The sequence below is a fragment of the Patella vulgata genome, chromosome 5 (assembly GCF_932274485.2).
Source record: "Patella vulgata chromosome 5, xgPatVulg1.2, whole genome shotgun sequence".
Lineage (NCBI taxonomy): Eukaryota > Metazoa > Mollusca > Gastropoda > Patellidae > Patella > Patella vulgata.
In genome coordinates, this window is record NC_065883.2 from 77,668,371 (window position 1) to 77,932,996 (window position 264,626).

A 264,626-nucleotide genomic window follows, 5' to 3' on the forward strand; every position below is an offset into this window, starting at 1 on the left:
GCTGCTGTGTCAAATTAACTTGGTATTATCAATTAATTAGATGTATGGTATGATATGCCCCACAATTATCATACCTGACAAATTATTATACCTGTTCAGGTGTGGAAGATACGTGGTGACAGGTAGTAAGGTGTAACATCAGGTGTTCGAAGATATAGGTTATATAATAAGTGAAAATCCTCTGTAATTATAGGGGGTTTGGCTGACCGAACAGTTCAGGTGTGGAAGCTACCTGGCGACAGGTAGTAAGGTGTAACATCAGATGTAATTATAGGGGGTTTGGCTGACCGAACAGTTCAGCGTGTTAGACCACATCTATTATTTAGTCAAGTGGTGTGGTTTCAATTCCTTGTTTGTACGTGACACGAAGTAGGGTCACCTGTCCGTCCAAACTCTTCGGTTTCCTACCATTGCTAAAGACCCCTATGTGCAAGCAATTTATTAAAATAAAATTGAACCATATGTTAGTCCTGAAATGATCTATTGACTAACATAAACAAAAAACTAATTATCAACAAATCAACAAGCGGTTGCCATGCAATGATACGCCCACATTTTCAATGAGATGGACAGAGAACGAGCTAAAAAAATAATGTGATTTTTTGTACCATCAGGTGCCATAATCGCAGAATTTGTGGTCCAATATTCGTAAATATCAAAAGGAACTGAGAGTTTTGGGTTATAACAATTTCAAGTTTCATCTAAATCAGATAAAAATTGTGACCTCTAGAGTATTCACAAGCTAAAAACGTGATTTATCATACAATCAGGGGCCATAATTCATGAAGTTATGGTCCGATACATATATGCCAGTATCAAAAGGAACCAAGATCTTTTGGAGATAAACCTACATTTCAAGTTTCGTCAAAATTGGATAAGAATTGTGACTTGTAGACTTTCCGCAAACAAATTGTGGATGGACAGGGACGACGACAATATGACGTCATCCACATGAAAATGTGAGCATATAAAAACAAAATATTTGTTCTTACCTGTATTTAATGAAATAATTTCCAAAAGATTAAAATAAGTTTTAACAACTCATATAAAATATTCATTTTACAGTTTGTGCGACGGATAAATAAAAACTTTCATTCATTGTCACAGCTGTTATCACTATCAGTCCAATACACAATTAGGTTTTATCTTGGTAAGTCATAGTTTGTATTAATCACACAGTTCATTTTTATCCCCATCCTTTACAAATATATCTAAGCTAAAAATAATATCAAATATCTCCAGACTTTCCTCTATCAATTATAAATGTCTAATCACCATTTTTGTCTTTGTTTATTCAGATATTTGTTTCCTGTTCACGGTTAAATAACTTGTATTTTGTACTAGTCTATAACTAACTTGCACTGTAATCTGGGTATCATTTACATGTAATCTTGTGTATTTAGCACTAATTTCTTTCACATTCATTTAATATCAAAAATTTGTTTAAAAATTCATAAAAATCAGTTAAAGATACATTATGGAAGATTTGATAACGTGTTGGCAGTTCTCATTATAATAGTTAAAAACTTAATAACGTAAAGACAATTTGCTGAAAATTTAATTCAAATTGATCCACTATGAACCCAGAACTAAGCGAATGAAATTTCCGCTTAGCCTCGTTCATCATTACTAAAGTCAGTACGATAAACAGCATAGTCTCGATTATCCATTTAATTGTTAAATCGGGAAGGAAAGTTATGCAGTAAATCGGCTCATAATCCACTACAGATCACAGGCTAGCCATGTCATCGAGAGTTGATTATGGTCTGGATAAGTTAATCAATTGCTAATTAATAATTTAGATAACATTTCAGGCCTAAAGAAAGACCTACAATAGACAGATTTAGCTCTTGCATAATGTATGTTTAAAATCACCCAAAATAATCTATTTTGTACTCGTGTTTAGTTTAAAGCTGACCATTCAATTATGATAATACAGATGTGACGTCACCCTTTGATGTTGGCGTACCATTATTTCAAATAATCGTACGGGCAACTTGTCAATCGTACATTATTTATACTAGTGAAATATTGGACTCGTGTGACGTATTTCACTGTAAAAGCACGTGCTGAGTGTCTGTATTTTAAGTCGTTTAATGGTCTCGAGCTTGAGACATTGCGTAATATATAGTAAAAACACTCGGGCATCACGGCTCTCTTGTTCTTGCAATATATCACGCAATGTCACGCTCTCCACCATTAAACAATACATGAGTGTCCAATTTTGATAATGAGTGTTCAATTTACAAGCATTTAATTTCTTGATTACTGTTAAAATATAAACAACCCAATTGATTATTGATGTATAATGATTAATTTTTGAACAGTGATCAGGAAATTCATGCTTGTAAATTGAATACTAACTATCAAAATTAATCAGTCAGCTTTAAACTGGACGAAAGTACAAATTAGATGATTTGGGGTGATTTTAAATGATTTTTATGAATTTTTAAACAAAGATTTGATATTAAACGAATTACAGTGTTGATAATATAATGTTTAAAATATAAATGTTCAGTATTTACGAAGAAATGGGTGGAATGAAAAATTCACAATATTCGATCGGCATCCTGAAGAGGGGATATAAACAATGTCAGCTATCAAATGAAACGAAATGAAATGGGGTTAAACGTCCAACTGTTCTGTTCCTACTGGGCTAATGAACACGGGTACTACATGCAGTGTGCTATAAGAGAAATTTTGTCCAGAGAGCGGCGATACGGTCTAGTCTTATATCGAGTTCCAATGACCAAGGGATCTTTTACGGGCACGTCAATATGTACACGGTCCTTGGTTTTTTGTCCCATCCAAACAACTAGATATTGTCCCTTGCCAGGCCCTCGGTCCTGCACCACTGCACCATGCCGGAAAATCCTGATGAACTTTCAGCACCACCTACATGTTTTGCATAAAATCTTTGATGAGCCTCTATTTCATACAACACATTGATAATAGCGATGGATGTTATTCACATTTAATACTCAAGGAAATCGCTTCATACGTAAAAAATAATTGGTACGAACTACATACAACTAATATATAAGAATTAAGCTCTTTAAAGTCAATATTCTTGCACAAACTCTAGGAATGCATGTGCATGTTAGAGTAATGGATCACCACACTATCAATGAAACCAATAATATCATCATGGATATCATCCACACAAGAAAAACAACTAATATTTTCGGATTAAGCTCTATAAAGTTAAAGTCGGTGAAAATAATAAAAATTATCAGTAACTTGTTCTATCATACTAAACCTAAGCTGTCTGTCTACTGAGAACAGACACTTAAGTTAGTTGACCAACATTTTAATTCATAAATCGACCATTTTAGTCGAAACCACTAAGTACACATCGCAAATTTTGAGATGTATTTATTTCGCTTCCATTTATTAAAATAGAAAATGTTTATTTAGTCTTTGTGTGTACGACAGATATGAAACAGAGTATATCACTGTAACCCAGGTATCATTTAATCTTGTGTATCTAGCACTAATTTCTTTCACATTCATTTAATATCCAATCTTTGTTTAAAAATTCGTAAAAACTGTTTAAAATCACCATAAATCGTTTAATTTGCACTTCTATCCATTTTAAAGCTGACCATTCAATTTTGATAATGAATGTCCAATTTATATGAGTTTAATTTCTCAATCACTGTTTAAAAAATACACAACCCAATTGTTTATTGATGTATAAAGATTAATTTTTGAACAGTGGTCAGGAAATTAAATACTTGTAAATTGGACACTCATTATCAAAATTAATCAGTCAGCTTTAAACTGGACACAAGTACAAATTAAGATAAAGTTAAGGTCGGTGAAAATAATAAAAATTATCAGTAACTTGTTCTATCATACTAAACCTAAGCTGTCTGTCTACTGAGAACAGACACTTAAGTTAGTTGACCAACATTTTAATTCATAAATCGACCATTTTAGTCGAAACCACTAAGTACACATCGCAAATTTTGAGATGTATTTATTTCGCTTCCATTTATTAAAAAAGAAAATGTTTATTTAGTCTTTGTGTGTACGACAGATATGAAACAGAGTATATCACTGTAACCCAGGTATCATTTAATCTTGTGTATCTAGCACTAATTTCTTTCACATTCATTTAATATCCAATCTTTGTTTAAAAATTCGTAAAAACTGTTTAAAATCACCATAAATCGTTTAATTTGCACTTCTATCCATTTTAAAGCTGACCATTCAATTTTGATAATGAATGTCCAATTTATATGAGTTTAATTTCTCAATCACTGTTAAAAAATACACAACCCAATTGTTTATTGATGTATAAAGATTAATTTTTGAACAGTGGTCAGGAAATTAAATACTTGTAAATTGGACACTCATTATCAAAATTAATCAGTCAGCTTTAAACTGGACACAAGTACAAATTAAGATGCTTTTTGGTGATTTTAAACAAAGATTTCATATTAAATGAATGTGAAAGAAATTAGTGCTAGATACACAAGATTAAATGATACCTGGGTTACAGTGGTAGAACCGCATTACAAAACAGTATATAAATTTTTAGATATGGTAGCCATTGAGGGCAGAGATCTATTGTCGAAGTAGATAGTTATGTTTTTCCATAAAATACAACCATTTTTTTTCAATTACAACAAATACAGAAAAATATTCTTAATATGAAACCTGTTTTCATTATTACAAAAAAAACAACACAAACGTTAAAAATAAATAAAAAGGTACGACGGTATATAAAGACTTTAAAACATTTTCTCCGCTAACAAACTTACCGTCCGATAATTCACATATAATAATCCAGTGTGTACGTGACTATTTCTAACGGAATATTACACAGCACGACAGGGGAGTTAATTACGAATCAAAACAGATTCCCCAGATCTGCGGACAATGAGATAAATGAACTTCTAACTGCTGCGAGTTAAACTCCATAACAATAACTAATGGATCAATCAACTGCTGTGAGAGACGACGGGCAGACACAGAGAGAATGATGAACGTAATAACACAGTCGATCTTGAACAAGGCCAGCTGTTCAATAATTGTCATAATTATATTAAACGAACGCTCAAATAAAAGGATCGCGGAAAAATAGAAATAGTACACTGAGTTAATGATTTCTTTCAAACAACTCTGATAGAATCAATTATTTTAACAGAAAATTATATTTAGTGAAAACTGTTAAAGGGACAATAACACTCTTGCTGGCTTGAAAGCTCCAGAAAATAAATAATATCTCTATCTAAGTACTAGATGTTTAAGTGTCCTACCTGTTGTGTAAATTATCCATTACATCCTATTTTACTTGTCCAGAGGGTTCGAAAATATTTTTAAATCGAAGTTTCATTTGAAAAGGCTTACGTTAGACGTTTCAAACCATTATGTTGAATTTTTCAAAATTTTTAAATAAGGTGTGTTAAGATGAAATTTGTATCATCAATTAATTGAAATATTCTAAAATAGTACAATTTGTTGACCAGAATAAAGATTGGGACATATTATTCAGTTACAACAAGAGTGGTATTGAGCCTTTAAGTCTATGGCTACATTATAACTTATCTTATGATGAACTAAATTATATTTTGTGAAAACTGTTCAGTCTATATTATAATTTATCATATTATAAACTTAATCATACAGAAAAGGTGATTTATCTGCTAACATTGCTATTTTTGTTTTGTTTCTTTAATTAAATTATTAAAGGAGCTAAGCCTGTAACTCAATATTTTCCATAATATTTGAAATTAAAACACGAATACTGGACCATTTCAATCAATATTGATGTTGTTCTTGCTGTGAACTTATGGGATCATAATATCCAATATCTAAGACACAATGGGCATTTTACATTAGTACATGGGTCAATTATTTTATGATTTTGGGCATCACTTGTAATGAATAATAAAAAACATCCTAGAAGACAATGTAGCAGTAATTTGTAATGGATGCTTCACAAATGACAAAATAAAAAACAAAACATGTAGACCGGAATAAGCAGGCATAAATTACTGTTGTTCCATTTGAACCTTTCACATATTTCACTAAGCATAATTGATTTTAGAATTTACAATAGTTGTTTTTAAAAATTGAATATAAAGACATTTTACATTACGATTCACTTTTAGAACAATTTTTTTGTCTGCATTTCATGTGGGGGGGGGGGGGGGGATGGCCGAATGGTTAGCACCCGCGCGCTGAATCATACGGTCTGTCATTGAGTCAACTGGCGGGGTTTCGATTCACCGGTTGTATGTGACAAGGAGTAGGATCGCCTGTCCAACCTCGTGGGTTTTCTCCGGGTCCTCTGGTTTCCTCCCACAGCTAAAGACCCCTACGCACAAGTGAATTATTGAAATAGAATTGAACCATATGTTAGTCCCGAAATGACCCAGTTTGTGTCGAGTGGACGTTAAACCCCATTTCTCTCTCTCTCTCTCCCTCTCTGTATTTAATGTACCAAATAAATGAAATGAAATGAAATTAAATGGGGTTTAACGTCCTACTGTTCTGCTCCTAACCTGGGCTAATGAAGACGGGCATACGCCATACAGTGTGCTATGAGGACAATTTTGCCCGGGCAGCGGCGCTACGGCCTACTCTTATATCGAATTCCAACTGCCAAGGGATCTTTTACGTGCACGCCAATGTGTACACGGGACCTCGATTTTTCGTCCCATCCGAACGACTAGACAGCTGTCCTTGTCAGGCCCTCCATCCTGCATCACTGACAAGGGGAAACCACGCCGGAAAATCTGGATGAACTTTCTCGGCCAATGCAGGGATTGAACACCCGACCTCCAGGCTAGCGAGCCAGCGTCTTACCCACTTAGCCACGTGATCCCCCGTGTACCAAATAATACAGGCCTTTAAGTCATCAGAGTGCATTTTAGCCCTTAAACATACATTATGCAAGAGCTATATCTGCCTATTGTAGGTCTTTCTCTAGGCCTTATAATGGTATATAAATTATTAATTAGACATTAATTAACCTATCCAGACCATAATCAACTCTCGATGGCATCGGATTTCTCCAATATTAAATAGATTAGAACAGTTCAGCCATATTTTGATTCAAGCTAAAAATGTAGAAGTGAGACTTAGCTTTGAACAACCAGTACGGTAGTTGAAATTATTGCACATGTCTTGTCAAACCTTCAAAGTCTAATATCTTCCCTCGCAATAGAGTGATTTGAATGAAATTTTCAAATATTCATTTTACATTATCTATCTTTGAACTATTACAGCAAGAATTAAAGGCTAGTTCTTTATCTAAATGTAAATCTTACATAATGTGTCTTTAATTAATCAATCGAAAATCAGATATCATGTTTGTACCATTATCAAATTAAAATATATCTTATATTTCCCCTTGTCGGTGGTTCAGGAGAGTCACGGAGCCCTGGCGATAAACCGCGTCTAGTTGTTGGGATGGGATAAAAAAAACCAGAGGTCTCATAATAAAGCAGTTGGAATATGACGAATAGCAGGAGCAAATCCTATATTCCGAGCAAATGAAATGAAATGAAATGGAGTTGAATGTCCTACTGTTCTGCTCTGAACTGGGCTAATGAAGACGGGCATACGCCAAACAGTGTGCTATGAGGGACATTTCGCCCGGACAGCGGCACTATGGCCTACTCTTCTACTGAATTCCAACTGTCAAGGGATCTTTTACGTGCATGCCAATGTGTACACAGGACCTTCGTTTTCCGTCCCATCCGAACGACTAGACAGCTGTCCTTGTCAGACCCTCCGTCCTGCATCACTGACAAGGGGAAACCACGCCGGAAAATCTGGATGAACTTTCTCGGCCAATGCATGGATCGAACATATTCCGAGCAAAACATCCGGAAATATAACATGAGATGGGGTTTATAAAGTATAACTTTTCTGCACGTGTATGTATGCCTGTATTCTTTAGCCCTGTCGGTTCAGAAAAAATGAAATGAAATGGAGTTTAACGTCCTACTGTTCTGCTCCTAACCTGGCCTAATGAAGACGGGCATACGCCATACAGTGTGCTATGGGGGAAATTTTGCCAGGACAGCGGCACTATCGCCTACTCTTATATCGAATTCCAACTGCCAAGGGATCTTTTACGTGCATTCCAATGTATACATGGACCCTCGGTTTTTCGTCTCATCCGAAGGACTAGACAGCTGTCCTTGTCAGGCCCGGTTCAGAAAAGTAGGAAGCTATAACCCCATTTCATTTCCTTTAAAAAAAAAATAATGTTTTAATTGCAGGCTATTTACAGAGACTGGTGTGTTATAAAATTTTAAATATCACAGCGTATACCACCGTTATAACATGTCCTATCTAAAAATAGAACTTATATTCCACTAAACCCCATTTCATTTCCTTTGATAAAATTTATGTTTTAATTGCATGTTTGAGACTGGTGTGTTATAAACTATTAAATATCACAGCTGTATACCACGGTTATAACAGGTACTATCTAAAAATAGAACTTATATTCCCTTTTCAGTTTTAATTGTGAGTTATTATATACTATAGTTTGTTTGCTGTTTATTACAACCAAATATAGCACGGTTATACCATGTACAATCTAAAAATAGAACTTTGATTCCCTGCTGTGAATACTAATTTATCTATTTACGTTAATGGTCCTATAGTAGGTGTAGGCGTGAGATAATCGTTAGCAGATAATTACATTTTTACGACAAAAACAATTAAGTAAGCTTACGGTACTAAAATGGCATACATATTGTAGTTACTACAGTCTAATATTAAAAGTAAGTGTCCAAGGACAGAACCGACAAGACAAACCCGTGGACACGACAAACTACCCACAAAACTGACAGACAAACCTGTGGACACGACAAACTACACACAAAACAGACAAGACAAACCTGTGGACATGACAAACTACACATAAAACTGACAAGACAAACCTGTGGACATGACAAACTACACACAAAACTGACAGACAAACCTGTGGACACGACAAACTGAATAAAATCGGACCGACAAACATGTGGACACAACAAACTACACACAAAACTGACAAGACAAACCTGTGGACATGACAAACTACACACAAAACTGACAAGACAAACCTGTGGACATGACAAACTACACACAAAACTAACAGACAAACCTGTGGACACGACAAACTACACACAAAACAGACAAGACAAACCCGTGGACACGACAAACTACACACAAAACTGGACCGACAAACATGTGGACACGACAAACTACACACAAAACCGACAAGACAAACCCGTGGACACGACAAACTACACACAAAATCGGACCGACAAACCTGTGAACACGACAAACTACACACAAAACTAACAAGACAAACCTGTGGACACGACAAACTACACACAAAACCGACAAGACAAACCCGTGGACACGACAAACTACACACAAAATCGGACCGACAAACCTGTGAACATGACAAACTACACACAAAACTAACAAGACGAACCTGTAGACACGACAAACTACACACAAAACTGACAAGACGAATCTGTGGACATGACAAACTACACACACATTGGGAGAAATAAACAACAAATATCAAATCAATTGAATGAATCCAGGGAATGAATGAATGGATGAAATATGGTTTTATGGCATGCCAGCTCCAACCGGGCTCTATTGCGCCAAACATATGGTGGTTCTTTCGAGATAGGCTAAATCGTATCACAAGATTTTATATGCATAAATAAAAACAATATACAGTATATCTAATTTAAAATAAAAACAGTCTTTTATGCATATAAACATTTAAAATATGAAATATTACATAGATATCGCATCTACGGGATAGTGTACGCAACCATCGACGGGATTTTAATATTGAAAATGGGCCCTTATTTGTAAATAGACATATTTTTAAATGTGCACAACACCTACAAGTAAAATTCCAAATTTTCCCTTTTTATAAAATGAAAGTCGATGACACCACGAAAAGGAAATTAATGGAAAATCATTTTATTAAAAAATATGTTCCTCAACTTAATAGTCAATAAGTAACAATTGGCCATTAGCTTCATTAATTTTCTTAAATCTATCCCATGATTATCTTAAACTCATTCATTGTTCATAAATTGAACCCCATATACTACAGATTAACACATGTGTATACATGTTTCTATTAGTTAACAATATACTATGTAACCATAGACAATGGTAACTATAGCCAATTAAAACCACAGTGTTACTATGTAAATATGTATAAATATACTATACTGTCCATCTTTATACAATGACATTATTTATGAATAGTCCCAAGACGGACGAAAAGTACTTTAAAATGTTAAAATGTTATTAAACCAGTGTTGAAATCAGTTTGTGTCCGCATACCTTTTTTTGTCTTGTCATCATTTACCGTGAAACAAAGTAGTGCAGCTTTGCGGTTGTGCTAATAATTTTGGATATTTAAAATTTATAATAAAAACCTGTCTCTTTTAAAATGTTTAGCATTTAGCAATATAACCCTGGTTGGGCAAACAAGTGATGTAGTGACTGGCAACGGCAATATCGTGATCTTAAGTATTATATGTTTGAGATGCTTGCACTCAATCAAAATGTGCTTAACTGTCAAAGGAAAATGACAGTGTTCACATTCCTGGTTGAGGATGAATCCAGGGAAGGGAACCATCTGTCAAGTAGTATCACTGTAACCCGGGTATCATTTAATCTTGTGTATCTAGCACTAATTTCCTTCACTTTCATTTAATATCAAATCTTTGTTTAAATTCGTAAAAATCATTTAAAATCACCAAAAATCATCTAATTTGTACTTATGTATAGTTTAAAGCTGACCATTCAATTTTGATAATGAGTGTTCAATTTACAAGCGTTTAATTTTTCAATCACTGTTAAAAAATAAACAACCCAATTGATTATTGATGTATAATGATTAATTTTTGAACAGTGGTCTAGAAATTAAATACTTGTAAATTGGACACTCATTATCAAAATTAATCAGTCAGCTTTAAACTGGACACATGTACAAATTAGATGATTTTTGGTGATTTTAAATGTTTTTTTACAAATTTTTAAACAAAGATTTGATATGAAACGAATGTGAACAAAATTAGTGCTAGATACACAAGATTAAATGATACTCGGGTTACAGTGTATGGTAATCAGTACAAGAACATCTGATCTGAACATCAGAGTAGGGTGTTAAACTTTATTTCATTTCATCTGAACATCAGAGTGTGGTGTTAGAGAGAGAGAGAAATGGGGTTTAACGTCCACTCGACAAAAACTAGGTAATTTTGAGACTTAACATATGGTTCAATTTTATTTCAATAAGAAATGTGTTGTCATGGATGTTGTTAAATATATACTATTGTAAGAAACAGGTTGACATTTCGTGGGGTTTCGATTCCCTGCTTATACAAGTTAGGTCGCCTCATCGACCACCTTGTGGGATTTCTGCGGATTTGCGGATTTCCTCCCACAGCTAATGATCACAGATGGTTGAATTTAGGTGATGACAATATACAACCAAATATAAATGGCCCTTTCTTCTACATGTCTGACGGATTAGCACCGCAAACTGCCTGTGTCACATGAATAGCCTCGAGTTATGTCACTTTTCTCCCAAATTCTAAAGGGTTAACCAGGTACTAAAGGGTTAACTGGAGGTAGTCTATATTTACATGTACCCAGTGCTCACTCTGGGTTTCATTTTGTTTTGGCCAATTTCTCATTTTAATTTATTACCCATATATTTTTTCTGCCAAAAAAAAAGTATCTATTATATTTTTTCAGTAATTACATACAAGATACATACGATACTATAATTTAATTTGCAGAAGCCCATTTTTGAAAGCTATTTCAACATCTGGGGTAACCATTACTTAGTAACATTAAATTACACATTGTGTTTGTTTCAATGAATATATGTATTTGTTTTTTTATAATATTTTGTCAACTAAACCCCCTTGCACAGTCTGCAGTTAACATTGGAATTTTCAACATATTCTATTTACGTTATCTATATTTTAACCATTATAGTGAGAACTGCCAGTTTATTTTATCGTATATCCCATAATGCCCCTTTATCATTTTATGTATTACTAAATTTTTCTCTGTCGCAAACTTTTGAGGTACCCTAAAATGAAGACCCATTGTAGAAGCTGATATTGCTTCAACATTCAAGGATGTAATATTATTAGATGGACGAGAGCTGATCATGTCAGTTTCATCTGTAGACTTAGAGCATTTTGGTGGTGACATACTAAATAAAATCTGACTTTCTTCTATCGGACGTTGACTAAGGCTGTTCAGTTTTTCGCTACGACCCATGGCATGTGATTTGATGATAACTGACTTTCGACAACCCAAAGAATATATACGCATTTATAAACTGGAACAACAAACCTGGCTTCATTTATTAACGATACGGGCAACAGGAGTAAGAAAAAGATAAAACATCTGTCATAATTCAATAATCTCAAACAAATCGAACAAGTATTATTCACAGTGAATATATAGAAACCGTCAAAAAAAGTCACTGATTCGTAATTGAAGACAAATAATTAAATCTTTTGTCTCTTAATTAGTTTATTACTACTCTTACTGTAAATAGTAATGTAATCAACACTAATCTGAGGATGATTAATAGACAAAAGATATCTCTATTATTGGTACGCAATTGATTGATATGTACCAGGTGTTACAGGGTTAACTGGGGGTAGTCAATGTACCTAGTGTTATAGTATATGTACCTGGTTTGAAAGGGTTAATGTAAAAAAAAAACACATGAAAATAACTTACTAATTTGTTTAAAAGTGAAAGAGTTCTGATTCTTCAGCCATTTTACAATGTCCTCCCGCTTTGCTTTCTTGTTCCCATTCCTTGTTTCGTGGCACGCATTCATTATTCCGGCTCGGTTAGATTTATCTTTCAATCTCTGAAATGTTTTGCATAATTCTTCTATGCTTCTTATCCCCAGCTCTTTGATTCTATAAACAAAATAAAACAGAGAATTAATTTATTACAAACCAAAACAACAACTTACTACTAACCTAAAAAACAAAAATATTACAAACCAAAACAACAATTTATTACAAACCAAAACAACAATTTACTACAAACCTAAACAACAATTTAATACAAACCAAAACCACAATTTACTACAAACCTAAACAACAGTTTATTTTACACCCATAAAACAACATTTTAAGGGCATCCGTCCTCTCCACACAAACTAGATCATTTTGGGACTAACATATGGTTCAATTTAATTTCAATAATTTGCTTGCGCTCTGGGGTTTTTAGCAGTGGGAGGAAACCGGAGGATCTGGAGACAACCATGCCAGTTGACTCTATGACAGACCTTAAGATACAGTGTGCACATGCTAACCCCCAACTAATATCTTGGTTCAGGGCGAAGCATTTTGACTGAAATTTTCAGCATATTCTGTTTTCATTATCTATTTTCTGAATATTATAGCAAGAACTGTCAGCTCTTTATCTAATCTTCCCAATGGACATTTAAATAATTATCAACTAGATGTCACTCAATTTACCTTTCTGAACTTTCTTCTACTTCATAAAAGTACATAAAATAATCCAGTTCGATCGATTGTCTCAATTCTTCAACAGCCCATTTAAAATCTTTACCCAAATTTTTACCCAATTTATTAACTTCTATCATTCCCACATCTTCTAGTTGGATTATATCTGAAAAAAGAAAACCAAACAAGGTTACTCCTTCTAGACGCAGAAAGAAAATGGAAAAAAAACATCCACCCAACACAGTCTGTCTGGGTCATTCTGGGACTAACATAGTGCAATTTTGTTTCCATATTTCACTTGGCGTTTATTTTGCAGTAGGAGGAAATCAGAGGACCCCGTAAAAACCCACGAGGTCAGCCAGGTGAAGCTACTCCTCGTTATGTAATGTGTACAAGCTATTAATCGAAATCAAAACTAATGTTCCAAGGTGCCAGCAATAATATCAATGATCTGAGCTGTGACGACGACCCGGCAATATATAGGGCAAAAATACTGGTAGTACGTGATTCCGTAGAATGGTGGAGTTAGTGCCGGTTATCCTGACGGACACCTGTATTATACATGACAAAATTAACCTGGTAGTACGAGATTCCGTAGAATGGTGGAATTAGTCCTGGTTATGAAATGAAATGAAATGGGGTTTAACGTCCTACTGTTTTGCTCCGAACTGGGCTAATGAAGACAGGCATACGCCATACATTGTGTTATGAGGGAAATTTTGCCCGGACAGCGGCACTACGGCCTACTCTTATATCGAATTCCAACTGTCAAGGGATCTTTTACGTGCACGCCAATTTGTACACGGGACAGTCCTGGTTATCCTGACTGTATTATTATACAGGGCAAAATCACAACAATAGCTTTTTGTTTGTTATATATATAAATACTGAGGTATAATTGTCAAGATATTTGGAGATATTTATTTATCTTGGGGTACCCTATCAATGACAGACAGTACGACTTAGAGATGAAATTTCTTGGCCAACATTGGGATCAAACACAGGACCCCCAGGTTAGTGAGCCAATGTCTTACTCACTGAGTCACAGCAGCTCCAGTTATGACTTGAATTCTCAAACCAATCTATATCCCAAGGGAATTTCTGATGACCACATGTACATGTAGGAACGGGGGGTTGGATGGCCGAATGGTTAGCACGAGCGCGCTGTATCATGAGGTCTGTCATTGAGTCAACTGGCATGGTTTCGAATCCCCGGTTGTACGTGACAAGGAGTAGGGTCGCCTGTCCAAACTCGTGGGTTTTCTCCGGGTCCTCTGGTTTCCTCCCACTGCTAAAGACCCCTACGCGCAAGCGAATTATTGAAATAAAATTAAACCATATGTTAGTCCCGAAATGACCTAGTTTGTGTCGAGTGGACGTTAAACCCAATTTCTCTCTCTCTCACATGTAGGAACACTAGCCGAGTAGCGACATCACTATAACCCATATTTAGATCGCTTCTACATATTACTTACCAAGAGAAGAGTGAGAGAGAGAGAAATGGGGTTTAACGTCCACTCGACACAGACTAGGTCATTTCCGAACTAACATGGTTTAATTTTATTTCAATAATTCGCTTGCGTGTAGGGGTCTTTAGCAGTGGGAGGAAACCTGAGGACCCGGAGCAAACCCACGCGGTTGGACAGGCGACCCTACTCCTTGTCACGTACAACCGGGGATTCGAAACCACACCGGTTGACTCAATAACAGGCTTTATGATACAGTGCGCACGTGCTAACCATTCGGTCATCCAACACCCCACATTCCAAGATAAAGCAAGTAACAAACAATTCTAAATGTTTTAAAACAGTGGTATGCAAAACTGAACTTTACAGACACTCGTTGTTCCCAAAGACAATTATTAAGCACCTGGATGACACTATAGTGCGCTCTCAATCAAAGGAGAGCTTTGAAACAGCTCTATCCACAAGAACTTAACGAACTCACTCGCGTATATGCTGTAACAGGCACTGCAATGTACAGATTCAGATATTTAAAAGTAAACTTTAACTACACTGACATCAAATCGTCAGAAATTTTCACATCGGTATTGGGATAGTCTATACCAGTTTCAAGCCCAGTCGGTGCAGAACAGTAGGAAGTTAAACCCCCATTTCATTTCAATACTGGTAGGCTTTCGTCTATATGTTGAATATGAATACTTGACAACTCATCCCAAAGACAACTCATCCCAAGACAACTCATCCCAAGACAACTCATCCCAATATAAGACAACTCATCCCAAGATAGAAGACAACTCATCCCAAGATAAAAGACAACTCATCCCAAGATAAAAGACAACTTATCCCAATTTAGTTTTGTTTGGTTTAATACATGAGTCGAGATATCAACAATTTATTAAATAATACATTTTATTACATCAACACATAATACATTTATATGGTTTTTTTTTCTTTATTTTCTATTGAAGTTTTTTCTTCTGTCAGTTAGTCTGTCAGTTTGTCGGTCCAAAGATTCCTCCACATCTTTTTAATAACTGGTTGTTGTTAACAGTTTGGTTTTTATAAGAATTCCACCGTTGGAATAACTTGAACTGCATGGATTTTTATAACAAAATCAGATTGGTCTGAGTTGTCTTCGAAGAAAGCAATTGTATTAACATAAATATAATTAACTAGCTCTTATATTTGTTGGGATGAGTTGTCTTATATCTCGACCCATGTTTTAAGGTTGGGATGAGTTGTCTTCTATCTTGGGATGAGTTGTCTTATATTGGGATGAGTTGTCTTTGGGATGAGTTGTCTGTATACCGTTGAATACACCCCTAAAAGCATCAATATTACTATTGCACCCTCTACTGTAGTATTTCTTACAATATAAATCATAATTTAGGGGATCGGGAATGGGATCCTCATCAGGATCATAACTTTGGGACTACAGGAGTATCTTCCACCGGTTGTAATCAAACATATAATCTCACCTAATGACTTCAGCAGTGGTTTGAGGTAAGAAAAATTACGTTCTTTCATCCACGATTCTACATTTTTCCATTCATTGGCCGCTTTGAAACTTGTAAAGACTTTATCACCAAAATAACTGATTAGTCCAGTCATACAGGCAAAGAATATCCACTTTGTGAGAGAAATTTCTACAGACATGATGCTAAATTCGCTTAAATATAATCATTACGTATTCACACAATCTACTTAATCAGGCCCACCATCCATCATCTCAAACTCTATTGACAATCTTTCGTTCTGTTCTGCTTAGTCGTGTTTACTCGTGAAGTCAAGCATGGAAACCGGAAGTTTATTTCTGCTTCGGTTATACAAAATTGCAGACTTCAGGAAATATATTCTCAAACGAATTACATAGTAAATCAATACAGGAGTCTGTATTAAAGTCATTTTTTGATATCCGTAGTATTTTTTAAATCAATACATATACATATTAAGACAAAATATTTTCATTACTGTACTGATTTTATAGTTCTGAAAAATATCGTTATGGGAAATAGTTTCGGTTGTGAAGATTAATACACCAAAATCTAAGATGGACGCTTCAGGTGTGTGTATTTCTGTTAAAGAATACTTATTTTATTACTCATTTACTAAAATAAATTTAATATCAAAAATGGAATGAATCCGTAATTAAGAGCTTTATCTAAATGATTAATGAAAACAACACACTATGTTATTGACAACTCGTTACTGCAGAGTCTGCATGGGTACCTGTATCCTTTTCTTTTTGGCTTTTTGCTGGATTCTGTGTTATCTTTATAAGAAAATAATGTTGGCAATGAATATAAGCAATAATAATGTAAAATGTATTGAAGCGACCTGTATTGGGCACTATTACACTTTTCCACCTCTACCAGATCCTGTGGTCATAGATCGGAAAGTAGACTGTCGTAATGAATAATCAGAATACCGTACCGCAATGGCCCGTCAATGGGTTGACAGATTTCTGATCCATGATTATATAGCGTTAACAGTCTATCAACCTCAAGGAATAAGGTGGCATGCTATCAGAAGGAATGACAGGTGGTCTGACCCAGACCCTGATTATTATTATTATTAACTGCAGTGTTAGCGAATGTGTAGTTATCTGTTGTACATATGTAATGTCTCCATATTCTAGTCTATATAAAAAATAAATCAGCAAGATGGCGACGATTAGGAGGTAAAAGGCCTGTAAAATAAAAAAGCTACTGATCGATTCCCCCCCCCCCCTCACACACACACACACACACACTCAACATCCCCTTAACATTTCAAGTCTTTATGACTATTGGAATTGGTAGTGGTGCAAAATGCAATAGCGCTCTTTTAGGTACCGGTACTTTGTGAAAATGTAGCCCATACAAGATATGAGACTATTGTCTGTTTTAAAGGGACAATAACACTCTTGCCTGACAGCTCCAGAAAATAAAAATTAGCCTTATTCTAAGTATTAGATGTGTTAGTGTCCTACCTGTTGTGCAAATTATCCATTAAATCCTATTTTACTTGTCCAGAGGGTTCAAAAATATTTTTAAATCCAAGTCACATTTGAAAAGCTTTACGTCAAGCTTTTCAAATCATTTAGTTGAATTTTTCCAATTTTTTAAATTAGGTGTGTTAAGATGAAATTTGTATCATCAATTAATTGGAATATTGTAAAATAGTACAATTTGTTGACCAGAATAAAGATTGGGACATATTATTCAGTTACAATAAGAGTGGTATTGAGCCTTTAATATTAGAATTGTCTGGTCAATGTCATTTTGTTTGATTAATCACATAGATTATTTGGCGTTCATGGTTGACCTGACTACCTTTTATTTAGGGTTTGCAGGGAGAGGTCATATAGAATCCACCATGTAGAAGGCACGCTGGTGGGTCTAACATTTCCGTCCTCCTGTTTATTTAGGGATAGGATCGAAATGTGAATCACATCAACCATAAATGCTGATTATTTTTTTTTGTCTTTGATTTTTTTTCTTTTTTTGTTTCTCAGAAAAAGACACTGGAATTTACTTTTCATCTGAAACTGACTGTTGTGCATGAAATCTGATAAAAAAAAGATTCAGTCTTATTACCATACTCAGTTGGTTGCCATTTTTTGTCTACAACTGCCGTCCATTTCTACATGCACGTGTACAACAAGATAACTGTTTTACAAATTTTATAGAAATTATTGTGTTATACTTTAACCAAACATCATTGCATGTACGTAATTTAAGCCAAGGGCTAGCCCTGTTTGTTTTCGCTGGATAAGATGTACAGAAGTTACGTTGAAGAAGCTAAGCAGGGTAGGCATCTTTGTTCTAGAACTTGATAGGTTTGTTCGCTAAATAAAATAAAACTCAACCAGAGAGTTTCAAGCTGCTGATAATGAAATGTACATGTTTATGTTTATTGAATTTGATATAGCGCTCATTATTACATCTTTGATGTATTCAATGGCGCTTTACATGAACAATACTCTGGGCTGACTTAAGTGGAAATACTCTGGCTAACATAAGTGAAAATTCTCTGAGCTGACTTAAGTAGAAATACTCTGAGCTAACGTAAGTGGAAATGCTGGGGTCTGACTTAAGTGGAAATGCTGGGGTTGACTTAAGTGGAAATAATCTGGGCTGTCTTGGGGGAGGGAGGGCTTGACATTGATTCATGTCATTGAGTTATGTTCAATTTGATTTTGCAGAGTTAAGAAGGAAAGATGGAAGTCTGGTTGTCGTCGGTGATCGAATAGTGACAGATGATGGACATTATGCTACAATAAAATATATTGGAGAAGTTCCACCAACAAAAGGTGACTCATACATTCTAGTACTCAATATTTGTCCTGCATTAAACCGCTTAAATTGCTTCTTTTTCTTGGGTCAAGGCTCTTAAAAGGCGAATTAACATAAAACGTAGACTTTTAATATCTCAATTCGAAGATGATTGCAATGATGCCATGCTTGATTCCTTGTTTATACTTGGTTATGATTGGATGCAGATTGTTCGTGGATAGCCCTGGTGGCTCATTGTGTAAGACGTTGTGTAGTCCCCCCTTGTCATTAGTGTAGGGCAGAGGGCCTGGCAAGTGACAACTGTCTAGTCCTTCAAATAGGACGAAAAACTACATTGGCATGATGTAAAAGAACCTATGGCAGTTGGAATTTGAAATTTCCCTTCATTTCATAGCACACTGCATGGCGTATGCCCACCTTCATGATCCCTGTTGGTGTTGAACCCCATTTAATTTCAGATTGTTGGTGGATGTATTTTGGATGTATTTACAAGGTTATAGATATTGAATTTGAAAATAGCGATTGCATTTGATTGATTAACTGCTATTTGAATTGAGTCATTTATACTAATGTGGCCAAATTATGGTCCCACAGAGTGATAAATAAAATAAAACCAAGTACGAACAATCCAAACCATTAGACAAAATTCGAAGTCCTAAAAGGCAAAATAGTGTAATCAGCATATGGACTGTTCACCGTGTACAAAATACACGACAAGCAGTGGTAACAGGTGTCCGGAAGAGTAAGCTTAACCTGCCTTGCGCCACACCCGCCATAGCTGCATCCAAACTATTAGGCGAAATCTCGGTAAAAGAACAATTTTCATTAACGATCAGAGTACAAGGTCAAAAAGCATACATTAACCAATCATAGTGCAAGGTCAAAAGGTGTACATTAACCAATCAGAGTGCAAGGTCAAAAGGTGTACATTATCCAATCAAAGTACGAAGTCAAAAGGCATACATTAACCAATCAGAGTGAAAGGTCAAAAGGTGTACCGTAACCAATCAAAGTACGAGGTCAAAAGGCATATATCGTTAATCGTCATTTTCGTCCATTTTGTCTGCAGATTTCTGTGCCTAATTGCTGCTTTCGGTACCAACAATAATTGTGAGGAAAGTTTCTTTGGACACATGTGGTCGCACTCAGTGTAAATCAGTCTTTATGTTTGGGTGTTGTATATTTACCAAGTTTATGGTTGGGTGTTGTGTATATATTGTATATTTACCATGTTTATGGTTGGGTGTTCTGTATACATTGTATATATGTTGTATATTTACCAGTTTTTTGGTTGGGTGTTGTGTATATATTGTATATTTTGTATATTTACCAGGTTTATGGTTGGGTGTTGATTGGGACGAACAAGATAGAGGGAAACATGATGGTACACATAATAACATCAAATATTTTTCAACCAGGTAAATTATAATTTTACATACAGGAATATATACATCACTCAATAAAACCAGGTAACTTATAATCTTAAATAGGTTACCATGTGTTTGCACCAGGGATCTTAATCGGCTGTTTTTTGTCGGCTTAAGCCGATTGATCTTTAATCTAGCCGATTAGTAAAACAATGAACCGGCCACGTATCATAAATCAATCTACTTTCGGCCGATTACAAAGAGTTAATTATTACTCGTTGATTAAGAAATCCATCAAAGAGTCAATCATTACAATGAATACCTTCGGCTTATTTCATAAATAAACAACTTAATTGAGGTAATCATGCCAAGTACTTGAACACCTCGCAGAATGACACCAGGAAACGTAAATGAGATTTAAATGAAGATGGTGATGACGGCATTGACCTTGAACTTCAAGCATGCACGTCGTCAATGGAAGTTCCAAAAGCCGGAGATCTCCCACGTCCAATATAGGTCAACCAAATTATTGGCAATAAAAGACAATATTAATCTGACGATCATACCTGCGCAGCAAAGAAAGACGATGGCAGAACAAAGAGTTTAATTCCCAAATCTATAGAAATTGTTTCAAACCGGGCGTTAATCCGAAATGCGTATGATCATAGCAAAAAGAAACATTGCCATCGAAAATTATGAACAATTGAACGATTTGACAGAACAGCAGGGACATGAAATGACAAAAAAATTATATCGTGATTTTAATTGTTGTGGTGAATTTATTTCTTTAATATCCAGTGAAATTGAGGAAGATATCCGAACTAGTCCTGCTGCATTAATTCTCGACAATTGTATAATACGGGTAACACTGAAAATAAACTAATCGGAATCATGACAATTGACCGTGTGACCTCTCGCACGTACAGCATATTTCCAAGTTCCGACTATACACTGAAACTGATTTGTGCTACGTTATTATTTATATACTTATATACTTTGTTATTTTTATATATATTAACGTGCTTACAAATAAAATAATTTAAAACCCATTTGTATGTACTTGTAGTTTTTACTAATTTATAAGCAAAAGTAGGAATATACAATGCAAGTTGCTGAAATAATAATATGACTATAAATGTCGATACTATAGCGATGTCTGAATACAAGTATGCAATTACAAAGATCTTGTTTATTCGGAGTTTCAGCTATTATTATCCGGAATACGTTATGCAATTAGTGAATTATGCAATTACTGTCGTGAATAGAGTATGCATAAACTTACATGTTTGTTGATGAAAAGACGACTAATCCGTTAGGCCTAACTGTGGCCAGTTCATTTCAAAATGGATTAAGAACCCTGGTTTGCACCCAGTTCCATATTGTCTATAAGATTCCCCACGGTTTCTACCAACGAGCTCCATGTTGTCTGAGAGATTCCCCAAGGTTCCCACCACCCAGTTCCATGTTGTCTGTCAGATTCCCCATGGTTCTGGTAAACAAAACCACACCACTTGCCTCAATGAAAGACCTTATGATCTAAAGTGCACACCATCTAACAGAAACAATTATTTATTATTTTTAGGTACGTGAAATCAGGTTCGTTCGTTCGCCCTCAGAAAGTGAATACAGGAATAACGTTTATATCAGCTGTAAGAGATCGTTATGGTTTAAAATCAGATCACGATGCTGGAGTTAAAACGGATGAACTATTTGTCGTGGGAACTGGCAAAACTACAGTGGTTGAAATGGTCGGAGCAAAATCTCTGAATCTTAGGCAAAGGTGAGTTTTACTTTTTTCAGATAAAAATACCTGGGACCGTACAATATTAAACATTTATATTTTCATAAAATTTCGTCATTTCTCATAGAATTATCATAAAATGGTAAAATATCATAAAAACTATAAAATTTCAAAATTTCTAAAAAAAATATATTTCAAAATATAGAACTAATCATAAATTGCTGCTCTTAATAATAAATTTCTATACTAATAAATCCGAATATGATCCCCCAGCTTGTTGCTCCCTTTCATTTACTATTTGACAGTGTTCAGTCATTGTTATGTGTGGGTATATGAACATAGGAGAAAATGACTGTGACTCTTACCCACACATCACTAGCTGAACACTACTTCATGGATCGGAGATAAGTTATATATATAAAAAATCACAATATTTGATAGTGATAAAAACATTATAAAACTATCATAAAATTTGATAGAAACATGATAAAATAATCATAAAATTTGATTGAAGCTTTCATGAAAATATATAAATTTTTGACAAAAATCTGTGTACAGTGTCTGTAATACAAATTTGACCCAAACATTTAAAATTGACTGGTTGCAATCCTAGATTTATGTCAGTCTAATTAAAATATAGATCTATATTTCGTTTCTTTTTTATACTTTCTATGGCCTACATTTAGATCTAACTTAGCTTACTCTTCCGGACACCTGTTACCACTGTTTGTCGTGTATTTTGTACACGAGGAGCAGTCCATTTGCTGGTTACACTATTTTGCTTGAATACACTATTTTGCCTATAAAGTTTTTTAGGACTTCGAATTCTGTCTTATGGATTGGATTGTTTGTACTTGGTTTTATTTTATTTAAGTTATAGTGGGAGTTCACGTTCTATGACGTCAGGTACCAAGCAAGCAACATTTGACCCGATAACGTCAGTCATTCGATTAACCAATAAGCGACCGCCATGTATTTTTTATCTACTTTTGCTTTGTTTCGATTTCTATTGGCGCTAATGTCTACCCACAGTTCCGCGCAAAAAAGGTCAAACACTCGATTCGACAGACCATTTTATTGGCTGACCCCTCATTTTTTATCTACTTTTGCTTTGTTTCGATTTCTATTGGCGCTAATGTCTACCCACAGTTCCGCGCAAAAAAGGTCAAACACTCGATTCGACAGACCATTTTATTGGCTGACCCCTCATTTCAAGCAGAACACAAGTTAAATAACAAGTCTTCCAGATCCAAATGTAGTAAAGACGAAATTTTGAAGTATAAAAAACGAAAAGAAATTAGATCTGTGTTTTAATCAGATTGAGAGTTATGTCATCAAGCTATTAGTTTTATTTTTTCGTGAGATTATGCGGCTGTCCCCTATGACCGTGAGATAAACAAACCAGAAGTAGCATAACGTAACCAGACTTTTAACTCTTGTTATCCTTCCACCTCAAAGCCTGGCAGAAAATATACATTCCATCCCTTTTCTTTACTTCTACTTCAAAAATACAACAAAAATCAACACAGAAAACGGGGAAAAGGGAGATAACTACTAAAATATAACAGGAGATTATATTCATGGATAACCAGATGTAGGAATTTATTGATGTCCTGTGTCCTGTTGCAGTAGGCAGCCGCAGTGACTCAGCGAGTAAGACAGTGGCTCGCTAACCAGGAGGTTCCTGGTTTGATCCCTGTGTTGATCGAGAAAGTTCTTAAGGATTTTCCAGCACTGTATTCCCTTGTCATTGGTGCAGGACAGAGGGCCTGGAAAAGAACAGCTGTCTAGTTATTTGGATGGGACGAAAACCATAAATCAAGGTCCCATGTACACTTTGCTCATAAAAGAGCACTTAGCAGTTGGAATTCGGATGGGACAAAAAAATCAAGGTTCCGTGTACACATTGACATGCACGTTAAAGATCCCTTGGCAATTGGAATTCGATATAAGAGTAGGCCATTGTGCCGCTGTCCGGGTCAAATTTCTATCCCAGCACACTGTATAGCGTATGCCTGTCTTCATTAGCCCAGTCGGAGCAGATCAGTAGGACGTTAAACCCCATTTCATTTTCATTCCTATTTCAGTAAACTAGCAGACCTGCTGGAAGTAGATGTCAAAGGTCTTCCTGTATATGGAGCAGGACAGGATGACCTTTCAACTCTGACCCCTAATTTAGTAGAGGTCAACCTTGGGAAGAATTTGCTATCGTCATGGAAATCTGTAGCAGAAATCGTTAGACAGTTACCCAAATTAACTAATTTAATTCTCAGGTAAGATGTCAATGGTATTGAATTTGCTAGTGAATATCAGGAAATGGACTATAGTTAATTTCTGACCAGGGTCATTCAGTGCTTGCCACGAAGAATCACTGCGTGAGTACTCCATTACTCACGCAAACAAGACTCTGCGTGAGTTTGGCGAGTAACTCACTTACTCACGCAAAATGTTCAGAGGGGAGTAAAATTATAATAGAGACCAAGAACTCTGACAAATGGATGCTAGGCCTAGATTCCATTGATTAACTTCCATTCCAAAGATGTAAGACTTTATTTTCTAATGTTCTTCACTAGAAGTGAGCCTTCTTGTGATTTGTAATATTATAAATACATGTATTAATTCAATACTTGAACTTTTATTCATTCTATTTCCAAAAAGAAAACCTATTTATGCGAGTGCCTAGATTAATTTAATAAAGAATAATAAAATAATATTTTGTCCGACTGATTTTGACTGAATGTGAAAATAATAGTAGTTTACTTATAAAAAAAAAATGAAAGGTTTCTGTCGAAGGAACAAAGCCAACCAGTGAAAATAATACTAGTCGATCATGTGTAAAGTCTAATGTAAGACCCTGGTCGTTTGGGGTCATATTCATCTTTATTAAAACAAAATTTTCCGTTATCCTGTTTAGCTAAGATAAGAAGGTTTTCAGAAATACGTCTCTACACTTTTGTAATATACATTTGGTGTTTGAAAATCATAGAATGTACTGTTGCCCCACGATGTTACAGTGGCATCGTCTGCTAAAATATACTAATAATAGTTTAGTAATTAAATAGCACAATGTCAACGCACCGTGTTCTGACTTTATTCAAATCCAAATAGTTCTTGGCATTTCTAACTTTATTATTGTTTAATATTTATTTTAAAATGAAACCACTATTCAAAATATAGTCATAGAAACTAGAAAATGACATTATATACGTTACAACATTCTACACATTTTCATATCTCTTAATATTTCTCGCGAGAATTCTACTTTGGATTTCAGTTAAATTAACCAATCATAAAAATTATACTTTGCAAGCCCGAAATAATTTCTTTTACTTTATTCTATTCTTAGTAACCTTGTGTAATCCGAATAATATTATCGCAGTGCAGCGGTGGGACTCAGAGAAAACCAACAAGGTTGAACAGGCGACCCTGCTCCTTGTCACGTTCAAGCAGGGAATCGAAACCACGCCATTTGACTCAATGACAGACCTTATGAGCTAACATGCAAGCATTAAACCATTCCCCCCGCCCCCCATTAAAAAAACCATTCAGAATATAATACGCTAAAGATACATTATATAAGAACTAAGTGGGTCTATTAAAGATAAATTGTCACGAAAAGTATTTATAGGGTAGTTATTTCCAATAAAAGTATGGCAAATTCGATATATATGGAAAGTATTAGACACCCAATCTTACTCGAAAAAATATTGGATTACCGGAAAAACACCCTTGGGGGCAAGCACTAGGTAAAAATGTCAGAGTATCACTAACTGGCAACCTGACTGTTGTCTGGCATCTTATTGTGTGCTAGCTTATTTCTTGATGAAATGGTTAGGTGGTTTGGGGAACATTTAGGGGTGTCAACATACTGAAGACTCTGCAATCAATGGCGGAAAAAGTAGTGGACAGAAAGTAATTCAGAATTTACTTAGGCCTCAATATGTATGATTTGAAGCAAATTTTTGATAGATTAATTAGTTTGAATATATTTTTGGACCAAATATATCATCAAATCACACATTTTGTAATCGGGGGGGGGAGGAATCTTTAAGACATTTATTCATACGACAAGCCTCTAATCATAGTGTGATTTATTTGTGTATTTCAGTTTAAATCGTTTACCTGTACCAAAAGATGTGGAAAGTTTATCGTCTGATTTCACTCATATTAAATCTTTAAAACTTAATTTTACCTTTTATACCTGGCAAGAGGTAAGTTGTTATAATTGGACCTCTGACCTTGTATACCAGGCAAGGGGTAAATTGTTATCATTTGACCTATGACCTTGTATACCTGGCAAGAGGTAAATTGTTATCATTTGACCTCTGACCTTGTATACCTGGCAAGAGGTAAATTGTTATAAATTAACATTAAGGATGACTAGCAACTTTGTGTGAGGTACAGGTGTTGTGAACGGGGAGGAATCTTTATAATAGATTACACGAGATTACTGTGGTCAATTGTCATTCAGGATTTCGAGCTTACATGTCATGTCAAACTGTCACTCGGGAAGTCGAGCTTGTGTCTGATGTCAAACTGTCACTCAGGATGTTTAGCATACACCTGATGTCAACTGTCATTCAAGGTGTTTAGCTTGCACGTAGGGGTTTGGGTGACCAGAATGGTTTTTAATGTGTGCACGTTAGATCATAAGGTCTGTCTTTGAATCAAGTGACTTTATTTTCATTGACCGCTTGTACATGACAAGGAGTAGGGTCGCTTGCCCAACGTCTAGGGTTTTCTCCAGGTTTTCCGGTTTCCTCCCACAGCTAAAGTCCTCTACGTGCAGGCCAATTACAAATCTGATTAAAACACAGATCTTATTTCGTTTCGTTTTTTATGGTTTAGAGTCACTTGTCCATCCCCATGGGTTTTCTTAGGGTTCCCCCTTACGCCCATCCTCCGCACATGTGAGCAAATTATTGAAATAAATTTGAACCATATGTTAGTCCTGAAATGACCTAGTTTGTGTTAAGTGGACTTTAAACCCCATTTCTCTCTCTTTCTTTAGTAAATTCTATTTTTTTTTTTTTTTTTTTTTCAGCTGTTGGAGTGTAGTAAGATGATGAAGAATTTAGAAAGTTTAAGTTTTTGTTTTAATTCTCTCTCTAGTCTTCACGATTCTACCGGTTATTTAAATCATCTACGATCTTTGGCTATAGAAAATAACAATATCTCAAGGTGGAAAGATGTTTTATATCTAGGACATTTACCAAGGTATGTAAACTGTCCTGATATCTGGAATATAGTTAGGGGGGTGTTGTAAACTGTCCTGGGCTATAATAGGGGATTTCTAACTTGCTGTAAACTGCCTTAATCGCTGGACTAATAAGTGATTTCTAGCTTGTTGTAAACTGCCCTGATCCCTAGACTATACTTGGTTGATATCTGGCTAAGCTTGTTGTAAATTGCCCTGTTGGGGTATGTCTAGCTTGTTGTAAACTGCCCTGATCTTTTGTCAGGTCTATAGTTGAGGGATGTCTAGCTTGCTGTAAACTGCCCTGATCTTTGGTCTATAGTTTTGGGATGTCATAGCTTTTTGTAAACTGCCCTGATTCCTGGACTATAATAGAGGATTTCTAACTTGTTGTAAACAGCCCTGATGTATAGCTTGCTTTAATGCAAGACATTTAGGTGGCTTTACAGAGATGGTTCATGTCTCCCTTTCTTACTTTGGTAGTCTTCTAAAGCACAAAAGCTTGTAAAATTGAAAAATTCTTACAAAAATTAACATTAAGCTGGAGCTAATTATTTCCACTGATCGTCCCCACTACATATTGACGCTGGAAACCACTGTTTCTGGACAAAGTCTGTGGCCGATGCCTTATGTCCAGGCTTCCATAAACCCCATTGCATTTCATTTTTCTGACTATGCTGTCCCTACTGCATCCCTTCAGCAAGGTGCTTGTTGCTGTATTTCTGTTGCCTTTCAACATATAATAACTATAATTAATCTCTTTAACGTCCACAGATTAGAAACGCTGTCTTTAAATGAAAACCAAATAGATTCCATAGAATTTCCAGATGTTGACGTCGAAGAGAAGACATCTTTCTTTCCAAAATTAAAAACACTTTATATACTTAGAAATAAAATCTCGCAGGTAAGATAAATAATAATTTGACTTTTTTTACTATAAACTCCATGGCTGCTGGTGTATAACAGGACAGGAAATTATGCTACTATGCTTGTCTACTATATCATCCTACTATGGAAGCAGGTGTTAAGCCTCACAAGAAATAGTATTCTCGCTGAAAGATGTGTCAATACTATCCCTTATTTCTTTATTGTTATGACCTGTAACGCCACAATCCAGCACAAGACATCCTAGTAACCTCTGACCTGTAACGTCACAATCCAGCACAAGGCATCCTAGTATCCTCTGACCTGTAACGCCACAATCCAGCACAAGGCATCCTAGTATCCTCTGACCTGTAACGCCACAATCCAGCACAAGGCATCCTAGTAACCTCTGACCTGTAACGTCACAATCCAGCACAAGACATCCTAGTAACCTCTAACACAGATACTAGCACATCAATCTAAACGATCAGTTGACAAGCCTTGTTCAACTCTTATAAATGAGCTACCTACCCCGACATCTGGTTAACTCACTAATGTGTTACCCCAACATCCCAGTTGGAATATGATATAAGAATAGTCCACAGTGCCGCTGTCCGTCCAAAATTTCCCCCACAGTAGATAGCATGGCGTATGCCCATCCTAGCAGAACAGTAGGACGTTAACTATTTGATATTTTTCTTTTTTTTTCAGTGGTCATCTGTAAATGAGTTAAATAAATTAAAGAGTCTTTGTGATGTCATGATGTTGTTTAATCCAATCAATGATACCCATACACCAGAAACTGTTCGGCAATTAATGATCGCTAAAATATGCACGTTAACTTTACTAAGCAGAACAGAGGTTTGTTATTTTATAATATCTATGTTAATTTTACTAAACCTATCGGATTGTCGTTATTTTATGATTTCTATGTTAATTTTTTTTAAACATATCAGATGGTCGTTATTTTATAATATCTACGTTAATTTTACTAAACATATTGGATAGTCGTTATTTTATAATATCTACGTTAATTTTACTAAACATATAGCATGGTCGTTATTTTATGATATCAATGTTAACTGTACTAAACATATTGGATGGTCTTTATTTTAAATATTATTGAAATAATCTGTGAACACTGTGTAGTAGACATTTGACCTCCTCTGGCAATTGTTATGGCTGTTATTTGATTGTTCAAAACCATATTTTGGGCGAAGTCGACATTACTGTCAATTGTAATAGTTATATCTGACTGGTCAAAACCATATTGTGGACGGAGGTGACATTAAAGGTCAATGTGTAATAGGTATACTTGACATTAAGGTAATAGGTCTGACTGGTCAAAACTTTATTGTGGGCGGAGTCAACAAAAAAGTCCGTTTTCATATGCATATCCGGCTCGCTGACCTGGAGATCCTGTGTTCAATCCCTGAGTTGACCGAGAAAGTTCATCTGACGTAGTTCCTCCTTGTCAGTGGTACAGGACAGAGGGTGTGGCATGGGGAAACGGATAGTCGTTCGGATGGGCCAAAAAAAACGATGTCACATGTAAACATTGGCGTGCATGTGAAAGAGCCCTAGACAGTTGGAATTCGATATAAGAGTAGGCTGTAGCACGGCTGTCCGGGCCAATTTCCCTCATAGTTCACTGTATGGAATATGCCCTTCTTCATTAGCCCAGTAGGAGCAGAACAGTCGGATGTTAAACTCCATTTCATTTCATTTCATTTTGTATAGATCTTACCAGAAGAAAGGAAGGGATCAGAAATTGATTATTTAAAACGGTTTGGTGAAAAATGGCGGGAATCAGGAGGAAGTCAAAAGGAAGAAGAAAATAATCCTAGTCCAGAATTTATAAATGAACATCCACGTTACCTTGAGCTTATTAAAAGTAAGGGTTGAATTATATTAACGATACTCCAAGTCCAGAATTTATAAATGAACATCCACGTTACCTTGAACTTATTAAAAGTAAGGACTGAATTAAAGTAACAATGTGCTTTTGGCATTTGTCACTAAAATATTAAATTTATCATTGCTTAATTCACGCTAATATGTACTCAGATTGATTATTTAACATTTAATTAAGAAAACAAAATCAAAATAATCTCCCAGCTTGGATTCAATCGGAATTTTAACTGGTCCATCATTAAATTTTCTTGGATAACAAAATGGCTAGCAGCATAGATGGATGAAATTTCAATTCCAGATATATTTGTAAATATTGAACAGAATCAAACAAATATTGGAGTAATGATTCCTATTGCCTAATAATTTTTTTAAAATAAACAAAATAAAAATAAAAATCAGGATTGAATTAATATGTTTAAAGAGACATTAGGTAAGATTAGATAAAGGACTGACAGTTCTCGCAATAATAGTTAAAAAATAGATAATAGCAACAGAATATGCTGAACCGAAATATTAGCGATACAATTTTAGGCTAGCCTCAATCGTCTTATTACTAACGTTGGTAGAATGATAAACAAAGTCTCCATTATCCATTTTTATGTTAAATTATCCATCACAAAAGGTGTTCAAATCCACTAAATATCACAGGCTAACAATAGCATCAAGAGTTGATGATGGTCTGGATAAGTTAACTAATGTTTAATTAATAATTTAGATAATATTTCAGGCCTAAAGAAAGACATGCAATAGCCAGATTTAACTCTTGAATAATATATGTTTAACTGTGAAATAAGTAAAATAAAGTAAGGACTGAATTAAAACATTTAATCCTTAGATAAACAAAAAAAAAACCCAATAAAGTAAAAATGGAATTAAAATATTTAACTATGAATAAATAAAATAAAAGTAAGGATTGAATTAAAAATTTTACCAGGGACTAAACAAATAAAGTAAGAATTGAATTAAAATATTTAAATGTGAAATAAATAAAATAAAAGTAAGAATTGAATTAAAACTTTTAACTGTGAAAAAAAAAATTGTACAGCTATAGAAACAGACAAAAACATTTTGTTTATTTTAAAGCAAAAATGGGTCTTCTCAAAATCTTTAAGTTGCAATATTTCACAAGATACCACGATATGATATAACTTAAATTAGTTTGCTCTTGTTCTAATATTTCACAATGTCATGATACCAAAAAACTTAAATTGGTTTACCCTAGTTCTAATATTTCACAACACACCAAGATATCAAACAAACTTAAATTGGTTTGCCCTAATTCTAATATTTCACAAGACACTGAAGAACTTGAATTTAAATTGTTTTGTTCTAATTCATATATATTACTGTATTTCATAGGAAATGTTTAAAGTTATTCATCGTTGTTTATTTACAGAATGTTTAAAGTTATTCATTGTCTGTTTATTTACAGAATGGGGTGCTCCTGAAGATTCGGAATTCAAACAAATTTCATCCAAATTAAAAGATAACCTCATCTGTATCCTTTCAATCTTGTTATAGACTGTGATTCCGTGTGGGAGAGGGAGCCGTGGTGGCTCGGTGAGTAAGACATTGGCTCGCTAACCTGGAGGTCCCATGTTTGAGCTCTGTGTTGGACGAGAAAGTTCATAGGGACTGTCGTTCATCAGATGGGACGAAAAACTGAGGTCCAATGATATTGACACTGTCCAGGCATATAATTTCCCTCATAGCACATTGGCATATGCCCATGCTCATTAGTCCAGTCGGAGCAGAACAGTAGGGCAATTAACCTAATTTCATTTCATTACTGAGTGCATCTCTGTGATATATATGGCCAATGTCTTGGTCATATGTTATTTTATTATTTTTTAATTCTGTTTTTAATTTCGGATCTATATATTAATATTCATTAATGCTTGGTTAGTCATTAGCAACAGACAGCAATTAATTTGTCAGTTGATATAAATTGTTATACGCGGGCAACTAAAGTGGTAAATCTGTTAATTTTCTTCTAACTATTGTTTTAAATGCCTTAAGACTTTATCCTTTAATAATTATGTTTTTATGTCAACACTTTTATAGTAACTAATTTATATAAAAAGACAAATGAATTTAAGATGATTCATGAGTTGGAGAGACAAGTCTAGGGAACCTATATTCTAGTTGGAGATCCGTTTTATAGGAAATTATAAGTTGTTTAATTTGCTCCTTGAATAAAGTGTTGAAGATCCATTCCAAGAATCTGTATTCATTTCCAATACTTAGAGAACACACGTCGACGAGCTACGTTCCCTGAAAGTCCAACAGTGTTATATATGTAAAATTTGAAATGTTGTCCTTAACAAAATGTAGTTGTAAAAATAGCCTGTCCACAAAATACAGCAAAGGGTGTCGTAGAGAAAAAGTTACCACGTAAGTTTATTTATATTAAAAACTAACAATATCATTTATTTCATTAATCCCCTTCCTTTCCTTTCGTGGAGTTTAGTGTGAATAGTCCAATAGAGGTCGGTAATTAAAGTAGGCAGTTTATAATTAATATTATATCTTTTGTGGAGTTTGGTGTGAATAGTCTAGTAGGGGTTGGTAATAAGGGTTGGTATGAATAGTCTAGTAGGGGTTGGTAATAAGAGTTGATGTGTATAGTCTAGTAGGTGTCGGTAATAAGGGTTGGTATGAATAGTCTATTAGGGGTTGGTAGTAGGGGTTGCTGTGAATAGTCTAGTAGGGGTTGTTGGTAATAAGAGTTGGTGTGAATAGTCTAGTAGGGGTTGGTAATAAGATTTGGTGTGAATAGTCTAGTAGGGGTTGGTAATAAGAGTTGGTTTGAATAGTCTAGTAGGGGTTGGTAATAAGAGTTGGTGTGAATAGTCTAGTAGGAGTTGGTATGAATAGTCTAGTAGGGGTCAGTAATAAGAATTGGTATGAATAGTCTAGTAGGAGTTGGTAATAAGGGTTGGTGTGAATAGTCTAGTAGGAGTTGGTAATAAGGGTTGGTGTGAATAGTCTAGTAGGAGTTGGTATGAATAGTCTAGTAGGAGTTGGTAATAAGGGTTGGTGTGAATAATCTAGTAGGAGTTGGTAATAAGGGTTGGTGTGAATAGTCTAGTAGGAGTTGGTAATAAGGGTTGGTGTGAATAGTCTAGTAGGAGTTGGTAATAAGGGTTGGTATGAATCGTCTAGTAGGAGTTGGTAATAAGGATTGGTGTGAATAGTCTAGTAGGAGTTGGTAATAAGGGTTGGTGTGAATAGTCTAGTAGGAGTTGGTAATAAGGGTTGGTATGAATAGTCTAGTAGGAGTTGGTAATAAGAGTTGGTATGAATAGTCTAGTAGTAGTTGGTAATAACGGTTGGTGTGAATAGTCTAGTAGGAGTTGGTAATAAGGGTTGGTATGAATAGTCTAGTAGGAGTTGGTAATAAGGGTTGGTATGAATAGTCTAGTAGGAGTTGGTAATAAGAGTTGGTATGAATAGTCTAGTAGGAGTTGGTAATAAGGGTTGGTGTGAATAGTCTAGTAGGAGTTGGTAATAAGGGTTGGTATGAATAGTCTAGTAGGAGTTGGTAATAAGAGTTGGTATGAATAGTCTAGTAGGAGTTGGTAATAAGAGTTGGTGTGAATAGTCTAGTAGGAGTTGGTATGAATAGTCTAGTAGGGGTCAGTAATAAGAATTGGTATGAATAGTCTAGTAGGGGTTGGTAATAAGAGTTAGTGTGAATAGTCTAGTAGGAGTTGGTATGAATAGTCTAGTAGGGGTCAGTAATAAGAATTGGTATGAATAGTCTAGTAGGAGTTGGTAATAAGAATTGGTATGAATAGTCTAGTAGGAGTCAGTAATAAGAATTGGTATGAATAGTCTAGTAGGAGTTGGTAATAAGGGTTGGTGTGAATAGTCTAGTAGGAGTTGGTGTGAATAGTCTAGTAGGAGTTGGTATGAATAGTCTAGTAGGGGTTGGTAATAAGGGTTGGTGTGAATAGTCTAGTAGGGGTCAGTAATAAGGGATGGTATGAATAGTCTAGTAGGGGTCAGTAATAAGGGTTGGTATGAATAGTCTAGTAGGGGTCAGTAATAAGGGTTGGTATGAATAGTCTAGTAGGGGTCAGTAATAAGGGTTGGTATGAATAGTCTAGTAGGGGTCAGTAATAAGGGTTGGTATGAATAGTCTAGTAGGGGTCAGTAATAAGGGTTGGTATGAATAGTCTAGTAGGGGTCAGTAATAAGGGTTGGTGTGAATAGTCTAGTAGGGGTCAGTAATAAGAGTAGGCAGTTCATTTATATTATTCATTAAATGTACATCTTTTGTTTTTGTTATTCTTCTTCCTTTTGTGGAGTTGGTGTGTTGAGTAGTCTAATACCAGCATGACTTGAAATCGAAAGGTCAAGTGGTGTGATTTAGATACAAGGCGTTGAGGTGACAATGGGTAGGTCACCTGCCTAACCTTGTGGGTTTTCTCTGGGTTCAGGTCCAGAGCAGTAATAAGGGCAATAACTCTCAAAGCTGATTCTTTCTGTAGACGTGTACAGCCAAGTTCATGAATTAAGTATTAATTTATTTTATTAGATAAAGGGCAGTTAATTTGTTGAATGATATTAAATCTTACATTTTAGATGAACTAACATATCTTGTATACTAGATCTAGAACTAGAGGACATCATTCTATATTGTCTAGAGATGATGATAATTCTGTTGATACTAGAGATGATGACAGTAATGTTGTTATTTATGTATTTTGTAGAGATGATGACATTAATTTGTTGTTTACGGTGACAGTAATTTTGTTGTCTATGTAATTTTGTTGTTTATGATGACGGTAATTTTGTTGTTTATGTCATTTCTAGAGTCAATGACAGTACAGAAAGTACGAGCTTTAGTTCAGAGATTATTTCAAGCCGACGCCTCAACCCTGCAACTATCTTACAGCAGTCAAAAGGTGGGTTATACACAAGTGTAAACTATATTACAGGTGGGTTATACAGGTGTTAAATATCATACAGGTGGGTTATGCATACAGGTTTAAACTATCATACAGGTAGGTTATACAGGTGTAAACTATCATACAGGTGTGTTATACAGGTGTGAACTATCCTACAGGTGTGTCATACAGGTGTAAACTATCATTTACGTGGATTATACAGGTGTAAACTATCATAGAGGTGGGTTATACAGGTGTAAACTATCCTACTGGTGTGTCATACAGGTGTAAACTATTGTGTGAGCTTAAAATTATATACACATTAGTGTGCACTTAAAAGAACCTGTGACACTTGGAATTCGTAGGGACGCTATCCAGGCCAAGTGTCCCTCATAACACACTGTCTGGCATTAGCACAGTCGAAGTAGAACGTTAAACCACATTTCATTTCATTTCATTTTTGTACAATAATGTTCAGGTAGGTTGTACAGGTGTTATTGATATTAGTAAATCTAATTAAGATTCTTCTAACATTGTGTGATTATATTTTAACTCCAAAGCACATGGTTTTATTCTTAGATTAAAGGGTCTTGATGTAGAAATGGATATTATATATTTCAGATGGAAGGTCCTAATGTAGAAATGGATAATGATTTACGTCAGCTGTCATACTATTCAATAGAATCAGGAGATACAATTTACGCCAAATGGTGAACTGACAATTTTATATACTGAATATACCAGATTCGAAAAGGGTTATTATATAAACAAAAGGGGCAAGCTTGTACGTACTGATGTAGACAAGCTTGTACGTACTGATGTAGACAAGCTTGTACGTACTGATGTAGACAAGCTTGTACATACTGATGTAGATAAACATTTACTACTGATGGAGATAAAATGACTGCCAGAAATATCTCTTGCTTATCACCCAATAATTTCCATTTTGGTTGCCAACTAATTTAAGAAATTGAACTTTTGAACACTGTATTTAAGAACTGTATATATTTGTAAAATAGAGTTAGCTTCACCTGACTGTAATAGAGTCATGTTTTTATTCTGTGTTAGAGATAAGATATAAGGCCAGAAAAAAAATAATGTCCTGATTCTCAGATAATCCAGTGTCACTTACAAATGGCTGCATGATCTGTTTATATTTTTAAAAATATAATCAATCTTATTATTTACCTCATGTAAATTACAGGAATTGAGTCTTTAACAAATTATTGAATAAAACTAGAAGTTTAGTTGTCATATATACAACTCTGACACATGTTACAGGCAATCATGAATGGCGCCAGATAATTTTACCTTCCTGTAAACAATATGATGAGATAATTGATACCGTACTGGATAATCATACATTCCTAAAAACAACATGAGATAAATGATACTGGATAATCATATATTCCTATAAACAATATGATGAGATATATGATACTGGATAATCATATATTCCTATATACACCATGTTGAGATAAATGACCCTGGATAATCATACATTCTATATACAACATGAGATAAATGATACTGGATAATCATATATTCCTATATACACCATGTTGAGATAAATGATACTGGATAATCATATACAACATGAGGTAAATGATACTGCATTCTACCTTCCTATAAACAATATGATGAGGTAATTGATACTGGATAATCATATATTCTTATAAACAACATTTTGAGATAATTGATACTGGATAATCATATATTCCTATAAACAACATTTTGAGATAAATAACACTGGATAATCATACATTCTTATAAACAATATGATGATCAGATAAATCTAGTACCTTGAAATGAGATGTTTTTGAGACGTGATTTAGCCCAGTAGTGATTGTAATACTCTATCATTCCCATTTAAAACTTTAACTGACCACTTATGAAAACCTTGCTTTTAACGCCATATAACAATCAAAGTAAGATAACTCTGTATGGAGTCAGACCATACGATTTAATCACTATCAACAATGATCTTTTGACAGAATAAAAACCTCCCGCCCCTTGGATCAAATGTTTAAGAGGGATTGTCTGAGAACCAGGTGTTTTTGCATGGCCTCACGTGTTTCTGTAATTTAACTGTGATATACTGTACATCGTTATATAAAAACTAAATTGTAAATAAAAAACTACAAAAGTAAGGACTATAAATATTACCTTTTAGTTTGTTAATTTATCATTTGTACTTAATATAAGCGAATACTTGTCGTAACGTCGTGCTATATGTGTATAAACCAGTGATTGTATTCCATATAAATTGTGTTGTGTGTTTTAAGAGTAAAGTCTCATCTTCTCAAAGCATTATTTAACTAGGGAGCTACAGTGGCTAAGTGAGTAGGGTGCTAGCTCACTAGGGTGTATGAAGTTCGATCCCAGTGTTGATTGAGAATGTATAGTTTCCCCTCTTATCATCCGTGGTGGCTCAGTGAGTAAGGTGCTAGCTCACTAAGGTGTATGAAGTTCGATCCAAGTGTTAATTGAGAATATAGTTTCCCCACTTATCATCCGCGGTGGCTCAGTGAGTAGGGCGCTTGCTCACTAGGGTGTATGAAACTTGATCCAAGTATTGATTGAGAATGTAGTTTCCCCTCTTGTCATCCGAAGTGGTTCAGTGAGTAAGGTCCTAGCTCACTAAGGTGTATGAATTTCGATCCCAGTGTTGATTGAGAATGTAGTTTCCCCTCTTGTCAACCGCGGTGGCTCAGTGAGTAAGGTGCTATGTCGTGTTGGTTGAGAAACTTCTCCCGGGGTTTTCTAACCTTTCCGATCTTCTTGTCAGCGGAGCAGTACGAAGAGTCTGGCAAGGACATTGTCTAGTCGTTCGGATGGGATAAAAAACCTAGATTCCGTGTACATATTGGGGTACTGGTAAAAGCACACCTGACAGTTTGACTTGGATTAAGACTAGGCCATAGCACCTGCGCCACTATCTCGGCAAAATTTCCCTCCTAGCACACACCAGTTGGAGCACTGGGATGTTTAACCAAATTTCATTTCATTCTATTTAACTGCCTCCATTTGGTGTTGGGGGAGAGTAATGGGTTCAAAGTCCATTTGACACAAACTAGGTCATTTCGGGAGTAAGATATGGTTCAACTTTATATGAATAATTCTCTTGCGGGTAGGGGTCTTTAGCAGTGGGAGGAAACTGGAGAAAACCCACGAGGTTTTACAGGCGACCCTACTCCTTGTCAACAACATCCGAGGAAACGAAATCACGCCAGTTGACTCAATGACAGACCTTATGGTACAACGCACACGCGATAACCATCCCCCCACCCCATTCGCCTCAATAGAACTGAAAGAGAGAGACCTGGTCAGATAGCAGTGACGTAAAGAAAATTGAGAGAGAGAGAGAGAGAGAGAGAGAGAGAGAGAGAGAGAGAACTGGTAAGATAATAGTGACGTAAAGACGATCGATTAGATTGCGATGTACTGTCCCGGAATGATATTGTTAGATTACAATGTTACCTTGAACAAAAAAAAAAATACAAATTGGGAAAATAATTATCTGATTTCAATCAGTTCGGGAATTTACGCTGAATAAAAAACCCTCGCTTTAGTACAGATACTAGCACACTGGCCCACTAGGTAAAGACAGCACCAAAAAAAGTATATTAAGCAATGTCTGTCGTCACGGCGGATAAATAACATTTAGTATTTGAACTGGAAAAACACAGGACATAATTCTGGTATGACTCTTTTATACTGATTGACATTTCTTCTAGGATTCTGTATTCTATCGGTGTCTTTGGCTAACTGAGGGTTTGGGTGGTTGAATGGTGATTGCGTACACGATGGATCATATGGTATGGCATTGTGTCGAGTGACGTTGTAGCTATTCCACGTTTGTACGTGACAAGGAGTAGGACCGCCTGTCCAACTTTGTGGGTTTTCTCCGGGTTATCCAGTTTCCTTCCACTGCTAAAGACGCCTCCCCCTCCCCCTCTCTCTCTCTCTCTCTCTCTCTCTCAACTGGCGTGGTTTCGATTCCCCGGTTGTACGTGGCAAGGAGTCCTACCGGCTCAGCCAAGGGGAATTCCCGACGGTCAAAGGTGGAATTCCCAAAGTAACAAGTCAGTAGGGGGTATGTTTAAACTCGAGACAGCATCCCTGACAATTAAAGGTGGGAGGAATTGAAATTTGCCTTTAACGGGCACACGGGCTAATGAGGACGTGTATATTATGCAATAAAGTGCGCTATGGGCGAAATTTTTTTCTTGAACTGCGGCGCTACGGCTTGCCTCTTATTTCGAATTCCGACTGTCAACGTATACACGAGACCTCGGATTTCCACATCATCCAAAGGACTAGTCAGCGTGTCTTGCAAGGGTAAACCACACCAGAAAATCACGAGGAACGGTCTCGTAACGAAGTCGGTAGCTCAAGGTTACCGAGCCATCTATAAATCTAAGCTTTGATCAGGCTTTGATGACAGTCTCATTGCCTATACACGCATGTTATGCCTGGTCGCGTGTAAACGTCATTAGGACGGGCGATAAAATATAAAATTCTAAACCGTCAGAGGAGAGGGGGGACCGTATGTGTCGGAGAGAGAGAGAGAGAGAGAAAGAGAGAGAGAGAAATGGGGTTTAACGTCCTCTCGACACAAACTAGGTCATTTCGGGACTAACATATGGTTTAATTCTATTTCAATAATTCGCTTGCGCGTAGGGGTCTTTGCAGGGGGGGCGGGGAGGAGGACCCGGAGAAAACCCACGAGGTTGGACAGGCAACCCTACTCCTTGCCACGTACAATCAGGGACGCAAAGAGAGAGGGTGGGGCTTATGGGATTATGGGAGGCCAAGTGGGAGTGGGGGGATATTATGTTTCACAACGAGAGGGAGGGGGGCTATGTGTTAGAGAAGGGGGGTCGTATGTATCAGAGAGAGAGAGAGAGAGAGAGAGGGAGGGAGAGAGAGAGAGAGAGAGAGAGAGAGAGAGAGGAGGGAGAGAGAGAGAGAGAGAGAGAGAGAGAGAGAGAGAGAGAGAGAGATCTACAGTACACCCGACCCCGCCCTTGAGTAGTTAGAGATATTGATGTTTTGTTTTTATATCGTCCTATATAATGATGATATAACAGAACCACCAACTGATAGAGATATATAACAACATTGATACGTCTAAAGATAACGGTCACTCATCATTCATTGGGATAAGTGATAAGTAAATGGGTACAAATTTAAATACAATTGGTTAGGCTTTTTGTTTTAATCAAACCAGAAATTGAACTGTCATTTAATTTAGCAGAAAAACATGCAATGGAAAGCGGTTGAGATTTGGTTGACCTGGATACAATATTGAGGTACAGTAATTTTTATAGGTGTACATATCAGGCGGTATGTAGAAGGTTAAAAATAAGGACGTCGGTAACAGCTCCAGGTAGTGGCGGAACAGGGGATTACTACATTTATTTCTTTGGTAGCAACTTATGGCTTATGCTTGTCTTCGTTAGCCCAGTTTAGGAGGAAAACAGTAGGAAGTTAAACCCCATTTCATTTCATTTTCATTTCCATAGTATAAAGTTACTGGAGGCAGACAAAGATTTTTTCCCCATTGATTTGAATGTTAATTCTGGCCTCTTTGCCCACCTCCAACTTTTCCCCAAATTTTCGTTGGGCTGAATGCTTTTCATTACAGACAGAGGAACAAAGGGTCATGTCTTTGCACTGAAATTTGTATGATGTTGACCACCCAAATTTTGAGATACACAAACTTGAAGAAGCATACTTAAAACATGTAACTAGTTACCGTACATGATATCACCGTAGCCAACCTGATAACCCCGTTATCCTTCCGCCTCAAAATCATGAATATTTACCAAAACCTGGAGAAAATGTTAATTTAAACCCTCTTCGTCCATTCTAGACCAACAAATCAACAAAAATGGGCATGCAAAAGGGGAGAAAACAGACAGAGAGAGAATTGCCATAATTAGACGAACTACAATTTGTAGAAGGTGAAATTTAATGGTGGTCTGCATCCTACTGCAATATTTTATGGGGTGTATTATCTCCCCTTATTAGTTTCCCGTTATCGTTAATTTGTAAACATGTCTACTAATGGCGTCAGTAGTATAGAGCGTAGTCTGGGTTACGTCGGGGGGTGATTACCCCCCTTTATTAGTGTTTCCTCTATCGATAATTTGCAGAATATCTACAGTAATGTCGTCCGTAGTATAGATATTGTTGTAGGATATTTTGGGAGATGGCAACTCCCCTTATTAGTGGTTTTGTTTTTTCTAGTAATGGCGTCAGTAGTTTTTAGGTTACTCTAGGATATTTTTTTGGGGGGTGGTGGGGTGGAGGGGGGATTGTCTTCCTTTATTAATGTTCTGTTATCGTTAATTGTAGAACATTTACAGTAATGGCGTCAGTAGTGGGTTACTCTAGGCCACGTAGGCCATGTTGACTATGGTTACAGCTGAAGTTGGATGAAAATCGATCACGCGGTGAATACGTTGCAGATGTTTGTATTTAAATTTGTTACAAGGGAATGGTCAACACAATTACATAAATAGTTCCGTCAATAAAGCCCCATGAATCTATACGAAAAATATCCATTTCTTCTTCATTTATCTTCATTTTTTTATTCGTGTTTTTGAAAGGCCACTTTAAATATACATGTTGTATTTTACAGAGAGGATACTGTGATGGACAGTTAAAACATCGAACATCAAGATGGCGTTTTGTTGTCATGGTTTTCGCGTCACCGTGGAACCCATCATGTTCCTCTATATGATGTGCTTATACATTGCCTTTCCAGCGCTACAAGCTCTCATTTACAGTAAAGTCTGTGTCCACCAATATAATACAACGTTCTGTCAAAATTTGAAAAACAATTCAGCAAATATGTCAGAATATCAAGACGAAGAAGATCTTGTACAGTCAGAGACGTCACATTTGATCTTGATGACTAATGCCTCCCGTTTGGTGCCATCGTGTATAGTTGTTTTGTTTTTTCTCAGCCCACTGGTTGATCACGTCAGCCGTAAAGCAGCCATTTTGATTACAGCGGGTTTTGGCATAGCCGAGAATGTTGCTTATTTGTTAAATAGTGTTTACGTTGACATTGATGCAAGCTACTTGTTGATTGGTTCGATTAGCGGTGGATGTGGCGGATCGTTTACTGCGATGGTGATGACTATTTATAGCTACACATCAAACATTTCAACAGATGAAGATAAAACAGTCCGTATTGCACTTGTAGAGGCCATGATATTTCTAGCCGGAACTATTGGTATTTTTTGTTCCGGACTGATGGTGGATCGACTGGGTTTTGTTTTTACCTTCAGTTTTACGACTGGACTTCTTGTTGTATTAATTCTATATGTCCTTATATGGCTACCGGATGTAAAACCTGATAAACCATCAGACGATGACGTTGGATGCACGAGGATGATGGCTAGTCGAGTTTCAGGAATTTTCAAATTTATTCGTAAGGAGAGAGAAGAAGGCGTGAAAGTTTTCGTTGGGTCGATGATTGCCATTATTCTGTTGATGATGACTGCACTAGCAGGTACAGTATCCAAGTTTTAATGGGGGAGGAAGGGGGAAGGGGGGAGGGGGAGGAAGGGGGAAGGGGGGAGGGGGGAAGGGGGGAGGGGAGGGGGCAACGTCAGATTAAGCTCACATTGCATCAAAAGCGATATAGTAATATAATTATACCATACTATATTAATCCCACAATGGCATAATCTCTCTGTGTGTCTCTCTCTCCCCTCTCTCTCTCTCTCTCTCTCTCTCTCAAATATTGGTAATGGAACACCACGTGAATTTATTATAAGAATACCAAGTGAATTTACTAATGTGGAATACCACATATAATAAATATAATAGTCTGTAACGTCAGGAATGATATATTTCTTTAATGACAGGTGAAAGAGATATTATGTATTTATACGTCAGACGTCATCCATTAAACTGGTCAACTACAATGTATGGGTATCTAAGTGGATTTGAGAACGTTCTGAGAGGGATAACTCTAATTGCTGTGATGCCTGTATTCAAATACAAATTTCATTTGAAGGATACAACTCTGATTATTCTGGGAATAAGTTCAAGAATAGTCGGTTTTACTTTCTACAGCTTCGGATATACATGGACAATGTTTACAGGTACATTGTTTTTCTTTCAAAATTATTGTGGGTCGTGAAAGCCCTCTTTTATTAGGCACACCCCGGTCCCTTTTTTAGGTGGTCATTCAGAAGGCAGATAAATTACAACAGATTTGGTTGGTATGTGTTGTGTTTGTTCCACCTTGACTGGCAAACTTTACACACTTTGAGGCACTTTTATCTTCTTCTTCTAATCGAGTAGATTATGCTGCTTGGATGATACCGTAGTGTCCGGTTCCATATTAAATAAGACATCTTGTAGGTGTGGTTATGCAATCTGTTTCACCGAGTATTACGAAAATCTTCTAATATCTCTGTAAAAGATGACTGCCTTCAACAAATGACGTCATATCACGTGGCGTCAATCATTGGCTCAATAGCACGTGCATTGTTTACATAAGACGTTATAGATTCGAGCAGAATGGCTCCCTTTACTCATTTTAATACCCATTTACATTAAAATAGGAAATAATATTTACCTACACATACTTCAAACGTCTTTATTTATTTCTCTAATACATAAGAAAAATGTTTTAGAATTTAATTTGTCGGAGGAAAAAAGTTAATATTTGTGGCTCATTAAGTCGCATCGATGTCATCCTTATCAGTGATTGTCGCGGCCTAGCAAATATTCACTGCTGATCAGTGTGGTGGCTAATTATGCTGTTTGCGTGATACTGTAGAGTCCGGGTCCATAATAATTTAGACATTTTGTAGATGTAGTTATATTGCTTGGGACCATCTTAAATGAGACATTTCGGGGGAATTGTGATGTATTATAATAAACGGTTTAGATAGCGGTTATTTAAACAGACCTTTTAGTATGTCATATCAAATAAATTCATTTTGGAATCGCAGTGGCTCAGTGAGTAAGACGCTGGTTCATTAATCAGGCGGTCGAAGGTTCGATGCCGCCGTTTGCCGTTGTTCTCCAGGTTTCCCCAGCATGATGTACCCTGTCAGTGGTGCAGTACGATGGTCTATGCAATGATCTAGTCGTTCGGATGGGACAAAAAACAAGGTCCACCCATGTACTCCCTACTCATTGCCAAGCACGTGAGAGAGCTCTTGACAGTTGGAATTCGAGTAACGCCGCTGTCAGAGTAAAATTTCCATTATATATTGATAGTAGCACCATTCTTTTTTAAACTAGTTGTTGACGAAAAGTAAGACGTTTAACCCTATTTCATTCAAATTCACAGGTTGTGCTGCATCATTGTTTACTGGTTATCCAGCTGCGGGTATCAGATCTAGCGTTAGTCAACAGATACATAAAGATGAACATGGTATGCTCTAGTTATTCATTTATTTAAGCTTTTTGGGTCGTCAATATTTGTGAAACAGTTTTCGAGTATTCTTATTACATGATAGCTCAGACAGAAATGAGGAACCGTGACGTGGCTCATTGCCTCGTCGATTAGCGAGCAGTCATACTCAGCATGAGTATTAACCCCAGTGATTGACACCTCCCTAATAGTTTAAAGCTTGCGCGTTGGGTCAGAAGGTCTGCCATTGAGTCAAGTGGCATGGTTTCGATTCCCCGCTCGTACATGACAAGGAGTCGGGTCGCCTGTCCAACATCATAGGTTTACTCTGGGTTCTCCGGTTTCCACAGCTATTGACCCCTACGAACAAGCGAATTATTGAGATAAAATTGAACCATATGTAATTCCCGAATGATCCAGTTTGTGTCGAGTGGACGGTAAACACCATTTCTCCCTTTAACAATGGCTTGTAACAGATCACTGACATATTATTACAGATAGTCCCACGTGTTTTGATTTTATTTCAGGGCGATTATTTGGTTTAATTGCATCAGTAGAAAGTATCGCCGCCATAATAGCTACCTTGATATTTAATTATGTCTATCCAGCATCGCTTTCATTCTATCCTGGCTTCTGTTTTATGTTGCTGGTGGTCATCTGTGTTCTAGGATTACTGATCACTCTGTAAGTATTTAATGGAGCAGGTCCAGATTTCGGGACTAACATATGGTTTAATCCCATTTCAATCATTCGCTTGCGCGTAGGGGTCTTTAGCAGTGGGAGGAAACCGGAGGACCCGGAGAAAACCCACGAGGTTGGACAGGCGACCCTACTCCTTGCCACGTACAACCGGGGATTCGAAACCACGCCAGTTGACTCAACGACAGACTTTATGGTACAGCGCGTACGTGCTAACCATTCAGCCATCCAACCCCCCAATTCGGGATGGGATGGCCAGGTGATGCAAGTAATAACCCCAGGGGAGTTTGGGATGGGTTGATAATGCAAGAAATCACCTTTAGGGGAGTTGGGATGAGTTGATAATGCAAGTAATCATCCTAAGGGGAGTTGTGATGACCTGATGATGCAAGTAAACACCCTATGGGAGGGGGATGGGTTGATAATGCAAGTAATCATCCTAAAGGGAGTTGTGATGACCTGATGATGCAAGTAAACACCCTATGGGAGGGGGATGGGTTGATAATGCAAGTAATCACCCTAAGGGGAGTTGGGATGGGTTGATAATGCAAGTAAACACCCTAAGGGAGGGGGAGGGGTTGATAATGCAAGTAATCACCCTAAGGGATTTGGGGTGGCCTGATGATGCAAGTAATCAACATAAATGAAATGAAATGTTGTTTAATGGCACGTCAGCTCCAACCGGGCTATATTGCGCCAACCATATGGTGAAATATACGATACAAATTAAAACAATATCACATAATTGAATTTATATATGTAAATAAAAACAAATATCACAGAAAATATATTAATTAAAAATATATATAACAAATCTTTTACATATATAAATATTTAAAACGATATACATGATTAAATATATACAATTAAAATTGAGAATAAAAGTTTGTCTCTTTTAAAAATGTTAGCACTTTATCATATAGCTCCGGTTGAGCAAATAGCTGACGTAATGACTGGCAACGGTAGTATTTAGATCTAATATACTTGAGATGTTTGCACTCAATCAAGGTGTATCTCACTGTCAAAGGAACATGACAGTGAACACATTCCGGTTGAGGCTCTCGCTTCAAAATGAAAATATGAGTTAAAAAAGTATGACCAATGCGAGAGCGACACAAAACAACTTCATCTCTCATGTTAGACCTGTAGGAGCATGGCCATTCTCCAAGGAGAGGCTTTATGTGATGAAGTCTGTTTGTGCCTGCAAGATCCCCAAGACCGTTGCCAGCGGTCATAAATAAAATTATTTATACAGGATTTAAAATCCGTGTATGGCGTTAAAAATTCGAATAAGGGAAGATCTAAGGCAGACTTGGCAGCCAAATCTGCTTGATCATTCCCTTTTATATCCATGTGACTGGGGAGCCAGCAAAGGACACTGTCCTTGCTGATGAACTCGTTTGATAGTAACAGACCATAAATGTCTGCTACTAATGGGTGTTCAAGCTGTTTATTATTTATTGCTTGTAGTGAGGACAAAGAATCAGTAAAAATTATATATTTTAAATCAGATGTTGATTGAATGAACTCCAAAGCCTGAAGAATGGCCTGGAGTTCAGCTGTAAAGATGGAAGCAGCAGGTGGAAGGCGGACAGAAATGGTCTCAGATGGTGTCACGGTAGCCGAAGCTACCCGATCACCATCTTTCGAACCATCTGTATAAATTGGAGCATAATCACCATATTTAGACCTCAGCTCTCGAAAGAGAGACTGAAACACCGTAGAGCTAGTATCTCTCTTTTTATGTTGTGTAAGATGGAAATCAATCTTTGGGGGAGATATAGCCCACGGTGGAGTCCTAAAGAAAGGGGTATTCGCAATACTGTCCAGGCTGATACCAGCCTCAGACAAAAGGGGTTGTATGCGAATACCGAAAGGTGGAATAACTTTAGTCTTAAGCAGATATAGATGCTCATGATATGGTCTAAATATGATGTTAAATGAAATATGATTTGGTAAAGATGCTATTTTCGTAGCATACTGCAGGGCCAGTTTATCACGTCTGTTGTGCAGTGAGGGCTCATGCGCTAATCAACATAAGGGGGGGGGGGGGCGTGATAATGCCAGTAATCATCCTAGGGGGAGTTTAGATGGCCTGATGATGCAATTAATCACTTTAAGGAAGTGGGGAGGTGGGGTTGCTACACTCCTAGTGTAAGCGTATGTGGCATGGACATACGGGCGCCTCATGGGTTACTCCGATTTCCTCCCACAGGAAAGAGAGGGAGAGAGAAATGGGGTTTAACGTCCACTCGACACAAACTAGGTCATTTCTCGACTAACATATGGTTTAATTTTATTTCAATAATTCGCTTGCGCGTAGGGGTCTTTAGCAGTGGGAGGAAACCGGAGGACCCGGAGAAAACCCACGAGGCTGGACCACAGGAAAGAAACCTGGATTATACTAAAGATAAGACATCATGTCTGCGATATCACCTTCTGTGGAAATAGACGTTAAACCCGTCAAATAACAACAATAACAGTTAAGTGTCTGGAAGCAGACGTTAGGCACCACGAACAGACAAATGATTTCACAAGGTACCATTAATAAAAGTAGGGTTAAATAAAACAGTCGGCCACATAGATTTAGAAATAGGCCACATAAGTTTGTAAAACTTAATTAACAAAGAGATCGAGACGAACAAAACCCCCGAAATCACCACATCAAGTAAATGTACATTAAAGTACCTTAATGAGTACATGCTAAGCTCCAACTGTCAGGGATATTGTTACGTCTACGCCTCGGGTTTTCGTGCCATCCAAAGGTCCTATTGAGAACCCCAAAACTTTCCGGATCAACACCAGGATCAAACATGGGACCTCCAAAGCTAGTGAGCCAGCGCCTGACTAATTGTCTTGGCATGCCGAGCAAGACATAACACAAACAAAACGAGTCAACGTCTTTGAATGCATTTTATGTTTACATGTTCATATCGCCAGACAAACAGAGGTCAAAAACCCATGTCAGCAGAAATGTTCCTTCCCTTCCCCCCCCCCTTCCACACCGCCATCGCCTAAGATGAGTGTCCCGTTTTTATTGGCCCAATCGGTGCAGAAAACCTTATTTCATTTCGGTGAGTGTTCTATCAAAACCAATGTTTATACATGTATATACTATTGTTTATTTATAGGTGGCTGCGTATTAAAATGCCAGAACCAAATTATTATGGTGAATTTGAATTGAGTGTATCCCCAGAAGACAGTAAAAAGGAAATACCTCCCTCGTCCATATTCAATGGATTAAAAAATGTTTAAATTACATACAGTATTGTAGTCTAATTATTGTTTGTCCCATCCAAATAATTAAGAAACCCTTTATTTTCATCACCGGCAGTACTAAATACTGAACAAATCCGGAAAGTACCGAAAAAAACAAAAACAGGGAAAATCCCCCCAAAACATAGAAAATTACCCAAAATACCCAGGAAACACGAAAAATACCCCAATAATCATTAACGTGTTGTACTAATTCCCGAAAAAATCCGAATAACCCTATTTACTGAAAAATCACTAAATACCGAAAACTCAAGACTAATTATTGAAAAAAACAACCTAGGCTTCGCATAAAATTTGTGGGGAACTCTAGGCAACGCATGAAAATGGTCGACACTCTAGAGTAAACTAGGTCACGAATAAATATAGTGAGTCACTCTAGGTCACAATTGGGACACTGTAGTTGGGTCATGGGCCAGGCTGGGCCACTTATAAAAACTGTGGGGCACGCTAGGTGGGTCATGGGTTAGGTTTATTTTTTCAGACGGCAAGTTCTCCCGTTGCACCATTTAGCACGGTATTTTCTTCATGAACTAGATATAAAATATCTCAATGCGAGGTTGTAAGCATTCTTTTGTTCTTTTAGTGTGTTACCTCCCTTGAATGAATGAGATCAAGAGTTTGTTACCTCCCTTGAATGAATGAGATGGAGGCAGACCACCATTAATTTTCACCATCCCGGTACCCACAAATTGTAGTTCGTCTATTTATAGCAATTCTCTCTGTCTCTTTTCGCCCCTTTTGCATGTCCAATTTTGTTGATATTTTGGTCAAGAATGGACGAAGAGGGTTTCAATTAACATTTTCTGTCATGTTTTGGTAAATATTCATGATTTTGAGGCGGGGGGATAACGGGGTTATCAGGTTGGCTACGGTGATATGTACGGCAACTAGTTACATGTTTTTAGTATGCTTCTTCAAGTTTGTGTATCTCAAAATTTTGGTGGTCAACCTCATACAAATTTTAGTGCAAAGACATGGCCATTTGTTTCTCTGTCTGTAGTGAAAAGCATTCAGCCCATTGAAGTCAATGGGGAAATTAATGATGGTCTGCCCCAGATGAAGAGTTTCTTACCTCCCTTGAATGAATGAGATCAAGTCCCGAGTTCACAAAGCATTCTCAGACTTAAGTTAGGAATTTACTCAACGTTCAATCTAATATATTGAAGTAAAATTCATACTTGGTTTCCAAATACTGGTTTCTCACAAGTAATGCACGCCATACATAGTCGACAAAATGTTATTCCAAATTTGAAGAATATTGTCTAATTAGAAGATATAAAAATAGTGCAGCAAAATCAGGTCTTAGAACAGTAGTTTCAAAACATACGAATAGGTCTCCAGATTAAAAAGGTCATATCTCAGGCAATATTAATGCTAGAGTCATATAACTTACCAATTTCACATTAGGGGTCATCCGACATGCAGTGGTCCACTTCCGGGTTAGGGGTCACCCGACATGCACTGGCCCACTTGACATGAAATGACCAACATTAGATGATACTTTAATAGCCAACCAAGACACATCCCATATCAATGACAATAATCTAATAGAATAGTTTCAATGTGCTTGCCTTCTCAACCTCGTGGGTTTATTCCGGGTACTCCGGTTTCTCTCCACAGGAAAGACGCGTGCGCTAAGAACAAAAATGAAAATGTGACAACTTATCTGTGACATCATCTTCGGTGGAAGCGGACGTTAAACACTAAGAACAACAACATTCACAATAACTTGTCTAGGATATCACGAGGACACAAAACGCGGGGAATGAACGAACTATTCTCAATAAAACTCTTGAACCTACATATGTATAAACGTCCGGTCTTCATTAATATACTATTATATAATTTGTTTAACATAATCCTTATAAGACATATAGAGGTAGATTTCACAAATTAAAAACACTTATATGGATATAGTATATCCATATAAGTGTTTTTAATATATAATTTGTTCTTAATAAATACGCATTTAGAATAATTTGGACTTCTCTCATTTAGGCTACCTTCTGGCTAACTCCTAACCTTGTCCGATGGAAGTTACTTCCTTCTGCGAACTTCCTTTGCAATTAACGATTTATGGGATTGGTCGATAAAAATAGTACAATTATCAAGGGCGGGTAACTTGAAAACGTGTCCCTTCCCCATAGATTAACCCAGCTCTTTGTTGAGTAGAATGGAATACCGAGGGTGGTCATTGAAGGTCTACCGGTGAACATACAAAAGTAACACTGGCAAAATGTACTTGTAATTGAATTGTAGGCGTTTAACAACAAATAATTTGGATGCGGGCATTTAAAAACTTCAACAACTTGCAAGCATGCGGGCGTTTAAAAACTCAACAACTTGCATGCGGGCGTTTAAAACGTCAACAACTTGCATGCAGGAGTTAAAAAAAACTTCAACAACTTGCATGCGGGGGTAAAAAAACTTCAACAACTTGCATGCGGGCGTTTAAAAACTGTGGGCGTTTAAAACTTCAACAACTTGCATGCGGGCGTTTAAAAACTTCAACAACTTGCATGCGGGCGTTTAAAAACTTCAACAACTTGCATGCGGGCGTTTAAAAACTTCAACAACTTGCATGCGGGCGTTGAATTACTTCCAAATTTTGGTACAAATAGCCAATTAATATTCTTGACTTTACATATTACCTACACGTATAATGTATTGTTATATCACCTACTATTATGTTATATCACCTACATGTATACTTTAATGTTATATCAACTACTATAATGTTATATCACCTACTATAATGGTATATCACCTACATGCATACATGTACTATAATGTAATATCCACTAGTAGTGAAGTGTACAATAATTCCCGGGGAATCTACAACTCGTATTTATGCATGTTGAGCTATCGGATATTCCAAGAAATTTTCATTTGTAGTAAAGTTCTCTATTTTTCCGCGTAAGCGGACCTTTCTCCGAAATTAACAAAATATCTTCAACTAGTCATTATGCATGAAGACTTACACTGAAGTAACCATTATCGCTCCCACGACCTTTTCACCAACATTAACAAAAGCATATACAACTCGTCTTTATGCGTTTTGAGCTATCGCGTATTCCTAGAAATTCTGTACATTATCAAGCAGACTGTTATGCAGATTTTATAACGCTATAATAACTAAGCATTTTATTATAGAAGGCCATTAGAAAGCAAGTTGTTTGAATAACTCACAGCTCAACTGGTATACATCCATCTTTTGAAATCAAATGAAATGAAATGGGGTTTAACGTCCTACTGTTCTGCTCCTATACTGGGCTAATGAAGACGGGCATACGCCATACAGTGTGCTATGAGGGAAATTTTGCCCGGACAGCGGCACTACGGCCTACTCTTATATCGAATTCCAACTGTCAAGGGATCTTTTACGTGCACGCCAATGTGTACACGGGACCTCGGTTTTTCGTCTCATCCGAATGACTAGACAGCTGTCCTTGTCAGGCCCTCCGTCCTGCATCACTGACAAGGGGAAACCACGCCGGAAAATCTGGATGAACTTTCTCGGCCAATGCAGGGATCGAACACATCCATCTTTTAAAATTCAGGCCAACTGTAAGTGTATTGTTGTAGTATTAATTTGACAATATGTTTTTTTAATAGAGATTTAAGAATAGAGATTTAGCTCTTTTAAACAATTTGTGTTGTGCTGGGAAAAGGTCCAACACATGTGAACCCTTTCAACGAAACATAGCATAAAAACCATTCCATATACTCTTATGGCGCACAGTAAATACGGCATTTAACAGATGACAATTCAGTAGAAATTAGAAATAACAGAAAAGAAAATGTTAATTCCAATTCTCCACTAGTTAAGACGTATCTTTAAACATATATTATGCAAGAGCTAAATTTGCCTATTGCAGGTCTTTCCTTAGGCCTGAAATGTTATCTAAATTAGACATTAATTAACTGTAACTTATCCTGACCATAGATATTTACTGGATTTGAATGTGAAACCGATTTGCTGCTCAACGCTTATTGATGATTTAATCCAAAAATTGAACATCGAGAACATTTTTTATCGTACCTACTTTAGTAACGATATTTGATATGTATGTATCGTAAAAAACTTGCTACATGTATATACAGGTTCCCCATCCTACCACCCCCCAAAAAGCAAAAAGAACAAAAACAACAACACAAATCTGTAAACAACCCTTTGGCGGGAACGGGGATGCTGGATTAACTGGAACACTTTCTACATTCACGATTCGTCAGCCAAATATAAACTAACAATATAGCACGTGGTAATGGTATTCCAAAAGGAAAGTTTAGAATTATCAAATTGAAATTTATCCCAGTTTTCTAGGTTTTGTGTATTTTACTATTGCACTAACTATTAGTCGTTGAAAACAATATTTATTTATTGTTAATTACATGTATTTATCTTTCTTCATTAACACGTGTTATATCTAATACCGAATATATAAGTCGTTTCTGTATATATACATGTCACGAAGATATATATACAAAGGTATACAAAAACGTCCCCAATAAGTGTTTAGTTGCATTTTTGTGTTTTTAATAATTGATTAAGTAATTTAATACTTTGGAATGTATAAATTGATTATACATTTACGTTTGGTGTTCCTTAAAATGTTTTTGAATTATGTAAAGAAGGAAAGGACCAAAATCTACGATGAAAGAATTTATATATGCTGGGCAACAGAAGAGAAAGTGGTTTTCGTCTTCAACGGCGTTCGCTGTGCAGCATGTACAAATTCTATTTTCACGATCGGTTCATATATAACGCCCAATTTCTACATTCAACCCTCCTGTATATTGCCATTTGGTATATATAAACAGCACCACGTCAGTTTTAGAGACTCGTGGTTGAATTATTTTGTTTATAAGAAAAGAAAATGTTAAATTCAAATTGTTCTGAATTATTATCCATTTAATGTCATATTTGCTCAATAAGGATGGGTTTTTTCACCTGTGCCTTATGAGAGTATACATTGCTTAATACGTTTAATGTCATATTTTCTGTGCGCATGTTTTGCTCATTTAGGATGTTTTATTTTTCACCCGAATCAATTGATGTATTGTAAAGTAAATATATCTTGTACGGCTTTTAGAAATATACTAATTGAAATGATATGACATGAGTTTCTTGGAAGGTCAAGTTTAGACATTTTTGTTCAAATTTAAATATTTAAACATTAGATAAATAATATTTTAATATATTGTTAACACTTGGTCACAGATTGAATCATTTACACATTAGATAATGTTTTAATATATTGACAAAGCCTGGCCACCGTTTGAAAGATTTAAGGAAATGCATTTAGTATTGATGTTTGCCGCATGTAAGGATGTTAGTGTGAATTTTTGTATTCATTTGAATATTCGCTAGGCTTTCGCATTATCTCTGTCAAACAGATTCGACACAAAGTATGTCATTTTTATTTCAATATTTCGCTTGCTTGTAGGGACCTTTTTTTTAAAACAGAAAAACATTTGCGCTTGGCATCTACCCTAACCAGATGCGGAATATCACGATCCACCTTGCTGCGGTAAATATATAACTCTATCAGTATCAAGACTTCTGTTTTTAATTTCATATCTCTACTAAATAGTTAATAGAAGAAATAGTGTTACAATATCTTATAGGTAATTCTCCTGACGTTAGTATCTCTACTAAATAGTTAATAGAAGAAATAGTGATACAATATCGTATAGGTAATTCTCATGACCTTAGTAGTTTATTATAAAGCCGATTTCGTCAGGCTGTGTCATAGTACAAAAATGGATTTCATCTTATACAGTGTGTCGTCCTGCAAGTATTCTTTCCTACTGTGGACTAAATAATTATTTCCTAAATTTCTTGATAAAAACTGTTCACAATTCATAGCTATTTCTACGTGCACTGAACAAGGGTTGGTGTCAATCAGACCGTCGGATACTGAACAAGGGTTGCCTTTATCAATTATCAATCAGATACTCCACGAAATACCTGTACAAGGAAGCGAGTTATTTAATTAGGAGATAAACACCGACTGTTTAGAATTTAGAGGACTGTTATTGTCCATTTGATACCGCTTAAATCATTAGAGGCCGAAATCGCGTAGCGATCGAGCGCTTCTAATGAAAAATTTAAGCGGTATCAAATGGACAATAACAGTCCGAAAAATTCTAAACAGGAGGTGTTTATCGATATTGTAGCCCAAAATATTTAACATTTTTCTTGGAATTCTTTCTTTCGCGATAGTTGACGGTCGTTTTTTGGTTTTAATGACGTAAATACCAAGGAAAACAATTTTGACGTCATGAAAATATCCGTGACGTAATAAGATAAACACTCGTTTCCATTCTATTTGGTTCACTAAGCGACTGGTTAATTGTGTCTGTTTGGAAAGGGAGGTCACTCTGCGATATTTTTAAAGATCGAAACAGAAAAATCGTAAGTGTATTTTATGTACTTTTTAAATGATTTTGAACTCCAGCAGTGACTAGGTTCGAAACAAATTGCATATCGTGTTTGATAAATGTCGATACACTCGTGTGACCGTGTAGATATATGCTGTGTAGCGAACGCATGTGGTTGCTATGCTTGTTTACGTTGTCATTTCGACGCTGTGAATGTGATTGTTTTTCTTCGGAAAAAAACATGGCCTGTATGAAAATTAGTCTCTGTCCTATTCATATCAGTATCAGCCCGACTTGTATATTTTTAAAAATATATTACGATCCATACGGAGTTCAATAAATTGTAGTATTTTTATTCACTTGTTGAAAATCTTCGATTTTGACCAGTCTGATTATGATAGAATGACCATAGCAACCGTTATTGTCAGACCAGCCTTGAAATTAAATTTACTTATTATGCTTCAAATACACTCACTAACTTTGTTTTTTATGTGTTTCAGGTGAGTGTGTCAATAAGCCAATGGTTGAATTTCACTGTTGATGACATACAAGAAAAAATTCATGAAGATTTCCAAGAATAAAGTTTTGAGGTGTAGAATTTTTGACCACTGCAAACAGAGTCTAGCACCCAGAAAATATTCATTCGCAGTGAGTCGCCCAGGAAATTTAGAGGACTGTTATACTCATTCGGCGCCACTTTTCGACCAATCAGAATTCAAGAAATTACCATTTTGGGCTACAATAAATATTCAACACATGTTACACTTTAATCACCTCAATCTGTCAAATAATACAAAACGTATCTCAGTAACGAACGCCATTAATTAATGTAGATCGATACTCAATAATCAATCCCAGTGATTGTGTTGATTTAAATTGCTGAAATGATTTGACTTGACAACCTTGTGTTAGGTCGTGTTTGAGACTAGGGCTGTTTCGAGCAAATCAGATTAGTTTCAATTGAAGTCTCTCTTTGTTCCTTTTTAATGTTATTTAAAAAAACCTGGCCGAACTATCGCGTTCTATTTGACAACATATTTGAGAGATGTGCAATAAAATGAATGTTTCCCTCAGAACTGAGTTGGGTTGTTTTCCAAAGATAACCTACTAAATTCAATTCGTATCTTGTTGGCTAAGAGGGGGCTTAGTAATATATCCACTGCATTATATTAATAACTAATGTAGACGTCACAGCGTTTTACCTAATAAGGTCTCTGTTGCTGTCTTTTCATGGGGTTTGAATGCAAGCCAACATGTACTTATTATGCAGGCTTTATAACGCTATATAACTGCGCATTTTATTATTGAAGGCCATTAGCAAGCTCGTTGTTTGGGTGAATAGCTCGCAGCTCTATTGGTATATATCTGTTAAAATTCAAGCCAATCGTAAGTGTATTTTTCTATTATTAATTAACAATGTTAGATATCGATTGAAAAATGTGAACGGCTATACGTTGTCCCTTGCCAGTTGAACTTTCTTGGGCAATGCTGAGATGGAACGTCTCCAGGTCATGTGTTACAGTCAATATATCACCGGCGTGTTTGGGGGGCTATTCTGGTTCGAATATGCACCCAGGTGATACATATGTACATATGTAATATTTCATACATATGGATGAGCTAGGATTGGGGGTGTATAGCTCATTACTGGAGAAGTATTCTGGTGAAGGCGGTCACTGTTCATTAAAAGTCCAATTCCAAATTCATTTCAATATTACTTTATATACAGTTTTAAAAATACATTATTTACAAATTATATACAAGGCATTCGATCTCCTTGTCTGTGTGTCTCTAATTTCATCTGCCCTCTTGTCTGTGTGTAGAGGTCTTTTAAAGTAACTAATTTGTATACAGACAAAAGGACAATGATTTCAACAAATCAAATTAAAGATAAAAATATTGTAACACATCAAATGAAAAGAAGTTAAATAAATATATAAATTTCATTGGTTGAAAGTTTCATAGTGAAATATAATTTATAGGATCTAATAAGCTTTAAGCCATAAAGAATTAAAAAGCATTGACACTTGATTGGCATTGCTCAAGGTTTCTCTTAATAAGCCCACTGGCATCCAAAGATTATAAAACAGTCAAAGCCAATCATGCTTTTAGGCAATTACTTTTTATAGACTTTAAATCAAAATATTAACACTAAAAGTAAAGAAAGACCAAATGATAACCTTACTTTTAGCTATATTGTCTATATACTTTAAGAAATAAATTCTGTATATCCTTAAAATAAAATTTGAAAAAGAAGTAGAATTTAGTATCACTATTCGGTGATAAATGCCCCCATCCTGAAAAATTCATGCGTCCTCGCATGATATATATATACACAATATACTTGATGAAATTATTAATAATTATATAAAAGAAAAACATATGCTTATAATTAAATATTTGTATAAAATTTTGTATCACAATATATTAAGTGAATTGTGCTGTTATATGATTATACAGGCTAAAGTCCCTTAGGTAATCCTTTGTTGTCGCCTTATGTATAATACATTGTTGTCACAGACATAAATATCACTTGCAATAATTATGAAAAAAAAAGTGTTTTAAGAATGCAAAATTCCAAATGCAATGATTTTCAGTCAGAAATGGAACTGAATATAAAGATAAATGAAATTTAAAAAGTTAATGGTAATTAAGAGTCACATAATAACATATAAGCACTATGATGAAGAAAGTTTCTGCAATTTTTAAAGTCTGCACCCCGGAATATTTATTATTTGTGGAAATAATTGATCGTTTCAAATGCAAAACACATACACATTAGATATTACCATTATATAAACATAACTATAATGATTCCACCGCACTTATATACACCCAAATTTAATCAGGAACACACTTTCAATCTTTAGCAATTTCTGGAACTTAATTTACTGGATCAGGGATTACGATTGTAAGGTCCGCCACACTCATCTTATTGATCTAGCACATTTTGTTGTCTGGATACCTTGAAGTTTATCTGGTGATGAACCATGTGCTGGTACTTCTTCTTCTTGACATTGGAGAAATCTCACTTGGTTTGACAAAGTCAACCTTGTCCAGGATTGAAGATATCAGCTTCAAGCTTCTTTGGTCCAGTCTGTTATCAGAGATGTTGCTCAACAAGATTAAACCTGAAATATCTCTCGACCATCTCATATAATAACATTCAATGTGTGGCAATAAATCAATAATATTAAATAATTTTGAATCAAAAGAATGTGGTCATTCCCTGTACTCAACCTGACTAAAATGTAATACCAGTCTCACTTTCCGTTCCAAATATAATCATGTATGTCTTCAACACTGTCAAATTGTCAAGACTGTGCAAAAGCTCAGATAATACTCTATTCTTTTTATTCATTTTCTCATAAGTATATATTATTCAATATTTTGGTTATTATTATGATCATTTCTTATTCTTATATGATCATTTCTTATATCATGAACATTTCTTATATCATGAACATTTCTTATTCTTATTTTATGATAATTTCTTATATGATCTAATTTATTTTCCTATTCATTCTCATATATTATTTATCATCTAATATATTGTCACATGTTATCAATTCTTTTATTTAATTTCATGTTATAATTATTAATCAAAAAAAAAATTGGGGGGTATATTTCACGAAATGTGAAAAAAGAAACCAATTTATATTTATATATATACATATCATTCAATATAATAATCATATTCAAAACTTCTATTTTATTACATGAAAAACATAGTAGTGTTGCTATTATCTTATGGTTAAAATTAAAAGAACAAGGTCTATGTGGTCTAATCAAACTTTGTAAAAGTTTGTAAAATGATTACACAGTGCTTTACACATTGATCGTCACCAATATGGCACATCGCTGGCATGTCAGTCAAAAATGGATGGCCAGTCCACCTTGCCTAACAAACCTTATTATAGCTATATAACAATAATTATAAAAATAATTTAGACACACAGACCTATTTCTTTGTTAAATGAAAGTAATATAATCTAATTAATATGTGGAAATTTTGAGGGTGTCAATTTTAGTCGCTTTTTACGACACGCAATTTAACCAAACGTTGGGCCTACTCTTGTCCCCGGTCCCACAGGGGAACAAAGTCACTATATCTATTTTTCGTAATTACACGAGTTTTCTGTATATATGCTAATAACATTCACATACTTTTTTTTTTCTCTTTTTAAAATTTCTGCCCATGAATCTATATACAATCATTGTCTTGTTTTGGATAAACATAAAATATAGTGCAAAGAATATCTCTTTGAATTTCCTAATTTGAAACATGGAGAAAAATAGCAGTGTTGAAATATTTACATATTTTTTTATCAGTGGTTAAGAATTGACTTACAGAACACTTTAAATTATTATTTATATACATATTATCATTTATAGTTATAACATTAAAACAAATTGGCATACAAAATGAGTTTAAGAACTCCCTATACCTTACATCATTAATTATTAGGTTTTTATTTACAATGAAATTTTTAGGATTTCTGACTTTTGAGGAATCTTTGGAAACTACTGGTACTGAGTCTTGTCCAATACATTTTAATTGATTGACTTTCTTAATTGACAAATCATTACCAATTATTATGTCATAATTACTTGAAGTAGACCTTATGATATAAAATTTATGTAATATGATTGTGTCAGAAACTTCGAAATCAAGTAAAACAGATCCTAAAATTTTGACAGCTTGACCTTCACAAGTAATACTAACACCAGGGGTTATTTCAGATGGCAAGATTTCTGTAGTTGGTCTAATTTGATCTAACAGTGTCTCAGAGATAAAAGATATGCTTGCTCCTTTGTCAAAAAGGCTTTTAACAATATTATTACCTATAGTGACAGTTACAAAATCTTTGTTCAGGAAGGCTATAGCATTTTTATTGGTTTTCAAAGACTTGGTATTACTATCTAGTTCTTTTGAGTGAGAATAACCCATCTTAATGATTCTGACTTAGATTGAAATCAACTAGTAAATAAGTCTATTGTCAAATAAAGAATTACAATTATTGTCACACACTAAATGTAAATTTTCGAGAATGGTACAAGAAATAGTTGATTTAACTTACCAAACTAATTCTCTGATCTCATATGAACCAAATCTAGGAATCCACTTGTATCTCCAATCTGTTCTTGAATGTCCTTGTTCAAACCATTAAATCTTCAGTTGTTCTCGCTTGGCATGTAAGAAGTTCCGAGTCTTGAATCCATCTTCCACCATTATATCACCGGCGTGTTTGGGTGGCTGGATGGTTAGCGTGTGCGCGCTGTATCATAAAGTCTGTCATTGAGTCAACTGGCGTGGTTTCGAATCCCCGGTTGTACGTGACAAGGAATAGGGTCGCATGTCGAACCTCGTGGGTTTTCTCCGGGTCCTCCGGTTTCCTCCCACTGCTAAAGACCCCTACGCGCAAGCGAATTATTAAAATAAATTAAACCATATGTTAGTCCCGAAATGACCTAGATTGTGTCGAGTGGACGTTAAACCCCATTTCTCTCTCAGAAGTAACCCTTGACAACGCAGTGTTTAATAACACAATAATAATTTCGATTCTATTACCAACCCTTTCACAATATTTGAAAGAAATGTCCTCACACGAGGTGTTAATCTGTTTTTAGTTTCAATACCAATTCAATAAAACATATAATAAGAAATGTCCTGGTTTTTATTCATTAGTTATAATTTATTCATGTATTTTAAATATTACTGTTCAAGAGATCAAAACATTTCATTTTTACACATTCACCAACACACGTAGACCTAAATGTATTTTTATACGCTCACATTTTCATGTGGCCGGATATTGTCGCCGCCCCCGCCTTTCTGTCCATCCGTTCTCACTGTGTATGTTGACACTCTACTGTTCACAATTTTAATCCGATTTTGACAAAAATTGAAATATAGGTTTATACCCGATCTATCAGGGCATGTATCGGGCCATAGCTTCATGGATTATGACCAATGATTGAACGACAAATCACGTTTTTAGCTTGTGGACACTCCAGTAGTTACAATTTTTATCCGATTTTGATGAAACTGTAAAGATAGGTTTATATCCTTTTAGTTATTGCGGGGGGGGGGGGGGGTAGCACGTGCGCGGTGTATCATAAGGTCTGTCATTGAGTCATCTGGCGTGGTTTCAATTCCCCAGTTGTACTGACAAGTTGTAGAGTCGCCTGTCCAACCTAGTGGTATGTCTCCGGGTCCCCCGGTTCCTCACACTGCTAAAGACCCCTACGTGCAGGCGAGTTATTGAAATAAAAATGAACCATGTTTAGTCCCGAAGTGACCTAGTTTGTGTCGAGTGGATGTTAAACCCCACTTCTCTCTTTTTGTTATTCGCACATATCGGATGGTCCATTCCTGTTTGATCTCTAGTCACCTCTTGCAACATGTGTGCGTATGTTGCATGGCAACCGCTTGTTTAAATAGGTGTATAAACATATCTTCCACTTGCGTCTGTCGGCGTCAGCTAGTGTTGTGAAAACTCATGTTTGTGTGTGTGTGTCTGGGTGTCACTCACAGGGTGCAATTCTTAACGGAATGCCTTGCAACTTTGCATAACCCACGGATAACCCCTATAGTTTTTGGGACAGAACCACGACCTAATTTTGTATCAGTCTGTTTGTCACGTACAGGCAACATTTCTTACCGCATCGTCTTGAAACTTTCCATAGACCAAGTGCCAGTGACGAACAAACTGCCTCATAAGTAAAAGAAGATTTGGCAATGTTAATTGGCAGCTATTGTTAGTGTAATTTCAAAACACCCCAATCTTACGAGGTTTGGGTGGGGCATTTAGCTGGAAGGGGCAGATCAAAGGGCCAAGTAATATGTTTCTAAAATGTTGACATATGACGTCTGAGTTGAAAATTTCAAAATCTGACCGGAGAAAAGTAATGCCAGAAAGTGGTCTCATAAGTAACATGACACATGTATTAGTAGGTTCTAAAAATATTAAATCTGATTGGCTTTAGTGGAGCAAACTCTTAATCTGACCACTGAAATATTACTACCCACTCCACCTCAACTAGGTCACATCGGATCTGATTATAAGACACTGACATAATAGTATCAATTTGTAAAATTTTAATTCCCATTGTGTAATGAAATATGTTAGTAAAATCGGGTTGAAACCTCAAGTAGATCACATCGGATCAGATTATAACACACTGACACAATAGTATCAAAAACATCTTTCAGTTATATTATCAGATCATATTCGTTTTAATTGTAGTCTCCGTTGGTTTCTTTTTAATGTTAATAAAAACAACCCTGGCCGAACGGCCGTGTTCTAAATGACAATATATTTTAAAGATGCGCAAATTAAATAAATGTTTCCCTCAGAACTGAGTTGAGTTTCTTTTCCCAAAGATACCCTACTGAATTCAATTCATAACATACTGACTGAGAGAAGGTTAAGTAATAACTGCACTGCATTATGCGTATAACTCATGTAGAGGTCATAACGTTTTACTTAAGGAGTTCTCCATTGCTGCCTATTCATCCGCTTTGAGTGTAACTTAAAGGGCCAATCACGATTATATTTTGTGTTAAAAGCCTTTAAAATCCCCAACCTTATGGCATAGTAATTAACTCAATATACGTGATACGTATTCAAACAACTTAAAACCGTCAGCCTTCATCTGGAAATGGAGATTTGTGTTCCAAGCTGTATTATAGGTATCTGAATAAAACCAGACTTTTATTTTATAAAAATAACGTGTAGGTGAAATTTACCTTTCGTTATCATGTACAGCACCGTATGGACCTCTACAGGAACGGCAATGGATTATCAGATCTTCTTTGATTGGCATTTAGTAATTGAACATCTTGGGCAATGGCACACTCACTTTATTGTTATAGATAATCTACAGGTTGCAATTATTAACAAATGTTGTTCAATTTCGGCATAATCAAACATAGGGTAGTACCTATTTATATTAGTCCATGTCCAACACCCAGGGACAGAGCCACGCCCAATTTTTGCGTTTTTGTCTACAGACTGAATGGATCATCTTGGAACCTGCCATATTAATTTCTTATATCGTAAAGACAGCAACTATTTATTTTGGTGCATGCCTCGACCCTCAGGGGCGGTGTCACAACCACTTTTTTAAAATTAATATTTAGTCTGTGAATTTGGCAAAACAAACCCAATGCTTAGCCTTCTTTGCCTCTTGTTATATTGCAGTCGTTACGTTAAACCCCACTTCATTTCATAAAATTCATTACCTCTCCAGTTCTCTGACCCAAACATCGTTGTTATATTGATGGACGCTGTAGCTGGTGAATTTAGAATGTAACAATAACTAGATTCATAGTGAAACAAGTTACAAGTGATATTTCATTCTCTTCATTTTAAAAAGTACCATATAAATGAAAGCAGGAATGTGGACGTATAATGCAGCGGTGTCGATGCTTTAGTTGTATTACTGTGTTAACATTGAGAGAATAGTCTTTGAAACGTCGCTCAATAAATAAATAGCTGTTTTTCCATAACACTCTTGCTGGCTTGAAAGCTCCAGAAAATAAATAATATCTCTATCTAAGTACTAGATGTTAAGGTGTCCTACCTCTTGTGTAAATTATCCATTACATCCTATTTTACTTGTCCAGAGGGTTCGAAAATATTTTTAAATCGAAGTTTCATTTGAAAAGGTTTACGTTAGACGTTTCAAACCATTATGTTGAATTTTTCAAATTTTTTAAATAAGGTGTGTTAAGATGAAATTTGTATCATCAATTAATTGAAATATTCTAAAATAGTACAATTTGTTGACCAGAATAAAGATTGGACATATTATTTAGTTACAACAAGAGTGGTATTGAGCCTTTAAAGATTGTGTCTGTGGTTTATTGTACGGTCATAAATGAAATGAAATGGGGTTTAACGGCCTACTGTTCTACTCCGACTTAGCTACTGAAGATGGGCATACGTCATACAGTATGCTAGGGGAGACATTTTCCCTGGACAGCGTCGCTAAATGAAATGAAAGTCCTACTGTTCTACTCTGACGGGGCTAATGAAGATAGGCATACGCCATACAGTATGCTATGAGAGACATTTTTCCCGCGGCGCTACGGCCTACTCTAAAATCGACATTAAAATGGCAATGTATACATGATACTATTTTTGGTCCGTTACGAACGACTAGACGCGTCCGAACTGACAAGAGGAACGCATATCACAAAACCCCGAGGACCGTTCACGACAACTTCGGGATCGAACCCGGATTTACACTCACCAGTCAAGTTGATCTACCGTTGAACCCTTTAACGTGAGATATGTTTATGAATTAACAAATTTTCTGTTATAATACATTACTCGTTTCTATTCGTTTCTATTGAATTGTTTAGCAGAAGTAACCCTTGACAACGCAGTGTTTAATAACAGAATAATAATTTCAATTTTATTACCCAACCCTTTCACAAAATTTGAAAGGAATATCCTCACGCGAGGCGTTAATCTGTTTTCGTTTTCTGTTCCAATCAAACATATAATAAGAAATGTCTTAACTTTACAATTTATTACAATTTATTCATGTATTTTAAATATTACAGTTCAAGAGATCAAAACATTTCGCTTTTACACATTCACCAACACACGTAGACCTAAATGTATTTTTATACGCCCATATTTTCATGTGGCTGGATATTGTCGTCTTCCTGTCCGCCCGTCCGTCCGTTCATACTTTGAGGACATTCTATAGTTCACAATTTTATCCGATTTTGACGAAACTTGAAATATATGTTTATATCCTAAAAATCTCGGTTGCTTTCTACAAGGGCATGTATCGGACCATAACTTCATGGATGATGGCGACTGATTGTACGACAAATCATGTTTGTAGCTTGTGGACACTCCAGAGGTCACAATGAAACTGAAAAGATAGGTTTATATATTAAAGATAACCGTTCTTTTTGTTATTCGCACATACCGGACAGTACCTTCCTGGATTATATCCCCTGTCTGTTCTCTGTAACCTCTTGCAAAATATGTGGGCGTATCTTGCATGGTAGCCACTTGTTCAAGTACGTGTATAAATATATCTTCTTTTCCAGTTCTGACGTTCACAGACATTTCTATTCTTTGACAAATAAACCCCCAACATGTTAATATCCTCTTCCAAACCTTGAACACTCACATTTGAAAAGTTATCTTGTCTAGCAGAATCCATGGGTAGCAGTCCAAATTTTTCTTTGTTCTTTGTCCTACAGTAACAGATGTGTAATGCTTATTAAAGTTAATGTGTCATCTGCATCCTGATCGATGTGTGAATATACCATTACATCTAACAACTCAGACAATAACATAGAAATATGTGGGAAACTTGTAACGTTTACAGTGAGTAAAACACTAGCCGACATGTTCGGTTCGTTTACCAGAGGGTTAAAATACCAGCCAAAATTTTCGGTTCGTTTACAGTGAGTAAAATACTAGCCGGGTATGTTCGTTTACAGTGAGTAAAATACCAGCTGGTTATGTTCGTTTACAGTGAGTAAAATATTAGCCGAGTCTGTTCGTTTACAGTGAGTAAAATATTTGCCGAGTCTGTTCGCTTACAGTGCGTAAAATACTAATCAACATGTTCGGTTCGTTTACAGTCACCATTAGCCTAAACGACGAGTTAATCAAACTTCCAAAACCTGGTCTTCTTAAAATGGATTGTGACTGTTCTGTTAGAGGACATAGAGATTTACCGGAAAGGGATAAAGAAAGGAACAATTATTAAATGCAACAATTCTTTCGATCAAATTCGGCTAGCATGTTTACTCAGAATTTACTTTACTTTATTACAAGGGAAATTCCTTCCTATAGCCAACTTAGCTACATAGAATACTTATGGTACATAGAATACTTATAGTTATTATTGCACAACAGACGAGGAACATAATTATTATAGAAAAAACTGAATCAAAAAAAAAATATTTATGAATATATACTCTTCAAAAAAAGTAGGGTATATGCAGGTTGCGATATGATAAATAGCCATGAACATTTGACATGCTTTGAGAGTATGTTCACAGATGAAGAACCTATCGCGCCAACAGAACCAGTGAGCTGCACATGCGACACGCAATAGCGCCATACGCGTGGGAGGTGTGGTTCATTGTCAAATTTGAGACTTCAAGGAAGAGTTGATGACAACTGTCGTGTGCTGGTTTATCTATCCATGTTTGCTTTCCTATCGGTTCTTGCATGCGATTTACTGTTTAGCGTATCTTTGCTTTAGTGTGTTACGGTTAGTTGGATCGGGAGACGTGTTCGTCGACGTCAACGTCCACACTGCAAGAATTGGCCGTGGCACTGAAATAGGAGTGGGTCAGATTGCCCCAAATCGTGATTGGACGGTTGATTAGGAGCATACCACGACGAATTGCTGAATATCTGAGGATTTGTGGAGCAATTTCTCAATATTAAGACAAAAATCAAAAACGTCGATTTTCACTTTTGACGGTGTATCTCTTTGCGAGTGAACTGGGGCCGTCAGATAAGCCGCCCATATGAACTGTTTATGTTCATGTGTAGGCAAATGGCCTGTTATTAACATACACTGGTTACCTCTAATAAAAACAGCAGTGCATTTCCGCAGTTTTGTATTGTTTCTGAATATCCCCTAATAGATATATATATATATATATATATATATATATATATTGAATACCCCCCTAATATATATATATATGTCACGAAGATAATACAGAAGTATATACAAAAAGTTCCCAATGGGTGTTTAGTTTCATTTTTTAGGTGTTTAATAATTGATTACGTAATTTCAAACGTTGGTATAGATATGTTCCTAAATTGATTATACGTTTGGTGTTCCTTAAAATATTTTTGAATTCATGTAAAGAAGGAAAGGACCAAATTCTACGATGAAAGAATTTGCGACTTAATTTATATATGTTGGGCAACAGAAGAGAAAGTGGTTTTCGTCTTCAACGTCGTTCGTTGTGCAGCATGTACAAATCTATTTTCACGGTCCGTTTTTTATAACGCCCAGTTTCAACATTCAATCCCCTTTTGTATCGCCATTTGGTATATACACGGCACCAAATCAGTTTTAGGGACTCGTGGATAAATTATTTATACAAGTAAAATTATTTGCTAAACTATGTCAGATCTCAATTCCTGACCTGATTTTAAGATAATAATGCGCCCCAGAAAAAATGCAGCTTCTTCTTTATATTGCCATTCGGTATAAAAGCTGCACCTGGACTATTTTCCAATCTCAGCTGAGCTTTCTGCAGTTTCCCGTGATTTGTTAGACATGAAGGCCCACAGTAACTATGTGTACTATATCATATCTCCACAACAACGTTAATACATTCACGTAAAATCAATTCTGCACTTCGCTGTGATTTGTTACACATGAAGACCTTTACAAATTTCCATTGACAAGGGGCAATAACTGAAAACAATGGTGGAACACTATTCAATTCGATTACACATAGAGAAGGTCTTGGACACCCACTTGACACAAATAAGATCATTGCAGGACAGATGGTCTGACAACATACTTGCAATTGAATTCTGCATGTTGACTGAAGTACTCGTTTCCGCTCAAACGACATTTTTGCCGAAATTAACAAAAGCATATACAAGTCATCTATATGCGTGTTGAGCTATCGGGTATTCCCTAGAAATTCTGCTCATCAAGCAGGTTGATTGAGTGAATAGTTCGCAGCTCTATTGGTATACATCCATCTTTTACAATTGAAGATAATCGTAAATGTATTGTTATAATAGTAATTTGACAATATGTTTGATATTTTGTTTATATGTAGTCTGTTTCTTTTTAATGTTATTAAAAAAAAACCTGTCCGCACTGCCGCGTTCCATATGACAACAAATATATTAGAGAGATGCGCATTAAAATGAATGTTTCCCTCAGAACTGGGTTGTTTTTTTTTCTCCAAAGATATTCTACTAAATTCAATTCATATCTGTTGGCTAAGACAGGGCTTAGTAATATGTGCACTGAATTTTACTTATAACTAATGTAGAGGTCGCAGCGTTTTACTTAATAGGGTCCATATTGCTGACTATTCATGGGGTTTGAATGCAACTCAATATGTACTTATTATGCAGGCTTTATAACGCTATATAACTGCGCATTTTATTATAAAAGGTCATTAGCAAGCTGGTTGTTTTGGTGAATAGATCACAGCTCTGCTGGTATACATCCATATTTTAATATTCAAGCCAATTAATTTGACTATGTTAGATATCGATTGAAATATTTGAACGACTATAAGTTGTCCCTTGCCAGGTGGGGGTCACGGTGGCTAAGTGGATTAGGCGCTGGCTCGCTAGTCTCGAGGTCGGGTGTTCGATCCCTGGATTGGCCGCGAAAGTTCATCCAGATTTTCCAGCGCGGCTCCCCCTTGTCAGTGATGCGGGACGGAGGGCCTGACAAGGACAGCTGTCTAGTCGTTCGGATGGGACGAAAAACCGAGGTCCCGTGTACTCATTGGCGTGCACGTAAAAGATACCTTAACAGTTGGTATTCGATATAAGAGTAGGCCGTAGTGCCGCTGCCCGGGCAAAATTCCCCTAATAGCACATTGTATGGCGGATGCCCGTCTTCACTAGCCCAGTTCGGAGCAGAACAGTAGGACGTTAAACCCAGTTCATTTCATTTCGTTTCCCTTGCCAGGTGAATGGTCCTAGACCATGGACAAGGGGTAACCACGCCGGAAAATCCAGATGAACTTTCTGGGGCAATGCAGAGATGTAACGTCTCCAGGTTGTGTCTCAGTCAATATATACCGTGTTTTACAGTCAGTAAGAGATACATGCGGTATCTTACAGTTGGTCAGACAAAATGACACATTTTACTTACGCAAACCTATCAATCGAGAGAATAACAGTAATGTTATAAATTTTTATTTAAATATACAGTTGGTGTGTCTATTTACGGTCAGAATGAGATACATGTCACGTCGTACCATCAGTAACAGACACCATCTGTCCTGTTTTACAGCAACAGCAACAAATGCACGCAGTGTCTTACAGTCAGTAATATAACTTCAACGCAAGACAAATGTCTTGACTTACAATCAGCAAGATATAGACGCAGTGTCTTATAGTCTGTAATATAACTGGTGACCCCCAGGGGGAGAACCACGCCCAATTTTTTTTTCTGTTTATCGTATACATGCCGCAATTCTGAATATAGCATAACGACGCCACCAACTACTGATTATGATGCATGTCCCACACCCCAGGGGAAGAACCACACCCAAGTTTTATGTATAGCGGCTAAAGGCCACAATTCTGAATGGATTATCTTGGAACTTGATGTACTTATTCCATATACCAAAGGACGACAACTATTGATTTTGGTGGATCACCCGACTCCCTTGAACAGTGCAACACCCACTTTATTGTTAATATTTTATCTGTAAATACTCTACAGGTTGTAATTATTAACAGATTTTGTTCCATTTCGGTATAATCTAACATAGGGTTGTACCTATTACTATTGGCCCCCCTAGGGTGCAGGGGGTGATAAGAATATACCCTTCGTATGTCCTGCGTGTCGTAAAAGGCGACTAAAAGGATCCCTGTAATGGGGCAACGTGTTTGCCGTGCGTTGCGACCCGTGTCGGTGGAGAGTGGAATCCGGGTAATTGAGTGGGGATTTGGCTTGCGAGCCTTTTCTCTGCAACACATTACTTTGGCCCATGGTTCACCTAGACGGGAGGTCAGAGTGGCCCACTCTGATCAATCGGCTTTGGTCGTGTTAGTTGATGAGAAGATGATTATTTTTCTCTCTTACTGTGGTATTAGTTTAGTACAGTTAAACCTTTGCGTCCTGTAGCATATTCTCAGAAACGGCGGCTTGGGTCAATCGGATAAAGCACAAGATCTCCTCTTTACTTTGTCTGAGTATATCACTGACTGCTCTCGTCGGGCGCCAGCGCTGGATATCCGCGCAATAGCCTGTACGGATGTTGCAATCCTTGGTGATTGGGGAGCAGTCAGTGATGAATCTTTAAAGCTTATAAATGGCTTCCCAAAATAAAAAACCTCGTCCGCCGAAACGCGGACCGACAGACGATATCTTTGATATTTCTAATAAAACTTCCCGAACTTGGTATATGTTTCTGGTTCTTGAGAGTACCAATGAAACCTCATTAAGTAAACAATCTCCTTTTTTAATTGCTAAGGGTCTCGCCGGATTATCTGGTGAACCTAAAAGCGTTAAAAAAAATGAGGAATGGCACTCTCTTGGTTGAATGCGCTAAAGAGCAACACTCGTTATGTTTATTAAAATCTACAACTTTAGCGGGCATTCCAATAAAGGTAACACCTCATAATAGTCTAAATTTTTCTAGAGGTGTTATTAGGTCTCAGGATTTAGAAGGTAGTAATGAGGAAGAGATGCTTGAAAATCTCTCCTCACAAGGTGTAACAGTTGTAAAACGCATTTCCACCAAGCGTAATGGTAACATCATCCAAACCAACACCTATATCGTGACATTCAACAAACCAGAACTGCCCAAAACGATAAAAGCTGGATTTCGCTTAATTCCAGTTTCTCCTTACATACCAAACCCATTACGTTGCTTTCAGTGCCAACGCTTTGGGCACAGCAAGAATGTATCTAAGGGAAAACCAATTTGTGCACGATGTGGCCAAGATGGCCACGAAAGTGAAACATGCCAACTCCCATATCACTGTGCCAATTGCAAAGGAGCTCATTTTGCTTATTCAAGAGAGTGTCCTTTGTGGAAAAAAGAGAAACAGGTGCAACAGGTCAAAACAGAAAAAAATATTTCTTACCCTGAAGCGCGGAAATTGGTAGAGATTGCCACACCAGTGCCCTTATTTGCAACTTCGTTTGCAAATATAGCGAAGCCAAAGACCGTTTCCGTTGCTTGTCAGACCGAGTTGCCCCTGCCAGCTTCCGGGCAGACAGGATCATCGACTAAGCCTCCAATACCAAAGAAACCAGAATTTATTGCCCTCGGCACTCAGACAAGTTCGTCGTTAGTGCCAGAGGCGGCAGAGGAGATTGTGCCAGAAACTCCTCCTTCAAATGGTGGAAAGCCACCCACACTACCCCCGAAAGGTGGAAAACCACCCAAAAACTTCCCGAACTTGGTATATGTTTCTGGTTCTTGAGAGTACCAATGAAACCTCATTAAGTAAACAATCTCCTTTTTTAATTGCTAAGGGTCTCGCCGGATTATCTGGTGAACCTAAAAGCGTTAAAAAAAATGAGGAATGGCACTCTCTTGGTTGAATGCGCTAAAGAGCAACACTCGTTATGTTTATTAAAATCTACAACTTTAGCGGGCATTCCAATAAAGGTAACACCTCATAATAGTCTAAATTTTTCTAGAGGTGTTATTAGGTCTCAGGATTTAGAAGGTAGTAATGAGGAAGAGATGCTAAACCACCCAAAAACTCTAAAGACCGACCTCCAACTGCGAAGGCCGGTTCAAAACTTCTGTCCGTCCGTAGTAGGAAGGGCGAAGATGATCCTGTCCAGACCTATAATAGGGAATCAGGACAGTATGATGGATGTTGTTGTGGAGATTCACGACCCCAATCCCAAACAACAGTCAAGAAGTCCTGTTAAACATCCCTGACGATGGTCAATTCCATAATTCAATGGAACTGTCGTGGTATCAAGCCCAATTTTAATGAAGTCCAAATCCTAATACAAAAATTCAATCCATTAGCTATTTGTTTACAAGAAACACTTCTTAAAACATCTGATAAATTATCATTTAAACATTTTGTTGAATATCACCATTTTGCTACTAATGATGGTATAGCACATTATGGTGTTTCCATTATTATTAATGGAGATGTCCCACAGAGTTTCAACAAACCATGGTATAATGATGATTGCAAATCCGCTTTTAAAGAGCGTGGTCGTATTTTGAGACGACTCGAGACTCACCCTTCCATGGAAAATATTGCTGCTTACCAAATGGTCCGGGCGAAGGCCCGTAGAACCATACGCCAAGCAAAGAAATCTTCATGGCAAGGTTATGTCTCGAGGATAAATTCCCGTACCACTTCCAAATCGGTATGGGATAGGATTCGTCGGATTAAAGGTAAAAGTAGTGCATTATCAGTCAACCATCTAAATGTTGATAATACCACCTTAACAACATTTCCCGATATTGCTAATTCTCTGGACAGTTCAATCTCATTCAATTCATCATCCAATTTCTCCTCGGATGCCTTTCGAGGTATTAAGCAACAACAGGAGAAAAGGCGACTTAATTTCAAGTCCCGCAATGATGAATGCTACAACGATAACTACTCCATTGCAGAGCTCCGGGATTCGCTTAAGCGAGCTCGCGATACTGCAACTGGTCCAGATGAAATACACTACCAAATTCTAAAACATTTACCTTTTCCTACACTCTTGATTTTGTTAGATCTTTTTAACCGTATTTGGGTTGATGGGAATTTCCCTCCTTCGTGGCACAAAGCCACAATAATTCCCATCCCTAAACCGGGTAAAGATCCTACGAATCCTACCAACTATCGTCCGATCGCTTTAACTAGCTGTATTTGCAAAACCATGGAGAGATTGATCAATCGAAGGCTTGTTTGGTACCTCGAGTCCAACAACCTCATTACAGACCTCCAATGTGGATTTCGGTCCCAAAGAAGCACTCTTGATCATCTCGTTCGATTTGAAACGTTCGTCAGGGACGCTTTCATCCAGAAACAACACTTAGTTGCCATTTTCTTTGATCTGGAGAAAGCGTACGATACCACATGGAAATATGGTATCATGCGTGACCTCCATAACTAAGGTTTACGAGGTCGGTTGCCTATCTTTATTTCCAATTTCCTAGAAGATAGGTCGTTTAAGGTTCTTCTGGGATCAATTTTCTCTGACCCATTTCCTCAGGAAATGGGAGTCCCTCAGGGAAGTATATTATCTCCCACCCTTTTTTCCATCAAGATCAATACCATACCATCATGCCTTAAACGTGGGGTCGACGGCTCTCTTTATGTTGATGACTTTCAGATGTGTTACGGATCGACAAGTATGCAGACAATCGAACGTCAGTTGCAGCTTTGTTTGAATTCTATTCAACGATGGGCAACTGACAATGGATTTCGTTTTTCGAAATCCAAGACTGTCTGTATGCATTTTTGTCAAAGAAGAGGTTTACATCCTGATCCAGAGCTTACACTGGATGGCAATCCCATTCCAGTTGTAGACGAAACGAAATTCTTAGGTTTGGTATTTGATAAGAAATTATCATTTATACCCCATATAAAGAGCCTTAAGAAGAAATGTCTGAAAGCCCTTAACATATTGAGAGTCCTGTCAAACACTGACTGGGGAGCAAACCGTAAGGTCTTGCTCAGAATATATCGAGCATTAAAAAGATCCAAACTCGATTATGGGTGTATTGTGTATGGATCGGCCCGTGGGTCTTATCTCAAAGAGCTTGACACCATACACAACCAAGGACTTAGAATCAGTTTAGGAGCCTTTCGTACATCTCCAGTGCATAGTTTATACGTCGAGGCGCACGAGCCCTCATTGCACGACAGACGTGATAAACTAGCACTGCAGTATGCTACAAAAATTTCATCACTCCCTAATCATATTTCATATAACACCATCTTTAGACCCTACCACGAGCATTTATATATGCTTAAACCTAAAGTTATTCCATCATTTGGTATTCGCATTCAACCCCTTTTGTCTGGAGCTGGAATCAGCCATGACAGTATTGCGAATACCCTTTTGTTTAGGACTCCACCGTGGGTTATATCTCCACCTAAGATCGATTTCGATCTAACACAACATAAAAAGAAAGATACTAGCTCCACGGTGTTTAAGTCTCTCTTTCGAGAGCTTAGGTCTAAATATGGTGATTATGCTCCAATTTATACAGATGGCTCGAAAGATGGTGATCGGGTAGCTTCGGCTACTGTGACGCCATCTGAGACCATATCTGTGCGTCTTCCACCTGCAGCTTCTATTTTTACAGCTGAGCTTCAGGCTATACTGCAGGCCCTGGAGTTCATTCAATCCTCACCTTTTTTTAAAACATATCATCTTTACTGATTCTTTGTCCTCTCTCCAAGCAATAAATAATAAACAACTTGATCACCCATTAGTAGCAGACATTTATCGTATGCTACTATCTTTCGAGAGTATCAGCAAGGATATTGTCCTTTGCTTGCTCCCCAGTCACATGGATATAAAAGGGAATGATCAAGCAGATTTGGCTGCCAAGTCTGCTTTAGATCTTCTCATATACTTTATTTTTTTTATACCTTTCAATGATTTTAAATTTTCTATAAATTCTTTTATATATGACCGCTGGCAACGGTCTTGGGATCTTGCAGACACAAACAAACTTCATCACATTAAACCTCTGATAGGAGACTGGCCAAACTCCTATAGAACCAACAGGAGGGATGAAGTTGTTTTGTGTCGCTCTCGTATTGGTCATACTTTTTTAACTCACATTTTCATTTTGAAGCGAGAGCCGCAACCAGAATGTGTTCACTGTCATGTTCCTTTGACAGTTAAGCACATTTTGATTGAGTGTAATCATCTCAAGAATGTAAGATCAAACTATTACCGTTGCCAGTCACTACATCAATTATTTGCTCAACCGGAGCTGTATGGAAAATTGTTAAACTTTTTAAAAGAGACAAACTTTTATTACAAATTTTAATTGTATATATATATATCCGTATTTTTGTTTTTAATTATTGATATACATAAAGGACTTATATTTATTTATATTTATGTTTAACAACATCGTCTGTGATACTTGTTTTTATTTATGTATATAAATATATTTATGTGATATTGATTTAATTTGTCTCGTCAAAGTCACCATGTGTTTGGCACCATATAGCCCGGTTGGAGCTGACGTGCCATAAAACTCCATTTCATTTCATTTCATTTATTACTATTGGTCCATGACCAATACCCGGGGCACAGCCACGCCCACTTTTTTGTTTTCTTATCTACATGCTGGAATTCTGAATGTATCATCTTGGAACCTGGCATATTTATTCTTCATACCGTAAGGGCAGTAACTATTTATTTTGGTGCATGCCCCGACCCACTTCATTTTTGTTATTAATATTTAATCTGTAAATTTGGCCAAATAACTAAATGGCTGTTTTTCCATAAGTATGTGTTATAGTTTATTGTTCTATCCGTGTATGTGCTTTATTGTAAATGGGGTTCAACTCCGATTAGACTGATGAAGTCGGGCATACGCCATAGAGTTTGCTATAAGAGACATTTCCCCCGGACAGCGGCGCTACGGCCTACTCTAAAATCGACATTAAAAGGACATTTATGGTCCGATACGAACGACTACACGCGTCCGAACTGACAAAAGGAACGCATAACACAAAACCCCGAGGAACGTTCACGACCAACACCGGGATTGAACCCGGATTTGCATCCACCAGTCAAGTTGATCTACGGTTGAACCTTTTCACGTGAGATATCTTTATGAATTAACAAAATTTTCTTTATAATTTTATTTTCGTTTCTATTAAATTAGCAGAAGTAACCCTTGGCAACGCCGTATTGAATAGCACAATGATAATTAAAGTTTTATTACCAACCCTTTATCAATATTGAGTTGTAAAGTAGAAGTACCCCGTGACAACCCAGTATTAATAACACAATGATAATTTAAATTTTATTGCCAACCCTTTCACAATATTTGAAAGAAATATCCCCACACGAGGTGTTAATCTGTTTTCGTTTTCTATTCCAATTCAATAAAACATAATGTAGAAATGTCCTGGCTTTTATTCAATAGTTACAATTTATTCATTTATTTTAAATATTACAGTTCAAGAGATCAAAACATTTCGCCTTTACAAATTCACCAACGCACGTAGACCTACTGTGTGAACCGTGGTAAATAATAAACGGATTTCTTCGATTATGAACAAACTACTATACTTTGGTTATTATAAACTTACCTGTGTGTTTGAAATTACCTCCGGTTATATAAAATCCATTGTACAACTATATGTCCTAGCGAATAAAAAAGTTCTCTCTTGTAAAATTGAACTCCTCGCAAACTTTGACACCGAGAAATAACCAAAAATGGAAGCTAATTACGTCACTTATCGGGATATATCATTTCGTATAGGGGGGTCAAAGCAAGGCTTGTCTGTCGTAACGGTTGTGTATGAATCAGCTATTCCTCTCGGAACCCAGTAATGAGTTTGGGCGTTTAAAAACATAAATACGCCCGTAGTCCGGTATTTTGTTTCCCTCTTGTATTATAATTATTTGGTTAGAGAGTTTGGTGGGATTATTTCTTTTGAACTATATTTGTTTTACTGACCTTGAATTAATTTCACCCTTGAATATTTTTATACGCCCACATTTTCATGTGGACGTATTATGCCATCGCCCCTGTCCGTCCGGACGTCTGTCCTTCCGTCCACAATTGTTTGTGGACTCTCTACAGGTCACAATTCTTATCCGATTTTGACGAAACTTGAAATATAGGTTTAACCCCAAAAGATCTCGGCTGCTTTCGATATTGGCATGTATCGGATCGAAACTTCATGGATTATGGCCCCTGATTTTACGAAAAATCACGTTTTTAGCTTGTGGACCCTATAGAGGTCACAATTTTTATCCGATTTTGTTGAAACATTAAATGTAAGTTTATAACCCAAAGATCTCGTTTCCTTTCGATATTCGCGCATATCGGACCGTAACTTCCTGAATTATGGCCCCTGATTGTACGAAAAATCGCGTTTTTAGCTTGTGGACCCTATAGAGGTCATAATTTTTATCCGATTTAAAAAAAAGTATTATTATTTCACCGTTACACCCTAAGGAGAGCTGAGTTCGAATTTCGTGAAAATAGACCCAAAATTGACAGACAAAATGGCCGCCGTTCGTTCTCAAATAGCGTAAAAATATGGTATATATCAAGGTTGTGGAACCTATAGAGGTCACAATTTTTATCTGATTTTGATGAAACTTGAAATGTAAGTTTATAACCCAAAGATGATCTCGGTTCCTTTCGATATTTGCGCATATGGAACCGTAACTTCCTGAATTATGGCCCCTGATTGTACGAAAAATCGCGTTTTTAGCTTGTGGACCCTATAGAGGTCATAATTTTTATCCGATTTAAAAAAAACGTATTATTAGATCACCGTTACACCCTAAGGACGACTGAGTTCGAATTTCGTGAAAATCGGCCCAAAACTGACGGAAAAAATGGGCGCCCTTCGTTCTCAAATAGCGTAAAATATGGTATATCAAGGCTGTGGACCCTACATAGGTCACAATTTTAATCCGATTTTGTTGAAACTTGAAATGTAAGTTTATAACACAAAGATCTCGGTTCCTCTTGATATTTATGCATATCGAATTGTAATTTCCGGAATTATGACCCTTGATTGTAGGAAAAATCACTTTCTTTTTAGCTTGTTCTCTATCCATCTCTCGAAAATGTGGGCGTATCCTGCCTAGCAGCCGCTGGTTAATATTTCCTGATGAATTTAAGCAGCCCTGTCAATTAACCTCAGCAATCTGCTGTAGCCGAGGTAAATGCCGATGTATTTTACATTTGCCTAGACAACATTAATAGCCGAGGCCATTGAATCATTGAATAGGTATAGGCCTATAACGTTATTTTTTTTTTTATATAAATACCAAAAATTATTACCAACAATTAATCATACCGCACACCGGATTAATTATCGGCAGATAGTTCAGTTTCTTTCTATTTCGCTCTAAATATTATTTCCGGTGTGCAAAAAACTGTTTAGAAAAATTTATAATCGTACGTGATCGGTAACACAATTATTTTGTAAATTCCCGGCTTTGTTTTGAAATTCACAAGGCAATGTATCCAATATACAATTATATATACAGGGGTGAAAAACAATATTATATTTACGAGTATTCGTATAATTGGTGATATATTCATTGTGAATAAAATTTAGTAGACTGACAATCAATTGTTTCCAAATCAATGTCTTTGTCTCAGTTGCTATTGTGTTGCCCAAACTCAAAAACTCGAAACGGTCGCGCGCTGTTGTGATTACAACACACGTGATTCAACCTTTACCCCCCTTCAACATATTATGATGGTTTAGCTCATGACGGGACATTGTAATGTTGTGATGGACACAGTCGAAAATACAAGCAAAAACATTGACTTTTCAAGAGAGAACTTTTGTTTTGGTTTGGATATTTAATTGTACAATGGATTGTATTCAACCGGAGGTGATTTCAAACACATAGGCAAGTTTTTAATAACAATTATTCAGTAGTTTGTTCACAATCGAAGAAATCCGTTTATAATTTACCATGGTTCACACAGTAAATGTATTGTATACGCCCATATTTTCATGTGACCGGTTCCTGAAACAATGTATTTTATGTAGCTAAGCACCCCCACCCCCGTCTGGATCCGCTCCTGATCATGAACACGGGGAGGGGTATATAAGTTTGGCCATAGATCATGGACCCATTATTTCAAGAATAATTCGCGAATTTTTGGTTGGCTAATACCATGTTGTTGTAGGGCTCCAAATCAATCTGTTCGATCAAGAGGGTTTTACGTCCTCCTAGGGCGTTTAGTAGCAGACATTTATCGTCTGCTACTATCACACAAGTTTAACGGCAAAGACATCGTCTTTTGCTGGCTCCACAGTAATGTTGATATTAAAGGGAATGATCAAGCAGACTTAGCTGCTAAGTCTGCTTTAGATCTGCCCATGTCAGTTCCAAATTAAAAACCTGTCCGGTGGTTCGACCCCTAAAGTCTTACGGATTTACAGCGCTTCCGATCCCCAAACAGGGTTAATTGCGACCTTCAAATCCCACTCTGGCGCCGTCATAAAATCTTGCTCACCTTGATGCTTCATAACGTCACTGAAAGGGGTCATATCTTAGTATCCTCTCCCCTCTTCCCAATTGTCTGTTTTTAGACCACATATTCAAAATTTAATATTTATAAAATAAAGGTAATGGCATCATGGCTGTAACATATTAATGACATCATGGCTGTAAGATGTTTGCAGTTTGTAGAAAAGACTGTTGATTTCTAAATGTTCAAATAATCCAATTTTAACAACTTCCCAAGAACTTTGGAGAGGAAAGGCCGAATAGAAACTGTTTAACACTTTCTTGCAGATAACAGAATATCAGCATAATCTATAAAACATTTATTGAGAATATGAAATAGACATAAATCGGGGGAAGCTCTATTCCAAGTCTGACTTGCTGTCAGTAAACGTCTGCTTATAAAGCCTCTAACAATTAGCTGAGGTGGACAAGAGTGATAATCATATATGGTATTGTTTATTATCAATTATGGTGTTTGTAATTAAACTGCATATTTCTTTGAAAGTCATTGTCAGGTCAAGGTATAATGAACTGACCACTAATACATTCTCTTCGAAATTCAGTCTAGTGTTACACGCGGATCATGTGTAGCTTGTTAAAGAACATCTCGAATAAACTAGATGATTATTAAGAACGTGTCTTCACAGAAGTTGTCGAGAGTTTAAACGTCAACTTCAGTTATAGATCAGTTTTGTCACACCAGGTTACTTATTAAAAATAAATAACGAACATAATATAAACGTCAACTTCAGGTATAAATCACTCTGTTACAACTGGCCGATGTAACAGATGCATATTTTAGAACAGCCCATGGTCGTCTTGTTTTGTTTCTTATTTTCGTCTTAGGACTCCATTTTATTACCACATTTCGGTTCCACATTTATATATTAATCACTGCTACATATTTTGTTGGTGTTATATCCAAGTCAATGTTTTAGATATGCATTTCCTGTCTTAACCTAAGGTCAAGGCTGTTAGCCTGATTGTAATTTATGAAGCCATGAGCTTTTAATCATTTTTCAACGTACTAACGTGTTTACTTATTAACGGTTCATAAACATGTTGTAAACCCCTCAGTTATCTGGCAAGTCGTAAGTACATATAACAGCGATATAAAACCAATATATATATATATTTGTACTTGTAATCCGTTTTAAGAATAATTCTGTAGCCTACAGTACATGTATGTATAATTTTCACGTATGTATTTTGTTTATTTGTAGAAAAAACATTCACCATTCATTCAACATTTATTCATCATTCGACATTCATCATTCAATTTATTATGCATTAGATTTTATTTCAACTTACCAACGTATAAACGTGTAATTTCGGTAGAATATGTGTAATGACTTGTAGTTGTACTGGTAACGAATAACGAAAGTAATAAACGCATAACAAAACAAAATATATTTTAGATTTTTGACTTAGGACTATTACATATCTGTACAAAACTCAATTTGTATAAAGCAACGTGAGTGATAATACGAGTCATTAAAAATAATACAACTGTAATATGGCAGAAAAAATTAAATATCCAGCTAAAACGACAGAACGCATACATACCTGGTTAGAGGAAGTTGATTGGAACGGACATGTGGATGAAGACAATATATCTAGCAAATCATCAGGGTCCTCAAGTCAACATTCAGTATTTTCAGCATTAGCCAAAGAGAGAGTTAAAGAAGCAGAACTTAAAGCCAAAGCTGCTGCATTGAAAAAAAAAACATGAAATTAACGAACGCCAACTTATTTTGGACAGACAACGCGACGAACTAGAGTTAAAAGCTGAAATTTCTATGAATCATGCAAGGCGGGCGGTATGCGAATCGCTGAATTTTGATCTGTTTGATCAAGAAAATGATTATAAGTATGGAATGTTCTCCACACCTAATGTCAATCACTGTAACACTAACACCTTGTTTCAATACCTGAAAAATCAAGCCATTCAATGCCAATTACGAAAGACGTACAAGTGCCGATAGAACATAAGTCAAGTACAACATCAAACGAACATTTAGCTTCATATAAACTTATTGAAAAGCAAACAAATCTTCAAGAACGTCAAACAAATTTAGCTGAAATACTCGCTAATCAACAAAAGAGAAGTCTTCTACACCTGCCACAACTCTTTAAATTTCATGGCGACCCACTTCAATATCGAACATTTATTAAATCATTAGAAGATAGAGTCGAAACAATGGTTACTAGTAAAAGAGATCAATTGTATTATCTTGAACAGTTTACTGAAGGTGAGCCAAATATACTCGTAAAAAGCTGTCTACTCATGGAACCCGACGAAGGTTTAGCAAAAGCCAAACATCTACTTAAAAGATTTTTGGAGACGAGTACAAAATTACTACAGCATATTCCAATAAACTACTGAAATGGCACCTCTTAAAATCTGAAAACGTACAAACGTTAAATAAGTTTTCTCTCGCATTAACCAGTTGTTTAAATGCGATGAAGCATCCAAGAAATTTGAAAGAATTAATGGAGAAGTTACCCTATGGAATGCGAGATAGTTGGAGAAGAAGAGTACAACAAATTAAAACTAAATCTAAAAGGCAAATCAATCTTGAAGACTTTGTCATATTTGTGCAACAAGAAGTAGATGCCCTGACTGACCCAGTATTTGGTATAAATTTCGAAACCGGGCCTTTAATTAATAAGCCACCACCTCAATATTTTAAACCAAAACAAACCCATGCAACAAACTTTAGTGATATAGGTTGGAAAAGACAATCCTTTTCGAACAATAAAACAAAATGCCTTTATTGTTCCAAAGACAATCATTCTATGGATTCCTGTTTTGAGATCATGAAAATACCATATGAGCAACGTCGTGAATATCTAAAGTCTAAGCAACTTTGTTTTGGTTGTCTTGAACCTGGACATGATTCAAGAGAATACAGATTCAAGAAAATCTGTCGAAAATGTGGTAAATCACCTCCTACAATAAATCATAATGACGGCTCATATCAGCAAAATGAACAACATGCAAGTAAAGTTATGTCATTTAATGCCCACAACGCTTATTTATCCAACAACGCCCACAACACTTACTCACCCCAAAACGCCAACTCAGTCAATAACGCCCATCCTTTCACCCAAGCGCGTTCACCAAACGCCCACATATTCACCAATGCCCACAATGCTCGCCTATATCCTAACGCTAAAATTGCCCAGCCATTGTCCCATGCTTATAAGCCAACTAACGCTTTCTATGCTCATTTATCACCAAACGAATTGAGCGATAATAATCCTATAAATAGTGATTTCAACTCAACGCCAAACATCCTCAACACGCAATCTTCGAATTTATTAAATTGTAATCCTCCATTTATGCATCACAACATTAATTAATACGGAAAACGCCTGTATTTCCAACAACTCACATCCATGTATCCAGTTAGAAAGTACAGAACTGTCTAATAATCAAAACGTTGTTAATAAGTATGTACCTGCAAGTAATCCTCAAGTAAGAAGCGGTTTTGTTGGTTTTGTTGAAAACGATGAACAGGATTTTGTGCTGCCAATTTTATTAGTTAAACTTAAAAGAAGAGACAATAATGACTATTTGTTTACACTAGCATTTCTAGATAATGGTTCAACTGGATGTTTTATTACAAAAGAATTAGCTAACCGTTTAGATTTAGAAGGAAAGGACACTACTATTCTACTTGGTACAATGCACGGAGAATCTTCTGTTAAAAGTAAAATAATTTCTGATTTAGAAGTGTGTGACATTAGTGAGAATAACATTATACAGCTTCCTAAACAGTACACTAAAAACGAAATTCCCGTTGACATTCGTAATCTCCCTAAACCTGAATATATTCAAAAATGGGAGCATTTGAGATCCCTATGTTTACCCGAGTTACCTCCCTTTACTCATGTTGGACTACTAATTGGTGAAATGAAATGAAATGGGGTCCTACTGTTTTGCTCCTAACTGGGCTAATGAAGACGGGCATACGCCATACAGTGTGCTATGAGGGAAATTTTGCCCGGACAGCGGCACTACGGCCTACTCTTATATCGAATTCCAACTGTCAAGGGATCTTTTACGTGCACGCCAATGTGTACACGGGACCTCGGTTTTTCGTCTCATCCGAATGACTAGACAGCTGTCCTTGTCAGGCCCTCCGTCCTGCATCACTGACAAGGGGGAATCACGCCGGAAAATCGGGATGAACTTTCTCGGCCAATGCAGGGATCGAACACCCAACCTCCAGGCTAGCGAGCCAGCGCCTTACCCACTTAGCCACCGTGATCCCCCTACTAATTGGTACCAATAGCCCTCATGCACTTATTATATAACTAGACTTGGTTGGACAGTTATTGGTCGAGTGAATACATGTACCAAAGTTACTAAAATGATCAGCTGTAATAGAGTTTCTGCGAGTGAAATGAACTCTGAAACATGTCATTAGCTGGTTTTTAATGAAACCGTTCGCGAAGTAGACAATTCGCAATTAATTAAACGTATGTTTGAAATAGACTTTCCTGAAAATAATCCAAAATCATCAGAGCTAGGTCATTCACAAGAAGATAATCGTAATTTCTATGTAAATGACTGTTAAATCGTAATTTCTATATTAATGACTGTTTAAAGAACTGTGAAAAAGAATCAAAAGCCATTGAGCTCGCGAATAATCTTATTAGTGTATGCGCTAAGGGCGGCTTTAATTTACCCAAATTCATTAGTAACAGTCGATTATTAATTCAGAATCTACCAGAAGATAAACTTGCTAAAGATGTCAAATGTCTTGATTTAGCTTACCCTGACTTACCTTCAGAATTAAGAGACAAGCCTTTAACGAGACGTGGTATTTTGTCAACTGTTGCTTCTCTGTTCGATCCCCTCGGTTTTGTTGCTCCTCTGATACTACATGCTAAAAGAATTCTGAGAAATATTTGTGAAGAAGAAAAGGGATGGGACGACCCAATTTCTGATTATCACAAGAATGACTGGCTAAAATGGGGAGCTCAGTTACCACTTCTGGAAAACTTTTCAATTGAAAGATGCCTGAAACCTGTTAATTTTGGAAATGTGGTACGACGTGAAGTACATTTATTTGCTGATGCAAGATCCGTCGGTTATGGTTGTGTGGCATACCAAAGAATAATTAACGACCAAAATCAAATTCATTGTAGTTTTTTATTTGGCAAAGCAAGATTAGCACCCTAAAAACAGTTACTATTCCGCGTTTAGAGTTAACCGCTGCTACTGTGACAGCTCGTCTGAAATCTGCCTTAATTAAAGAACTTGATTATTTGCCTGATACCATTTCATTTTGGACCGACAGTATAACCGTTTTAAAGTGAACATAAAAAGTTGTTCTTTATGTATAGAAATGGTTATTATTATTATATATAGCTAATAATTAATATAACGACAAATGACTGGCGTCATTTGTATTTCTGTACGTTTGGTATATCAAGTACTACGGGGTTATCCAAATTACCGGTAAATGTGCTAATTTCTTGAGTCGTCTTCATTTGACACGTGGCCTATTTAAACAAAGGCAGCTTAAATGGATGGTCTCTTGCACAAACTCCATAACGCGAAAATCAAAGGAAGAATGTACAAGTGGATAGAAGACTTTCTAAACGATAGGCACATTAGAGTACGTGTAGGTAATTGCTTAAGTGACAAATTCAAAATGGAAAACGGAACGCCGCAAGGATCCGTTATCAGCCCAATATTATTTAACATAATGATAAATGACCTTCCTAGCTACGGGGGGAAGGGCACTGAATCCGCACTATTTGCTGACGACAGCTCGTTCTGGAAAGCTTCAAATAACATAGGCATAATCAAAAAATCGCTTCAATATACCCTAAAACAAATCTCAAAATGGGCAAACGATTGGGGTTTTAAAATCTCAGAAGGGAAAACAGTGGCAATGCTGTTTCACCCGACTGACACTAACAGGAAAATCGACTTAAGTCTTAACGGCTCAAAAATTGAATTTAAATCAGAAGCCAAATTTTTAGGAATGATATTTGATTCAAAACTTTCCTGGACAGCACATATAGATAGCGTAGTAAGTCGCACATCAAAAACACTCAATTTAATGAAATACATCAGAGGAATGGAATGGGGTGCAAGCAGAAGTACTCTTATGCTAATATACAGAGCATTCATCCGCTCGGTAATCGACTACGGATGTCTAGCTTATGCAAATGCAAGTGATGCACAGCTCAATAAATTCAACATAATACAAGGAAAGGCATTAAGACTAGCCACAAGAGCCGCAATAGGAACCAAAACAGTTGCCCTTCTACAAGAGATGGGAGAACTCCCGCTTGATCTTAGACGAGAGGAATTGTCACTCAAGTATTGGGGCAAACTGCAAATGCTAAAAGAAAAATGACCGACATATAAGTGCCTCCAACAATTCAAACGAATAGGCTATAGGAAAAATACGCGTCCTATGACATTCGGGCAAATGTCAAACGATGTCTTAAATAAACACGGTTTAAAAGGGACAATAATAGAAACAAAAACTTATCCCGTCACTCCACCCTGGCAATTAAGCAATCCAATCATCAATACGCACCTAATCAACGTTACAAACAAACATGATAATCCCATAGAGGCTAGAGCACTAACACTAGAGCTGATAGACACAAAATGGGCAGACTATATTAAAATCTATACAGATGGGTCGAAAAATAATACACAGGGACTAACAGGGTACATTTAAACATTTTGTTGAATATCACCATTTTGCTACTAATGATGGTATAGCACATTATGGTGTTTCCATTATTATTAATGGAGATGTCCCACAGAGTTTCAACAAACCATGGTATAATGATGATTGCAAATCCGCTTTTAAAGAGCGTGGTCGTATTTTGAGACGACTCGAGACTCACCCTTCCATGGAAAATATTGCTGCTTACCAAATGGTCCGGGCGAAGGCCCGTAGAACCATACGCCAAGCAAAGAAATCTTCATGGCAAGGTTATGTCTCGAGGATAAATTCCCGTACCACTTCCAAATCGGTATGGGATAGGATTCGTCGGATTAAAGGTAAAAGTAGTGCATTATCAGTCAACCATCTAAATGTTGATAATACCACCTTAACAACATTTCCCGATATTGCTAATTCTCTGGACAGTTCAATCTCATTCAATTCATCATCCAATTTCTCCTCGGATGCCTTTCGAGGTATTAAGCAACAACAGGAGAAAAGGCGACTTAATTTCAAGTCCCGCAATGATGAATGCTACAACGATAACTACTCCATTGCAGAGCTCCGGGATTCGCTTAAGCGAGCTCGCGATACTGCAACTGGTCCAGATGAAATACACTACCAAATTCTAAAACATTTACCTTTTCCTACACTCTTGATTTTGTTAGATCTTTTTAACCGTATTTGGGTTGATGGGAATTTCCCTCCTTCGTGGCACAAAGCCACAATAATTCCCATCCCTAAACCGGGTAAAGATCCTACGAATCCTACCAACTATCGTCCGATCGCTTTAACTAGCTGTATTTGCAAAACCATGGAGAGATTGATCAATCGAAGGCTTGTTTGGTACCTCGAGTCCAACAACCTCATTACAGACCTCCAATGTGGATTTCGGTCCCAAAGAAGCACTCTTGATCATCTCGTTCGATTTGAAACGTTCGTCAGGGACGCTTTCATCCAGAAACAACACTTAGTTGCCATTTTCTTTGATCTGGAGAAAGCGTACGATACCACATGGAAATATGGTATCATGCGTGACCTCCATAACTAAGGTTTACGAGGTCGGTTGCCTATCTTTATTTCCAATTTCCTAGAAGATAGGTCGTTTAAGGTTCTTCTGGGATCAATTTTCTCTGACCCATTTCCTCAGGAAATGGGAGTCCCTCAGGGAAGTATATTATCTCCCACCCTTTTTTCCATCAAGATCAATACCATACCATCATGCCTTAAACGTGGGGTCGACGGCTCTCTTTATGTTGATGACTTTCAGATGTGTTACGGATCGACAAGTATGCAGACAATCGAACGTCAGTTGCAGCTTTGTTTGAATTCTATTCAACGATGGGCAACTGACAATGGATTTCGTTTTTCGAAATCCAAGACTGTCTGTATGCATTTTTGTCAAAGAAGAGGTTTACATCCTGATCCAGAGCTTACACTGGATGGCAATCCCATTCCAGTTGTAGACGAAACGAAATTCTTAGGTTTGGTATTTGATAAGAAATTATCATTTATACCCCATATAAAGAGCCTTAAGAAGAAATGTCTGAAAGCCCTTAACATATTGAGAGTCCTGTCAAACACTGACTGGGGAGCAAACCGTAAGGTCTTGCTCAGAATATATCGAGCATTAAAAAGATCCAAACTCGATTATGGGTGTATTGTGTATGGATCGGCCCGTGGGTCTTATCTCAAAGAGCTTGACACCATACACAACCAAGGACTTAGAATCAGTTTAGGAGCCTTTCGTACATCTCCAGTGCATAGTTTATACGTCGAGGCGCACGAGCCCTCATTGCACGACAGACGTGATAAACTAGCACTGCAGTATGCTACAAAAATTTCATCACTCCCTAATCATATTTCATATAACACCATCTTTAGACCCTACCACGAGCATTTATATATGCTTAAACCTAAAGTTATTCCATCATTTGGTATTCGCATTCAACCCCTTTTGTCTGGAGCTGGAATCAGCCATGACAGTATTGCGAATACCCTTTTGTTTAGGACTCCACCGTGGGTTATATCTCCACCTAAGATCGATTTCGATCTAACACAACATAAAAAGAAAGATACTAGCTCCACGGTGTTTAAGTCTCTCTTTCGAGAGCTTAGGTCTAAATATGGTGATTATGCTCCAATTTATACAGATGGCTCGAAAGATGGTGATCGGGTAGCTTCGGCTACTGTGACGCCATCTGAGACCATATCTGTGCGTCTTCCACCTGCAGCTTCTATTTTTACAGCTGAGCTTCAGGCTATACTGCAGGCCCTGGAGTTCATTCAATCCTCACCTTTTTTTAAAACATATCATCTTTACTGATTCTTTGTCCTCTCTCCAAGCAATAAATAATAAACAACTTGATCACCCATTAGTAGCAGACATTTATCGTATGCTACTATCTTTCGAGAGTATCAGCAAGGATATTGTCCTTTGCTTGCTCCCCAGTCACATGGATATAAAAGGGAATGATCAAGCAGATTTGGCTGCCAAGTCTGCTTTAGATCTTCTCATATACTTTATTTTTTTTATACCTTTCAATGATTTTAAATTTTCTATAAATTCTTTTATATATGACCGCTGGCAACGGTCTTGGGATCTTGCAGACACAAACAAACTTCATCACATTAAACCTCTGATAGGAGACTGGCCAAACTCCTATAGAACCAACAGGAGGGATGAAGTTGTTTTGTGTCGCTCTCGTATTGGTCATACTTTTTTAACTCACATTTTCATTTTGAAGCGAGAGCCGCAACCAGAATGTGTTCACTGTCATGTTCCTTTGACAGTTAAGCACATTTTGATTGAGTGTAATCATCTCAAGAATGTAAGATCAAACTATTACCGTTGCCAGTCACTACATCAATTATTTGCTCAACCGGAGCTGTATGGAAAATTGTTAAACTTTTTAAAAGAGACAAACTTTTATTACAAATTTTAATTGTATATATATATATCCGTATTTTTGTTTTTAATTATTGATATACATAAAGGACTTATATTTATTTATATTTATGTTTAACAACATCGTCTGTGATACTTGTTTTTATTTATGTATATAAATATATTTATGTGATATTGATTTAATTTGTCTCGTCAAAGTCACCATGTGTTTGGCACCATATAGCCCGGTTGGAGCTGACGTGCCATAAAACTCCATTTCATTTCATTTCATTTATTACTATTGGTCCATGACCAATACCCGGGGCACAGCCACGCCCACTTTTTTGTTTTCTTATCTACATGCTGGAATTCTGAATGTATCATCTTGGAACCTGGCATATTTATTCTTCATACCGTAAGGGCAGTAACTATTTATTTTGGTGCATGCCCCGACCCACTTCATTTTTGTTATTAATATTTAATCTGTAAATTTGGCCAAATAACTAAATGGCTGTTTTTCCATAAGTATGTGTTATAGTTTATTGTTCTATCCGTGTATGTGCTTTATTGTAAATGGGGTTCAACTCCGATTAGACTGATGAAGTCGGGCATACGCCATAGAGTTTGCTATAAGAGACATTTCCCCCGGACAGCGGCGCTACGGCCTACTCTAAAATCGACATTAAAAGGACATTTATGGTCCGATACGAACGACTACACGCGTCCGAACTGACAAAAGGAACGCATAACACAAAACCCCGAGGAACGTTCACGACCAACACCGGGATTGAACCCGGATTTGCATCCACCAGTCAAGTTGATCTACGGTTGAACCTTTTCACGTGAGATATCTTTATGAATTAACAAAATTTTCTTTATAATTTTATTTTCGTTTCTATTAAATTAGCAGAAGTAACCCTTGGCAACGCCGTATTGAATAGCACAATGATAATTAAAGTTTTATTACCAACCCTTTATCAATATTGAGTTGTAAAGTAGAAGTACCCCGTGACAACCCAGTATTAATAACACAATGATAATTTAAATTTTATTGCCAACCCTTTCACAATATTTGAAAGAAATATCCCCACACGAGGTGTTAATCTGTTTTCGTTTTCTATTCCAATTCAATAAAACATAATGTAGAAATGTCCTGGCTTTTATTCAATAGTTACAATTTATTCATTTATTTTAAATATTACAGTTCAAGAGATCAAAACATTTCGCCTTTACAAATTCACCAACGCACGTAGACCTACTGTGTGAACCGTGGTAAATAATAAACGGATTTCTTCGATTATGAACAAACTACTATACTTTGGTTATTATAAACTTACCTGTGTGTTTGAAATTACCTCCGGTTATATAAAATCCATTGTACAACTATATGTCCTAGCGAATAAAAAAGTTCTCTCTTGTAAAATTGAACTCCTCGCAAACTTTGACACCGAGAAATAACCAAAAATGGAAGCTAATTACGTCACTTATCGGGATATATCATTTCGTATAGGGGGGTCAAAGCAAGGCTTGTCTGTCGTAACGGTTGTGTATGAATCAGCTATTCCTCTCGGAACCCAGTAATGAGTTTGGGCGTTTAAAAACATAAATACGCCCGTAGTCCGGTATTTTGTTTCCCTCTTGTATTATAATTATTTGGTTAGAGAGTTTGGTGGGATTATTTCTTTTGAACTATATTTGTTTTACTGACCTTGAATTAATTTCACCCTTGAATATTTTTATACGCCCACATTTTCATGTGGACGTATTATGCCATCGCCCCTGTCCGTCCGGACGTCTGTCCTTCCGTCCACAATTGTTTGTGGACTCTCTACAGGTCACAATTCTTATCCGATTTTGACGAAACTTGAAATATAGGTTTAACCCCAAAAGATCTCGGCTGCTTTCGATATTGGCATGTATCGGATCGAAACTTCATGGATTATGGCCCCTGATTTTACGAAAAATCACGTTTTTAGCTTGTGGACCCTATAGAGGTCACAATTTTTATCCGATTTTGTTGAAACATTAAATGTAAGTTTATAACCCAAAGATCTCGTTTCCTTTCGATATTCGCGCATATCGGACCGTAACTTCCTGAATTATGGCCCCTGATTGTACGAAAAATCGCGTTTTTAGCTTGTGGACCCTATAGAGGTCATAATTTTTATCCGATTTAAAAAAAAGTATTATTATTTCACCGTTACACCCTAAGGAGAGCTGAGTTCGAATTTCGTGAAAATAGACCCAAAATTGACAGACAAAATGGCCGCCGTTCGTTCTCAAATAGCGTAAAAATATGGTATATATCAAGGTTGTGGAACCTATAGAGGTCACAATTTTTATCTGATTTTGATGAAACTTGAAATGTAAGTTTATAACCCAAAGATGATCTCGGTTCCTTTCGATATTTGCGCATATGGAACCGTAACTTCCTGAATTATGGCCCCTGATTGTACGAAAAATCGCGTTTTTAGCTTGTGGACCCTATAGAGGTCATAATTTTTATCCGATTTAAAAAAAACGTATTATTAGATCACCGTTACACCCTAAGGACGACTGAGTTCGAATTTCGTGAAAATCGGCCCAAAACTGACGGAAAAAATGGGCGCCCTTCGTTCTCAAATAGCGTAAAATATGGTATATCAAGGCTGTGGACCCTACATAGGTCACAATTTTAATCCGATTTTGTTGAAACTTGAAATGTAAGTTTATAACACAAAGATCTCGGTTCCTCTTGATATTTATGCATATCGAATTGTAATTTCCGGAATTATGACCCTTGATTGTAGGAAAAATCACTTTCTTTTTAGCTTGTTCTCTATCCATCTCTCGAAAATGTGGGCGTATCCTGCCTAGCAGCCGCTGGTTAATATTTCCTGATGAATTTAAGCAGCCCTGTCAATTAACCTCAGCAATCTGCTGTAGCCGAGGTAAATGCCGATGTATTTTACATTTGCCTAGACAACATTAATAGCCGAGGCCATTGAATCATTGAATAGGTATAGGCCTATAACGTTATTTTTTTTTTTATATAAATACCAAAAATTATTACCAACAATTAATCATACCGCACACCGGATTAATTATCGGCAGATAGTTCAGTTTCTTTCTATTTCGCTCTAAATATTATTTCCGGTGTGCAAAAAACTGTTTAGAAAAATTTATAATCGTACGTGATCGGTAACACAATTATTTTGTAAATTCCCGGCTTTGTTTTGAAATTCACAAGGCAATGTATCCAATATACAATTATATATACAGGGGTGAAAAACAATATTATATTTACGAGTATTCGTATAATTGGTGATATATTCATTGTGAATAAAATTTAGTAGACTGACAATCAATTGTTTCCAAATCAATGTCTTTGTCTCAGTTGCTATTGTGTTGCCCAAACTCAAAAACTCGAAACGGTCGCGCGCTGTTGTGATTACAACACACGTGATTCAACCTTTACCCCCCTTCAACATATTATGATGGTTTAGCTCATGACGGGACATTGTAATGTTGTGATGGACACAGTCGAAAATACAAGCAAAAACATTGACTTTTCAAGAGAGAACTTTTGTTTTGGTTTGGATATTTAATTGTACAATGGATTGTATTCAACCGGAGGTGATTTCAAACACATAGGCAAGTTTTTAATAACAATTATTCAGTAGTTTGTTCACAATCGAAGAAATCCGTTTATAATTTACCATGGTTCACACAGTAAATGTATTGTATACGCCCATATTTTCATGTGACCGGTTCCTGAAACAATGTATTTTATGTAGCTAAGCACCCCCACCCCCGTCTGGATCCGCTCCTGATCATGAACACGGGGAGGGGTATATAAGTTTGGCCATAGATCATGGACCCATTATTTCAAGAATAATTCGCGAATTTTTGGTTGGCTAATACCATGTTGTTGTAGGGCTCCAAATCAATCTGTTCGATCAAGAGGGTTTTACGTCCTCCTAGGGCGTTTAGTAGCAGACATTTATCGTCTGCTACTATCACACAAGTTTAACGGCAAAGACATCGTCTTTTGCTGGCTCCACAGTAATGTTGATATTAAAGGGAATGATCAAGCAGACTTAGCTGCTAAGTCTGCTTTAGATCTGCCCATGTCAGTTCCAAATTAAAAACCTGTCCGGTGGTTCGACCCCTAAAGTCTTACGGATTTACAGCGCTTCCGATCCCCAAACAGGGTTAATTGCGACCTTCAAATCCCACTCTGGCGCCGTCATAAAATCTTGCTCACCTTGATGCTTCATAACGTCACTGAAAGGGGTCATATCTTAGTATCCTCTCCCCTCTTCCCAATTGTCTGTTTTTAGACCACATATTCAAAATTTAATATTTATAAAATAAAGGTAATGGCATCATGGCTGTAACATATTAATGACATCATGGCTGTAAGATGTTTGCAGTTTGTAGAAAAGACTGTTGATTTCTAAATGTTCAAATAATCCAATTTTAACAACTTCCCAAGAACTTTGGAGAGGAAAGGCCGAATAGAAACTGTTTAACACTTTCTTGCAGATAACAGAATATCAGCATAATCTATAAAACATTTATTGAGAATATGAAATAGACATAAATCGGGGGAAGCTCTATTCCAAGTCTGACTTGCTGTCAGTAAACGTCTGCTTATAAAGCCTCTAACAATTAGCTGAGGTGGACAAGAGTGATAATCATATATGGTATTGTTTATTATCAATTATGGTGTTTGTAATTAAACTGCATATTTCTTTGAAAGTCATTGTCAGGTCAAGGTATAATGAACTGACCACTAATACATTCTCTTCGAAATTCAGTCTAGTGTTACACGCGGATCATGTGTAGCTTGTTAAAGAACATCTCGAATAAACTAGATGATTATTAAGAACGTGTCTTCACAGAAGTTGTCGAGAGTTTAAACGTCAACTTCAGTTATAGATCAGTTTTGTCACACCAGGTTACTTATTAAAAATAAATAACGAACATAATATAAACGTCAACTTCAGGTATAAATCACTCTGTTACAACTGGCCGATGTAACAGATGCATATTTTAGAACAGCCCATGGTCGTCTTGTTTTGTTTCTTATTTTCGTCTTAGGACTCCATTTTATTACCACATTTCGGTTCCACATTTATATATTAATCACTGCTACATATTTTGTTGGTGTTATATCCAAGTCAATGTTTTAGATATGCATTTCCTGTCTTAACCTAAGGTCAAGGCTGTTAGCCTGATTGTAATTTATGAAGCCATGAGCTTTTAATCATTTTTCAACGTACTAACGTGTTTACTTATTAACGGTTCATAAACATGTTGTAAACCCCTCAGTTATCTGGCAAGTCGTAAGTACATATAACAGCGATATAAAACCAATATATATATATATTTGTACTTGTAATCCGTTTTAAGAATAATTCTGTAGCCTACAGTACATGTATGTATAATTTTCACGTATGTATTTTGTTTATTTGTAGAAAAAACATTCACCATTCATTCAACATTTATTCATCATTCGACATTCATCATTCAATTTATTATGCATTAGATTTTATTTCAACTTACCAACGTATAAACGTGTAATTTCGGTAGAATATGTGTAATGACTTGTAGTTGTACTGGTAACGAATAACGAAAGTAATAAACGCATAACAAAACAAAATATATTTTAGATTTTTGACTTAGGACTATTACATATCTGTACAAAACTCAATTTGTATAAAGCAACGTGAGTGATAATACGAGTCATTAAAAATAATACAACTGTAATATGGCAGAAAAAATTAAATATCCAGCTAAAACGACAGAACGCATACATACCTGGTTAGAGGAAGTTGATTGGAACGGACATGTGGATGAAGACAATATATCTAGCAAATCATCAGGGTCCTCAAGTCAACATTCAGTATTTTCAGCATTAGCCAAAGAGAGAGTTAAAGAAGCAGAACTTAAAGCCAAAGCTGCTGCATTGAAAAAAAAAACATGAAATTAACGAACGCCAACTTATTTTGGACAGACAACGCGACGAACTAGAGTTAAAAGCTGAAATTTCTATGAATCATGCAAGGCGGGCGGTATGCGAATCGCTGAATTTTGATCTGTTTGATCAAGAAAATGATTATAAGTATGGAATGTTCTCCACACCTAATGTCAATCACTGTAACACTAACACCTTGTTTCAATACCTGAAAAATCAAGCCATTCAATGCCAATTACGAAAGACGTACAAGTGCCGATAGAACATAAGTCAAGTACAACATCAAACGAACATTTAGCTTCATATAAACTTATTGAAAAGCAAACAAATCTTCAAGAACGTCAAACAAATTTAGCTGAAATACTCGCTAATCAACAAAAGAGAAGTCTTCTACACCTGCCACAACTCTTTAAATTTCATGGCGACCCACTTCAATATCGAACATTTATTAAATCATTAGAAGATAGAGTCGAAACAATGGTTACTAGTAAAAGAGATCAATTGTATTATCTTGAACAGTTTACTGAAGGTGAGCCAAATATACTCGTAAAAAGCTGTCTACTCATGGAACCCGACGAAGGTTTAGCAAAAGCCAAACATCTACTTAAAAGATTTTTGGAGACGAGTACAAAATTACTACAGCATATTCCAATAAACTACTGAAATGGCACCTCTTAAAATCTGAAAACGTACAAACGTTAAATAAGTTTTCTCTCGCATTAACCAGTTGTTTAAATGCGATGAAGCATCCAAGAAATTTGAAAGAATTAATGGAGAAGTTACCCTATGGAATGCGAGATAGTTGGAGAAGAAGAGTACAACAAATTAAAACTAAATCTAAAAGGCAAATCAATCTTGAAGACTTTGTCATATTTGTGCAACAAGAAGTAGATGCCCTGACTGACCCAGTATTTGGTATAAATTTCGAAACCGGGCCTTTAATTAATAAGCCACCACCTCAATATTTTAAACCAAAACAAACCCATGCAACAAACTTTAGTGATATAGGTTGGAAAAGACAATCCTTTTCGAACAATAAAACAAAATGCCTTTATTGTTCCAAAGACAATCATTCTATGGATTCCTGTTTTGAGATCATGAAAATACCATATGAGCAACGTCGTGAATATCTAAAGTCTAAGCAACTTTGTTTTGGTTGTCTTGAACCTGGACATGATTCAAGAGAATACAGATTCAAGAAAATCTGTCGAAAATGTGGTAAATCACCTCCTACAATAAATCATAATGACGGCTCATATCAGCAAAATGAACAACATGCAAGTAAAGTTATGTCATTTAATGCCCACAACGCTTATTTATCCAACAACGCCCACAACACTTACTCACCCCAAAACGCCAACTCAGTCAATAACGCCCATCCTTTCACCCAAGCGCGTTCACCAAACGCCCACATATTCACCAATGCCCACAATGCTCGCCTATATCCTAACGCTAAAATTGCCCAGCCATTGTCCCATGCTTATAAGCCAACTAACGCTTTCTATGCTCATTTATCACCAAACGAATTGAGCGATAATAATCCTATAAATAGTGATTTCAACTCAACGCCAAACATCCTCAACACGCAATCTTCGAATTTATTAAATTGTAATCCTCCATTTATGCATCACAACATTAATTAATACGGAAAACGCCTGTATTTCCAACAACTCACATCCATGTATCCAGTTAGAAAGTACAGAACTGTCTAATAATCAAAACGTTGTTAATAAGTATGTACCTGCAAGTAATCCTCAAGTAAGAAGCGGTTTTGTTGGTTTTGTTGAAAACGATGAACAGGATTTTGTGCTGCCAATTTTATTAGTTAAACTTAAAAGAAGAGACAATAATGACTATTTGTTTACACTAGCATTTCTAGATAATGGTTCAACTGGATGTTTTATTACAAAAGAATTAGCTAACCGTTTAGATTTAGAAGGAAAGGACACTACTATTCTACTTGGTACAATGCACGGAGAATCTTCTGTTAAAAGTAAAATAATTTCTGATTTAGAAGTGTGTGACATTAGTGAGAATAACATTATACAGCTTCCTAAACAGTACACTAAAAACGAAATTCCCGTTGACATTCGTAATCTCCCTAAACCTGAATATATTCAAAAATGGGAGCATTTGAGATCCCTATGTTTACCCGAGTTACCTCCCTTTACTCATGTTGGACTACTAATTGGTGAAATGAAATGAAATGGGGTCCTACTGTTTTGCTCCTAACTGGGCTAATGAAGACGGGCATACGCCATACAGTGTGCTATGAGGGAAATTTTGCCCGGACAGCGGCACTACGGCCTACTCTTATATCGAATTCCAACTGTCAAGGGATCTTTTACGTGCACGCCAATGTGTACACGGGACCTCGGTTTTTCGTCTCATCCGAATGACTAGACAGCTGTCCTTGTCAGGCCCTCCGTCCTGCATCACTGACAAGGGGGAATCACGCCGGAAAATCGGGATGAACTTTCTCGGCCAATGCAGGGATCGAACACCCAACCTCCAGGCTAGCGAGCCAGCGCCTTACCCACTTAGCCACCGTGATCCCCCTACTAATTGGTACCAATAGCCCTCATGCACTTATTATATAACTAGACTTGGTTGGACAGTTATTGGTCGAGTGAATACATGTACCAAAGTTACTAAAATGATCAGCTGTAATAGAGTTTCTGCGAGTGAAATGAACTCTGAAACATGTCATTAGCTGGTTTTTAATGAAACCGTTCGCGAAGTAGACAATTCGCAATTAATTAAACGTATGTTTGAAATAGACTTTCCTGAAAATAATCCAAAATCATCAGAGCTAGGTCATTCACAAGAAGATAATCGTAATTTCTATGTAAATGACTGTTAAATCGTAATTTCTATATTAATGACTGTTTAAAGAACTGTGAAAAAGAATCAAAAGCCATTGAGCTCGCGAATAATCTTATTAGTGTATGCGCTAAGGGCGGCTTTAATTTACCCAAATTCATTAGTAACAGTCGATTATTAATTCAGAATCTACCAGAAGATAAACTTGCTAAAGATGTCAAATGTCTTGATTTAGCTTACCCTGACTTACCTTCAGAATTAAGAGACAAGCCTTTAACGAGACGTGGTATTTTGTCAACTGTTGCTTCTCTGTTCGATCCCCTCGGTTTTGTTGCTCCTCTGATACTACATGCTAAAAGAATTCTGAGAAATATTTGTGAAGAAGAAAAGGGATGGGACGACCCAATTTCTGATTATCACAAGAATGACTGGCTAAAATGGGGAGCTCAGTTACCACTTCTGGAAAACTTTTCAATTGAAAGATGCCTGAAACCTGTTAATTTTGGAAATGTGGTACGACGTGAAGTACATTTATTTGCTGATGCAAGATCCGTCGGTTATGGTTGTGTGGCATACCAAAGAATAATTAACGACCAAAATCAAATTCATTGTAGTTTTTTATTTGGCAAAGCAAGATTAGCACCCTAAAAACAGTTACTATTCCGCGTTTAGAGTTAACCGCTGCTACTGTGACAGCTCGTCTGAAATCTGCCTTAATTAAAGAACTTGATTATTTGCCTGATACCATTTCATTTTGGACCGACAGTATAACCGTTTTAAAGTGAACATAAAAAGTTGTTCTTTATGTATAGAAATGGTTATTATTATTATATATAGCTAATAATTAATATAACGACAAATGACTGGCGTCATTTGTATTTCTGTACGTTTGGTATATCAAGTACTACGGGGTTATCCAAATTACCGGTAAATGTGCTAATTTCTTGAGTCGTCTTCATTTGACACGTGGCCTATTTAAACAAAGGCAGCTTAAATGGATGGTCTCTTGCACAAACTCCATAACGCGAAAATCAAAGGAAGAATGTACAAGTGGATAGAAGACTTTCTAAACGATAGGCACATTAGAGTACGTGTAGGTAATTGCTTAAGTGACAAATTCAAAATGGAAAACGGAACGCCGCAAGGATCCGTTATCAGCCCAATATTATTTAACATAATGATAAATGACCTTCCTAGCTACGGGGGGAAGGGCACTGAATCCGCACTATTTGCTGACGACAGCTCGTTCTGGAAAGCTTCAAATAACATAGGCATAATCAAAAAATCGCTTCAATATACCCTAAAACAAATCTCAAAATGGGCAAACGATTGGGGTTTTAAAATCTCAGAAGGGAAAACAGTGGCAATGCTGTTTCACCCGACTGACACTAACAGGAAAATCGACTTAAGTCTTAACGGCTCAAAAATTGAATTTAAATCAGAAGCCAAATTTTTAGGAATGATATTTGATTCAAAACTTTCCTGGACAGCACATATAGATAGCGTAGTAAGTCGCACATCAAAAACACTCAATTTAATGAAATACATCAGAGGAATGGAATGGGGTGCAAGCAGAAGTACTCTTATGCTAATATACAGAGCATTCATCCGCTCGGTAATCGACTACGGATGTCTAGCTTATGCAAATGCAAGTGATGCACAGCTCAATAAATTCAACATAATACAAGGAAAGGCATTAAGACTAGCCACAAGAGCCGCAATAGGAACCAAAACAGTTGCCCTTCTACAAGAGATGGGAGAACTCCCGCTTGATCTTAGACGAGAGGAATTGTCACTCAAGTATTGGGGCAAACTGCAAATGCTAAAAGAAAAATGACCGACATATAAGTGCCTCCAACAATTCAAACGAATAGGCTATAGGAAAAATACGCGTCCTATGACATTCGGGCAAATGTCAAACGATGTCTTAAATAAACACGGTTTAAAAGGGACAATAATAGAAACAAAAACTTATCCCGTCACTCCACCCTGGCAATTAAGCAATCCAATCATCAATACGCACCTAATCAACGTTACAAACAAACATGATAATCCCATAGAGGCTAGAGCACTAACACTAGAGCTGATAGACACAAAATGGGCAGACTATATTAAAATCTATACAGATGGGTCGAAAAATAATACACAGGGACTAACAGGGTACGGCATTTTCATCCCCAAAGCAAAGCTAAACATCAAGAAAAGGATATCAGAACATTGCTCTGTGTACACCGCAGAATTGATGGCCATTAAAACTGCAATAGAATGGCTTGCCACCCAAAAACACCAAAAAGCCGTTATCCTATCAGACTCACTAAGTAGCATTAAATCCATCGAATCAGACTATACCAAAAGCAGACAGGACATAATCCACCAAATTAGGTATATTATTCAAACAATAAAGAATAACGGAAGAGAGGTAGTCCTTGCATGGATCCCCTCCCACATCAATATCTTCGGCAATGAACAGGCTGACAAGCTAGCCAAGGAAGGGATGGCATTAACTGATATAGAAAATTTAGAATACAGCAGTCAAGAATTCACAAGCATAGCCAAAGATAAAATTAAAAATGCATGGAAAACCCGTCTAAAACAAGAGAATACCCATCGCTATCAAATTGATAGCAATCTTGTAGACAAGGTTTACACCAATCATCCATCAATCAAAATATGCAAACTCATCACGAGGCTTAAAACGATAAACGTAATAAAAGACTTCACCTTCAATCCAATTAAATGCCCATGTGGACAAATCGCGACCACGTCTCACCTGCTAATTGACTGCAATCAATTGAACAAAGAACGTCAATCTGTAATTAAGAATCTAGCAGAGAGGGGAAACACCCTCTGTCTCAAATCACTCCTTTCTCCACAACCCGACGATAGACACTGGACATCACAACTTGTCTGGGATTTTATTGAGAACATAGGGATGACCAAATATATAAAATAATGAATATAATCAATTAAGAGTAGGGTGGAGCGCAAAAATGTCCTCTAGAAGGAAGCGTAAACCGCCCTACACAACTAATATAACTCCGATATATATAAAATAATGAATTTAATCAGTTAACAGTAGGGTGGAGCGCAAAAATGTCCTCTAGAAGGAAGCGTAAACCGCCCTACACAACTAATATAACTCCGATATATATATAAAATAATGAATTTAATCATTTAACAGTAGGGTGGAGCGCAAAAATGTCCTCTAGAAGGAAGCGTAAACCGCCCTACACAACTAATATAACTCCGATAAAATTAATAAATCAACTAATAAAACCAACTAACAGTAGGATGGAGCGCAAAAATGTCCTCTAGAAGGAAGCGTAAACCGCCTTACACAACTAATATAACTCCGATAAAATTAATAAATCAACTAAAACCAATCAATTAACAGTAGGGTGGAGCGCAAAAATGTCCTCTAGAAGGAAGCGTAAACCTCCCTACATCTATAATAAAACCACTAATCTACCAACTAATAAAACCAATCAATTAACAGTAGGGTGGAGCGCAAAAATGTCCTCTAGAAGGAAGCGTAAACCTCTCTACATCTATAATAAAACCATTAATCTACCAACTAATAAAACCAATTAATCAACAGTAGGGTGGAGCGCAAAAATGTCCTCTAGAAGGAAGCGTAAACCTCCCTACATTTATAATAAAACCACTAATCTACCATTAACATAATTCATGAGTAATTTATTATTCTCATTATTACCATTAATATCTATTTATTATTCTTATTATTTATCTGCAATTCAGTTAACACTCTATTTTCTTTTACTCTCACTTATTATTTTTATTATTAGTTTATAATGATTCCCCGCCCCCCGGTCAATCAGGTTGGAGTGGTATTTTTACTTTCTGGCTTGAGTATACCCCTCGTTGAGCCCTGAGGCCATGCGCTGGTTATCCGTGCTAGACCTCCCCCTGGTAGGCAGGGCAGTAACCTGGGGGACAACGGGGGGTGAAATTTAAAAAAATAATTCCATGGATTCCCCAGTCCCACCCACCCCAATCAATAAACAGAAACGTCCTAATTCAGAGGACGTTTCAAACTTATTTAATACAAATAAAAAAGTTCTAAAGGCTTGGCCGAGGTTTCTCTTGATGGAGAGTCCCTCTACCGACCTATCTAAAGTTTCACCATTTTTGATAGCTAAAGGTATTGCCGGCTTAGCCGGTGAACCCAAAACTATCAAAAAACTAAAAAATGGAACACTTTTGATAGAATGTGCCAAGGAGCAGCATGCTACCATGCTACTCCAGTCAACGTCCTTGGCAGACATTGCTATCAAAGTGTCACCACATAGGTCACTTAATTCAAGTAGAGGTGTAATTAGATGTCGAGATCTTGAAGGCAGCAGTGAGGATGAAATGGTAGAATACCTTTCATCTCAAGGCGTGTCACATGTTAAAAGAATTAGTGTACGCCGAGGAGATAAGGTGATTCCAACAAGCACCTATATCCTTACTTTCAATCGTCCCGACATTCCAAAGACTCTCAAGGCAGGTTATTTAAACATACCTGTTGAATCGTATATTTCAAATCCTCTTCGCTGCTACAAATGCCAAAGGTTTGGTCACAGCAAAACCGTCTGCAGAGGTAAAGACACCTGCGCTCGATGTGGTCATGATGGCCACGAGAGCACTACCTGTCAGGCGGAATTTTGTTGTGTCAATTGCAAGGGTAAGCACTTTGCTTATTCTCGCGAATGTCCCATTTGGCAGAAAGAGAAGCGAATTCAACAGATTATGTCTGAACGAAAAATATCATACTTTGATGCTAGGAAGCAAGTCGAGCTTACTACACTCTTTCCCGTTACACCACAAGGGAAATCTTTTGCGGGTGTAGTTAAAGCCTCTACAAACTCCGTATCAGTTCAGACAGACATAACCTGGCCTAATCAAGTTAAAAAGCCTAAAAATATTACATCAGATCATAATAAAGGGGTCTCGAGCTCTTCCCAATCGCGGGAGTGCTCGACTCAAAGCACTGCTACCATTCCTGATGAGGGTACATCTCCCTTGCCTCCATCTGGAGTTATTGGGATTATTCCCAATACTCCCATTCCAAATGGCAAGGGGGCTCCTCCTATGCGCTCCTATAAAGCTGACACTGCTGATCCCAGTTCAACTGGGTCAGTGGTACAGTTTAAGAGTACTCCATCTGCAAAGGATAAAACAGTCCATTCCAAGAAACATCAAAATTTAGGAAAATTTCGAGAGAAGGATAAAAAGGGTGCAAACAACCCTATCACTCTCTTCAATAAATATGGGGATGATCTGATGGACGGCATTACTGTAGTGGATGTCCATGTGGACCCACTCAGTAAGCCGCCAAGAATTAAATTTCCCTGACAATGGTAAATTCCATTATTCAATGGAATTGTCGTGGTTTAAAACCAAATTTTAATGAAGTTCAACTTCTAATTCAAAAGTACAATCCTTTAGCTATTTGTTTACAGGAAACATTTTTGAGGAATTCTAACACTTTGTCTTTTAGACATTTTGTTGGTTACCATCATCACTCAGTTGGTGATGGTAGAGCTCAAGGGGGTGTTTCTATTATTCTTAATGGAGACATTCCTCAGGGTCAAGTCACACTTAACTCGCCCTTACAGGTAGTTGCAGTAAGGGTGACTCTGCATATTCCTATTACACTCTGTTCTATTTATCTTCCACCAAGTTTACATCTTAATACCAGAGATCTTGATGACCTTGTTGCACAACTTCCTCTTCCGTTTATTATTACGGGAGATTTCAATGGTCACCATTCGCTCTGGGGTAGTCCAGATGATAACAACAGAGGTAAACAAATAGCGGACTTCATTAACCTTAATAATTTGTGTTTATTAAATGATGACTCGCCTACTTATCTACATCCTGCCACAGCTTCTTTTTCTTCCTTAGATCTCACCATTTGCTCTCCGGTCCTGTTTCAGGATTTTACATGGAGGGTAAATGAAGATCTGTGTGGTAGTGACCATTTTCCTATTGTAATTGAAAACAATGGTCCCTCTCCGGTCGAAAGACCTCAGAGGTGGAAGTTGCATAAGGCTGACTGGGCTCTATTTGAATCTCTGTGTCTCTTCTCTTTTGATGCAAAGGAGTTAGAAGATGCAGATGAGCCCATGGCCTTATTCACTTCAATTCTTCAAGATGTAGCTGAGCAGGCGATTCCACAAACCACGACTAAACCAAAACGTTTCAATAAACCATGGTATAATGACGATTGCAAATCCGCTCTAAAAGAGCGTGATCGTATCCTGAGACAATTAAAGAACCATCCTTCCATGGAGAATATTGCGGCATACCAGATGGTCCGGGCTAAGGCCCGTAGAACCATACGTCAAGCAAAGAAGTCTTCATGGCAAGGTTACGTCTCTAGGATCAATTCCCGTACAACATCCAAATCGGTATGGGATAGGATTCGTAGGATTAAAGGTAAAAGTAGTGCATTATCAGTTAACCATCTAAATGTTGATAATACCACCTTAACAACACTTCCTGATATTGCTAATTCTCTGGCCAGTAGTTTCTCATTCAATTCATCATCCAATTTCTCCTCTGATGCCTTTCGGGGCATTAAAGCACAACAGGAGAAAAGGCGACTTAATTTCAAGTCCCGCAATGATGAATGCTACAATGGCAATTTCTCTGTTACTGAGCTCCGGGATTCATTAAAACGAGCTCGTGACACTGCAACTGGTCCAGATGAAATTCATTACCAAATTCTTAAACATTTACCTTTTCCAACTCTCCTAATTTTATTAGATCTTTTTAACCGGATTTGGGTTGATGGCAATTTCCCTCCTTCGTGGCATGAAGCCACAATAATTCCCATCCCTAAACCGGGTAAAGATCATACGAATCCTAACAACTATCGTCCGATCGCTTTAACTAGCTGTATTTGCAAAACCATGGAGAGATTGATCAATCGAAGGCTTGTTTGGTACCTTGAGTCCAACAACCTCATTACAGACCTCCAATGTGGATTTCGGTCCCAAAGGAGCACTCTTGATCATCTCATTCGATTTGAAACGTTCGTCAGGGACGCTTTCATCCAGAAGCAACATTTAGTTGCAATATTTTTCGATCTGGAGAAAGCATATGATACCACGTGGAAACATGGTATCATGCGCGACCTCCATAACCTCGGCCTACGAGGTCGCTTACCTGTCTTCATTAAAAATTTCCTGGAAGATAGGTCATTTAAGGTACGCCTGGGATCAATATTCTCTGACCCATTTCCTCAGGAAATGGGAGTTCCTCAGGGAAGCATATTGTCTCCAACACTCTTTGCAATAAAAATTAATACAATCCCAGCGTGCCTTAAACCAGGTACAAACGGCGTTCTTTATGTTGATGACTTTCAGATGTGCTATGGTTCTACAGACATGCGGATAATCGAACGTAAGTTGCAGCTTTGTTTGAATTCACTTCAACAATGGGCAACCGAAAATGGATTTCGTTTTTCGAAATCCAAGACTGTCTGCATGCATTTCTGTCAGAAACGAGGTTTGCATCCAGATCCAGAACTTTATTTGGATGGCAACCGCCTTCCAGTTGTGGATGAAACCAGATTTCTGGGGCTGATATTTGATAAGAAATTATCATTTATCCCCCACATTAAAAGCCTAAAAAAGAAATGTCTGAAAGCCCTCAACATATTGAGAGTCTTATCAAACACTGACTGGGGAGCAGACCGTAAGGTCTTGCTCAGACTATATCGAGCTTTAATAAGATCAAAACTCGATTATGGGTGTATTGTGTATGGGTCTGCCCGCGAGTCTTATCTCAAAGAGCTCGACACCATACACAACCAAGGACTTAGAATCAGTTTAGGAGCATTTCGTACATCTCCAGTGGAAAGTTTATACGTCGAGGCGCATGAGCCCTCACTGCACAACAGACGTGATAAACTGGCCCTGCAGTATGCTACGAAAATAGCATCTTTAACAAATCATATTTCATTTAACACCATATTTAGACCATATCATGAGCATCTATATCTGCTTAAGACTAAAGTTATTCCACCTTTCGGTATTCGCATACAACCCCTTTTGTCTGAGGCTGGTATCAGCCTGGACAGTATTGCGAATACCCCTTTCTTTAGGACTCCACCGTGGGCTATATCTCCCCCAAAGATTGATTTCCATCTTACACAACATAAAAAGAGAGATACTAGCTCTACGGTGTTTCAGTCTCTCTTTCGAGAGCTGAGGTCTAAATATGGTGATTATGCTCCAATTTATACAGATGGTTCGAAAGATGGTGATCGGGTAGCTTCAGCTACCGTGACACCATCTGAGACCATTTCTGTCCGCCTTCCACCTGCTGCTTTCATCTTTACAGCTGAACTCCAGGCCATTCTTCAGGCTTTGGAGTTCATTCAATCAACATCTGATTTAAAATATATAATTTTTACTGATTCTTTGTCCTCACTGCAAGCAATAAATAATAAACAGCTTGAACACCCATTAGTAGCAGACATTTATGGTCTATTACTATCAAACGAGTTCATCAGCAAGGACATTGTCCTTTGCTGGCTCCCCAGTCACATGGATATAAAAGGGAATGATCGAGCAGATTTGGCTGCCAAGTCTGCCTTAGATCTTCCCTTATCCGAATTTTTAACGCCATACACGGATTTTAAATCCTGTATAAATAATTTTATTTATGACCGCTGGCAACGGTCTTGGGATCTTGCAGGCACAAACAAACTTCATCACATAAAGCCTCTCCTTGGAGAATGGCCAAGCTCCTACAGGTCTAACAGGAGAGATGAAGTTATTTTGTGTCGCTCTCGAATTGGTCATACTTTTTTAACTCATATTTTCATTTTGAAGCGAGAGCCTCAACCGGAATGTGTTCACTGTCATGTTCCTTTGACAGTGAGCCACATCTTGATTGAGTGCAAACATCTCAAGTATATTAGATCTAAATACTACCGTTGCCAGTCATTACGTCAGCTATTTGCTCAACCGGAGCTATATGATAAAGTGCTAACATTTTTAAAAGAGACAAACCTTTATTCTCAATTTTAATTGTATATATTAAATCATGTATATTGTTTTAAATATTTATATATGTAAAAGATTTGTTATATTTATTTTTAATTATATATTTTCTGTGATATTTGTTTTTATTTACATATATAAATTCAATTATGTGATATTGTTTTAATTTGTCTCGTTAGATTCACCATATGTTTGGCGCAATATAGCCCTGTTGGAGCTGACGTGCCATTAAACAACATTTCATTTCATTTCATTTCATTTCCCCGCCCCCCCCCCACGAAGCCTTACCAGACGAAATAACCAAAAAATCACAGTAAGATCAGATACTCTCTTTTCTCTAGCTTTCTTTTTCAGGTGCTGGATTCTTCCTTCAGAGAACCAACAATAAAAGGAATGAATAACATAAATAAAGATGTAAAAACGCTACCATACCGGACAACATACCCAAATGGAAGGAAGAATGGACCAGGACTCAAACTCACCAACAAAGCCCCAAGGTAGAGTTGCACCGCCCTGCCATTCTACCGGACAGAACGACCAGACCAACCCAAACGACCCAAAATATATATATATATGTATATAATATGTCTATGTCTGTGAAAATGTCCGTCTTTGTCCATGTCTGTTCCGTCAAATCGCATGTTTGTAAATGTCTACTGGCACCTGTTTCGTCCTTTGCACATGTTATCCTACTGTTGTTTATTGTCCTATGTACATATATATGAAAGCCTAATCATCCTATTATTTCTCACTAGTCACATTGTAAATTGGTGCACCTTGTACACATAACACGTCATTGTCTGCGATATCACCTCGGTGGAGGCGGACGTAAAATACAACTAACCCATCATCAAATGGATCTAAACGTGGTAGAGTGAGGACATAAAAAATAGTCTCTCCAGGAGTTAGTGCGCCGTGACTTATATTAGCCTATTGAACCATGACCAGTAAAGATCACCTTATGGAAAAAGTGACTAATGTTATCAAAGAAGATAGTTACACGTTGAAAAATGTGGTGGATTTGATCGTGAATTTAGATGATAGAATGGGACATATTGAACAAAGACTAGGTAAAATTGATGATATGTGCACAATTCTTTCAAATATATCTGGAAAATTAAATTCCCTGGAAAGTGATGTGAAAAGGATTAAAAACAATCAGACTGAGATGGAATCAGAACTGGAGAAATTATCAGTGGCAAATAGTGATCTTCTGAAAATAACATCGGAGGATAAAATTCAAATAGAAAATTTGTCAAAATATGTGAACAATGTAATGGAAAAAGATCAGAAAGTATCAGATGTCCTATCAGAGATTAGAGAACAGCAAGCCCAGCTACAAAATACTGTGATAGATCTGCAGTGCAGATCTATGAAATATAATTTAATATTTAATGGTTTGAAGGAGTATAGTGATGAGAACACGGAAGAGATGCTGAGAGATTTTCTGTATCGAGAATTGCAAATTGAGCACAAAATTGAGTTCGGAAATATTCACAGATTCGGAAAGTTTAAAGAGAACAGGAGCAGACCGATCGTGGCGAAGTTTTTGTATAATGGTGATGTGGACTTAGTAAAGAGTCGTGCCAATATGTTGAGGGGAAAACCTTATGGAATAAACGAACAATTCCCCCCTATTGTTGAACAAGAAAGGAAGAAATTGTACCCTGTAATGAAGAATTTGCGAATAAGTGGTCAGAAAGTAAAATTGGTAAGAGATAAACTATTTGTTAATCATCAACTCTATGATATTACTAAACACAATGCTACACAGTTTGACCAAAGACCTTCAATCAGATATGATAACGAACCGGTACGAAATCCTCCACAAGCCACATTTACTCATAATCCGATTAGACCATGGGAAACCAACAACAGAAACACAAGTACTGCTACTAGTAGTTCCGGTAGACCTTCAGCGAAACGCCACGCACACTTCAGTTCAAGTTCGGAAACATCTCCAATGCGGGCATAGGTAATCTCGGGGAGTGGACTCTCTATATTAGCTTGGAATGTAGGCAAAGGACTGAGAAAAAAGCTCATGGAACCAGCTTTCATCCACATTGTTTGTGAACATGACATTTTGTGTTTGTTTGAAGCCTGGATTAGTGAAGATGATGTGATAGAATTAACAGACTATACAGTGTACAAATATGTTAGAGACAAAGGGAGGGGTGGGGGAACTGTTATATTTATTAGAAATAAAATTATATCTGCATGTGAAATCCATATGAATATATTAGACTGCATTGTACTTATAGATGTATCATCCCCAAGTCCAGTAAACAACCCGCTTGCTATATTTGCATGTTATTTCCCCCATTCCAACAGTGTTTTCTATGAGAGAAATGACATTAATTTGTTTTCTTGCCTAGAAGACGAGATCAGTAAAGTTTCTAATTCACATACTATTATTACTGTTGGTGATCTTAATAGTCGTACATCTATTGAATATGATTTTGTGGCCTATGATAAACTAAATGAATCAGCGGATGAGCTATTATCTAATATAATTGTTTATAACCCTGATAATTATCATGTTTTGAAATTGAGAAACAACATGGATAAAACTATAAATAGTTTTGGTAGAGAATTATTAAATATGTGTAAGGCAACTGGTTTAAGAATAATAAACGGAAGATATTTGTCTGACAAGAACGGTTCTTATACATTTAATAGTGTTAAAGGATCAAGTTTAATCGATTATTCATTGATGCACTATGACCAATTTAATTTGATACAAAGTTTTGAATCTGGTCAGTTTAATGAGTTTTCAGACCACTCACCACTTTGTATCAAGCTGAACTTCAATCTGAATAGCTCGGACGTTAGTAGTATTAATCGTCATAGTGTTATACTCAAAACTAAAGTTGTTCAGAAATGGGATCATCATAGGTGTAGTGAACTAATAAATCAGTTGAGCATTTATCAGCCTGTTTTAATTGATAGTTGTACGCTAAATGACCGGTCGAAAACTTCAATAGATAATAGTGTTGACGAATTCTCCCGGACCCTTATGGAAATAATATCACCCTTCTGTATAAATAAAATAGAAAGTTCTACATATTATTTAAATAAAACTAGGTGTAATAAACTTAAAGTACTACCCTGGTTCAATGAAATTTGTACTTCCCATTATAAACTTTACAAAAATGCCTTGAGTAATTTTAATAAAAATAAATCTCTTGAAAATAGATTAATTTTATCGTACACAAAATGAAAAATGGTTTTATAATGGTAATGAATTAGAAATTGTTGACACTTTTAATCTATTTAGGATTGATTTTAAACTATAATGGTAAATTTTTGAAAACCCAGAAACATGTAGCTGATCAGGGTAGGAAATCTTTATTCTCTGTATTAAGAGTATGTAATGATAACTTTTTTAACATTGAAACTAAATTGTCAGTATTTGATACTTATGTCGGAAGCATTTTATCATATGGTGCAGAAATATGGGGATTTCATAAAGCCGCTAATGTGGAGAAAGTTCAATCAAATTTATATAAGCGAATACTAGGAGTTAGACAAACAACTATGCACAGTATGATTTATTTTGAATTAGGTCGATTCCCCTTACATGTAATGAGAAAAATCAGAATTTTTAAATATTGGACAAAACTACTAAATACTGATAATAAGATTTCAAAATGTTGTTTACAGGACCAGGTATCTAATAAAAGTCAATGGATTACAAATATAAGGAATGAATTATTTCAAATAGGTCTAGTCTATATTTGGAAAAATAGAGAATTCTGTAACTCATCATATTTCAAATCCATTAAGCATAGAATTTTAGATATTTTTAAACAATTATGTATAGAACGTATTTGTAATTCATCAAGGGGTTTCTTTTATCAGCATTACATTTCAAATTTTAACTTGCAATATTATTTGTCCAAATCCATTCCATATAAATATGCTAATTGTATTTCAAAAATCCGTTTATCTGCCCATAACGTATTTATAGAAACCGGTAGATACAACAGTGTTGCTAAAAATAAAAGGTTTTGTAAATTTTGCGATAATGATGATATTGAAGATGAGTACCATTTTGTATTAATATGTAAAAAATATAAAGATATTCGTTTCAATTATATTAAACCATATTATAGAATTAATCCAAGTGTATATAAATTTATTCAACTTCTGACTGTACATAATATTAAGGAATTGACAAACCTAGGAAAATATCTATCAATAGCTTTTGAATTGAGAAATAAATCTCTCCAAAATCTAACGATATAAATTGACATCTTAAATACTTGTAAAAAAATGAAATTGTCTACTCTCCCGAAAATAACAACCTTGTAAATAATTTCACATTTGCATGTATATATGTTCTGTATATTGTACTGTATCTGATGGGCAGTTAGCCCAAGGAATAAAGAACTGAACTGAACTGATACGGCATTTGAAATTCACTCTAAAATATTCCAATCACAAATGAAAGACGATAATTTGGTGATTATGATTAGGCCAGTCACGTGGTAATTGGACCGTCAACAGACGCTTGTTAACTTGCCGTGTGTATTGATAGTGCTATATTGTACAGACGGTGAGATATTGTATAGATAATGTATATCCTATGTGTAGTGCCTGTATCGTCACCAGCCAATCAACCGGATTAAGGTCGTAATTGAAAAATTGAAAAGCGTTTTGGCGTGTCGAACACTTAAACGTTAACAGCCGATTTAATTTTAATCAGATTGGTGAGAAGTTGCCGTAAAGTTGATATAGTAACCATGGGCTATACATACATGTAATTTAGATTGTTGATCTTACGTGGTCTTTAAGATATATTAAAATTGAGAAAAAAACGTTTTCATGTATTTGTGAACAACAGAGTTACAGTTATTAGAGAACTTTCAATGGTAAATCAATGGTTTTATGTTTCATCTGAAAATAATCCTGCCGATCAAGCATCAAGAGGACCCACGCACCTACAGAAATACAGTCAACCGCTGATAGTTCGAGACTACCACTGAAGCGTGCACATTCGCCGTGTCGAGGCCAACTTTCTGACAGTATGATACTATAAATAGCCATGGCACGTGCAATTCTCTACAAATCTATCAACTATTACAGCCGTAAAAAAATTATTGTTGACGATTTTGAATAGCAGTAAAATTAAGCTTCTTGGTTATTACAGCAGATTTAGAAATTACGTTCGTTTCATTTTTTAAATCGCTTTATCATTAACTGTACCGCTAAGAGCGGCATCTTTTGGTTTAGTACAAATAATATCTCTGAAACACTCGGGTTAGACAGGAACATGATACTATCAGTAGTTTCATTTTACTTTTACAAGCTTCTTAAAACAATTGTTGAAATTGCTAACGTGCTCATTTCTAAATTCAATTTCTTGTTCTAGCTTTCTGTTATGTTTCGTAAAAAAGTAGTCTTGATTATCCCGACCTGTCAATCAGCTTAGAATGGTCGATAGACTGGTTAAGCGAGACTAATTTCAAAACAAGGGCACGTGACCTATCTTTTACTCAAAAGTGTCTGGATGTTATGGACGACACATGGAACCAGTTTTCAGTCTATTATTTATAGATGATTATTGGCCATAACTTATTAAGTACAACATGATCGTTTATTTAGTGACTATAATTGTGTGAAACTGATTTGAGGCTTGGCATATATATAAATATTGTGGCGAAATTGTCGAGATATATGGAGATATTTATTTATGGTGGGTCACCCTATCCATGGTGCAGAACGCGAACTACGTCAAGAAATAATTAAGTGGAACCAAAATCAAATACATAACAAACTGTTACAAAGAAACGTAAAATGGACCTTTAATCCACCTACAGGAAGTCATCACGGTGGCGTTTGGGAAAGACAAATAAGAACAATACGTAGAGTTTTAAATGGTTTATTACAAGGCTCCAATACTGTCTCTTTAACTGGACAGTCCTTGCGCACTATTATGTGTGAAGTTGAATCAATAGTAAATAGTCGCCCATTAACATTTGCATCTAGTGACCCAAATGATCTTAATCCTCTAACACCTAATTCTTTGTTAAACGTAAAACCAACGACATGGTTATTACCACCTGGCGAATTTAAACGCGAAGACATGTATCGAAGGTATTGGAAACAAGTTCAATATCTCGTAGATTCATTCTGGAAACGATGGCAAAGAGAATACTAAGTGGATAGTTTCGAAACGTAATGTTTGTATAAACGATATTGTGCTTCTAGTGGATGATAACGCTCCGCGAAACCAGTGGAAATGGGACGTGTTACCAAAGTATATTATGACTGTAAAAACCTAGTTAGAAGTGTTTGTGTTAAGACACAATTCTCAGAATTTCAAAGACCTATGTATTTGGTTAAACCGTACGTTTGAGGGGCCGGAATGTTAGGGCCAAATTTCGTTTGTATAGATCCGAGTCCATTATTTTGTTGGTGTTATATCCAAGTCAATGTTTTAGATATGCACTTCCTGTCTTAACCTAAGGTCAAGGCTGTTAGCCTGATTGTATTTTATGAAGCCATGTGCTTTTATTCATTTTTCAACGTACTAACGTGTTCACTTATTAACGGTTCATAAACATGTTGTAAACCCCTCAGTTATCTTCCAAGTCGTAAGTACATATAATAGCGATATAAAACCAATATATATATATATTTGTACTTGTAGTCCGTTTTAAGAATAATTCTGTAGCCTACATACATGTATGCATAATTTTCACGTATGTATACTGAGCGCCATGGAAAACGCATCACTTAGTTTTTCGTATAACAAAATGAGCCTGTAAACAAATCTTATTTATTTTGCTTCTTATTGTGAACAATATTCAAATGGGAACACATCAATAACAACACATTTGCACACTTATGGATGTTTAATCTGTAATCAAGGGTACAAAGTCAGAGGGGTCAAAACCAAAAGTACGACACAGATGTCAGTAGCGCGTGTGTCCTCCACGGGCCATCATCACGGTAGGCTACAGCATTAACGCGACCCCTGCAAATGTGTAGGGCGGTCCGGTGATCGATTCGTTCCGAAAACGCAGCAGTCTGCAAGACGTTCCCCGAGACGTCTCCACACACGTTGACGGCCATCAGCGTGATAAATATGAAAGCGACTCTCATCACTGAAGAGCACACTTTGCCAGTCTACTCTTCTCCATGTCTGGTGTCCTTGCGCCCATATCAAACGCCGCTGACGGTGATGATCCCTGATGATAGCTCCAACATAAGGTCGTCGTGCACGGAGTCCTACTTCTCTTAGACAACGTCTTACGGTGTTGGCACATATTATCTATCATATTACTTTTAGTTTCGAAGTTAAACTATTTAGCTTATCAATATATATTTGAATGTTTTGTGTGTGAGTATTTGTTAAGTGTCTTGTTCTGTTACTGTCTTTTTCATTTCTTTGTTATAAAGATTCTAAGCCTAATTTTTCACCTTTGAAAATAAAGATATTATTATTATTATTATTATTATGGTCCTTGTTTTCCGACGACGACACCTGTTAGAGTCGCTGGGCCGAATCTGTCACGCAGATGAGTGACCCGGATGTAGCGGTCTTGAGCCTGGGTTGTAACGCGTTGTGGACCAGGACGTTGACGGTCACGTGCTGATCCAGTAACTCGAACACGTTCCACCAATAGTGGACTGATGACAATTGATGTGTCTGGCAATAGCACGTGTGCCAGTCCTGGACATTCCCATGGCTTCATTCCGTTGATTTTCAGTAAGTCTCGGCATCTCTATCTCGATTCCTTCACACGTCCAACAACAAATTACGACAGATTGACGTTTCACAGTTCATGTACTGCACATTAAGTTGAAAACATGCTTTTAAAGGGCTCAAACACAATGCTGCACGTGAATATTGGGTTTTTCATGTACATCTCGTGCCCACTTTCTTTTTTTGCACACGGGCCGATATTTTTTGCGTTTGGGAGCATTGTGTGAAACAATAGTTCATAGTATTGCATAATATTATACATACAAAACCACCTAGTAATAAAATATTTGGGAAAAAAAAGTGATGCGTTTTCCATGGCGCTCCGTAGAATACCTGCTCTTCACTAACTGCGAATCAAGCTGGCTCTCACTACCAAATTCGCTGGATGACCATGACTTGAGTGTAATCACGTGCTCGGTATGTGCTAATTCGAGCCTTCGATAAATAAAATGAATTGAAAGTAGTCTATTTTTAGTAACCCATTTCTTTGCTCAAAATAAAAATGCTTTTATCTCTTCTAAAGTAATTTAATGAAATGAAATGAAATGGGGTTTAACGTCCTACTGTTCTGCTCCTGTTCTAGGGTTAGGGTTAGGGTTAGGGTTCCAACTGCCAAGGGATCTTTTACGTGCACGCCAATGTGTACACGGAACCTCGGGTTTTTTTTCGTCCCATTTTAATTCATGTATATTCGTTCGAGAGAGAGAGAGAGGGGGGCGGAGGTTAACGTCAACTCGACACAAACTAGGTCATCTCGGGACTAACGTATGGCTTAATATGCGCGTAGGGGTCTTAAGCAGTGGGAGGATTAACTTTACTTTTCAGTATAGATATACGAAAGTTTGGATTAAGCCCGCATTTTTATTTCATATAACCCCCCCCCCCCCCTTCACTTTTCAAGGGAAGTAAATATAAATGTGCCAGAAAATTATTTATATATTTGAAAAGAACAGTGAACGTGCTTTCCACTGATATGTAGACTGGGTGTGAACAAGATGAAAGGGCAAACGTTGTTGTCAATTAATATAGCGAGGTAAATCGAACTCTCGGGGGGGGGGGGGGGGGGTCACGTGGAACAATTTACTTTTTAAACACAAACATTTATCGTAACAGCATTTATTTTACTAGCTTAAAACATGAACATAACATATAATTCGTGGTGGTGTCAAACCATTATTAATAGCACGGTGCTGTTAATCAATTTATAACAACATGGTGGTGATAAACCATTAATAATAACATGAGGGTGTTAAACTATTAATAATAACATGGTGGTGATAAACCATTAATAATAACACGGTGGTGATAAACTATTAATAATAACATGGTGGTGATAAACCATTAATAATAACACGGTGGTGATAAACCATTAATAATAGCATTGTGCTGATAAATTATTAATAATAACATGGTGGTGATAAACCATTAATAATAACATAGTGGTGATAGACCATTAATAATAACATGGTGGTGATAAACCATTAATAATAACACGGTGGTGATAAACTATTAATAATAACACTGGTGGTGACAAATCATTCATAATAACATGGTGGTGATAAACTATTAATAATAACATGGTGGTGATAAATCATTAATAATAACACGGTGGTGATAAACCATTAATAATAACATGGTGCTGACAAACCATTAAAGATACATTATGGGGGATAAGATAACGCGATGACAGTTCTCGCTATAATAGTTAAAAACTAGATAGTGTAAAGGTAATTTGCTGAAAATTTCAGTCAAATTGATCCACCATGAGCCGAGATAGAAGCTCGTGAAATTTTGGCATAGTCTCGGTCATCATTACTAAAATCATTAATATAAACAGCAAGTCTCGATTATCCGCTTTTCTTGATTTAATTATCAACGGCCGTTAGCGGCATATAGGAATTTAATCCAGCCAACATCGAAGGCTAGCCGTGACATCGAGAGTTTCTTATGGTCTGGATAAGTTAATTAATGTCTAATTGATAATTTAGATAACATTTCAGGCCTAAAGAAAGACTTGTAATAAGCAGACTTTACTCTTGCATAATGCATGTTTAATAATAACATGGTGGTGATAAACTATTAATAATAACATGGTGGTGATAAACCATTAATAATAACATGGTGGTGATAAACCATTAATAATAACATGGTGGTGATAAACCATTAATAATAACATGGTGGTGATAAACTATTAATAATAACATGGTGGTGATAAACCATTAATAATAACATGGTGGTGATAAACTATTAATAATAACATGGTGGTGATAAACCATTAATAATAACATGGTGGTGATAAACTATTAATAATAACATGGTGGTGATAAACTATTAATAATAACATGGTGGTGATAAACCATTAATAATAACATGGTGGTGATAAACCATTAATAATAACATGGTAGTGATAAACCATTAATAATAACATAGTGGTGATAAACCATTAATAATAACACGGTGGTGATAAACTATTAATACTAACATGGTGGTGATAAACCATTAATAATAACATGGTGCTGATAAACTATTAATAAAAACATGGTGGTGATAAACTATTAATAACACGGTGGTGATAAACCATTAATAATATCATGGTGGTAATAAACCATTAATAATAACTTGGTGCTGATAATGTAGTGAGGCGGAATTTTAATATGTTTATAGGTTTTATTATGTCAAGTAATATAGTGCATTGAGTGAGTGCACCTTTAAACTAACAAATTGACACTAATTTTACCTGCAACTGGTCTATAATAACATCTCTCCTTTAACTTGGCTTGTTAACCTGTACTGTTTTCTTAGAGTCCAAATCTTGGGGTGAGTACAATTCTACTCCCTTGGTTACAAGCAAGTTTTCTTTTTATCTAAACCCCACTTTGGACACCAGACATTAGACAGATTTCGAAGTGTAAGGACATTTTGATACCTTCAATCAAATTGTAAATTTATTTTCAGAGAATTGTTTCAGTTATACAGGTAATTGTGCTAATTCTCTTATTTTGGGTAATTGGGGTTTAGATGTAGCGGATGTAGGAATGATAGAAATTGTAATATTAAGCAACCATTTTATTTAAATAGATAGAAAATAACATGTAAAGATCATTAGTTATTCATATATACATATATATAGTAGGTTATAAGGTACCGTTTTGAAAGTATATTGTATATATAATCAGAATAATGTTATTTTCCAGAATATAGTTATCTGAAGATTTTGTTTACCATCTTGCTAGTCTTCGTTAAAAAAAACCTTCTTTGGGTATGTGATCAGTTTCTTATATATATCATTTAAGGCATATTGAATATATTTTATTTAGTTAGTGATGTATTTTTAGTGTGAAAATTAATGATATCAAGTTGGTAAATAAAGGCTTAAAAACCAAACACCTTAGTTTTTATTGAGAATTTACACCCACCCACCCCCCAGTTACAATAAACTATTAATAATAACATGTTGGTGATAAACTATTAATAATACCATGGTGCTGATAAACCATTAATAATAACACGGTGCTGATAAACTATTAATAATAACACGGCGGTGATAAACTATTAATAATAACATGGCGGTGATAAACCATAAAAAATAACATGGTGGTGATAAACCATTAACAATAACACGGTGCTGATAAACCATTAATAATAACATGGTGGTGATAAACAATTAATAACATGGTAGTGATAAACCATTAATAATAACATGGTGGTGATAAACCATTAATAATAACATGGTGCTGACAAACCATTAATAATAACACGGTGCTGATAAACCATTAATAATAACATGGTGGTGATAAACCATTAATAATAACATATTGGTGATAAACCATTAAAAAAAACATGGCGGTAATAAACCATTAATAATAACATGGTGGTGATAAACCATTAATAATAACATAGTGGTGATAAACTATTAATAACACGGTGGTGATAAACCATTAATAATATCATGGTGGCGATAAACCATTAAAATAACATGATGGTGATAAACCATTAAAAATAACATAGTGGTGATAAACTATTAATAATAACATGGTTGAGATAAACTATTAATAATAACATGGTGCTGATAAACCATTAATTATAACATGGTGGTGATAAACCATTATTAATAATATATTGGTGATAAACCATCAATAATAACATGGTGGTGATAAACTATTAATAATATCGTAGTGGTGATAAACCATTAAAAATAACATGGCGGTGATAAACTATTAATAGTAAACACGTGCTGATCAACCATCAATAATAGCATGGTGGTGATAAACTATTAATAATAACATGGTGGTGATTTGAGTTAAGGAAGATCTTTGAGCACAAAAATGAAAATAAAGTACGCTGTTATATTTATAGGCAGTAATTCGCCTTGACAATTTAGAGTGGTTCCATTCGACCCCAATTTTCGACCAATCAAAATCGGGGAAATTTCTGATTTCTGCTACAATCAATCATCACCACCATCCACATGTCATTATGTCTACATCTCCAATAGGTATATCCCAATATCTTCACTGACCCATGCAATCACAACGTCTACTACCATAATCATTATCCCCAGTCAACTTATATATAATATTCACCATTTCATCACTAATAGGTTTATGAAACCATCACCGTCATCATCATCATCTTTCAACATCTACAACTACCACCATCTTCTCTCCACCCAATCTTCTTTCAACACCCATCTTGTCATCACCATCAGTAACACCCGTATCTTTATCATCCTCATCTATAACAACATCATACCTCAACACCCATCTTGTCATCACCATCAGTAACATCCGTATCGTTATCTTCCCAATCTATAACAACATCATCCTTCAACATTCATCTTGTCATCACCATCACTAGCATCTGTATCCATATCTCCTCATCTATAACATCATCATCCTTCAACATCCATCTTGTCATCACCATCACTAGCATCTGTATCCATATCTCCTCATCTATAACATCATCATCCTTCAACATCCATCTTGTCATCACCATCACTAGCATCTGTACCTTTATCTTCCCAATCTATAACAACATCATCCTTCAACATCCATCTTGTCATCACCATCAATAACACCCGTATCTTTATCATCATCTTCTATAACAGCACCATCCTTCAACATCCATCACCATCACTAACTTCCGTATCTTTACCATCCTCATCTATAATAACTTCATCCTTCAACATCTAATTGTCATCACCATTACTAACATACGTATCACCCTCACATGCTATCATCATTTCTTGGTAATCATAATAATTAAAATCATTGTCGCTATACAGAAACAACATCACCATCAGCCTAATCATCATGATAATCATCGCCAGTATCGTTATCATCATTATCATCATCATCTCCATCTTCAAGTCATTTCAGATTATAACCTTGGTAATCACAGTCATCAAAATCATTGTCGCTATCATCATTATCATCATCATCATCATCATCATCATCGTCATCACCATCGTCATCTTCCATTATATTATCCTCATCCAGATAATCATCCATGGAATAACGGATAAAGTATTTTTTAGGAAGAAGATCAACCAGTAAGATCTTCTTCGCCAGACTGTTAGCTAACTGCAGTTGTTCAACTTTCTCCTTTATTTCTAGTCCCAATTTCTGCCTGATGACCCTTATACACTTTTCTTCAAGAGATAGGTTAAAACATGCAAACTTGAATTCCTCCCTGTTCTCTGAGTGAAACATCTCCTCTCGTCCATCTTGTGCAGAATGAAACATTCTAGTTCGTCTATCTTGTTCATCCTCCATTTTGAAATTAACAGTCGAAACAATCTCTTCTTCTGGAGCCCCACTTCGATAAAGTAGTTGTCTAAGTTTATTTCTCTCTTTACTGTCAAAATCTTGTAAATGAACATCGTCATTGTAGTAATTACGTTCAGTAGATACAGACTGAAGATGCTGAAGGCAGCAGTTTTCAGCAACTAAATATTTTATTACATCAACAGTTTTCTCTGGATCAGAACAGGTAGGGAAAAGTAAAGCTCGCTGTATCAGTGTATTGCCATCTGGTCCTGGTAAATTCAGAAGTTTATGGCCACCTCTGATCAAACATGTTTTTAGACAATGTCTACCATAATCAAGATCCAAAAACTGTAAAGCAGATGTGTTATATTTTGTTTCTAAAATATTGATATTTGACCCTAATTCAAGTAGTAATTGTATAATAAATTTATTATTTTTCTTGGCCGCTAAGATCAAAGCAGTTTTTCCATTATTGTCCTGACTATTAATATTACCACCAGTCTCGAGTAGAAGTTTGACACATTCTTGAAAAGTTTCATATTGTTCACTCAGTGAATCGTCCATCGAATTTCCAGTTTGTTTCAGTTTAGACTTAGATATTAGGCACCCGATTACAGCACTGTGTATGGCTGTATGACCTTTATTGTTCTGTATATTAACATCACATGTAGGACCGTATTTTGTTATCAAGTCCAGGTATTTATGGTTCAATAAGAAAGCACCAATAATAAGAGGAGTGTTAGTTAGAGAATCTTTATGATTTATATCAATATTAGAATTAAACAACCAATTAAACTTCTCTGGTGTAAACTCATATTTCACTTGAGCCAAAAGATGAAAAATATTTCGATTTGTTGTTTCAGTAAAACTATTCACTAATGGCTTTAATCCTATATAATACTCAAAAATATTTAATTGGCCGAATTTCATAATATCATACAGTAGTTCAGGTCCATCAGCAACCAAATTAGCACCAGACTCGACTAAAAGTTTAAAGATAGCCAGAGTAGTTTTAAAATATCTTTTACTTTTCACCGTTTTTACAAAACAATGTCTACAAGCGGATAAACCATGATCATTAGTTCTATTTACATTAACAATATCTACAAGCACTAATTTAACAATATCTATATAGTGGGCGTATTGGGAGGCATACATTAAAGGCGTTGTTGTATTTACACTCTGGGTAGGGTCAGCACCATGTTGTATTAATAAAGTTATAATACCCACACATGTTTCTTTATCACCATGGTGATATATAGCACATGTTAAAGGCGAGTGACCCCCGACAACCATATTTAAGTCAGCACCGTGTTGTAGTAATAATGTTATAATACCTAAACTCGTATCTGTATCACCATGTCGTATTATAGCACATGTTAAAGGTGATCTACCAAATCCGTCAACCATGTTTAAGTCAGCACCATGTTGTAGTAATAATGTTATAATACCTAAACTCGTATCTTTATCACCATGTCGTATTATCGCACATGTTAAAGGTGATCTACCCAATTCGCCAACCATGTTTAAGTCAGCACCGTGTTGTATTAATAATAATATAATATCTAAACACGTATTTGTATCACCATACTTATAAATAACATATTCTAATGATTTATTTAGATTGAACTTGTCGAATTCAGCTCCAGCTTCTGTTAGAATGTTAGTACAGTTTAAACATTCGGCCACATTATCAGTGTTTTTTATACAGTAAAATAACGCAGTGTAACCATATTTAGATTTATAATTAATCATGTTCTTGATTTGATCATTACTTAAAAGAATTGACAACATTTGACCAGATTTAGCAAACATTAATATAGTTTTATCAGAGTCTGGATTGAGATTTAAATCAGAAACGGTTAAAAGATATTTAGTAATATTGAAACTATTATACTTAACAGATTCTAACAAAGCATTCCATACTTTATCGTCATGTTCAACCTGTAAATATAATTTCTTACTATAGAGATACTGAATACCTTCAACAAAATCTGATTTTATAGCACATGTCATTAACTGTATATTTAAATTAATATCAAGTTGACCATCAGATTGTAATATTATAATATTATTAAATAAACACTTAACAAGTGATAAATATCTTCTCTCTAATGATTGACAGGTTAAACTTATAATGACGTCTTGTAGTCTTCTGACGTCATCTGGCTGTAGTTCTTTTAATATGGTTTCCATTAGATCAATGTTGATGTCATTAACAGCTTGAGATAATCTGTAGGAAATAACAATATTGATAATTATGCTTACGTTTATTTAAATGGGTAGTTAATCCAAACAGTCTTATCTTTTAATTGTTACTTCTCTATCTGTTACTACTTTGTACGGTAAATTAGTCAGATTAGAAAAACATATTTGTATATCACATCAATACTATATTATTTAATTCTTTGCTCTCTGTTGTTCCTATCGCACTGATTACAAACTGCAAAAAGTACAAAATTCTGCTGCTAGTTTAATAATTCAAGTCCCACTTTCATCTCATATTACTCCTATCTTCTATATAATCTACATTGGTTACCTATCTCCTTTAGAGTTAAGTTAAAATACACTTTCTTACATATAAATACTTAATTAACTTATATCCCCCATATCTTTAAGAGCTCCTTGAAGTTTATTTTCTTAAAAGGAATCTCAGATCTTCAACAGACCCATTCTTGTTAGTAGAACGTTCTGCCAACTTATGTTCGTTTTGTAATCGTTCATTGTTTGTTCATGTCCCTCTGCTCTGGAAAGAACCTGTTCATGTTTGGCGTTATTTAAGACACATCAAAAACACACTTATTCTTATAACGTATTTTCAACGGTAATACATCATTTGAATCTATGCATAGTGATGATAGTTTATCCATTAATAATAATGATAATAATATCTGATAATAATTATAGTTTTACCTGTCCTGTATCTTCTGGATTTCATGTTTTTGTTTGATATCTTCACTTTCACTTTCAACTGATAGTTTTGCTAGAAGGCAATAAAAAGTTAATAAATCAATTATGCCCCAATAAAAATATACTCCACGAAGTTTTTCGTTTGATTAGACCTAATCCCACTCAAGCACTGCCCTACTCCCCTCCAATTTCTGTTGCAAATTATGATTGGTTCAATAGCCCGTTCAACAACCAATGCATTACTACGTAACAAAACCATTCGGGGTTAACCAGCGCTTAATATGTTACCGTAAAGTGTTTGGTGACAATCGCGGCTACATTACGTCATAACGCGCGACATGTATTACGCACAATTAACTGGCACTAATTGTTTTATAAACGAGGCTATCCTGAATTCCTACAATGTAAACATTCGGTAATCGACGCACACGTGTAATCTTTTGATTTTCTCTTGGAGCACACAGCAGACGAACAATATTTTAACCAGCTTTTAATACATTTAATCAACCGACGAAGAACCCAGATCAAAGAGAAGGGCTGTCATGTTACGTATTGTGTTTCACCAAACTGGATAGAAATACAATAATATATATAATTCATGGATTATCTAAACAAAAATGGATAAATATTATCGAATACTTGGTAGGCAGTAATAATTGGTACAAACAGACACGTTTATAGAATTTATATAGAAGATTTGAGTCGAATAATTTTCGTTCCAATAGCGAGTTTCTGCGACGGCCAAATTTACCGATGCGATTATCGATGTTTGCTCCCGATGCATCCAAGGCCAGGGTTAAAACATTTCTTGAAATCAGCACTCACAAGCACTGTGATATTATGTTTCAAAGAGGTCGCCAACGTTAAGCGGCAGTCATGGAAATTCCCTTTATTTTACTGTAGGCCTACACAGGAAAGATTTGATAGGACATCAGCAAATGGACACACTCCATCAAAAACTCAAGTTTTCAGTTTAAGTATAGCAATAGCTAGAGAGAAATTTCTCGGGCCATTGCATCAGGAATATGCACCAATGTTAGAATGTATAATGTCCTATATATTGGATCTGTTTTATAACTGACTAAACTGTTGTATAAAATTTATAAATCAAGGACAAATATAGTTTCGATACACAATTCGAGGACAAAATAGCTCCATAGTACAACAACAGTAATACCGTATCGCAATCGTTACAAATGGAGAACTTAGTTTACAACTTATCACTTTACCTATTTTAGTTGGTATCAGGTGTTCCATTTCAACATCACTCTCGTTTGAGCTTTTTCTTTTACATGTTCTGCCATCCCTTTGTACATTGGTCTTATCCATTCTAAAACAAGAAATATCTCAGATAAAACACAAAGAACAGTAATAACGTCTGTTTGGTTGACGGAAAGATGCTTAGATTCCTAAGCATGCTGTATAGAATGTATATCTTTTAAACTGTGTTACCTAGCTGTTCTCATAGTTGAAGAGATCAGTACTAAAGTGGGCCAACCCACATTGACAAGTTTTCGAGAAATGTGACTTCAAAATTTAACGATGATTAAAAATTATGTAATTCACCCGATCAGTGATATTTTGACATCTTATATGTCTTGTCATATCTTAATTCATGATGATCAGTGATATTTTGACATCTTATATGTCTTGTCATATCTTAATTCATGAGAATATTTTTTAAATTCACTTTGTAATATTTCCCCGAGATTTTGTGGGGTAATGTGTTAAATGCATTAAAGCTGACTACAGTGTGAGTAATAATTGTGGGTAAGAATTGCTTTATTCATACACTTTAAACTTTGCTTTTTTTATAATATAGATTTATTAAAATGAACAAAACAACATCCTTTTTGGATAAAAACGTTTCAATGCTTTTTGTACTGCTAGTACTAGCTAAGTTTTCAATAATTAAATTACATACAACTGCTACACACCGCTGATGTTTAAAAAGCGTCTGCTTGTGACCTTGTGTAAGAAAATTCTCAAAAATCACGTGCAGCGGAAGTAAGTAGATGCGATCTTCAAGTCTTGTGTTGTAAATTTAAACAGTTTAACAATACTAAATGATCCGGACTATCTTCCATTCAAGCATTCGATTGGCTGCGGTATTCCTGACCTAACAGTGACAGTAATCTATTTATAGATCGTTTTATTCTTGCTTTCAGAAATTAAGTTTCGTCGAGTTTTCTAAAAATATTCGGTTTTTTTTAAAATATGACAGCCTATTTATAGCCTGGTAATTAGCCGCGTAAGTGTTTTCAACATTTAACGATACTCAAAACATTAGTTTTATCATAGTTTATTGTCGTCGGCTAATTTCAACTGCTGTATAGTGTATTTATTATCTATGTTTATGATAATTTTTTTCGATATTTGAAGTTTTTGGCGATATTCGATAAACCACTATATCGTAGTTGGGTCTGAAAATACCATATCGCGATAAATGACTATATTGAGAACATCGTACAGTCCTAACAAAAATGAACTTATATTTAGCGATTAAACAAAATTTCTAAAATGAGACGCTGTCTTCGAAAAGAGCCATAATATCCTAATATCGATGACTAGTCCGATCGTTAATGTAAATCCGTCGGCTTTTCGGGTAGAAATCGTGGAATAAGCTTTATTTTGTAGGTTTTGATGGTTGATTACAAAAAATCAATGTTGACATTTTTTTTGAGTAGGTCTTCACAGTATGGGAGGCCATTATTTGAGGGCAGCCATTTTGCGATAATATTCCAAATTATTTTTTATTTTCACATTATTTATAATGTTATCGACATATCAACTGTGATTTAGCAATGTATTAATATTGGCAGCATTCATGACTATATCTCAGATTGTTTTCCATCATTTCATGAGGATATTTCCAAGATGGCGCACATTTTTAGCGGGATAATCGGTCGATGTGCTGATTTCGATTAAGTAGTAGTGTTTGGTGTCAATATATATGTTTTGGGGGTCACAAATTACATTCCTGACATTAACAACCTTGTAAAATGATCACATGTTCATATACTTAGCATATTACCAAGATGGCGGGAATTTTTGGCGGGAAAATGAGACGATGTGCAGATTTTGATTAAGTGGTCGTGTTTGGTGTCAATATATATGTTTACGGGGACGTAGAATCAATTTCTGACATTTACAACCTTGTAAAATGATCACATGTTTACATATTTAGTATATTTCCAATATTGCTGCCACTTGTGGCGGGAAAATTGGACAATGGGTTGATTTCGATTAAGTAGTTGTCTTTGGTTGTTTTCGGGGAGGCAGATTCGATTTCTGTCATATACAACTACGTAAAATGGTCGTATGTTCACCAATTTAGCATATTTCCAAGGTGGTGGAAATTTTTCTAAACACATTATTAGCATTTATTTATCATCGATTTTCCTGTGAAAGTGAAGCCTATTCCTGGCATGAAGGCAAAAAGAGCAAAGCGGCAGCGTGGTGCTTACGCCACGTGCCCATCATTGTTTTTTTGTCAACATTGTTTTTTTGTAATCAAACATCAAAACCTACAAAATAAAGCTTATTCCATGATTTCTACCCGAAAAGCCGACGGATGGGAATTAGGTAACAAACCGAATCCGACTAGACACCAAGACATAGCACAAAGTCACCCGATGGATATTTTAACTACAGTCTGCGAAACACTTTCTGCACCTCATGACGATCTGACCGGTAGTAGTAAAAGTTTGCCGCAGAGGTTGTACGAACGGATTTTGACCCTATGACGTCAGACATTGATAAATCAATAAGCGTGGACGTTTCTAGTGGTTTACCCACAGTTCCGTGTATCGCACGCCAAGAAGTCGCCGTAAAAGATTGTGTCATTGGCTAATCTCTCACGCCATCCAGAGCGCAGGTTATGTAACAACTCTTCCAGATCTTAGCGTAGTACAGACAAATAAAACCAAATTTTGAACTATAAAAAACGAAACGAAATAGGATCTGTGTTTTAATCCGATTGAGCGTCGTGGGCTAAGTAACAAGCGACCATCTCTGATATGTAATCTTCACCCTCGCTAATCAACCCTTTTATACAGGTCAACAGCACGTGCACGCCAATAATATGCATGAGTTTGGGCGAGCCATATACGTACGTAATTGAGCTCAGAGAGCCAACCTAATAAACACCTACACCAAGTTTGAACATTTTAGCTCAATTAAAAGGGAAGTTATTGTGTCCCCAAGACCGAAAGACAGACAGACGGACAGACCCATTTTAATTGTCTACTGTTTTCTTCGAAAGGCGGGGGACAATACGTATTTATGAATGTAAAATGGATAAATTGACTATGATTTCTTCCGACCCCAAAATATAAATATATTAGAACTTACAAATCGAGAGTGAAGACCTTATCTGTACCACTTTCCATTTCTTCAACTGATGTTTTATTAGTTTTATCCTTCTTGCCCTGAAATAAAACACTCATATATATTTAACTTGGATATAACATTTTATCGTGCTTTGTTTAGTATCTTACAATGGAGGATGTGAAATATTAAGATTAACATCTTTAACTTTTTACAATATATAAAATAGTATTGAGAGTATAAATATATCTAGAAGAATACATGGACCTGATGCATCATCTGTCTTTCACCCAAGTAATAAGTGGTATCCGGTGTTCCAGAAAGAGTAAGTACGCCTGTATTTATTGTAGCTATGGATAATGATGCCTTACCTATAACTACTTGATAAAACCTAGTAATATGTCTTACTGATAATTAATTGTTAAATCCTTTAATTATAATTACAGTTTGTCCTAATCTTTAATCATAATTACATATTGCCAAAAAATATCTATATATTTTCGTCATCTTTAATTATGCTTATATATTGTCGTCATCATTAAACATACATTAGTGCAAGAGCTAAATCTGCCAATTGCAGGTCTTTCCTTAGACCTGAAATGTTATGTTATATAAACCATTAATTAGGCAGTAATTAACTTATCCAGATCATAATCAACTCTCGGTAATATCGCTAGTATCAACTCTCGGTAATATCGCTAGCCTGTGTTATTTACTGGATTAGAACCCGGTCTGCTGCTGCTGATTAAATCAAAAACTGGATAATCGAGACTATGTTTTTTATCCTACCGATTTTAGTAATGATGATCGCTAAATTCTGGGTTCAGAGAGGATCGATTTGATTGACCTTTCCACAAATTCCCTTTACAGTATCTAATTTTAAACTATTATAGTGAGAACTGTCATCTCTTTATCTAATCTCCCATAATGTATCTTTAATTATGGTCGTATAGTGTCGTCATCTTTTTGTTCACTGAATTTTGAAATTTATGTTTTTTAACTACTCTACTATTAAAAGTGTCCATCCATCAATATCTAGTGTATAGAGTACAGAAGTACAGGAAATGTATACGGTAATATCTTACTGGTACTAATCTTCTTTCTGTTTGCTGTTTAGCCGATATGTCTGCAAGAAAATAAATAATAGTTTACATACACTGCCTCATACATAACATACTACACATAGTCTACAAAATAAAACTCACAACTTTGTTTCACAATAAATCATGACAAGATCAAAAGTATGCCGACAAAAATTGATTTCAAGAGTGGTTTAACAAAAATATATTTAAATTGTATATCAGCTATGCTCAATCACCGACATACCTTCTCCATGATTCACCTGGTCTTTATTTAGATCGTCATCTATTGGTAATAATATCAGGGGTTTATCTTGATCTAGTCGTTCATCATCTGTTCGGTCCATGTCTACATTGCTATATGTTGCTTGTTGATCAAGTTGTTCCTGTAAGCGGCAAATAATCAGTTCTTTATCTTGAAGTTTGTCAGTATATTTTTTAGCTAAATATTCTTGGTATTTCTCCATTTCCTGAGAGTTGGCTGATGTTGTCTTTAAAGCTGTATTTTCAATAAGCAGCTCATGTATTTGTAACTGCAAGGTTTCGATTTCATTTTCAAGAACAATAATTCTCCTCTGGATCATCGATTCCCTTTCGGAAGTGAGCTCCTCATCTACAAAAGATATACGTTTAAAAGCATGGATTAGGCTATATCAATATCAGTGCTGGACGTCATTTTAATCCCTAGTAAACTACAGTATTTTAGATCAAAGATTAGTAAAGCTCTCTGCTACGATGAATGAATGATTGCCATCGGGTTTAACGTCCCACTTTTCTGCAATCGCCGTAATAATAAATACGGGCATACGCCATATGGTGTGCTATACGGGAAATTTTCCCCAGACAGCAATTGCCGTATAACTCCCAAGGGTTTGTTCAAATATTGTGGTCAAATTTGTAGATATTTCACATTTTGCGAGGAGGGTTTGGTCGTCGAATGGGTAGCGCATGCGCGTTGTATGATAATGTCTGTCATTGAGTCAGCTGTTGTGGTTTCGATTCCTTGCTTGTACGTAACAGGGAGTAGGGGCGCCTGTCCAACATCGTGTGTTTTCTCTGGATCCTCCGGTTTCTTCCCACTGCTAAAGACCCCTACACGAAAGCAAATGATTGAAATAAAATTAAATCATATGTTAGTTCCGATATGACCTAGTTTGTGCCGAGTGGGCGTTAAACCCCATTTCGCTCTCCCTCTCTCTCACACACATTTTGCGACAATTGTCCGGTGATCTGAAACGCATGTTCATGGCGCGGTCCACGTCCTCGGTTTAAACGATCTAGTTTTCTTATTATTATTGCTAACTGCGCAGATTATAGCAAACTCCCCACATTATTTAGTTTGATTAGAGCTAATCCCACTCAAAACTGCTTTAATGGAAGCAAATTTCTGTTCCAAATTATGACTGGTCAATAGTCCGATTAACAACCAATAGCTAACTGCGTAACAATATGATTACGCTTAAAACAGAGCTCCAAATTGTACCAAATATGTTTACATAACGTTACGTCATGACTCACGATTTTATTATGCCCAATTAATCAGTGCATGCAGAATATTGTAGAAAAACTAATTGCGTGACAAACGAGGCTATCAACACGAATACAATTTAAACAAAACAATACTATATAGAGACGAACAAGACTTTCACCGTTTTTAATACCTTAAATCACTATCCAAAGTTTTATAGAAGCCCCTAGATTAAACGACGGGCTGCCATGTTGCTGTACTTGGAATAGATTTGATTGAAATGGAAGAATAGACACACTCCCTCAAAAGCTCAAGTATCAGAAGCCAATCCAGCAATGGCCAGAGAAGGATTTCTCGGGCAATTGCTTTGATAATATGAGATTATAGTCGCATTTCGTTTATGGCTGTGTGTGACAGTCCAGCTTTCCGTAAAGCGTAGTAATTAATAATATTTAATTTAATTGTCCATTGTGTTATTATGTATATTTTCATTCATATTTATATTGTTTAAATGTATTTTCGGACATCCCCGCCCCCTACACGCGCTGACATTGGCTCTTTTCTATTGCCTGGCACGTGCTTATAATTGCCTTAAATTGGAACGAATGATAGATGTGAGCTATAGCACGTGGTTATGTCACGTGATATTAGGTATTTGTCTTGTTCAGATTTGAAGCAGTAGTCAAGACGTACTGAGATACTAAAAAGATTATTCTAGGCTATCACACCGACTAGTTTGATCCCGACTTTAATAATTACCGAGAGCCCGCGATTAGAGAGAGCCCTTTTGGCAGCCGTTAGGAATCTGGAGAACCCTGTTAGGAGCGTGATCCGAGACCCCCACGAGCGTTAGACGGAGGTGGTATTTTATTGTACTGAGAGAATAAGAAAGAGTTGTTAATTAATCTATCTGAAGTGAAGTCAGTCTTTCTGAACCATTGCTACTTCATCACCTCTACATTCTAGTGAATGCTCAACAGAACTATTGCATACAGCAATAATCCGCTCTATATGAAGAGAGCAGGTTCACTCAGTTCCATAACCCAAGAAGTGACGTTCTGGGTGCACCGTAATCGAACTTATCAAAGATCTGGAGGGTCCACACACTTAATAAATATGTCATTTGTTGCATGAAGGAAGGTGTGGGGAGGGGGGGGGGGGTAAGCCTCAAACAGAAGTTCAGATGCGCACCTCCAAAAATCATCAAGCTGTTCCAAGATCATTTGATTCTGAAACGTGTGTTAAATGTCACCTGAAGTGTCAACCTGTTATATGTATTAACTTTTTGTATCGCGAACATATATTTGAACAGGTCTGCAACCAAGGGCGATAATACATAACGTCACTGTCCAATCCGTTCGAAAATCGAACCCTTACGAGATCTTTGGAACATAAAAACACATTTTCAGTTTCACCAAAATCTGATAAAACTGTGAACGGACGCAAGAAAGTCTGGGCAGCGCTGGCGACATAAAACACTGATAAGACAATGAACCAAAAAGCACTATATTATTATATCTCTGTATAGGATTCCCGTGGATAGCTGTGATTCAAACCAGCCTTAAATTGGTATTTTGCAAACTTTTACACCATACCTTGTTATTTTAAAGGATAAGGCAGTTGATAGTCAATTTAATTGTCGAATTTCATGACCTATTTTGAATTTAAATGATCCCGAAAATATTTTGTAATGCATTAATTGCCACAATAGGGCAATAGTAATCCAGATAAGTGTCTGGTCTGACACAGGGGCTGATTGGGTAGCTCTGGGTCCTAGAACCTATAGGTTTCCTGGGGATCGGGTAAATAATGCTTGATATGACGTAAAAACGAAACTACCACTCATAGATCTTTTTTCCCGGATTTACACCATTACATTTTTAGTGGATGGAAATATGAATATTATATATTTTGAAAAGAATATATGACAAATTATTTTCCAATCGCCTTCAATGGGCCAATGTATCTTATAGAAGTCACTGCCTAAAAATAGATGGGGGACAGGGCCAACGTTGTGTACATGCAGGGGCGTACATGTCGATTCTGTTTGGTGTTTAGCAATAATGAGACTGACTGATGCACAGGCCTCTAACACGGGTGACGCTGGTGCGAGCTTTGGATTCTGTTTAAAGATCATGCTGCCCCGGAAACATTCTTGAATCTAGAGTCCCTGAAATGCTATTTCCTGGACTCAGGGGGAAGATTTTGCAGAATTCTAGTGGTCCGGAATCACGCATGAGAATTCATGTTATTTATTAGGAATTTTGCAAGCACGTACAAAGTACTGTGACTCTGTGACAACTTCTGAAAATGATAATAGTTACATCATTTACATGGACTTATTGTTGTGGTGAATATACATAAATTAGCAAATGTCCTTATATTTTCATCAAGCGTCCGCCCTTTTGTCAAGGTCGATCGTGTCACACAGTTCACGCTCACACGCATTGTCATAAGGAGTTTCTGTAACATTTCTGAACGCAGAACAGTTTTGACTAATTTGAGCTTTGAAAGACTGGCGCGTATTGTGATATCCAATCAAAGTAATCATATGTTTGCACAAATATATTCATACATATATTAAGTATTTGGTATTTTGACATTGTTTGTTTACCTCATTAATTCATTTAATCACCGATGCATACCTCTGAGACCGACTGTAATGACTGTTCATATTTTGAGACCATCCAATAAATAGACTTACTAATTAATGAAGGAATTACCTGTTATTTGACTGAAATAAAATCTCTCAGCTTTAACTGGATCGGTACCAATGAATCCGCTGTTTACCATGTCTTGTAGTGGTCGTCTTAAATCTTCCTCATTATTGGAATCAAGAGATATGAGATGAAATGTCACTTCAACACAGCCTTTCCTGAACAACAGAAACAATTGTATATCTATAATACCAACAAAAACAGCTGACCATTACAAAAGACAGTTATTTGTAGGAAAATATCTTCAAATGTACATGTAGCATAAATTCAACGACGATGAAAATAAATTCGTCATCAGTCGATTCTAGCTTGAGGCTGAGAACAGTTAGCCAGCAATGAAGTGTGGGAGTAATGTTGTTACTTTAAACACTATGAATGGAATTATTTAGATAATACACCATTTGTACCTCAGACAGGGGGTGAGAAAACTACACGGGTAGATTTTGACCCAGTGACGAGGCGGTGGTGTCACAATATTCAGTTTTAGTATAAAAAATTAAATTTACTGTTTTAATTATTTGCCGTACTGGATTGAGATGTGTTTGTGAAAAGATAATACAACAAAAGATACAAAAACATGGGAGATGAAAATTTAAATAGAAACAAATCTTGAAATGACTGTGGTTAATCTGGCAGATTATGAAACGGGGAATCCACCTTGATTATGAATGAACTGTTTGAAGTGTGAATGAAAACGATGGCAACACGCAGCGTAAAATACTTCCATACAGCAGCTTTGTTTTTATGTAAAATATAAGTATAGACAGTAGCTTATGTCGACCAAATTTCAAAGTATGCCTTCAAGAAATCTATCCTCTAGTATCTTTAGGTTCTGTAGGACAATAGGTGTTATTAGGTCTCAAGATTTAGCAGGTAGCAATGAGGAAGAGATGCTTAGTGGACTCTCCCACAAGGTGTAACGTTTTTCTATCAAATGTAATGGAAACATCATCCAACCCAATACCTATATCCTGACATTCAACAAACCACAATTGTCCAGAATAATTAAAGCAGGGTTTCTCTCGAATCCAGTTTCTCCTTATATACCCAACCCGCTTTGGGGCATAGTAAAAATGTATTTATTGTGTCGGAATCATGCGTTTTAAGAGTTAATTTGGTCAAGTATATTTAACTTACGCTACTTTCTTTACCACCACAAATAGTTTTGGTTGGTCCAGATATAGATCTTCAATAATCTTTTCACATCTTTTTGCAAATTCTTTATATTTAGGACTCGTGTTGTCTATCAATTCAAAGAACCTGTGTCCGCTGTATTTAAATCTACCCTCATATATTCCTAAAACAAAATATCCGGTACATTACTGTTTAGGGTCCTACTTTCTGATCGGGACTACGTCCTACTATTATATGGAATTTCAACTACTATGTCACTATATAGTCTTTCGAATAGTACGTAAAGCCAAGACCCTGTGAATACATTTGCGTACAAATAAAAGAACCCATGGCAGTTAGAATTCGAATTAAGAGTAGGCCGTAGCTCCACATTCCGGGCAAAACTTTCCTCGTAGCACACTGTGTGGTTTATACTCGTTTTCATTAGCCCCGTTGGTGCAGACATGTAGGACATTAAACCCCATTTCATTTTATTTGAAAACATTTCACCCTAACAACATCAATTCACTCTCTCTATATATATTTGTAATTCACACATGTCTAGCTATATTAAAAGGGTGGGATAGTTATAACACCAGTGGTTACTCATAACAATTACCTCGTAAATACTGTTTATGAATTACAATTACCCCGTAAATGCTGTATTTATGAATTACAATTACCGTATACTGTTTATGAATTACAATTACCCCGTAATTACAATTACCGTAGTAAATACTGCATTTATGAATTACAATTACCGTAGTCAATACTGCATTTACGAATTTCAATTGATGAATAGTGATAACCACAGAAAACAGAGATTGCCTCGTAAGTATTACGATTACCTCGTTCAAATCATAATTATAAAAATTGTTTAACATACCACTGCCTGGTTCCAATGTTTTTATAATCCCCGTAAAGTTACATCTTTCTAGAGCCACTAAAAAGTTAACATATGAATTTTTTCCTTTTCTATACAATTTCACCAATAGTTTTAGCATACATTCTCTTCTACCCCTTGATTCTAAATACTCTAACAAATGTTCAAATTCGTCATCGTCGAAAACAAATAATGAATGAAGTTCAATAATAAGTTCTTTGGGATCTATGCTTAAAAGCAATCTTATATGTTTTTGAATTTTCCACCGGTCATTTTCATGCATACGTTCATTGCTATGAAATGCAGGTATGATATCTACAACCGTTTCCTCCTTACTTGCATCATCATCATCGCCTGGGACATAGTCATCGTCATCATCTACAAATACAATTACAATTAAATTTGTTATTAGAAATTATAAAGCACGATCTCCGGTCGAATATGGAAGGCGGTGCTACCAAGTCGTTTACCACAGCTGACGTGTTGATCGTCTAGGTTTGACTCGTGGATCGTGTTAGGGGAGCGAGAGAGAAATGGGGTTTAACGTCCACTCGACACAAGCTAACTACGGCTAGGACTTCACTTGGACTTATGTACGTTTTCAGCAGTCGCATTATATCGTATGTTTATCAGGAACAATAATACAAAAGTTTCTTGGATGCAACTTGATATGCCTTTCTCTCAACCCTAATCCTGTTCAAGTGTAAATCGCGTGGCCAGACTCTGGAAACCACTATCAGGAGAATCAAATGGTCTACTGAAAATCGCAATGGCGTCGAACTATTGTAGGACCCAGTGACGTAACTCAGTAACTGGTAATTTTAAACAAATTAATTGCGTTTCAATTAAATCATATATACCAAACGTTATAATTCATATCGTATGTATTTAATAAATCCCCTATATTGTTACAGATGCATCATGTAATACTTAGATAAAGGACTGACCTTTCTTGTTATAATAGTTCAAAAATAGATAATGAAAAATAAATATGTTGAGCAAAGTTACAAGTGTTTGACGTTTTTAAAAGATGTAGTGTAAATTGCTTTATCGTTAAATGGTCTAGCGAGTTGATTATAAGCTTGCCATGTGAATAATTGTCTAAAAAAATAGGCAACTTTAACTCTTACATAATGCATCGCGTGTAGGTAAGATTGTCAGGCGCAATCATTGTAACGGACATTATATACAGATCTTCCTATCGCATTTGATGCTGCGACTGTCAAATACGACCCCCTATGTACATATAAAGTTTGGAACCGTTAATAACAAAGCAACACAGCTAGCGGGTAACTCATGTGGTTAAAGGAAAATGTTTCATGATTAAAGGAAAATGTCACATGATCAAAGACCAGCGGCTGCTGCCAGGCAAGGATAAGCCCACATTTTGCAAGAGATGGATAGAGAACAAGTTAAAATGAAAAGCGAACTTTTGTACAATCAGGGACATAATCCAGACAATTATGTTCTGAAATGCGCAAATATCAAAATGGACTTGGATCTTTGGGATATAAAGACATGTTTTAAGTTTCATCAAAATCGGATAACAATTGTGACCTCTAGAGGGTCCACAACTTTCGTATTACATACTCTTACAAAATTTGCGTATCAAGAGCGGCATTTTGTCGGGCAATTTCATTTCGATTTTCCCGAAATTCCAATTCAATCTTTATTATATATTTAAACTGTTTTTAAAATCGGAACAAAAATTGTGACCTCTAGAGAATCCGCAAGCTCAAAATGCGTTTTGTCGAATAATCAGGGAGCATACTCCAGGAATTTACTTTCGGATATGCGCGATTATCAAAAGGAACCAAGAACTTAGTATGTAACGGTGATATATTAACACGTTTTTGTATAAGCCCACATTGGAATGTGGTCGTATATTGTCGCCACCCCCGCCCGTCCGTCCGTCGGTCCAGCTTCCACAATTGCTGTGAGCGCTTTAGGGGCTAAAGTTAATGTCCGATTGACTTTAAATTTATACACGTAAGATCATGAGACGGAGAAGCCTACTGATTTTCAACGATATCCGATAATTACTGTCAGAGTGTTGGCCCTTGATCACTTCAAAATATCTTATGGACACTCTAGAGGCTAAAGTTAATATCCGATTGACTTTAGATTTAAACACAATGTCATGCGACGAGAAAGACGATTGACTTTCAGAGATTTTCGATAATTAAGAAGTATGGCCCTTGGTCACTTTGAAAAATCTTGTGGATGTTCTAGAGGCTAAATTTAATATCCGATTGACTTTAGATGTATACGCAGTGTTTGAGGTCATAACCCAAAGGAGTCTATTGATTTTCAACGATTTCCAATAATTACTACCAGAGTTATGGCCCTTGATCACTTTGAAAAATCTTGTGGACGCTTTAGAGGCTAAAGATAATATCTGATTGACTTTAAATTTATAATAGTGTTTAAGGCCATAAGACGAAGAAGCCCAGTGATTTTTAATGATTTCCGATAATTACTACCACAGTTATGGCCCTTTATCACTTTGAAAAATCTTGTGGTTGCTCTAGAGACCAAAGTTATCATCCGATTGACATGAGATTCAAACACAGAGTTTAAGGTCTTGAGACGAACAAGTATATTGATTTTCAATGAATTTTGATAACTTGAACAGATAAATCCATGATATTAAATGTTTCGTATACTAAACGTTAGCATGGGGCACAACTAAAAGCCGAACAAATTCTAATGATGTTCTGATAATTACGTAATGAGTTGTTACTCTTAATCAGATTTTAGTGTATTCTAAATGTTTCATTACCGAAAAAAGTAAAAATATGCGGCAACTCTTGTTGACTGCTCATACGACTTAACTGCTGTGGGTGTATGTTTCGTTGCCTGGCAACGTATCTTTTAAATCGGATAAAAATTGTGACCTCTACAGGGACCACAATCTAAAAACGTGATTTTTTGTACAATGAAGGGCCATAATTCAGGAAGATACCATCCGATATGCGCGAATATCGAACGGAACCACGATCTTTGGGTTATAAACATGTATTTCAAGTTTCATCAAAATCGGAATATGTCACATGATTAAACGGACATGGCACATGATTAATTGATCCGCTGGATTGTAAAACAATAAGAAATCAATTTTGGTTGTTTTTCTGGCTTTTCTTAAAATGGAAATGAGTAAAAGCGACTAAGCTACAAGTATCTACAACATTAGGGGAAGAGGTTCAGATGTGCTCTAAATTTTGCAATGGATTCCAAAAACAATCTGAAAATCGTTGTTACAGATGAACTATAACACGGATCTTTAAGTAAATATTAGAATTGCAGTATATTTAACCAATCCTATGTTTATAACCCAATCAGGGCAATAATTCAGAATCTTACGGTTCGACATGCGACAATATCCAAGGAGACCAAGATCTTCGGAATATAGACATACATCTTTTAAAAGTGACATCAACATCGGATCAAATTTGTAACCTCCAGAGGGTCCACATTCCAAAACTTTGGTATTAAAACTTTTACACTAGTACCTCGAGCGGCCATTTTGTCGGATCGTTTTGATCCGATTTTCACGAAATTCGAACTCAACCGTCATTATGATGTTGCGGTGGCATGTTTAACTATGTTTTTTACATCGGATAAAATGTGGGCGGATACAAACGCGATTTTGTTGTATAATCAGGGTTTTGTTGTATAATCAGGGATATGCGCGAATATCGAAACGAACCAAAATCTTTCGGTGATAAACATACATTTTACGTGTCATCAAATCGATTTAGAGTTGTGATGTGTGTCCACATGCTAGAGGCTTAATTATTTGTACAATTAGGGATACATGACATTATTGACAGGAACCGAGGTCTTTGGGTTATAAACATACATTTCAAGTTTCATCATAATCGGACAAAAAATTGTGACCTGTAGAGTGTCCACAAACAAAATGTGAACGGATGGACATCCGGGTCGACAGTTGCGACGACAATATACATTCACATAAAAATGTGGGCATATAAAACTATGGCTTTATTGCATTCACCATGTTTTGAAAAAAAGGGTGATGACTCCGTAACGAAGAGTTGTTGAATGCTGAAAATCAATAGGATTCACCCTCGCGTGACCGCAATGCTTGCCACCATTTTTGAAAATCATCCGTTAAAATCTACATCCTCTATCGTGTTAACAAGGTTTTCGGAACCGGAAGTCGACGTACACTGAATACCGAAGAATATGTCCTCTCATGACCACAATACTTCACACCAAATTTGACAAGGTTTTCGACGAAGTGGGGGGGGGGGAGGGCAAATAACTCTGAAACGGAAAGTTGCAGAATGCTGAATATCGATAGGATAGGGTAAGTTCCCACATGACCGCAATGCTTTACACCAAATTAAGTTCACGAGTCAATATATTAAAAATTGAAGCTAACTGTAATTTAAGAATTACGATTACCTCTTTTTAAAATTCAAATCATAATTATCAAACTTGTTTAACTTACCACAGTTCAGTTCCAATGTTTTTATAATCCCCGTACATTTACATCTTTCTAGAGCCACTAAAAAGTTAGTATATGCCTTCGTTCCTTTTGCATGCAATATTTCCAACATTCTTTGCTTACATTTTCTTCTGCCCCTTTCTGCTAAATATTGTAACAAATGCTCAAATTCGTCATCGTCGAAAACAAATAAAGAATGAAGTTCAATAATAAGTTCTTTGAGATTTATATCTAAAGAACCGGAACTCATGTGTTTTTGAACTTCCGACCAGTCGGTTTTATGCATACGTTCATTGCTATGAATCGCGGGTATGTCATCATCTACAACCGATTCCTCCTTACTGGCATCATCATCATCGCCTGGGACATTGCCATCGTCATCATCTACAAATACAATTATAAATGAATTTATTATCAGAACTTATTACAAACATTAAGAACTTATTGTAAATCAATAAGAAATCGATATTTTGGTTGTTCTAGTGGCCAGGGCCCTGCTTCACAAAAACTTAAATCTCCTTAAAATCGTCTTAAACTAAAATTTCATCCTAACTTAAGATAGATGCGTTTCACAAAACGATTTTAAGCATGTTAAAATTTTATCTTAGCTTAAAATAGCCAATTTTAACTTAGTATAGCTGTCACCCTCTCCTAACTTAAAATCACGACATATTATCAAAAACTGATTAGGGCTACGTTGTTATATCTATTGCGACAGATAGATAGATTTGGAATAATGTTAATATTGCCCGGGTCACATATTTTTACCATACCATTATTTACAAAAATAATTTTCATTCATTTTCTTGTCATAGCATGGGCAATACAGCTACCTTTCACCCTTTTATTTCATTATATATAAGGACATTTACATAATTAGATGACGCCCAAATTTAGACCTCCAAGAAAACACTCAAAACCCCAGTAAACAAAACCCTTTGTTACCATTTTATACAATTACCATATGATTCAAGTATACATTATACTATTTTCAAATAATTAAAAAAAAGAAAATCTGATCTCACTTCATATTTAATGTAATGGAAAGAAAAGAACTTTCACTGTAATACCAATATCTTCGTTTAAAATGGCCAAATTCTTTGTATTAGACAAGACAAGCCATATGCAAAGTATTTACTCATATGTTTAGAGTGTAACAGTGATATGTTTCGAACGATTTTTAAAATCAGATAAGAATTGTAACCTCTAGAGGAACCACTAAAGCTAAAAACGCGATATGACAGTCCGATATCGACAGAAACCGCGATCTCTGGGTTATAAACATTTATTTCAAGTTTCATCAAAATCGGTCCACAACCTTAGTATTACATTTACATATTTTTGCGCTATTTGTGTACGAGGCGCAGCCATTTTGTTGGCAAATTTCGGACTAATTTTCATGAGATTTGAACTCAACCGTCATTATAATGTAACTGTGATATGTTTACATGTCTTTTGAATCGTATACAAATGGAACCTCTAGGGGATCCACAATTTATACACGCAAAATGTCGTACAATCAGGGGCCATAATCTTGGAATTTACTGGCCGATATGCGCGAATATCGAAAGGAACCGGGGTTATAATCATACATTTTAAGTTCCATCACAATCGGATAAACATTGTGCTAGTATCGCATCCACAATGTTTTCGAAAAGGGTGATAACCCTGTAACGAAAAGTTGCTGAATGCTGAAAATCAATAGGGTTTGCCCTCTCATGAATTCAATGACCTCATGACCTCCAAAACCACCCTGCACGTTTCAAGTCAGTAGCTTGAAGCGTATATATGGTATTAGTGTCAGTGGCTTGTGGCACGAAGTAACAGTATATTGTCGCATACATAATATATTATGTCAACGCTTGGGCGACATAATATATTGTGTTGACGCTCCAAGCGTGTTAGCATATTAGACCTGTAGACTCAGTGGAATGTACGCGTCATCAGAGCGGATCCAGGAGTTGGACCATGGGGACCGGTCCACCCCCTTAACAATAGAAAGTGTCCCTGTAAATAAAAGAGGGCATCCTTATCAGAAAAAGGGCACCTGTGATGTCAGAATTTCAAAAAAGGGCACTTTTCTTTCGGATTAGGGTTAGGGTTAGGGTTAGGGTTAGGACACAGAAAAGAGAGAAAAAACAGAAAAGAAAAAAACAATCGAAACTTACCGATTCCATGATGGAAAATACCGCCAAAATATGTCTCCAAAGCATTCATTGGTTATCAAAGCGCCAATTAAATCTATCGTTGCAAGTTCATGCCTAGTCACCTCCATCCTAGTTCCAAGCGTTGACATAATATATTATATCGCCCAAGCGTTGACATAATATATTATGTATGCGACAATATACTGTTACTTCGTGCCACAGGCCACTGACACTAATACCATATATACGCTTCAAGCTACTGACTTGAAACGTATCGCCTGCCAAAACACAACAAAGGGGGCGGAGAAAGTTGCTGAATTCTGAATTTCGATAAGCTATTTCCGCATATGACCGCAGTGCTTCACACCAAATTTGAAAATAATCCGCCACAAACGGTAGTCTCTATTGCGTTCATAAGCCAGTATGTTAAAAACTGTACGACAATCGACAACGTATAGTAATGCGGCGAGGACGAAAAGCCCAGGTTCCGTCTACACATTGGCGTGCACGTAAAAGAAGAATGCACAGTTGGAAATTCGAAAAATGAGTAGGCGGTAGTGCCGCTGTGCACACTGTATGACGTTTGACCACCGGTGCAGAACGGTAAGACGTAAAACTCAATTTGACTTCAATTTTAGTCAAAACAAAAATTATTTGGAACATTTGAGATAAAACTAAGTAACAGTAACTGGACATAGCAAATTGGTAAAACATATTCAAAACATATATACCTTTAGTCAAAATTTGCTTCCTAGCTGCTATACTGGTCCTCGTCAGCTCTGTTTTTTCTTCTAGTTTTGGCATTTTTTCATCTATAGTTTTCGGGTTATTTCTGCTGTCACAATACAGTTTATCCTCATCCTGGTATAATTCCTTTTCTGGTTCTCTGAATGTTTCCTCTACGCATGTTCCATATCCTTTTTCTACATGTTTTCTTCTTTCTTCGTCATGATGAGCAACACGTTCATGTATTCCATCTTTCCTATTACGATGAATCTCAGTAATGCGGCGTTTTTCATCAACCATTTGTTGAATACGTTCATCTAAAGCTTCCATTTGTCTTTTGTACTCTTCATCGTCAGTCAGCTCTCTTTCATCCTGTGAGTCAGCCATTGTACTATTTAAAGCTATAGTGTCATTTAGTTAGATCATTACTACAAAACTTTGTCCGCAGAAGTAAACAGACCGGATGAACGAGGATAGATTAAGTAACGTGTTTTGAATCACTCGAACAGACTGGATGAGTGAGTAAGGATTAAGCATCGTGTTTCGAATCACTGGAAAAAAAATTTAGTCCCTTAAAAAGCATTAAATATAAGTAAACGTTTAAGTGCGACTTCGAAACCTCTAATGCCAATTGGAAAATCCCAAGAAAGATAATTTTAGTTGGAAGCGTTGCGAGATGACATCATGGTTATTTGTGTGAGTGGATGATGACCTCAACACAAGTTAATATTTGTGTGATCAAGGGAGACTTTGACAATCACATTTGGCCACAGATCAACACTTATTTCCCTATTGACTTTAATGTTAAATCTCATCGCTTAGACCGTCTCTAACTTTTTCCCAAATTTTCCTGGGATGGGACGCATTCTACCACAGATGGAGCAACATGTGGCAAGCTCTTACTGAAAAGCAGGAATGGGGTTCACTATGGAAAACTCGAGATACACAAGCTGGGAGTAGAAACATGTCAACATGCAACTTTCCACTCGCCAAAATCATGAATACATGTATTAACCAAAACCTGGCAGAAAATGTATACTCAAACCCTTTTCTTCGGTTCTACACCGAAACGTCAACAAAGATCGCCATACAAAAAGGGGGAGGGGATAAAGACTAAAATTAACTTCGGCTCTTGTTTGGTAATATTTGGTGATCTGTGTTTTATATAGGGGTGAAACTTCAGGTATCAGCAAAATACCCTTTTTTGTTTGTTTCCGATGTATTCTGGCAAAATGCCGTTGAACAAAATCAAAAAATAAATGATGGCTCTTTTAGTATATATGCCGCTTTATGTATACCGGTGCATCTTAGGCCCATGGGCCTTTTGTTCTAAAATTTAAAAATCGTTCTTATTAAAGGCAATATTTTATTTAAGTTATGTGAAAAGATTGGACACGTTGCAAACAAACTGCATAAAAAATACTCATAATTTGGAATTTGCCAATAATTAACCGCTTATTAGATATGCCAGATTGGCAAGAAATATATTTGTAGAAACTTTGGACAAAATGCAAACAAAAAAATCACAAATCAATGGCATTGACTGTAATATAAGAGATACATACTGAAACATATATCCCTACCACAAAACATGTCACTAAATCAATCTAATCTTAGGTTTCAGAAATAACATTACGAAAGGACTCTGTCAAACGGCTGTTTTACCATCCCTGACTAACATAATATAAACTAAAATACTTGCAATAAATATGAATTATGGTTAAAAATAGAATTTGATGAATGAACACAAGCAGTTGCCATGCAAAATACGTCCATATATAGCTGAAACGGTGTTTAAAATCACATTGTGACTTCTACAAGAACCAGAAGCTAAAACGCGTTTTTCCGTACAATCAGGGGCCATAATCCAGGAGGTTACTGTCCGATACACGTGAATATAAACATGGACCGAGATCTTTCGGTTATAAAAATACATTTTAAGTAGACATATTTTGATGTATCTACTTGAATTAATTTTTATGGCAAAAGAATATTTGTGTGATTTTATTATAAAAATGAAAAATATTATCTTTTATATCTGAGAAATGAAGTGAAATGAAATGTATGACAAGTTAGCAGCAATAAACGAATTCAATATTTTAATTATATATTCTTTTTTTCTTTTTTTTTTGTTTGTTGATGTATAAAATAAAACTTTGAAATCAGGTCAAATATTGATGTCAAAATTTTGATCATTCACAATTTGACATCGATTGCTGAAATAACTATTATTTTTTTTTTCATCTATCTATTTTTATAGTTACGTCATAAAATTGAATTTGAAAAAAAAAAAGGATTTTTTTAAAAATCATTTCAAATATTTATAGGCGGGGAAGAATACCGTTTTACTTTAAATAAATTGCAAAAGAAACCAAGGCAGATTGGTTCCTTGATACATATGTCAGACAAAATCATACTCAAATTCGGCAGAATTCTGCCAAGGCAAAATGACGTAATTTACATAATTCAATGTGCCGACGAGAGGCCCAATGCGGGGGTGTCCAGCAAATGGGCACAAAACCAGACCCAATTTTTCTATAGTATTTTGTTTGCGTAGAATACGAAGCCGAGTGGTATTCAATCCGCCGTTCAGGCATTTTCCGAGATATTCGGGGTCAAAGTCTGTTTCAAAGCTATAACTGTTCATTCTCGTAACTAATAATGATAGCAACTAATAACTCTTTCAATAAAAATGTAAACTTGCTAAATTCACATTGCTCTTTGTGACCCCGGAGGTCAAAACATCAACTTTTCCGTTTTTGAACTTGGAAGATTTAACGCAAAACACGGAAGATTAAAATATAAAAACTAAAAAGAAACCTGTTTCTAATTAATAATAAGAGCATTTAAATTTATCTTAGCACCGTATGGTTACTTTGGAATGCGAAAAAGATTTTGCATAACAAGACCAAAATGCGTTAAAACCGTCAAATCGAAATCTCTCCGATATAGTTTGTACGATGATTGCTACATTCATGGGAGGTTGGATGGCCGAATGGTTAGGGCGTGCGAGCTGTATCATAAGGTCTGTCATTGAGTCAACTGGCGTGGTTTCGATTCCCCGGTTTTACGTGACAAGGAGTTGAGTCGCCTCTCTCTCTCTTCTCTCTCTCTCTCTCTCTCTCTCTCTCTCTCTTTAGCTATATTCATAATGAAACTAGGTGGCCGAAAAACAATTGGGGGTCTAAACATAGTTTTGTAAACAGGAGGTCGATCATCAAATGGATATGAATTGTACAATATGTTAATCCCGAAATGAATATAATAGAATGAATTTTAACTCCTCTGTTCGGTGTGAAATATAATTGTTAAAGTTTATATAGATAACACGATAAACAGAGTTACCACACTTTAGTTTACACAAGCAAGCAATCCGTGTTATATAAGTGAACAAGTTAGAAAACTAAGCTTCTCGGTGATAACAGTTGGTTTATACCATAAATATTAGAGCGTAACCAATGTTTAAAAAGCTGCATTAACTACAGCAATATACAGTGTTTGAATAGACGTAAAGTAATCTTACACACATTCAGTTATAGTCTAACCGGGGTCGATTTAATCTTAGATTTGACTAGGTGCATTGCAAGGTTTATTTTAATCTTGTACTTAACCTAAATTGTTGGGTGCTCGGATTTGTCCTACTTTGAAATCAGGTCAAATGTTGATGACAAACGATTAAAGATACATTATGTAAGATTTATATAAAGAGCTAGCCATTCTTGCTTTAACAGTTCGAGAGAGAGAGAGGGGGGGAGAGAGAGAGAGAGCAAAATGGGGTTTAACGTCCACTCGAAACAAACTAGGTCATTTCGGGACTAACACTGGTTCAATTTTATTTCAACAATTCGCTTGCGCATAGGGGTCTTTAGCAGTGGGAGGAAACCGGAAGACCCGGAGAAAACCACGAGGTTGGACAGGCGACCCTACTCCTTGCCCCGTACACCCGGGGAATCGAAACCCCACCAGTTGACTCAATGACAGACTTTATGATACAGCGCGCGCACGCTAACCATTCAGCCATCCAACCCACCTTAATAGTTCGAAAATCGATAATGTAAAATGAATAATTTGAAAATGTCATTCAAAATACTATATTGCGAGCGAAGATATTAGCCTTTGAAGGTTTGACAAGACGTGTGCAATAATTTCAACCACCGCACTGGTTGTTCGAAGATAATCGCTCCTCCATTTTTAGCTTAAATCAAAATGTGGCTGAACTATTCTAATCTATTCAATATCGCAGAAATTTGATGCCATCGAGAGTTGATTATGGCCTGGATATGTTAATTAATGTCTAATTAATACTTTATAAAACATTTCAGACCTAAAGAAAGACCTGCAATAGGCAGATTTAGCTCTTGCATAATATAGTTTAAGTAGGTTATTTGGTGTTTATTTTGATTTTTTTTAAATAAAAATCGGATCGTAAACAAAGGTTTGGTGCAACGGTTGAAAATAATTAAATGTGAGAGCGTATGGCACAGAACCTTTAAAATCAGACGCCATTTTTCATAGGCCAAAATAAATAATGTCTGTGTTTACTGATACTTGACCATAAAAAACGAGGTGTTGCTCCTTGTTCTCTCGTGGTTGATGCCAAACGATTAAGTACGTCACATGGTTCTAATTTTGAAAGTTTGTGTCTTTTGTCTTTAAATTTCTTGACAAAATCCGTAAAATCTAACAGTAAATGTGTTCCCGGTTGAAATATTTCTTGTTATTCACGCGGTTAGATATTTGTTGTTTTTCGCTTGCAATGTGGTTTGTGTCTTGTCCGCAGGTTTGTCCTTTCGTTTTTATTTGTGTACCCCCCCCCCACCTTAATTTACTATTAATAACTTTGGACCGATACACATTGTTCTACTATATAGATATTGTAATTAATGTATAAGTGTGTTATTATGTTCTATAAAAACATCTAAGTTGTCTCTAAGACAACTCGAGCCGATTTCTTGATTTTATTTTACTTCCTTCATCAGCCATTTTGAATCATGGTCTCTCAATCGGTGTCCCTATTTCAAAGTTTTATTAGTCTTCATCTTGTGTTATTTTCTTGATTGGATAACAAATCACCTTTTTTTTGTTTATGCTTTGTTTTAGAAATATTTTAATGAAAATATGTCTCCGATTTTATAGATATTATGATCATAGAGGTGTTAGATGAGTGGATGTTTTTCACTGGCTAATTCTTTAACGATCGGTGTGTGGACAGACAGTAGACCTTTGATAGTAAATAAAAGATCTGACAATATAATAAACATTTATGTAAATCAACTAATTAAATCAACCTGTCTATAATACCATAGTAATAAACAACAACAACAACAATTTAATAAATTATAACTGACCTGTTTGGTGTGAAGTATGCTAATTTATACAGTTAACAGGTGATACCTTAACAAAGATACTTTTAACAAAATTAAAGAATTATCACACTTATAATACCATATATAATCCACAAGTAAGCAATCCGTGTTATATTTGTGAACTAATTAGAACTGCGATAACAAGTGGTTTATAACACAAATATTATAGCGTCAATAATAGATTATATTTCTATTGAATAGTAAAATAGACAGGACGTATTAAACTGAAAGTAAAGTAATGAATCACAGTGACAGAAATAGAAGCTATAATAGACAATAAAGCTGTAGGATATGAATAACTATAACAGTGTATGATATGTGTTGAATGATATAATAAACAGGACATATTTAATACTGACGAGACTCTATAAACCTTTAGAATATTAGGGGGTTAGGTGGTGTATCGGTTTAACTCGTATTTAATTTAGTCTCTATAAACCTTTAGAATATTAGGGGTGTTGGGTGGTGTATCGGTTTCACTCGTGCTCGTGAAATCACAAGGTTTGGCATTGAGTCAAGTGGTGCGTTTTCAATTTCCCTCTTTTACGTGACAAGATCGTCTGTCCAAAATCATGGGTTTTCTCGGTGTCCTCCGGTTTCCTCCCACTGCTAAAGACCCCAACTCGCAAGCGAAATATTGAAATAAAATTGAACCGTATGTTAGTCCCGAAATGACCTAGTTAGGATAGGTTGACTCTCTCTCTCTCTCTCTCTCTCTCTCTCTCTCTCTCTCTCTCTCTCTGTCTCCCCCCCTCTCTCTCTGTCTCGATTCTTTAAGGTCTGCTTCCACAAAAGTCATATTACAGACAAGACCTAGGATAGCCGAAGCTTCCTCCTGATTATTAGAATATGACTTAGCAATTTGTCCATCTGCGGCCTTTGACCATGGGATGTTTTAGTGGAAAGTTCTTTAATAAAAAAAAAAGACTTCGCGATTGGTATATGTTCATTAGAGACAACATTTATGCGGCGATATGTGCGACTCTTTTCCGGATTAAATGAAAATGAGATGCCGTCTTTCTACCCCCCCCCCCCCACTACACCACTATTCAACTGTTCGGATTTGGAAGATGTCTTTTGAGCAGACAAGGGTTTAGACGTTCTTTCACCCTCAGCTTCAATATAAGTTTACCTCTTCTGTGGTGATTAATCACTGCCCTCGTGTAGATCTTGTCATCCATGAGTCTAAACCTGCATGTATCAAGTTCATCATGGTTTAGTTCCCATATTGAATTGATCAATGGGTTATCCATACTGTAGATTTCTTTGATGCTGTAGTCTATGTTGTGGAATCATGCTGTGTCTCTTAGGACATTCGTTTGCGATTCTAGCTCAGTGAGTCACTTGGTATGCTAAACTTACTATTTTGAGGGAAAATCCATGGTAGAGTATCACGGATGACCAATATCTCTGCATTGTACACGGAACAAGTTGTTGGGCGGTTTCCTGCTTATTCCATGCAAGTTCACAGATGTATTGTGAAAGACTTCTTATATATCTGTATAAGATCAAGTGTATGACGTCATACAGAGGGGCGACTTTTGGCTCTGTGGCTCTGTCCCTGGAAATCGTGTGTGCGCCAAAAACAATAGGGATCTTCCTTGGGGTACAAGGAATACGTATGCAAAGTTGCAACGCAATCCGTTAAGAATTGCGCCTTGTAGACGACACACAGGCACCCGCAAGTTTTTACAATACTAGCTAATATGACGCCGACAGACACAAGTGGAAGATATGTTTATACACGTATGACAAGAGACAAAGAAGGCTAAGCATTTGTTTTTTTTTGCCAAATTTACAGACTTAACATTAATAAAAAAAAGTGGTTGTGACTCAGCATCTGAGGGTCGAGGCATGAACCAAAATAAATAGTTGCTGTCTTTACGATATAAGGAATAAATATCCCAATTTCCAAGATGGTACATTCAGAATTCCAGCCTGTAGACAAAAACACAAAAATTGGGCGTGGCTGTGCCCCTGGGGGTTGGACATGGACCAATATAAATAGTTACAACCCTATGTTTGATTATGCCGAAATGGAACAACAACTGTTAATAATTACAACCTGTAGAGTATTTACAGATAAAATATTAACAATAAAGTGGGTGTGGCACTGCCCAAGGGAGTCGGGTCATGCTCCAAAATCAATAGTTGCCGTCCTTAGGATATATGAAATAAGTATATCAAGTTCCAAGATAATCCAGTCAGGCGCCCTTAGGCGATAAGGAATACATTTGCCAAGTTCCAAGATGATCCATTCAGAATTGCGGCATGTATACGATAAACAGAAAAAATGGGCGTGGTTCTGCCCCCCCCCCCCCGGTGGTCGGGGCATGCAGCAAAATCACCAGTTATATTACTCTGAGTGTAAGATACTGCCTGTATGAAACAGTCTTGTGCAAAAGTATATGGGTAACTGTAAAGGAGGTCGACTATACGTTGGTTGTATCGATTTCAGGCGCGCCTTCGACGGAATCAATCGAACAAAATTATTTTATATACTGTTAGAGCATAATTTGCATGGGCCTATGATTACAATGCAACAAAGTATTTACAGTAATGTCAAGAGTAAAGTCAGGTCTAATGGCCATGTAACGGGAGAATTCTTATGTCAATCTGTTGTCAAACAAGGCTGTTTGCATTGTTCATAAATGAGCTTGCTTTAAAACTAAAATTAGAATGTAGAAATGGTATATTTGTACATCAGTCGATTGAAGATATATTTTCGCTATTATTTGCTGATGACTTGTCACTAGTTGCTGACAGTATTGGCAACCTACAAGACAGATTAAATGTTTTAAAGAATTATTGTAAGCAATGGAATGTGTCTGTAAACTTAGAAAAGTCAAATATTGTTGTATTCAAGAATGGGGGTGGGTGTGTTATAAAAAAAAGAAAAGTGTTTTTTATGGGTTCAGAAATTGAAGCTGTGTCTTACTATAAATATTTAGGAATTAATTTCTCCAGCAGATTAAAATGGAATTTATGTTGCACAAATCTTGCTCAACAAGCTTTAAAAGCACTTAATGTAATAAAGAAATGTCTGACTAAATATGGGATTAGAAATTGTAAGGCAGGTTTTAAATTGTTTGATTCCATGATAGCACCTATTCTATATTATGGATCAGAACTATGGGGGCTTGAAGTAAGAACACAGATTGAGTCTGTACAAAATAAATTTTGCAAATGGTTGTTATATACCGGAGAACAGACTACAACTTATAGGATTAGAGATGAATGTGGTAGATATGATTTGTATTAGAGGTGAATGTGGTAGATATGATTTGTATTAGAGGTGAATGTGGTAGATATGATTTGTATTAGAGATGAATGTGGTAGATATGATTTGTATTAGAGGTGAATGTGGCAGATATGATTTGTATTAGAGGTGAATGTGGCAGATATGATTTGTATTAGAGGTGAATGTGGTAGATATGATTTGTATTAGAGGTGAATGTGGCAGATATGATTTGTATTAGAGGTGAATGTGGTAGATATGATTTGTATTAGAGGTGAATGTGGCAGATATGATTTGTATTAGAGGTGAATGTGGCAGATATGATTTGTATTAGAGGTGAATGTGGCAGATATGATTTGTATTAGAGGTGAATGTGGCAGATATGATTTGTATTAGAGGTGAATGTGGTAGATATGATTTGTATTAGAGGTGAATGTGGTAGATATGATTTGTATTAGAGGTGAATGTGGCAGATATGATTTGTATTAGAGGTGAATGTGGCAGATATGATTTGTATGTAAACTATATGTGCAGGCCTATCAAATATTTTCTTAAATTGCAACTCATGGATGATAATAGATTACCGACATTATGCTATAAAATGTTGTTTAAACGAGACTTATTGGGTAGAAAAAACTGGTGCACTTCTGTTAGGAATGTTTTATATAAGTATGGTTTGGGGGATGTGTGGATTGCTCAAGGGGTAGGTAGTATACCACATTTCATGTTTGTCTTCAAACAACGTCTCCATGACACCAGTCTACAGTCTTGACAATTAAACATCAACCAATCAACTAAATGTACATTCTATTCAATCATAAAATCAGATTTTGAATGTGAGAATTACTTAAATATTAATCTTCCCCAATCACTAAGATTTTATTTCGCAAATTTTAGATGTTCAAAGCATAAACTTAACATTGAATTATGTCGTAGAAATTGTATTCCGGTTTCTAGACGTGTTGTAGTTTTTTTGCGTTTTTTTTTCTTTTTATACGGTATACATTTTGTACCATTGGCTTTTGGCCACAAAGTACTTGAATAAAGATATTATTATTATTATTATTATTATTATTATCTCATTCTGACCGTAAATAGATAAAACGACTGTATATTTTACTAACAATTTATAACATTACTGTTATTCTCTCGATTGTCTGACCACCTGTAAGATACCGCATGTGTCTCTTACTGACTGTAAATCACGGTATATATTGACTGTGAGACACAACCTGGAGACGTTCCATCTCAGCATTGCCCAAGAAAGTTCATCTGGATTTTCCGGCGTGGTTACCCCTTATCAATGGTCTAGGACGGTTGACCTGGCAAGGGACAACGTATAGTCGTTCAAATTTTTCAATCGATATCTAACATTGTCAAATTAATACTAGAAAAATACACTTACAGTTAACTTGAATATTAAAAGATGGATGTATACCAGTGGATCTGCTTGCTAATGGCCCCAGACAACCTGCTTGCTACTGGCCTTCTATAATAAAATGCGCAGTTATATAGCGTTATAAAGCCTGTATAATAAGTACATATTGAGTTGCATTCAAAACCCATGAAAAGACAGCAACAGAGACCTTATTAAATAAAACGCTGTGACCTCTACAAAGTATAATGCAGTGCATATATTACTAAGCCCTCTCTTAGCCCACAAGATATGAAGTGAATTTAGTGGAATATTTTTCGAAAAGTAAAACCAATTCAGTTCTCAGGGAAACATTCATTTTAATGCGCATCTCTCAAATATGTTGTCATAGAGAACGCAGTAGTTCTGCAAGGTTTTGTTTATTAATATTAAAAAGAAACAAACAGAGATTACATTTAAAACAAACATGATTTACTAGAAACAGCCTCAGTATCAAATCAAATCAAATCAAATCTTTATTAACCTTGAACCACTGGTTCATCGGTAAACATAGCAACATAAGAATAAAATTATATACAATATATACAGTGAATAGAGAGCAAACAAACGAATTAAACATTACAATATTACTATAATATGATATTAACTACAAGTACAATCTATTAAGGGTATTGTCTCTTAACTTATTAGCAAAGTATAGATACTTACCAAGTTTTAAAAGTTCTAAACAATTTTGGCTTTTTAGTAGTTCTTTTAATTTTTCCATATTTGGTCTAGTATGGTAATATTTCTTTATAAATTTTGACCTAAGTTCAGCAAAGAATGGACATACAAGTACAAAGTGTTATTCATCTTCAATTTCATCACTTTCACAGGGTGTACAAATTCTTTTTTCTCTCGGTATTGACTCGTATCTTCCAGTTTCGATCCTCAATTTATGACTAGATAATCTTAACTGTGTTATCTCCCCTTTAAACCTTTGCTCAATACTTTAAGTCAAATAGGATTGGACAACAAAGTGGTTAACAATATTTCTATAAATAATACATTTATACGGTGGCCCATATTTTAAATATTTTTTTAGTTTTGGGTTTTGTTTTTTAGTTTTAGGTTTGTTTTTTTTAGTTTTCACCTAGGTGAAAACGTTTTCACCTCGGTGGAAACCTTTTTACCTAGGTGATAACTTATCACCTCGGTGATAACCTTTTCACCTCGGTGGAAACGTTTTCACCTCGGTGGGAACTCACGTGTTACTAATAGGTCTCGTTTTCATGTGTACAAACAGGGCGGTTCCAAAGAAGAGCGCAAATTAACGACAAAGAAAGTGACGAGTATGACTACATTCTGAAAAACAAGAAAAGTATGTGATTCAGCAAAAGTGACGGATCCTGCCGGAAAACAAAAGATATTTGAAATAAAAAAAACATAAAACAATTTGATTGGTTAATGTTTTATACGCTCAATATTATTTCGCTTATATGGCGATGTTGCCAGGATTATTGGGGGTGGGAGGGGGGTAACCGGGATCGATGCCCGGAAGAAGCCCCCTACCTCACGTTGGTTCCTAGCGACCAATAAAACCACCAAACATTATTTGTTCGCTATACAGTTACGTTAAGTACCATCAGGATAAATATATCTAAATATAAAGTCATGTTAATCGATTGATTGATTGAAGCTTATGTGGCGTCTTTCAACTGAAGCATACTTTATTTTAGCTTATATGTTCACTTTAAATATAAAGTATGCTTCATACGAAAGACGATATCTACCTAAAATTGTATTTGTTCCGATATGTCCACATGGGGTCATGATCGACAAAAGGGTGACGTCGCAACAGAACATGTAAGGGTAGGCTTATATATCGGAACCAAAATAATTTAAGTAGATATTATCGTCTTTCGTATAAAGCATACTTTATATTTAAAGTGAACATATAAGCTAAAATAAAGTATGCTTCAGTTGGGGTCTCCGCTACAACCCAAGATATATCCTTCCTTTAATTTAGGAGAGCGCAAGATCCAACACTAGGGAAGTACCAAAATTAGTCGACCGGAATATTCTCGACCAGCCTTGAGGTGAGGTCGGGGGCTTCCTTCGGGCATCGATCCCGGTTACCCCCTCCCACCTCCAATAATCCTGGCAACATCGCCATATAAGCGAAATAATATTGAGCGCATAAAACATTAATCAATCAAATTGTTTTATGTATTTTTTAATTCCAAATATCTTTTGTTTTCAGGCAGGATCCGTCACTTTTGCTGAATGACATACTTTTCTTGTTTTTCCGAATGTAGTCATACCCGTGGTCACTTTTGTGTAGTTAATTTGGCTCTTCCTTGGAACCGCCCTGTTTGTAAACATGAAAACGAGACCTATTAGTAACACGTGAGTTCCCACCTAGGTGAAAACGTTTCCACCGAGGTGATAAGTTATCACCTAGGTGAAAACGTTTCCACCGAGGTGAAAACGTTATCACCTAGGTGAGAACTAAAAAAAACAAACCTAAAACTAAAAACCAAAACCCAAAACTAAAAAATATTTAAAAGTCGTATATGGGCCACCGTACATTTAAAAGATTCGTTTAAATTTTCCACACATTTCTGTCTAAAGTTATCACATAGTCGTTGTTTTATAATGACAATATCTGAGTTAAAAAACATTCCCGCTTGAAAATTTCTCTCCCATATATAACCCAAACCAATACTATATAATTCAGACTTTACATTAATAATCCATTTATCATTGTTAGTTAACATATCTTTATAACAAGCTTTAAGGACAATATTGTCAGTGTTAATTAAACGAGCCCAATATTTAAATATTCGCAATTTTCGATGAATAGTTAAAGGGTATCGCCCAGTTTCAAAATAAACCATAGACGTGTTCGTGTTTTGTCTGACTTCAAGGGTTCTTTTCAAAAAATAAAGATGCAATAATTCGATATCATTGGCACTATGGAAGCCCCATACTTCGGAAGCATAGTTAAAGATACAAGAGACAAAGGTATCAAATACAGATAGCTTAGTGACCAGATTAAAATTGTTTACTTTACAGTTTTTCAGGACAGAAAATAAGGCTTTTCTTCCCTGATCTGCTAAGGTTTTTTGTGTTAATAAAAATTTACCATTAAAATTTAAATTTATACCTTAGTAACTAAAATTGTTCACAATTTCAATATTGACACCATTATAACTCCATTTTTCAAATGCTTTTAATTTGCCGCCATTTCTATAAATTACAATATTGATTTTATCGGTGTTGACAATAAGACCCCATTTATTTGCATATGTATATACAGAATTAAGCATAGCCTGTAGTCCCGCTGGGAAGTCCGAAAACAGTACTTTATCATCTGCGTACATCAGGAGAAATATCTTTAGCATATCCATATCTATTGGTTTACAATTCTCGGATATAAAGTGCCTCTCACAATCGTTGATGTAGAACGAGAATAGCAATGGAGACAATACCTCACCTTGAAATAAGCCAGTCTTGCATTCAAAATAATCAGAAACATCGCCATTAAATTTTACATTACAGATAACCTTATCATACAATGACCTAATTATAGTTAGTATTTTACCCCCAATTCCTTCTTGGATTAGCTTGTACCATATTATCAAACACGATCTAACACCAAGTTGTCAAATCATTTCATCAATTTAAATCAACACAATCACTGGGATTGATTATTGATTATCGATCTGCATTAATTAATGGATGATTGGAGAAGAGTGTTAATGGCGTCCGTTAATGAGATAGATTTTGCATCATTTGAAAAACCCAGCTGATTAAAGTCTAACAGGTGTTAAATCCTTATTCAATAATCGCTTCTGTGTAGAGGTATTTAGTAGATTATGGTAGTACGATAATGCGACGATCTGATTGAAAATTGTTAAAACCAACGGCAAACTCTTGTTCAGTGCAAGTGCATTACATGTAATATCAGTAGAAATGGGTATTAACAGTCCAACAAAATAAAAGAATACAGTGTATAAGATGAAACAAAGAGAGATAAATTATTTTCAAAATCTGAATTCAAATGACTTTATATATACTATTCAAAAAAAGTAGGGGATATTTGATTTTTAAGTGTTATTAAAGCCACCTAATGAAACTGACGAAGAAACAAATGACAAAATGAAATGAAGTTCACATTCATCGATTAATTCCAAATGATCGTTAGACTAAGTAAGGCACAGACTGACCATTATAAGGGTAAAATGATACCCGGGGTCAAACAGCAAAGTTACCACAGCATCACAACCAAGTCAGTAACGGGTAAATCCTCCTCTGTTTGCCAAACAAGCATTGATCCGACGTGGCATACTCCTAATGAGACGTCTAAGGTCATTTTGGTCCAGATTGTCCCATTCCTATTGCAACGCAGCAGCAAGTTCTTGGACATTGGCAGGACGTTGTTGACGTTGACGTAACCTCTGTCCAAGCATGTCCCAGACATGCTCGATGGGGGAGAGGTCGGGACTCAGTGCTGGCCAAGGTAATGTGGTGATGTTCTGTTGTTGGAGGTAACCTGTAACGATCCTGGCCCTGTGACATCTTGCGTTGTCATCCTGGAAGATGAAACGGCGGCCATGACGTCGTGCGAACGGCACAACATGGACTGCCAAGATGTTGTCCCGGTAGTACTGGCCTGTAACACGCCCTGCAACAACATGTAAAGCCGTTCTTCCAGCAACAGTGATGCCTCCCCACACCATAACAGAACCACCCCCAAATCGATCATGTCTGATGACGTTAACGTCTTGGAAGCGCTCGTTTCGACGACGCCACACCCTCCTACGTCTGTCCAAAAAATCAACAGTGAACCTTGACTCATCTGAAAACATCACATTGCTCCAGCGTCGATTATCCCAGTGTTGACGATCCCTACACCAACGACGTCTTGCCTGAATGTGATGATCTCTCAAACAAGGGATCACGCGAGGACGTCGGGCGCGAAGGTGACCCCTATGCAGTCGATTCCGAATCGTCTGGCCACTCACTCTCACACCAGTGTCTGTTTGAAGACGAGCGCTGATCTGATTTGCTGTGATGACACGATTTCTCAAGGCCAAGGTACGGATAAATCGATCCTGGGCTTAAGTTGTCGACCTGAGCGTGGTCTGTCCTGTACAGATTGTGTATCACGGTATCTGGACCATAGCCTGCTTATGACAGACTGAGAAACATTCATCGTCCGCGCCACAACCGCCTGTGTTGTGCCGATCTGTAGCATGCCAAGGGCACGTAACCTTTCATTTTGGGTAAGCCGACGCATATCAAAATTTGTTGTTTGGTCACTAAAACAATTAAACTGATGTTTCCACCCTGGAATTCAATGCCACAATGACTGTAACATTCAAAGTCAGAGTCGTGCAAATCTTGGGTTGGACCCCCATGATGATCCCAAGCATCACCTGCATTCCATGCGGTAGCTATTGGTGCGTTTGGGCGTCACATGTAACTGGAAATGTTTCTTCTGTTAGGTTCTATAGTGACTTTTTTCGTAGTCATTTGCATATTTTAGTATTATGCCCCAAAAATCAAATATCCCCTACTTTTTTTGAATAGTATATATTCATATTACATTAGTTTGTGCTTTTAGAACCATTTTCGTCTATTTCAAGGCTCCAAATATAGAGCCATACTTGGACTTTCATATATGCAGTTCGTTTTGGGAAACATGAAATGTAAAGATCAAAAAGTTACATGCCCGCTTCAAGACCTTAAATACTCACCGTTTCCACATTCAACCGCCTAAATATTTTGCATGAAATGGACAGGTGCTTCTGGTCGATGATTAGGAAAGACGACTCCTATTAGTCCATGAGCTAATGACAAAACAATAGAGTCATCAGTTACAAAAGGTTTGACCTGGCAAATTTGTGGTGGATGTACATACAAGTAACAATCAATTGGTCAGACCGGGCATTGCTTGGGCATACAACCACTGCAGCACCTTAAATTAGCAATATGGGGCTAATGTGTTACACAGCAGAAACTTTCTAGTGGCAAGGGTATCCGTGGCTGAAACTTAACAGTTACAAAGATCCTTACTTGGAAAATATAATTTTCAAAACTCTTAACCAAACAATTGGGGTTTTCCCCAATTCAGATCGCTGTATAATCTATCCTACCACCCCCTAAATGAGGCTCTATGTGAGGTCATCGTTACATGGCTGAAACTTAACATAAATATGGGTCAGTGCATGGACAATGTGTTTTTCGAAAATCTAATCATAAATTTTGGGACTTTTATCGAGTCAGGCAGACTTTATAGCTTTGCCCCCACCCCAATCTAAGTATGTTTTACCATTCTGGCACATCAGAAAATCCCCATTCAACAATTATTCAGAATGTTATTCAATATCTTATAACACAGTGAAAACACAAATATTTAAAAGGTATTTATTGGAATTCTGTAATGTGTCATTCAATATCTTATAACACAGTGAAAACACAAACAATTGGAATTCTGTAATATGGCGCTTTGATTTGATTTATATGGTCTTTGCTTTTCTGAAACTTTGATAATGAATAACCACGTAATGGATTCTAAAACAAATTAGTCCCAGATGAATTATTGAATTTATGAAAACTATTTATTTACATAATTTTAATTAAATATATAATTTTAGTTATCCTTTCGTTCCATTGGTAAATAGCTTTCCACATAAACCTCAAAGTATTGGAACTGGAGATTACGAATGACACATATACTGTCTGGCAATATTAACCAATTATTTGTTTGTCTTCTATAAGCCAAACTATGTTCGGTGGTTCCCTCGTCCTTCAGACACTATTTATTGAATAAATATATACATGTTATAAAATTACACTATATAATTGTGGGATCTTAAAACGCAACTTCGTATTAACAATAGTTTACGTAATTTATTATATAAGTAGTAGGAAGGGTACTTCGAAGCAATTTTGGAATTCCAGACATTCCAAAGGTCTGACGTCACACATTCCTAAGGTCTGACGTCAGAGCATTCCACAGGTGTTCTATTTATAGGTTGAATATGGTTATTGTTGACTGAACAATGAGGTTATGAATAATAAAAAAGGTATGCAGGTAATGTATTCTTTGATCGTGTTTGACTTTTGTAACGAGGGTATGGGGTCCACGAATTGTTTATTGGAGGGTAGGGGGGGGGAAGATATTTCGCTTTATAGGCAGGTGTGTAGAGGTTACATTGAGTTCACGCCAAGTGTAGCTATACCTGCATTAAGGGACAATGACCTCCGCCATTAAGCTTGACAGGTGATTTTGTCGATTTTGTTCTAAGCCAATAGTTTTAATCTACATATTTGTGACAGGGTGTAGTTAAATTTTGGTTTTAAGTTTCGAAAATCTAGGTATAAAAGGGGGGTTGATTACACGTTCAAATGTAGAATTGTTTTATGAAGTTGAAAACAAGAGATTAACATCATGAGTATCGACTTGTATCGAAAGGATATTGGAAATGATTATTTGGTTGTAAAATGTATTTGGCAAGAAGATGTGTGTTATCACATCAGACTGTATGGTTACGGTTTTAAGAGTGATAGATATCCAACACCCAATGGTATCATGTTTTTCGAGCGGCAATGGCAGGCATTGATGAACACTGCCTCAGAGATAGATGAGTATTTACAAAAAAACATTGTAAAGAAATCAGTGCCTATTGGTAATGACGTGTACGTAACGATCGACAACAAATACCCTGGAGTCAACATTCGTAAATTTTGGTGGTGTGAAGAGGAACGAATGCCAAAACCTACCCGAAAGGGTGTTCATTTAAACGTGAAACAATGGGAGGCATTGAAAGTTAGCTTCAAAGAGTTGTGTGAAAATAATTTTACGGGTGAGGAACCACCCCTAGGTGTAGTAGGCTTAGCAAAGGCGGAGACTTGTGTATAATTTCTGTCCAACGTATTTTTTATTGGGCGGTCTGTGCGAACCAATAATATAACGAGTTGTATATATATATATAAATAGATGCCTAACTATTGAGTTATCATACGAAACAACATGGCTTCACCCAAGATATCAGATGTTTCAGTCGGTTTGACATTGATTTTAGGGGACAATGATAATACAACCCCTGAAATATTACTGAAGGCTGGTTATTTAGGGTTGAAGCGTAAAATGGTTTTTAAGATGACATTAAAAGAATGGAGTCGGGTTGTTGATCGTTTCAAAAGATATTTATCCTGTACAAAACCTACCAAATTTGCCATCAACAGTGAGTTAAGCTGTGAACTGGGAACCGCCCGCCAAATGGTTCTGGAGAGAAAAAATGGTAGACAATTGGTGATACCCGAAAAAACCTTTTCCGACCTAACAGGCATGTCTCGAGTTACAAGATCGTTCAAGCGCGGTCGTTATCATGTGTATGGTTGTTCGCCTGCCAAGTCGGGTCTCGGGGTAAAGGATTGGAGTTTGTTAAAATCTGGACAGACGTGGCACAATACTCCAGAGGAATGTGTTTCTGCAGCAAACAATGAAGGATGGGACCAGCCTGATTGCTACAGCACGGAAGTACGCGTAGAAGGGGTCTACGCCGAAAATCAACTCATTTTCCACGAGGATCTTGTAGATGCGGAGGAACACGTTACACACCTCGTACCGTGCACCATGTGCTCAAAACCTATGCATGTCAATGACGATCATTACTGTCCTGCCGAAAATATACGTACGTTAGTTGTGCAAATATTGGGAGACATGATCAACACGGAGATTTCAAAAAGTGTAACCGGTTGCTGTGAAGGTTGTCTCAACGGTCGTGGAGGGCAGCTTGAACATACATGTCTGGGGATCGACTATTGGTTCGATGAAATCAACTTTGGGGACTTGTACTTCGAATCCTGTTTTCTAGAGTTGAATAAAGATAGTTTTTTACAGATAGCACGATTCGTCCCAGAGATTCGCGATCAGAGCGAAGAGTTGTTTCTACACGCAACGTTGTATTGGAAACCTCAAATCCTAGAATGTGTTCACACGTTGACTAAATAACTTTTTTTTTTTTATGATTATAATTTTCATTTTCTATATGTATTACATTTGTACTTTGATATAATAAAAGATTAAACATTTTTAAATGGAATTAGTTATTTTTACCCCGGCTAACGAAATGGATGTAAGGCTAAAGACCCCATTTACATGTATGATATCAGGGCCCACACAATCGGGTAAGAGTCAATTGGTCAGGCGCTTGATTCTAGAACTACCACAAGTTGTCGATCAACCCATAGATCGTATCGTGTGGTGTTACGGTGTTTGTCAACCTTTGTACGAAGAATTAGCGGGTATCGTAGAATTTGTCGAAGGGTTATCCGCTAGTCTAAACCCCAAGGAAAGAACACTATTGATCATTGATGATTTGATGGACGAGACAACGGACAAAGTATCAAAACTCTTTACCCGCGGAAGTCACCACGAAAATACTTCCGTCATTTATATTGTTCAAAATCTGTTTCATAAAGGTAAACATCACAGGACGATCAGTCTCAATGTCCATTACATGATTATATTTAAGAACCCTCGAGACATGTCTGCTATAACGCAATTAGCCAAGCAGATGTACCCTGGGAAAACTAATTTTGTTCGTGAAAGTTACGAGGACGCTACAAGGAAACCCTATTCGTATTTATTTCTCGATTTGAAGAGTACAACCCCAGACCTTTTGAGACTTCGGAGTAGTATTTTCCCTAGGGATAACCCCACGGTGTACGTACCAAAGGTATAAAAGCAATTGATTTTCGACTGTACCTACACACAGTTGTCCGAAAATAGATAATGTATGGTCTAGATCGTCACGCCAAGCTATTACAAGCACTCAAGCGGGTCAAACCAAGACAGCGAATACATATTATTAAAAACGCAAGTAAACCAGTCATTGACGCATTGTGTGAGTGTTGTCTTAACATCTTGAAAGGGAGAGTTCGACTCTCGGCATACCACAAGAAACGATTGTCGAAACACAAACGTAGTCTAAGACATTTAGCGGACCGTAAAGTCGCCCTGAAACAGAAGAAAAAAATCCTGCAGAGGGGTGGATTTCTTGGTAGCTTGCTAGCACCTCTGGTAGGGATTCTAGGGAGTGTGGTACCTAAAATATTCGGGTTGTAATGGAATTTACTAAAAAGATGGCTCTAGTACCCGAGAGTTTGCTGGAAAATTTGCAAACACCTAAACCCCAGATATTACAGCCACCCTCTGTGAGAAAAGTTTCTGAATTAGACGTCGAAATACGACGCATCCTCGAGGACCCCGAAATGGATGAAAAATATTATCTAAAATACTTAATCATTCAATATTCCATTATTTTGAAAATAAAAACCACACAAAAAAATGTTTAGAAAGCAAATTTCTGAGCGTTAATATCCCCGTGAATAATATTATCTAAAATACTAAATCATTCGAGTTACCGTATATCCCCAAAACCTGTAAGAAATAAATTAATTGTTAATTATCATCCTAGTTTATACATGCAATGTGTTCATTTTAGTGTATTTCATACTTGGTCATTTTTGAGAGTAAATAGCAGTTTTATCAATAATGTTCTCAAATTGCATCAATCACACACCAAACGTCAATTGGGATTAGCTTATAAACGGGGGAAATTTGTTGCAATAAGAAATACCTATATTCGGACATTGATTTACTATAACATTAATACATCAGCAGTAACTATAAAAAACGTTAAAGGAGCTAAATCGCTAATATTTATGGGACCTAGAAATTGACAGAAATGGGTCGCAACGAATATAATAAGGTAATGTGAATGTATATAAACTGATTTACATTCAATCGTTTCTGTTTTACCGTAATTTCTAATCAGTTATGTTCGGCGAAATGCGCCAAAGTCTCAATTGAATGACGATCTTTAGCGTCTGGTTATTCCAGTCTAAACCGATGGTATTTATTGCGCATGCTCTCCATATAAGAATATAGCATTGACATGACTTGTGGAATATGTCTAGCCTCGGTCTTCGAGTCCCTTGTGCCAAATGGCAAATGTACCAATGGTAAAATGTTTCTTTTGTCTTGAATATTGGATATCAGAAGCTCATCTATTCCTTGTAAGATCACAAGACCAATGCTGATTTGAATTGACAAATAATTCGTGTTTTCAATGTCGAAGATTTTGATGATATTGAGTTAGAGACTTAGCTACTTTAACAATAATTTTTGTAGATATGGAAAAAAAAGATATTGATCACATAGAAATACCAAAATTTTTTTAAAGATATGGAAAAAGATGTTGATCACATAAAAATACCAAATTTATATTCCATAAATGGTAGATGTAGACATTAAACATACATTATGCAAGGGCTATATCTCCCTATTGCAGGACTTCCTTTAGGCCTGAAATGTTTTCTAAATTATTAATTAGACTTTAATTAACTGATCCAAGGCCATAATTAACTGATCCAAGGCCATAATCAACTCTCGATTGCTTCGGATTTCTCAGATATTAAATAGATTAGAACGGTTCAGCCATATTTTAATGGCTGCAATTATTGCAACGTCTTGTCAAACCTTCAAAGGCTAATATCTTCTCTCGCAATAGAGTAATTGGAATGAAAATTTCAAATTATTCACTTTACATTATCTATTGTCGAACTATTATAGCAAGAATGGCTAGCTCTTTATCGAAATCTTACATACTGTATCTTTAAGTTAAAGATAAAAGTTACAAGTTTGTTTTTATATGAAATTTTACAATTTTATAATAATCTACCGGAAATATACATAACAGGGATAAAGCATAACGTTTCCACGATATAATAACCATGAATGTAAGTGAATAAACAACAAACAACACTTCAAAATTCATACGTTCATGGAAAAATCTTACCAATCGGTGCATAGATACGATAAGCATTCATTAAAAATCACAGAGAATATAAAATATGTGACTGGACAAAAATATTACTATATGATATATATGTCCAGACTGAAAAATCTCTGTTCAGACTGATATAATAAAATATCTGCAGTTTATAGGGAACTCTGTAAGATGCACATAAGTATATACCACTGTTTTATTTCGAACAAGTATAAAAACATTTCATTGGAGAGATTAAACATTATTGACATAGATTTATAATGATGTTTAGTTATTTTCGAAAGATATTTACTCGTGAAGTAAGGTTTGTTAAATAATCTCTTCAGTGTTTAATCAATTGTAACGGTGATTTTCCGAGTTGTTTGACTTGAACCGTGAATGTTAAATATGTTTTGTACTAGACAATGTAACGGCATATATATACATTTCGATAATTGCACTTTTATTAAAGTTCAAATGTTCGGGGTGCATATTCCATATGTCGTGAATGCGGCGAGGAAAATGATGCATGCCTATTTTTTAAGTCTTCATAATAAACCATCTAGAAACCTCAATTTAAAGCCGGAAATCAGCTGTATCGCGTTATGTGGGAATGGAAGTAATTGTATAAGGTATTAGACAGGGAAAGATTTGTCAATGAATGTCGGTGAAGGGGAAATTTCCAAATAATGTTTAACCCGTTTCATATAAGTTGTGAATAAAAGGGGTAGCTTATTCCAAACCATATAGCTCATATTGTCTTGATCATCCCTTTTTGCGTAAATAATCATCTAATAATGTGTTTAAGTAAATATAGCCTCATGCAACAGAATGACCATATGTTCAGATAGGGAAAAATGCCTCTTCAGACTAAAATATCTGCAGTTTTGCAGAACGACGAAGTCCAGTTAAGTTTATCCACGTAAAAGTAACTCCATCTCGACAAATAACGACACCCCAGTTTGAAAGGTATATTATTTGTGTGCTGGTGATATCAAATGGAAGTACTAAAATGGCTGAAGTATGTCGAATGTACAACCGTCTGTTATCAACACAATGACGACAGGGTATTCCCTTATAGTAGTAAACCAAGCATCCATTTTTTAAATGCAGTTAAGCCCCCCCCCCCCCTTTATTATATAATCTGTTACTCTAATGAACTTTTAAAAAAACCGAGAAAAAAAACGAAGAATTAATTTATAAAATTAAAAATGAAATTATAAAATTAAAAATGAAATTATAAAATTAAAAATGAATTTATAAGATTAAAATTGAATTTATAAAATTGTAAATGAATGTCATTATAAAATTGAAAATGAATTTATAAAATTAAAAATGAATTTATAAACTTAAAAATGAATTTATAAAATTAAAAATGAATTTATAAAATCAAAAATGAATTTATAAAGTTAAAAATGAATTTACAAAATTGAAAACAAATTTACAAAAATAAAAATTATTCTACAAATTTAATTTATTTCTTTTTTTTTAAATTGAGGATTATTTTCCAAAATTAAAAATTATTTTCCAAAATTAAAAATTATTTTCCAAAATTAAAAATTATTTTCCAAAATTTAAAATTATTTTCCGAAATTAAAAATTATTTTCCAAAATCAAAAATTATTTTCCAAAATTTCGATTTCCATACTCCCCTGGCAATACAATCTTTTGTTCTTCAAGTGCTGACAGAATCTATTTTTCACTGTCAGAGCATCTAAAATATGGAATAATCTTCTAGATACACACTTAGTCTTCGTTGTGTCATTAGTAACAATAAACAAATTGGAGGGGGGGGGACAAGAAAACTAACAAAATTCATACTTTCAAATGAAATCTTTATTATACACATTACGGTATCAGAAATTTAAAATCGAATAGATTATGACGAATACATATATATTTATATATATATATTTATATATATATATAAACAACATATTAACCATGCCAGTATGACAAAATGTGTATTGTTTTCAATACGTTTTAGGTATGCCACTCTAGAATTTCGTTGGATTTCGTAATGGGGTTTTATTATCTTTCGAGACTTGTTGTCGCAGAATCTCCATTTTAAGTTTATGTTCATTCACGATAGCATTGATCTTAGCATTTAACAATGCCAGTCTTAAATCATGCGCAGATGTCCTATTATTTACACTGAATGGTTCGGAAATGATGTCGAGTGGTTGCTGACTGATTACATTCGGATCTACATTACCACCGTGGCGACCGCCACAGTATTCAGTATTATCTGAAAAAAGAAAATATCCAAATAGTTTAGTCTAACAAGGACATATCAATATTTTAATTATGTGAATAATTTATGTTGTTGCAATGTATCTAAATCTTTCAAGCAAAAAACAACGTATCCACCGATGCATCTAATGTGTCGTTTTAACATAGTATAGTGTTTTAAGTGGCTTTTAATTACTTACCAAAAGAAGCCCCATTTTTTACGCTTTCACCCGGCCTTTTCTTTGACGTTCTTGTTAGCTTCATTTCGTTTCTTTTAAGATGACGCCAGTAATTCTTTAATTGAGTCGAACTTCTAACAGGGAAATTTGGCTGTGCACAGAAACGTTTTTCAATTTCTTTCCAAGCCTGTTCTTTGAGAGAAACCGATTCTACATCCCTTCGCTTATTATCAATTATATTTAGGAATTCTTTTACCACTGTCAATAGGAATTGTTTCTCGAAATCTGTCATTGAAGGTGAGCGACTTTTTGGGGTATCCATCACGTACAAATTATGTCTGTTGTACTGAGAAAACTTATCACAACTCTACTTTATAAATAATCACAATAATACAATAATAGAAGCATTGCAAAAGAAATTGACCAGATTATAGTACAAACGGTAGTTGTGTACAATATACACAAGATCTGCTACGTCACACAACGTCTTTCAATGCGTAGGTACAGTCGAAAATCAATTGCTTTTATACCTTTGGTACGTACACCGTGGGGTTATCCCTTGGGAAAATACTACTCCGAAGTCTCAAAAGGTCTGGGGTTGTACTCTTCAAATCGAGAAATAAATACGAATAGGGTTTCCTTGTAGCGTCCTCGTAACTTTCACGAACAAAATTAGTTTTCCCAGGGTACATCTGCTTGGCTAATTGCGTTATAGCAGACATGTCTCGAGGGTTCTTAAATATAATCATGTAATGGGCATTGAGACTGATCGTCCTGTGATGTTTACCTTTATGAAACAGATTTTGAACAATATAAATGACGGAAGTATTTTCGTGGTGACTTCCGCGGGTAAAGAGTTTTGATACTTTGTCCGTTGTCTCGTCCATCAAATCATCAATGATCAATAGTGTTCTTTCCTTTGGGTTTAGACTAGCGGATAACCCTTCGACAAATTCTACGATACCCGCTAATTCTTCGTACAAAGGTTGCCAAACACCGTAACACCACACGATACGATCTATGGGTTGATCGACAACTTGTGGTAGTTCTAGAATCAAGCGCCTGACCAATTGACTCTTACCCGATTGTGTGGGCCCTGATATCATACATGTAAATGGGGTCTTTAGCCTTACATCCATTTCGTTAGCCGGGGTAAAAATAACTAATTCCATTTAAAAATGTTTAATCTTTTATTATATCAAAGTACAAATGTAATACATATAGAAAATGAAAATTATAATCATAAAAAAAAAAAAAAAAAGTTATTTAGTCAACGTGTGAACACATTCTAGGATTTGAGGTTTCCAATACAACGTTGCGTGTAGAAACAACTCTTCGCTCTGATCGCGAATCTCTGGGACGAATCGTGCTATCTGTAAAAAACGATCTTTATTCAACTCTAGAAAACAGGATTCGAAGTACAAGTCCACAAAGTTGATTTCATCGAACCAATAGTCGATCCCCAGGCATGTATGTTCAAGCTGCCCTCCACGACCATTGAGACAGCCTTCACAGCGACCGGTTACACTTTTTGAAATCTCCGTGTTGATCATGTCTCCCAATATTTGCACAACTAACGTACGTATATTTTCGGCAGGACAGTAATGATCGTCATTGACATGCATAGGTTTTGAGCACACGGTGCACAGTACGAGGTGTGTAACGTGTTCCTCCGCATCTACAAGATCCTCGTGGAAAATGAGTTGATTTTCGGCGTAGACCCCTTCTACGCGTACTTCCGTGCTGTAGCAATCAGGCTGGTCCCATCCTTCATTGTTTGCTGCAGAAACACAATACTCTGGAGTATTGTGCCACGTCTGTCCAGATTTTAACAAACTCCAATCCTTTACCCCGAGACCCGACTTGGCAGGCGAACAACCATACACATGATAACGACCGCGCTTGAACGATCTTGTAACTCGAGACATGCCTGTTAGGTCGGAAAAGGTTTTTTCGGGTATCACCAATTGTCTACCATTTTTTCTCTCCAGAACCATTTGGCGGGCGGTTCCCAGTTCACAGCTTAACTCACTGTTGATGGCAAATTTGGTAGGTTTTGTACAGGATAAATATCTTTTGAAACGATCAACAACCCGACTCCATTCTTTTAATGTCATCTTAAAAACCATTTTACGCTTCAACCCTAAATAACCAGCCTTCAGTAATATTTCAGGGGTTGTATTATCATTGTCCCCTAAACTCAATGTCAAACCGACTGAAACATCTGATATCTTGGGTGAAGCCATGTTGTTTCGTATGATAACTCAATAGTTAGGCATCTATTTATATATATATATACAACTCGTTATATTATTGGTTCGCACAGACCGCCCAATAAAAAATACGTTGGACAGAAATTATACACAAGTCTCCGCCTTTGCTAAGCCTACTACACCTAGGGGTGGTTCCTCACCCGTAAAATTATTTTCACACAACTCTTTGAAGCTAACTTTCAATGCCTCCCATTGTTTCACGTTTAAATGAACACCCTTTCGGGTAGGTTTTGGCATTCGTTCCTCTTCACACCACCAAAATTTACGAATGTTGACTCCAGGGTATTTGCTGTCGATCGTTACGTACACGTCATTACCAATAGGCACTGATTTCTTTACAATGTTTTTTTGTAAATACTCATCTATCTCTGAGGCAGTGTTCATCAATGCCTGCCATTGCCGCTCGAAAAACATGATACCATTGGGTGTTGGATATCTATCACTCTTAAAACCGTAACCATACAGTCTGATGTGATAACACACATCTTCTTGCCAAATACATTTTACAACCAAATAATCATTTCCAATATCCTTTCGATACAAGTCGATACTCATGATGTTAATCTCTTGTTTTCAACTTCATAAAACAATTCTACATTTGAACGTGTAATCAACCCCCTTTTATACCTAGATTTTCGAAACTTAAAACCAAAATTTAACTACACCCTGTCACAAATATGTAGATTAAAACTATTGGCTTAGAACAAAATCGACAAAATCACCTGTCAAGCTTAATGGCGGAGGTCATTGTCCCTTAATGCAGGTATAGCTACACTTGGCGTGAACTCAATGTAACCTCTACACACCTGCCTATAAAGCGAAATATCTTCCCCCCTACCCTCCAATAAACAATTCGTGGACCCCATACCCTCGTTACAAAAGTCAAACACGATCAAAGAATACAATACCTGCATACCTTTTTTATTATTCATAACCTCATTGTTCAGTCAACAATAACCATATTCAACCTATAAATAGAACACCTGTGGAATGCTCTGACGTCAGACCTTAGGAATGTGTGACGTCAGACCTTTGGAATGTCTGGAATTCCAAAATTGCTTCGAAGTACCCTACCTACTACTTATATATCAATTTTTTTTATATAAATGACTTTTTTTTAACAATTTGTGCTATGCTGAGAAACGAACAACACATATTTGTTATTAGCCACTGTTCCTACGAAAGATGGCATCAAAACCATTTTATATACTCTAATAACTTAATTTATGTAATTTGTGCTGTGCTGAGAAAAGTTCAACACACATTTATTATTAACCACGGATGACGATTCAGAAAAATTTCTATGACTGACTATCCAACATTGTTAACTTAAATTAAAGATACATTATGGGAGATTAGATAAAGAGCTGGCAGTTCTCACTATAATAGTTAAAAACTAGATAATGTAAAGGAAATTCGCTGAAAAATTCAGTCAAATTGATCTACTCTGGACCGAGAATTTAGTGATTGAATTTTCGGCATAGCCTCGGTCATCATTACTAAATTCGGTACGAGAAAAAAACATAGTCTCGATTATAATCCAGTTCATGATTAAATCATGAATGAAAGTTAAGCAGCTAATCGGTTCCTAATCCATAAATATTGCAGGCTAGCGATGACATCGAGAGTTGTTTATGGTCTGGATAAGTTATATTAATTAATGTCTAATAAATAACCAGCAAGATGGCCGACCGAAGTTAGACGTGTACCTGGTCATAGCAAGTTGTTATAAATCATGAGTGATATACTTTAAATTATGGTTCTAAAAACTGCATAGTTTAGATAAGTATGAAGACGAAGTGTTATGTGAAATTAGATTAACTTTATGTAGAGCCGATTTTAAAATATTTGATGTTTACAAGTGTAGATATTTTTCTCGGTGGACATATACTCATTTATGTGAGATTGATGTGAGTAGATTTTGTAACCTTACACTAAAACATCAAACATGTCTAAAGTGAAAGAACCTGTTGTATCCAAACTTCGAGGTCATTCTGTATCCATAAACGTAAACGTGGAAATCTTGAGTCAACTGCCAGTTCCCATAGTATTTCTGAGTTCTTAGATGATGTTCTTACGAATGAATCATCCTTAAAGTCGTTAGTTGGGGAATTATTCAAACGAGATTTGATCATGGCCACATTATAAAAATAATTCATCCAACATTAACAGACCCTTTACGCAATCGTATAGATGATTTAGAGAACCGAGTCGATGACTTATAACAGTAATCTATGCGAACATGCTTAAAATTTAGTGGCATCCCCGAAACACCTGAAGAAAACACTGATAATATAGTTTTAAATATCACTAACAATGACATACTTCTGAAAAACAGGCTAAACTCACACTAAGTCAAATTGGCCGAACTCACCGGGTTGGAGCCGACCGCAGAGAAAGGGGCCGTGATATAATAGTACGTTTTATTAGTTACAGAGATAGGGCAAGGATATATGGTTCTAAACGCAACTTAAAACCGAGAAACCTCACCCAAAATCACAAGATTTTTATCAAAGAAGCCCTCACTCGTAAACGCGCTGCACTTTACAAAAGATGCCGTGAAATGTTTAAATCAAAGCTAATCAAAAACTGTTGGACGTATGATGGTCGAGTGTTCATACGACCTCTAGCAGACGACAGAAATATCGTCATAACCTGTGAGCAGGACTTCGATTACTGTCATACATCAACAAACCGAGTAAATTCACAAGCTAATAATTCTTTGTTTAATTACAGCGAAGCTACGTTATCACATTCTACAATCAACATATCTTCCGACTGTATAGATGACGATAACAGAGTTGGGCCATTAAAACAACAATCCTTACGAGATATTGGCCGATTTGCCTCGACCCCACAGCCTGATAAAAAGAAATAATGATGCCTGACTGTATCTTTATATTCTTGAACCAATTTCATTCATCAATATCATTCCTAAACTACTGTACCTTATTGTGTACTGATTTTTGCTGTTTTTCTTAATGACTATAAATACATGAATATATATATATATATATATATATATATATATATATATATATATATATATATATATCATAGTATAAAATATAAAAATAACACCGATTTGCTTCTACATGTTTCAATATATTCAAACATGTAGAAGCAAATCGGTGTTATTTTTATATTTTATACTATGATATATGATACTGTACATTAGAACAACAACTCACTACAGCTATATATATATATATATATATATATATATATATATATATATATATATATATATATATATATATATATATGTATTTAATTATATTTAAACATACATTATGCATGGGCCGAATCTGCATATTGCAGGTCTTTTTAGGCCTGAAATTTTATCTAAATTATTAATTAAGACATTAATTAAAACTTATCCAGACCATAATCAACTCTTGATGTCATCGCTAGCCTGCGATATCTACTGGATGAGGATCCGATTGGCTGCTCAGCTTCCATTCATGATTTAATCATGAAATGGATAATCGAATTTCATTTACATTATTTAGTTTTTAACTATTATAGTGAGAGCTGCCAGCTCTTTATCTAATCGCCCATAATGTATCTTTAAGTTGATGACCAACTGGATAGTACCTCAAATCATTTCATGCATTCGTCATTGCCCCAATTATCCTTCATGTAATAATAATTTTGCTTAGATTTTTAAAACAATGACAAAATCTCCCTGTAAAGTAATGTCATGTATGCTACTTGTTGGTTCCGTATTGTCTAACTTTTACAGAGTAATATTAGCTTAGACCACTGTTTAGTTTATAATACATGCTTACATGTAGTTATACATTTATATTATGAGATAACTAATTATGATATAACGTGAATCGAATGTATAAAGCTATGCCCACATTATTTATGCATTTACAATGGGCACACCTTTTATAAGATCTCAATTATCTACTTAAAAGTTCCATTCCAATATTAACAAATTGGGTTATCATCTCAGTTTAAACTTTTGATTTTGTTATTTATTCCATTTAACTTATTGAAATGTAACCAGCCAATTATCTAAATAATTGTAAACTATGGGAACTCACTCTTTGTATCTAAATTATATATCAGATTGTTAAACTGACCACCCTCTAAGTATTAACACTTTAACTTTCATCTTCATTTTTTGTCCAAATTGTCTACTTTAGATATCAACGTACGATATTGTTATAATAACTTAACTATGACCGAAACATTCAATGTCTATGTATTATACCATTGCTTTAACTATTGTGGCGTGTGTTGGTGTAAACACAGCCCAGGGGTTCGGGATCTCGTCGTATTATAAAGCAGACAGCAATCGGACATACAACATTTTATTCCAAACCGAATCCGGGCTACAAACCTCACTCGCCACACATGGTGGAGATGCCGGGTACATATAAGGAGATATTCTCTACATCACCCGGGGGCCTCTAAAGGTGAGCCCCACTCGAACAATTGTTATAATATGAATATAACAGAAGACAAATATTACAATAAAAAGAATCTAAATGCAACATTAACTTTTTAGCACTGGATAAGGTCTGATCGTAAAAGCCTGTGCTTGTTGAACATGACCTACATTTAACACATTACTCTTAACTCAATCATAGTGCAAACTATATCATAAAATTGACAGCATGTAATAATTATGAATTGTTACAACTATTTTACATTTTCATCACTTTAAACTGATAAACAATAATCTAATTATTCAAATATGATCATGCCACAGTATTACAGCCTTTTACTCATATAATATATTGCTATAAAATAGTTTTAGACCCATACGCCACACATGGTGGAGATGCCGGGTACATATAAGGAGATATTCGCTACACTATAAATAATTCACTGTTTTGTATTTTTCATTTTTTTCCTCTTTTTCTTTGTCAAATGAACACACGGACATGCTTGCTACAACAATTAATAATTATATGACTGAGACCCATCCAACACACTTACACAATCTGTTGAATAGTAGTTATATATATACTACTGCTTGCTATTTTAATGGGGCTGATTGTGTGAGAAAGTGGTTGGATGGGTTTCATACATCGAACATATTATTGCTTTATATATGTATCTCCAAAGACATGTTCCTTTATTCCTCGTTTATTTATCTATTTGATAATTTTTACATTCTCAAATCACTTCTATTAAAATCTGGCGATATAGAACTGAATCCCAACCCCAACATTGGAAATATAGAACCACTATCGGTATCCATCTTAACACACGAAGTATAAGAAACAAACTTGACCAAATATTCGAAATAGCAGACGATTTTTATGTGTGTGGTTTTACTGAAACTCACTTAGACGATAAAATAAGTCATGAGAGTTTATTAAGAACTGGTTTGCACAGTCCCTTTCGAAGGGAAAGAAATTCAAACGGTGGTGGTATTTTGGTTTATATTAACGAAACTTTATATTAACGAAACTTTTAGTCTCGTTTAGATACATTAATTGATACAGCGTACCAAACTACTGACATTATAATAATTTTAGGTGACTTAAAAATCGATCTTATCACTACAAAAAACAGTACGTTAAATGATTTATTGCTATGAAACTCGTTAAGAAATGTTGTTTTAACTCCAACAAGACTTACGTCCTCAACATCTACTTTATTAGACGTCATCTTAACTCCGCTAGACCTAAACGTTTGCTTAAATAAAACTATAGATTTTGATAAGCATATTTCTGATCATAAAGGTGTTAGTCGTGCTATAGATATTAATGTTAATACTACAGCAAGTTTTACAAGAGAAGTAACTATTTATAAGCAAGCGAATTACGATAAACTCAACAATCTCATATATGATTTTGTCTGGATAAATCGATTTAATTCACTCAATTTAGATGATGCCTGTGAATTATTTTACGATACTTTAAATCAGTTTATCAACGAATGCATTCCCCCAAAACGCGTTACAATTCGACCTTCTGACAAACCGTGGTTTAATTCCGAAATACGAACAGCGATTAGAAAACGTGATAGGTTACGAAGAATTTCTATTCAAACAAAAAACCGAAGGAAATAAAGTTAACAATTTAAAAAAAAAACAATTAAAATCTAAATATTATGATAATCTTGTTTCAACTATCACCGATCCAAATAATACGTCGAGTGTCTGGTACTCAATGAAAAACTTATGTCAAAAATGTTATACCGACTTTAATATCAAATACAGATGGTAAAGTTGCATACACTGACTGCGAATTTCGGTCTAAAACAAACACTAGATTTATAATGCCCGAGATACAAAATTCTGAAATAATTGACTTAATTTTAGATCTAAATATCAGAAAAGCAAACGGCCCTGATAGAATAAGTAATCCCCTCTTAAAGCATCTAGCAAAAAGTATTTCTATCCCCTTATCTGCACTAATTAATAAATCTCTACAAGAGGGAATATTCCCAAAGATATGGAAACAAGCTAATGTTATGCCACTATTCAAAACAGGTGACAAATCCGATGTTACTAATTATCGACCCATATCGTTGTTAAGTGCTATTAGTAAATTACTTGAAAAATTAGTTTTTAAACACATCTACAGTTATTTTCATTTTAATAATTTACTTAATTCATATCAATCTGGCTTTAGACCTCAATTTTCGACTGTACACCAACTTATTGAATTATACGATAGCATATTGCAGTCATTAGAAAATGGTGGTGAAAGTTCATGTTTCATCTTTTGTGACATCTGTAAGGTATTTGATAGAATGAATCACACTGGCTTACCAAAAAAAAAAACTTTCTAGTTACGGCTTAGATGGTACATTTCTCCATTGGCTTAGCAGTTATATAAGCGATAGGAATCAAACTGTTTTTGTAAATAACGCTTACTCGTCGACCCTAATTCTGGAGTTCCCCAGGGCTCTGTATTGGGTCCATTTTTATTTCTTGTATACATAAACGATATTCAAGATTCTTTGGAACATACAGCCAGACTATTTGCCGATGACACTGCCATTGGTTGCACTAAATCTCATGGATATGAAATAGAAACTGACTTATTTAAACTAAAGTCGTGGTTTAAGGATTGGCTGATAAAATTTAATCCCTCGAAAACAAAAGTATTGCATTTCAGCAAAACCTCCGAGAACGCCCCAACTTTATATTTTGGTAATGAATCATTAAATGTTGTAGTTAACCACAAACACCTTGGCGTTACTATATCAAATGACTCTAAATGGTCCGAACATCTCGATAATATTTGTAAAGCTGCCTCCAAAAGTTTAAATATATTAAGAAAATTTAAATATATTTTTAAGCGAAACACATTAGAAATTATTTACAAATCTTTCATAAGATCCGTACTTGAATACGCTTGTGAATTTTGGGATTGTTGTAATGTATCTGATCGCGATAAACTTGAAAAAATTCAACTCGAGGCAGCTAGAATTATTACAGGACTCCCGAAATACTCAAGTAAAGAATCTTTATATTATGAAACTGGCTTAGTTAAATTATCAGAACGTCGCATGATAAGAAGACTGTCTCTTTTCCACAAAATTATATATAACAATTCCCCACACTATCGTACAGATAAATTAACCGAGCTTTACACGGCAAAGCATAATTATAACCTACGTAACAATGCTGATATCCCCGTTCCTTTTTACAAATCCACATTATATCAAAAGTTATTTATCCTCCAAACAGTAAAAGACTGGAACAACTTACACGAATCTATAAAAACTGCACTATTCCTATTTATACAATTTCTGAATATGGAAAGGACGTTTGTAAGTTTTAATAACTTTTGTGCAATCCAATTGTATCAAGAATTATTTTTGTTGATGCAATAAAATATGTTTAACAAAAAAAAAAATAATAATTTAGACAACAATTCAAGCATAAATAAAGACCTGCAAATAGGCAGATTTAGCTCTTGCATAATGTATGTTTAATAATAGAAAAATACACTTACGGTTAGCTTGAATTTTAAAATATGGGTGTATACCAATAGAGCTGTGAGCTATCTAATCAAACAACCTGCTTGATAATGTGCTGAATTTCTAGGAATACCCGATAACTCAACACACATAAAGACGAGTCGTATTATGCTTGTGTTAATATTGGTGATAAAATAGTGTGAGCGGAAATGGTTACTTCAGTATAAGTCATCATACCCTGGGAATTATTGTATTATATCATGTCACGTGTATCCCTATCTTGTGGTCACTGGAGAATTTATCATTTAAGATGCAACCTTCGGGCTTTTATTGGCGGGCATATTGGAGACCTTGGACCACTCTACCCTTCTGTAAAATAGGATGGTATATATAATTTAAAGCAGGGTGCCATTTCTACGACACTGTACTGTAATTTTATCAACCAAGACGAAGAAAAAAAACCAACGACATTTGTAACACTATTGTTAGTGATAACAGTAGACCGGTTTCGTAAATATATGGTTTATTTACAACGGGAACAGAATATCAAACATCTACATAATTACAACAGCAATACAGGTCCTAAAACTATACAAGAACTAGTCTACGACAGGAACACATCTAACAATCTTGAATCAACCATTCCGACCCTCTGCCAAGGCAGCGGCTGAACTCGGCTGAGTCCATACACTCGTCCAACCCTTTCTTCTTCTCCCGGCTCCTCTCGGCTAACTGTCAGTGAACTCCTCAATATATACCCTTGCACACATGGTCATACATGCAATTGTCTATTTTATCTCGTCACGGCATGCCTACTGACCAATGCATATTCCTTTGAAGTAAAGCGGAGCGTGTGCAACGACCACACGTAGTTTGTAAAGATCATACTGAATCAATTAGATGTTTAATAAGTTCGTGCTTAACAGAAGTTTATATAGAGGTGAAAGTCAAAATTCATATATTGTTAAAACTAGCAGAGTTCATTAAGTTCTATGTACCTAAATGATACTATTCAATTTGGTGAGAAATATAAATCACTTTGTCACACATTGAGATATTAATAGAATAACATGCGTGTAGGAGTACGTGAATCAAACACTATTATTTTATTTTTTTTTTATAAAAACTGACATCCTAAACATGTTCTTATTATCCTTCCGTAATATAAAGTCTTAGTGGAAGTTTTGAAATCATATGTTTAAAATATTTTAAAGATGCATTGTGTAAGATTTGAATAAAGAGCTAACGGTTTTCGCTATAATGAAAAGGAAATATGTTGAAAATTTCAGTCACATTACTTCATTCTGAGAGATGTTACGGAGTCTCGATTGTCATTGCTACCGCTGTTATGATAGTGACTAAAGTCTCGATCATCCACTTTTTAATTAGACCATTAACAGCCTATTATGTTTAAATCCGTTGAAAATCTCGAACACCCGATTCCATCGAGAGTTAATTTTGGTTTTGTCATATTATTAAATGTTTAATAATTTATATAATATTTAAGGCCTAAAGAAGCCTGCAATATCCAGATTTAGGTCTTGTATAATATTCTCAGATTTCTGAATACTACTCTCGTCATCTGAGTCGCTGGCAATAGGATTAGTTTCATTATTCTTCACGGTGTCTTGTAGGATATGTTTTTATTTGTTCATTACAAAATGGCACCTGAAACCATAGATTACACGACTGATGTACCGATTTTAAAGCGTTGACTGTGTATTACATAGTAGGTATTAGGAATCTATATTTTCACGCCATAGATTACACGACTGATGAACCGATTTTAAAACGTTCACTGTGTCTTACATAGTGGGTATTAGGAACCTATATTTTCCCCGCCAAGATAACAACATCAATATTGATTGAAATTGACCTATATTGACTTCTAATTCGTATTTTAAAGTTCGAATATTATGGAACTATTGAGTTAAAAACTTAGCTCCTTTGATACGTTATATATACCCCAAATTTGTATTTCAACGTTCTAGAGTTGTGACATTTTGAGGAAGGGTTTCATTTTGGACCCTTTTTTAAAAAGCAAATGCACGCTTGGCATTCACACCAGCCCGATGCGACACATCATGGTCTACCTTGCTGCGGTGGATGCATGTTTCTAACATGAAATGATTTTTCAAACCGAATCCAGGCTTTGTTGAGTTTCATTTCTTTACTATATAGTTGGTGTTACAAAATATAATAAGTAATTCTCCAGACGGTAGTAATGTCGTCTCTAGTTGATACCTGACTTTATAAAGTCGATGTCGTCATGATATATAACTTTAAATAAAGGGTTTCATCATATACACCGTGTCTTTCTGTCCAAATTAAATAAATGTTTCCCTCAGAACCGAGTTGGGTTTTTGTTTTCAAAGATACCCGACTAAATTCAATTCATATCCTGTTGACTGAGAGAGGGCTTAGTAATATATAGACTGCAGTATATTTATAACTGATGTAGAGGTCACAACGTGTTAGTAGTTGACATCTTTTAGTCATCGGTTTCCGATCTAACCTTATATGGAATTATTATGCAGGCTTTATGAAGTTATAATAACTGCGCATTTTAATATAGAAGGCCATTAGCAAGCCGGTTGTTTGATTGCATTGCTCACAGTTCTATTGGTATACATCCATCTCTTAAAATTCAAGCCGACTGTAAGTGTATTTTTCTTTTATTAATTTGACAATGTTAGATATGGACTGAAAAATTTCAACGACTATATTTATTTATGTATAATTCTGGAGATATCTCAATTTCCAAATTAGCATGTTCTACTAAAAAGCTTTCATACTTATTAATATTGAGTATTTCATTTCGTAGTTTAGCCCGATATATATAGAACTTAGTTAAAATAATTACATGATTAATGAAGATCCATTCAGTATTATTTATATAATCTGGTTTGTTAGTTAAACCAAGAGGTTTGATATGTATTTTAATATTTATCTTTATATTGCTGCGATCTAAGATAGTATGAAAATGATTCCATATTATTTGTGAAAAAGGGCATGAAACAAAAAATGTTCTACATTTTCTATATTAGATTCTCAGAAAGTGCAGAGTGTGTTATCTACTTTTCTAATTTTGAATAATTTATCATTTGTGAATATAATCCTATGGCTGAGATCAAGCTGCCATACAATAGCTACCATACAATAAGACCACTCACCAGACAATAAGGGACAATCAAGTGAGCATACAATAAGGAATTCGCTCCGTATGGGCTAATCCGAGCCTTCGATAAATAAAATAAATGGAAAGTAGTCTATTTTTAGTATATAGATTATTGTTTAATGGCGACGAATTTTTTGCTCAAAATAAAAAGGGTTTCATCTCTTCTAAAGTGTGTTATTTTGAATGTGCCAGAAAATAACAAGTATATTCAAAGAGCCATTGACACTTACTTTACGGTGATGTATGACACGATAATTGGAATTTCGTACTAAGACCCTTATTTTGACATTAAACACTCACCCCACCCCACCACTAGAATTCAGTTAGTGCAGGCTAACTAACTTTGATCAATTTAAAAAATAAAGTATACATGCATTGTGCCTTACAAAATAAGGTATCAACTAAACAAAGGATTGACTTTAATTTTCAGTATAGATATAATTATTTTGGATTAAGTCCCGCATTCTTACTTCAAATACCCCCCCCTCACCCCCTCACCCCCCCCCCACACACACACACACACACACTCACTCACACCCCCCTGGTTCCCTTCAAATTTGATCGTTTTTTAAGGTACGTAACAATGAATGTGCCAGAAAATTATTTATATATTTGAAGAGGGCAATAAACAAGGTTTTCAATGATATGTAACATCATGGCTAGAATTTCGTACTAAGAACCGTATTTTGGCATTGAATACCCCCACCCCACCCCTCATAATCCTAGTAATAGAGTTTAGTACCACCCAAATTTGATCGTTTTTTAAGATAAGTAAATATGAATGTGCCAGAAAATTATTTATATATCTGAAGAAAGCAATAAACAAGCTTTTCAGTGATATGTAACATCATGGCTGGAATTTCGTACTAAGAACCGTATTTTGGCATTGAATACCCCCTTCAGAAATGCTAAAATACGGTTCTTATTTTCTGGCACATTCAAAATAACACACTTTAGAAGAGATAAAACCCTTTTTTATTTTGAGCAAAAAAATCGTCGCCATCAAACAATAACCTAGTTACTAAAAATAGACTACTTTCAATTTATTTTATTTATCGAAGGCTCGGATTAGCCCATACGGAGCGTGATTTCCACTGATTTCACTGAAGACATGGTCATCCAGCGAATTTTATTGTTAAAAAGAACTTTTAATAATATAATTTTATTATTAATCTTTATATTTGTATTATTCCAAATAATTTGATTTTCAGCTTGCGCAATGTTCTTTATATGCGTTGTGTAAATTTTATACCAGTAGGCATAGAGGTTTTTATAAAAAGGGAATGTTTAAATTTAGCTTTTCTGGAAAGTTGCAAGCGGGTAATAAATTTCCACCATATTCAGCCATAATGAATTCATATGGTATGAGCCATGTTTGAACGGGTGACTGGTATATTTTTTTAATCCAAAAAATGTTATTACATATTAGGGATTCTCTTAAGTCAATCATTTTTAATCCGCAATTTTTATTGTTCTGTATAAGAATATCTCGCTTTATTGTATTGTGTCCGTTCCATATAAATTTGTAAAATATTTAATTTAGTTTTTGAATAGTAGAATCCGACACTGGATTAACAGTTGCCGGATAAAGAATTTTTGAAATATAAAATGTTTTAATTATTTGTGTTTTTCCAAGTAAAGATAGTTAATGTTTATCCCATACTTTTAATATTTGTTCTATTTCAGTTATTTTATTTGTAAAATTTAATTCATCGGTAATATGAGTGTCTTTTGAAAAAAGTATCTCAAGAATTTTAATGAATTTTTCGCATAAAACTATACCGGTTGATTTTAATTTTTGCATTAAATTTATATCACAGCTATTTAAATCTATCGCCTCTGTTTTGTTAACGTTAATTTATTATGAGTCCCGACACTAAACCAAAAAGTCTCAATATCTCAAACAAATGTCGCGCAGAGCTAAAATCTTTTAATAATGCCGTTATATCGTCAGCAAAAGCTACAACTTTTATGGATTTACGACAAATTTTATTCCATTTATATTTATATTGTCTCTAATAGCGTATAATAGCAGTTCTATGATCAAATTAAAAAGATTGGATGACATTGGATCGCCATGTCGAACACCCCTTTTTACATGAAAATAAGGGGTTGAAAATCCATTGTTTATTACACAACATGTGATATTTTTGTAAAGGATTTTTATCCATCTAATAAAATTACGTCCGAAACCGTACGACGATAAAGCTTGTATTATGCTATCGAAGGCTTTTTGGAAATCTATAGCCAAAAGAAAGCCTATTATTCTGTCAAAGCAGTCGGAAATACTGCGGGTATTTTAATGAATGTGGCGACCAGGTATAAACGCGGATTGATTAGGGTGTATTAATAGGTTCAAAAATAGTTTTAATCTGTTAGACAAAACTTTGCTCATCAACTTTACATCGACATTAACAAGCGTAATGGGTCCCTAGTTAGTTAAGCATGTTCTATCTTTATTACCTTTAGGAATGAGTTTAATAACTGATTGATTGTGTTACGGATAAAGATTCTTCTTCAAAACTACAGTTATATCAGTCTAATAATAATACATAAATATCAGGCCAAAAATGTCGATAAAATTCAATTGTGATACCATCATTTCCTGGGGATTTATTTATTTTAAACGAGTTTAAGGCCTTCTGAAGTTCGAAGTAGTCAATTTTGAATTCAAATAAATCTTTCTGATAAACATTTAGCCTTTCGACTGGTCTAAAATTTGTTATAAATTTATTTTCCCTTTTAAAACACGAATCTCTGAAAGCATAATTACTTACCTTAAAAAACGATCAAAGTTGGGTGGTACTAAACTCTATTACTATGATTATGAAGGGGGTGGGGTGGGTATTCAATGCCAAAATACAGGTCTTAGTACGAAATTCCAGCCATGATGTTATATATCACTGAAAAGCTTGTTTGTTGCTCTTCTTATATATAAATAATTTTCTGGCACATTCGTATTTACTTGCCTTAAAAAACGATCAAATTTGTTTGGTAAAAAGCTCTTTTACTATGATAAATTGGGTGGGTGTGTATTCAATGTAAAAAAAACTGGTCTTAATACGAAATTCCAACCATAGTGTTATATATCACTGAAAAGCTTGTGCGTTGCACTCTTCAAAAATGGAAATAATTTTCTGACACATTCATACTTGCTATCTTAAGGACGAAATTCCAGCCATGATGTTATAAATCACTGAAAAGCTTGTTTATCGCTCTCTTCAAATATATAAATAATTTTCTGGCACATTCATATTTACTTACCTTAAAAAACGATCAAATTTGGGTGGTACAAACCCTATTAAATGACGGGGGATAGGGGTGGGCCTAATAAAGGTAAAAATACGGGTCTTATACGAAATTACAACAATCATGGTACACATCATTTAAAAGTCCGTTCCTTGGTCTTTTCAAATATGTAAATAATTTTCTGGCACACTTACATATACATATCTTGAAAAAAGATTAAAGTTGAAGAGAACCGGGGGGGGGGGGAGGTATTTGAAGTAAGAATGCGGGACTTAATCCAAATTAATTATATCTATACTGAAAATTAAAGTCAATCCTTTCTTTAGTTTAGGCACAATGCATGTATACTTTTTTTCAAAAATTGATCAAAGTTAGTTAGCCAGCACTAACTGAATTCGAGTGGTGGGGTAGGGCGAGTGTTTAATATCACAATAAGGGTCTTAATACGAAATTCCAGTTATCGTGTCATACATCACCGGAAAGTAAGTGTCAATGGCTCTTTGAATATACTTGTTATTTTCTGGCACATTCAAAATAACACACTTTAGAAGAGATAAAACCCTTTTTATTTTGAGCACATAATTGTATTTATCGAAGGCTCGGATTAGTCCATACGGAGCGTGATTTCGCTGAAGTCATGGTCATCCAGCGAATTTTATTGTTAAAAAGAACGTTTAAAAATATAATTTTATTATTAATCTTTATATTTGTATTATTCCAAATAATTTGATTTTCAGCTTGCGCAATGTTCTTTATATGCGGTGTGTAAATTTTATACCAGTAGGCATAGAGGTTTTTATAAAAGGGAATGTTTAAATTTAGCTTTTCTGGAAAGTTGCAAGCGGGTAATAAATTTCCACCATATGGTATATTTTTTTAAACCAAAAAATGCTATTACATATTAGGGATTCTCTTAAAAGTCAATCATTTTTAATCCGCAATTTTTATTGTTCTTTAAAATAAGAATATCTCGCTTTATTCTATCAGGTCCATTCCATATAAATTTGTAAAATATTGAATTTAGTTTTTGAATAGTATTTGTGTTTTTCCAATTAAAGATAGTTTATGTTTATCCCATATTTCAGTTATTTATTTGTAAAATTTAATTCATCGGTAATATGAGTGTCTTTTGAAAAATGTATCCCAAGACTTTTTATGAATTTTTCGCATAAAACTATACCGGTTGATTTTAATTTTTGGGCATTAAATTCATATCACAGCTATTTAAATCTATCGTCTCTGTTTTATTAACGTTAATTGTAAGTCACGACTCTAAACCAAAAAGTCTCAATATCTCAAAAAAATGTCGCGCAGAGCTAAAATCTTTTAATAATGCCGTTATATCGTCAGCAAAAGCTACAACTTTTATGGATTTACGACAAATTTTATTCCATTTATATTTACATTGTCTCTAATAGCGTATAATAGCAGTTCTATGATCAAATTAAAAAGATTGGATGACATTGGATCGCCTTGTCGAACACCCCTTTTTACATAAAAATAAGGGGTTGTAAATCCATTGTTTATTACACAACATGTGATATTTTTGTAAAGGATTTTTATCCATCTAATAAAATTACGTTCGAAACCGTACGACGATAAAGCTTGTATTATGCTATCGAAGGCTTTTTGGAAATCTATAGCCAAAAGAAAGCCTATTATTCTTTTTTGTTTTGCAAGGTCAAAGCAGTCGGAAATAATACGGGTATTTTCAACACGGATTGATTAGGGTGTGTTAATAGGTTCAAAATGATTTTTATCTGTTAGACAAAACTTTGCTCATCAACTTTACATCGACATTAACAAGCGTAATGGGTCTCCAGTTAGTTAAGCATGTTCTATCTTTATTACCTTTAGGAATGAGTTTAATAACTGATTGATTGTGTTACGGATAAAGGTTTTCTTCAAAACTACAGTTATATCAGTCTAATAATAATACATAAATATCAGGCCAAAAATGTCGATAACATCCAATTGTTATACCATCATTTCCTGGAGATTTATTTATTTTAAACGAGTTTAAGGCCTTCTGAAGTTCGAAGTAGTCAATTTTGAATTCAAATAAATCCTTCTGATATTCATTAAGCCTGTCTTCAGGTCTAAAATTTGTTTTAGATTTATTTTCCCTTTTAAAACACGAATCTCTCAAAGCATATTTACTTACCTTAAAAAACGATCAAAGTTGGGTGGTACTAAACTCTATTACTATGATTATGAATGGGGTTGGGTGGGTATTCAATGCCAAAATACAGGTCTTAGTACGAAATTCCAACCATGATGTTATATATCACTGAAAAGATTGTTTGTTGCTCTTCTTATATATGAATAATTTTCTGGCACATTCATATTTACTTATCTTACAAAGTGATCAAATTTGGTTGGTACTAAACTCTATTACTATGATTATGAAGGGGGGGGGGGTATTCAATGTTAAAATACGGTTCTTAGTACGAAATTCCAGCCATGATGTTACATATCGCTGAAATGTTTGTTCATTGCTCTCTTCAAATATGTAAATAATTATCTCGCACATTCATATTTACTTGCCTTAAAAAACTATCAAAATTGTTTGGTAAAAAACTCTATTACTATGATAATGGAGGGGGGAGAGTATTCAATGCCAAAATACGGTTCTTAGTACGAAATTCCAGCCATGATCTTACATATCACTGAAAAGCTTGTTTATTGCTCTCTGCAAATATATAAATAATTTTCTGGCACATTCATATTTACTTACCTTAAAAAAAGTTGGGTGGTACAAACCCTATTAAATGACGGGGGATATGTGTGGGCCTAATTAAAGTAAAAATACGGGTCTTAATACGAAATTACAACAATCATGGTACACATCATTTAAAAGTCCTTACCTTGGTCTTTTCAAATATGTAAATAATTTTCTGGCACACTTACATATACATATCTTGAAAACAGATTAAAATTGAAGGGAACCGGGGGGGGGGGGGGTATTTGAAGTAATAATGCGGGACTTAGTCCAAAATAATTATATCTATACTGAAAATTAAAGTCAATCCTTTCTTTAGTTTAGGCACAATGCATGTATACTTTTTTTCAAAAATTGATCAAAGTTAGTTAGCCAGCACTATCTGAATTCGAGTGGTGGGGTAGGGCGAGTGTTTAATATCACAATAAGGGTCTTAATACGAAATTCCAGTTATCGTGTCATACATCACCGGAAAGTAAGTGTCAATGGCTCTTTGAATATACTTGTTATTTTCTGGTATATTCAAAATAACACACTTAGAAGAGATAAAACCCTTTTTATTTTGAGCAAAAAATTGTATTTATCGAAGGCTCGGATTAGTCCATACGGAGCGTGATTTCGCTGAAGTCATGGTCATCCAGCGAATTTTATTGTTAAAAAGAACGTTTAAAAATATAATTTTATTATTAATCTTTATATTTGTATTATTCCAAATAATTTGATTTTCAGCTTGCGCAATGTTCTTTATATGCGGTGTGTAAATTTTATACCAGTAGGCATAGAGGTTTTTATAAAAGGGAATGTTTAAATTTAGCTTTTCTGGAAAGTTGCAAGCGGGTAATAAATTTCCACCATATTCAGCCATAATGAATTCCTGTGGTATGACCCATGTTTGAACGGGTGACTGGTATATTTTTTTAATCCAAAAAATGCTATTACATATTAGGGATTCTCTTAAAAGTCAATCATTTTTAATCCGCAATTTTTATTGTTCTTTAAAATAAAAATATCTCGCTTTATTCTATCAGGTCCGTTCCATATAAATGTGTAAAATATTGAATTTAGTTTTTGAATAGTAGAATCCGGCACTGGATTAACAGTTGCCGGATAAAGAATTTTTGAAATACAAAATGATTTAATTATTTGTGTTTTTCCAAGTAAAGATAGTTTATGTTTATCCCATACTTTTAATATTTGTTCTATTTCAGTTATTTTATTTGTATAATTTAATTCATCAGTAATATGAGTGTCTTTTGAAAAATGTATCACAAGAATTTTTATGAATTTTTCGCATAAAACTATATCGGTTGTTTTAATTTTTAGGCCTTAATTTATATCACAGCTATTTAAATCTATTGCCTCTGTTTTGTTAACGTTAATTGTAAGTCCCGACCCTAAACCAAGAAATCTCAATATCTCAAACAAATGTCGCGCAGAGCTAAAATCTGTTAATAATGCCGTTATATCGTCAGCAAAAGCTACAACTTTTATGGATTTACGACCAAATTTTATTCCATTTATATTTACATCGTCTCTAATAGCGTATAATAGCAGTTCTGTGATCAAATTAAAAAGATTGGATGACATTGGATCGCCTTGTCGAACACCCCTTTTTACATGAAAATAAGGGGTTGAAAATCCATTGTTTATTACACAACATGTGATATTTTTGTAAAGGATTTTTTTATCCATCTAATAAAATTACGTCCGAAACCGTATACGACGATAATGCTTGTATTATGCTATCGAAGGCTTTTTGGAAATCTATAGCCAAAAGAAAGCCTATTATTCTTTTTTGTTTTGCAAGGTCAAAGCAGTCGGAAATAATACGAGTATTTTCATGAATGTTGCGACCAGGTATAAACGCGGATTGATTAGGGTGTATTAATAGGTTCAAAAATAGTTTTAATCTGTTAGACAAAACTTTGCTCATCAACTTTACATCGACATTAACAAGCGTAATGGGTCCCTAGTTGCACCCTGCACGTTTCAAGTCAGTAGCTTGAAGCGTATATATGGTATTAGTGTCAGTGGCTTGTGGCACGAAGTAACAGTATATTGTCGCATACATAATATATTATGTCAACGCTTGGGCGACATAATATATTGTGTTGACCCTCCAAGCGTGTTAGCATATTAGACCTGTAGACTCAGTGGAATGTACGCGTCATCAGAGCGGATCCAGGGGTTGGACCATGGGGACTGGTCCACCTCCTTAACAATAGAAAGTGTCCCTGTAAATAAAAGAGGGCATCCTTATCAGAAAAAGGGCACCTGTGATGTCAGAATTTCAAAAAAGGGCACTTTTCTTTCGGATTAGGGTTAGGGTTAGGGTTAGGACACAGAAAAGAGAGAAAAAACAGAAAAGAAAAAAACAATCGAAACTTACACTGAAAAAAAACTTGTGTTGAAAGAACACAAACTTGTGTTAAATTCAACACAAGTTAGGTGTCTCTATTTAACAACACAAACTTGTGTTAAAACAACACAAAACTTGTGTTAAATGTTGAAACAACACAAAACTTGTGTTAAAATGTATCAAACAACACAAAACTTGTGTTGAAACTTGTGTGAAATCTACACAATACTTGTGTTGAAACTTGTGTTGAAATTTCTGAAACTTGTGTTGAAATTTCTGAAACTTGTGTTAAAATTTCTGAAACTTGTTTTAAAATTTCTGAAACTTGTGTTAAAATTTCTGAAACTTGTGTGGTTTCATACAAACTTGTGTATAACCATCATCAAAAACTTGTGTTGTATTTTTCCCCAATTTATATCCAGCATAGCAACCTTTCTATGCAGGACCCCTCTCTTTGCTCTGTTAGACCTGTAAAGTTTGATAAAAGAAGGAAACAAAAAAAAATTTTGTAAGATTATTATTTATTCATAAAATCATAGGAAAAAGTAAATTAATACATCAAAACTAAATAGATATTTGAAATGTTAACAGAAAAACAGAGACTTCAATTCTAATACAAATTATATTGTGTTATATATAATGACCCCCCCCCCACTTTACCCATCACAAAATATAAAATAGCTATTTAAATTGTTTTTTGCCCCACACACTTTACCCATCACAAAATATAAAATAGCTATTTAAATTGTTCTTTACCCCAAAACAAGAACTGAGAATATAAAGATATGTACACAGTATCCCTACCCCATACCCCAAAATATATAATTCAAATATATCTAAATTTAATAACATCCAAACTAAGCACTAATAAGATTAATTATGCACTAAATTGAAACAATTTCAAAAACTGAAAAATGCTACAAAATCACACTACAAGTGATTTGTGAGGCATCTAGAAATAACTAGCATACACAGAAAACTAACAAAAGAAAATTGCTCTATTTTGCAGGAGTAATAAAATGATGTAGAGCCTTTTCCTCATTAAAAAAACCCCAAACAAAATGAATATTTTATAAATAAAAGAAGCAAAGCATCAAGATTACAGGATTGAAATAAAAAAATATCATATGTACAAAAGATTTATATACAATCACAAGTCATAAGCCACAGTGGTTCAGTGAGCATAAGGCGTTGGCCGCGAAATTTCAACTGGATTTTCCGGCATAGTTCCCACTTTTCAGTGTTGGATATGGCAAGGGATAATTGGGTACAAGCCCAGAATCAAAAGAGAGAGAGAGACAGAGAGAAATGGGGTTTAACGTCTACTCGACACAAACTAGATCATTTTGGGACTAACATATGGTTTAATTTTATTTCAATAATTCGCTAGCGCGTAGGGGTCTTTAGCAGTGGGAGGAAACCGGAGGTCCCGGAGAAAACCCACAAGATTGGACAGGCGACCCCACTCCTTGTCTACAACCGGGGATTCGAAACCATGCCAGTTGACTCAATGACAGGAGGCCGTATGATACAGCATGCACGTGCTAACCATTCGGCCATCCACCCCCACCCCCCAGAATTGAAACCAACCCAACTGCGTACACTTTGAAGAACCCTTGAAAATTGAATTATTTGAATCAATGACAGACCTTCTGATCAAATGTGTGCGTGTTAACCATTCGGGCCCCCCTGGGTACCCTTTAAAGAACCCTTGACAGTTGAAATATTTGATATAAGGGTAGGGTAGAATCACTCTAAGAACACAGAAAAGCAGGATATTAAAACGTATTTCATTTCATAAGCAAGGGAAAGTCACCTTAATGTAGGTCAAGGTTTTTTGTAATTCTGGGTGTATTTGATCTACATTTGGTTTCTAGTAATGCCTATTAAATACTTTATGATTTCCGACCAAATTCTAAGTGATTTATATGTCAGTTTACTTGCTATATTATACATACATATTTGAAGAGAATTAAAATCTAATTGTGTTTTGGAAGAAAATTTAACATTAATAACAAAAAATAAATATTTAAAAATTGGGTCAAATGCATTCTTTCCCAGAAGTATAAAATAAATTGATGCTTGGGTTCTCTTGTTGTTATCATACACCAAATACTCTTTCAAGGGTGTTCCAGCCTAAAAAATAAAAAGTAGGCAATAAGAATACAATGTTTAAATAAACAATTTATTTTGCCACATCGAGACTGAGTCTCTATTTGGTTTCAACTTTGCGTAACGCTTATTGTGTCTTGTCCACTTAAAGACCCAGGCAGATTATTATGCTCAAATCAAATGGGTTAAAAGTCAGAAAAATGAAATGAAATGGGGTTTAACGTCCTACTGTTCTGCTCCTATACTGGGCTAATAATGACGGGCATATGCCACACAGTGTGCCCGGGCAGCGGCACTATCATCTATTCTTATATCGAATTCCAACTGCCAGGGGATCTTTTACGTGCATTCCAATATTCGTCTCATCGGAAGGACTAGACAGCTGTCTTGCTCAGGCCAAGTCAGAAAAAAGTCTTGAGATTTGGGACTGAAGTCTCATAATAGGTCAACTATTCACCCGGTTCATACATGTATTGTCTGCAAATCCAGATTCCCTACTACATCATTGGCAGCACCTATTTACTTGGCAATGTCTAATTATTTTTGGACCCATTCTTATTTTATTTCCATTGACAACAAATTGGATATTACCCTTTAAAATCTATTGAAATCTATTTGAAAAGTAAAATATTGTCCATCATTATTTTACTGCTATTTACTGTAATGGATGTGATTGGCAAAAATCAAGCATGCCAAGTACTTGAAATAGCTGAGTCCTAGGCATTGCCCCAAGAAGAATAACTAGATTACCAAGCAAGTGTATAAAACTACTTCCTGATTAAAAATACAAATATGTATGTTACTTACATTTTGCCTGATTATCAAGCTCTGTGAGAAAAGTTTCCACAATATGAATAGCCATTTCCAACTGTTTTTATCTTTCTGATGTAGTTAACTGGAAAAAAACATACTATGTATGAGATGACTTAAATTGACTCAACAGTTAAAAGATGAAAGTTTTAATTTACAGTCTATATTTTACACAAATTTCTGGAGAGAATTAAAATATAATTGTGTTTGAGAGGGATATTTAACATTAAAAACAAAAATAAAATGCAACTGATAACTTATTAGCTTTTACAATCACCATATTCTTTTTCAAAATTATAAGGAGATCACATGGCTAAGAGGGTACGACGCTGGCTCACTAGCCTGGAGGTCGGGTGTTCGATCCCTGAATTGGCTGAGAAAGTTCATCCAGATTTTCCGACGTGTCTTCCCCTTGTCAGTGATACAGGACGGAGGACCTGACAAGGACAGCTGTCTAGTCGTTTGGATGGGATAAAAAAACGAGGTCCTGTGTACACATTGGCGTGCATGTAAAAGATCCCTTGGCAGTTGGAATTCGATATAAGAGTAGGCTGTAGCGCCACTGCCCGGGCAAAATTTCCCTCATAGCACACTGTATGGTGTATGCCCGTCTTCATTAGCCCAGTTTATGAGCAAAACAGTAGGATGTTAAACCCCATTTCATTTCATTTTCAAAATTATAAAATAATTTGATGGCTTAATATTCAAGTATTATGACCAGGTAGAATTAGAGCATAGTTAATTTGAGGCCAGAGCCATTATAGATTAGCCAGAATCCTAATTAAAATAAACTCTGTAATTATATTAGAGAGACATTGTTTCATAAATTATTATCTATTGTAAAGTTATTCCAGTAAGGTATTAAGGATTATATTGTAACTAAAAACAAAGCTAAGGTATAAAAGTCCTAAAAATTGTATATTAAAGAAAAGGGCAGTTAACCACAGGCAGACAGAAGACATACTGAAGGGCAGGTCTCTGATAAGTTATTTCTTAGATGCTGTTCCTTATTAAGTTACCTATCCTGTGGGTCAGTATTATATGTATATATTATCTTTGTTAGATATTGTTACAGAATATAAGATTATACCAAGAGAAGTGAGTTACTGAATTATTGTATGTTCAATCGTACACCTCCAACTAGATTGAACATACAACCCATCGTCGAAGGTTGGACTATAAGTAGGTCCATAAACCCTGGATGATAGTATGTGGTTGAGTTGGCAATAAATATACTTTCTACGGTTCACAATTTTTAAATAAATAACTTATTTTTCCACACGTTGAGTCTCTATTTTGTTTCAACTTTGCATAATACTTATTGTGTCTTTTCAAGTTACAGACCCAGGTAGATTATTATGCCTCAATGGGTCAGAAGCCAGAACAAAAGTCTTGAAAAAAAGACAAAATGAAAAAATAATCATTTAATTTACCAATTATCTCCACTAAGGCAGTGGTGAATACAGTATTGCAAACAGTATTACAATATGATATTAATTATATTTTACAAATTCATGCATTTGAACGCTTTATAATAATGATTATGAAAGGGTGTAACATTGCATCCATCTTATAGTTTTGAAGTCATATAGGTCTTTCGCAGTGGGAGGAAACCGTAGGACCTGGAGAAAACCCACGAGGTTGAACAGGCAACCCTACTCCTTGTCACGTACAACCGAGGATGACAGGCCGTATGATACAGCACGCACATGCTAACCATTCGGCCATCCACCCCCCCCCCCCACCAAGTGTATAGAACCAGTTCCTGATTCAAAAAGCAAATATGCATGGTACTTACATAGCCTTTGTCTGATAAGCAACCTCTGTAAGAAAACACTTCCACAATATCAATAGCCCTTTCCAGCTGTCTTGATCTTCCGAGGTGGCTAACTGAAAAATAATATGCAATATGCAGGTTTCCCCTGAGATCCAATGTACACATTGGCGTACACATAAAAGTTCTCTTGGCAGTTTGAATTCACTATGAGAGTAGGCCATAGTGTCGCTGCCCGGACAAACATTTTCTCTTAGCACAATGCATTAGACCAGTCGGAGCTGAACAGTAGGACGTTGTCTTTAAACCCCATTTCATTTCAGGTAATCTAGTATTTTTCTAGTAAGATTGAAGTCTCTCTACTTTCTTTATATGTAAATATCATATTTGAAATAAGCCATACTTTTATTCAATATGGGGTGGGGCTGGGGGGAATGGTCTAGTAGTTAATGCATTCACATGAAATCACAGGGTCTGTCATTGTGTTAAGTGGCATGGTTTCGATTTCAAGGAGTAGAGTCGCCTGTCCAATCTCTTGAGTTTTTCTCTGGGCCATTCGGTTTCCTCCGTTTGCTAAATACCCATACCAGCAAACGAATTATTCATATCAAATTTAACCTTACCTGTCCTTTTTCCCGAAACAACCTAGCGTCTGTAGGCTAAGTAGAATGGAACAGTGTGCAGGGAAATGGTGGAAACGGAAGAAAGCTAATCGTCGTCGTAGTTGATTACCGGTATGCATATAGGCATAGCTTGGACTACTTGATTCTTCAAATACAAGTACACGTAAGGCCTTGTTTATGTCATTTTTCTCTCTCTGTAGCATGTAAGTGTCATATTAATACTTTACTTGGGATTGTATGTTCACATACACTAATCATTAGTAGGACATTGGTAAAAAAAAAAAAATAGAAAATATAAAAATTAAATGAAATTGTTACCAGTTTTTCTTCAAATTCCAATTCAATGCCAAAATGGAGTCCTTGAACGGTAAATTCTCAATACGGTAATTGCTGCAACTGTAAGGTGGAATGAGTCATATCATCACTGACTGGAAAAAATAATGAAACTATAGAGAAACTTCCACAGACTGATTCTAGTTCCATTATTTATTATTTATTAACTGTGACTGAATCAGGAAAATAGGGGCCTAATAATATTCCACAGAGTGACAGAGTCGGAGGTTGAACGGAGGGTTTGGGGAAAATATCTGCTTATTTGATTTAAGGTTGTTTTTTTAAACATAAATTAGATTACAATTCAACTAACACAAAAGTGTAAAAAGATTTTTTCTAGTCTGTGCCCGCGTTTATGTCTACTCTTGGCAAAATCGTTATAATATAAAAAAAATCATGAAACAAGAATCAAAATGGCCGCCAATCGGGTCTCCAACGCCAATCCAACCTCCCAAGATATAATTTCAAAACAGATTCTTACCTGCTGGTTCAATTCGAACCGTTTCTGCTTTAATCATAATGTGATTCTGTAATGTAAGTATTTGAACAACATCGTAGCGCCGAACAACTAATGTTAATTAAGCATGATTTCAGAAAAATTGAACAGATTTAATAATAACATGCCGAAATTTTTTTCCTGACCGCGCCATATTATAAACATGAACTTCCGGTTTAAATTGTTGGAGGTTTTTTTAAGGAAACGAAATACTAATATTATACAGAGAAACAATATCGATGCTAAATTACATACATGGTATTATTTTTTTTATATAAATATTCACAAACCTGCGGTCTTGTATTCTATGTGACCATTAGCTTACATTTGTCAAACATATCACTGCTCCAAAATCATTTCAGCACGTTGTTAAATGTTAAATTAATTGTGTGAAATCACTTCATTTAATGTCCGCTTCCACCGAGATGACATCGCAGACAAAATGTAGCCTATAGTACGTTGATTTTATCAACCAATCACATTCAATAACAGTTTTACTTATTTTCTTGTCAACGCATTTGGAGTCAATTGTTAAAATCACACCGGGCATGAGCGCTCAACAGGCCTTTGATCTACCAGTTTATTGGGCCCAACTTTATTTTAACTACAGACATCTTAACACCAATTAGCATTCAAGTCTGTCTGGCTATATTGTCTGAGTAAAAAATACCTTTCTCTTACTTGTGAACCCCCGGATTAAGACTTTGTATGGAGTTCAAATTTAAACAAAAAAATATTTGTTGACGGTACACATTACTTGTGTTAATTATATGAAAAAAACACAAGATTTGTGTTAATGCATTAAAAAGAACACAAGTTTGTGTTAATGCAATGCAAAACAACACATAACTTGTGTAGAATAATTTTCACACAAGTACTTGTGTTGAGATCCAACACAAGTTTTTTTTCAGTGTACCGATTCCATGATGGAAAATACCGCCAAAATATGTCTCCAAAGCATTCATTGGTTATCAAAGCGCCAATTAAATCTATCGTTGCAAGTTCATGCCTAGTCACCTCCATCCTAGTTCCAAGCGTTGACATAATATATTATATCGCCCAAGCGTTGACATAATATATTATGTATGCGACAATATACTGTTACTTCGTGCCACAGGCCACTGACACTAATACCATATATACGCTTCAAGCTACTGACTTGAAACGTATCGCCTAGTTAGTTAAGCATGTTCTATCTTTATTACCTTTAGGAATGAGTTTAATAACTGATTGATTGTGTTACGGATAAAGATTCTTCTTCAAAACTACAGTTATATCAGTCTAATAATAATACATAAATATCAGGCCAAAAATGTCGATAAAATTCAATTGGGATATCATCATTTCCTGGAGATTTATTTATTTTAAACGAGTTTAAGGCCTTCTGAAGTTCGAAGTAGTCAATTTTGAATTCAAATAAATCCTTCTGATATTCATTAAGCCTTTCGACTGGTCTAAAATTTGTTTTAGATTTATTTTCCCTTTTAAAACACGAATCTCTGAAAGCATAATTACTTACCTTAAAAAACGATAAAAGTTGGGTGGTACTAAACTCTATTATTATGATTATGAAAGGGGTGGGGTGGGTATTCAATGCCAAAATACAGGTCTTAGTACGAAATTCCAGCCATGATGTTATATATCACTGAAAAGCTTGTTTGTTGCTCTTCTTATATATAGATAATTTTCTGGCACATTCATATTTACTTGCCTTAAAAAACGATCAAATTTGTTTGGTAAAAAGCTCTTTTACTATGATAAATTGGGTGGGTGTGTATTCAATGTAAAAAAAACTGGTCTTAATACGAAATTCCAACCATAGTGTTATATATCACTGAAAAGCTTGTGCGTTGCACTCTTCAAAAATGGAAATAATTTTCTGACACATTCATACTTACTATCTTAAGTACGAAATTCCAGCCATGATGTTATAAATCACTGAAAAGCTTGTTTATCGCTCTCTTCAAATATATAAATAATTTTCTGGCACATTCATATTTACTTACCTTAAAAAACGATCAAATTTGGGTGGTACAAACCCTATTAAATGACGGGGGATAGGGGTGGGCCTAATTAAAGTAAAAATACGGGTCTTATACGAAATTACAACAATCATGGTACACATCATTTAAAAGTCCGTTCCTTGGTCTTTTCAAATATGTAAATAATTTTCTGGCACACTTACATATACATATCTTGAAAAAAGATTAAAGTTGAAGGGAACCGGGGGGGGGGGGAGGTATTTGAAGTAAGAATGCGGGACTTAATCCAAATTAATTATATCTATACTGAAAATTAAAGTCAATCCTTTCTTTAGTTTAGGCACAATGCATGTATATTTTTTTTCAAAAATTGATCAAAGTTAGTTAGCCAGCACTAACTGAATTCGAGTGGTGGGGTAGGGCGAGTGTTTAATATCACAATAAGGGTCTTAATACGAAATTCCAGTTATCGTGTCATACATCACCGGAAAGTAAGTGTCAATGGCTCTTTGAATATACTTGTTATTTTCTGGCACATTCAAAATAACACACTTTAGAAGAGATAAAACCCTTTTTATTTTGAGCACATAATTGTATTTATCGAAGGCTCGGATTAGTCCATACGGAGCGTGATTTCACTGAAGTCATGGTCATCCAGTGAATTTTATTGTTAAAAAGAACTTTTAAAAATATAATTTTATTATTAATCTTTATATTTGTATTATTCCAAATAATTTGATTTTCAGCTTGCGCAATGTTCTTTATATGCGGTGTGTAAATTTTATACCAGTAGGCATAGAGGTTTTTATAAAAGGGAATGTTTAAATTTAGCTTTTCTGGAAAGTTGCAAGCGGGTAATAAATTTCCACCATATTCAGCCATAATGAATTCCTGTGGTATGACCCATGTTTGAACGGGTGACTGGTATATTTTTTTAAACCAAAAAATGCTATTACATATTAGGGATTCTATTAAAAGTCAATCATTTTTAATCCGCAATTTTTATTGTTCTTTAAAATAAGAATATCTCGCTTTATTCTATCAGGTCCATTCCATATAAATTTGTAAAATATTGAATTTAGTTTTTGAATAGTATTTGTGTTTTTCCAATTAAAGATAGTTTATGTTTATCCCATATTTCAGTTATTTTATTTGTAAAATTTAATTCATCGGTAATATGAGTGTCTTTTGAAAAATGTATCCCAAGACTTTTTATGAATTTTTCGCATAAAACTATACCGGTTGATTTTAATTTTTGGGCATTAAATTCATATCACAGCTATTTAAATCTATCGTCTCTGTTTTATTAACGTTAATTGTAAGTCACGACTCTAAACCAAAAAGTCTCAATATCTCAAACAAATGTCGCGCAGAGCTAAAATCTTTTAATAATGCCGTTATATCGTCAGCAAAAGCTACAACTTTTATGGATTTACGACAAATTTTATTCCATTTATATTTACATTGTCTCTAATAGCGTATAATAGCAGTTCTATGATCAAATTAAAAAGATTGGATGACATTGGATCGCCTTGTCGAACACCCCTTTTTACATAAAAATAAGGGGTTGTAAATCCATTGTTTATTACACAACATGTGATATTTTTGTAAAGGATTTTTATCCATCTAATAAAATTACGTTCGAAACCGTACGACGATAAAGCTTGTATTATGCTATCGAAGGCTTTTTGGAAATCTATAGCCAAAAGAAAGCCTATTATTCTTTTTTGTTTTGCAAGGTCGAAGCAGTCGGAAATAATACGAGTATTTTCATGAATGTTGCGACCAGGTATAAACGCGGATTGATTAGGGTGTATTAATAGGTTCAAAAATAGTTTTAATCTGTTAGACAAAACTTTGCTCATCAACTTTACATCGACATTAACAAGCGTAATGGGTCCCTAGTTTGTTAAGCATGTTCTATCTTTATTACCTTTAGGAATGAGTTTAATAACTGATTGATTGTGTTACGGATAAAGATTCTTCTTCAAAACTACAGTTATATCAGTCTAATAATAATACATAAATATCAGGCCAAAAATGTCGATAAAATTCAATTGGGATACCATCATTTCCTGGAGATTTATTTATTTTAAACGAGTTTAAGGCCTTCTGAAGTTCGAAGTAGTCAATTTTGAATTCAAATAAATCCTTCTGATATTCATTAAGCCTTTCGACTGGTCTAAAATTTGTTATAAATTTATTTTCCCTTTTAAAACACGAATCTCTGAAAGCATAATTACTTACCTTAAAAAACGATCAAAGTTGGGTGGTACTAAACTCTATTACTATGATTATGAATGGGGTTGGGTGGGTATTCAATGCCAAAATACAGGTCTTATTACGAAATTCCAACCATGATGTTATATATCACCGAAAAGCTTGTTTGTTGCTCTCTTCAAATATATAAATAAATTTCTGGCACATTTATATTTACTTACCTTAAAAAACGATCAAATTTGGGTGGTACTAAACTCTATAATTATGATTATGAATGGGATTGGGGTGGGTATTCAATGCCAAAATATGGTTCTTAGTACGAAATGCAAGCCATGCTATTACATATCACAGAAAAGCTTGTTTATTGCACATTCATACTTACTTATCTTACAAAACGATCAAAGTTGGGTGTTACTAAACCCTATTACTATAATTATGAAGGCAGGAGAGGGGGGTATTCAATGCTAAAATACGGTTCTTAGTACGAAATTCCAGTCATGATGTTATATATCACCGAAAAGCTTGTTTATTGCTCACTTCAAATATGTAAATAATTATCTGGCACATTCATATTTACTTGCCTTAAAAAACTATCAAAATTGTTTGGTAAAAAAAACTCTATTACTATGATAATGGAGGGGGGTAGGGTATTCGGTGCCAAAATACGGTTCTTAGTACGAAATTCCAGCCATGATGTTACATATTGAAAAGCTTGTTTATTGCTCTCTGCAAATATATAAATAATTTTCTGGCACATTCATATTTACTTACCTTAAAAAACGATCAAATTTGGGTGGTACAAACCCTATTAAATGACGGGGGATATGGGTGGGCCTAATTAAAGTAAAAATACGGATCTTAATACGAAATTACAACAATCATGGTACACATCATTTAAAAGTCCGTTCCTTGCTCTTTTCAAATATGTACATATCTTGAAAAAAGATTAAAATTGAAGGGAACGGGTGGGGGGGGGGTATTTGAAGTAAGAATGCGGGACTTAATCCAAATTAATTATATCTATACTGCAAATTAAAGTCAATCCTTTCTTTAGTTTAGGCACAATGCATGTATTGTTTTTTCAAAAATAGGTCAAAGTTAGTTAGCCTGCACTGGTGGGGTGGGGCGAGTGTTTAATATCAAAATAAGGGTCTTAATACGAAATTCCAGTTATCGTGTCATACATCACCGGAAAGTAAGTGTCAATGGCTCTTTGAATATACTTGTTATTTTCTGGCACATTCAAAATAACACACTTTAGAAGCGATAAAACCCTTTTTATTTTGAGCCAAAGATTCGTCGCCATCAAACAATAGTGACTAAAAATAGACTACTTTCAATTTATTTTATTTATCGAAGGCTCGGATTAGCCCATACGGAGCGTGATTTCACTGAAGCCATGGTCATCCAGCGAATTTTATTGTTAAAAAGAACTTTTAAAAATATAATTTTATTATTAATCTTTATATTTGTATTATTCCAAATAATTTGATTTTCAGCTTGCGCAATGTTCTTTATATGCGTTGTGTAAATTTTATACCAGTTGGCATAGAGGGAATGTTAAAATTTAGCTTTTCTAGAAAGGTGCAAGCTGGTAATAAATTTCCAACATATTTAACCATAATGAATTCATCATGTTTGAACGGGTGACTGGTATATTTTTTTAATCCAAAAAATGCTATAACATATAAGGAATTCTCTTAAGTCAATCATTTTTAATCCGCAATTTTTATTGTTCTGTATAAGAATATCTCGCTTTATTGTATTAGTTCCGTTCCATATAAATTTGTAAAATATTTAATTTAGTTTTGGAATAGTAGAATCCGTCACTGGATTAACAGTTGCCGGATAAAGAATTTTTGAAATACAAAATTATTTAATTATTTGTGTTTTTCCAAGTAAAGATAGTTTATGTTTATCCCATACTTTTAATATTTGTTCTATTTCAGTTATTTTATTTGTATAATTTAATTCATCAGTAATATGAGTGTCTTTTGAAAAATGTATCACAAGAATTTTTATGAATTTTTCGCATAAAACTATATCGGTTGTTTTAATTTTTAGGCCTTAATTTATATCACAGCTATTTAAATCTATTGCCTCTGTTTTGTTAACGTTAATTGTAAGTCCCGACCCTAAACCAAGAAATCTCAATATCTCAAACAAATGTCGCGCAGAGCTAAAATCTGTTAATAATGCCGTTATATCGTCAGCAAAAGCTACAACTTTTATGGATTTACGACCAAATTTTATTCCATTTATATTTACATCGTCTCTAATAGCGTATAATAGCAGTTCTGTGATCAAATTAAAAAGATTGGATGACATTGGATCGCCTTGTCGAACACCCCTTTTTACATGAAAATAAGGGGTTGAAAATCCATTGTTTATTACACAACATGTGATATTTTTGTAAAGGATTTTTTTATCCATCTAATAAAATTACGTCCGAAACCGTATACGACGATAATGCTTGTATTATGCTATCGAAGGCTTTTTGGAAATCTATAGCCAAAAGAAAGCCTATTATTCTTTTTTGTTTTGCAAGGTCAAAGCAGTCGGAAATAATACGAGTATTTTCATGAATGTTGCGACCAGGTATAAACGCGGATTGATTAGGGTGTATTAATAGGTTCAAAAATAGTTTTAATCTGTTAGACAAAACTTTGCTCATCAACTTTACATCGACATTAACAAGCGTAATGGGTCCCTAGTTAGTTAAGCATGTTCTATCTTTATTACCTTTAGGAATGAGTTTAATAACTGATTGATTGTGTTACGGATAAAGATTCTTCTTCAAAACTACAGTTATATCAGTCTAATAATAATACATAAATATCAGGCCAAAAATGTCGATAAAATTCAATTGGGATATCATCATTTCCTGGAGATTTATTTATTTTAAACGAGTTTAAGGCCTTCTGAAGTTCGAAGTAGTCAATTTTGAATTCAAATAAATCCTTCTGATATTCATTAAGCCTTTCGACTGGTCTAAAATTTGTTTTAGATTTATTTTCCCTTTTAAAACACGAATCTCTGAAAGCATAATTACTTACCTTAAAAAACGATAAAAGTTGGGTGGTACTAAACTCTATTATTATGATTATGAAAGGGGTGGGGTGGGTATTCAATGCCAAAATACAGGTCTTAGTACGAAATTCAAGCCATGATGTTATATATCACTGAAAAGCTTGTTTGTTGCTCTTCTTATATATAGATAATTTTCTGGCACATTCATATTTACTTGCCTTAAAAAACGATCAAATTTGTTTGGTAAAAAGCTCTTTTACTATGATAAATTGGGTGGGTGTGTATTCAATGTAAAAAAAACTGGTCTTAATACGAATTTCCAACCATAGTGTTATATATCACTGAAAAGCTTGTGCGTTGCACTCTTCAAAAATGGAAATAATTTTCTGACACATTCATACTTACTATCTTAAGTACGAAATTCCAGCCATGATGTTATAAATCACTGAAAAGCTTGTTTATCGCTCTCTTCAAATATATAAATAATTTTCTGGCACATTCATATTTACTTACCTTAAAAAACGATCAAATTTGGGTGGTACAAACCCTATTAAATGACGGGGGATAGGGGTGGGCCTAATTAAAGTAAAAATACGGGTCTTATACGAAATTACAACAATCATGGTACACATCATTTAAAAGTTCGTTCCTTGGTCTTTTCAAATATGTAAATAATTTTCTGGCACACTTACATATACATATCTTGAAAAAAGATTAAAGTTGAAGGGAACCGGGGGGGGGGAGGTATTTGAAGTAAGAATGCGGGACTTAATCCAAATTAATTATATCTATACTGAAAATTAAAGTCAATCCTTTCTTTAGTTTAGGCACAATGCATGTATACTTTTTTTCAAAAATTGATCAAAGTTAGTTAGCCAGCACTAACTGAATTCGAGTGGTGGGGTAGGGCGAGTGTTTAATATCACAATAAGGGTCTTAATACGAAATTCCAGTTATCGTGTCATACATCACCGGAAAGTAAGTGTCAATGGCTCTTTGAATATACTTGTTATTTTCTGGCACATTCAAAATAACACACTTTAGAAGAGATAAAACCCTTTTTATTTTGAGCACATAATTGTATTTATCGAAGGCTCGGATTAGTCCATACGGAGCGTGATTTCACTGAAGTCATGGTCATCCAGCGAATTTTATTGTTAAAAAGAATTTTTAAAAATATAATTTTATTATTAATCTTTATATTTGTATTATTCCAAATAATTTGATTTTCAGCTTGCGCAATGTTCTTTATATGCGTTGTGTAAATTTTATACCAGTTGGCATAGAGGGAATGTTAAAATTTAGCTTTTCTAGAAAGGTGCAAGCTGGTAATAAATTTCCAACATATTTAACCATAATGAATTCATCATGTTTGAACGGGTGACTGGTATATTTTTTTAATCCAAAAAATGCTATAACATATAAGGAATTCTCTTAAGTCAATCATTTTTAATCAGCAATTTGTATTGGTCTGTATAAGAATATCTCGCTTTATTGTATTAGGTCCGTTCCATATAAATTTGTAAAATATTGAATTTAGTTTTTGAATAGTAGAATCCGTCACTGGATTAACAGTTGCCGGATAAAGAATTTTTGAAATACAAAATGATTTAATTATTTGTGTTTTTCCAAGTAAAGATAGTTTATGTTTATCCCATACTTTTAATATTTGTTCTATTTCAGTTATTTTATTTGTAAAATTTAATTCATCGGTAATATGAGTGTCTTTTGAAAAATGTATCCCAAGAATTTTTATGAATTTTTCGCATAAAAATATACGGGTTGATTTTAATTTTTGCATTAAATTTATATCACAGCTATTTAAATCTATCGCCTCTGTTTTGTTAACGTTAATTATAAGTCACGACACTAAACCAAAAAGTCTCAATATCCCAAACAAATGTCGCGCAGAGCTAAAATCTGTTAATAATGCCGTTATATCGTCAGCAAAAGCTACAACTTTTATGGATTTACGACCAAATTTTATTCCATTTCTATTTACATCGTCTCTAATAATAGCAGTTCTATGATCAAATTAAAAAGATTGGATGACATTGGATCGCCTTGTCGAACACCCCTTTTTACATGAAAAAAAGAGATTGTAAATCCATTGTTTATTACACAACATGTGATATTTTTGTAAAGGGTTTTTATCCATTTGATAAAATTCGGATGGGACGAAAAACCGAGGTCCCGTGTACACATTGGCGTGCACGTAAAAAGATCCCTTGGCAGTTGTAATTCGATATAAGAGTAGGCCGTAGTGCCGCTGTCCGGGCAAAATTTCCCTCATAGCACACTGTATGGCGTATGCCCGTCTTCATTAGCCCAGGTTAGGAGCAGAACAGTAGGACGTTAAACCCCATTTCATTTCATTTCATTTATAAATTACGTCCGAAACCGTACGACGATAAAGCTTGTATTATGCTATCGAAGGCTTTTTGGAAATCTATAGCCAAAAGAAAGCCTATTATTCTTTTTGTTTTGCAAGGTCAAAGCAGTCGGAAATAATACGGGTATTTTCATGAATGTGGCGACCTGGTATCAACGCGGATTGATTAGGGTGTGTTAATAGGTTCAAAAATGGTTTTAATCTGTTAGACAAAACTTTGCTCATCAACTTTACATCGACATTAACAAGCGTAATGGGTCCCTAGTTAGTTAAGCATGTTCTATCTTTATTACCTTTAGGAATGAGTTTAATAACTGATTGATTGTGTTACGGATAAAGATTCTTCTTCAAAACTACAGTTATATCAGTCTAATAATAATACATAAATATCAGGCCAAAAATGTCGATAAAATTCAATTGTGATACCATCATTTCCTGCAGATTTATTTATTTTAAACGAGTTTAAGGCCTTCTGAAGTTCGAAGTAGTCAATTTTGAATTCAAATAAATCCTTCTAATATTCATTAAGCCTTTCTGCAGGTCTAAAATTTGTTATAAATTTATTTTCCCTTTTAAAACACGAATCTCTCAAAGCATATAAGTTTTTATAAAATAAAAATATTTCACCCGATATTTCAATGGGTTCAAATATAATAGAATCGTCTATTTTTTTAAAGCTTTTTTATTGTAATAGCACACTTTCTTTCTTTTCTTATTCTAAGTTTAAAAATAATTTTTTCACCGTTTTCATACCAGTTTTGTTTGGACCTAATAATTGCTCCTTGTGTCTCATCAATGTAAATATTGTCTAATGATTTTTTAACCTCGGTATACTGATCATAAAGTTTTTCGATAATTTTGTTGTCACTAGGTTCCTGTTTACTGATAAGGGATTCAAGCTCGATCAGTTCCTCAGTAAGGCTATTTTTTACAGCTATTTTAAATTTTTGTTTCTTTTTGGAATATTCTATAGAACATTCCTTTATCTTAAATTTAATGAAGTCCCATCAACCATTTTTATTTTGTTTGTCAAAATATTTACTTTTCCATATCGGTATAGATGATTTTATCAATTTAGTATATGTTTTGTCTTTTGTTAACGAAGAGTTAAATATCCATAGATTTGGTCCGCGAGGATAATTAGTTATTTTGATATGTATATGAATTGATGAATGATCAGTACATGATTTTATACAATCTTGGAGTTTTTCCGATATGAGCCAAAAATCGATTCGACTTTGTATCAATGGCTTCCATTGTTTCCAAGTAAAACGCTTATTATTTTGATTTCAAGTTCTGAATATATCTAAGAGGTTATAATAATTAAATATGTTGAATATGGCATTTTGACCTTTTCGTTTCAGTTTATAATTTCCGCCATATCTATCAGGTTGAACATTTAGGACATTATTAAAATCTCCGCCGATTACCATTGAGAACGAGTCAAGTTCACTACATAGCTGCTGTAAAGATTTGAGTAATCTTGTATAATTGTCAGATATATGACTATATGTGTTGACTAAAAATAAGATATCATTACAGATACTTATTACTAAAATGTTAAAATAACCCTTTTCATCGGATTGGTTTTTAATAACATTTATGTTGTTATTACTTTTAAAAAAAATAGCTGTCCCCGCTGAATTAGTTCTACCATGTGAAAAATATGCGATCAGCCCATTCGTTCTGCCAATCGGTTTCATCACATACACTGCTGTGAGTTTCTTGAAGGAAATTAATATCGCATGATTGTTCGTTTAACCAATGACATATCTTTTTTTCTTTTTAAGGCATTTCGAATTCCTCTTACATTGATGGATATAAGTTTAATAGAGGTCATTTAATATTATCCTTATATTTGCTTGATAACGATACCTGTATGAGTATTGAAACGTAGCATGTTAATAAATTTCGGAAGTAGTATATCCATATTAGTGTGTTATTTTTAGTCATTTAATATTATTTAAAAGCATATAAACAAATTTGAAGCTATGAGGGAGTTTATAGATCTGTGTGTAGGAAAGCCCGTTTTGAGAAAGTAATTGTATGGAATAATTGTAATAATAATAATAATAATACATTATTTCTCTGTGCGTTGAATAAATAGAAGTGCTCGTAAGAAAATACAATAACATACTTTTAAGTTTTATATATTCCTTATACTTGCATATAAGTTTTAAATATACATGTTTCATTTTCATTGTACGGAATCTAATTGTTGTAGCAAGCATGTCCCTGTGTTCATTTAACAAAGAAAAAAGAGGAGAAAATGAAAAATACAAAATACACAAAAACAGTGAATTATTTATAGTTAAAGCAATGGTATAATACATAAACATTGAATGTTTCGGTCATAGTTAAGTTATTATAACAATATCATACGATGATATTTAAAGTAGACAATTTGGACAAAATAGAAGATGAAAGTTTAAAGTAATAATACTTAGAGGGTGGTCAGTTCAACAATCCCATATAATCTTAATACGAGGAGTAAGTTCCCATTTCAAAAGTTGAAACTGGGATGTTAACCCAATTAGTTCATATTTGAATCTTTGTTTAATTACAACGAAGCTACGTTATCACATTCTGCAATCAACACATCTTCCGACTGTATAGATGACGATAACAGAGTTGGGCCATTACAACAACAATCCTTACGAGATTTTGGCGGATTTGCCTCGACCCCACTGCCTGATAAAAAGAAATAATGATGCCCGACTGTATCTTTATATTTTTGAACCAATTTCATTCATCAATATTATTCCCAAACCTCTGTAACTTATTATATTATACTGATTTTCGCTGTTTTTTTCTTATATATATTATGTGTGTGTGGGTGTATATATGTATATGTATATATATATAATTGGTTATATTTAAGTATGCATTGTGCAAGTGCTGAATCTGCCTGTTACAGGCCTTTCTTTGGGCCTGGAATGTTGTCTAAATTGATATTAAGATATTGATTAAAACTTATCTAGACCATAATCAACTCTCGATGTCATCCCTGGCCTGCGATATTTACTGATTTGGGATCCGATTGGCTGCTCAACTTTCATTCATAATTTAATCGTGAAATGGGTAACTGAGATTATGTCTTTTATCGTATCGACCTTGATAGCGATGATCGATGATAGGCCAAACATTTCAATCGCAGTGTTGGTTCCGTACTGTTTAGTTTATAATACATACTTACATGTAGTTATACATTTATATTATGATATAACTAATTATGATATAACGTGAATCGAATGTATAAAGCTATGCCCACATTATTTATGCATTTACAATGGGCGTATCTTTTATAAGTTTTTAATTATCTACTTAAAAGTTCCACTTAATAGCTTGTGGATTTTCTCTGTTTGTTGATGTATGAAAGTTATCAAAGTCTTGCTCACAGGTTATGACGATATTTCTGTCGTCTGCTAGAGGTCGTATGTACACTCGACCATCTTACGTCCAACAGTTTTTAATCAGCTTTGATTTAAACATATCACGACATCTTTTGTAAAGTGCAGCGCGTTTACGAGTGAGGGCTTCATTGATAAAAATCTTGTGATTTTGGGCGAGATTTCTCTGTTTTAAGTTGCATTTAGAACCAGAATTCAACTATAGTAAACTGTTCTGTGAGTGATATTTAGTAACTGGGTAGATAATTAAACTTTATCACCCAATAATACATTCTACAGTAGATATCGCTTGTCTGATATATTTCATAATCTGCTGCCATATCTCCTACGGAGATATCGCTTTACATGAATTTGATTGGTTAGTTGAAAAGGAATTACTTTTTTTTTATTTTCAAAGAACAGTTCATTTCTTATTAAAAGTACCTTTTTTTTAATTAAAAATGAACTATTGTTATTTAATTGACCTTGAAGGAAACCGTGAGTCAATATAAAGGACTTTGCAATGGTTGAATTGTTGTCAAAAAATGATGTATCACTACGCCATAATGTTGAGTAAAAGTGAAATCTACAGCAAAGAACTATATTTATCTATTTGTGCATGTAAGAAGGGATTGGGTGATAAATAAAATCTCCTACTCGTCTTTTTGATATCAAAAAATATCAACACTCGTTGATAAAGTTTTAAAAAAATCGGCAGAGCCTCGTTTTTTGTAACTTTATCAACTTGTGTTGATATTTTTTTATATCAAAAAAGCCTGGTAGGAGATTCTCTATATATCTTAACAAATATAACGCAATTGAATTGTGGGCGTTTAAAAACATAAGCATTTGGATTTGGGGGTTTAAAATCTTTGGGTGTGGGCGTTTAACAACTTTAACAATTGGGACGTGGACCTTTAATTACTTCTAAATTTGGGCATACATAGCAATTTAATATTCTTCAATTAATCTTTATAGACTTAATTCAATATGGTAGAGAATAATTTCCTTTTATTCCATTGACTTTAGATATCATCTACATGTATACTATAATGTTATATCAACTAGTTACATACATTTATATATCACCTACTATAATGTTATATCAACTGGTTGTACAGTCATTAAGCTATGCTCATTAAGCTATTGGGTATTCCTAGAAATTTAGCAAGCAGGTTGTTTAAGTAGGTCACAGCTCTATTGGTATATATCTGTCTTTTAAAGTTCAAGTCAATCGTAAGTGTATTGTTTTGGTATTAATTTGACAATGTAGGATATTAAGTTTATAACAAAAGAAAATGTTAATTTCAAATTGTTCTGAATTGTTATCCGTTTAAAGTTATATTTATTGTGCGTTGTGAAATGAGTTTTCTGCTATGTTTCGTAGAAAAGGTTCACATGGTTAATAACAACTGTTTGATTAAAGGAAATCATTTGTATAAATAATTTGATATACTAGAAATTACGTAAACTATTGTTAATACTTATTACATACGTTTATGAATTCATTGTTAATATTTTTATTGACATGCTTTGCTCAATTAGCCCCCCCCCCCCACGACATACAGACCCACACCCATATTATGTCAGATAGGATTTTTAAATTTGTAAAGTTTGTTGTCTGAATATGATCCACCTTATAATTAAAGATTGCTTTTATATAAAGTATGCCCGACCATACTTTTTATAAAAAAGTGACATGGCTGAAACTTACCAGGAACAAAGACCCATACGAAGGAACCACCGAACATTGTTTAGCTTATAGAAGGCAAACAAATAATCTGCAGTTCCAATACTTTGAGGGTTATGTGTAAAACTATTTACCAATAGAAGGATAACTAAAATTATATATTGTATTAAAATTATGTAAATTAATAGTTTTCATAAATTCAATAATTCATCTGGGACTAATTTGTTTTAGAATCCATTAGGTGGTTATTCATTATCAAAGTTTCAGAAAATCAAAAACCATATAAATCAAATCAAAGTTAGCCTTCATATTACAGAATTCCAATAAATACCTTTTAAATATTTGTGTTTTCACTGTGTTATAAGATATTGAATAACATTTTGAATAATTGTTGAATGGGGAAGTTCTGATATGCCAGAATGGTAAACTATATTTAGGTTGGGTGGGGCTAAGCTATAAAAGTCAGTGGGACTCGAGGAAAGTCCCAACATTTATGGTTAGATTTTGGAAAAACACATGGTCAATATTTATGTTAAGTTTGACAAAGAGTCCCATGTTTAGGGTGTGGTCGGACAGACTTTTTAACAATCTGGCATGGGGAAAGCCTCCAAAATGTTTGGTGAGATTTTTAAAAAAGATATCTTCCTAGTATGATCTTTGTTTCTGGTAAGTTTGTGCCAAGTAACTGATGACCTCATAAAAAGCCATCAGTACTATATTACCGACAAGGGGGCATTTGTCATGGAGAACGCCCCCAATTCTTTTTAAAAATGCCAAACAAAATTTCTATCATAGCACAGTTGAAAGTTGAAAGTCGATATAATCGTTTTCCGGGCACACTTTCCCGTAGTTCCTTTAGGAACTGTCTCTGAGCGGACGATGTCCACTGACAGTTCCTGTCGGGCCTTATATAGCTGCAATATGAAAATACGGTAAAATACCGCTCTTCCCCACCTGTGTATTTTTCGCCAAAAGGAATCATTTATCACTATATTATTTGACACAAATCATTTTGAATAATTCAACACAATTTTGAAATAGAATTTAGCAATGAAATAAACATGCCGTTCAAACATATTTTGTGTATGTTTTTAATCGCAGAATTCTACTTGAAAATAGTGTTGAATAATTATAAATGTGTCAGCGGTGGCTGAAATGATTCTTTTTGGTGAATAAAGTAGAATCAAGGTTAAAAATAGTAGTTAAGGATTCCAAAATAGCCTTAGAACAGAGGTGGGTTAGAGCGGTATTTTCATATTGCAGCTATATAGGTCCCGATAGGAACTGTCAGTGGACATCGTCCGCTTAGACTCTAGAGACAGTTCCTATAGCACACTGTATAGCGTATGCGCGTCTTCTTTAACCCAGTCGGTACAGAGAAATAGAACGTTGACCAGTCTAGTTAACCAAATCAGGGGTATCAGACTCTGTCCGCGACATACTCGTTCACCTCCCCCTACCCCCCCCCCCCACACACACCGATTCTTCTTAACTCTTGCAATGATTTTAGCTCAGGATATTTTAGTTACAGGTCTGGTATCCCAATAACTCAACTTCAACCCCGGCCTCTAGTAAGAAATAATATCAAAAACTTCGATCTTGAAGGTAAAATTTGCAGTGGTCATATTTAATTTAATTAATGGGTATTTCACGTGACTATACTTGATATTACATGGGGTATCTTCATTGTTGACGTAACCTCAACATGACACAGAGTGACATGAAGCGATATTATGTGCCGACATTAAACTTAAAAGAGCTCAATCGTTAATATTTGGGACACAAATGGGTCGCAACGCATATGATAATGTAATATGAATGTGTAACTGATTTACATTCAATCGTTTCTGTTGTTACAATAATTTCTAATCAGTTATGTTCGGCAACCTCTAGCGTCTGGTTATTCCAGTCTACATCGATAATATTTATTGCGCATGACTTGTAGAGAATATGCCTAGCTGCTTTCTTCAAGTTGCTTGTTACAAATGGCACCGAAACGTATGTTAAAATGTTTAATTTGTCTTAAATATTGGATATCAGAATCCCATCTTTCCCCGGTAAGATGACAACATCAATGTTGATTTAAATTAACAAATAATTCGTGTTTTCACTGTCAAAGATTTTTGATGATATTGAGTTAGAGACATAGCTACTTTTAACCATCGCTAATTGTATGACGCTCGCATTATATTCATATTTGTAACAGGATATCCCACTTAAACTATCGCTTGATAACAACTATTGAGATGATACTAGATGTATTATTATATTTATAACGGAAAATCAACAGGATCTTTCTCGACCAACACCGGGATCCTTTAAATATATAGAACTTGTATGAAGATTACAATTGTATGTGCTTTAGGTAGTATTGATATATTATAATTATAGACGGTGATCAAAACATAAACTGATCAACTCACCCAGGTCTCCATTAATATTCCAAGTTGTGTGTAATTTGCTTATATATCAGTATTATATGTCTGGTTATTAGACAATACGTTAAGATGTGTGACAAGCACGCTAGATGAATCATAACAAGATGATACTTATAGATCCTACGTTAAGATGTGTGACAAGCACGCTAGATGAATCATAACAAGATAATACTTATGTATACATGTAAATAAAACTACTGGTCTGTTTTATTATAATGTTATAAGTTGATCAACTCACATCACAGTTGATATAGTAGGCAGGTATATGAAAGGGTATATATTAACACACGAGATAGGTTTATATATATAGTAAGCAAGTATATTATCATATTAACGCGGGTATATATTAACACACGAGCTTGGTTTATTTATATAGTAGGCAGGTATATGAAAGGGTATATATTAACACACGAGCTTGGTTTATTTATATAGTAAGCAGGTATATTATCATATTAACGGGGTTATATATTAACACACGAGCTAGATTTATTTATATAGTAAGCAGGTATATTATCATTATAACAATTGGTTTTATGAAAATAATATTCCTGATAATGTCCAAACCCCAATCGTTATTCCGCTAATAAAGAAATCCAACGCGGATCTAAAATTTGAGAAAATTTACAAACCAGTTGCAAAGTGCTTACAGGAAGTTTCACATCACCGAGACTGTTATTGTTTCCGTACAAAATGACACCAACATGAATTTAGACCGACGTTAATATGTGCTTCTAATACTCTTAGATTTATCCGTGGCTTTAAATACCCTAGACCACAATATCTTGCTCCACAGGCTAAACTCTGCGGTGGCTGATAGGGACATGAAAAATAATATAATTTGTTTTTTTTTAATATTCATCCAAGTCAATTTTAATATAATTTGTTTTTATAATTTTCACCCAAGTCAATTTTAATTTCCCTGCAAGTCATTTGTAATTTAATTTTTTTTATAATTTTCACCCAAGTCAATTTTAATTTCCACCCAAGTCAATTTTAATTTTCACCCAAGTCATTTGTAATATAATTTCAATTCTGTTGAATTTCCACCCAGCGCGTGATGTCATCTCAATTAGCCTCGTTTCCAAAACACTAACTTTCTCCGCCATTGGGAAAATAAACGTGCAGGGGTCGACACAATCTTAGTCGTGATCTGGCAGTGAAACGTATTGAAATAAAATGAAATGGAGGTTTAACGTCCTACTCCGACTGGGTTACTGAATGCAGTATGCCAGAAGGAAAATTTTCCTCTGTCAGCGGCACGATATGAAATTTCAACTGTCAAGAGTTATTTTACATGCTCACCAATGTACTAGGGGCCTGGGTATTGATATCAGCATGCATCCGTCATAGACAACGCTACCGAACATCCAGACATAGAATTCAGCCCAGTTTGTTGGAAAGAGATAACAAAAAACAACTTGGCCCATGTGCACTAATGAATGATGGGTCACACGCGTGACTCTTGACCTTACTACTGGAAACAAACACAGATAGATTTTCCATGAAGTCAAAGGGCCTCTTTTCTTACAGGACACAGAGGGTCTCTTTTCTTGGACTTGTGGCACTTCAACTGGATTTGGTGCTTCCTTTCAGTTTAATTTTTGGATATTTTCAAAGAAAAAGTTTATTACACTTTCCAATTATAGGGCTATTTATATAGCAAATCTCCCCAGGGAGGTTCTCGCAAGATACTTGAATCGATATTTTGGTGCGTAAAATCCACTCGACACAAATAAGGTCATTTCAAGACTATAATATGACTCTTTCATTTCAATAGTCAGTTTGTACGTAGTGGTAGTGGAAGGAAACTTGAGTACTGGACGAAAACCCTACCCCTTGCCACGTACGAGCGGGAAATCGAAACCACGCCACTTGTATTATGACGCAATGCACACACGTTAACTATTCGGCCCCCCCCCCCGCCCCCTTTTCAATTCTGAAAATTTAAGGAAAGTCATGATTTTTTCCCTTTGATTTAGAGATCTTGTGATAATTTCAGTCCATAAAGTATAAATCAAATGTAATTACAGGCCTCATTTCTGACTCTGATACGTCGACAGGCCTGCTTGTGTTCACATAAAAAGTGATCATGGTATAATATCAAAAATCTTTATTACACTAGTAATGGCTTTCTGGTGACATATATAATTTAAACAAGAACTGTTAATAAAAGTATGAGAAAAATGTCTATTTGATATAAGGTAAAACATAATCTATTACAATCTTATACATGTAATTACAGAATGAGAAAAATATCTCTTTATTATAAGATAAAACATAATACATTGCAATCTGCTAATAACAGTATGAGAACCAGCGGTTGCCAGCCAAGATACGCCCATATTTTGCAAGAGATGGATTGAGAACAAGCAAAACAAAAAGCTATTTTTCATACAATCAGGGGCCATAATCCAGGAAGTTATGGTCTGAAATGCGCGAATATCGACATGGACTGAGATATTTGGGATATATATTTTAAGGTTCATCAAAGTTTGCGTCAAACTTCGTGTGTTTTCTCCGGGTCCTCCGGTTTCCTCCCACTACTAAAGCCCCCTAGGCGCAAGCGAATTATTGAAATAAAATTAAATCATATGTTAGTCCCGAAATGACCTAGTTTGTGTCGAGTGGACGTTAAACCGCATTTCTCTCTCTCTCAAAGTTTGGGTACGAGGGGCGGCCATTTTGTCCGGCAGTTTCGATCAGATTTTCAGAAAAATCGAACTCAATCATCATTAGTGCGTAATAGTGATATATTCAAACGTTTTTTTAAATCGGATAAAAATTGTGACCTCTAGAGGGACCACAAGCTAAAAACGAGATTTTTCGTACAATCAAGGGCCATAATTCAGTAAGTTGATTTCCGATAAGCGCGAATATCGAAAGGAACAAAGCTCTTTAAGCTATAAACATGCATTTCAAATTTCATCAAAATCAGATGATAACTGTGACCTCTAGAGTGTCCACACGCTAAAAAAAGTTGACTTTTCGTACAATCAGGGTCCAAAATCCATGAAGTTTCAATCCGATACATGCCAATATCGAAAGGAACTTAGATCTTTTGGAGATAAACCTATATTTCAAGTCTCGTCAAAGTCGGATAAGAATTGTGACCTGCATAGTGTCCACAAACAAATTGTGGATGGACAGCCGGACAGACAGTGGTGACGACAATATATGCACACATGAAAATATGGGCGTATAAAAATATCACTTTGATATAAGGTAAAACATAATCTATTACAATCGGATACATGTAATTACAGAACGAGAAAAATATCTCTTTAATATCGAAACGTCGTGCCTGTGTATAATAAACCAGTGATTGTTGTCCCATATAACTGTATAGTTTTGTTATGTTTCCAATTGCTAAATGCCACTAAAGGATTATATTCATCATCAGTATGGGGATGAGGCAGTTAAGTGTGTACGCCAGCTTAGTAAACTAGAAGGGAAATATATTCACGTGTGTAATAACTTAACCTTTCTTATGAGATGTAGAGACAGTGACATTGTGCCTAATGGTTTAAAGCTTAAGGGCCCAGTGAAATGATTAGTAATAAGAATGGTTTCGCATTGTACATAGACCCTCAAGTTTACTAAATGTTATTGTGCTTGATAACGATAAGAGAATACTTATCGAAACGTCGTGCCTGTGTATAATAAACCAGTGATTGTTGTCCCATATAACTGTATAGTTTTGTTATGTTTATAATGAGTTTTTTTCTTATGTTTAAAATAAAATCATTGCCTTATTCCACACATTGAACCCAATCGGCGTCGCTTTATAATGAGTTTTTTTCTTATGTGTAAAATATTTTAGAGTATTTTTTCAAATAATTTCCATAAAAAAAGATATGACGGCGATTTTATTATATAAATTCCTAGAAATAGAGAAAATCATTGCCTTATACCACACATAGAGCCGAATCGGCCTCGCTTTATAGTGAGTCATTTTCTTATGTTTAAAAGATTTTGGAGTATTTTTTAAATTAATTTCTATTTTAAAAAAATCGATATTAGGGTGATTAGATTATATAAATTAAAAATATTACCCTAGATATAGAGAAAATGGTTGCCTTATACCAAATATAGAACCCAATCGGCCTCTCTTTATAGTGAGTTTTTTCTTATTTTTAAAAGATGTTGGGATATTTTTTTTCAATTAATTTCCTGCATTCAAAAAACGAAATTAGGGTGATTTTATTATATAAATTAAAAATATTATCCTATATATCCTAGATATAGAGAAATCGTTGCCTTATACCACACATAGAACCCAATCGTCCTCGCTTTATAGTGATTTATTTTCTTATGTTTAAAATATTTTAGAGTATTTTTTCAAATAATTTCCATTAAAAAAAGATATGACGGCGATTTTATTATATAAATTCCTAGAAATAGAGAAAATCATTGCCTTATACCACACATAGAGCCGAATCGGCGTCGCTTTATAATGAGTTTTTTTCTTATGTTTAAAAGATTTTGGAGTATTTTTTTTTCAATTAATTTTCATAAAAAAACGATATTAGGGTGATTTCATTATATAAATTAAGGATATCATCCTATATATCCTATATATAAAGAAAATGGCTGCCTTATACCACATATAGAACCCAATCGGCCTTGCTTTATAGTGAGTCTTTTTCTTGTGATTAAATTATATTGGATTTTTTTTGTTCAATTAATTTTTATAAAAACAAGGATATTTGAATGATTTTATTATATAAATTAAGAATATTATCCTATATATCCTAGAAATAGAGAAAATCATCGCCTTATACGACACATAGAAACGCTTTATAGTGAGTCTTTTTCTTATGTTTAAAAGATTTTGGAGTATTTTTTTCAATTAATTTCCATAAAAAAAATATATTTGAATGATTTCATTATATAAACAAAGAATATTATCCTAGAAATATGGAAAATTATCATCCTATACCACATATCTAACCGGGGTTATATGGAAAGTTGCTAGACTTTTTAAAAGAGACACATTTTTATTTTAAATTTTAGTTGTATATAATGTAACCTGTATTTTTCATTTTAACTATTTATATACATAGAGGAGTTATTTATTTTTAATTTTATGTTTTATTAGTATTGTGCTTATATTTAGTTTGTCTCGTTGACGTCACCATATGTTTCGCTCAATATAGTCCGGTTGGTGCTGACGTGCCATTAAATACCATTTCATTTCATTTATACCACATATGTTAATATAAATATCTTATGTATAGTATTTTCCAAATACACAAAAACAGCTGAGAAATTAAACTATGAAAATAGATTGATTGAGATAAAAATATATATTAAATACTTGGAGAAAGAGAAAACTTACATTAATCGGCAAGATTCAAATAATTTAAAACTTTCTGTGTATCAAAAATATTGTATCCAGCGTCAGCTTTAACGATGCCAGAGTATGTTATAAAAAGATTTAATATTAATATATTTGCGTTCTTATGGAATGGGCCAGATAAACTTAAAGGAAATGTAATTAGTCAAATGAAGAATATGGGGGGATTAAATATGATAAATTTGAATGAAATGATGATAGCTCGCAGTATCTTTTGGATAAAGAAAATTTATACGAATGCAACACAGACTTGGAAAACAACATTTAATTTTATTCTTGACACGTATGGGGGCGATTTACTACCAGCTTGCAACTATGACCCTAAACTTAAAAACCTATCTCCCTTTTATCAAGAATTATTTCAAAATTGGTACGCTATATATACTAAACATGTTCATATGTTGATACACCAGAAAAATCAAATTTTCTGGAATAATAGATGTATGAAACTAGATAATAATATTTTTAGAAATAAATTTAAAAATAAAAATACATTGTATATGTATGATTTTATTGAAAATAATTTAAATGAACGGGTAACTGACGAATATTGTAGAAATTATATAAAAAGTACATCGTTAGCTGTCAAAAGATTTCTGAAAACTAACCCACACAACGAAACACAGAATTGTAAGAGTATTACTTATTTAGAAGAAATAAACACTAACTTAATATCTTGGTATAAGCATGACCTAACATCGATCACTGCTAAACAAATATATTCCGCGCGGATCAGCTTTTCTATGAAAAGCCATTGGCAATAGGCAAATGGGAACAGGAATTAGAAATCAAAATAAATGAATAACTAATGAAAGAGATCTTTAATCTTGCACATAATATAAGTATAGAGAGCAAACTTCAAAACTTCCAATACAAATATATCCATAAAATAATATATACAAATGCATTACTATGTAAATTAAAATTAACCGAATCCACTCTCTGCACCTTCTGTCGATCCGATATTGAGACAGTAAACCACTTATTCATTTTCTGCAGTTATGCCCAACAAATCTGGAGCGAAATGCTAGAAATTACCCTTAAAAGTAACATAAATATAACATTAACAAATAAAAATATCCATTTCGGGTATCCAGAAAAAAACAAGTTTCAATAATTTATGTGAATGGGACTTTACAAACCATCTAATATTCTTAACCAAATACTACATATATAGATCTAATTTATAAAAGGTTAAGCCATCACTATCCGGATATAATGCTTTTCTAATGAATAAAATCTCATTAGAATTGAAAGTTTTTAAATCAAATATCTACACTCTAAATAAATGGAAATATGTAGAAAACAACATATTATTATTATTGTAGAACTAGACTGGTCGCATACCCGTATCATTCAATTAGAATTATACAATTATGTGAACATATAAGAACCTAATAAACTAATAAAACCTTAAATGTACCATGCATTTTAATTCTTAAGAAGGTAGCTATTTACCTCCTCTCTCTTTCGACTTTTTTCGTGGAAAGGGGTATAGCAACCTGGTTTTTTTTTGTTTTGTTTTTTTTTGTTGTTTTTTTTTTTGGGGGGGGGGGGGCGGGTGTTTTGTCTTTTTTAAGTACCCTCCTAAATATGTAAACTCCCTCATCCCAAGGAAGGGAGATAACATAACTAGACGGGGGTGAAAAGAGAGAGAGAGAGAGAGAGAGAAATGGGGTTTAACGTCCACTCGACACAAACTAGGTCATTTCGGGACTAACATATTGTTTAATTTTATTTATATAATTCGCTTGCGCGTAGGGGTCGTTAGCAGTGGAAGGAAACCGGAGGACCCGGAGAAAACCCACGAGGTTGGACAGGCGACCCAACTGCTCCTTGCCACGTACAACCGGGGATTCGAAACCACGCCAGTCGACTCAATGACAGACTTTATGATACAGCGCGCGCACGCTAACCATTCAGCCATCCAACCCCCCACGGGGGTGAAAAGTTAAAGACCAAATTTATAAAAGGTCTATAGTAACACAGTGATTTTAACAGGTTTTAAAAGGCATTTCTTATTTTTACGTCTGAAGAAGAGGAATACAAGTATATTTAAATAATATTCCTGTCGTATATTGACTTACTTACTTTTTCAAATATATATATAAAAACCGACATTCTTGTATGTAACATTAAAAATTATTAGAAATCATGCTGATACTACAAATAATATATATATATTTGCTTATTTCTAATGTGTTGAAATAAATGTAAATTGTATATGACGTTTTTTTTTAAAATAGATTATATATTTTTTTTTTTTAAAAAAAAACATAAGTCGATGTATTTTAAAAAAAAAACAAAAAAAAACATATGTTAAATGCTCTTTTCCAATTTAATAAAAATTCTCATAATAAAATTCTTAAGTCGATGTATTTTAAACGAAAATGGAGTAAAATAGGGTGACAAAGTACAAAAATAGAAGTGCCCAAAGTGAAATTTTAACTAAGCTTGACAATTTAGATTCAAATAATCTCCGTGAGTACCGGAACCGGGTTAATTCTTTAATTCAAACTGACAAGAACGGAACTGACAACATTCCGTTAAACCATTGGCGTGTTCATTTTTCTAAATTATTTTCCAATTCTGAAACTAAACAAGATGACACTAAAATTAATAAAAAAAAAATCGGTAAGTTATTCCGAACATCTGAAGACAACAAAATGCTAAATGAAAGTATCTCTGCTTTAAATCCTTGAAGACAAATAAGTCCCCTGGTCCAGATTTAATTTTAAATGAAATGCTCATTTCTTCTATGAATATAATGATTGACCAATATTTAAAACTTTTTAATTTGATTCTCGAATCTGGATTTATTCCAGAGTCATGGTCAGAGTCTTTCCTTATCCGAATTCACAAGAAAAGATGAAATCAAGATCCAAATAATTACAGGGGTATTGTTCTGGCCAACTGTTTGTCCAAATGTTATTTGTCCATTCTTAATAAGAAAAGTTAAACTTATTTAGAAGAGAATGGCTATATTGATCATGCCTAATGTGGATATAGATCAAAGCATAGAACCACAAATAACATTTTTATTTTAAAAACAATCATTAATGAATATTAAATATAAAAACAGCCTTTGTACATTTTTTTCATTGATTTTACAAAAGCATTTGATACTGTCTGGGGAAGGGGGCTGATTTTCAAATTACTAAAACATAATTTTTATACGCGCACATGGAAATGAGGTCGTATATTGCCGTCGCCCCCGTCGGTCCGTCCGTCGTCCACAATTTCTACAGACTACATTGATCATCTTATTATTTTGAAATTGATATATGTTGTTTGCATTAGTGAGATGAAGAAGTTTATTTAATTTCAATAACTTCCATTAATTTTTTCTGGAGTTATGGCCCTTGTTTCACTTTACTGCACCTTGTGAACGCTCTAACGATAAAAGTTATCAACCGATATGTATGAAATTTATATGAATCATTTAAATTAGTACAACAAAGACGTCTATTGAATTTCAACAGTTTCCGTTAATTACATCTAGAGTTATGGTCCTTGTTTCACTTTGTTGAATCTTGTGAACGCTCTAATGACAAAAGTTATCAACCGATCTGTATGAAATTGATATGCATCATTTAAATTAGTGAAATGAAGAAGTCTATTGAATTTCAGCAATTTCCGTTAATTTCTTCTGGAGTTATGGCCCTTGTTTCACTTTGTTGCACCTTGTGAACGCTCTATCGACAAAAGTAATCAACCGATCTGTATGAAATTTATATGCACCATTTAAATTAGTAAAACAAAGAAGTCTATTGTATTTCAGCAATTTCCGTTAATTACATCTAGAGTTATGGCCCTTGTTAAGCAAGGTTGCGTCTTGACTCCAATGCTATATATAACATTTATGTGCTTTAAATAATTATGAACGACCTACAACATTATGTTTCAAATGCAAATGCACCTATTATTGATAGTGAAACTATATCTGCTGATGACTTAATTATATTTTCATTATCTCCAAAAGATCTTCAAAACAGTATAGATCAGCTTCATCGATTTTGTAGTGATTGGGAGCTTAACCTCAATATTAATAAATCTAAAATAATGCTTTTTAATACTCGTGAGAAAAAACTGCACAAGTCTTTCTATTATAATAAACAACCCATTAATATAGTTTTGAATTGCGCATATTTAGGTGTTACTATTACCAATAATTCTTCTTTTAAAACAGCTATATGTGATCTAATTAAGAAAGCTTCATTTGTACTTTAATTCCATTTATCATATTGACAATAAACTTAGAACATATGGTATTGTTTAGCCATTTATTTCAGCACCAGCACAATATCTGACAGGTGTTGAAAACCCTAAATTTAAGTCTGTTATGACATCTTTACGTGTTAGTTACAGACAAATCACACCCAATCAAAGGTTATGTCAACAATGTTCTAGTAACGACATTGAAACTGAAGAACATTTTCTGTTACACTGTAGGAATTGTGATAAACTGCGATTAGGTTATCTGCATCCAGTTTTCCATTCTCACCCTGACATATCTTATCTTATGGATCCCAATCGGCCACGCTGTATAGTGATTCTTTTTCTTGCCGTATTTTTTTTTATATCAATCAATTTCCATAAAAAAGATATTAAAGTGATTTTATTACATAAATTAAGAATATTACCTTATATATTATTATTATTATATATCCTAGAAATGGGCAGATTCATGGCCATATACATTATCTTATCCTAGAAATAGAGAAGATCATCGCCTTATACCACATATAAAACCCAGTCGGCCTCGCTTTATAGTGAGTCTTTTTCTTATGTATGAAATATCTTGGCGTATTTTTTTTCATTTAATTTCGATTAAAAAATGATATATGGGCGATTGTCTTATATAAATTAAGAATATTATCTAATATACCCGGAACAGGGAAAATCATCTCCCTATACCACATATGGAACCCAATCGGCCTCGCTTGCTAATGTTGGAAAGATTTTGAAGTATTTTTCAATTAACTTCCATTAAAAAAATAAATAACAATAAAAGTCAGTTTATTATATAAATTAAGAATATTTTCATATACATGTAAAAAAAAAATAAATAAATGACAATAAAAGTCAGTTTATTATATAAATTAAGAATATTTTCATATACATGTATATCCTAAAAAATAAATAACAATAAAAGTCAGTTTATTATATAAATTAAGAATATTTTCATATACATGTATATCCTAGAAATAGGGAAATTCTTCGCCCTATACCACGCATAAAACCCAGTTGACCTCGCTTTATAGTGGATCTTTTTCTTATGTATGAAAGATTTGGGCCATTTGTTTTCAATTACTTTCCATGAAAAAGTTATTTGAGTGATTTTCTTATATAAATTAAGAATATTATCTTATATACCTAATTGAAATTATCCGATACAAAGTAATTTTTATTCACACCACGGTTCAATTAACAATTAACGCTATAGACTAATCAATGCTTATTCCTAGTTTATCGTATAAAATACGTAAATTAAAAGTTAATATAGAATGAAATCAAATATGGCACGGGAATTCAATCCACTAAGTTCGTTTTCAAAAACTTAAACCTTATTTTAATTCAGTCGTGTGACGAAGATAACGGAACTGGCGGTTTCGTTGATGATCTACAAACTAAACTTGATTACCCAATCAACAATTTTAATCCCCCGAACTGTCAGGTGCTAATTAATTTATTCTTAAGTGTTGAGATGAACAGTTATAATAAACTGTATGGAGAAAGTGTAATATACATGTGTAAAGTTGTAAATAATAAACAAAACATAGGTTACTAATGTATGAAACTTAATGGACCATTCTCGTTTTGATTTGTTATTTTATAAATATTAGAGCCTCGTGATTGTAAATTATATTCTAGAGGAAATGTGAATATGCCACATGCGTATGATAGAGAGTTGTGTATGTATGTCCAAATAACTAATAACGCAAATGTCGAACTCAATTTATGATTATTACTTGAAACCCTTTCGTTTCGTAAAAGCTGACATAAGACATAATTATTTATATTGGCTTCATTGATGTTCATATTCCACACCCATTTTGTTCTTTTAATCGAAAGCCTATTACGGTAGGTGTATTGTGGGCTGATTAGAATTTATTTTGACCAATAGGACACGGAAATGCCTCTGTTATGACATTTAAAGGACAAATATTAAAAAGGATTTAAAATTAAAATTTGGTCACTGTGAAGTCACTGGCGTCTGGGAAGATTAAGAGTGTTTTTGATAATTGGCAAAATCGTTATTCGGGCAAGTCTATTTTTGCGGACTTGTACGTGACAAGGAGTAGGGTCGCCTATCTAACCTCGTGGGTTTTCTCCGGGTCCTCCTTTTACCCCCCACTGCCAAAAACCCCTATGCGCAAGCGAATTATTGAAATAAAATTTAACCATATGTTAGTCCCGAAAAGACCTAGTTTGTTTCGAGTGGACGTCAAACCCCGATATTTGCGTGATTTCTGATATAAATTAAGAATATTTTAAACTTATATATCCTATAAATATAGAACATCATTGCCTTATACCACATATAGAACCCAAACGGCCTCGCTTTATAGTGAATCTTTTTCTTAAGTTTGAAAGGTTTTGTGTATTTTTAAATTAATTTCCATTAAACAAAAAGATATTAGGGTGATTTCATTATATAAATTAAGGATATCATCCTATATATCCTATATATAAAGAAAATGGTTGCCTTATACCACATATAGAACCCAATCGGCCTTGCTTTATAGTGAGTCTTTTTCTTGTGATTAAATTATATTGGATTTTATTTGTTCAATTAAACCGATATGTGAGTGATTTTTATATAAATTAAGAATATTATCCTATATATCCAAGAAATTGAGAAAATCATTGCCTTATACCACATATATTAATTTCCATAAAAAAACATATTTGCAGTGATTTTATTATATAAATTAAGAATATTACCCTATATATCCTAGAAATAGAGCAAATCGTTGCCTTATACCACACATTGAACACAATCGGCCTCCCTTTATAGTGAATCTTTTTCTTAAGTTTGGAAGATTTTGGTGTATTTTTTAAATTAATTTTCATTTAAAAAAACGATATTTGAGTGATTTATTATACAAATTAAGAATACGGTCCTAAATATTATAAATATTTTCAATTAATTTCCATGAAAAAAATAACAATAGAGTCTGTTTATTATATAAATTAAGAATACTATTTTTTATGTATCCTAGAAAAAGGGAAATTCATGGCCCTATACCACATATGAAACCCAATCAATCGGGCTCGCTTTATAGTGAGTCTTTTTCTTATGTATGAAAGGTCTTGGCGTATTTTTTGTCAATTAATTTACATAGAACAATGATATTTGAGTGATTTTCTTATAAAAGTTAAGAATATTATCTTATATATCCTAGAAATAGAGAAATTCAGCATCCTATACCACATACAGAATCAATCGGCCTCGCTTTAAAGTGAGTCATTTTCTTATGATGGGTTATATGACACGACAAAACGTGTTGTGGAATTAACTTCAAAATTTTCAACAAACTTATTAAATTTTCATCAGATTGAAATACTTCTGTAGATATATTAGGTGATATTGGAAATCGTCCTGCCTCAGAGAAAGATCCAACGGTAGTATTCTCAACTTCAGGGAAAATAAGTTTTATGTTCATCATTAGGCCTAACAATAAATGCCCCCTTGCAACCTCAACCTTCAAAAAAGTGGGAAGGGCCTAAACAACAAAAGGGCGGGGCTTAAATTATACTCGCTTTATAGAATCTATCAAAATCGTCCCGGTTTCATAATATCTAACACTTACCCTATTGTTTGGTATTCGTCTCTATGATTTGTTTATGTAGTTAAATGATGTTGTATCAACAGTCTTGTATAATCTAGTCTATGACACTAATGTTGTATCAACACAGTCTTGTATAATCTAGTCTATGATACTAATGCTTTTGTTAAATAATGTTATATCAACAATGTCTTAAATAATCTAGTCTATTATACTGTATCAGCACTGCAATACCTAGTCGCAACATTTTGTTTATCGTGATACCAATGGGTATCTCTCAAAGTTAGGGAGGAGATTGACCCTCCCACATTTGGGTTACGTAGTCATGATTACATATTACAGCTGCCAACTAGGGTTTGGGTTACGGTTATAGTCATGGCGTGGTATTCTATTTTCCAGCCTAATATATTAGTATGCATATCCTGCGAGCCTATGATAAGCCACGCCCATTGTCCGTATAATTAGGGCTAGGTTCATTATATTAATCATTGATAATCTAGAATTATAACAGGGAAGAAAATTAAATAGTAACGTCGCCATTAAATTGTTGAAATAAAAGATTCTACAAAGAGGATTATTATCATATTGAAGCTTGTGTCAGTAAAGACTCTACAGAGAGAATTATTGCCATATTGAAGTTTGTGTCCACTAAGTAAGTGACAAGTAATTTTAATACAACTGAACATATCTAATTTACATGATTATGTGTGAATACGTCATTACATGTAACAACTCAGACAATAACATAGAAATATGTGGGAAAATTGTAACGTTTGTAAAATACCAACCAACATGTCCGGTTAGTTTACAGTGATTAACTTTCTATTAGCCTTAACGACCGATTAATCAAATTTCCAAAACCGGGTCGCTTTAAAACGGATTGTGACTGCTATGTTGGAGGAAATGGAGATTTACTAGAAAAGGACAAATAAACGAACAATAGATACTTGCCACATGTCATTTACAACGGCAAAACGCTTTACCCCCAAAAATCGGCTAGCATGTGTGTCCAGAATAAGCTTTGTGTTTATTGCCATTTGGTATATAAAATGCACCAAATCAGTTTTAGCAACTTATGGGTTAACTATTTACACAAGTAAAATTCGGCAAACCATTTTTTAAACTATGTCACATTGCAATTACCGACCCGGTTTTAAAATAATGATAAAATGCGAAAAACGTATTGCCCCCAGGATAAATGCAGCTTCTTCTTGTATATTGCCTTTTGGTTTAAAGACTGCGTCTAATATGTTATCCAGTCCCATCTAAAACATTTGCAGCCCTTGGTGATTTTTTTAGACGCTATAAAGGCCTGCAACAACTATGTGTACTATCTCATATCGGAACAACAACGAAAATACCTCCACGTAAAATCGACTCTGGATTTTATAATCGAATACTGTACAGCGTTTACAAATTTCAGTGACAGAGGCAATAACTTTTAAAATCGATCGAACACTTTTCAATTCGATCATGTATTGCAAAGGGGTTAACGCCCACTGGACACAAATCAGGACAGACAAGAATGACACTGACAAAAATATACTTTCAATTGAATTGGGGGCGTTTAACAACGTGGGCGTTTAAAAACTTCAAGAATTGGGATGTGGGCGTTTAATTACTTCAAAATTGTGGGTAAAACAGCCCTTTCATATATCCTATAATGTTAAATCAGCTAGTATATATCACCTACATGTATATAATGTATATTATATGTATACTATAATGTTATATCAGGTAGTATTCATCACCTATATGTATACCATAATGTTATATCACCTACATGTATACTGTAATGTCATATCAACAAATGGTGTATAGTGTACAATAATTCCCGAGGAATCTACGATTTATGCATGTTGAGCTGTCGTGTATTCCCAGAAATCCTCACTTGTATCAAACTTCTCTTTTTTTCCGAGTAAACGGACCTTTCTCCGAAATTAACAAAAACGCCTTCAACCCGTAATTATGCATGTTGACTTATACTGAAGTATTCATTTCCGCTCACACGACCTTTTCATCAACATTAACACAAGCATCTACAATTCATCTTTATGCTCGTTGAGCTATCGGGTATTCCCTAGAAGTTCAGCCCATTAGATAGCAGGTCACGTATAATATCGGTGAATCAGATTGTTGTGGTAGTGTACATGCACATTAAGTTATTGGGTATTCCTAGAAATTCTGCTCATTAGCAAGCTGGGTGTTTGAGGTGAATAGCTCACAGCTAACTGTAACTGTATTGTGGATATTAAGTTTATAGACATTAAGAAATGAAAATGTTAAATTCAAATTGTGCTGAATTGTTATCCGTTTAATGTCATAGGCGTTTTTGTGAACCGATTAGATTAGACCGATTAGCTATTATACGCATTTGTGAACCAAGTTGATTATGCTAATCGTTACATTTGTGAGACGATTTAACTCAACTGATTAGGCAAATCGACCTAATCGTCCCAGGAGGTGTTTAGGCGATTAGATTTGACGTTTTCAAAATGGCGGAATGTTCGACATCGTAAGTAATTTTTTTAATGCTTATTGTTGTTTTTCTCCATAAAAAATGTTTTTTTAAAACACATTTGATGTGTTTAAAGTAGCTAAGTCTCTAACTCAATATCATCCAAAATCTTCAACATTGAAAACACGATTTATTTGTCAAATTATATCAACATTCATGTTGTGATCTTAACGGGAAAAGATGGGCTTTTGATATCCAATATTTAAGACAAAATAAACATTTTACCATTGGTACACCAATCGTGTACCATAATGCGCTTCAGCCCCAGTTGTATCAAGAGACTCGAGGGACGAGGCTAGACACATTGCACCAAATCAAACGGCGTATGTAAACTGGAATAACCAGACGTGACGCTAGAAATTTGCACTCGCTTGAGACTGCTGGCTTATTTCGCCGAACATAACGGATTTGAAATTGGAGTAAAAACGGAAACCATTGAATGTAAATCAGTTTATATACATTCATATTACAGTATTATATGCATTGCGACCCACTTTTGTCAATTTCTAGGTCCCAAATGTTAGCGATTTAGCTCCTTTAATGTTAACTTTAAAGTCCACAAGAATGTTAGATCCCCTCTGGCTCTAAGCAATTTTAGGCCCTCTGGGTGCCAGCAGTGTCACTGTAATCTGTAGGTAACTTGGACTACACGTGAAACACACGCCCCCCTCGTCATGTTAGCAGAGACAATATTTTTTCTGATCGGTGTCCGTGATGGCAGCCATCTTACCAAATGGTAATTATCAAATTTCACATTTGTGGACCATAGCTAATCAAATCGAAATCATACCAAATCGTACTAGCAAATCAAAACCTAATCTAATCGACTCACAAAAACGCCTCATATTTACTGTGCGCTATGAGAATATCAATTGCTTAAAGATACATTATGGGAGATTCCAAAACGAGTTGGCTGTTCTCACTATAATAGTTAAAAACTAGATAATGTAAAGGCAATTTGCTGTAAATTTCATTCAAATTGATCCACTATGAACCGAGAACTAAGCTGTTGAAATTTCCGGCCTTGATCATCGTTACTAGTCACTAGTCAGTACTATAAACAGCATAGTCTCGATTATCCATTTAATCGTTAAATCGTGAAGGAAGGTAATGCAGTAAATCGGCTCATAATCAACTAAAGATCGCAGAGTTGATTATGGCCCGGATAGGTTAATTAATGTCTAATTAATAATTTTTCCGTGTTGTCTGGGCAATCACCCCCTCCCCTCCCCATCTCCATGTCCATATTATGCGAAAATTTTAAAACAAACTTTAGAAGTTTGTTGCCTGGGCATCGGTTATTTAAATGAATTTGAGCGACCTTATAACGGTGTGACAGTACAGCTTAACACTAAAAATTCACTAAATGTATTTACTATGTGTCCGGGTAAGATAAGATAAAGAGAAGATTTTATTGTATCATTGCATCCACCAAGGACAGCATACACAGTTTAAACAATAGTTGATCATACAATTATAACATAACATCTGGGCTGATCATTTATGGATGTACAATGTGATATAATAAGTCTATAGATGGTCGGTATATGTTCACGTCAAATTTCTCGACCCAATAGAGAGAGTGAAATGGGCTTTAACGTCCACTCGACACAAACTAGGTCATTTTGGGACTAACATATGGTTTAATTTTATTTCAATAATTCGCTTGCGCGTAGGGGTCTTTAGCAGTGGGAGGAAACCGGAGGACCCGGAGAAAACCCACGAGATTGGACAGGCAACCCTACTCCTTGTCACGTACAACCGGGGATTCGAAACCATGCCAGTTGACTCAATGACAGGCTTTATGATAGAGCGCGCGCGTGCTAACCATTCGCCCCCCCCCCCCCAATAGAGGGCTGGTGAATGTGTGTGTGTGTGTGTGTGTGTGTATGTGTTGGGGGGAGGGCTACTTAAAAAGGAAAATGTGCATTTCTTTCTTTACTTAAACGGACACCAAATAAGATTAGGAAATGAAATGAAATAAAATGAAATGAAATGAAATGAAATGGGGTTTAACGTCCTACCGTTCTGCTCCGATTGGGTTAATGAAGACGGGCATACGCCTTAATGCGATCAACTTTAGAAATATTTGCTTTGGTTGTGATTATTTAGATTTGTTCAAGTTTGGTGAGGAAGCCCTTTTCACCTGAAGCAATTGATGTATTGTAAAGCAAATTTATATTGTATGGCTTAAAAAAATATAATAATTGTAATAATATGACCATAGATTTTTTTTTTTGGGGGGGGGGGGGAATGACCGAATGGTTAGCACGTGCGCGTTAAATCATAAGGTCTGCCATTGAGTCAACTGGCGTGGTTTCGATTCCTCGGTTGTGCGTAACAAGGAGTAGGGTCACCTGTCCAACCTCGTGGGTTTTCTCCGGGTCCTCCGGTTTCCCCCCACTGCTAAAAGCCCCTTCGCGCAAGCGAATTATTGAAATAAAATTAAAACATATGTTAGTCCCGAAATGACCCCCCCCCCCCTCTCTCTCTCTCTCTCTCTCTCTCGAGTTCCATCTTATACAATGTTTGGCACTGCAAGTATTCTTTCAGTGTAGTCTCTGTTTCTTTTTAATGTTAATAAAAAAAAATGGCTTTGAAATAAAATGAAAAAGTTGGATGTGTTCAAAAATATTCTACTGTATTCCATTCATATCCTGTTGACTGAGAGACGGTTAAGTAATATATGCACTGTATTATATTTATAACTAATGTAGAGGTCATGGCGTTTTACTTGGTCGATCGTCGATTTTGAATGTAACCTATATAATATGAACATATTGTGCAGGCTTTATAACGTTATGACATCTCTGCATTTTATTATAGAAGGCCATTAGCAAGCAGGTTGTTTGAATGAATAGCTCACAGTTATATTGGTATACATCCATCTTTTAAAATCCAAGCCGATCGTAAGTGTATTTTTCTATTATTAATTTGACAATGTTAAATATTTAGTTGATGACATATTCACTTGAACATTTAAAAGGGACTTAATTTAAAAGATAAAAGGAGAATTTCTGAATGTCAGTTCTAATGGGGTCATTTATGAGAATTTCTGAATGTTAGCTCTAATGGGGTCATTGATGATAATTTCTGAATGTTAGTTCTAATGGGGTTATTTACATGTAGAGTAGATGAAATGATTTTGCTGCCACGCCCAAAGTTCACTTGGCTAATAAGAAACTTTTGTTGTGATTCTCTTTTGGGAACATCATAAACTTAATGAGTGAATTTGAACAGGAAATTTACGTAACTGTGTCTTAATGTTGATGCGGTTCTAGTTTTACCCTCTGGGAAATACATCCACCTACAATTCAAGCCAGTCGTAAGTATATTATAACATTTAACTACATTCATAATGTTATAGATATAGTTCATAGCGACCCTTGACATGCCCGACCCCCAGGGGCAGAGCCACGCTCATTTCTTGTATTTGTTTGTTTGTCGTCTACAGACTGCATTTCTTAGCGTATCATCTCGAAACTTTGTATATTTATTCTTTGTACCCTTAGCAACATCTCTATTGTTTGTGGTGCATGCCACGCTCATTCTTGTTTTGTGTGTCTGTGTGTTACTTGCAGGTCACAATTCTTAATCGATCGTCTTGAAAACTTGTCATACTTGGAACATTTATTCTTTATACCGTAAAGACAGCAACTATTTATTTTGGTGCATGCCCCGACACCCTGGGGCGGTGTCACACCCACTTTTTTGTTAATATTTTTTTCTGTAAATAGGAATGTGGACGTATATTGCAGCGTTAGCGATGCTGGTGTTTTTAGCCCCGTTGGAGAAGAACAGTAGGCTTTTAAATCCTATTTCATTTCAGTTTATAGCGAAGTAACTTTACACAGTACTTGAAACATTGTCCAAATCTATCAAAGTTCAAATCCTCAATGAACACGGTTTCAACGCTATGTATTTCTTGAATTGTGGAGAACTGAGTCATTTCCATGTACTTATCTTTGTACTTATCTCCCTTTATATGAAAACCAAAAATCGCCATACTAATAATCCCTCGGGCTGGAATTTACGTTGTGAGGGTTTGTGTTGAACTGTAGGTAAGGACATCTTGACAAAGCAATCGAGTAACCCGAATTAAAAAAGAGAGAAATGGGTTTTAACGTCCACTTGACATAAATTAGGTCATTTCGGGACTAACATATGGTTCAGTTTTATTTCAATAATTCGCTAGGGTTCTTTAACAGTTGGGGGAAACCGGAGGACCCGGAGAAAAGGTAGAAGGTAGGACAGGCGACCCTACAAGCGGGAAATCGAAACCACAACTCAATGACAAAACTTATGATGCAACGCGCACGAGATAACCATTCCTCCAGTAGAAGGAAACCTTATGATGCAACGCGTTAATCATTCGTCCCCCCCCCCCCCAAAGAACCAATGCATCTTTCCTTCAACCAAACAAACTTTATTATTGTTCTTTATGTTTTATCTGAGAGCTTTCCAGTTTTAGAATGGATGAGACCAATGTACCACGAGATGACAAACCGGCTAAAAGAGAAAGTTCAAACGGGAGTGATGATGAAATGGAACACCTGATACCAACTAAAATAGGTAAATTGATAACTTTCAAATTAAATTCTCTACTTGTAACGATTGCTATTCTGTATTACTGTTGTATTATGGAAATAGTAACTTGTAACGATTGTTATACTGTATTACTGTTATATTATGAAACTATTGCATTATTAAAACTATATTTGTCCTTGGTCTGTCAACTTTATACAACAGTTTAGTCAACTATCATTCAGATCCAATGTATAGGTGGGGTATATTTGACTTATTATATTTTTATTGTTTTCTAGTAAAATTATCTGATGAAAGTGAAAGTGGGAATATCGAACCAAAACATGAACTCCAGAAGATACAGGAAAGGTAAATATCTATTATAACGTTTATAATGTACAGGTTGGATAACTATTATTATTATTATTATTATTCATAAACTGGGGGATTGGATGGCCGAATGGTTAGCACGTGCGCGCTGTATCATAAGGTCTGTCATTGAGTCAACTAGTGTGGTTTCAATTCCCCGGTTGTACGTGGTCGCCTGTCCAACCTCGTGGGTTTTTCTCCGGTTCCTCCGGTTTCCTGCCATTGCTAAAGACCCCTTCGCGCAAGCGAATTATTGAAATAAGGATGAATCATGTTAGTTTGCTTTGAGTGGACGTAAAACCTCATATCTCTCTCTCTTCTCTCTCTCTCTCTCTCTCTCTCTCTCTTTATATATATATATATATATATATATATATATAAATAAACTATCATTGCTATGAATAAATTAAAATGATGTACTACCGTTGAAAAGCCTCTAAGAATAAGTGAGTTTTCAGATTTGTCTTAGATAACGCCACGATGAACTGGTGCTAATATTTTGGGGTAGTATTTCAAATGGCTAATACCACGTGTTGTTCTTTGTTTTATGAGTCAACATGGCTAATACCACATACATGTAGTTTGTTCCACTGAAGAGGGACATATATGGTGGGGGGGGGCAGAGTTTATTTAAGTATCTATACGTGTATGTTAGAACGTGTATATGAACTTAAAGGATCAGTCTCGGTTATATTTTGGAGAATAAAACTGCTTGATTTAGTGTTAAAGGCTCTTAAAATCCTCTACCTTAGGCTCGCGCAACTAACTTAATATACGTGATACATGTTCAAACAACTTAAACCCATCAGTCTTCATCTGGAAATGGAGACCAGTGTCCCATGTCGTATTATGTGGTGTCTGGATGAAACCAGTTTAGTTTGCTAATTTATCATTTGTACTTGATAACGATAAGAGAATAATTGTCGTAACGTCGTGCTATATGTGTATAAACCAGTGATTGTATTCCATATAAATTGTGTTGTGGTTTTCAGACTTTTATTTCATGAACTTTCTGTAGGTAAAATATATCTTTCGTTATCAAGTACAGCACGTGCGACATGCACTGTATAAATCTCTAAAGGAAAGACAATAGGTTATCAGGTCACCAAACGAAAAAAATTGAACCGAAATCTTATAATGGTTACGTGTCCGGATAAGCGGTTTTGACGTTCACGTCCAAACGACTCAATATTTTGAACTGAAATTTTGAGAGATGTTAAATACACCATTCCTCTATAGGCCTATTTCGGCGCCTAAATTTCATACGTAGGCCTACACGGACTAATATATTTCTGAGATTCTGTTAAAATCGACATGGTCCCTTTACCTCTAAAGGAGATAGGTAACCAATGAAGATTATACAATATGGGACGAATTATCACCCTACCTTCAGAATTTTACACTTTTTGCACTTTATAAATTATTGCGTTAGAACAAAGTTTGACTAATTTGACGTAGTAACAGATACAGGTGAATGACTATTATAACAATTAAAAGATAAGACTGTTTGGATTAACTACCCTTTTAAAAAAGAAATAACATGCTTAAGTGTAAATAAATCTTTGACATAATCATCAATATTTTCATGTTTTACAGATTATCTCAAGCTGTTGATGACGTCAACATTGATCTAACGGAGACCATATTAAAAGAACTACAGCCAGATGACGTCAGAAGACTACAAGACGTCATTATAAGTTTAACCTGTCAATCATTAGAGAGAAGATATTTATCACTTGTTAAGTGTTTATTTAATAATATTATAATATTACAATCTGATGGTCAACTTGATATTAATTTAAATATACAGTTAATGATATGTGCTATAAAATCAGATTTTGTTGAAGGTATTCAGTATCTCTATAGTAAGAAATTATATTTACAGGTTGAACATGACAATAAAGTATGGAATGCTTTGTTAGAATCTGTTAAGTATAACAGTTTCAATATTACTAAATATCTTTTAACAATTTCTGATTTAAATCTCAATCTAGACTCTCATAAAACTATATTAATGTTTGCTAAATCTGGTAAAATGTTGTCAATTCTTTTAAGTAATGATCAAATCAAGAACATGATTAATTATAAATCTAAATCTGGTCACCATGTGTTAGATCACTGTATAGAAAACACTGATGATGTGGACGAATGTTTCAACTGTATTAACATTCTAACAGAAGCTGGAGCTGAATTCGACAAGTTCAATCAAACTAAATCATTACAATATGTCATTATTAAGTATGGTGATAAACATAAGTGTTTAGGTATTATATCATTATTACTACAACACGGTGCTGACGTTAATCAGGCTGACGGGTATCTCACACCTTTAACATGTGCTATATGGTTACATGGTGATAAAGATACATGTTTAGGTATTATATCATTATTACTACAACATGGTGCTGATGTTAATCAGCTTGACAAGATGAACTCACCTTTAACATGTGCTATAGAATACCATGGTGATAAAGATTCCTGTTTAGGTATTATATCATTATTACTACAACACGGTGCTGACGTTAATCAGGCTGACGGGTATCTCACACCTTTAACATGTGCTATATGGTTACATGGTGATAAAGATACATGTTTAGGTATTATATCATTATTAATACAACATGGTGCTGATGTTAATCAGGTTGACGGGTTCTATCACTCACCTTTAACATATGCTATAGAATTCCATGGTGATAAAGATACGTGGTTAGGTATTATATCATTATTACTACAAAAAGGGGCTGATCCTACCCAGAGTGTCGAAACAACAACGCCTTTAATGTATGCCGCCCAATACGCCCACTATATAGATATTGTTAAATTAGTGCTTGTAGATATTGTTAATGTAAATAGAACTAATGATCTGGGTTTATCAGCTTGTAGACATTGTTTTGTAAAAACGGCGAAACGTAAATATTATGGGACCTGGGTGAGTAAAAGGGATTTTAAAACTACTCTGGCTATCTTTAAACTTTTAGTCGAGTCTGGTGCTAATTTGGTTGCTAATGGTCCCGAACTACTGTACGATATTATGAAATTCGGTCAATTAAATATTTTTGAGTATTATATAGGATTAAAGCCATTAGTGGATAGTTTTACTGAAACAACAAATCGAAATATTTTTCATGTCTTGGCCCAAGTGAAATATGAGTTTACACCAGAGAAGTTTAATTGGTTGTTTAATTATAATATTGATATAAATCATAAAGATTCTCTAACTAACACTCCTCTTATTATTGGAGCTTTCTTATTGAACCATAAATACCTGGACTTGATAACAAAATACAGTCCTACACGTGATGTTAATATACCAAACAATAAAGGTCATACAGCCATACACATTGCTGTAATCGGGTGCCTATTATCTAAGTCTAGACTGAACCAAACTGGAAATTTGATGGACGATTCACTGAGTGAACACTATAAAACTTTTCAAAAATGTGTCAAACTTTTACTTGATGCTGGTGGAAATATTAATAGTCAGGACAATAATGGAAATACTGCTTTGATTTTAGCGGCCAAGAAAAATAATAAATTTATTTTACGTTTACTACTTGAATTGGGCTCAAATATCAGTATTTTAGAAACCAAATATGACACATCTGCTTTACAATATCTAGACCTTGATTATAGTAGACATTTTGTGAAAATGTTTTTGATGAGAGGTGGCCATAAACTTCTGAATTTACCAGGACCACATGGAAATACACTGATACAGCGAGCTTTACTTTTCCCTACCTTTTTTGAACCAGAGAAAACTGTTGATTTAATAAGATATTTAGTTGCTGAAAACTGCTGTCTTCAGCATCTTCAGTCTGTATCTACTGAAACCAATTTCTACAATGACGATGTTCATTTAGATGATTTTGACAGTAAAGAGAGAAATAAACTTAGACAACTACTTTATCGAAGTGGGGCTCCAGAAGAAGAGATTGTTTCGACCGTTAATTTCAAAATGGAGGATGAGCAAGATGGACAAGGTGGAATGGCTCACTCAATAAACAGGGAGAAATTCAAGTTAGCATGTTTTAACTTATCTCTTCAAGAGAAGTGCGTAAGACTCATCAGACAGAAATTGGGACTAGAAATAAGGAAAAAAGTTCAACAACTTGACTTAACTGGACCTGTGGTGAAGAAGATCTTACTGCGTGATCTTCTTCCTAAAAAATACTTTATCCGTTATTCCGAGGATGATTATTATGATGAAGATAATATGAGGGAAGATGACGATCAGGATGATGATGATGATGATGATGATGATGATGAGAATGAAGGAGATGATGCTAATAATGGCTATGATTACCAAGTTTATAACCTGGAAGGAAATGAAGATGACACACCTGATATCAAGAATAATGTTGTCAAAGATGGTGATGGTGATGACATACCTGATGATGTTATTGTAGATGAGAATGATAAAGCTACGGATGTTAGTGATGATAAAGATATGAATGTTAGTGATAGCGATGACAAGATGGATGTTGAAGGATGATGATAATGGTGATATCTGTGATTACGATGATGATGATGATGATGATGACGATGAATGTTGACGGGGGACCAAGTCGAGGGTATTGTTATACGATAATTCTAATAGTGATGGATAACGTCCTACATTTCAACACCGAATGTAGGATATTGGGATGTACGTCTTGGAGATGAAAATATTGGTCATGATGATGATGATGATGATGATGTAGATATCTGGACGGTGATGATGACTGTATCCATTTCTAACATCTGATGATATCCGATTTCCTATATAATTAATTATAACTATATGATATACCCATGCCTGATGATAACATGATTGCGAATGATGACCGCAATCATGTAAACCACCTGGACGGTGATGATGACTGTCTCCATGTAAACCACCTGGACGGTGATGATGACTGTCTCCATGTATACCATCTGGACGGTGATGATAGAGTATGGTGACAGTATCAATGTATAACATCTGGACGGTGATGAAGATAGAGTATGATGACAGTATCCATGAGTATGGTGACAGTATCAATGTATACCATCTGGACGGTGATGATGATAGAGTATGGGGTCAGTATCCATGAGTATGGTGACAGTATCAATGTATACCATCTGGACGGTGATGATGATGATAGAGTATGGCGACAGTATCAATGTATACTTTCTGGACGGTGATGATGATAGAGTATGGTGACAGTATCAATGTATACCATCTGGACGGTGATGATGATGATAGAGTATGGCGACAGTATCAATGTATACTATCTGGACGGTGATGATGATAGAGTATGGTGCCAGTATCAATGTATACCACCTGGACAGTGATGATGATGGAGATGTTGACAGTATCCATGTATACCATCTGGACGGTGATGATGATAGAGTATGGTGACAATAATGATTATACAACGTTAGCTAGTGACGACACCAGAGAAAATGAATTATATAATATGGAGTAAGATGGCGATGATCAATTATGTTTGATATAGGATGGTATATTTGTTATTTGATTATATAGGATGCTAAATGCCTTTAATCGCTTATTGTATTATATAGAATATGTTGTCGTTATTGGTTTAGGGCACCATTTTTTATTTTATCACCACCGTGTTATTATTAATGGTTTATCACCACCGTGTTTTTATTAATAGTTTATCACCACCGTGTTATTATTAATGATCTTTCAGCACCATGTTATTATTAATGGTTTATCACCACCATGTTATTATTAATAGTTTATCACCACCATGTTATTATTAATAGTTTATCAGCACCGTGTTATTAATAGTTTATCACCACCATGTTATTATTAATGGTTTATTACCACCATGTTATTATTTATTGTTTATCACCACCATGTTATTATTAATGGTCTATCACCACCATGTTATTATTAATAGTTTATCACCACCATGTTATTATTAATAGTTTATCAGCACCGTGTTATTAATAGTTTATCACCACCATGTTATTATTAATGGTCTATCACCACCATGTTATTATTAATAGTTTATCACCACCATGTTATTATTAATAGTTTATCAGCACCGTGTTATTAATAGTTTATCACCACCATGTTATTATTAATGGTTTATTACCACCATGTTATTATTAATAGTTTATCACCACCATGTTATTATTAATGGTTTATAAGCACCATGTTATTATTAATAGTTTATCACCACCATGTTATTATTAATGGTTTATCACCATCATGTTATTATTAATGGTTTATCAGCACCATGTAATTATTAATAGTTTATCAGCATCATTTTATTATTAATGATTTATCAGCATCGTGTTATCACCATCATGTTATTATTAATGGTCTATCACCACAATGTTATTATTAATGGTTTATTGCCACCATGTTATTATTAATGGTTTATCACCACCATGTTATTATTAATAGTTTATCACCACCGTGTTATTATTAACGGTCTATCACCACCATGTTATTATTAATGGTTTATCACCACCGTGTTATTATTAATAGTTTATCACCACCGTGTTATTATAAATGGTTTATCACCACCAGGTTATTATTAATAGTTTATCAGCACCATGTTATTATTAACGGGTTTATCAGCACCATGTTATCATTAATGTTGTTATTAATGGTTTATCAGCACCATGTTATTATTAATGGTCTATCAACACCATGTTGATATTAATGGTTTATCACATTATTAATGGTTTATCACCACCATGTTATTATAAATGGTCTATCACCACCATGTTATTATTAATGGTTTATCACCACCATGTTATTATAAATGGTCTATCACCACCATGTTATTATTAATAGTTTATCACCACCATGTTATTATTAATGGTTTATCAGCACCGTGTTATTGATAATGGTTTATCACCACCGTGTTATTAATAATGGTTTATCACCACCATGTTATTATTAATGGTCTGTCAGCACCGTGTTTTTATTAATAGTTTATCACCACCGTGCTATTATTAATGGTTCATCAGCACCATGTAATTATTAATAGTCTATCAGCACCTTGTTATTATTAATTGTTTATCACCACCGTGTTATTATTAATGGTTCATCAGCACCATGTTATTATTAATGGTTTATCACCACCATGTTATTATTAATAGTTTATCACACCATGTTATTATTAATAGTTTATCACCACCATGTTATTATTAATGGTTTATCACCACATTGTTATTAATTGTTTATTACCACCATGTTATTATAAATGGTTTATCACCACCGTGTTATTATTAATAGTTTATCACCACCATGTTATTATTAATGGTCTATCAGCACCGTGTTATTATTAATGGTTTATCACCACCATGTTATTATTAATAGTCTATCGGCACCGTGTTATTATTAATGGTTTATTACCACCATGTTATTATTAATGGTTTATCATCACCATGTTATTATTAATGGTTTATCACCATCATGTTATTATAAATGGTTTATCATCACCATGTTATTATTAATGGTTTATCATCACCATGTTATTATTAATGGTTTATCATCACCATGTTATTATTAATGGTTTATCACCACCATGTTATTATTAATAGTTTATCACCACATTATTATTATTAATGGTTTATCACCACCATGTTATTATATGTTCATGTTTAATGCTGTATAATAAATGCAGATATGATACATTTTTGTGTTTTAAAAGGCAAATTATTTCACTCGTTCCCGTCTTCGACTAAAACTTCCCGGTATGACACGCTTGATCTCGCCCACATCAATTCCCAGTATAGCAATCTTTTTCTTGCCCACACCCAGTCAAATGTTCAGTACGCTTTATTTTGCCCACATCCAGTCCAGGTACAATACTCTTTTCTTCGCCCACATCAAAGTCCAGGTACAACATTCGTCATCTCGCCCGCATCCAGTTCCGTTTTGTCATGATTTATCTTGCGCACATACAGTCTAGTCCAAGTACAGCGCGCTTTATCCCGTCCACATCCAGTTCCAGAACGTCACATTTTATCACGCCCACATCCAGTTCCGGTACGCTTGCGCGTAGGGGTCTTTAGCAGTGGGAGGAAACCGGGGGAGCCAGAGAAAACCCACGAGGATGGACAGGCGACCCTACTCCTTGAGTCAATGACAGCCCTTGTGATACAGCACGCACGTGCTAACCATTCGGTCATCCAACCCACATCGAACGTTATATGGTTTGGAAATATTATTTCAAATATAAGCTAAATTAACAGCATTTGTTGTTTTTTTTTAAGTGCAGTATTTGGAGAATTTTATTTGATTTTTTTTTTACAGTTGAGCCAATTAATATTTATATTCTGTTGGTCTATATTAGCATAAGGTACAATTACTGAGTTTAATACTAAGCGACGTTTCGACGAGAATACTGTCGTCTTTATCAAGCCCATCTCTCTCTCTCTCTCTCTCTCTCTCTCTCCAAATTTCAGCACTCCTTCCAACATTCAACCAAACGAAGAAAGAATCGTTTATATCAACATAATGGTCCCGACCGGGTGCGCAATCACCAAATGAGCACGCAGTGAGCTAGGCTGAAGTGTAAAAATTCTAATTCGTTGATGTTGATGCTAAACGTGTAAAGCGTAAATGAAGAAGACGTTTTTCGTCTAAATAATAGAAAAAAGATGAAATAGAATTAAAATTTACACTGAACAAATACAGGGGCGGATCTAGGAATTTTGAAAAGGGGGGGCGCCGCAAAATAAGGGCACTGACCGCGGAGACGGGGCACGCCGCTGAGAGGGGATTTTCTTTTTGGTGGGGTGGGGGGAGTCCCCAAGAAAATAATCCGTCATTTCCTTGCATCTGTAGCCATTCCAAGAGCTATTTGGCTGATATTTTCGTCTAAGTAAACGTTCGGAAATCGTTGAAAAATAGCCTTAAAATCGAGCAAAAAAGCCAGTTGAACATGCGACTCGAAAATTGTCAATGCGAGCGAGGCATTATGATGGGAAAAAAGACGAATCTATTCCCTAGCCACTTCACTATTTAAGCCTTGTAACTTGTACTTTGAACTGTCCACACATGAAACAATGCTACATCAAGTTGCACTCATGCGCGTCGGTGAAGGGCATGAGTGTATTCGCCGCCGATTCCACAAGATATCTGTCTATAGCCACTCTATAGGATTAGGGCACCGTCAGCTAAACAACAAGAATTCGTTTGAAAGTGAAAGCATTAATTTGACCAGACTGGTGTGTTTGAATCGATGGTTTGGGTCATTTGGGATCCCTGCAACGGGTTGGGAACGGACATATTTGGGTCTGAGAAAGGGCACTTTCAGCAGTAAAAAAATGCACTGTCGAAAATTAGGGGGGGGGGGGCGCCCCTCGCCCCCATCCCCTTAAATCCGCCTCTGAAATAAAGAAGTTAGAAGTTACATGAATAGAAGTTAAAAATTACATGAACTGAAGTTAGAAATTAGACGATAGCATGTTAAAATTTTGAATCTAATATACCGCCATAGTTCTCAAGCGTTTACTGCGTTTAGTGTAAAATAACGCATGTTCAGTTACAAATAATAAGTGCTGGAAAACGACACTACACGTAAAGTAAAACGTTCAAGACAAACCTGCGGACAAGACAATATCAAATGAAATGAGTGACTCCTCGGATACCCGTGAGCGTCCACTGCGCTGTAAACTTTAACGATGTATTATGTAAGAGCTAAATCTGTCTATTGGACTTGGAGATTTTAGTTTGCATAGGCGTACGAGCCAGGGGGTGGGGGGGGCAGGGTGGCAGGGCAGCTGCCCCCCTAACTTTCGGGCAATCTGACTTTTCAGGCAGACGGGTAAAGTGATAAAAAAAAAATTTCATCTACACGGCAAAGAAAAAGTGTCCGGAAACTAATAAAACACTAATTTTACGTGCGTGCTGGAATAGCAGGAAAACGCGTTTGCGGCCGTCAAATATTCCAAAATTTTCTTGGGGGTCCATACAAGATCAGCTCCGCTTCTTCACCTCTCGAAGAAGACCGGCGTCGCTGTCGGTAAACCCGAAATTTTTTCGGGCATTTCGGGTTATGCCCCCCGAAATTGTCATCGAGCTCTAATAAAACACTAATTTTACTTTTCTTTTAATTGAATACCACGAATTTGTACTGAGATGACTATGGATTAAAACATTTTGTCTTTGGAGCCACTTTTTTCGGTATCGATTATTAATTGTGAATGCAGCTGCAACAGTCTGATTGGATGCGTGGAATTCAGAGGGGGTTTTCGGTTACAAAACTATTGGACACTTTTGGAGTTTCTTACACGGGTTAGAATAGCAGAAAACGTATTTGTGGTGGTTAAATTTTCAGGCCCCCATATCCCGCGACAATTGATTAGTTGATTGGAATTTGGGTCAGCCAGGTAGGCTACATTGAACCACATTGAATTTGTTGTTTTCACAGACTGGAATAGCAGGAAATCGCGTTTGCGACAGTCAAATTTTCTCCCAACAGTCCCGTCTTCGTGGACTGTAAACGATTGATTGGAATTCGAGTCAGCCACCTTAATAAGGATATTTTAGACCACTTTGAAGTTGCTTTGTTCACTGGCTGAAATAGCAGGAAAACGCAGGGGGGGGGGGGTAGCCCCTGTCTGAAAACGCAATTTATTTTCGGGCATTTCGTGTTCTGCCCCCCTAACTGTCATCAAGCCCGTACGCCTATGTTAGTTTGGCCTTAAATTTTATATAATTCATTAAAGCTGAACTCCGATTACAAAACTGCAGAAATAATTAAACAAAACAAAAAAGTTAACACCCTAAAAAAATCGCCATACTTGTTTTTAATTTGTAGAACAACAAACATGCGATTGCTTACGGCGTACAAAAACAGAGGCAGAAAACGCCCACATCCAGTTAGATAACAAATCTTATCTCACAACACTCCGTGTTTCGAGATAAGAAATGGTGCTATTAACTTCGACGTAGCACATGCGGGAGCGATTCGCACCCGGCATTTGTAAACAAAATTGACAATATTTTAAATCAAAACAACGATTGGTTATTGTTATTTATAATATTTCCGCCACACCCAACTACAATTAGCATATAATCCTACCTGAAACGGGTACAAATCTCCTCTTTTTAAATCAAAGCGACAGTAGATTGCTTTTTCCGACATTTTAAATTTAAGTCTGTAACACATAAAGGCGGGGCCTCGTGTGCAATAGCCAATCAAAGTACTAATCTGATCAGAGTTGCGCAGTAGTAATACGCCGTAATTATGAACGTTGTAGCACTTTAGCCCTTGAGACAATTTTGGGTCTTTATAAAATTGTCTCTTCAATTTTGTCTATAACGTCTAATCTCACGTACTTAATGAACGTGGGTATAGTTATTCATAAAAAACAATGATATTTTGGTCAAATTATATTCATAATCAAAATAGTCATCAAATTCTGGCTGTTAATTGACCTATGGTTGATCGAACAAAAATAGGTAATGTTTCCTATCTTATTTGTGGGAAATAAAGACTTTTATTCCTTATATGGAGTGGAAATTAACGTCAAGGTTATCGAAGACCTGCAGAAATTAGGGGGTATAAATTAGGGTGTAGGGGCGAGCTGGATTAGAGCTCACCCAGAAATTCCTACCAGCCATTATCATTGAGAACGAGGAACCTGCAAAGCCAGTACAACTTAGAAATAAAGTTGTGAAACTATTTTATGCTGTAGTCTTATTAAAGATCACCAGAAAGTAAACACAACAAGAAGTCTTATAGTATTACAACGTCCGAATCAATTTTGATAAAAAACAACACTTTATTTACTTTATTTTCAATATTTGCTGATAAATGAATGTTGTTTCAGTAGATTGGACTATGTATGTGTAATAAGTAGGACTATAAAATTAAGATATTTTCAGTTGGTAAAGAAATTGAGTTTGCCATTTGGAAGTAAAGGCATCCAATCGTAGCTAAAAACAAGCACATCAGTATATCTTAGCGTTTTTAGTTACGTTCTCGTAGCTAACATCCAGTGTATGCCTTGTCACAGCACAGTGTCTACATCCGGCTAGCTATTCAACTACCAATTATGCCCCGGTCAGACCCGGGTAGCGTCCTGCGGCGACCTTAGGGCGACCAGAAAATGGACAAAGTCGCCAGCAAACGGGAACACAACGCGAGAAAATGTCCCCAAAAATTACAAACTTGAAAAAAGCCACGTTCTCACAGCTTTCTAGGTCAGATCTCAGCGCCTTTGGCGTTTGTATTGAACATGCTCAAAGCAAACGCCGTGACTCGGGGATCATTGGTGACCATGGAGACCACAGCACGATATCTGGCGTTTTTACCACGCTTATGGCTATCTTGACGCGCTCTGAAACCATTTTCCGTCGCCGTAGCACCCCGGTCTAATTTCGGTATACCCTCCTGACTGATTGACGTTTTTCCCACTTACTGAAAATATTATTGCTACACAATCATTATGTCTGATCGGGTACATATTATTGTTTTATTAATTTTATGAAATAAGTCTACTGCGATGTAGTTTTGCTCTAAAAAATGAGAAAAACTGTCATAAACCATTTATTCACTTGTGAAGCCAAATTGCAGATCTTTAGATTGGTCTAAAAATAATTTGTTATTAAGATATTTATTCACTTGCGAAACCAATAATCAACACTCTATTATTTTTATTTTATTTTATTTATTTATTAATTCTTATTTATCTATTTTCTATTTATTTATTTATTCAAAATTACTTATCTACTTATTTGTACCATGGGGGATTGGATGGCCGAGTGGTTAGCACGTGAATGTGTTAGTCCCGAAATGACCTAGTTTGCTCTCGTGTCATTTATTTTGGTCTTAAAACTGTAAAAAATAATTATTATTTCATCAGCGTATGGGGATCATGTGGCTAACTGGGTAAGATGGTGGCTCGCTAGTCTGGAGGTCGGGTGTTCGATCCCTGCATTGGCCGAGAAAGCTCACCCAGATTTTCCGGCGTGGTCGGTCCCCCCTTGTCAGTGATGCAGGACGGAGAGCCTGACAAGGACAGCTGTCTAGTCACCCGGATGATACGAAAAACCGAGGTCCCGTGTACACATTGGCGTGTACGTAATAGATCCTTTGACAGTTGGAATTCGATATAAGAGTAGGCCATATTGCCGCTGTCCCTCATAGCACACGGTATGGCGTATGCCCGTCTTCATTAGCCCAGTTCGAAGCAAAACAGTAGGACGTTAAAACCCAGTTTATTTCTTTATGCCAATATATTGTATAATAATCTCGAAATTAATACTGTTTCAAACAACCCTCAGCAATTTACGATTAGTAACCGGGGGGGGGGGGGGTGGCTGAATGGTTAGCGTGTGCGCACTGTATCATAAAGTCTGTCATTGAGTCAACTGGCGTGGTTTCGATTCCCGGCTGTACGTGACAAGGAGTAGGGTCGCCTGTCCAAACTCGTGAGTTTTCTCCGAGATTTTAGTTTGCATAGGCGTACGAGCCGGGGGGGGGGGGGGCAGGGGGGCAGGGCAGCTGCCCCCCTAACTTTCGGGCAATCTGACTTTTCGGGCAGACGAGTAAAGTGATAAAAAAAAAAATTTCATCTACACGGCAAAGAAAAAGTGTCCGGAAACTAATAAAACACTAATTTTACGTGCTGGAATAGCAGGAAAACGCGTTTGCGGCCGTCAAATATTCCAAAATTTTCTTGGGGGGCCATACAAGATCAGCTCCGCTTCTTCACCTCTCGAAGAAGACCGGCGTCGCTGTCGGTAAACCCGAAATTTTTTCGGGAATTTCGGGTTCTGCCCCCCGAAATTGTCATCGAGCTCTAATAAAACACTAATTTTACTTTTCTTTTAATTGAATACCACGAATTTGTGCTGAGATGACTATGGATTAAAACATTTTGTCTTTGGAGCCACTTTTTTCGGTATCGATTATTAATTGTGAATGCAGCTGCAACAGTCTGATTGGATGGGTGGAATTCAGAGGGGGTTTTCGGTTAAAAACCATTGGACACTTTTGGAGTTGCTTACACGGGCTAGAATAGCAGAAAACGCATTTGTGGTGGTTAAATTTTCAGGCCCCCATATCCCGTGACAATTGATTGGTTGATTGGAATTTGGGTCAGCCAGGTAGGCTACATTGAACCACATTGAATTTGTTGTTTTCACAGACTGGAATAGCAGGAAATCGCCTTTGCGACAGTCAAATTTTCTCCCAACAGTCCCGTCTTCGTGGACTGTAAACGATTGATTGGAATTCGAGTCAGCCACCTTAATAAGGATATATTAGACCACTTTGAAGTTGCTTTGTTCACTGTCTGAAATAGCAGGGGGGGGGGGGGTAGCCCCTGTCTGTAAACGCAAATTTTTTTCGGGCATTTCGGGTTCTGCCCCCCTAACTGTCATCAAGCCCGTACGCCTATGTTAGTTTGGCCTTAAATTTTATATAATTCATTAAAGCTGAACTCCAATTACAAAACTACAGAAATAATTAAACAAAAAAAGAGTTAACGCTCTTTAAAAAACGCCATACTTGTTTTTAATTTGTAGAACAAACATGCGATTGCTTACAGCGTCCAACAACAGAGGCAGGAAAAGCCCACATCCAGTATGCCTTGTCAAGTACAGTGTCCACATCCGACTAGCTATTCAACTACCAATTACCTCTTGACTGATTGACGATTTTTCACTACTGAAAATATTATTGACAAGTATCGTTATCAAGTGATCATTTGCTTGATAACGATACCTGTATGTGTATTGAAACGTAGCATGTTAATAAATTCAGAAGTAGTATATCCATATAAGTGTGTTTATTTTTTAGTGAAATCTATTTCTATATGTCTTATAAGGTTTAATATTATTGCTTCACAATTATTATGTCTGATCAGGTATATAATGTTTTATTAATTAGACGAAATAAGTCTAATAAGTCTTCTTCACATTCAGAGTTGTGGATAGGTGGAACACCTTGTCATAATCAGTTGTTACTTCCCATCACTACAGACCTTCAAAAACAGACTTGATTCGCATATGTCAGAATAGATACGAGAAAGTGGCTAAAAACGTTGAGATATACTGATGTGCTTGTTTTTAGCTACGATTGGGCGCCTTTAGTTCCAAGTGGCAAACCCAGTGTCTTTATTAATGCATGTAACATCTTTAAAATAAGATAATTTTATACTATTATGACTAATTAAACTTACAGAGGCCAATGTAGTGGCACAGCTATCGCCTAACTCCAAATATTCGTGTATAAATTAATGAAGCGTTGTTTTTATGCGACATACACCTAGTCGCCCACATCTAGTCCAGGTACAACATTCTTTATCTCGCCCGCATCCACCTCCGTTTTGTCATGATTTACCTTGCGCATATCCAGTTCCGGTACAGCGCGCTCGATCTCGCCGATATCCAGTTCCGGAACGTCACATTTTATCTCGCCCAAATCCAGTTGGTTAAACTATGAATTGGCAATATGAAATAAAATTGAATTTGAGATCAAAATGTGCTAAAACAGGTGGGTCTAGCAAGTAACAGCATGTAGTCATTCGGATGGGACGAACAACCGAGATCCAGTATACACGTTCACTTAAAAATCGGTTGCCAGTTGAAAACCTTGCCGGGGGTCAGTTATCAATCGAAGCTAAGTTTAATGTGACATAACGTATATTCAGTTAATATTGAAATGAACGTGTACAAATATGTAAACAGAATCTAGAGATGGTAATGATAAATGACGATTACAGTACTTTATTACTTAATTCTAAAAAGTTTTGCACCTCAGAAAATATTAATTGATTTTGTTCAAGTGAAATATCTGTAGAGCCGTACAATAGAAACTTTGTGTTGATGTATTCTGTTGGTAATGTTTTTATGGTTGTATTTCGTGCATCTGAATATAAGGGACATATCAGCAAAAAGTGATAAACATCTTTAAAATTGTTTCTACATCGGCAGGTTGGAGAGTCGGTTATATGTCTTAAAAATGCATGTCCATTCAGATCGCTGTAATATTGTAATAAGAAGGTACAAAGTAATCATGTTTTGCGAGTTTTTGTTTAAAAATTAATAACGTATCTGAATTACGTATAGAAGGATCTAGATTGTTCCAAAGTCGTGTAGCTGAAGGAAAGAAAGAATTATAAAATAGATTGGTTTTACAAAAATAGTATGGAAGGTTTTTTTCATTTCTTAATGAGTATAAACTTTGTTTTTGATTAAATTATCATAAAGGTAATCATGGGTTAAGTGGTTTATTATTTTATATAAAAATATCAACTTATGTCTTTCACGACGTTGATTCAGAGGCAAAATACCGACTTCTTTATATAGTAGATCATGGCTAGTTCCCTTCACAGCGCCACATATTGTGCGTAAAGCATCTAATTGTAATTGTTCTAACTGGTTAGCTAAGTGATCCGTGCACCCATCCCAAATAATGTCAGCATAGTCAAAGTGTGGTAAAATATAGGAAGTATATATTGTTTTGAGTGATTTCCTTCCTAGTCGATACTTGAGTGATCTTAAGCAGTTGATAAATTTTGAAACTTTATTACAAAGATTTTCTATATGTATGTTCCATTTAAGATTGTTTTGAAAAATAAGCCCCAAATGTTTGTGATGAGATACTTCATTTATTTTAACCGTGTTCATGCAAAGTGGAATCAAATCGTGCTTAGATGTGATTGATATTGTTAATGTTTCCATTTTCAGAGGGTTAGAGGAAACTAGCCATGTTTTAGCCCATGTGTTTATTCTCTCAATATCTGAATTTAAAATTTGGGCACCTTCTTTAGGATCTTTAATTAACATATATAATGATGTATCATCCGCGAATAATTTTATATTTGACTGCAATTTTTCGACAATATCATTTATGTAGATCAGAAAAAGTAAATACCGAGAACCGAGCCCTGCGGAACGCCAGCCATGACAACTGAGATACCAGAGGAGGCATTTTCGACGACAACACACTGTGTTCTATCAGTTAAATAGCTTTGAAGCCACTCTAATAAGCCTCCCCTAATACCAACAGCGTCCAGCTTTGGACAGAGACCGGCATGCCAGACCCTGTCGAAAGCCTTGCTGATGTCGCAGAATACAATTTTCACATAATGCCCGTCGTCTATTGCGTTTGAAAAGAAATGGTTTATGTCTATAAGTTAACAATGAGACCGGTCGATAGTTAGGGCAATCTGATTTACTGCCTTTTTTGTGGAGAGCCAAAAACGTTTGCATGTTTTCATGTTTGGGGAAAAGATCGGGTATTATATTCAGTTAATATTGAAATGAAATGGTGTTTAACGTCCTACTGTTCTCCTCCGACTTGGCTAATGAAGACGGGCATACTCCATACAGTGTGCTATGAGGGAAATTTTGCCCGGACAGCGGTGTGGGAAATAGATTTATTTTACGCCTGCTTCCACCCAAGCGATATAGAAGACAACACCGGAAAGCGGCGCTACGTCCTATTTTTATATTGAATTCCAACTGCCAAGCGTTATTTTACGTACACGCCAAGGCCCCTTGGTGAAGGGTTAGTACTGGTAGCTGTTCTTGGTTTATGCTCTCTCTCCCTCTGGTTGGATTTGAAAACATTCTAAGGGGAATAACTCTAATCACCGTGATGCTGTATTAAAATACAATTTCAATTTAAACTCTCATTATTCTGGGAATAAGTTCACTTTCTACAGCTTCAGATATACATTCATTTAGACAATCTTTACATTTATAATTAGGTCGCCAAATTTTGTACGTGTGGTTATGCTGCTTGGGTGATACCGTGAAGTCTTGGTCATCTTAAATGGGTTAAGGCTGAGAAATTGTGCAAGATTTGTGATGTCTTATCATAAACAAAGAAGTTGCAGCATAAGGTCTGTCATTGAGTCAGGGTGTAGGGTCGTCTTCCAACCTCGTGGGATTTCTCCGGGTTCTCCGTTTTCCTCACACTGTTAAAGACCCCTGCGCGCAAACGACTTATTGAGGAAAAATTCATCCATATATTAGTATCGAAATGACCTAGTTTGAGATCACTGGCATTATTTCGACAAACAGCGAAACATATTTCGTTATTTTGTTTCAGTAATCATCCTAGGGGGAGTCGAGATGCCTGATGATGCGGGAAACATAGCTCGTTATTTTAATTCAGTAATCACCCAATGGGGGGGGGGGGGCGAGATGCCTGATGATGCGGGAAATATAGCTCGTTGTATCTCAGTCTTCAAAATGATCGTAACTAGTTTTCGTTTTTAGTCTTTTTTAAAATCAACCAAACTTAGAAAACATAAAAACAAATAATGTTCTGGCACTCGGGAAAACTTTAAACTGGGATAACTTAAGGAAGAATATGGATATCACTAGTCAATACAGGATCCATGAGGGCAATATAAAGTGAGAATGTGGATAATACTAGTCAGGATTCATGAGGGCAATATAATGATAATACCCCCCCCCCTCCAAGTAAGCAACAGTGTTTTTATATATTTATTATGTATTTATTATATGTTATTTTTCTAGGTGGCTATGTATTAAAAATGTCCCTAATTCCCTTCTTCCCTCCTACCCACGGAGTGTCTGTATCACCGCCTGGGATAAGGCGTGTCAGTGGGTGTCCCGTCCCGTCTTTATTAGCTCAATCAGTGTAGCAAACCCCATTTTATTTCGGTGAGTGTTATATCACATACAAACTTATATATATAGGTAAATAATATCCAATGATCTAACTCTCAGTTAAAAATATAAGTAAAATTGAAGTATTTGAGAATAAAACTAGTAGTAATCTACTCACCTAAGTAATTATCCAGCGTAGTTGAAAGTAAAGTTATCACTAAAGACACAAAGTCGACACGAAAAATAACCTGCCTTTCTCCAGGTCGAAAGTAATTCTTCAATATGTGCACATGTGGAATGAAACCAACGTTTGAACGTATCACAGGGAATTCAGTCCTAATCGCTTGTACAGTTTGTAGGCATGGCCTTTTACCAGGAGGAGACTGAAACTTATTTGATGAACTTTTCGGCTGCTCCGACTTTCCTCACCCTATCCGTGTGACTTTCAAATGTGGTGACATATCGACATTGGTTTGAATGCTGAACACCAAAAACTAAAAGATCAAAGGAAGCCGAACAATGCTTACAACCAGCATTGGGATGTTTTATAAAGAAAATGCCGTGTTCAATGATTGGCCCTGGATATGCTAGTCACGAGTCCTGTATCCCAATAACTCGACTTCCCCACCTGGTCTACAGTCTAGTTGACCAGATCAGAGGTGATTTGAGAAGGAATCTGTAAATACGGTCGGCACCTGTAGTCTAGTCTACAGTCTAGTTGATCAGGTCAAGGGATGGACTGAGTGGACTGAGAAGACGTCTGTAAGTGTGGTAGGCCCCTAAAGAAGTTAGGGTTCTCATATACTCTGCCGACCCTTTCTAGTCTTGAATTTACTATGTTTTTGATAAATGGACAAGATTGACACACGCTACATTTGTGTATAAGCATCAGGATGTACAACAGGTTAAGATTCTTCGTTACTCTTCTCAACACTTTACATTATTCAAACCGTCTAAACCTGATATATAGCAGAAAGGTTAGTCGCGTAAAGCTTCGACATGCGCCAATAGAGAACAACCAGCTCTCGACAGCAGCGTATCTGATACTGTGTTACCTTGAATGGAGGCAGACCACCATTGATTTCCCCATTGACTTCAATGTTAATTCTGGCCTCTTTGCCCACCTCCAACTTTTCCCCAAATTTTCGTTGGGCTGAATGCTTTTCACTACAGACAGAGGAACAAATGGTCATGTCTTTGCACTAAAATTTGTATGAGGTTGACCACCAAAATTTTGAGATACACAAACTTGAAGAAGCATACTAAAAACATGTAACTAGTTGCCGTACATATCGCCGTAGCTAACCTGATAACCCTCTTATCCTTCCGCCTCAAAATCATGAATATTTACCAAAACCTGGCAGAAAATGTTAATTCAAACCCTCTTCGTCCATTCTAGACCAAAAAATCAACACAAATGGGCATGCAAAAGGGGAGAAAAGAGAGAGAGAGAGAGAATTGCTATAAATAGACGAACTACAATTCATGGGTACCGAGATGATGAAATTTAATGGTGATCTGCCTCCTATATGGTTTTATAAGTTCATATATCATCAAAATTCTTTTCTTTATAGCTTCACATTTATTTTTGCAAAATTATTATAATACAGAATCAGAAAAAAATAATTACTGCAGAAATGGTGACCCTTTAAAGTTATGTAGTGTTTTGTATACCGGATTGCAGCTCAGGTCCATGGGCCTTTTGTTCTAGAATTTAAGATTCTTTCTTAATTTTGTCGAAATGTGAGTTCTGCGAAAAGATTTAAAGAGTTTCAGACAAGTCACATCAAAAATATTCAAAATATTGGAATATTTTTCAAAAATTGACTTTCTTTTACCTTTTTCTACAAAATGGTCCATTTTTGACACTTTGTATGGCTCAAAATGCTAATATTTCCCTATTTCTGGGAAAGTCTGAGATGAAAAGCATTTATTTCTAGAAACCTTGGCCGGTATACAGGAAGACAAGCTGCAAATTTGTTGCATTGAAGGTAACTGTAAGGAACTATAGTGAAACCTGTAAGCCCACCCTCTAAAAATGTTGGTGTGGTAACAAATCCCACTTGTGTCCACATAAGTAATACTGTTGATGGAATATGGCTAAAAGCCATGTTTTTCTATCCCTGGCTTATATACATACATACAAACACAGTTTGTCATATGAAGTATGAATTATTTATTAAAATATGGATTGATAAATGTAAAATAAATGCTGTATTTAGGTGACAACCAGCCACTCTAATAAAAGGGTCGCAAAGCACTATTTTTTTTTTAAAAAATGGGAATATTTCAGTTTTTAAAATACTTTAACAATCAGAGGTATCCTTGAAATTACATAGTGTAAATATTATGTGGAAGCAAGTTGTTTTAATCTTTACATCAATGTCCTGACAAAATGAGATGGAAAAAGGGAGTTCTGACATAATTCAAAGCATAAAAGGGGTATGAAAAGGCTATTAATTAATATTTTATTGCCCTGTAAGTGCCACATTTTCAAAGATCACCACAAATAATAGATTTACATTCAAAATGTAAAACATTAAGCTGCAAAAAACACATCTACAACATATCCATTTTGGGGTGTGGACTCATTTGGAAGAAATGTCATAGGATTACATGTTTGACCATAAACAAAAAGTCTTAGAAATCCTTGAAATCTTATATGTAACTATTTGTTTGTGTCAAATAAAATGCTCGGTTACAATTCAAGCACAAAATCAGATTACTGCTAATTTGGAGTCAACAAATGTTCAATTGAATATCCAAATATCATCTTCAAGAAAAGGGGTGGGGTGGGGAGGGTGAGCCAGTCTAAATGAAATGAAGACAGATAAATTTCCCTGCAAACACATAGATTTTACTTTCTCGAGAAGGGAAATGCAACAATTTCAGGTTTTGAAAGATTAAAATTGTGTTAAGCCTGAGGAAAACAGCAGCAAAATGCAGTTCACTCATGTTTTGAAAATTCTAACACACCTAAGCAGAACATAATTAGACTAAATTTCTTAATTTTTAAATTTTTGACAAACACATGAATACTTTTTCAATATCTGACAAACACATGGATCCTTGCCAAGTTATTTAACAATGAAAATAAAGACATGCAAGACATTTTGGTTCATTTTACAACAGATGAATAATTAAAATTTTGACAGCAATATTGGGGGTAATCTGAAGAATTTCAGACAATTTATCATGATTTTTAGGCAAAATTGAGTGAAATTATGATACTTTCTTCCCGTCTAACAATTATAATGCAGAAAAAGTAAAAATCATACATTAAAATATTTTCCACTAATTTTGAAAAGTAAATAAACACTGAAAATCACAAAATTTTGACTAAAATCAAAATTTCCCCTCCCAAATTTGTCAAATATTTTTGAAATTTTACCATTTCACCATCAAAATGCCATATATCACATTTTCTGACAATTTGGAGATCATATCATCAAATTTAGGCCTTTCATCCACTGTCAGGTTGTTTTCATATATGGTTTTATAAGTTCATATATCATCAAAATTCTTTTCTTTATAGCTTCACATTTATTTTTGCAAAATTATTATAATACAGAATCAGAAAAAAATAATTACTGCAGAAATGGTGACCCTTTAAAGTTATGTAGTGTTTTGTATACCGGATTGCAGCTCAGGTCCATGGGCCTTTTGTTCTAGAATTTAAGATTCTTTCTTAATTTTGTCGAAATGTGAGTTCTGCGAAAAGATTTAAAGAGTTTCAGACAAGTCACATCAAAAATATTCAAAATATTGGAATATTTTTCAAAAATTGACTTTCTTTTACCTTTTTCTACAAAATGGTCCATTTTTGACACTTTGTATGGCTCAAAATGCTAATATTTCCCTATTTCTGGGAAAGTCTGAGATGAAAAGCATTTATTTCTAGAAACCTTGGCCGGTATACAGGAAGACAAGCTGCAAATTTGTTGCATTGAAGGTAACTGTAAGGAACTATAGTGAAACCTGTAAGCCCACCCTCTAAAAATGTTGGTGTGGTAACAAATCCCACTTGTGTCCACATAAGTAATACCAGGGCAGAAATACCCTCATAACATAGAAAGGTAGGATGTTAAATCCCATTTCATTTCATAAGGAAGGGAATCGTTACCAGTTTTTCTTCACTGCCAATGGAGTCATTGGTAAATTCTCAATAATTGCTTAAAACTGGAAGGTGGAAAGAGTCACATATAGCATCGCTGACTGGAAAAATAATGAAACTATAGAGAAACTTTCACAGACTGATTCTAGTTCTATCATTTATTAACTGTGACTAAATCAGTGAAATAATATTCCACAGTGACAGAGATTGAACGGAGTGTGTGGGGAAAATATCTATCTGCTTATTTGATAAGAGGGTTTATTTATTTTATTTTTTTTTTAACAGAAATTAGATAACATTTGAACTAACACAAAACTGTAAAAAGTTATTTTCTAGCCCGTGCCCGGGTTTATATCTACTCTTGCCCAAGTATTTATAAAAAAATCATGAAACAAGAATCAAGATGGCCGCCAATCGGTTCTCCCCGCCAAATCAACCCTCCCCCTACCTAGGTATAATTTCAAAACAGATTCTTACCTTTCTGGTTTAATGTGATTTTGTTATATGAGTATTTGAACAACTAATGTTAATTAAGCACGATTTCAGAAAAATTAGACAGATTCAATTATAACATGCCGAAATGTTTTCACTGTCCCCGCGGTAAACATGAACTTCCGGGGATTTTTTTTTTATTAAACGAAATACTGATATACATAAAAACAAATATCGATGCTAAATCAAATACATGGTATTATGTTTTTAATAAATATTTACAAACCTGTGGTCTTGTATTCTCTGTCTGTGACCATTACATTTGTCAATCATATCACTGCTCAAAAATCATTTCAGCACGCTGTTAATGGTAAATGTATGTGTGTGAAATAGCTTTATTTAACGCACGCTTCCACCGAGGTGATATCGCAGACAAAATGTAACCTATAGTACGTAGATTTTATCAACCAATTACATAAATAAGAGTTTTACCCATTTTCTTGTCAACTCATTTGGATTCAATTGTTACAATCACACGGGTCATGCTCACCAGGCCTATTATGTATTCCTTTAATCTACCAGTTTATTGGGCCAATAAAATAATCAACAACTTTCTTTTAACTACCAATTAGCATTAAAGTCTATTTGGCTGTATTCTCCGAGTAAAAAAATATTTTTCTTATACTTGTGGACCCCCGAATTAAGACTTTGTATGGAGTTCAATTTTTAAAAACACAAAATATTTATTGTCGGTCTACACATTACTTGTGTTAATTATATGAAAACAACACAAGATTTTATAAATCTACACAAGTTTGTGTAATGCATTAAAAAGAACACAAGTTTGTGTTAATGCAATGCAAAACAACACACGTTTTGTGTATAATAATTTTCACACGAGTACTTGTGTTGAGATCCAACACAAGTTTTTTTTCAGTGTAGTTGATACCTGAAATTATAAAGTCGAGGTCGGCATGATATACAAATTCAAATAAATTTTTAGTCATCGGTTTTGAATGTAACCTGATATGGACTTCATGCAGGCATTATAAAGTTATAATAACTGTGCATTTTATTATAGAAGGCCATTAGCAAGCTGAGTGAATAGCTCACAGTTCTACTGCTATACATCCATCTTTTAATATTCAAGCTAACTGAAATTGTATTTTTCTAGTATTAATTTGCCACTGTTAGATATCGATTGAAAAATTTGAACGACTATACGTTGTTCCTTGCTAGGTCAACCGTCCTAGACCATTGGCAAGGGGTAACCACGCCGGAAAATCCAGACGAACGTTATAGTCCAGCAGCTAAATCCTATTCTAAGCCTTGGCATGGAAATATATCTTCAATATGTGTAGATTCAGAATCCGGATGATGCCACCCTGGCACCCTTGGGGAAATTTAAATATTCAAGATTGCCGCCATGAGACAATTTCTGGTTATTTAGTGGGGTAAGGTTTGTGACAGATTCTCTCTGACCTTGGTTTGAAGGTGATTTCTATAAGAATTCGACCCACTCATTCCAATGAGCTTGGGTATTCCTCCTAAAGTGACGGCTAATTTCGGTAGGGGGCCAATTCAAATTGGGGGTTCAATTTGGCGAGAAACTAATAAAGTTCTATAAAATGTTGTATAGTATATTCAAATATAGGTTTTCGGTGGATTATACATCTTATATACTAGCCGGTTCGGTTCGTTTACAGTGAGTAAAATAAAACCCAACCGCTTAGATGACTGTGAGTAATATATTAACCAACATGTCCGGTTCGTTTACCAGCATTGTATTGACCTAAACGTCCAAAACCGGATCTCTTTAAAAAGAAAAGACAAGGTAACGATGAATTCAACAAGTCGTTCACAACGACAAAACGTTTTTGCCCTGAAATGGACTAATAGTATGTTTGTCCAGAATAAATGCAGCTTGTTTATATGTCATTTGGTATAAAAACTGCACCAACTCCATTTTAGAAACTCATGAGTGACTTATCATTAACACATGTAAAATTCGGCAAACTATTTTTCAACTATGTCAGATATCAATACCGACCCGGTTATAAAATAATGAAATGTATGAATGTAACTTCTTCTTGCATATATTTCAAATCCTAGCTGAGCCTTTTGCAGCCCGCAGTGATTTTTTAGACGCGAAGGCATGCAGCAACTATGTGTACTGTCTTTTTATCTTAACAACTATGTATACTATGTTATATCTTAAACATACATTATGCAAGAACTAAATCTGCCGCCTAGTGCAGGTCTTTCTTTAGGCCTGAAATATTATCTTAATTAAAGATTTATTAACTTATCCAGGCCATATTCGACTCTCGATGGCATCGGATACTCGAGATTTTAACTAAATTAGAATGGTTCGCCATTTAAAAAAAAAATTAATTTAAAAATGGGAAAGCGAGTTTAAGTTTCCAATAAACCAGTGCCCTGGTTACCACTATGCACAGTCAAAACTACAAACAGTGATAATTTGGCTGAGAATGAAGTAATTTGAATGAAATTTTCAATATTTTTTTTTTTTGTCATCTATTTTTGAATTATTATAGCAAGAATAGGCAACGCTTTATTAAACTCTCAACTAATGTATCTTTAACAAATATATTGCAATTGAATTGTCGGCGTTTACAAACATGAGCATAATGATTTGGGTGTTTACGAACTTGGGATGTGGGCGTTTAAAAATTTCAACAATTGGGGCGTTGAACTTTAATTACTTCTAAATGTGGGCACACATAGCAATTTAATATTGTTCAATTAATCTCTATACACTTAAATTCAACATGGTAGAGAATTAATTCGTTAAATGATTCCAGTAACTATCGTGGTATTGCTCTCAGTAGTATTATTGGAAAATTCTTTGACTGAATAATTTTGAAACATAACAGAGATATCTTCCAATGTTCGGATCTACAATTTGGATTCAAGGAGAAACATTCAACAACCCATTGCTCATGCGTAATAAATGAAACTATACAATATTATAATAATAGGAATTCTGACGTCTTTGTAACCCTCTTGGACGCAAGCAAGGCTTTCGACAGAGTTAATTATGTCCAATTATTTAAGTTACTGCTATCTAAGGGTATGTGTCCTTTAACAGCTCGTTTTTTACTTAACATGTATTTAAATCAGAAAATCAGAGTAAAATGGGGTAACATTGTAACCGAAACTTTTAATGTCAGTAATGGAGTGAAGCAGGGTGGGGTTTTGTCTCCAATCTTATTTACAGTTTATCTTGACGAACTGCTGAATCGCTGTAGGACCAGTGGCCTTGGCTGCCATATTGGTCACGTTTATGTAGGAGCATTGGCTTACGCTGATGATCTCACATTCGTGACATCCAGCAGACAAGCTCTGATTGGCCTACTTAATATTGCTAAACGATATTCAGAAGAGTATGATTTTAAGTTCAATCCTGAGAAAACTAAACTTATTTTCTTTTCACATAGCAGAACATTTATTAATCAATTTAAAGACATATGTATTGATGATAAAAAGATAGAAGTTGTCGAATCAGAGAAACATTTAGGTAACACTCTTAACTCCTCCTCACAAAGACAAAACATATTTCATGGTATTAATAGTTTTCTCGTGAAGGTTAATGTCACTATTAAAAATTTTGTATATGCATCATCTAACACAAAATATAAATTATTTAAGACTTATTGTATGCCTCTGTATGGCTGCCAATTATGGGATTTGAACCATAAAAATATTGATAGATTTTATTGTGTCTGGCGAAAAAGTGTTAGGAGGCTTCTTGGTATATCACCACGCGCACATAGCAACTTATTAAGCATAATTTGTGACGATTTGAACATAAAAACCCAATTGTATAAAAGATTTACTAAGTTTTATTTTAGTACAATGTCAAGCAACAATGAATGTTTAAGTATGTGCAGCAAGATCGCTTTAAATGGAAGCCAGTCTTCTATGTGCAATAATATTAATTTTATTTGTAAAAAGTATAACTTTAATAAACATGATGTCCTAAATGTAGGAATTTCTTCTGTTTTAAATAGAATAAATGACCTAGATCGTAATTATTATAGTGATGATGATGTAAGAACAGGGCTTACAATTAGAGAATATATCTCTTTCAGGGACTCTAATCCAAATGAAGCACTAAACCTGAATCAAATTATCAACTTTCTGTGTACTTCATAATCAAAGTGATATAATTATTTGTATATTGATTAATTATTATATATGTATAACCTATGTGTACCATGAGTACGAATCAACTATTATTATTATTATTATTATTATTATTTATTCCATTGAGTTTATATATCATCTACATGTATACTATAATGTTATATCAACTAGTTACATACATATACATCACTTACTATAATGTTATATCAACTAGTTGTACAGTCATTAAGCTATGCTCATTAAGCTATTGGGTATTCCTAGAAATTTTGCTTATTAGCAGGCAGGTTGTTTGAGTGAATAGTTCGCAGTTCTATTGGTATACATCCATCTTTTAAAATTCAATCTAACTGTAAGTGTTGTGTTCTAATATTAAATTGGGGGGTTGGATGGCCGAATGGTTAGCACGCGCGCTGTATCATACGGTCTGTCATTGAGTCAACTGGCGGGGTTTCGATTCCCCGGTTGTACGTGACAAGGAATAGGGTCGCCTGTCCAACCTCGTGGGTTTTCTCCGGGTCCTCCGGTTTCCTCCCACTGCTAAAGACACCTACGCGCAAGCGAATTATTGAAATAAAATTGAACCATGTGTTAGTCCCGAAATGACCTAGTCTGTGTCGAGTGGACGTTAAACCCCATATTTATTTAGTTTATAGACTTTAAGAAAAGAAAATGTTAATTTCAAATTGTTCTGAATTGTTATCCGTTTAATGTCATATTTACTGTGCGTTATTGGAGTATATGAAATGATATTGATGTCATGTTTCGTAGAAAGGGTTCACGTGAATAATAACAAATGTCTGCTTAAAGTAATTCATTTGTGTAAATAAGTTGATATACAAGAAATTACGTAAACTATTGTTAATGCTTATTACATACGTTTATGAATTCATTGTTAATATTTTATACACATGCTTTGCTCTATTAACCCCCGCCTCCCAATCAACATCCACATCCACATCCATATTATGTCAGATAGTATCTTTATAATTTTTTAAATTTGTACAGTGTGTTGTATGAATATGGGCCACCTTATGATTAAAGATTGCTTTTATATAAAGTATGCCCGACCACACTCTAAATAATGGGCTTTCTATGAGGTCCCCATTGACACGGCTGAAACTTACCAGGAACAAAGACCCATAAGAAGGAATCACCGAACATAGTTTGGCTGGTAGAAGGCGAACAAATAACTCAATAATTTTGATAGACAGTAGATGTTTAATTCGTAATCTCCAGTTCCAATACTTTGAGGTGATATGCAAAAGCATTCAACTGAACGGTGTCTGTGATTCCCCTAAAAAGCCGAACGGCGAACACCAAAATAACAGACACAATGCGACTTGATGATCGGGATTCCTTTATTTCCCGCTCCAACGTCGTGGGTTTTCTCTGGGTCCTCCTGTTTTATCCCATTGCAAAAGATCCCTACAGGCAAGCGAATTATATGACGGGTTTGGCGCCAGACATGGTAAGCTTACTTTTCCGGACACCTGTTACCACTGTTTGTCGTGTATTTTGTACACGGTGAACAGTCCATATGCTGATTACACTATTTTGCCTGATTACACTATTTTGCCCTTACCGTTTTTTGTCTAATGATTTGAATTGTTCGTACTTGGTTTTATTTTATTTAACCATATGTTAGTCCCGAAATGACATAGTTTGTGTCGTATGGACGTTAAACCCCATTTCTCGCTCTCTCTATCTTTTATTTCCGGCGTATCATTTATTTTGGTCTTAAAACTGTAAAAAATAATTATTTCATCAGCGCATGGGGATCACGTGGCTAAGTGGGTAAGACGCTGGCTCGCTAGCCTGGAGGTCGGGTGTTCGATCCCTGCATTAGCCGAGAAAGTTCATCCAGATTTTCCGGCGTGGTTTCCCCTTGTCAGTGATGCAAGACGGAGGGCCTGACAAGGACAGCTGTCTAGTCGTTCGGATGGGACGAAAAACCGAGGTCCCGTGTACACATTGGCGTGAACGTAAAAGATCCCTTGGCAGTTGGAATATAAGAGTAGGCCGTAGCGCCGCTGTCTGGGCAAAATGTCCCTCATAGCATACTGTCTTCATTAGCCCAGTTTAGGAGCAGAACAGTAGGACGTTAAACCCCATTTCATTTCATTTCATTTCATCAGCGTAGAAATATTAACACATATAAGTGAATAGAAGACATGTCTTTAAATGGCATTTAAAATATACGCCTTCTCGTATTATCAGCACATGGCATTTCTTCGTTTCGGTGTGAATTTTCCGATAGTTCTTATTTTTACAGCAGAATAAAAAAAGCGGGAAATAAAAGATTCTCGATCATCAAGTCGCATTATCCATATTTTCTTGGCATTCACCATTCGGCGTTTTAGGAAAATCACAGACAACGGGAACGGAATGATAACTAAAATTATATATTGTATTAAAATTTTGTAAATTAATAGTTTTCATAAATTCAGTAATTCATCTGGGACTAATTTGTTTTAGAATCCATTAGGTGGTTATTCATTATCAAAGTTTCAGAAAAGCAAAGACCATATAAATCAAATCAAAGTTACATATTACAGAATTCCATTAAATACCTTTTAAATATTTGTTGGTGTTTTTCACTGTGTTATAAGATATTGAATAACATTCTGAATAATTGTTAAATGGGAGTAGTGATATGCCAGAAAGGTAAACACATAGTTGGAGTGGGGTGGGGCTAAGCTATAAGTGGGACTCGAGGAAAGTCCCAACTTTTATGGTTAGATTTTCGAAAAGCACATTGTCCATGCACTGATTCATATTTATGTTAAGTGTCATAGAACGTCCCATGTTGAGGGTTTTTAACGATCTGACATAGGGAAAGCCCCCAAATTTTTGATGAGAGTTTTTTAAAAAATATCTTCCTAGTATGATCTTTGTTTCTGGTAAGTTTAGGCTTTGTAACTGATGACTTCATAAAAAGTCCCAATTATAGGGTGTGTTCGGACATATTTTGTATAAAAACTATCTCTAATTTGCATCCAACTCTAATGTGTTACGATTAGCCTCTCATATGAGATTTGATGTGTATGTATTCGTCAATATTTTACTACCAATAAACGGAAATGAGAGTTGGTGTCAGGAATTATAAAAACATTTCATTATTCAAACGATCTATCACATAGACATGCGATTCCTTGCTAGGCCCTGCGTCCTACATAACCGACAAGGGGGCATCGGTGCAGAAAATCCAACACCAGGTCTTCCTATTCTATATTTGATCGTTAAGGACGCCCCTGAATCACCCTGTATATATGAGTCATGTCCATGTCACGTAAATTCCTATCTTGTTATCACTGGTTTCAGGCTTTTATTGATGAGCATATTCGAGACCGCGGACCTCCCTAACCTTCTGTAAAATAGGATGGTATATTTTATAATAATTTAAAGCAGGGTGCCATTTCACCGACACTGTACTATAAAAAAGCTTGTAATTTTATCAACCATGACGAAGAAAACAACCTTAAAACGACCTTGATATATTAATAGAATAACATGCGTGTAGCACGTGAATCAAACACTATTACTTTATTTTTTTTTTTATAAAAACTGACTTCATATACATGTTTCTATTATCCTTCTGTAACATAAATACTTAGTTGAAGTTTTGAAATGATATGTTTCAAATATTTTAAAGATGTAAGATTTGAATAAAGAGCTAACGGTTTTCGCTATGATAGTTAAAAACAAGATAATGAAAAGGAAATATGTTGAAAATTTCAGTCACATTACTTCATTCTGAGCGACGTTACGGGAATAGCGGAGTATTGATTGTCGTTGCTACCGCTGTTACGATGTATTCGTCAATATTTTACTACCAATAAACGGAAATGATAGTTGGTGTCAGGAATTATAAAAACATTTCATTATTCAAACGATCTATAACATAGATCCAGCTGTGTTGCGATTAGCTTCTTATGTGAGATTTTATGGGCAATTTTGTTTAAGTTACTAAATAAGTAATAATGTTTGTATTTCAGTTAAGAATCCGTAAGGATAGATATACGATTAAAGGTAGACAAGCTATTCCTTGCTAGGCCCTGCGTCCTACATAACCGACAAGGGGGCATTGATGCAGAAAATCCAACACCAGGATCTTCCTGGTCTACATTTGATCGTTACGAACGCCCCTGAATCACCATGTATATATGAGTCATGTCACGTGTATCCCTATCTTGTGATCACTCTAGAATTTATCATTTAAGATGCAACTTTCTGGCTTTTATTGGAGCGCATATTGGAGACCTTGGACCACCCTACCCTTCTGTAAAATAGGATTGTATATTTTATAAGCATGGTGTCATTTCACTGACACTGGAACTATACAAAAGCCTGTAATGTTATCATCCATGACGAAGAAAACAACCTTAAAACGACCTTGATATATTAATAGAATAACATACGTGTAGTACGTGAATCAAACACTATCATTTGATATTTTTGATAAAAACTGACATCCTACACTTATTTTTTTTTATCCTTCTGTAATATTTTAAAGATGTTTATTATAAGATTTGAATAAAGAGCTAATGGTTTTTACTATGGTGGTTAACACCAAGATAATGAAAATGGAAGATGTTCAAAATTTCAGGCACATTACTCATTAGGGGAATAGCTGAGTAATGGTTGTCATTGCTGTTAAGATAGTGAATAAAGTCTCGATTGTCCACTTTTTAATTAGATCATTAATCGCCTATCATGTTTAAATCCGTTGAAAATCTCGAGCATCCGATGGCATCGAGATTTAATTTTGGTTCTGTCATATTAATAAAATTAATGTTTAATAATTAATTACAAAATTGCACCAGAAATATCCATAGATTACCCGACTCGTGTACTGATTATAAAATGTTCATTGTGTATTACATATTGGATATTAGGATTCCATATCTTCACCACAAGTTTGCAACATCAATATTGATTGAAATTGACCTATATGGAATTCTAATTCGTATTCTTAATTTGGAATTTTATGGCAAAATATTAAGTTAGAGACTTAGCTACAAAAAAAATAACAAAGATATGGCACTTTCTATATACCCCTCCATTAGGGTTTTCATAATTGAACTTTTCTTCTCGATTGAACTCTATCATGTGCCATGCATTTCCAATTGGGTACAAATTCATCACCAGCCAATATTAGAATTTTCCTATCAAAAATAGCGGGCCGCAACCCTCCTGAATTTTGACAAATTCATGTGTGTGCCATCCTTGTGCATTGTGCCAAGTTTTATCTTTTTATCGTAACGGGAAGTATTTTTCCGATTTTTTAAAAATGATTCACATTGGTGATGAGTTTGGACCCAATTGCCAATTGGAAACGCATGGCACATGGTAGAGTTCAATCGTGAAAAAAAAAGTTCAAAAATGAAACACCCTACGCTTCCGTTTTTATTTCAACTTTCTAGAATTGTGACATTTTTAGAAAAGGTTTCATTTTGAACCCAATTTCAAAAAACAAATTCACATTAACCCGTTGTGGCCCATCATGTTCTACCTTGCTGCGATGGATGTAGGGATCCTAACATGAAATAATTTTTAAAACCGCATCCTGTCTTCTTTTTAGGCAATTCTCCAATCGGATTAAAATACAGATCTTTATTTCGTTTCGTTTTTTATTAGATGGCCTCGATTAATATAAGGTCAGACATTTGATTAACCAATCAGCATTGATATTTCTAGTGGGATACCCAAAGTTCCGTGTACCGCACGTCCGTGCTCCGCACGCCAAGAACACGCTGCAACAGACCGTTTCATCGGCTAATCCTTTACATTCGACCATAACGCATATAACAACTATTTCAGAACCTAGTATAGTAAATATAAGTTGAACGAAATTTTGAACTATAAAATCTGTGTTTTAATTAGATGGGTAATTCTCCTGACGTAAGTGATGTATTATAAAGTCGATGTCGTCATGCTATATAACTTTAAATAAAGGGTTTCATCTTATACACACTGTGGCTTATTGCGCGCATTCTTTTATTTTTATAGACTAAAATAATTTCC

At 35.3% G+C, this 264,626-nt stretch overlaps 6 protein-coding genes and 2 long non-coding RNA genes across 20 annotated transcripts in view; 4 read left to right on the plus strand and 4 right to left on the minus strand.

Moving 5' to 3' along the window:
- The window catches only part of LOC126822623 (apoptosis-resistant E3 ubiquitin protein ligase 1), a 76,820-nt gene extending 60,064 nt beyond the window's left edge, over nucleotides 1–16,756 (minus strand). Inside the window, exons 1-3 of the mRNA XM_050551606.1 lie at nucleotides 16,450–16,756; nucleotides 13,521–13,674; nucleotides 12,766–12,953 (exon numbers count right to left, since the gene is read on the minus strand). Of these exons, the coding sequence (XP_050407563.1) occupies nucleotides 12,766–12,953; nucleotides 13,521–13,674; nucleotides 16,450–16,627 (520 nt within the window). The 5' untranslated portion in view covers nucleotides 16,628–16,756. The remainder of the gene's footprint in view (nucleotides 1–12,765; nucleotides 12,954–13,520; nucleotides 13,675–16,449) is intronic.
- Nucleotides 16,757–26,696: 9,940 nt separating this feature from the next.
- LOC126822628 (tubulin-specific chaperone E) lies at nucleotides 26,697–37,391 on the plus strand. Its single transcript, XM_056101378.1, has 9 exons — nucleotides 26,697–26,705; nucleotides 27,401–27,573; nucleotides 28,328–28,457; nucleotides 29,129–29,278; nucleotides 30,158–30,311; nucleotides 31,764–31,829; nucleotides 32,666–32,725; nucleotides 35,153–35,244; nucleotides 35,848–37,391. The coding sequence occupies exons 2-9, from the start codon at nucleotides 27,419–27,421 to the stop codon at nucleotides 35,938–35,940; spliced, it is 900 nt and encodes a 299-aa protein (XP_055957353.1). The 5' UTR covers nucleotides 26,697–26,705; nucleotides 27,401–27,418; the 3' UTR covers nucleotides 35,941–37,391.
- A 4,525-nt stretch (nucleotides 37,392–41,916) lies between these two features.
- On the plus strand, nucleotides 41,917–45,305 carry LOC126822633 (proton-coupled folate transporter). Its single transcript, XM_056101300.1, has 4 exons — nucleotides 41,917–42,754; nucleotides 43,113–43,352; nucleotides 44,555–44,638; nucleotides 45,145–45,305. Exons 1-4 carry the CDS (start codon nucleotides 41,917–41,919, stop codon nucleotides 45,303–45,305), a joined length of 1,323 nt encoding a protein of 440 aa, XP_055957275.1.
- A 10,911-nt stretch (nucleotides 45,306–56,216) lies between these two features.
- LOC126822621 (uncharacterized) lies at nucleotides 56,217–238,974 on the plus strand. 11 transcript variants are annotated; one of them, XM_056100909.1, is made up of 6 exons: nucleotides 56,217–56,362; nucleotides 220,803–220,901; nucleotides 229,267–229,349; nucleotides 230,896–231,012; nucleotides 231,264–231,333; nucleotides 232,930–238,974. In XM_056100909.1, the coding sequence occupies exons 4-6, from the start codon at nucleotides 230,913–230,915 to the stop codon at nucleotides 235,823–235,825; spliced, it is 3,066 nt and encodes a 1,021-aa protein (XP_055956884.1). In that variant the 5' UTR covers nucleotides 56,217–56,362; nucleotides 220,803–220,901; nucleotides 229,267–229,349; nucleotides 230,896–230,912; the 3' UTR covers nucleotides 235,826–238,974. The 11 variants fall into 11 exon arrangements, with proteins under 11 accessions (XP_055956884.1, XP_055956888.1, XP_055956894.1 ...); XM_056100913.1 differs by having other exon boundaries at nucleotides 230,906–231,012; XM_056100919.1 differs by lacking the exon at nucleotides 220,803–220,901 and having other exon boundaries at nucleotides 56,309–56,362; nucleotides 230,906–231,012.
- On the minus strand, nucleotides 56,679–61,335 carry LOC126822647 (uncharacterized). Its single transcript, XR_007680923.2, has 2 exons — nucleotides 60,058–61,335; nucleotides 56,679–58,127 (listed from the first exon to the last, which is right to left on the minus strand). It is a non-coding gene; the product is annotated as an uncharacterized LOC126822647 (long non-coding RNA).
- LOC130012873 (uncharacterized) lies at nucleotides 69,501–71,143 on the plus strand. Its single transcript, XM_056100920.1, has one exon. The coding sequence runs from the start codon at nucleotides 70,213–70,215 to the stop codon at nucleotides 71,125–71,127; it is 915 nt and encodes a 304-aa protein (XP_055956895.1). The 5' UTR covers nucleotides 69,501–70,212; the 3' UTR covers nucleotides 71,128–71,143.
- LOC126822620 (uncharacterized) lies at nucleotides 118,844–151,680 on the minus strand. 3 transcript variants are annotated; one of them, XM_050551589.2, is made up of 12 exons: nucleotides 151,596–151,680; nucleotides 141,592–142,137; nucleotides 138,717–139,097; nucleotides 134,243–134,617; nucleotides 133,381–133,540; nucleotides 132,250–132,401; nucleotides 128,306–128,671; nucleotides 128,065–128,105; nucleotides 127,004–127,080; nucleotides 123,880–123,980; nucleotides 122,654–122,723; nucleotides 118,844–121,973 (listed from the first exon to the last, which is right to left on the minus strand). In XM_050551589.2, exons 2-12 carry the CDS (start codon nucleotides 141,971–141,973, stop codon nucleotides 119,342–119,344), a joined length of 4,737 nt encoding a protein of 1,578 aa, XP_050407546.2. In that variant the 5' UTR covers nucleotides 141,974–142,137; nucleotides 151,596–151,680; the 3' UTR covers nucleotides 118,844–119,341. The 3 variants fall into 3 exon arrangements, with proteins under 3 accessions (XP_050407546.2, XP_050407545.2, XP_055956883.1); XM_050551588.2 differs by lacking the exon at nucleotides 151,596–151,680 and adding an exon at nucleotides 146,935–147,127; XM_056100908.1 differs by lacking the exons at nucleotides 138,717–139,097; nucleotides 141,592–142,137; nucleotides 151,596–151,680 and having other exon boundaries at nucleotides 134,243–134,623.
- Nucleotides 188,114–192,307, minus strand: LOC126828532 (uncharacterized). Its single transcript, XR_008788129.1, has 3 exons — nucleotides 192,205–192,307; nucleotides 190,404–190,491; nucleotides 188,114–189,620 (listed from the first exon to the last, which is right to left on the minus strand). It is a non-coding gene; the product is annotated as an uncharacterized LOC126828532 (long non-coding RNA).
- Nucleotides 238,975–264,626: the final 25,652 nt, after the last annotated feature.

Coding starts and splice junctions, on each gene's coding strand:
- LOC130012873 (XM_056100920.1), top strand. CDS start 70,213: ATGAGGAATGGCACTCTCTTGGTTGAATGCGCTAAAGAGCAACACTCG.
- LOC126822621 (XM_056100909.1), top strand. CDS start 230,913: ATGGATGAGACCAATGTACCACGAGATGACAAACCGGCTAAAAGAGAA. Junction 231,013..231,263: donor CCTGATACCAACTAAAATAG/GTAAATTGATAA, acceptor ATTGTTTTCTAG/TAAAATTATCTGATGAAAGT. Junction 231,334..232,929: donor CTCCAGAAGATACAGGAAAG/GTAAATATCTAT, acceptor CATGTTTTACAG/ATTATCTCAAGCTGTTGATG.
- LOC126822628 (XM_056101378.1), top strand. CDS start 27,419: ATGATGAAGAATTTAGAAAGTTTAAGTTTTTGTTTTAATTCTCTCTCT. Junction 29,279..30,157: donor CTTTACTAAGCAGAACAGAG/GTTTGTTATTTT, acceptor CATTTTGTATAG/ATCTTACCAGAAGAAAGGAA. Junction 32,726..35,152: donor CGTAGAGAAAAAGTTACCAC/GTAAGTTTATTT, acceptor TGTCATTTCTAG/AGTCAATGACAGTACAGAAA.
- LOC126822620 (XM_050551589.2), bottom strand. CDS start 141,973: ATGGCTGACTCACAGGATGAAAGAGAGCTGACTGACGATGAAGAGTAC. Junction 132,402..133,380: donor GTGGTGGTAAAGAAAGTAGC/GTAAGTTAAATA, acceptor TCTGTTGTTCAG/GAAAGGCTGTGTTGAAGTGA. Junction 127,081..128,064: donor CAGAAAGAAGATTAGTACCA/GTAAGATATTAC, acceptor GTTTTATTTCAG/GGCAAGAAGGATAAAACTAA.
- LOC126822633 (XM_056101300.1), top strand. CDS start 41,917: ATGGCGTTTTGTTGTCATGGTTTTCGCGTCACCGTGGAACCCATCATG. Junction 42,755..43,112: donor GATGATGACTGCACTAGCAG/GTACAGTATCCA, acceptor CTTTAATGACAG/GTGAAAGAGATATTATGTAT. Junction 44,639..45,144: donor GATACATAAAGATGAACATG/GTATGCTCTAGT, acceptor ATTTTATTTCAG/GGCGATTATTTGGTTTAATT.